Source organism: Bombina bombina, chromosome 2 (assembly GCF_027579735.1).
Source record: "Bombina bombina isolate aBomBom1 chromosome 2, aBomBom1.pri, whole genome shotgun sequence".
In the NCBI taxonomy this organism is placed as follows: domain Eukaryota; kingdom Metazoa; phylum Chordata; class Amphibia; order Anura; family Bombinatoridae; genus Bombina; species Bombina bombina.
This window is the reverse complement of record NC_069500.1, coordinates 883066959-883355316: the sequence shown is the minus strand read 5'-3', so window position 1 is coordinate 883355316 and position 288358 is coordinate 883066959. Positions and strand designations below refer to the sequence as shown.

At 41.4% G+C, this 288358-nt stretch overlaps 1 protein-coding gene across 1 annotated transcript; it reads left to right on the top strand.

Moving 5' to 3' along the window:
• Positions 1-102128: 102128 nt before the first annotated feature.
• On the top strand, positions 102129-286851 carry PPP2CB (protein phosphatase 2 catalytic subunit beta). The gene is made up of 5 exons (XM_053700135.1): positions 102129-102537; positions 188688-188897; positions 263223-263396; positions 279627-279716; positions 286672-286851. The coding sequence occupies exons 1-5, from the start codon at positions 102436-102438 to the stop codon at positions 286849-286851; spliced, it is 756 nt and encodes a 251-aa protein (XP_053556110.1). The 5' UTR covers positions 102129-102435.
• The last annotated feature ends 1507 nt before the right edge of the window (positions 286852-288358 follow it).

Below are 288358 nucleotides of genomic sequence, written 5' to 3'. Positions count from 1 at the left end.
AGTGACAGGCGCAATGCATGCAAGGGGTTGTAAATAAAACCTTGTTGAACAAACATTTTCTTAAGGTAACCCTCTAACTTTTTATCCATTGGATCTGAAAAAGCACAGCTATCCTCCACCGGGATAGTGGTGCGCTTAGCCAGAGTAGAAACTGCTCCCTCCACCTTAGGGACCGTCTGCCATAAGTCCTGTGTGGTGGCGTCTATTGGAAACATTTTTCTAAATATAGGAGGGGGTGAAAAAGGCACACCGGGTCTATCCCACTCCTTGTTAACAATTTCTGTAAGCCTTTTAGGTATAGGAAAAACGTCAGTACACGCCGGTACCGCAAAGTATTTATCCAGCCTACATACTTTCTCTGGAATTGCAACCGTGTTACAATCATTCAGAGCCGCCAATACCTCCCCTAGTAATACACGGAGGTTCTCAAGCTTAGACATTTCAAATTTTAAATTTGAGTCCAGTTTACTTGGATCAGAGCCGTCACCCACAGAATGAAGCTCTCCGTCCTCATGTTCTGCAAATTGTGACGCAGTATCAGACATGGCTCTATTATTATCAGCGCACTCTGTTCTTACCCCAGAGTGATCGCGTTTACCCCTAAATTCTGGCAATTTAGATAGTACTTCAGACATAACATTAGCCATGTCTTGCAAAGTGATTTTTATGGGCCGCCCTGATGTACTTGGCGCCACAATATCACGCACCTCCTGAGCGGGAGGCGAAGGTACTGACACGTGAGGAGAGTTAGTCGGCATAACTTCCCCCTCGTTGTCTGGTGATAATTTCTTTACATGTAAAGATTGACTTTTATTTAAAGTAACATCAATGCAATTAGTACACAAATTTCTAATTTAAACATAGTGAACAAAGAGATTCATCTGTGTCAGACATTTTTAAACAGACTAGCAATGAGACTAGCAAGCTTGGAAATACTTTTCTAAATAAATTTACAAGCAATATAAAAAACGCTACTGTGCCTTTAAGAAGCACAAAAAGCTGTCACAGTTGAAATAACAATGAACCAAAATAGTTATAGCAACCAATTTTTCACAGTAAATGTATTAAGTTAGCAAAGGATTGCACCCACCAGCAAATGGATGATTAACCCCTTAATACCCAAAAAACGGATAACAATTTAATGTTAACGTTTTTATCACAGTCAAAACACACTATCACAGGTCTGCTGTGAGTGATTACCTCCCTCAAAACTAGTTTTGGAGACCCCTGGGCTCTGTAGAGACGTCCTGGATAATGGAGGAAGAAATAGGAAGACTGTGACTAAATTTTTACTGCGCAATAAAGCGCTAAAATAGGCCCCTCCCACTCATATTACAACAGTGGGGAAGCTCAGTAAACTGTTTTTATTCAGAAACAAACGACAGCCATGTGGTAAAAATCATGCCCATAAAGTTTTATCACCAAGTACCTCAGAAAAAACGATTAACATGCCAGTAAACGTTTTAAAAATGAAAGTTATGAAGTGTTATTAATAAGCCTGCTGCTAGTCGCTTTCACTGCAGTGCAGGCTCAAATATTACTTTAATATAGACAGTATTTTCTTAGTGAAATTCCATTCCCCAGAAATACCTCAGAGTATACATACATACATATCAGCCTGATACCAGTCGCTACTACTGCATTTAAGGCTGCACTTACATTACATCGGTATTAGCAGTATTTTCTCAGTCAATTCCATTCCTCAGAAAATAATTTACTGCACATACCTCCTTGCAGGTGGGCCCTGCCTGCTATCCCCTGTTCTGAAGTTACCTCACTCCTCAGAATGGCCGAGAACACCAAGTGGATCTTAGTTACGACCGCTAAGATCATAGACAAACTCAGGTAGATTCTTCTTCTAATGCTGCCGTTTAAAATAACAAACTTTTGATTGAAGAAATAAAAACTAAGTTTAACACACCACAGTCCTCTCACATGTCCTATCTATTAGTTAGGTGCAAGAGAATGACGTAGAGGGGAGGAGCTATATAGCAGCTCTGCTTGGGTGATCCTCTTGCACTTCCTGTTAGGGAGGAGATATAATCCCATAAGTAATGGATGACCCGTGGACTGACTACACTTAACAGGAGAAAAGCAAGCACCGCTCAACAGGCTGACAATTACCTGACAGCAGAGGAGGATCTGATTGTTGGGGCTGGCTTCGCCAGCGACATAGCTGCCCAAGTGAAGAGGTACCTACTTGAGCCTATGCCTGCTTCGCTAAGGCAAGGATCATTATGTCTGAAAGACCTAGAGCCTTCCCAAGTGAATACCTCATTGCGGCATGACGGAGTCAATGCCTGGAATACTACAACATACCTTGTATCTTGGCCAGATAAAAAAAGGAAGGCTCTGGTAAACCGCTCCGTGCTGCCACAGGAGGCCGCCAAGCCCAGACCTACAACATCAACCGGGGCCTCTAATAAAAACACCGGGAAAAAATTGATGCTGATACTTACCACGGTAGGTCTCGGTTGTGTGCAGCTGCAGTGTAATATTTACTTAATCCCACTGTCAAGCCGAACGCGCACTTGTGTAGTTATTTCTGCTGCCTCAGCACAGGGGAGCTGGGACCCTGGTGGGTCATTTCTGCGGATTAGGTGCGCAGGTTCCAGAGCCTCCAGCAGCATAGTAAGAGCTGTTCCAGCTTCTGCAATAGATCTAGACCTGGTAGGCTAGAGCTTCTGCTGTTCTGCTAGTCAGACTACAATAAGAGACCCAATTTTACTAAAGTAACTAACCCGGTTCATTGCAATTATATGCTCCACAATGGAGTCAATCCGTTTTCAAAGAACCGCGGTGAGTTAATGGCCCAACTTGGGTGTTTCTGTTAGCCCTATAAGAAGGTTGTTATATTGAGTTTTGAAGAAACTTTATTTTCCCAACTATTTATATGGGACTCTCCAACCTTACCCCTAAGTTTAGCAGCCAGTATAAGATGATGGCGAAACTTGTTACGCTCTCCATAAAGGGTATTGAACATTAGCAAAAAATCAGTTTAAATTGTGTTTTATATCTTTTATATATATTTGTTGTTTTAGTAATATGCAGAAAACTTCCAGATAGCAACATGGAAATAGTAGTTAATTCAACGGCTATTGTACCTTAATACTATGTTTGTGGCCAGGCTATATAAGGCTTGCTGACCTTTGCAAATCTTTCTATACCATGGTCAGTACTACCTGTGTTTATTAATGTTAATGGGGGGCCCCCCAGTCTATAATGCTATGATGTGGTTAGTATTGTTCATCTTGCCTAATTACTCCTCAGTTATTATTTTGGCTCCTAATCTGCTCCATATTTGCTACACATCCACTAGTAGTCATTGAGTGATATCCCCTACCATTCCCTCATATCTCAGATTCTGTTGGTCCCTATATAGTCATTAATTTTCCTTAGAGACTTGCCATACGCTATAAAATGCAGCATATGTGATGGAGCCAACAAGTATGAGTTTATATCAAATAAGAATATTATCATATAGGGCTGCTAGGTTTTGTGCAGGACTTACTATTGAAAACATAAGTGAGGCAAGCCTGACTGTCAGAAGTTTGCAACACCTAGGTGTGCTTTTGCCAGGCCATAACCATAACATACCTGTCCTTATTAAGTACACACCCTAACTTAGTTCATGATCATTAGTGCACAGATGCCTTACAAGAAAACTATTTTCTATATATGCAGTTATCTAGTTTATTGTCATAATTGAAATGAAAGAACTTTCACTGGTCCCATGGCAGATCCAGAGGTGATTATAAGCTGTAAACCCTACAACTCTACTCTAAATCACCACTTACTTCACGCTATTTTTGGATAGTTAAGAGCAACACTTTCATTTACCATGAGATTACTATACAAAGCAGATGTCTATAAGAGTGGTCTCTTCCTCTCACTAAACCTTATCCCATATGTATTCATGTTTCAACATTGGGGGCCCAAGAGTGGCCTCCTGAGTTCTCTTTGGAAGGTTTACCCATACATAGGCATCTGATAATGCTGCTCTCAATAAAAATATTTAAAAAAAATAAAAAATTCTTGACACTTCTTAGTAGCATTCACCAACTAAGCCTAAAACCAGACGGGCACAAGACCCCGCTCTATCTGACATATATAAAAATAAGTAAATATAAGGGATGGATGCAGGTAAGATTATATGGACATTCTGTTAAATATGATTTCATTTTGATTTTGTTTATTTTTACAACATATTTCAAAGTAACAAATAATAAGAAACACATAGAAGTAATCATCTAGATGCTTTGTGGGAAAATAATGGAATTTTTCAAACTTCAATGTATTTTTCTTTCATGATTCCGACAGTGTGCAATTGTAAACAACTTTCCAATTTACTTATATTATCTAATGTGCTTTGTTCTCTTGGTATACTTTGTTAAAAAGCATACACGGGTAGGCTCAGGAGCAGCAATGCACTATTAGGAGCAAGCTGCTGATTGGTGGCTGCACATATATGCTTCTTATTATTTGCTCACCCAATGTATTCATCTAAGCTGCCAGTAGTGCATTGCTGCTCCGCATTGCTGCTCCTTCAACAAAGGGAAATAATTAAATTGGAAAGTTGTTTAAAATTGTATGTTCTGTCTGAATCATAAAATATTTTTTGGGGGGTTTTGTGTCCTTTTAAGGAACAATTAATAATGACATTTAGTAAATATAAATACTAAGGGATATTTACATAGAGTAAGAGATTACACATTTTCCATTTCCTACAAGATAGAATTTCAATAGGTATGTACTAATGGTAAGTGCCACAAAATATGTGCCTGCATCTGATGATTTAATTTTGATTTACCTTGATAAAAGGAGAGACATAGAACAGGCCTCGCCCCCCCCCCCAAGATACTTCTTAGAGATCTGATTTGGACCCCAGCCCACAGTCGCAGAACTCTCGGAATTACTAATCCCATAATGTCTTTCTATCTGGGACAGGATCCGTCACCGTCAACTTATAGCGCCTCACCCCTCTCCCGTCACCTCCGTTGCTGCCCTCCTAATAGGTTTAGGGGAAACACACCCTAACACTTGGGCTTGTTTAGGCTTTAAACAAATATCAGACTTTTGGTCAACGGCTCACTACGACAGATTCATTGCGCTTGATCAACTAGAAAATCACACTGGTATTGCGCTCTTTCTTCACTTCAAACTCACCAGGATTATTGAAAGTTTCCTTACAAGATGGGGATTTGTCCCCAAATCTTCTTGTCCCCTTACCCCTTGGAAGTCCATCTAGTGCAGGGGTCATAGGTTATTTAAACCATTATCAAGACATAACAATTTATTAGAAGGCACCATACCTCCTAAACTAGCTACCCACCTCCTTAGATGGGACGTCCTCCTACATATCCACATACCAACAGACACTTGGCAGAGATCTATCACACTGACTAAAAAAACACTACACTGCATAACAATGTTCGAGACGTACTATAAAGTTTGTCCCCACCAGACTATCCAAAATGTTCCTGGGAAGCTCCCCCCTCTGTTGGTGGAAGTGTGGCCTTCCGGGAGATATGCTCCATACATGGTGGGAATGCCCAAAAATCAAACCCTTATGGAATTTGTGATTTTCTACCCTCTCCAAATTGAAGATCCAGGTACCTAAAACTCCAGCCACAGCCTTCCTCCATGTGGGCTTACATACTCTCCATCATGTCCTTTTTCAGAAAGGTTAGATGAGGTCTGTACCTGTACCCCCTCCCCCCCCACCACCAACTACCTGCGTCCCCTAGATACTTGAGACTCAAATGTAATGTATCGATTTTCTCTCTATGCTGGAACTTTTCACTCATAGCTCCCTTCCAAAACTAAGGAAGGGTTACCTATAGCATTAATGTTTTGTTAACATCCAGAACTGGACCTGCATGTCCACACCTCTTTTGTGTGTTTATTGGTTCAGGGGTCCTGCGTGTACCCAACCGTTACTTCTAATTGTTTATTACATGTGTTTTGTTTGATCTCAAAATCCTAATAAAAAAAAAATTAAACAATTAAATTTTGATTTACCTAAACTCACTTAGTAGCAATAACTAAAAACAGCTACCAAAGCTGTAAATAAAAAGGCTAACAGAACAAGAAAAAATAGACTTTATTTGGGACCCAACACATAATCTAGAAAGTGCTGCCAAGTTTGGCATCTGCAAATGCACAATCAAACCTCTAATTTATAAGAAAAATTGGAAGCAAACGCCATGCAACAAAGATATGAACTTCAAGTTCCTGAGAAGTGGAAAGTGCCTTCAATGAATGATATGCTGCTGTTATGTAACACTATACACAAGGAAACAGTCTCTGCAATGTCCCTGCTAAATCACAACTAGCATGTCAGTCTGTTTCCTGTCTTTTATTCTGTTCAGATAGATACAACGAAAGCAAACCAAATTCAAAGTGTAGAGAGTCAATGTTTTTTTCTACCTTCTTGTCAGGAGAAAATTAGAGAAGACAACTGCCCAAAATGAAGATAGACATTTACCCATTACTCTCCAGACCCTGCTGTGTGACCTGACTTCTCATCCCCTTAGACTTTTTTGTTATCAGGCAAGCAATTTATGTCATGTGCTCCTGAGGCCACATGTGTGTTATTTTATTGCCGGAGCAAATGTAATGCATTTTTTGTAGAAAATGCACTTTGCTAGTTGCTTTCTATAATTATGAGGCTGGACACTATGGGTCTTATACTCTAAAGCTCTTAGGTCTGGCAAGATTACAGAAGCCTTGGCAGTACTATGGAACTGTGTATCTCATTAAGGGGCGCACAGTTATGCACAAGCAATAAGGGGTTTATCGTGGTTGCTTGTGCACCTCGGGATATACATTCCTAACAGGAGGGGCAAAGTTTCCCAAACCTCAAATGCCTATAAATACACCTTTTACCTCATTCATACTTCAGTTTAAAGTATAGCCAAGTTGGTAAAAGGAGTAAAAGCATAAAAAGAGTAATACGATAAAAACAAAATGTGCTTTATACAAAAAATCATAACCCCCAAAAATGGATTTGCCTCGTGGACTCTCGCCACCATGAAAAAAAATTAATTTATCAGGTAAATTCTTACATAAATTATGTTTTCTTTCATATAGGTGGTGAGAGTCCACAAGCTTGTTACTGATGGGATATAATACCCAAGATGTGGAAGTCCGCCAGTAACAATAAAGGGAGGGATTAAATAAAAACAGCTATTTCCGCTGAGAAATTAAATCCAAAAAATAATTAAATTTCTTTAAAATTCCAAAAACTTAAATCATAGGCACCAGAATCAAACTGAGACGGCTGCCTGAAGAACCTTCCTTCCAAAAGTTGTTTTTGAAGAAGCAAAAGCATCAAAAGTTTCTGTTTTGCAGATTTGATCAACTGAAGCTTCATTCTTGAGAGCCCAAGATGTGGCAACTGATCTAGTAGAATGAGCTGTAATTCTCAGAGGCGGAGACTGGCCCGCCTCCAAAAAAGCTTTTGGCCGCCCGCTGGTATTTAGAGTCAGGCAGGTACAGGTCTACCGCTCACTTCCCTACCGCGATTCCAGGCTACCGCAGATCCCCTTACGCCAATTGCGTATCCTATCTTTTCAATGGGATCTGCCTAACGCTGGTATTTGGAGTCTTGGGAGAAGTGAGCGGTAGACCCTCTACCGACAAGACTCCAACCGCAAAAAAAGTCAGTAGTTAAGAGCTTTATGGGCTAACGCCAGAATATAAAGCTCTTAACTACTGTGCTCTAAAGTACACTAACACCCATAAACTACCTATGTACCCCTAAACCGAGGCCCCCCCAACCACTGTAATAATTTTTTTTAACCCCTAATCTGCCGACCGGACACTGCCGCCACCTACATTATCCCTATGAACCCCTAATTTGCTGCCCCTAACATCGCCGACCCCTATATTATATTTATTAACCCCTAATCTGCCCCCCCCAACGTCGCCGCTACCTAACTACACTTATTAACCCCTAATCTGCCGACCGGATCTCGCCGCCACTATAATAAATGTATTAACCCCTAAACCGCTGCACTCCCGCCTCACAAACACTATAATAAATAGTATTAACCCCTAATCTGCCCTCCCTAACATCGTCGCCACCTACCTACAATTATTAACCCCTAATCTGCCGCCCGCACCGTCGCCGCTACTATAAAAAATGTATTAACCCCTAAACCTAACTCTAACCCTAACACCCCCCTAACATAAATATAATTTAAATTAAACGAAATAATATTCCTAAAATTAACTAAATTATTCCTATTTAAAACTAAATACTTACCTATAAAATAAACGCTAATATAGCTACAATATAACTAAGAGTTACATTGTAGCTATTTTAGGATTTATATTTATTTTACAGGCAACTTTGTATTTATTTTAACTAGGTACTATAGCTATTAAATAGTTAATAACTATTTAATAGCTACCTAGTTAAAATAACTACAAAATTACCTGTAAAATAAATCCTAACCTAAATAAAAAGAGAGAAGCGCTCAACCTGGGAACGAACAATAGCATAATAGCTTGTTCTATGGTTAGTTACCACCCTTGAAGCAGCCTCTTTTTGCTCAATATGTGCCTTTCACAAAGAAGAACTTTCCTGTAGCATATCAGTCTGATCCTGACTTAACAGTGCAGTCCAGCCCCGAAATACCAGGCAATCCCTCTCTGAACGAGAGAAACAGCAAAACCCCAGACGTACGTTTCAGCCTATTGTGGGCCTCGTCAGTGAGATGCAGCCATATCCCTCTAGGCACACTGAGCAACGGGTCCACATCTGGATTCCCGCATCACACTTAGGGAGACTTCCCCAAGTGTCATAATTTGCATAAATAAAAAGAGAGAAGCGCTCAACCTGGGAACGAACAATAGCATAATAGCTTGTTCTATGGCTAGTTACCACCCTAGAAGCAGCATAATTTTGCTCAATATGTGCCTTTCACAAAGAAGAACTTTCCTGTAGCATATCAGTCTGATCCTGACTTAACAGTGCAGTCCAGCCCCGAAATACCAGGCAATCCCTCTCTGAACGAGAGAAACGGCAAAACCCCAGACATACGTTTCCTAATTCTTTTATTAGAAAAATAATCATATATGCATATATACAAAAAAAAAAATCATAATAACAAATGCAAACAAAAAAACCCTTGTTACAAAACTGAAATATTGACCCAAATTTTTGTCATCGGAAAAAAATCAAAATGCAAACATTAAACTTAAATAATCACACAAAATAAAATTAAACATATTTCAAATACAGACAAAAACAAACTGGAGAAAAAAAAAACCCAACTAAATAATCCAATCCTTCCACTTCTTTGTCTTCCAGATGCCTTCAGAATCTAATTCCCCATATCACCTCCTATCAAAAGAAAAATACAAAAACAACTTCCCACGGATCATACGCACACAATTACCTACAGTAACTACCTCTTTCTTAAAAATCAAAATATTATGCACATCCCACAACACCTCCTTCACACAACATGCCAACAACCATATCAATCTTGCTTTCTCCTTTTCCACACCACTTCCACACAACCATACATCATCAGATTAAAAGTAAAAAACTGCACTCCAGTCAAACCCTTAATCATCCTTTTCAAACTTCTCCAAACATCCCTAGCATACTCACAATTCCAAAACAAATGAATAACACTCTCGCTTTGAAAACAACCATCTCTAGGACACACTTCTGAAGCCACTAAACGACGCATTCTCTGAAAATCCCTTGTTGGCAAACACTTATGCACACTCATCCAACTAATATCTTTCTGCCTATTCATCAAATACTTATTACACACATTTTTCCATACCAACACACATTCATTTTCATTCAAACCCCCAATCAACTCAAGACCTTCCTTCTTCTCCAACATTTTCAACACCATTCTGTTTGCACACCACATCTCCCTACTAACATTCTCCAAACCATATTTTTTAAGCCAACATTCCACCCTTACATAAAACCACGGAACAGCAAAACATACCGGTTTCTTTCTATCAATCTCAAATAAACCATATCGTCTTAAAACATTTCCACAAGCATACTTTACCATACAACCAGCCATGCTATCCTTACCACTCAGAACCACACACCTACTAACATATTTCACAACCAAAAATCTCTCCACATTTGGAGAACCCTTACCACCAACATTCTTACTCTTAACAACAACATCTCTTTTCAAACGCTCCATACCAGAACTCCAGAAAAAAGAAAACAACACTCTCAAAATTCTCCGAAAAATCCTCTCAGGTGGCGGAAAAACAGAATTTATGTTTACCTGATAAATTACTTTCTCCAACGGTGTGTCCGGTCCACGGCGTCATCCTTACTTGTGGGATATTCTCTTCCCCAACAGGAAATGGCAAAGAGCCCAGCAAAGCTGGTCACATGATCCCTCCTAGGCTCCGCCTACCCCAGTCATTCGACCGACGTTAAGGAGGAATATTTGCATAGGAGAAACCATATGGTACCGTGGTGACTGTAGTTAAAGAAAATAAATTATCAGACCTGATTAAAAAAACCAGGGCGGGCCGTGGACCGGACACACCGTTGGAGAAAGTAATTTATCAGGTAAACTTAAATTCTGTTTTCTCCAACATAGGTGTGTCCGGTCCACGGCGTCATCCTTACTTGTGGGAACCAATACCAAAGCTTTAGGACACGGATGAAGGGAGGGAGCAAATCAGGTCACCTAAATGGAAGGCACCACGGCTTGCAAAACCTTTCTCCCAAAAATAGCCTCAGAAGAAGCAAAAGTATCAAACTTGTAAAATTTGGTAAAAGTGTGCAGTGAAGACCAAGTCGCTGCCCTACATATCTGATCAACAGAAGCCTCGTTCTTGAAGGCCCATGTGGAAGCCACAGCCCTAGTGGAATGAGCCGTGATTCTTTCGGGAGGCTGCCGTCCGGCAGTCTCGTAAGCCAATCTGATGATGCTTTTAATCCAAAAAGAGAGAGAGGTAGAAGTTGCTTTTTTACCTCTCCTTTTACCGGAATAAACAACAAACAAGGAAGATGTTTGTCTAAAATCCTTTGTAGCATCTAAATAGAATTTTAGAGCGCGAACAACATCCAGATTGTGCAACAAACGTTCCTTCTTTGACACTGGTTTCGGACACAGAGAAGGTACGATAATCTCCTGGTTAATGTTTTTGTTAGAAACAACTTTTGGAAGAAAACCAGGTTTAGTACGTAAAACCACCTTATCTGCATGGAACACCAGATAAGGAGGAGAACACTGCAGAGCAGATAATTCTGAAACTCTTCTAGCAGAAGAAATCGCAACTAAAAACAAAACTTTCCAAGATAATAACTTAATATCAACGGAATGTAGGGGTTCAAACGGAACCCCCTGAAGAACTGAAAGAACTAAGTTGAGACTCCAAGGAGGAGTCAAAGGTTTGTAAACAGGCTTAATTCTAACCAGAGCCTGAACAAAGGCTTGAACATCTGGCACAGCTGCCAGCTTTTTGTGAAGTAACACAGACAAGGCAGAAATCTGTCCCTTCAGGGAACTAGCAGATAATCCTTTTTCCAATCCTTCTTGAAGGAAGGATAGAATCTTAGGAATCTTAACCTTGTCCCAAGGGAATCCTTTAGATTCACACCAACAGATATATTTTTTCCAAATTTTGTGGTAAATCTTTCTAGTTACAGGCTTTCTGGCCTGAACAAGAGTATCGATAACAGAATCTGAGAACCCTCGCTTCGATAAGATCAAGCGTTCAATCTCCAAGCAGTCAGCTGGAGTGAAACCAGATTCGGATGTTCGAACGGACCCTGAACAAGAAGGTCTCGTCTCAAAGGTAGCTTCCAAGGTGGAGCCGATGACATATTCACCAGATCTGCATACCAAGTCCTGCGTGGCCACGCAGGAGCTATCAAGATCACCGACGCCCTCTCCTGATTGATCCTGGCTACCAGCCTGGGGATGAGAGGAAACGGCGGGAACACATAAGCTAGTTTGAAGGTCCAAGGTGCTACTAGTGCATCCACTAGAGCCGCCTTGGGATCCCTGGATCTGGACCCATAGCAAGGAACTTTGAAGTTCTGACGAGAGGCCATCAGATCCATGTCTGGAATGCCCCACAGCTGAGTGACTTGGGCAAAGATTTCCGGATGGAGTTCGCACTCCCACGGATGCAATGTCTGACGACTCAGAAAATCCGCTTCCCAATTTTCTACTCCTGGGATGTGGATAGCAGACAGGTGGCAGGAGTGAGACTCCGCCCATAGAATGATTTTGGTCACTTCTTCCATCGCTAGGGAACTCCTTGTTCCCCCCTGATGGTTGATGTACGCAACAGTTGTCATGTTGTCTGATTGAAACCGTATGAACTTGGCCCTCGCTAGCTGAGGCCAAGCCTTGAGAGCATTGAATATCGCTCTCAGTTCCAGAATATTTATCGGTAGAAGAGATTCTTCCCGAGACCAAAGACCCTGAGCTTTCAGGGATCCCCAGACCGCGCCCCAGCCCATCAGACTGGCGTCGGTCGTGACGATGACCCACTCCGGTCTGCGGAATGTCATCCCTTGTGACAGGTTGTCCAGGGACAGCCACCAACGGAGTGAGTCTCTGGTCCTCTGATTTACTTGTATCTTCGGAGACAAGTCTGTATAGTCCCCATTCCACTGACTGAGCATGCACAGTTGTAATGGTCTTAGATGAATGCGCGCAAAAGGAACTATGTCCATTGCCGCTACCATCAAACCGATCACTTCCATGCACTGCGCTATGGAAGGAAGAGGAACGGAATGAAGTATCCGACAAGAGTCTAGAAGTTTTGTTTTTCTGGCCTCTGTCAGAAAAATCCTCATTTCTAAGGAGTCTATTATTGTTCCCAAGAAGGGAACCCTTGTTGACGGAGATAGAGAACTCTTTTCCACGTTCACTTTCCATCCGTGAGATCTGAGAAAGGCCAGGACAATGTCCGTGTGAGCCTTTGCTTGAGGAAGGGACGACGCTTGAATCAGAATGTCGTCCAAGTAAGGTACTACAGCAATGCCCCTTGGTCTTAGCACAGCTAGAAGGGACCCTAGTACCTTTGTGAAAATCCTTGGAGCAGTGGCTAATCCGAACGGAAGCGCCACGAACTGGTAATGCTTGTCCAGGAATGCGAACCTTAGGAACCGATGATGTTCCTTGTGGATAGGAATATGTAGATACGCATCCTTTAAATCCACCGTGGTCATGAATTGACCTTCCTGGATGGAAGGAAGAATAGTTCGAATGGTTTCCATCTTGAACGATGGAACCTTGAGAAACTTGTTTAAGATCTTGAGATCTAAGATTGGTCTGAACGTTCCCTCTTTTTTGGGAACTATGAACAGATTGGAGTAGAACCCCATCCCTTGTTCTCTTAATGGAACAGGATGAATCACTCCCATTTTTAACAGGTCTTCTACACAATGTAAGAATGCCTGTCTTTTTATGTGGTCTGAAGACAACTGAGACCTGTGGAACCTCCCCCTTGGGGGAAGCCCCTTGAATTCCAGAAGATAACCTTGGGAGACTATTTCTAGCGCCCAAGGATCCAGAACATCTCTTGCCCAAGCCTGAGCGAAGAGAGAGAGTCTGCCCCCCACCAGATCCGGTCCCGGATCGGGGGCCAACATTTCATGCTGTCTTGGTAGCAGTGGCAGGTTTCTTGGCCTGCTTTCCCTTGTTCCAGCCTTGCATTGGTCTCCAAGCTGGCTTGGCTTGAGAAGTATTACCCTCTTGCTTAGAGGACGTAGCACTTTGGGCTGGTCCGTTTCTACGAAAGGGACGAAAATTAGGTTTATTTTTTGCCTTGAAAGGCCGATCCTGAGGAAGGGCGTGGCCCTTACCCCCAGTGATATCAGAGATAATCTCTTTCAAGTCAGGGCCAAACAGCGTTTTCCCCTTGAAAGGAATGTTAAGTAGCTTGTTCTTGGAAGACGCATCAGCTGACCAAGATTTCAACCAAAGCGCTCTGCGCGCCACAATAGCAAACCCTGAATTCTTAGCCGCTAACCTAGCCAATTGCAAAGTGGCGTCTAGGGTGAAAGAATTAGCCAATTTGAGAGCATTGATTCTGTCCATAATCTCCTCATAAGGGGGAGAATCACTATCGACCGCCTTTATCAGCTCATCGAACCAGAAACATGCGGCTGTAGCTACAGGGACAATGCATGAAATAGGTTGTAGAAGGTAACCCTGCTGAACAAACATCTTTTTAAGTAAACCTTCTAATTTTTTATCCATAGGATCTTTAAAAGCACAACTATCCTCTATGGGTATAGTGGTGCGTTTGTTTAAAGTGGAAACCGCTCCCTCGACCTTGGGGACTGTCTGCCATAAGTCCTTTCTGGGGTCGACCATAGGAAACAATTTTTTAAATATGGGGGGAGGGACGAAAGGAATACCGGGCCTTTCCCATTCTTTATTAACAATGTCCGCCACCCGCTTGGGTATAGGAAAAGCTTCTGGGAGTCCCGGGACCTCTAGGAACTTGTCCATTTTACATAGTTTCTCTGGGATGACCAACTTGTCACAATCATCCAGAGTGGATAATACCTCCTTGAGCAGAATGCGGAGATGTTCCAATTTAAATTTAAACGTAATCACATCAGGTTCAGCTTGTTGAGAAATGTTCCCTGAATCAGTAATTTCTCCCTCAGACAAAACCTCCCTGGCCCCATCAGACTGGGTTAGGGGCCCTTCAGAACCATTATTATCAGCGTCGTCATGCTCTTCAGTATCTAAAACAGAGCAGTCACGCTTACGCTGGTAAGTGTTCATTTTGGCTAAAATGTTTTTGACAGAATTATCCATTACAGCCGTTAATTGTTGCATAGTAAGGAGTATTGGCGCGCTAGATGTACTAGGGGCCTCCTGAGTGGGCAAGACTCGTGTAGACGAAGGAGGGAATGATGCAGTACCATGCTTACTCCCCTCACTTGAGGAATCATCTTGGGCATCATTGTCATTGTCACATAAATCACATTTATTTAAATGAATAGGAATTCTGGCTTCCCCACATTCAGAACACAGTCTATCTGGTAGTTCAGACATGTTAAACAGGCATAAACTTGATAACAAAGTACAAAAAACGTTTTAAAATAAAACCGTTACTGTCACTTTAAATTTTAAACTGAACACACTTTATTACTGCAATTGCGAAAAAACATGAAGGAATTGTTCAAAATTCACCAAATTTTCACCACAGTGTCTTAAAGCCTTAAAAGTATTGCACACCAAATTTGGAAGCTTTAACCCTTAAAATAACGGAACCGGAGCCGTTTTTAACTTTAACCCCTTTACAGTCCCTGGTATCTGCTTTGCTGAGACCCAACCAAGCCCAAAGGGGAATACGATACCAAATGACGCCTTCAGAAAGTCTTTTCTAAGTATCAGAGCTCCTCTCACATGCGACTGCATGTCATGCCTCTCAAAAACAAGTGCGCAACACCGGCGCGAAAATGAGGCTCTGCCTATGATTTGGGAAAGCCCCTAAATAATAAGGAGTCTAAAACAGTGCCTGCCGATATTATTATATCAAAATACCCAGATAAAATGATTCCTCAAGGCTAAATATGTGTTAATAATGAATCGATTTAGCCCAGAAAAAGTCTACAGTCTTAATAAGCCCTTGTGAAGCCCTTATTTACGATCTTTATAAACATGGCTTACCGGATCCCATAGGGAAAATGACAGCTTCCAGCATTACATCGTCTTGTTAGAATGTGTCATACCTCAAGCAGCAAGAGACTGCTCACTGTTCCCCCAACTGAAGTTAATTGCTCTCAACAGTCCTGTGTGGAACAGCCATGGATTTTAGTGACGGTTGCTAAAATCATTTTCCTCATACAAACAGAAATCTTCATCTCTTTTCTGTTTCTGAGTAAATAGTACATACCAGCACTATTTTAAAATAACAAACTCTTGATTGAATAATAAAAACTACAGTTAAACACTAAAAAACTCTAAGCCATCTCCGTGGAGATGTTGCCTGTACAACGGCAAAGAGAATGACTGGGGTAGGCGGAGCCTAGGAGGGATCATGTGACCAGCTTTGCTGGGCTCTTTGCCATTTCCTGTTGGGGAAGAGAATATCCCACAAGTAAGGATGACGCCGTGGACCGGACACACCTATGTTGGAGAAAACTAACGCCAAATATAACATAATAGGGATCAAAACCGATTTAATAACTAACATTTTTCCTTCCAAAGATAAAGTCCTTAAAGACCAAAGACAAATCCCTGTTAAAAACAAGAAAAGACAGGAGCGCAACTCCGTGCACCAAACAGTACACGGAAGATCTAAGTGTAGATTAAAAATAATTTATTTGGTAAACATCACACAGCAGATTTAAAACATCGAATCAAACACTCACATCGATACCCTCAAACATATGAGGTATGTGCATGCGGTAAAAATATAAAGATTCCCCTTTACTGGTCTCCTCCTCTCTTCCTCCAAGGAATATTCGATAGCCAGCAGGTAAGTCTCTGTATAGATCTTTAGGACCCTCTCTGTTCCGTTTTGACACACACTGCTCTGAAAATGCCGGCTCCAGTGCAGAGGCTGTCTATTGCGTCAGAGTACGTCCAAGCGTATCATCAAGTGGGCGTGGCCTTACGCGTTTCGCGAGGCTCCTCCTCGCTTCGTCAGAGGCAATGCCCACATTGCTCATCCAAGCCCTTTTTAAATCATTCCCACTATTGCTTCTTCCCTGTTATAGGTTGACATACCTTGTGGTTTAAAGAGCCGCAAAAGGTCCATATTATTTTCTTCAATAATTGAACAAAAGGTTCAATAATAAAAATAACAATACACATAAAAAATCTTGTTTGCACATAAAAGAATACACAGTCCAAAAACATTCCATATTTAAATACTTCATACATAATAATAAAAGAACATAGCATCCTAAAACAAAAAATATATATATATATATTCCATACACAATCACTGCATCTATCTTTTGTTAAAAAATAATAATTAATAATTAATAAATAATAACTTAATTATAAAGAAGGATATTGCACGAAATATATTGCACAAACCTATAATGCTAATAGCAATAAAAGACATATTTAAAACACACACTGTGATCTCTAAATAATGTTCCATGTATTGAGAACGGTATATTTTGGGAACTGATGACATAAATACATTGGGAACACTATGTTTGCGGACAATAGACATAGATATATGGTAAAAGGATCCGTAAAATTTGATTTTAATAACTTAGGCTAAAACGTGATACAGATACTTCCTATAAACCCATATATATATAAAAACACCATATTACACATCTAAAAAGGCTGCTAGATCAATGTCGCGATTCATACCCTCTGGACCCAACGCTTCCAGCTTATGAATCCAATAGGTTTCGCGCTGTCTAAGGAGGAGTAATCTATCTCCTCCCCTACTAGGATTTTTCACATGTTCTATTGCTAAAATGCTAAGACCTGTGCTATCTTTTCCGTGTGCTTCAAGAAAATGTGCTGGCACACCATGGTTATCTAACCCATTGTCTATGTTTCTCAGGTGCTCATTGAATCGTGTTTTCACAGGTCGCTTCGTGCGGCCTACATAGATTTTGTCACATGAGCACCTGAGAAGATACACAACGTAGCAGGTCCTGCAGTTCATCAATCCTTTTACTCTAAAAGTAGTTTCCCCTTTTCTCTTACCAAAGGCACATTTGTTTTTCTCCATATGTGCACAACAACTACAGTTCTTCCTACTACACTTAAAGAATCCCTCTGTGTTCTTATTTAGCCAATTCGCATGATTCCCAGATTTAAGCATACTTGGGCTAATCCTATTCTTAACACTTGAGTTCCTCTTAAAAATGACCTGTCCTTTATCGTTCAAGACATCTCTCAGGATCGGATCTTGCATTATGATTGGCCAATACTTCTTCATTGCTTTTTCAATTTCCCTTGAAGCTCTATTAAATTTTGTTACCAATTGTATCTTTCTTTTATTATCCCTACTCTTTTTCTTTTGTTTGGTGCCCTTAATCAGTTTATCCCTATCCATTGTTCCAACTCTTTCCTGAATCTCTCTTAGATCTTTAATGTCATATCCCTTTGCTAAAAATCTATTTGTAATAACACTTGCTGCTGCTTGATAGTCACCATCCTTTGTGCAGTTGCGTCTCGCTCTTTGGAACTGGCCTAGAGGGATATTCCTTATCCATTTTTCGTGATGGCCACTATTGGCATGCAGGTAGCCGTTTGTGTCTGTTGGTTTCCTATATAGGTTTGTATAAACTTTGCCTTGTTCCTGTATGATCTCAAGGTCTAAAAAGTTTATTTTCTCTTTATTCCATTCCATTGTAAACTTCAAATTGAAGAGATTTTTGTTTGCATATTCTAAGAATCTCTTCAATTCCTCAAATGAACCATACCAAACCATAAGCACATCGTCTATATAACGATACCATTGTTTTATATTGTTTTTAAATGGATTATCTTGATTGAAAACAAATAAGTCCTCCCACCACCCCATATAAAGATTCGCAAAGGTGGGAGCAAATTTTGTACCCATTGCGGTACCTCTAATTTGGAGGAAGTATTTGTTTTCAAACATAAAGTAATTCTTAGTTAAAATAAACAACATGGCCTTCTCCAAAAATTCCATCTGCATCTCATTGATATAACCACTTTTCCTAGCAAAATATTTTACTGCTGTAATTCCCAACAAATGTGGAATAGAAGTGTACAAGGAACTGACATCCATGGTCACCCAGATAAAGTCCTGGTGCCATTCTACATCTTTTGTCAATTCCAAGATGTGTATTGTGTCCTTCACATATGACCGCAAACAGGGCACCATTGGTTTTAAAACCTGGTCAACATACTCCGATAATTTGGTGGTGAGGCCCCCAATCCCCGAAACTATCGGTCTCCCCGGAGGATTATTAATATCTTTGTGAATTTTGGGGAGATGATAGAATATCGGCAAGACTGGGTTCCCCACCACCAAATATTGAAACTCACTATTACTTAGAACCAATTCGTTTTTACCTGTTCTAATGAGCTCCTCATATTCAAAAAGAAAATCTTTAGTAGGGTTTTTCTCTAGGACTTTGTAGGTTTCAGAGTCACTTAATAGACGTTTGGCCTCTCTAATGTAGTCTTCCCTGCCCTGGATAACCACACCCCCACCCTTGTCGGCACTTCTGACCACTATGTCCATCTCCTCACTTAACTTCATGAGTGCCTTTTGTTCATTCCTACTAAGATTATTTTTCTTCCTTTTCCTCCTTCTATCCCTCAAACATATCTCTTTTAATTCCTTCTCTAAGAATTTCTCAAAGACAGGAATAAAATTCCCTTTCGAATAAATAGGATAGAACGTTGAGTTCTTTTTCAGGTGGCTGTGGTTTATGGGGATATTCCCTGCTTCTGCTTCCAGGTCCTCTAAAATATTTATTAAGCCTATTTCATAGTCTGCCAAATTGCTTTCAGCTTCCAAGGTCTCAAGGGCAACTACTGACTCATCCCCTTGTGTTGCAATAACATTACCTTCTTCTATACTTTTGTTCATGTTAAAATGTCTTGCGAGGGTCAGTTTCCTAATGAGCTTCTTTGTATCAATATACAGTTCAAATTCATTAGGGGCTGAAGCAGGTGCAAAAGAGAGACCCCTCCGAAGGAGATTTTCTTCATCTTTAGTCAATAATTTCTTTGAAATATTAAAAATCTCCTGTCCAAAGGGTCTCAAAAGTGCTTCCTTTTCCCTTTTTTGTTTTTTGGCTCTATGTACCACCCCTCCTCTACATCCTCGTCTTCGTATTCTATCCCTCTTTTTGGGTTTCGATTTCCTACCCGGGGTAGATTCTCTGAAGGGTGTCCTAAAAAACGATCCTGTACTTGTTCTTTTCTAAACGGGAAATATCCCCCTATATTTTTCTGTTCTTTATCATAATATCCACCCTTTTGACCATTTTTATTAGTATTGGTCTGTTTTCCATTCTCTATATTTTTCTTATAGCCAGACACTCACATCGATACCCTCAAACATATGAGGTATGTGCATGCGGTAAAAATATAAAGATTCCCCTTTACTGGTCTCCTCCTCTCTTCCTCCAAGGAATATTCGATAGCCAGCAGGTAAGTCTCTGTATAGATCTTTAGGACCCTCTCTGTTCCGTTTTGACACACACTGCTCTGAAAATGCCGGCTCCAGTGCAGAGGCTGTCTATTGCGTCAGAGTACGTCCAAGCGTATCATCAAGTGGGCGTGGCCTTATGCGTTTCGCATAATGGACAGCCAAAACAAAAAGTAAAAAGCAATGGCAGTAATTTTAAGGGGAATAAAATTAAAAATGGAAACGGAGGTAACCACCCGAATTTTAATATTAGAGATAAGGACCTATATCAGGAAGGTTACCAATCCGAACATATGGAAGACAATAGGATGCACAAAGAAAAGAGGAGATTTAGTGTAAATGAGCAGTATTCCTTATATCCCCAAAAGAATCAGGGACACTATCAGGATTGGAGTTTAGGAGCAAGACCAAAAGCAAATCAGCAGAGAAATCAGTCTGGCTATAAGAAAAATATAGAGAATGGAAAACAGACCAATACTAATAAAAATGGTCAAAAGGGTGGATATTATGATAAAGAACAGAAAAATATAGGGGGATATTTCCCGTTTAGAAAAGAACAAGTACAGGATCGTTTTTTAGGACACCCTTCAGAGAATCTACCCCGGGTAGGAAATCGAAACCCAAAAAGAGGGATAGAATACGAAGACGAGGATGTAGAGGAGGGGTGGTACATAGAGCCAAAAAACAAAAAAGGGAAAAGGAAGCACTTTTGAGACCCTTTGGACAGGAGATTTTTAATATTTCAAAGAAATTATTGACTAAAGATGAAGAAAATCTCCTTCGGAGGGGTCTCTTTTTTGCACCTGCTTCAGCCCCTAATGAATTTGAACTGTATATTGATACAAAGAAGCTCATTAGGAAACTGACCCTCGCAAGACATTTTAACATGAACAAAAGTATAGAAGAAGGTAATGTTATTGCAACACAAGGGGATGAGTCAGTAGTTGCCCTTGAGACCTTGGAAGCTGAAAGCAATTTGGCAGACTATGAAATAGGCTTAATAAATATTTTAGAGGACCTGGAAGCAGAAGCAGGGAATATCCCCATAAACCACAGCCACCTGAAAAAGAACTCAACGTTCTATCCTATTTATTCGAAAGGGAATTTTATTCCTGTCTTTGAGAAATTCTTAGAGAAGGAATTAAAAGAGATATGTTTGAGGGATAGAAGGAGGAAAAGGAAGAAAAATAATCTTAGTAGGAATGAACAAAAGGCACTCATGAAGTTAAGTGAGGAGATGGACATAGTGGTCAGAAGTGCCGACAAGGGTGGGGGTGTGGTTATCCAGGGCAGGGAAGACTACATTAGAGAGGCCAAACGTCTATTAAGTGACTCTGAAACCTACAAAGTCCTAGAGAAAAACCCTACTAAAGATTTTCTTTTTGAATATGAGGAGCTCATTAGAACAGGTAAAAACGAATTGGTTCTAAGTAATAGTGAGTTTCAATATTTGGTGGTGGGGAACCCAGTCTTGCCGATATTCTATCATCTCCCCAAAATTCACAAAGATATTAATAATCCTCCGGGGAGACCGATAGTTTCGGGGATTGGGGGCCTCACCACCAAATTATCGGAGTATGTTGACCAGGTTTTAAAACCAATGGTGCCCTGTTTGCGGTCATATGTGAAGGACACAATACACATCTTGGAATTGACAAAAGATGTAGAATGGCACCAGGACTTTATCTGGGTGACCATGGATGTCAGTTCCTTGTACACTTCTATTCCACATTTGTTGGGAATTACAGCAGTAAAATATTTTGCTAGGAAAAGTGGTTATATCAATGAGATGCAGATGGAATTTTTGGAGAAGGCCATGTTGTTTATTTTAACTAAGAATTACTTTATGTTTGAAAACAAATACTTCCTCCAAATTAGAGGTACCGCAATGGGTACAAAATTTGCTCCCACCTTTGCGAATCTTTATATGGGGTGGTGGGAGGACTTATTTGTTTTCAATCAAGATAATCCATTTAAAAACAATATAAAACAATGGTATCGTTATATAGACGATGTGCTTATGGTTTGGTATGGTTCATTTGAGGAATTGAAGAGATTCTTAGAATATGCAAACAAAAATCTCTTCAATTTGAAGTTTACAATGGAATGGAATAAAGAGAAAATAAACTTTTTAGACCTTGAGATCATACAGGAACAAGGCAAAGTTTATACAAACCTATATAGGAAACCAACAGACACAAACGGCTACCTGCATGCCAATAGTGGCCATCACGAAAAATGGATAAGGAATATCCCTCTAGGCCAGTTCCAAAGAGCGAGACGCAACTGCACAAAGGATGGTGACTATCAAGCAGCAGCAAGTGTTATTACAAATAGATTTTTAGCAAAGGGATATGACATTAAAGATCTAAGAGAGATTCAGGAAAGAGTTGGAACAATGGATAGGGATAAACTGATTAAGGGCACCAAACAAAAGAAAAAGAGTAGGGATAATAAAAGAAAGATACAATTGGTAACAAAATTTAATAGAGCTTCAAGGGAAATTGAAAAAGCAATGAAGAAGTATTGGCCAATCATAATGCAAGATCCGATCCTGAGAGATGTCTTGAACGATAAAGGACAGGTCATTTTTAAGAGGAACTCAAGTGTTAAGAATAGGATTAGCCCAAGTATGCTTAAATCTGGGAATCATGCGAATTGGCTAAATAAGAACACAGAGGGATTCTTTAAGTGTAGTAGGAAGAACTGTAGTTGTTGTGCACATATGGAGAAAAACAAATGTGCCTTTGGTAAGAGAAAAGGGGAAACTACTTTTAGAGTAAAAGGATTGATGAACTGCAGGACCTGCTACGTTGTGTATCTTCTCAGGTGCTCATGTGACAAAATCTATGTAGGCCGCACGAAGCGACCTGTGAAAACACGATTCAATGAGCACCTGAGAAACATAGACAATGGGTTAGATAACCATGGTGTGCCAGCACATTTTCTTGAAGCACACGGAAAAGATAGCACAGGTCTTAGCATTTTAGCAATAGAACATGTGAAAAATCCTAGTAGGGGAGGAGATAGATTACTCCTCCTTAGACAGCGCGAAACCTATTGGATTCATAAGCTGGAAGCGTTGGGTCCAGAGGGTATGAATCGCGACATTGATCTAGCAGCCTTTTTAGATGTGTAATATGGTGTTTTTATATATATATGGGTTTATAGGAAGTATCTGTATCACGTTTTAGCCTAAGTTATTAAAATCAAATTTTACGGATCCTTTTACCATATATCTATGTCTATTGTCCGCAAACATAGTGTTCCCAATGTATTTATGTCATCAGTTCCCAAAATATACCGTTCTCAATACATGGAACATTATTTAGAGATCACAGTGTGTGTTTTAAATATGTCTTTTATTGCTATTAGCATTATAGGTTTGTGCAATATATTTCGTGCAATATCCTTCTTTATAATTAAGTTATTATTTATTAATTATTAATTATTATTTTTTAACAAAAGATAGATGCAGTGATTGTGTATGGAATATATATATATATATTTTTTGTTTTAGGATGCTATGTTCTTTTATTATTATGTATGAAGTATTTAAATATGGAATGTTTTTGGACTGTGTATTCTTTTATGTGCAAACAAGATTTTTTATGTGTATTGTTATTTTTATTATTGAACCTTTTGTTCAATTATTGAAGAAAATAATATGGACCTTTTGCGGCTCTTTAAACCACAAGGTATGTCAACCTATAACAGGGAAGAAGCAATAGTGGGAATGATTTAAAAAGGGCTTGGATGAGCAATGTGGGCATTGCCTCTGACGAAGCGAGGAGGAGCCTCGCGAAACGCGTAAGGCCACGCCCACTTGATGATACGCTTGGACGTACTCTGACGCAATAGACAGCCTCTGCACTGGAGCCGGCATTTTCAGAGCAGTGTGTGTCAAAACGGAACAGAGAGGGTCCTAAAGATCTATACAGAGACTTACCTGCTGGCTATCGAATATTCCTTGGAGGAAGAGAGGAGGAGACCAGTAAAGGGGAATCTTTATATTTTTACCGCATGCACATACCTCATATGTTTGAGGGTATCGATGTGAGTGTTTGATTCGATGTTTTAAATCTGCTGTGTGATGTTTACCAAATAAATTATTTTTAATCTACACTTAGATCTTCCGTGTACTGTTTGGTGCACGGAGTTGCGCTCCTGTCTTTTCTTGTTTTTAACAGGGATTTGTCTTTGCTTTTGTTACCACGGAATATACACCAGTGGATTTTAAAGGAGCAGCAGAGAGGTGTGGATTAAGACTGTACAATTCTTATACGTATGGACTGAAGTGATTAATTACTAGTACCTAGTACTGAGACTGTAAAATTGTGTATGGTAAGAACGAACCTTTTTATTGTTTTATCCTGCATTTTAGGAGTTTTTTATGTGACCAGTTCTATTGTTGGAATACATTGTTTACCCATTAAGTTCTTATAGAATTGTGCTTACTTTTTGAATCTCATATATCATTTATATATATATTGGTTTGGGTGGCGCTTTGGGATTTTGCTTTGTCCTTAAAGACCAAAACTGAAGTTTTCTACTCACTTTATCAAAAACATTCTCCCAACTTTCCAAGCCTTTCAAATCCACATCAAATTTCACACCCAACACCTCAATTGCACCTTCAGTCACAGGCCATCCACAGGAATCAATCTCCCTATCATTACCAAAAACTTTAACTTTACACTTATTCCAATTAACTCTGAAACCACTTGCCATACAAAAACATTCAACTAAAGTTTTCACCCTCCTCAAACCAGCCTGAGTCTCACATACCACACTCACATCATCCATATACCCAATCACTTTTAAACACCTTCCATTACTACCAGGAGCACTCACGCCTCTAACTAATTTATCCTTCCTCAAACTAGTTAATAATGGCTCAATGACACATACAAATAACACAGGAGACAAAGGACATCCTTGACGCACTCCAGATTTAACACAAAATTCCTCAGTCAAAAAACCATTAACATGGACTTGACTCACAATATCACTATACAAACATTTAAACCATCCAATAATCTTACCAGAAAAACCTAAACGTTCTAAAACATGAAACATAAAATCATGCACTACCCTATCATACGCTTTTTCAAAATCCACAATAGCAACAGCAACAGACCTCATCCTCTCCCTCACATACCACAGTACATCACGTAGTAACAACAAACTTTCAGAAATCTGACGCCCAGGAACAGCACACACTTGCTCTTCACACACAACCTTACCAATCACTCCACGCATTCTATTTGCCAACACCTTTGCAATAACCTTATAGTCAACATTCAACAACGTAATCGGCCTCCAATTCCTCAAATCTCTCTTATCACCCTTTTTAAATAACAAAACAATCAAACCTTTCCTCATTGAAACAGGCAAAACATTCATTCTAAAAACAAACTTACAAACATCCAACATATCAACCCCAATCAAATTCCAAAAACAAGTATAAAATTCAACAGGCAAACCATCACAACCAGGTACCTTCCCATTCTTAAAACTCCTAACAACATCTGCAATCTCATCCAAACTTAGATCCCTTTCTAAAAAATCATTATCATATTTTTCCAACTTAACCTCAATGTTTTCCAACAACTCAGTTTCCAATAAAACATCTCTTGTTTTTTCTTTATACAGCTCACTGTAAAACTCATGAACTTCACGCAAAACACCATCCGTACCATTAACTTCACACTCAACCTTATCAAAAACACTAACAAAACCAGTCTTTCCTTCAAAAGCTTTCTTAAAAAAATATTTACTACAAGACTCATCCTTTTCCATTTTCTCCAATCTTGCCAAAAAAAACAATTTTCTTTCCTTTTTTATGCATACACATTTTAATTATCTTTCTTGCTTCAGCAATTTCCTCATGCACATCAATACCAGAATTTCTCAATTCATACAAATACAACAACCTCAGATACCATTTATCATACAACTCCCTTTCCATTCTAGCTTTCTCACAGCCTTTCTTAATAAAAAACCTCTTTATTTCCACCTTCAACCATTCCCACCACATAAGCACATTACTAAAATCACATTTTCTTTCACGCCACCTTTCATGTATCCAAACAAACTGACGCTTAAACTTCTCATCTTCTAACAAATCCACATTCAGTTTCCAAACACCCTTACCATACTTGATCTTCAAATCACAATTCACCTTACACATCAAAAGGGCATGATCCGTAAAGGGTATCCGCTTTAAAGAAAAATCATCAACACATAAAAATTTAGATAAAAAACAAAAATCAATTCGAGATTTTATCCCACCACTATCACTAAAGAAAGTAAAACCCTCCCCTGAAAAAGAAACAGACCTGAAGGCATCCTTCAAACCGAAAGATTTAAGCAAATCAAATAAAAACTTCCCTGAGCTATCCACCCTACAATCACTCCCACCCTCTCTGTCCCCATTCTTAATAATACAATTAAAATCCCCAACCAAAAAAGTTGGCTCTCGACCTGGCAGAAAAAACTTTAAAGTTTCAAAATTAAGCAAACGTTCTACCCTATTTGGAGAAGCATATACATTAAACAAACGAAAAACAGTCCCACAAAAACTAAAACTAACCAAAAGTACCCGACCTGGGACAATATGAACTACATTAAGGATAGAAAAACTAAACCCCTTAAACAAAACTCCCACCCCCCCCATTCCTATCAGAAGAACAAGACCATACGTTAGGACCATATTCCCAGTCAGCACATTTAGGATGTTCAGAGAGACCACATTCCTGCAAACAAAAAATATTAGCAGAACATACAGATAATAATTTAAAAATTGCAGCTCTCCTTGCTATAGTTGTCATACACCTGACATTAAGGGAAGAAATGGTCAGAAACATCACAAAAATAAATTAAAGAAAAACAAAAAAGAAATAACATCAGGACTTCTTCTTTCCTTTCTTTTTCTTAGGACTCAAAGGAGATCCTTTAAATCTGCCTCTGTGACGTTCCGACCTCCTAGGCTCCCCCTTGCCAGCCTCATAACCAGTAACTTCAGCAAGTTGGTTCACATCTCTTTTATCTAGATAACCAACAGAAGAGGCATCAGAAAAGTCACCTATACACTGGCTTGAGTCAGAAGGAACATCTTTAGTAGAGACAGAAGGAAACTCTGAAATTAAAGAGTCAGCATCACTTGTAGTATCTGGATCTGCACCCTTAACTACTGGAAGATTTAAATCAGGACTCTCCCATCCATCAGAATCTGCATCTATTTTTTGCTTGGAGGCAGATTTTTTCCCTTCAGTGTCCATATCCTCCTCAGAACTAGAGGACACAACAGCAGACCAATCAATGTTCTCCCCTTCACCAAGAACAGCATCAGGAGCAGCATCACAAGATGACTCAGTGAAGGAAAAATTCTCTGTCCCAGGAACAGTAACAGTATCATCCACAGAATTGGGCAACAGGGCTTCAAGAACATCTGAAGCAGCTATCACATTAGATGTAGCAAGATCCACCTCCTGAAGATGAGATTGGGCTTCCTCTACCTTCTCAGCCACAGGAACCACCACAGGAACATCAGACACCTCTCCGACAGGGACCCCAACTGCAGATTTCTTACACAAAAGAGGTAATATAGAGTTCAATGCCTCATCAGAGACCTCCTCCTCATTCACAGATGGCTCAACTGCAACTGAAGATGTTTTTTTTGCAACATCAGCATAGGAAGGCTTCACTTTATCAAGCCCCTGAAACATCATCAAAGGACACATCCTGCACAGATGACTTGAAGAACCACACAGGTCACAGGTCCGGCGTTTACTACAGTGGGCAACAAGATGATCCTCCTCACCGCAATTTCGACATCTGGCACCTGGGCAATTTTCAGCAATGTGACCAAACAGATTGCAACTACGGCAAAAAAGAGGCATGTCATCATAGTATAGGAAACCTCTATTTCCACCAATGGCGAAAGTCTGTGGAGGGTGTTTCTTTCCACCAATACCTAATTCATCTGGCACAAACCGCACCCAGAACCTGCGCTTTCCATTGAAAGTCCCAAACTGATTCTTCAGCTTGCTACCTCCTTGAACATCATCAAAGTAGCGACAAAGAAACAGACGAATTTCCACATCAAGGGTTGTACATATGTACTGTCACCGGGATTCTTCTCTCCCTCTGCACACAGGCAACAAATTTCATGCCAACCAACTCTGGAGCAGCAGCCATATCAATAGTCCGTTGATAGCAGGTCTGTAAATAATGCTCATCGGTGAAAGCCACATCAAAAATCCCTCTTGAAGGGAATGACTGAACACAATGCAAACTTGCTCTTGGCATCTTCAAAACACCCTCCAAAACCACCTGCTGGACATGAGCCAAACCAATCTTCTCTCGAAAGTCCTCAGAAATCAACACCCGAAGTGTATGGGGAACATTTGGCACATTGGTAGCCATATTTGCCCTATTGCCTCTTTAGGCTGGATTTCAGAGCGCCCCCCCAAAAGCAGCAAGTGGCTGAAGTCCAGGGACGATGCCACAAGGCCAAGGGGACGGCCCTACTACCCAGTTGCTCTACGCCTAAGGAGTAGCCCCCCCACAATAGCAGCAGGAGCCCAAACCCAAAGGGAAAGGACCCCAGGCCGAAGGGGCAGGTCTCCAGGCAGCAAACCAAGACCAAGACCAAGCACAGAAAACTGCACTTGATCCAAGCCAAAGGCCCGAGAAGCAACCTCAGCTGATTATTTCGGCCTATTGTGGGCCTCGTCAGTGAGGTGCAGCCATATCCCTCTAGGCACACTGAGCAACAGGTCCACGTCTGGATTCCCGCATCACACTTAGGGAGACTTCCCTAAGTGTCATAATTTGCATAAATAAAAAGAGAGAAGCGCTCAATCTGGGAACGAACAATAGCATAATAGCTTGTTCTATGGCTAGTTACCACCCTAGAAGCAGCCTTTTTTTGCTCAATATGTGCCTTTTACAAAGAAGAACTTTCCTGTAGCATATCAGTCTGATCCTGACTTAACAGTGCAGTCCAGCCCCGAAATACCAGGCAATCCCTCTCTGAACGAGAGAAACGGCAAAACCCCAGACAAACGTTTCAGCCTATTGTGGGCCTTGTCAGTGAGGTGTAGCCATATCCCTCTAGGCACACTGAGAAAAGGGTCCACGTCTGGATTCCCGCATCACACTTAGGGAGACTTCCCCAAGTGTCATAATTTGCATAAATAAAAAGAGAGAAGCGCTCAACCTGGGAACGAACAATAGCATAATAGCTTGTTCTATGGCTAGTTACCACCCTAGAAGCAGCCTCTTTTTGCTCAATATGTGCCTTTCACAAAGAAGAACTATCCTGTAGCATATCAGTCTGATCCTGACTTAACAGTGCAGTCCAGCCCCGAAATACCAGGCAATCCCTCTCTGAACGAGAGAAACGGCAAAACCATTTTATTTATGCAAATTATGACACTTAGGGAAGTCTCCCTAAGTGTGATGCGGAATCCAGACGTGGACCCGTTGCTCAGTGTGCCTAGAGTGATATGGCTGCACCTCACTGACGAGGCCCACAATAGGCCGAAACGTATGTCTGGGGTTTTGCTGTTTCTCTTGTTCAGAGAGGGATTGCCTGGTATTTCGGTGCTGGACTGTACTGTGAAGTCAGGATCAGACTGATATGCTACAGGAAAGTTCTTCTCTGTGAAAGGCACATATTGAGCAAAAAGAGGCTGCTTCTAGGGTGGTAACTAGCCATAGAACAAGCTATTATGCTATTGTTCGTTCCCAGGTTGAGCGCTTCTCACTTTTTATTTATGCAAATTAAGACACTTAGGGAAGTCTCCCTAAGTGTGATGCAGGAATCCAGACGTGGACCCGTTGCTCAGTGTGCCTAGAGGGATATGGCTGCACCTCACTGACGAGGCCCACAATAGGCCAAAACGCACGTCTGGGGTTTTGCTGTTTCTCTTGTTCAGAGAGGGATTGCCTGGTATTTCGGTGCTGGACTGTACTGTGAAGTCAGGATCAGACTGATATGCTACAGGAAAGTTCTTCTCTGTGAAAGGCACATATTGAGCAAAAAGAGGCTGCTTCTAGGGTGGTAACTAGCCATAGAACAAGCTATTATGCTATTGTTCGTTCCCAGGTTGAGCGCTTCTCTCTTTTTATTTATGCAAATTAAGACACTTAGGGAAGTCTCCCTAAGTGTGATGCGGGAATCCAGACGTGGACCTGTTGCTCAGTGTGCCTAGAGGGATATGGCTGCACCTCACTGACGAGGCCCACAATAGGCCGAAATGATCAGCTGAGGTTGCTTCTCGGGCCTTTGGCTTGGATAAAGTGCAGTTTTCTGTACTTGGTCTTGGTCTTGGTTTGCTGCCTGGAGACCTGCTCCTTCGGCCTGGGGTCCTTTCCCTTTGGGGTTTGGGCTCCTGCTGCTATTGGGGGGGTGGCTACTCCTTAGGCGTACAGCAACTGGGTAGTAGGGCCGTCCCCTTGGCCTTGTGGCATCGTCCCTGGACTTCAGCCACATGCTGCTTTTGGGGGGGCGCTCTGAAATCCAGCCTAAAGAGGCAATAGGGCAAATATGGCTACCAATGTGCCAAATGTTCCCCATACACTTCGGGTGTTGATTTCTGAGGACTTTCGAGAGAAGATTGGTTTGGCTCATGTCCAGCAGGTGGTTTTGGAGGGTGTTTTGAAGATGCCAAGAGCAAGCTTGCATTGTGTTCAGTCATTCCCTTCAAGAGGGATTTTTGATGTGGCTTTCACCAATGAGCATTATTTACAGACCTGCTATCAACGGACTATTGATATGACTGCTGCTCCAGAGTTGGTTGGCATGAAATTTGTTGCCTGTGTGCAGAGGGAAAGAAGAATCCCGGTGACAGTACATATGTACAACCCTTGGGTCACTGATGTGGAAATTCGTCTGTTTCTTTGTCGCTACTTTGATGATGTTCAAGGAGGTAGCAAGCTGAAGAATCAGTTTGGGACTTTCAATGGAAAGCGCAGGTTCTGGGTGCGGTTTGTGCCAGATGAATTAGGTATTGGTGGAAAGAAACACCCTCCACAGACTTTCGCCATTGGTGGAAATAGAGGTTTCCTATACTATGATGACATGCCTCTTTTTTGCCGTAGTTGCAACCTGTTTGGTCACATTGCTGAAAATTGCCCAGGTGCCAGATGTCGAAATTGCGGTGAGGAGGATCATCTTGTTGCCCACTGTAGTAAACGCCGGACCTGTGATCTGTGTGGTTCTTCAAGTCATCTGTGCAGGATGTGTCCTTTGATGATGTTTCAGGGGCTTGATAGAGTGAAGCCTTCCTATGCTGATGTTGCAAAAAAAACATCTTCAGTTGCAGTTGAGCCATCTGTGAATGAGGAGGAGGTCTCTGATGAGGCATTGAACTCTATATTACCTCTTTTGTGTAAGAAATCTGCAGTTGGGGTCCCTGTCGGAGAGGTGTCTGATGCTCCTGTGGTGGTTCCTGTGGCTGAGAAGGTAGAGGAAGCCCAATCTCATCTTCAGGAGGTGGATCTTGCTACATCTAATATGATAGCTGCTTCAGATGTTCTTGAAGCCCTGTTGCCCAATTCTGTGGATGATACTGTTGCTTTTCCTGGGACAGAGAATTTTTCCTTCACTGAGTCATCTTGTGATGCTGCTCCTGATGCTGTTCTTGGTGAAGGGGAGAACATTGATTGGTCTGCTGTTGTTTCCTCTAGTTCTGAGGAGGATATGGACACTGAAGGGAAAAAATCTGCCTCCAAGCGAAAAATAGATGTGGATTCTGATGGATGGGAGAGTCCTGATTTGAATCTTCCAGTAGTTAAGGGTGCAGATCCAGATACTACAAGTGATGCTGACTCTTTAATTTCAGAGTTTCCTTCTGTCTCTACTAAAGACGTTCCTTCTGACTCAAGCCAGTGTATAGGTGACTTTTCTGATGCCTCTTCTGTTGGTTATCTAGATAAAAGAGATGTGAACCAACTTGCTGAAGTTACTGGTTATGAGGCTGGCAAGGGGGAGCCTAGGAGGTCGGAATGTTACAGAGGCAGATTTAAAGGATCTCCTTTGAGTGCTAAGAAAAAGAAAGGAAAGAAGAAGTCCTGATGTTATTTCTTTTTTTGTTTTTCTTTAATTTATTTTTGTGATGTTTCTGACCATTTCTTCCCTTAATGTCAAGTGTATGACAACTATAGCAAGGAGAGCTGCAATTTTTAAATTATTATCTGTATGTTCTGCTAATATTTTTTGTTTGCAGGAATGTGGTCTCTCTGAACATCCTAAATGTGCTGACTGGGAATATGGTCCTAAAGTATGGTCTTGTTCTTCTGATAGGAATGGGGGGGTGGGAGTTTTGTTTAAGGGGTTTAGTTTTTCTATACTTAATGTAGTTCATATTGTCCCAGGTCGGGTACTTTTGGTTAGTTTTAGTTTTTGTGGGACTGTTTTTCGTTTGTTTAATGTATATGCTTCTCCAAATAGGGTAGAACGTTTGCTTAATTTTGAAACTTTAAAGTTTTTTCTGCCAGGTCGAGAGCCAACTTTTTTGGTTGGGGATTTTAATTGTATTATTAAGAATGGGGACAGAGAGGGTGTGAGTGATTGTAGGGTGGATAGCTCAGAGAAGTTTTTACTTGATTTGCTTAAATCTTTCGGTTTGAAGGATGCCTTTGGGTCTGTTTCTTTTTCAGGGGAGGGTTTTACTTTCTTTAGTTATAGTGGTGGGATAAAATCTCGAATTGATTTTAGTTTTTTATCTAAATTTTTATGTGTTGATAATTTTTCTTTAAAGAGGATGCCCTTTACGGATCATGCCCTTTTGATGTGTAAGGTGAATTGTGATTTGAAGATCAAGTATGGTAAGGGTGTTTTGAAACTGAATGTGGATTTGTTAGAAGATGAGAAGTTTAAGCGTCAGTTTGTTTGGATGTATGAAAGGTGGCGTGAAAGAAAATGTGATTTTAGTAATGTGCTTATGTGGTGGGAATGGTTGAAGGTGGAAATAAAGAGGTTTTTTATTAAGAAAGGCTGTGAGAAAGCAAGAATGGAAAGGGAGTTGTATGATAAATGGTATCTGAGGTTGTTGTATTTGTATGAATTGAGAAATTGTGGTATTGATGTGCATGAGGAAATTGCTGAAGCAAGAAAGATAATTAAAAAGTGTTTGCATGAAAAAGGAAAGAAAATTGTTTTTATGGCAAGATTGGAGAAAATGGAAAAGGATGAGTCTTGTAGTAAATATTTTTTTAAGAAAGCTTTTGAAGGAAAGACTGGTTTTGTTAGTGTTTTTGATAAGGTTAAGTGTGAAGTTAATGGTACGGATGGTGTTTTGCGTGAAGTTCATGAGTTTTACAGTGAGCTGTATAAAGAAAAAACAAGAGATGTTTTATTGGAAAATGAGTTGTTGGAAAACATTGAGATTAAGTTGGAAAAATATGATAACGATTTGTTAGAAAGGGATCTAAGTTTGGATGAGATTGCAGAGGTTGTTAGGAGTTTTAAGAATGGGAAGGTACCTGGTTGTGATGGTTTGCCTGTTGAATTTTATACTTGTTTTTGGAATTTGATTGGGGTTGATATGTTGGATGTTTGTAAGTTTGTTTTTAGAATGAATGTTTTGCCTGTTTCAATGAGGAAAGGTTTTATTGTTTTGTTATTTAAATAGGGTGATAAGAGAGATTTGAGGAATTGGAGGCCGATTACGTTGTTGAATGTTGACTATAAGGTTATTGCAAAGGTGTTGGCAAATAGAATGCGTGGAGTGATTGGTAAGGTTGTGGGTGAAGAGCAAGTGTGTGCTGTTCCTGGGCGTCAGATTTCTGAAAGTTTGTTGTTACTACGTGATGTACTGTGGTATGTGAGGGAGAGGATGAGGTCTGTTGCTGTTGCTATTGTGGATTTTGAAAAAGCGTATGATAGGGTAGTGCATGATTTTATGTTTCATGTTTTAGAACGTTTAGGTTTTTCTGGTAAGATTATTGGATGGTTTAAATGTTTGTATAGTGATATTGTGAGTCAAGTTCAGGTGAATGGTTTTTTGACTGAGGAATTTTGTGTTAAATCTGGAGTGCGTCAAGGATGTCCTTTGTCTCCTGTGTTATTTGTATGTGTCATTGAGCCATTATTAACTAGTTTGAGGAAGGATAAATTAGTTAGAGGTGTGAGTGTTCCTGGTAGTAATGGAAGGTGTTTAAAAGTGATTGGGTATATGGATGATGTGAGTGTGGTATGTGAGACTCAGGCTGGTTTGAGGAGGGTGAAAACTTTAGTTGAATGTTTTTGTATGGCAAGTGGTTTCAGAGTTAATTGGAATAAGTGTAAAGTTAAAGTTTTTGGTAATGATAGGGAGATTGATTCCTGTGGATGGCCTGTGACTGAAGGTGCAATTGAGGTGTTGGGTGTGAAATTTGATGTGGATTTAAAAGGCTTGGAAAGTTGGGAGAATGTTTTTGATAAAGTGAGTAGAAAACCTCAGTTTTGGTCTTTAAGGACTTTATCTTTGGAAGGGAAAATGTTAGTTATTAAATCGGTTTTGATCCCTATTATGTTATATTTGGCGTTAGTTTTTCCGCCACCTGAGAGGATTTTTCGGAGAATTTTGAGAGTGTTGTTTTCTTTTTTTCTGGAGTTCTGGTATGGAGCGTTAGAAAAGAGATGTTGTTGTTAAGAGTAAGAATGTTGGTGGTAAGGGTTTTCCAAATGTGGAGAGATTTTTGGCTGTGAAATATGTTAGTAGGTGTGTGGTTCTGAGTGGTAAGGATAGCATGGCTGGTTGTATGGTAAAGTATGCTTGTGGAAATGTTTTAAGACGATATGGTTTATTTGAGATTGATAGAAAGAAACCGGTATGTTTTGCTGTTCCGTGGTTTTATGTAAGGGTGGAATGTTGGATTAAAAAATATGGTTTGGAGAATGTTAGTAGGGAGAATTGGTGTGCAAACAGAATGGTGTTGAAAATGTTGGAGAAGAAGGAAGGTCTTGAGTTGATTGGTGTTTTGAATGTGTGTAATAAGTATTTGATGAATAGGCAGAAAGATATTAGTTGGATGAGTGTGCATAAGTGTTTGCCAACAAGGGATTTTCAAAGAATGCGTCGTTTAGTGGCTTCAGAAGTGTGTCCTAGAGATGGTTGTTTTCAAAGCGAGAGTGTTATTCATTTGTTTTGGAATTGTGAGTATGCTAGGGATGTTTGGAGAAGTTTGAAAAGGATGATTAAGGGTTTGACTGGAGTGCAGTTTTTTACTTTTAATATGATGATGTATGGTTTGTGTGGAAGTGGTGTGGAAAAGGAGAAAGCAAGATTGATATGGTTGTTGGCATGTTGTGTGAAGGAGGTTTTGTGGGATGTGCGTAATATTTTGATTTTTAAGAAAGAGGTAGTTACTGTAGGTAATTGTGTGGATATGATCCGTGGGAAGCTGTTTTTGTATTTTTCTTTTGATAGGAGGCGATATGGGGAATTAGATTCGGAAGGCATCTGGAAGACAAAGAAGTGGAAGGATTAGATTATTTAATTTTTTTTTTTTTTTTCCCTCCAGTTTGTTTTTGTCTGTATTTGAAATATGTTTAATTTTATTTTGTGTGATTATTTAAGTTTAATGTTTGCATTTTGTTTTTTGTTTTTTTCTGATGACAAAAATTTGGGTCAATATTTCAGTTTTGTAACAAGAGATATTTTGTTTGCATTTGTTATTATGATTTTATTTTGTATATATGCATATATGATTATTTTTCTAATAAAAGAATTACGAAACGTACGTCTGGGGTTTTGCTGTTTCTCTTGTTCAGAGAGGGATTGCCTGGTATTTCGGTGCTGGACTGTACTGTGAAGTCAGGATCAGACTGATATGCTACAGGAAAGTTCTTCTTTGTGAAAGGCACATATTGAGCAAAAAGAGGCTGCTTCTAGGGTGGTAACTAGCCATAGAACAAGCTATTATGCTATTGTTCGTTCCCAGGTTGAGCGCTTCTCTCTTTTTATTTATGCAAATTATGACACTTATGGAAGTCTCCCTAAGTGTGATGCGGGAATCCAGACGTGGACCCGTTGCTCAGTGTGCCTAGAGGGATATGGCTGCACCTCACTGACGAGGCCCACAATAGGCTGAAACGTATGTCTGGGGTTTTGCTGTTTCTCTTGTTCAGAGAGGGATTGCCTGGTATTTCGGTGCTGGACTGTACTGTGAAGTCAGGATCAGACTGATATGCTACAGGAAAGTTCTTCTCTGTGAAAGGCACATATTGAGCAAAAAGAGTCTGCTTCTAGAGTGGTAACTAGCCATAGAACAAGCTATTATGCTATTGTTCGTTCCCAGGTTGAGCGCTTCTCTCTTTTTATTTATGCAAATTATGACACTTAGGGAAGTCTCCCTAAGTGTGATGCGGGAATCCAGACGTGGACCTGTTGCTCAGTGTGCCTAGAGGGATATGGCTGCACTTCACTGACGAGGCCCACAATAGGCCGAAACGTACGTCTGGGGTTTTGCTGTTTCTCTTGTTCAGAGAGGGATTGCCTGGTATTTCGGTGCTGGACTGTACTGTGAAGTCAGGATCAGACTGATATGCTACAGGAAAGTTCTCTGTGAAAGGCACATATTGAGCAAAAAGAGGCTGCTTCTAGGGTGGTAACTAGCCATAGAACAAGCTATTATGCTATTGTTCGTACCCAGGTTGAGCGCTTCTCTCTTTTTATTTATGCAAATTAAGACACTTAGGGAAGTCTCCCTAAGTGTGATGCGGGAATCCAGACGTGGACCCGTTGCTCAGTGTGCCTAGAGGGATATGGCTGCACCTCACTGACGAGACCCACAATAGGCCGAAACGTACGTCTGGGGTTTTGATGTTTCTCTTGTTCAGAGACGGATTGCCTGGTATTTCGGTGCTGGACTGTACTGTGAAGTCAGGATCAGACTGATATGCTAAAGGAAAGTTCTTCTCTGTGAAAGGCACATATTGAGCAAAAAGAGGCTGCTTCTAGGGTGGTAACTAGCCATAGAACAAGCTATTATGCTATTGTTCGTTCCCAAGTTGAGCGCTTCTCTCTTTTTATTTATGCAAATTATGACACTTAGGGAAGTCTCCCTAAGTGTGATGTGGGAATCTTGACATGGACCCGTTGCTCAGTGTGCTTAGAGGGATATGGCTGCACCTCACTGACGAGGCCCACAATAGTCCGAAATGTACGTCTGGGGTTTTGCTGTTTCTCTTGTTCAGAGAGGGATTGCCTGGTATTTCGGTGCTGGACTGTACTGTGAAGTCAGGATCAGACTGATATGCTACAGGAAAGTTCTTCTCTGTGAAAGGCACATATTGAGCAAAAAGAGGCTGCTTCTAGGGTTGTAACTAGCCATAGAACAAGCTATTATGCTATTGTTCGTTCCCAGGTTGAGCGCTTCTCTCTTTTTATTTATGCAAATTATGACTCTTAGGGAAGTCTCCCTAAGTGTGATGCGGGAATCCAGACGTGGACCCGTTGCTCAGTGTGCCTAGAGCGATATGGCTGAACCTCACTGACGAGGCCCACAATAGGCCGAAACGTACGTCTGGGGTTTTGCTGTTTCTCTTGTTCAGAGAGGGATTGCCTGGTATTTCGGTGCTGGACTGTACTGTGAAGTCAGGATCAGACTGATATGCTAGAGGAAAGTTCTTCTCTGTGAAAGACACATATTGAGCAAAAAGAGGCTGCTTCTAGGGTGGTAACTAGCCACAGAACAAGCTATTATGCTATTGTTCGTTCCCAGGTTGAGCTCTTCTCTCTTTTTATTTATGAAAATTATGACACTTAGGGAAGTCTCCCTAAGTGTGATGCGGGAATCCAGACGTGGACCCGTTGCTCAGTGTGCCTAGAGGGATATGGCTGAACCTCACTGACGAGGCCCACAATAGGCCGAAACGTACATCTGGGGTTTTGCTGTTTCTCTTGTTCAGAGAGGGATTGCCTGGTATTTCGGTGCTGGACTGTACTGTGAAGTCAGGATCAGACTGATATGCTACAGGAAAGTTCTTCTCTGTGAAAGGCACATATTGAGCAAAAAGAGGCTGCTTCTAGGGTGGTAACTAGCCATAGAACAAGCTATTATGCTATTGTTCGTTCCCAGGTTGAGCGCTTCTCTCTTTTTATTTATGCAAATTATGACACTTAGGGAAGTCTCCCTAAGTGTGATGCGGGAATCCAGACGTGGACCCGTTGCTCAGTGTGCCTAGAGGGATATGGCTGCACCTCACTGATGAGGCCCACAATAGGCCGAAACGTACGTCTGGGGTTTTGCTGTTTCTCTTGTTCAGAGAGGGATTGCCTGGTATTTCGGTGCTGGACTGTACTGTGAAGTCAGGATCAGACTGATATGCTACAGGAAAGTTCTTCACTGTGAAAGGCACATATTGAGCAAAAAGAGGCTGCTTCTAGGGTGGTAACTAGCCATAGAACAAGCTATTATGCTATTGTTCGTTCCCAGGTTGAGCGCTTCTCTCTTTTTATTTATGCAAATTATGACACTTAGGGAAGTCTCCCTAAGTGTGATGCGGGAATCCAGACTGGACCCGTTGCTCAGTGTGCCTAGAGGGATATAGCTGCACCTCACTGACGAGGCCCACAATAGGCCGAAACGTACGTCTGGGGTTTTGCTGTTTCTCTTGTTCAGAGAGGGATTGCCTGGTATTTTGGTGCTGGACTGTACTGTGAAGTCAGGATCAGACTGATATGCTACAGGAAAGTTCTTCTCTGTGAAAGGCACATATTGAGCAAAAAGAGGCTGCTTCTAGGGTTCTAACTAGCCATAGAACAAGCTATTATGCTATTGTTCGTTCCCAGGTTGAGCACTTCTCTCTTTTTATTTATGCAAATTATGATACTTAGGGAAGTCTCCTTAAGTGTGATGCGGGAATCCAGACGTGGACCCGTTGCTCAGTGTGCCTAGAGGGATATGGCTGCACCTCACTGACGAGGCCCACAATAGGCTGAAACGTACGTCTGGGGTTTTGCTGTTTCTCTTGTTCAGAGAGGGATTGCCTGGTATTTCGGTGCTGGACTGTACTGTGAAGTCAGGATCAGACTGATATGCTACAGGAAAGTTCTTCACTGTGAAAGGCACATATTGAGCAAAAAGAGGCTGCTTCTAGGGTGGTAACTAGCCATAGAACAAGCTATTATGCTATTGTTCGTTCCCAGGTTGAGCGCTTCTCTCTTTTTATTTATGCAAATTATGACACTTAGGGAAGTCTCCCTAAGTGTGATGCGGGAATCCAGACTGGACCCGTTGCTCAGTGTGCCTAGAGGGATATAGCTGCACCTCACTGACGAGGCCCACAATAGGCCGAAACGTACGTCTGGGGTTTTGCTGTTTCTCTTGTTCAGAGAGGGATTGCCTGGTATTTTGGTGCTGGACTGTACTGTGAAGTCAGGATCAGACTGATATGCTACAGGAAAGTTCTTCTCTGTGAAAGGCATATATTGAGCAAAAAGAGGCTGCTTCTAGGGTTTTAACTAGCCATAGAACAAGCTATTATGCTATTGTTCGTTCCCAGGTTGAGCACTTCTCTCTTTTTATTTATGCAAATTATGATACTTAGGGAAGTCTCCTTAAGTGTGATGCGGGAATCCAGACGTGGACCCGTTGCTCAGTGTGCCTAGAGGGATATGGCTGCACCTCACTGACGAGGCCCACAATAGGCTGAAACGTACGTCTGGGGTTTTGCTGTTTCTCTTGTTCAGAGAGGGATTGCCTGGTATTTCGGTGCTGGGCTGTACTGTGAAGTCAGGATCAGACTGATATGCTACAGGAAAGTTCTTCACTGTGAAAGGCATATATTGAGCAAAAAGAGGCTGCTTCTAGAGTGGTAACTAGCCATAGAACAAGCTATTATGCTATTGTTGGTTCCCAGGTTGAGCGCTTCTCTCTTTTTATTTATGCAAATTATGACACTTAGGGAAGTCTCCCTAAGTGTGATGCGGGAATCCAGACGTGGACCCGTTGCTCAGTGTGCCTAGAGGGATATGGCTGCACCTCACTGACGAGGCCCACAATAGGCTGAAATGTACGTCTGGGGTTTTGCTGTTTCTCTTGTTCAGAGAGGGATTGCCTGGTATTTCGGTGCTGGACTGTACTGTGAAGTCAGGATCAGACTGATATGCTACAGGAACGTTCTTCTCTGTGAAAGGCACATATTGAGCAAAAAGAGGCTGCTTCTAGGGTGGTAACTAGCCATAGAACAAGCTATTATGCTATTGTTCGTTCCCAGGTTGAGCACTTCTCTCTTTTTATTTATGCAAATTAAGACACTTAGGGAAGTCTCCCTAAGTGTGATGCGGGAATCCAGACGTGGACCCGTTGCTCAGTGTGCCTAGAGGGATATGGCTGCACCTCACTGACAAGGCCCACAATAGGCCGAAACGTACGTCTGGGGTTTTGCTGTTTCTCTTGTTCAGAGACGGATTGCCTGGTATTTCGGTGCTGGACTGTACTGTGAAGTCAGGATCAGACTGATATGCTACAGGAAAGTTCTTCTCTGTGAAAGGCACATATTGAGCAAAAAGAGGCTGCTTCTAGGGTGGTAACTAGCCATAGAACAAGCTATTATGCTATTGTGCGTTCCCAGGTTGAGCGCTTCTCTCTTTTTATTTATGCAAATTATGACACTTAGGGAAGTCTCCCTAAGTGTGATGCGGGAATCCAGACGTGGACCCGTTGCTCAGTGTGCCTAGAGGGATATGGCTGCACCTCACTGACGAGGCCCACAATAGGCCGAAACATACGTCTGGGGTTTTGCTGTTTCTCTTGTTCAGAGAGGGATTGCCTGGTATTTCGGTGCTGGACTGTACTGTGAAGTCAGGATCAGACTGATATGCTACAGGAAAGTTCTTCTCTGTGAAAGGCACATATTGAGCAAAAAGAGGCTGCTTCTAGGGTGGTAACTAGCCATAGAACAAGCTATTATGCTATTGTTCGTTCCCAGGTTGAGCGCTTCTCTCTTTTTATTTATGCAAATTATGACACTTAGGGAAGTCTCCCTAAGTGTGATGCGGGAATCCAGACGTGGACCCGTTGCTCAGTGTGCCTAGAGGGATATGGCTGAACCTCACTGACGAGGCCCACAATAGGCCGAAACGTACATCTGGGGTTTTGCTGTTTCTCTTGTTCAGAGAGGGATTGCCTGGTATTTCGGTGCTGGACTGTACTGTGAAGTCAGGATCAGACTGATATGCTACAGGAAAGTTCTTCTCTGTGAAAGGCACATATTGAGCAAAAAGAGGCTGCTTCTAGGGTGGTAACTAGCCATAGAACAAGCTATTATGCTATTGTTCGTTCCCAGGTTGAGCGCTTCTCTCTTTTTATTTATGCAAATTATGACACTTAGGGAAGTCTCCCTAAGTGTGATGCGGGAATCCAGACTGGACCCGTTGCTCAGTGTGCCTAGAGGGATATAGCTGCACCTCACTGACGAGGCCCACAATAGGCCGAAACGTACGTCTGGGGTTTTGCTGTTTCTCTTGTTCAGAGAGGGATTGCCTGGTATTTTGGTGCTGGACTGTACTGTGAAGTCAGGATCAGACTGATATGCTACAGGAAAGTTCTTCTCTGTGAAAGGCACATATTGAGCAAAAAGAGGCTGCTTCTAGGGTTCTAACTAGCCATAGAACAAGCTATTATGCTATTGTTCGTTCCCAGGTTGAGCACTTCTCTCTTTTTATTTATGCAAATTATGATACTTAGGGAAGTCTCCTTAAGTGTGATGCGGGAATCCAGACGTGGACCCGTTGCTCAGTGTGCCTAGAGGGATATGGCTGCACCTCACTGACGAGGCCCACAATAGGCTGAAACGTACGTCTGGGGTTTTGCTGTTTCTCTTGTTCAGAGAGGGATTGCCTGGTATTTCGGTGCTGGACTGTACTGTGAAGTCAGGATCAGACTGATATGCTACAGGAAAGTTCTTCACTGTGAAAGGCACATATTGAGCAAAAAGAGGCTGCTTCTAGGGTGGTAACTAGCCATAGAACAAGCTATTATGCTATTGTTCGTTCCCAGGTTGAGCGCTTCTCTCTTTTTATTTATGCAAATTATGACACTTAGGGAAGTCTCCCTAAGTGTGATGCGGGAATCCAGACTGGACCCGTTGCTCAGTGTGCCTAGAGGGATATAGCTGCACCTCACTGACGAGGCCCACAATAGGCCGAAACGTACGTCTGGGGTTTTGCTGTTTCTCTTGTTCAGAGAGGGATTGCCTGGTATTTTGGTGCTGGACTGTACTGTGAAGTCAGGATCAGACTGATATGCTACAGGAAAGTTCTTCTCTGTGAAAGGCACATATTGAGCAAAAAGAGGCTGCTTCTAGGGTTTTAACTAGCCATAGAACAAGCTATTATGCTATTGTTCGTTCCCAGGTTGAGCACTTCTCTCTTTTTATTTATGCAAATTATGATACTTAGGGAAGTCTCCTTAAGTGTGATGCGGGAATCCAGACGTGGACCCGTTGCTCAGTGTGCCTAGAGGGATATGGCTGCACCTCACTGACGAGGCCCACAATAGGCTGAAACGTACGTCTGGGGTTTTGCTGTTTCTCTTGTTCAGAGAGGGATTGCCTGGTATTTCGGTGCTGGGCTGTACTGTGAAGTCAGGATCAGACTGATATGCTACAGGAAAGTTCTTCACTGTGAAAGGCATATATTGAGCAAAAAGAGGCTGCTTCTAGAGTGGTAACTAGCCATAGAACAAGCTATTATGCTATTGTTGGTTCCCAGGTTGAGCGCTTCTCTCTTTTTATTTATGCAAATTATGACACTTAGGGAAGTCTCCCTAAGTGTGATGCGGGAATCCAGACGTGGACCCGTTGCTCAGTGTGCCTAGAGGGATATGGCTGCACCTCACTGACGAGGCCCACAATAGGCTGAAATGTACGTCTGGGGTTTTGCTGTTTCTCTTGTTCAGAGAGGGATTGCCTGGTATTTCGGTGCTGGACTGTACTGTGAAGTCAGGATCAGACTGATATGCTACAGGAACGTTCTTCTCTGTGAAAGGCACATATTGAGCAAAAAGAGGCTGCTTCTAGGGTGGTAACTAGCCATAGAACAAGCTATTATGCTATTGTTCGTTCCCAGGTTGAGCACTTCTCTCTTTTTATTTATGCAAATTAAGACACTTAGGGAAGTCTCCCTAAGTGTGATGCGGGAATCCAGACGTGGACCCGTTGCTCAGTGTGCCTAGAGGGATATGGCTGCACCTCACTGACAAGGCCCACAATAGGCCGAAACGTACGTCTGGGGTTTTGCTGTTTCTCTTGTTCAGAGACGGATTGCCTGGTATTTCGGTGCTGGACTGTACTGTGAAGTCAGGATCAGACTGATATGCTACAGGAAAGTTCTTCTCTGTGAAAGGCACATATTGAGCAAAAAGAGGCTGCTTCTAGGGTGGTAACTAGCCATAGAACAAGCTATTATGCTATTGTTCGTTCCCAGGTTGAGCGCTTCTCTCTTTTTATTTATGCAAATTATGACACTTAGGGAAGTCTCCCTAAGTGTGATGCGGGAATCCAGACGTGGACCCGTTGCTCAGTGTGCCTAGAGGGATATGGCTGCACCTCACTGACGAGGCCCACAATAGGCCGAAACATACGTCTGGGGTTTTGCTGTTTCTCTTGTTCAGAGAGGGATTGCCTGGTATTTCGGTGCTGGACTGTACTGTGAAGTCAGGATCAGACTGATATGCTACAGGAAAGTTCTTCTCTGTGAAAGGCACATATTGAGCAAAAAGAGGCTGCTTCTAGGGTTTTAACTAGCCATAGAACAAGCTATTATGCTATTGTTCGTTCCCAGGTTGAGCGCTTCTCTCTTTTTATTTATGCAAATTAAGACACTTAGGGAAGTCTCCCGAAGTGTGATGCGGGAATCCAGACGTGGACCCGTTGCTCAGTGTGCCTGGAGGGATATGGCTGCACCTCACTGACGAGGCCCACAATAGGCCGAAACGTACGTCTGGGGTTTTGCTGTTTCTCTTGTTCAAAGAGGGATTGCCTGGTATTTCGGTGCTGGACTGTACTGTGAAGTCAGGATCAGACTGATATGCTACAGGAAAGTTCTTCTCTGTGAAAGGCACATATTGAGCAAAAAGAGGCTGCTTCTAGGGTGGTAACTAGCCATAGAACAAGCTATTATGCTATTGTTCGTTCTCAGGTTGAGCGCTTCTCTCTTTTTATTTATATAAATCCTAACCTAAGTTACAATTAAACCTAACACTACACTATCATTACATTAATTAAATAAATTACCTACAATTACATAAAATAAAATACAATAAAATAAACTATTCTATAATACAAAAAAAACAAACAGTAAATTACAAAAAGTAAAAAAGAATTACAAGCAGTTTAAACTAATTACACCTAATCTAAGCCCCCTAATAAAATAAAAAAGCCCCCCAAAATAAAAAATTCCCTACCCTATTCTAAAATACAAAAGTAATCAGCTCTTTTACCAGCCCTTAAAGGGGCTTTTTGCGGGGCCTTGCCCCAAAGTAATCAGCTCTTTTGCATGAAAATAAAAATACAATACCCCCCCAACATTACAACCCACCACCCACATACCCCTACTCTAACCCACCCAAACCCCCCCTTAAAAAAAACTATCGCTAACCCCCTGAAGATCTCCCTACCTTGAGTCGTCTTCACTTAGCCGACCCGAATTCTTCATCCAAGATGCGCAGAGGAGGTCCATTATCCGGTAGAAGTCTTCATCCAAGCGGGGCAAGAAGAGGTCCTCTATCCGGTAGAAGTGTTCATCCAGGCGGCGTCTTCAATCTTCATCCATCCTTCTCTCTTTTTATTTATGCAAATTAAGACACTTAGGGAAGTCTCCCGAAGTGTGATGCGGGAATCCAGACGTGGACCCATTGCTCAGTGTGCCTAGAGGGATATGGCTGCACCTCACTGACGAGGCCCACAATAGGCCGAAACGTACGTCTGGGGTTTTGCTGTTTCTCTTGTTCAGAGAGGGATTGCCTGGTATTTCGGTGCTGGGCTGTACTGTGAAGCCAGGATCAGACTGATATGCTACAGGAAAGTTCTTCACTGTGAAAGGCATATATTGAGCAAAAAGAGGCTGCTTCTAGGGTGGTAACTAGCCATAGAACAAGCTATTATGCTATTGTTCGTTCCCAGGTTGAGCGCTTCTCTCTTTTTATTTATGCAAATTATGACACTTAGGGAAGTCTCCCTAAGTGTGATGCGGGAATCCAGACGTGGACCCGTTGCTCAGTGTGCCTAGAGGGATATGGCTGCACCTCACTGACGAGGCCCACAATAGGCCGAAACGTACGTCTGGGGTTTTGCTGTTTCTCTTGTTCAGAGAGGGATTGCCTGGTATTTCGGTGCTGGACTGTACTGTGAAGTCAGGATCAGACTGATATGCTACAGGAAAGTTCTTCTCTGTGAAAGGCACATATTGAGCAAAAAGAGGCTGCTTCTAGGGTGGTAACTAGCCATAGAACAAGCTATTATGCTATTGTTCGTTCCCAGGTTGAGCGCTTCTCTCTTTTTATTTATGCAAATTAAGACACTTAGGGAAGTCTCCCGAAGTGTGATGCGGGAATCCAGACGTGGACCCGTTGCTCAGTGTGCCTAGAGGGATATGGCTGCACCTCACTGACGAGGCCCACAATAGGCTGAAACGTACGTCTGGGGTTTTGCTGTTTCTCTTGTTCAGAGAGGGATTGCCTGGTATTTCGGTGCTGGACTGTACTGTGAAGTCAGGATCAGACTGATATGCTACAGGAAAGTTCTTCTCTGTGAAAGGCACATATTGAGCAAAAAGAGGCTGCTTCTAGGGTGGTAACTAGCCATAGAACAAGCTATTATGCTATTGTTCGTTCCCAGGTTTAGCGCTTCTCTCTTTTTATTTATGCAAATTAAGACACTTAGGGAAGTCTCCCGAAGTGTGATGCGGGAATCCAGACGTGGACCCGTTGCTCAGTGTGCCTAGAGGGATATGGCTGCACCTCACTGACGAGGCCCACAATAGGCCGAAACGTACGTCTGGGTTTTTGCTGTTTCTCTTGTTCAGAGAGGGATTGCCTGGTATTTCGGTGCTGGGCTGTAATGTGAAGTCAGGATCAGACTGATATGCTACAGGAAAGTTCTTCACTGTGAAAGGCATATATTGAGCAAAAAGAGGCTGCTTCTAGGGTGGTAACTAGCCATAGAACAAGCTATTATGCTATCGTTCGTTCCCAGGTTGAGCGCTTCTCTCTTTTTATTTATGCAAATTAAGACACTTAGGGAAGTCTCCCGAAGTGTGATGCGGGAATCCAGACGTGGACCCGTTGCTCAGTGTGCCTAGAGGGATATGGCTGCACCTCACTGACGAGGCCCACAATAGGCAGAAACGTACGTCTGGGGTTTTGCTGTTTCTCTTGTTCAGAGAGGGATTGCCTGGTATTTCGGTGCTGGACTGTACTGTGAAGTCAGGATCAGACTGATATGCTACAGGAAAGTTCTTCTCTGTGAAAGGCACATATTGAGCAAAAAGAGGCTGCTTCTAGGGTTTTAACTAGCCATAGAACAAGCTATTATGCTATTGTTCGTTCCCAGGTTGAGCACTTCTCTCTTTTTATTTATGCAAATTATGATACTTAGGGAAGTCTCCTTAAGTGTGATGCGGGAATCCAGACGTGGACCCGTTGCTCAGTGTGCCTAGAGGGATATGGCTGCACCTCACTGACGAGGCCCACAATAGGCTGAAACGTACGTCTGGGGTTTTGCTGTTTCTCTTGTTCAGAGAGGGATTGCCTGGTATTTCGGTGCTGGGCTGTACTGTGAAGTCAGGATCAGACTGATATGCTACAGGAAAGTTCTTCACTGTGAAAGGCATATATTGAGCAAAAAGAGGCTGCTTCTAGGGTGGTAACTAGCCATAGAACAAGCTATTATGCTATTGTTCGTTCCCAGGTTGAGCGCTTCTCTCTTTTTATTTATGCAAATTATGACACTTAGGGAAGTCTCCCTAAGTGTGATGCGGGAATCCAGACGTGGACCCGTTGCTCAGTGTGCCTAGAGGGATATGGCTGCACCTCACTGACGAGGCCCACAATAGGCCGAAACGTACGTCTGGGGTTTTGCTGTTTCTCTTGTTCAGAGAGGGATTGCCTGGTATTTCGGTGCTGGACTGTACTGTGAAGTCAGGATCAGACTGATATGCTACAGGAAAGTTCTTCTCTGTGAAAGGCACATATTGAGCAAAAAGAGGCTGCTTCTAGGGTGGTAACTAGCCATAGAACAAGCTATTATGCTATTGTTCGTTCCCAGGTTGAGCGCTTCTCTCTTTTTATTTATGCAAATTAAGACACTTAGGGAAGTCTCCCGAAGTGTGATGCGGGAATCCAGACGTGGACCCGTTGCTCAGTGTGCCTAGAGGGATATGGCTGTACCTCACTGACGAGGCCCACAATAGGCCGAAACGTACGTCTGGGGTTTTGCTGTTTCTCTTGTTCAGAGAGGGATTGCCTGGTATTTCGGTGCTGGACTGTACTGTGAAGTCAGGATCAGACTGATATGCTACAGGAAAGTTCTTCTCTGTGAAAGGCACATATTGAGCAAAAAGAGGCTGCTTCTAGGGTGGTAACTAGCCATAGAACAAGCTATTATGCTATTGTTCGTTCCCAGGTTGAGCGCTTCTCTCTTTTTATTTATGCAAATTAAGACACTTAGGGAAGTCTCCCGAAGTGTGATGCGGGAATCCAGACGTGGACCCGTTGCTCAGTGTGCCTAGAGGGATATGGCTGCACCTCACTGACGAGGCCCACAATAGGCCGAAACGTACGTCTGGGGTTTTGCTGTTTCTCTTGTTCAGAGAGGGATTGCCTGGTATTTCGGTGCTGGGCTGTACTGTGAAGTCAGGATCAGACTGATATGCTACAGGAAAGTTCTTCACTGTGAAAGGCATATATTGAGCAAAAAGAGGCTGCTTCTAGGGTGGTAACTAGCCATAGAACAAGCTATTATGCTATTGTTCGTTCCCAGGTTGAGCGCTTCTCTCTTTTTATTTATGCAAATTAAGACACTTAGGGAAGTCTCCCGAAGTGTGATGCGGGAATCCAGACGTGGACCCGTTGCTCAGTGTGCCTAGAGGGATATGGCTGCACCTCACTGACGAGGCCCACAATAGGCCGAAACGTACGTCTGGGGTTTTGCTGTTTCTCTTGTTCAGAGAGGGATTGCCTGGTATTTTGGTGCTGGACTGTACTGTGAAGTCAGGATCAGACTGATATGCTACAGGAAAGTTCTTCTCTGTGAAAGGCACATATTGAGCAAAAAGAGGCTGCTTCTAGGGTTTTAACTAGCCATAGAACAAGCTATTATGCTATTGTTCGTTCCCAGGTTGAGCACTTCTCTCTTTTTATTTATGCAAATTATGATACTTAGGGAAGTCTCCTTAAGTGTGATGCGGGAATCCAGACGTGGACCCATTGCTCAGTGTGCCTAGAGGGATATGGCTGCACCTCACTGACGAGGCCCACAATAGGCTGAAATGTACGTCTGGGGTTTTGCTGTTTCTCTTGTTCAGAGAGGGATTGCCTGGTATTTCGGTGCTGGGCTGTACTGTGAAGTCAGGATCAGACTGATATGCTACAGGAAAGTTCTTCACTGTGAAAGGCGTATATTGAGCAAAAAGAGGCTGCTTCTAGAGTGGTAACTAGCCATAGAACAAGCTATTATGCTATTGTTGGTTCCCAGGTTGAGCGCTTCTCTCTTTTTATTTATGCAAATTATGACACTTAGGGAAGTCTCCCTAAGTGTGATGCGGGAATCCAGACGTGGACCTGTTGCTCAGTGTGCCTAGAGGGATATGGCTGCACTTCACTGACGAGGCCCACAATAGGCGAAACGTACGTCTGGGGTTTTGCTGTTTCTCTTGTTCAGAGAGGGATTGCCTGGTATTTCGGTGCTGGGCTGTAATGTAAAGTCAGGATCAGACTGATATGCTACAGGAAAGTTCTTCACTGTGAAAGGCATATATTGAGCAAAAAGAGGCTGCTTCTAGGGTGGTAACTAGCCATAGAACAAGCTATTATGCTATCGTTCGTTCCCAGGTTGAGCGCTTCTCTCTTTTTATTTATGCAAATTAAGACACTTAGGGAAGTCTCCCGAAGTGTGATGCGGGAATCCAGACGTGGACCCGTTGCTCAGTGTGCCTAGAGGGATATGGCTGCACCTCACTGACGAGGCCCACAATAGGCCGAAACGTACGTCTGGGGTTTTGCTGTTTCTCTTGTTCAGAGAGGGATTGCCTGGTATTTCGGTGCTGGACTGTACTGTGAAGTCAGGATCAGACTGATATGCTACAGGAAAGTTCTTCTCTGTGAAAGGCACATATTGAGCAAAAAGAGGCTGCTTCTAGGGTTTTAACTAGCCATAGAACAAGCTATTATGCTATTGTTCGTTCCCAGGTTGAACACTTCTCTCTTTTTATTTATGCAAATTATGATACTTAGGGAAGTCTCCTTAAGTGTGATGCAGGAATCCAGACGTGGACCCGTTGCTCAGTGTGCCTATAGGGATATGGCTGCACCTCACTGACGAGGCCCACAATAGGCTGAAACGTACGTCTGGGGTTTTGCTGTTTCTCTTGTTCAGAGAGGGATTGCCTGGTATTTCGGTGCTGGGCTGTACTGTGAAGTCAGGATCAGACTGATATGCTACAGGAAAGTTCTTCACTGTGAAAGGCATATATTGAGCAAAAAGAGGCTGCTTCTAGGGTGGTAACTAGCCATAGAACAAGCTATTATGCTATTGTTCGTTCCCAGGTTGAGCGCTTCTCTCTTTTTATTTATGCAAATTATGACACTTAGGGAAGTCTCCCTAAGTGTGATGCGGGAATCCAGACGTGGACCCGTTGCTCAGTGTGCCTAGAGGGATATGGCTGCACCTCACTGACGAGGCCCACAATAGGCCGAAACGTACGTCTGGGGTTTTGCTGTTTCTCTTGTTCAGAGAGGGATTGCCTGGTATTTCGGTGCTGGACTGTACTGTGAAGTCAGGATCAGACTGATATGCTACAGGAAAGTTCTTCTCTGTGAAAGGCACATATTGAGCAAAAAGAGGCTGCTTCTAGGGTGGTAACTAGCCATAGAACAAGCTATTATGCTATTGTTCGTTCCCAGGTTGAGCGTTTCTCTCTTTTTATTTATGCAAATTAAGACACTTAGGGAAGTCTCCCGAAGTGTGATGCGGGAATCCAGACGTGGACCCGTTGCTCAGTGTGCCTAGAGGGATATGGCTGTACCTCACTGACGAGGCCCACAATAGGCCGAAACGTACGTCTGGGGTTTTGCTGTTTCTCTTGTTCAGAGAGGGATTGCCTGGTATTTCGGTGCTGGGCTGTACTGTGAAGTCAGGATCAGACTGATATGCTACAGGAAAGTTCTTCTCTGTGAAAGGCACATATTGAGCAAAAAGAGGCTGCTTCTAGGGTTTTAACTAGCCATAGAACAAGCTATTATGCTATTGTTCGTTCCCAGGTTGAGCACTTCTCTCTTTTTATTTATGCAAATTATGATACTTAGGGAAGTCTCCTTAAGTGTGATGCGGGAATCCAGACGTGGACCCGTTGCTCAGTGTGCCTAGAGGGATATGGCTGCACCTCACTGACGAGGCCCACAATAGGCTGAAACGTACGTCTGGGGTTTTGCTGTTTCTCTTGTTCAGAGAGGGATTGCCTGGTATTTCTGTGCTGGGCTGTACTGTGAAGTCAGGATCAGACTGATATGCTACAGGAAAGTTCTTCACTGTGAAAGGCATATATTGAGCAAAAAGAGGCTGCTTCTAGAGTGGTAACTAGCCATAGAACAAGCTATTATGCTATTGTTGGTTCCCAGGTTGAGCGCTTCTCTCTTTTTATTTATGCAAATTATGACACTTAGGGAAGTCTCCTTAAGTGTGATGCGGGAATCCAGACGTGGACCTGTTGCTCAGTGTGCCTAGAGGGATATGGCTGCACTTCACTGACAAGGCCCACAATAGGCGAAACGTACGTCTGGGGTTTTGCTGTTTCTCTTGTTCAGAGAGGGATTGCCTGGTATTTCGGTGCTGGACTGTACTGTGAAGTCAGGATCAGACTGATATGCTACAGGAAAGTTCTTCACTGTGAAAGGCATATATTGAGCAAAAAGAGGCTGCTTCTAGAATGGTAACTAGCCATAGAACAAGCTATTATGCTATTGTTGGTTCCCAGGTTGAGCGCTTCTCTCTTTTTATTTATGCAAATTATGACACTTAGGGAAGTCTCCCTAAGTGTGATGCGGGAATCCAGACGTGGACCTGTTGCTCAGTGTGCCTAGAGGGATATGGCTGCACTTCACTGACGAGGCCCACAATAGGCTGAAACGTACGTCTGGGGTTTTGCTGTTTCTCTTGTTCAGAGAGGGATTGCCTGGTATTTCGGTGCTGGGCTGTACTGTGAAGTCAGGATCAGACTGATATGCTACAGGAAAGTTCTTCACTGTGAAAGGCATATATTGAGCAAAAAGAGGCTGCTTCTAGGGTGGTAACTAGCCATAGAACAAGCTATTATGCTATTGTTCGTTCCCAGGTTGAGCGCTTCTCTCTTTTTATTTATGCAAATTAAGACACTTAGGGAAGTCTCCCGAAGTGTGATGCGGGAGTCCAGACGTGGACCCGTTGCTCAGTGTGCCTAGAGGGATATGGCTGCACCTCACTGACGAGGCCCACAATAGGCTGAAACGTACGTCTGGGGTTTTGCTGTTTCTCTTGTTCAGAGAGGGATTGCCTGGTATTTCGGTGCTGGGCTGTACTGTGAAGTCAGGATCAGACTGATATGCTACAGGAAAGTTCTTCACTGTGAAAGGCATATATTGAGCAAAAAGAGGCTGCTTCTAGAGTGGTAACTAGCCATAGAACAAGCTATTATGCTATTGTTGGTTCCCAGGTTGAGCGCTTCTCTCTTTTTATTTATGCAAATTATGACACTTAGGGAAGTCTCCCTAAGTGTGATGCGGGAATCCAGACGTGGACCTGTTGCTCAGTGTGCCTAGAGGGATATGGCTGCACTTCACTGACGAGGCCCACAATAGGCGAAACGTACGTCTGGGGTTTTGCTGTTTCTCTTGTTCAGAGAGGGATTGCCTGGTATTTCGGTGCTGGACTGTACTGTGAAGTCAGGATCAGACTGATATGCTACAGGAAAGTTCTTCACTGTGAAAGGCATATATTGAGCAAAAAGAGGCTGCTTCTAGAGTGGTAACTAGCCATAGAACAAGCTATTATGCTATTGTTGGTTCCCAGGTTGAGCGCTTCTCTCTTTTTATTTATGCAAATTATGACACTTAGGGAAGTCTCCCTAAGTGTGATGCGGGAATCCAGACGTGGACCTGTTGCTCAGTGTGCCTAGAGGGATATGGCTGCACTTCACTGACGAGGCCCACAATAGGCTGAAACGTACGTCTGGGGTTTTGCTGTTTCTCTTGTTCAGAGAGGGATTGCCTGGTATTTCGGTGCTGGGCTGTACTGTGAAGTCAGGATCAGACTGATATGCTACAGGAAAGTTCTTCACTGTGAAAGGCATATATTGAGCAAAAAGAGGCTGCTTCTAGGGTGGTAACTAGCCATAGAACAAGCTATTATGCTATTGTTCGTTCCCAGGTTGAGCGCTTCTCTCTTTTTATTTATGCAAATTAAGACACTTAGGGAAGTCTCCCGAAGTGTGATGCGGGAATCCAGACGTGGACCCGTTGCTCAGTGTGCCTAGAGGGATATGGCTGCACCTCACTGACGAGGCCCACAATAGGCCGAAACGTACGTCTGGGGTTTTGCTGTTTCTCTTGTTCAGAGAGGGATTGCCTGGTATTTTGGTGCTGGACTGTACTGTGAAGTCAGGATCAGACTGATATGCTACAGGAAAGTTCTTCTCTGTGAAAGGCACATATTGAGCAAAAAGAGGCTGCTTCTAGGGTTTTAACTAGCCATAGAACAAGCTATTATGCTATTGTTCGTTCCCAGGTTGAGCACTTCTCTCTTTTTATTTATGCAAATTATGATACTTAGGGAAGTCTCCTTAAGTGTGATGCGGGAATCCAGACGTGGACCCGTTGATCAGTGTGCCTAGAGGGATATGGCTGCACCTCACTGACGAGGCCCACAATAGGCTGAAACGTACGTCTGGGGTTTTGCTGTTTCTCTTGTTCAGAGAGGGATTGCCTGGTATTTCGGTGCTGGGCTGTACTGTGAAGTCAGGATCAGACTGATATGCTACAGGAAAGTTCTTCACTGTGAAAGGCATATATTGAGCAAAAAGAGGCTGCTTCTAGAGTGGTAACTAGCCATAGAACAAGCTATTATGCTATTGTTGGTTCCCAGGTTGAGCGCTTCTCTCTTTTTATTTATGCAAATTATGACACTTAGGGAAGTCTCCCTAAGTGTGATGCGGGAATCCAGACGTGGACCCGTTGCTCAGTGTGCCTAGAGGGATATGGCTGCACTTCACTGACGAGGCCCACAATAGGCGAAACGTACGTCTGGGGTTTTGCTGTTTCTCTTGTTCAGAGAGGGATTGCCTGGTATTTCGGTGCTGGACTGTACTGTGAAGTCAGGATCAGACTGATATGCTACAGGAAAGTTCTTCACTGTGAAAGGCATATATTGAGCAAAAAGAGGCTGCTTCTAGAGTGGTAACTAGCCATAGAACAAGCTATTATGCTATTGTTGGTTCCCAGGTTGAGCGCTTCTCTCTTTTTATTTATGCAAATTATGACACTTAGGGAAGTCTCCCTAAGTGTGATGCGGGAATCCAGACGTGGACCTGTTGCTCAGTGTGCCTAGAGGGATATGGCTGCACTTCACTGACGAGGCCCACAATAGGCTGAAACGTACGTCTGGGGTTTTGCTGTTTCTCTTGTTCAGAGAGGGATTGCCTGGTATTTCGGTGCTGGGCTGTACTGTGAAGTCAGGATCAGACTGATATGCTACAGGAAAGTTCTTCACTGTGAAAGGCATATATTGAGCAAAAAGAGGCTGCTTCTAGAGTGGTAACTAGCCATAGAACAAGCTATTATGCTATTGTTGGTTCCCAGGTTGAGCGCTTCTCTCTTTTTATTTATGCAAATTATGACACTTAGGGAAGTCTCCCTAAGTGTGATTCGGGAATCCAGACGTGGACCTGTTGCTCAGTGTGCCTAGAGGGATATGGCTGCACTTCACTGACGAGGCCCACAATAGGCGAAACGTACGTCTGGGGTTTTGCTGTTTCTCTTGTTCAGAGAGGGATTGCCTGGTATTTCGGTGCTGGACTGTACTGTGAAGTCAGGATCAGACTGATATGCTACAGGAACGTTCTTCTCTGTGAAAGGCACATATTGAGCAAAAAGAGGCTGCTTCTAGGGTGGTAACTAGCCATAGAACAAGCTATTATGCTATTGTTCGTTCCCAGGTTGAGCACTTCTCTCTTTTTATTTATGCAAATTAAGACACTTAGGGAAGTCTCCCTAAGTGTGATGCGGGAATCCAGACGTGGACCCGTTGCTCAGTGTGCCTAGAGGGATATGGCTGCACCTCACTGACAAGGCCCACAATAGGCCGAAACGTACGTCTGGGGTTTTGCTGTTTCTCTTGTTCAGAGAGGGATTGCCTGGTATTTCGGTGCTGCACTGTACTGTGAAGTCAGGATCAGACTGATATGCTACAGGAAAGTTCTTCTCTGTGAAAGGCACATATTGAGCAAAAAGAGGCTGCTTCTAGAGTGGTAACTAGCCATAGAACAAGCCATTATGCTATTGTTCGTTCCCAGGTTGAGCGCTTCTCTCTTTTTATTTATGCAAATTATGACACTTAGGGAAGTCTCCCTAAGTGTGATGCGGGAATCCAGACGTGGACCCGTTGCTCAGTGTGCCTAGAGGGATATGGCTGCACCTCACTGACGAGGCCCACAATAGGCCGAAACATACGTCTGGGGTTTTGCTGTTTCTCTTGTTCAGAGAGGGATTGCCTGGTATTTCGGTGCTGGACTGTACTGTGAAGTCAGGATCAGACTGATATGCTACAGGAAAGTTCTTCTCTGTGAAAGGCACATATTGAGCAAAAAGAGGCTGCTTCTAGGGTGGTAACTAGCCATAGAACAAGCTATTATGCTATTGTTCGTTACCAGGTTGAGCGCTTCTCTCTTTTTATTTATGCAAATTAAGACACTTAGGGAAGTCTCCCGAAGCGTGATGCGGGAATCCAGACGTGGACCCGTTGCTCAGTGTGCCTAGAGGGATATGGCTGTACCTCACTGACGAGGCCCACAATAGGCCGAAACGTACGTCTGGGGTTTTGCTGTTTCTCTTGTTCAGAGAGGGATTGCCTGGTATTTCGGTGCTGGACTGTACTGTGAAGTCAGGATCAGACTGATATGCTACAGGAAAGTTCTTCTCTGTGAAAGGCACATATTGAGCAAAAAGAGGCTGCTTCTAGGGTGGTAACTAGCCATAGAACAAGCTATTATGCTATTGTTCGTTCCCAGGTTGAGCGCTTCTCTCTTTTTATTTATGCAAATTAAGACACTTAGGGAAGTCTCCCGAAGTGTGATGCGGGAATTCAGACGTGGACCCGTTGCTCAGTGTGCCTGGAGGGATATGGCTGCACCTCACTGACGAGGCCCACAATAGGCCGAAACGTACGTCTGGGGTTTTGCTGTTTCTCTTGTTCAGAGAGGGATTGCCTGGTATTTCGGTGCTGGACTGTACTGTGAAGTCAGGATCAGACTGATATGCTACAGGAAAGTTCTTCTCTGTGAAAGGCACATATTGAGCAAAAAGAGGCTGCTTCTAGGGTGGTAACTAGCCATAGAACAAGCTATTATGCTATTGTTCGTTCTCAGGTTGAGCGCTTCTCTCATTTTATTTATATAAATCCTAACCTAAGTTACAATTAAACCTAACACTACACTATCATTACATTAATTAAATAAATTACCTACAATTACATAAAATAAAATACAATAAAATAAACTATTCTATAATACAAAAAAAACAAACAGTAAATCACAAAAAGTAAAAAAGAATTACAAGCAGTTTAAACTAATTACACCTAATCTAAGCCCCCTAATAAAATAAAAAAGCCCCCCAAAATAAAAAATTCCCTACCCTATTCTAAAATACAAAAGTAATCAGCTCTTTTACCAGCCCTTAAAGGGGCTTTTTGCGGGGCCTTGCCCCAAAGTAATCAGCTCTTTTGCATGAAAATAAAAATACAATACCCCCCCAACATTACAACCCACCACCCACATACCCCTACTCTAACCCACCCAAACCCCCCCTTAAAAAAAACTATCGCTAACCCCCTGAAGATCTCCCTACCTTGAGTCGTCTTCACTCAGCCGACCCAAATTCTTCATCCAAGATGCGCAGAGGAGGTCCATTATCCGGTAGAAGTCTTCATCCAAGCGGGGCAAGAAGAGGTCCTCCATCTGGTAGAAGTGTTCATCCAGGCGGCGTCTTCAATCTTCATCCATCCTTCTCTCTTTTTATTTATGCAAATTAAGACACTTAGGGAAGTCTCCCGAAGTGTGATGCGGGAATCCAGACGTGGACCCGTTGCTCAGTGTGCCTAGAGGGATATGGCTGCACCTCACTGACGAGGCCCACAATAGGCCGAAATGTACGTCTGGGGTTTAATGTATGTCTGGGGTTTTGCTGTTTCTCTTGTTCAGAGAGGGATTGCCTGGTATTTCGGTGCTGGGCTGTACTGTGAAGTCAGGATCAGACTGATATGCTACAGGAAAGTTCTTCACTGTGAAAGGCATATATTGAGCAAAAAGAGGCTGCTTCTAGGGTGGTAACTAGCCATAGAACAAGCTATTATGCTATTGTTCGTTCCCAGGTTGAGCGCTTCTCTCTTTTTATTTATGCAAATTATGACACTTAGGGAAGTCTCCCTAAGTGTGATGCGGGAATCCAGACGTGGACCCGTTGCTCAGTGTGCCTAGAGGGATATGGCTGCACCTCACTGACGAGGCCCACAATAGGCCGAAACGTACGTCTGGGGTTTTGCTGTTTCTCTTGTTCAGAGAGGGATTGCCTGGTATTTCGGTGCTGGACTGTACTGTGAAGTCAGGATCAGACTGATATGCTACAGGAAAGTTCTTCTCTGTGAAAGGCACATATTGAGCAAAAAGAGGCTGCTTCTAGGGTGGTAACTAGCCATAGAACAAGCTATTATGCTATTGTTCGTTCCCAGGTTGAGCGCTTCTCTCTTTTTATTTATGCAAATTAAGACACTTAGGGAAGTCTCCCGAAGTGTGATGCGGGAATCCAGACGTGGACCCGTTGCTCAGTGTGCCTAGAGGGATATGGCTGTACCTCACTGACGAGGCCCACAATAGGCCGAAACGTACGTCTGGGGTTTTGCTGTTTCTCTTGTTCAGAGAGGGATTGCCTGGTATTTCGGTGCTGGACTGTACTGTGAAGTCAGGATCAGACTGATATGCTACAGGAAAGTTCTTCTCTGTGAAAGGCACATATTGAGCAAAAAGAGGCTGCTTCTAGGGTGGTAACTAGCCATAGAACAAGCTATTATGCTATTGTTCGTTCCCAGGTTGAGCGCTTCTCTCTTTTTATTTATGCAAATTAAGACACTTAGGGAAGTCTCCCGAAGTGTGATGCGGGAATCCAGACGTGGACCCGTTGCTCAGTGTGCCTAGAGGGATATGGCTGCACCTCACTGACGAGGCCCACAATAGGCCGAAACGTACGTCTGGGGTTTTGCTGTTTCTCTTGTTCAGAGAGGGATTGCCTGGTATTTCGGTGCTGGACTGTACTGTGAAGTCAGGATCAGACTGATATGCTACAGGAAAGTTCTTCTCTGTGAAAGGCACATATTGAGCAAAAAGAGGCTGCTTCTAGGGTGGTAACTAGCCATAGAACAAGCTATTATGCTATTGTTCGTTCCCAGGTTGAGCGCTTCTCTCTTTTTATTTATATAAATCCTAACCTAAGTTACAATTAAACCTAACACTACACTATCATTACATTAATTAAATAAATTACCTACAATTACATAAAATAAAATACAATAAAATAAACTATTCTATAATACAAAAAAAACAAACAGTAAATTACAAAAAGTAAAAAAGAATTACAAGCAGTTTAAACTAATTACACCTAATCTAAGGCCCCTAATAAAATAAAAAAGCCCCCCAAAATAAAAAATTCCCTACCCTATTCTAAAATACAAAAGTAATCAGCTCTTTTACCAGCCCTTAAAAGGGCTTTTTGCGGGGCCTTGCCCCAAAGTAATCAGCTCTTTTGCATGAAAATAAAAATACAATACCCCCCCCAACATTACAACCCACCACCCACATACCCCTACTCTAACCCACCCAAACCCCCCCTTAAAAAAAACTATCGCTAAGCCCCAGAAGATCTCCCTACCTTGAGTCGTCTTCACTCAGCCGACCCGAATTCTTCATCCAAGATGCGCAGAGGAGGTCCATTATCCGGTAGAAGTCTTCATCCAAGCGGGGCAAGAAGAGGTCCTCCATCCGGTAGAAGTGTTCATCCAGGCGGCGTCTTCAATCTTCATCCATCCTTCTCTCTTTTTATTTATGCAAATTAAGACACTTAGGGAAGTCTCCCGAAGTGTGATGCGGGAATCCAGACGTGGACCCGTTGCTCAGTGTGCCTAGAGGGATATGGCTGCACCTCACTGACGAGGCCCACAATAGGCCGAAACGTACGTCTGGGGTTTTGCTGTTTCTCTTGTTCAGAGAGGGATTGCCTGGTATTTCGGTGCTGGGCTGTACTGTGAAGTCAGGATCAGACTGATATGCTACAGGAAAGTTCTTCACTGTGAAAGGCATATATTGAGCAAAAAGAGGCTGCTTCTAGGGTGGTAACTAGCCATAGAACAAGCTATTATGCTATTGTTCGTTCCCAGGTTGAGCGCTTCTCTCTTTTTATTTATGCAAATTAAGACACTTAGGGAAGTCTCCCGAAGTGTGATGCGGGAATCCAGACGTGGACCCGTTGCTCAGTGTGCCTAGAGGGATATGGCTGCACCTCACTGACGAGGCCCACAATAGGCCGAAACGTACGTCTGGGGTTTTGCTGTTTCTCTTGTTCAGAGAGGGATTGCCTGGTATTTCGGTGCTGGACTGTACTGTGAAGTCAGGATCAGACTGATATGCTACAGGAAAGTTCTTCTCTGTGAAAGGCACATATTGAGCAAAAAGAGGCTGCTTCTAGGGTAGTAACTAGCCATAGAACAAGCTATTATGCTATTGTTCGTTCCCAGGTTGAGCGCTTCTCTCTTTTTATTTATATAAATCCTAACCTAAGTTACAATTAAACTTAACACTACACTATCATTACATTAATTAAATAAATTACCTACAATTACATAAAATAAAATACAATAAAATAAACTATTCTATAATACAAAAAAAACAAACAGTAAATTACAAAAAGTAAAAAAGAATTACAAGCAGTTTAAACTAATTACACCTAATCTAAGCCCCCTAATAAAATAAAAAAGCCCCCCAAAATAAAAAATTCCCTACCCTATTCTAAAATACAAAAGTAATTAGCTCTTTTACCAGCCCTTAAAGGGGCTTTTTGCGGGGCCTTGCCCCAAAGTAATCAGCTCTTTTGCAAGAAAATAAAAATACAATACCCCCCCAACATTACAACCCACCACCCACATACCCCTACTCTAACCCACCCAAACCCCCCCTTAAAAAAACCTATCGCTAACCCCCTGAAGATCTCCCTACCTTGAGTCGTCTTCACTCAGCCGACCCGAATTCTTCATCCAAGATGCGCAGAGGAGGTCCATTATCCGGTAGAAGTGTTCATACAGGCGGCGTCTTCAATCTTCATCCATCCGGAGCGGAGCCATCTTCAAAGGAGCCGACGCGGAGCCATCCTCTTCTACCGACAGACTAACGACAAATGAAGGTTCCTTTAAGGGACGTCATCCAAGATGGCGTCCCTTCAATTCCAATTGGCTGATAGAATAGGGTTTGGGTGGGTTAGAATAAGGGGTATGTGGGTGGTGGGTTGTAATGTTGGGGGGGGTATTGTATTTTTATTTTCATGCAAAAGAGCTAATTACTTTGGGGCAAGGCCCCGCAAAAAGCCCTTTTAAGGGCTGGTAAAAGAGCTGATTACTTTTGTATTTTAGAATAGGGTAGGGAATTTTTTATTTTGGGGGGCTTTTTTATTTTATTAGGGGGCTTAGATTAGGTGTAATTAGTTTAAACTGCTTGTAATTCATTTTTATTTTTTGTAATTTAGTGGTTTTTTTTTATTATAGAATAGTTTATTTTTGTGTATTTTATTTTATGTAATTGTAGGTAATTTATTTAATTAATGTAATGATAGTGTAGTGTTAGGTTTAATTGTAACTTAGGTTAGGATTTATTTTACAGGTAATTTTGTAGTTAAATGTAGTTAGTTTTCTAGTTAAAATAAATACAAAGTTGCCTGTAAAATAAATATAAATCCTAAAATAGCTACAATGTAACTCTTAGTTATATTGTAGCTATATTAGGGTTTATTTTATAGGTAAGTATTTAGTTTTAAATAGGAATAATTTAGTTAATTTTAGGAATATTATTTCATTTAATTTAAATTATATTTATGTTAGGGGGGTGTTAGTGTTAGAGTTAGGTTTAGGGGTTAATAAATTTATTATAGTAGCGGCGACGGTGCGGACGGCAGATTAGGGGTTAATAATTGTAGGTAGGTGGCGGCGATGTTAGGGAGGGCAGATTAGGGGTTAATACTATTTATTATAGTGTTTGCGAGGCGGGAGTGCGGCGGTTTAGGGGTTAATACATTTATTATAGTGGCGGCGAGGTTAATAAGTGTAGGTAAGGTAGCGGCGACGTTGGGGGGGCAGATTAGGGGTTAATAAATATAATATAGGGGTCGGCGGTGTTAGGGGCAGCAGATTAGGGGTTCATAGGGATAATGTAGGTTGCGGCGGTGTCCGGAGCGGAAGATTAGGGGTTAATAATAATATGCAAGTGTCAGCGATAGCGGGGGCGGCAGATTAGAGGTTAATAAGTGTAAGGTTAGGGGTGTTTAGACTCGGGTTCATGTTAGGGTGTTAGGTGCAGACTTAGAGAGTGTTTCTCCATCGGAAACAATGGGGCTACGTTAGGAGCTGAACGCTGCTTTTTTGCAGGTGTTAGTTTTTTTTTCAGCCAGCTCAGCCCCATTGTTTCCTATGGGGATATCGTGCACAAGCACGTTTTTCCAGCTTATCGCTACCGTAAGAAACGCTGGTATTGAGGGTTGAAATGGAGCTAAGTTAGGCTCAACGCACCCTTTTTTGAGCCTAACGCAGCCCCTCAGACAACTCTAAATACCAGCGTTGTTTAAAGGGTGTGTTGGGAAAAAAAGCAGTGTTAGCTACGTGGGTCTTTACCGACAAAACTCTAAATCTAGCCGTTAGTGAATTAGAAGCTTCAAACAAGATGCTAAAGAAATGGCAGAGGCTTTCTGACCTTTTCTAGAACCAGAAAAAAATAACAAACAGACTAGAAGTCTGTCTGAAATCCTTAGTAGCATCAACCACATCCAAAGAATGCAAAGATTTTTCAAGAGTATTCTTAGGATTAGGACAAAAGGAAGGTACAACAATGTCCCTATTAATGTTGTTAGAATTTACAACTTTAGGCAAAAATTTGAAAGAAGTCCGCAAAACTGCTTTATCTTGATGAAAAATCAGATAAGGAGTGTCACAAGACAGAGCAGACAATTCAGAAACTCTTCTAGCAGAAGAGATATCCAAGAGAAATAACACTTTCCAAGAAAGTAGCTTAATGTCCAAAGAATGCATAGGCTCAAAAGGAGGAGCCTGTAAAGTCTTTCATACCAAATTAAGACCCCCATGGAGGAGAAATAGATTTAATAACAGGTTTAAATCAAAGCCTGGACAAAACAGTGAATATCAGGAAGATTAGCAATTTTTCTGTGAAATAAAACAGAAAGAGCAGAGATTTGTCCTTTCAAAGTATTGGCAGACAAACTTTTATCCAAACCATCCCGAAGAAACTGTAGAATCATAGGAATCCAAAAAGAATGAGAGGAATGCTCATGTGTAGAACACCATGAAATATAGGTTTTCAAAATATTGTGATATATTTCTCTTGAAACAGGCTTACGAGCCTGAATCACAGTGTTAATCATTGAGTCAGAGAAACCTCTATGACTGAGGACTAAATGTTCAATTTTCATGCCATGAAATTTAGAGATTTGAGATCTGGGTGGAAAAATGGGCCTTGAGAAAGGAGGTCTGGTCTTAGAGGAAATGGTCAAGCCTGGCAACTGGAAATTCGGACAAGGTCCGCATACCAAAACCTGTGAGGCCATGCTGGGGCTATCAGAAACACATAATATTATTCCATTATTATCTTTGAGATCACTCATGGAAGTAGAACCAGAGGGGAAAAATGTAAGCATGCTGGTAAAACCAGGGTACTGCTAGACAGAGCATCCATCAATTCGGCCTAAGGATCCCTGGACCTGAGGTACCTGGCAAGCTTCTTGTTCAGATTAGAGGCCATCAGATCTATTTCTGGAAGACCCCACATCTGTACAATTCGATAAAATACATCTGGATGGAGAGACCACTCCCCCAGATGTAGCGATTGAAGGCTGAGATAATCCGCTTCCCAATTGTCTACACCTGGGATATGAATCGCAGTGATTAGACAAAAGTTGGATTCCACCCAAAAAAGTATTCTAGATACTTCTTTCATTGCTAGGGGACTGCGAGTCCCCCCTTGATGATTGACATATGCCACTGTTGTGATATTGTCTCTCTGAAAATGAATGTAAGGTTCTCTCTTTAATAGAGGCAAAGCTTGAAGAGCTCTGAAAATAGTACTGAGTTCCAATATATTTATTAGTAACCTGGCCTCTCGAGGTTTCCAAACCCCTTGTGCTGTCAGAGACCCCCAGACAGCTCCCCAACCTGTAAGACTTGCATTTGTTGTGATCACAGACCAGGTAGGACGAACAAAGGAGGCCTCTGAATAATAAGGTGATGGTTTAACCACCAAGTCAGAGAGAGTTGAGTGTTGGGATTTAAGAATATCAGTTGTGATATCCGAGTGTAATCCCTGCAACATTGGTGCAACATGCAAAGCTGTAGAGGTCTCATATGAAAACTAGCAAAGGGGATCGCGTCCGATGCTGCAATCATGAGACCAAAAACTTCCATGCACATAGCCACTGAAGGTTTAAACAAGCTGAAACCAATTTCAATCGTCTCTTTTCTGTTAGGGATAGAGTCATGGACACTGAATCTATCTGGAAACCTTAAAAGGTGACCTTTGTCTGAGGAATTAAGAACCATGTCTTTCGAAGAAACAACAATAGTTGATTTGTGTGAGATTCTGCTAAATGAAAAGAATGAGCAAGTACCAAGATATCATCCAAATAAGGAAACACTGCAATAATACATTACAGATAGAAGGGCACCGAGAACCTTTGAGAATATTCTCAGAGCTGTAGCTAGGCCAAATGAAAGAGCAACAAATTGGTAATGCTTGTTTAGAAAAGAGAATCTCAGAAATCGACAGTGATCCGGATGAATCTGAATATGAAGGTAAGCATCCTGTAAGTCTATTGTGGACATAAAGTGACCTTGCTGAGCAAAGGGCAGAATAGTCCTTATAGTCACCTTCTTAAAAGTTGGGACTCTTACAAAACAATTTAAATTTTTCAGATTCAAAATTGGTCTGAAAGAATTTTCCTTCTTTGGAACAATGAAGAGATTTGAACAAAAACCCAACCCCTGTTCCTGCAGAGGAACTGGGATAATTACACCCAAGAGTTCTAGATCTAAAACACATTTCAGTAATGCTTGGGCTTTTACTGTTTTTTTTTTTGGTACATGGGTGAGAAAGAATCTTCCCATAGGAAGTCTTATTCTGAATCCAATCCGATACCCCTGAGAAATAATATTCTGAATCCACTAATTTTGGACAGAGTCTGCCCAAACTTCTTGAAATAGCTTTAGTCTGCCCCCCCCCACCAGAAGAACTGGATTGGGGGCTGTACCTTCATGCAGGCTTAGGGTCCAGATTTGGTTTCTTATGAGGCTTGGATTTATTACAATTTGGAGATGGTCTCTAATTAGAGCCAAAGGGGCCTATTTATCAAGCCGTCAACCGCGAATACGCTGGAATTCCGCAGCGTAATTGTGGAGACCTTGATTCTCCATATTTATGAAAGCCTACAGACTGCCAAAAGTAGAATTTTGTGATGTAACATACGATTCGCCGGTCTCAGTCCGACACAGATCGATGCTTACATCATTACAGATGTTCAGAATGCAAATTAGGCACTGACTACTTTTGGAAGTTAACAAATATCCACCAGGTACGCTCGCCACTATTCTGGCCCAGCGTACCTGGTTTTCAATCCGCCGCCCTGGAGGCGGCGGATGCCATAGGAATCAATGGGAGTCTGAAAGCAGTGAAAGCTTATGTTCGCTGCTGCCCGATATCCCATTGATTCCTATGGGAGAATAAAGTTATGTTTACACCTAACACCCTAACATGTACCCCAAGTCTAAACACCCTTAATCTGTCACCTCCTACACCGCCGCCACCTACTTTATACTTATTTACCCCTAAACTGCCGCTCCCAGATGCCGCTGCAACAAAATAAAGTTATTAACCCCTAAACCGCCACTCCCAGAGCCCACCGCCACCTACATTATGGTATTAACCCCTAATCTGCCGCCCCCTACATTACATTTATTAACCCCTAATCTGCCGCCCCCAACGTCGCCGCCACTATTCTAAATGTATTAACCCCTAACCCTAAGTCTAACCCTAACACCCCCTAACCTAAATATTATTTAAATAAATCTAAATAAAACCTACAATTATTATCTAAATTATTCCTATTTAAAACTAAATACTTACCTATGAAATAAACCCTAAGGTAGCTACAATATAACTAATAGTTACATTGTATCTAGCTTAGGGTTTATTTTTATTTTACAGGCAAGTTTGTATTTATTTTAACTAGGTAGAATAGTTATTAAATAGTTATTAACTATTTACTAACTACCTAGCTAAAATAAATACAAAAGTACCTGTAAAATAAAACCTAACCTAAGTTACACTAACACCTAATACTACACTGTAATTAAATACAACTAAATAAATTAAAAATAATTAACTAAATTATATACAATTATCTAAAGTACCAAACCCCCCCTCTAAATTCCCCCCCTCTAAATTACAGAAAATAATAAACAAATTACAGAAATTTAAACAAATTACACCTAATCTAATAGCCCTATCAAAATAAAAAAGCCCCCCCAAAATAAAAAAAAACCCTAGCCTAAACTAAACTACCAATATCCCTTAAAATGGCCTTTTGCGGGGCATTGCCTCAAAGTAATCAGCTCTTTTACCTGTAAAAAAAATACAAACAACCCCCCCCAACAGTAAAACCCACCACCCACACAACCAACCCCCCAAAAAAAATACTAACTAAAAAAAACTAAGCTCTGAAAAGGGCATTTGGATGGACATTTCCCTTAAAAGGGCAGTTAGCTCTTTTGCAGGCCCAAAGCGCTAACCTAAAAATAAAACCCACCCAATACACCCTTAAAAAAATCTAACACTAACCCCATGAAGATCGACTTACCGGGAGATGTCTCATCCGGATGGATGAAGATAGAAGATGCCGTCTGGAGGACCACTTCTGCCCGGCTTGGATGAAGACTTCTGCCCATCTGGAGGACCACTTCGTCCGGCTTGGATGAAGACGTCTCCCGGTAAGTCGATCTTCATGGGGTTAGTGTTAGGTTTTATTAAGGGTGTATTGGGTGGGTTTTATTTTTAGGTTAGGGCTTTGGGCCTGCAAAAGAGCTAACTGCAATGCCCATCCAAATGCCCTTTTCAGGGCAATGGGGAGCTTAGGTTTTTTTAGTTAGTATTTTTTTGGGGGGGTTGGTTATGTGGGTGGTGGGTTTTACTGTTGGGGGGGTTGTTTGTATTTTATTTTACAGGTAAAAGAGCTGATTACTATGGGGCAATGCCCCGCAAAAGGCCCTTTTAAGGGCTATTGGTAGTTTAGTTTAGGCTAGGGTTTTTTTTATTTTGGGGGGGCTTTTTTATTTTGATAGGGTGATTAGATGTAATTAGTTTAAATTTCTGTAATTTGTTTATTATTTTCTGTAATTTGTTTATTATTTTCTGTAATTTAGTGTTTGTTTTTTTTGTACTTTAGATAATTGTATATAATTTAGTTAATTGTTTTTAATTTATTTAATTGTATTTAATTGTAGTGTAGTGTTAGGTGTAATTGTAACTTAGGTTAGGTTTTATTTTACAGGTACTTTTGTATTTATTTTAGCTAGGTAGTTATTAAATAGTTAATAACTATTTAGTAACTATTCTACCTAGTTAAAATAAATACAAACTTGCCTGTAAAATAAAAATAAACCCTAAGCTAGATACAATGTAACTATTAGTTATATTGTAGCTATCTTAGGGTTTATTTTACAGATAAGTATTTAGTTTTAAATAGGAATAATGTAGTTAATGATAGTAATTTTATGTATATTTATTTAAATTAGATTTAAGTTAGGGGGTGTTAGTGTTAGACTTAGGTTTAGGGGTTAATAAATTTAATATAGTGGCGGCGACGTTGGGGACGGCAGATTGGGGTTAATAACATAATGTAGGTGGCGGCGGTGTAGGGGGCGACAGATTAGGGGTTAATAATATAATGTAGGGGCGGCAGATTAGGGGTTAATAAGTATAATGTAGGTGGCGGCGGTGTAGGGACAGCAGATTAGGGGTTAATAACATAATGTAGGTGGCGGCAGATTAGGGGTAATAACATAATGTAGGTGGCGGCGGTGTAGGGGGAGGCCGATTAGGGGTTAATAAGTATAATGTAGGTGGTGGCGGCGGTGTAGGGGGGGCAGATTAGGGGTAAATAAGTATAATGTAGGTGGCGGTGGGCTCCGGGAGCGGCGGTTTAAGGGTTAATAACTTTATTTAGTTGCGGCGGGATAGGGGTAAAACAGTTTAGTATAGTGTGGGTGTTTAGTGACAGGGTACCAATAAAGCTGGGAAAAAGCCGTAGAGCAGCAAGATCGATGACTGTTAGTTAACAACAGTCCGCTGCTCATTGCGCCGTACTTGGTGTGCGGCTTTTTGACAGCTTTTTTGGTACCTTTGGAGAACGGATTCAGGTCCGCGGCAGCGATGTTAAGCGAGCGTATTGGTGCCGGCGAATGCAAGTAAGTTGACAGGTTGATAAATAGGGGCCAGAGGCTTTAAGGGAAGGAGCAGTTTTCTGTTCTCTATTCTGATGAAAGGAACGAAAACGAATGGTAGCTTTAAATTTTCCCACAGATTTTTTATCTTAGGGGAGAAGAACTCCCAGTAACAGTGGAGATAATATAATCCAATTGTGAACCAAAAAAGATTTTTACCTTAAAAATAGAGAGACAGTAATTTTTTTAGTCACCATGTCAGCATTCCAAGATTTAAAGGGACACTGAACCCAAATTTTTTCTTTCGTGATTTAGATAGCGCATGCAATTTTAAGCAACTTTCTAATTTACTCCTATTATCAAATTTTCTTCATTCTCTTGGTATCTTTATTTGAAATGCAAGAATGTAAGTTTAGATGCCGGCACATTTTTGGTGAACAACCTAGGTTGTTCTTGCTGATTGGTGGATAAATTCATCCACCAATGAACAAGTGCTTTCCAGGGTTCTGAACCAACCAAATAGGTTAGATGCCTTCTTTTTCAAATAAAGATAGCAAGACAACGAAGAGAAATTGATAATAGGAGTAAATTAGAAAGCTGCTTAAAATTGCATGCTTTATCTGAATCACAAAAGAAAAAATTTGGGTCCAGTGTCCCTTTAAGCCACAAAGCTCTTCTAGTTAGAATAGTTAAGAACATAGATTTGACGTTTATTTTCATAACATCAAAGATTGCATCGCAAAGAAAATTATTTGCTTGTTGAAGTAAAAGGATAATTTTAGATAATTCAGGATCTAAAGACAACTGCTGTGCTAAACTGTCCAACCAGAAGGTAGAAGCAGCAGCAACATTAGTCATAGATATAACTGGTCTAAGAATATAGCCAGTATGTAAATATACCCTTCTAAGATAAGATTCAAGCTTCCTATCTAAAGGATCTTTAAAAGAAGTACTGTCTTCCATAGGAATAGTAGTATGTTCAGCAAGAGTGGAAATAGCCCCATTAACCTTAGGGACTGTTTCTCAAAGTTCCAGATTAGCAACAGGCAAAGGATAATTTTTTAAACCTAGAAGAAGGGTTAAAAGAGGTATCAGGTTTAAACCATTCTTTAGCAATAACATTAGAGATAGCGTGTGGCTTAGGAAAAACATCAGGAGTAATAACATTATTCTTAAATACAGAATTTAAATGATTGCTAGATTTATCATCATGAGTTTTAGAGTCTTCAATACCCAAAGTAAATAATATTTACTTTAAAACAGAGCGAATATGTTCTATTTTAAATAAGAAAGATTTGTCAATTTCTGTCTCTTATGTAGAATCCTCTGAATCAGAGGAAACCCGATCAGTAGAAGATACATCAGTATGCTGCCGGTCAATACAAAATTCACTAGATTTAGGAATTTTTTTGTAAAGTCCTTTTATGTTTATTTGAAGGCGGTATAGCAGTCATTGCCTTCTCTATAGCTGCAGCAATAGCATCTTTCATTTCTGCAGGAATGCCTTTTACATTAGACTGAGATTAAATAACAGTGGATGCATTTGTAGTCATAGAAATATTATCAACATGTAATAAATAATCAAAACAGGAGCCACATAATTGAGCTGAAGAATTCAGATTAGCTTTCATACAACAAAAACACTTAGCTTTGGTAGAAACATGTTCAAGCAGCTCAGTTCCTATGGTAACATCTGAGGCAGGTTCAGTTTGAGACATAATTGCAAAAATACAAAACATTTAAAAATATATTATTTTTGCAAATTTATATCCATGCTCCTATATTAATGAAAAAGGCTTGAGAGATTGGGAAACAGAGCGAATATTTATAAAAAGAATTGCATCTGATTATCAGAGTTCTGATTATAAAAACAATGCTGCACAAAAGTTCTCCAAAAATGTCTGAGAGCACTGAGAAGCTTGGGGCAGGGCTTATAACGCTAGAAAAGGTGCAAAATGTTGGCGCCAAAAGAAAACGGCGCAATATGATGATGCGTCAATGCTGGCTTCTCTGTGTTAATACATTGCTGCTACTTTGTAATTAATGGCTACATTAAAAGTTACGTTTTAGATTTAGAATTCTGTCTCCTCTAATACGTTGGGACCTCTGTTTGTTTCCTATAATATATATATATATATATTTTAACAAAAAAAACATCAGTTATATGTAGAAATATTTATCTATTTTATATTGGGTTTGCTCATGAGTAAGGTTTTTCCCCACTTTTTTTGCTCCATTGACTTCTATGGGGGAATACGTTAATGCACGCGATATCCTAACTTTGGCTTTTTGCGCATTTTGTTACCGCACAAGTGAAAATGTATTACTTTCAACTTGTAATATGAGCGCAAAAAGCTTCTAGAAGAGTTATAGCGCACACAAGCAGAAGCGCTAAATACCGCTCCCCTTGTAATCTGGCCCTAAGTGGGGTTATATACAAGACGAGGAAAAAGGAAAGCTGAGTCTGAAGGTAGATTAACAATGTTTATTAGGAGCAGGCTTCCATGAGGCACAAGGTAAGCTCCTATCTCTAAGTGGGGTTCCCTAATTGTTTGCATGTCAAGGAGAGACACATTACAATGCAGTGCTCAGTAAAATAAGGTTACTCTCCATGCTACCTAGTTTTTGAGAATCTGGCCCTATGTGAGGATGCCTGAGTTGAGTCTTTTGTTCTGCCATTATTTTCTGCTACTGTGTATAACAAGGTGAGGTTGCAGTTTTGGTGCCAGGTGTGATTGCAGCTGGTGATGCAAGCAGTTATTTTGGACACAAATGTTTTGCCTAGAGTTTGTCTTGCAAATACTTGTTGGCACTCCACATTAATATTTACGCCTTGATGTACTCAGCATTTTTTTGTGCACCAAAGTAATCCATTGATTTGTTGACAACCGTATCAGCATTATGTGCTATTTTTGCAATGCTTTGGCATCTCACGTCATTTTTTTCCTCACTGATCCACATAAACACAATGTTTGTTTTTGATACCTTGGGACCGATTTATCAAGCTCCGTATGGAGCTTGATGCCCCTGTTTCCGCGCGAGCCTTTAGGTTCGCCAGAAACAGCCGTTATGAAGCAGCGGACTAACGACCGCTGCTCCATAACTTGTCCGTCTACTCTGAGGCCGCGGACAGAAATCAACCCCATCGAATACGATCGGGTTGATTGACACCCCCTGCTAGCTGCCGATTGGCCGATAAATGCAGGGGGCGGCATTGCACCAGCAGTGCAATGATAAATGCCGACAGTGTATGCTGTCGGCATTTATCGATGTGTGGCGGACATGATACGCTACATAGTATCATGTCCGCTCGCACTATGATAAATCTTTCCCCCTTGGCCGCGAATCTGCAGGGGACTGCATTGCACCAGCAGTTCAATGATAAATGCAGGGGGCGGCATTGCACCAGCAGTGCAATGATAAATGCAGGGGGCGGCATTGCACCAGCAGTGCAATGATAAATGCCGACAGTGTATGCTGTCGGCATTTATCGATGTGCAGCGGACATGATACGCTACATCGTATCATGTCCGCTCGCACTATGATAAATCTTCCCCATTATGTGTTAGTCTATTCAGAGTAAAAGCAAGCTCTACTCTTTCACAACAGTCACTGGGTTGCACATAACATTGAGCAGCTGTCTTTTGTTTTATTTACAGTTTGTAGTATTTATACTACTATTTCATATATGCTCATATTCTCTGTAAATGCTGCCAAATTCTGCATGATAGATGATACTACTATATAGTTACACAGCTCATGTAAGTGGGTAATACTTATTGCTAATTTATTTACCCACATATATATTTATCAGGATGATTTATGTATAGCCTCAGTAATCTGTCTCAATGGCTCCAGTAAAAGCCAAGGCCTTGATCACAATCTATTGGGGATTTGCTCTGAAAACACTTTTTGCTCTCCAACCTAATTGGTAGCTGAGTTTCTCATGTGGTCACCATGCAATATTGTTTTGTTTGTTAAAACGCTGCCACTGCAACTGCGTTTTCAACCAAAAATCTCCTGAAAAAGGACTTTTTAAATGTTAAAGGGACAGTCTATTCCAAAATGTTTATTGTTTAAAAATATAGATAATCCCTTTATTACACATTTCTCAGTTTTGCATAACCAACATGACTATATTAATATACTTTTTACCTCTGTGATTACCTTGTATCTAAGCCTCTGCGGACTACCCCTTATTTCAATTCTTATGACAGACTTGCATTTTAGCCAATCAGTGCTGACTCATAAATAACTTCATAGAAGTGAGCACAATGTTATCTATATCTCAGTTTATATATGTGAAAAACTGTAAAAATTAGATAAATAATTTTTTTTTTGAAAATATATATAAACTATATAGACCTAGTGGCTCAACAGTTTCAATGTTAGAAATCTTGCAATTAAAAAACAAAACAAAGTGCAAACTTAGTAAAGCCCACTTTTGTAAATGGGTATGGTTATGTCCACTTGACTTTCTTCTGTGAGGTATTAATATCTTGCATTGTTAATCTAGACTAATGCCACGCCAAATTAAATATGCATTTTTGTTTTACAATAAACAAAGTTGTTAATAATTAATGTGATTACTTTTTTAATTAACAATGGTCATAACACTACATAGCGAAGATATAGGCATGGTCGTAACTTGTATTACAATGAGGAATTTTTGCAGGTGTCTTCCAATGTTCTAAACAAAACACGCAAGCTAAGGGGATGAGCATTTTAAAGAAATATACATAATTTACTGTCGGCTAGATTACGAGTTGTGAGTTATGAGTGAAAAAGCATTGTTATGGCTCTTTTTCACTACCGCTGGTATTAGAAGTCTTGTAGATACAGCTGTACCGCACACTTTTTTGGCCATCACGCAACGTAACTACCGCACCTTTCAAAAAGTCATTTTTCAATGGGACTTCCATAGCGCCGGTATTACGAGTTTGCCTGTCTGGCCAAAAAGTGAGCGGTACAGCCCATAACTACAAGATTTGTACCGCCACCTGAAAGTCAGTAGTTACGTTACAAAGCTGTACCATAAAACTCATAACTAAAGTGTTACAAAGTACACTAACACCCATAAACTAAATATTAACCCCTAAACCGAGGCCCTCCCGCATCGCAAACACTAAAATAAAATTATTAACCCCTAATCTGCCGCTCCGGACATCACCGCCACATATAATAAACAGATCCAATCAGCCAATAGGCTTGAGCTTGCATTCTATTGACTGATTGGAACAGCCAATAGAATGCGAGCTCAATCCTATTGGCTGATTGCATCAGCCAATAGGATTTTTTACCCTTTAATTCCGATTGGCTGATAGAATTCTATAAGCCAATCGGAATTCAAGGAACGCCATCTTGGATGACGTCCCTTAAAGGGAACCTTCAGTGTACGGCAGGGATCATATGAAGAGAATGCTCTGCGCCAGATGTCTTGAAGATGGAGCCGCTCCACATTGGAAGGATGAAGATAGAAGATGCCGTCTGGATGTAGACTTCTGCCTGCCTGGAGGACAACTTCTTGCCGATTGGATGAAGACTTCTCCCGGCTTCGTTGAGGACTTCTTGCCGCTTGGATGAAGACTTCTCCTGGCTGGATGAGGATGGATGTCCGGTCTTCAAAAACTGTAAGTGGATCTTCGGGGGTTAGTGTTAGGTTTTTTTAAGGGTTTATTGGGTGGGTTTTATTTTTAGATTAGGGACTTTGGGCACCGTGATAGAGCTAAATGCCCTTTTAAGGGCAATGCCCATCCAAATGCCCTTTTTAGGGCAATGGGGAGCTTAGGTTTTTTAGGTAGGTTTTTTATTTGGAGGGGGGGGTTGGTTGTGTGGGTGGTGGTTTTTACTGTTGGGGGTTGTTTGTATTTTTTTTTTACAGGGAAAAGAGCTGATTTCTTTGGGGCAATGCCCCGCAAAAGGTACTTTTAAGGGCTATTGGCAGTTTAGTGTAGGCTAGGGGTTTTATTATTTTGGGGGTGCTTTTTTATTTTAATAGGGCTATCAGATTAGGAGTAATTCATTTTTATTTTTGATCATTTCTTTTTTTATTTTGTGTAATTTAGTGTTTATTATTTATTGTAATTTAGATAAATGTATTTTTTAAATTTAATTTTAGTGTAATGTTAGGTGTTAGTGTAACTCAGGTTAGGTTTTATTTTACAGGTAAATTGGTATTTATTTTAACTAGGTAGTTAGTAAATAGTTAATAACTATTTACTAACTAGTCTACCTAGTTAAAATAAATACAAACTTAGCTGTGAAATAAAAATAAAACCTAAGATAGCTACAATGTAACTATTAGTAATATTGTAGCTAGCTTAGGTTTTATTTTACAGGTAAGTATTTAGTCTTAAATAGGTATTATTTAGGTAATAATAGTAATTTTTATTTAGATTTATTTTAATTATATTAAAGTTAGGGGTGTTAGGGTTAGAATTAGGGTTAGGTTTAGGGGTTAATATATTTATTTAGTGTTAGTGATGCCGGAGGCCAGAAGTTTAGGGGTTAATAAATGTAGTATAATGACGGCGGCGACATTGGAGTCGGCAGATGAGGGGTTAATAAATTTATGTAGGTGGCAGCAACATTGGGGGTGGCAGATTAGGGGTTAATAAGTGTAGGTAGCTGGCGGCGACATTGTGGGCAGAAGATTAGGGGTTAATAGGTGTAGGTAGGTGGCGGCGACATTGTGGGCAGCAGATTAAGGGATAATAAGTGTAGGAAGGTGGTGGCGACATTGTGGGCGGCAGATTAGGGGTTAATAAGTGTAGGTAGGTGGCGGCGACATTGGGGATGGCAGATTAGGGGTTAATAAGTGTAGGTAGGTGGCGGCGACATTGCGGTCGGCAGATTAGGGGTTAATAAGTGTAATGTAGGTGTCGGCGACATTGGGGGCGGAGGATTATGGGTGTTTAGACTCAGGGTTTATGTTAGGGTGTTAGGTACATACATTTTTTTTCCCCATAGACATCAATGGGGCTGCCTTACAGAGCTTGACGCTCCGTTATTGCAGGTGTTAGGCTTTTTTTAGCCGGCTCTCCCCATTGATGTCTATGGGGAAATCGTGCATGAGCACGTCAAAGCAGCTCAAAGCAGCGCTGGTATTTGCATGCGGTATGGAGCTCAACGCTGCCATATTGCCCACAAACGCCGTTTTTTTGCAAACCTGTAATAGCAGCGCTATTAAAGGTGAGCAGTGGAAATAACTTGCAAGTTAGTAGCGAACCAGCCATAATGCAAAACTCGTAATTTGGCCGTGTGAAAATAAATTTGCATACAGATTATTTGACAAAAACAGAACATTATTTGACAAAAAATAATCTATTTTCAGATTTACGAAATGTACATTGTACTGTATGTAAACATATTTTGAAAATATGCGCCCTCTGTGCTGCTGATATTCGCAATTATTAGCAAAGATTTTGTAATATTCAAAGGTAGCAAGACCTATACCTTCTTAGGTAAACAATATTGCCATTGTCTGTATGGTGAGAGAAAAAAACATTTTTTTTTTTTATAATTTTCATCTGTTGTAATGTTTTTTCTACCATGGTCCAGATAGAGCATACAATTCAATTTGAAACAACTTTCCAATATACTTCTATTATCAATGTTACTTTGTTCTCTTGGTATCCTTTGTTGAAAAGCATAGGTGCAGGTGCTAGAAGCTTGCTGTTGATTGTGTGGCTGCACATATATGCCTCTTTTCATTGGCTTACCAATGTGTTTAGCTAGCTCCCAGTAGTGCATTGTAGTTCCTTCAATAAAATATATCAAGAGAATTAAGCAAAATTGATAACAAAAGTAAATTGGAAAATTGTTTAAAAATGTATAATCTATCTGAATCATAAAATAAATATTTTGGGTTTCATGTCCATTTTATGTATTTTAATGTCACAAAATTTAACTGCAATTCTTTGGCAGATTAATCGGATCTGTCATTGGCTGAAACACTGGTGAATATAAACAGTGGATAATTGACAGAAATTTTGAAATATTTGATATGTATATACCTTGGGGCTGATTTATCAAATGCCGGACGGATATGATTCACTGTAACGAATCATGTCCGCCCGGCATCGCTAAATGTTGACAGCATACGCTGTCTGCATTTATCATTGCACAAGCATTCATAGTGAAATGCTTGTGCAATGCCGCCCCCTACACATTTGTGGCCAAGCAGCTGCTAGCAGGGGGTGTCAATCATCCCGATCGTATCTGATCGGAATGATTGCAGTCCGCCACCTTAGAGGTGGTGGACGAGTTAAGGAACAGCGGTCTTAAAGGGACACTAAACCAAACATTTTTCTTTCATGATTCAGATAGAGAATAGAATTTTAAACAATATTCCAATTTACTTCTATTATCTAATTTGCTTCATTTTTTAGATATCCTTTGTTGAAGAAATAGCAATGCACATGGGTGAGCCAATCACACATGGTATCTATGTGCAGCCACCAATCAGCAGCTATTGAGCCTATCTAGATATGCTTTTCAGCAAAGAATATCAAGAAAACAAAGCAAGTTAGCTAATAGAAGTTAATTAGAAAGCTGTTTAAAATTGCATGCTCTTTATAAATCATGAAAGACAAAATTTGTATTTTATGTCCCTTTAATAACGCTGCTTCTTGGGGGCGGAGCCTGGAGGGAGAGCGGAATGGCCGCATAAGGGTAAAGCTCCAGGCAGCCAAAACAGTTATTAGGCGTATTAGATCAGACTGCCTCATGCAAGCCAAGATCTAGAAGACCGGGGGTGAGTCCAAAGGATCAGAGCTGACTGAGGTTAGAGGCGGAACGCCGCACATAGCACCCGGCAAGGGAATCTTTCACAAGAAGAGGACCGGGCATAAAGGAGACAGCGGCCATGCTTATAACCCACGTGGCAACCCGGTGAGAGACTCAGAGCGCACAGTAGTGCCGGACGCAGCTTAAAGAAGCAGAAGTGAGTAGCGGTGATTGCCGCATGTCCGTGGGGTAATTTTAGTGAACAGCAAGAGGTATCCTCATGAGGGGCCAATTCACTAGGGCGGTGCTGAAAAGTGGGTGACTCTGTAAATGTGAAGAGAGATCTAGCTATACACGGGGGCACACAGGGAGGCCCACAATTACTAAGGATAGAATGCAGATGTGAATAAACAGCAAAGAGATAAGCACAGAGTGACACTAGAAGGCTGCAGGGGGAAAAGTGAGCAGCATGCGCCCTTATGTTCAGTGAGAGCAAGGATGTTTTGCAAAGAACTGCAGATGACCCTCCACATGTATAGTTGAAGCCAGCTCAGGCCCTATAAGATTACTTATACCTTCTCAGAACTAAAAAGGGGACATAAAAGATACGTGTAGTGAACACTCCGTCTTTGCCTGAAAGAGGCCTTAAAATAGAAAGTAAACTGCAGAGGGCCAGAAGAGGGGCTGTAAGTTGTTGAAACTACCCCTGGGGCCTGTGGAAAGCTGCCCCATTTATATACAGATTTTTGAATAACGGTGAAAGTGTACTAAAGGGGCACTTAAGTGATTAAAAGACTGCTGTGGGTGAACTTATTGATATACACAAAAGTAAGTTTTTGCCTGGTAACTGAGGTGCCGCAGCTATGGCCTCCAACAGGAACATTAAAGCTACACCGGTTAACAAAAAGGCTACGGCACCCATCTTTTTTAAAGCTTCAAGAGGGGAGAGGTCGCCAGAACAAAGATCACCTCAGTTAGACAGAGATGGAGATAATGACGCGAACCCCCATCCAGAGACGGGTTGCCACGAACCCCTAACCAGAGCTGATCTAGAACAGCTGGTGTCAAAACAGGACATTTCTACAAATTTTGAGAGGCTTCTTGAGAAAATTGAAACGCTCCAGAACACGGTCGCTAACAGTCTATCGGAACTTAAACAGGAAGTGGGCGACTTAGGCTCTAGAGTTGACTCTCTCGAAGAAAGTGGAGAAGCTTTAACAGAAGGCCTGAATGATATTACAACTCAGACGACAGCTCATCAACAAGAGTTGGATGATATACATGACAAGCTCGAGGATCTCGAGAATCGCAGTCGTCGCTGCAATATACGTCTGAAAGGTGTCCCAGAATCGGTAACCCCAAAAGAGCTGAATACGTATCTATTCAATCTATTCCAAGGTATTACAGGGGTAGGAGGTGAGGAGAAATTTCAGATAGAAAGGGCACACAGGGCACTCAGGCCGAAACCTAAAGGAGATGACCCGCCTAGAGATATAATAATCCGCATGCTCAGATTCCAAGAAAAAGAAGAAATAATGTCGGCAGCACGCAGAAACCCGACATACAAGCATCAGGGCAACATCATCCAGTTCTTTCAAGATTTATGCCTAAGGACACTACAGAGAAGAGGGGCTCTTCGTCCACTCACAGCCCTATTGAGGAAAAATCAAGTCCCGTATAGATGGGGATTCCCATTCGCTTTGCACATTTCCTGGGAAAATAGAGTCATATCAATCAAAGACCCAGCAGAGATTCCAGAGACCTGCAGAAAAATGAAACTTGAACCACCTACCTTTCAACAGCAAAGACCCTCAGCAGGGGGAGAAGAGGGTAATAGAATGCCACTCCAGAAGAAGTGGACTCGTGTCCCCGAGAAGAGAAAGAAGACATGATGAAATAGAAACTCTTTTTCTTTTCAAGGGTTAAGTTAAGTGAAACTCTGCGGTGCTCTGTCTTTGGGCCTGGCCGTGCTGGACTTGCACGACCGAGTTGAACGAGATCTATTAAGACATGAACGCCGGACAGATGAGTCTATAGAACTGTTAGAGTTGTGTTTTTCTTACAGGTTTTTGTTAATTGTGTGTGCTGGACTTTGGTTCGAGGTTCAGAAGAAGACTGTTTATTAGAATTGATCAATATGCTAGAACTGTTAAAGACTACAACCTTTGTTACACAGGAAGGACACTTGAGGCTGTGGAACTGGCTTTATTTAAATGTACGCCAGTATGAGACAATATAAGAGAGTAATTTTTGGCTGCCTTTTAAGTCTATCTTAATGTATTGTTTAGTTGAGATTGGCTTATATAATGTTATTTTGAAATGTTTTTGTATGTTCTTGTTTTTATTCTTCCAGGCTGGGTCTCCTAAAAGCAAATACAAAGTTCAAACTAGGGGATTAGGGAAACGGGTAGCACCAGAGGAGATACAGGTTAGGTTGTTGAAGCCCAGATATAACACTGAGGGGGCTATGGTCATAGGGGTGGAGAGGAGATATGGAGCGAAGGGTATTGTAAAATGTCATCACACGACATAATCATACTTACTCACAATGTTAGGGGGCTAAACACGGATACTAAGAGGAGGACTGCTATAGCCCAATACCTGAGGACAAAGGCCAAAATAATCTTCTTACAAGAGACCAACTTTGTGAAGTCATCTATCCCTAAATTTTGGTCACGCCACTTCCCTCATCATTTCCATTCCACATCAGACTCGAAAAAAAGAGGGGTCACGATATTGGTACACAGATCTCTTGACCTGGTAACTGATAGGGTGATTACAGACAAAGACGGACGTTATGTTATAGTGCAGGGGACAATTCAGGGCTCAGGGCCCTAAATTTTGGTCACACCACTTCCCTCATCATTTCCATTCCACATCAGACTCGAAAAAAAGAGGAGTCACGATATTGGTACACAGATCTCTTGACCTGGTAACTGATAGGGTGATTACAGACAAAGACGGACGTTATGTTATAGTGCAGGGGACAATTCAGGGCTCAAACGTGACGTTATGTAATATATATGCCCCTAATGAGACTCAAAATGCCTTCTTCAGCACAATTTCTTCTTTACTTACACAATGGTCACAAACTAGAGTGATCCTCGCCGGGGACTTCAATGTTAATTTGGCCCCTAAGGAGGGGGCTGGGAATCCCAAACTCACTAATAAACAACACAGACACAACAGCATAGTCAAGTCCATTAAAAATTCACTTGAGGAACATAGTCTTATAGACACTTGGGAGGCAGTAGGTAGACATGATCATGACCACACTTATTACTCCCCTGCGCATAAACTATACACCACTCTTGACTACATCTATGTTAGCCAAATTTTATCACCTTCTCTGGTGAGGGTGGGCACTCAGGCCTGTGTCTGGTCGGACCACTCCCTGGTTTACGCGGAGATGGCGGGCCTAAATAACTTTGCTAGACAACGTTCATGGACATATAATCCGGTTCTGCTGAGGGACCCAGATATATATGGGAGGGCACAGAGGGCACTCAGGGAGTACTGGGACATGAATGCGGGTTCAGTCAATAATCCATTAGTGGTTTGGGAGGCGCATAAGCCCTTTATCAGAGGTCTGTTTATAAAGGAGAAGTCAATTAAAAATAAAAAGACAGTTAAATTGGTAGATACTCTACAAAAAGAAGTCGAACAATTAGAAAAAGATCACCATCAAAATACATCTACCCACATTTATCAACTTTTAGTGACAAAGAGGAGGGAGTTGGCAAAGATCTTGAATGACGCCTCCATTAGGGCAGCCCTGCGGCTGAGAGCCCATTATTTTGTATATGCCAACAAACCCGATAGATACCTGGCATATAAATTGAGAGAAAGGAATAAATTCTTCTCCATACCTAAGCTCTATACAGATGGGGGAGATCCACAAGAAATAGCTGATAGCTTCGCAAAGTATTACGAAACTCTCTATGATGGGAAAAAATTAGGGTCAGGAGATATAGCTGACAAGACGAGACAATTTCTGGAGAGAGCGAGACTACCAACAGTCAAGGATAGTGATCTAGAGAGTCTTAACAAGAAAATATCTTTTTACAAACTTTTTAAGAATGAGCTGTTACCCCATCTGGTCAGCTTTTGTAATGGAATAATGGAGGGTTGGGAGATACCTGGGGAAACGCTTAAAGCAAAGATAATAGTGATTCCAAAAGGGGGGAAAAACACTAAGTTATGTCAGAATTATAGGCCGATATCCCTGATAAATCACGACATTAAGATCTTTGCCAAAATAATGGCAAATAGATTAAAGCAGATAGTTCCCACGCTGGTCCACCAGGATCAGGTGGGTTTTGTACAGGAAAGGGAGGTCCCGGACAATGTTAGGAGAGCTGTCACCTTGATAGATTACGCGGGGGCTGCTGAGACCCCAGCTCTATTCCTGTCACTGGTTGCAGAAAAAGCGTTCGACAGGGTAGACTGGGGTTTCATGTTTACAGTGCTCTCGGCCATGGGGTTTAAAGGGACCTTCATACAGGCACTCAAAGGTATTTATTCTGGCCCAACAGCGGTAGTGGGGGCGGTGGGACATATCTCTATACAAATAACAATCTTGAATGGGACCCGACAGGGGTGCCCATTGTCGCCACTGTTATTCGCCCTATGCATAGAGCCACTGGCCTCATATATTAGGAACGAGAAAGATATCTCGGGAATACGGATGGAGGACTCAGAATATAAATTAATGTTGTTTGCAGACGACGTGTTACTAACGCTAACCAGGCCCTTACACTCATTAACGCACATATACAAAACATTAGACAAGTTCTCAACAATTTCGGGCTACAAGATTAATGCTGCCAAGTGCGAGGCTCTTCAAGTCTGTCTCCCATCACACACGAAAAAGACGATTGAATTGAACTTCAATATTGAGGGGGGGGGGGAAAAACACATCACTTACTTGGGGGTTAAACTAAGCGACAGCTTGTCAGATCTATATAGGTTAAACTATCTCCCAATATACAGGGATATTAGAGGTGACTTGGCAAAATGGAAAAAAGGGAACTTCTCATGGTATGGTAGATTGATGGCGATCAAAATGAATCTCCTTCCAAGCCTGATGTATGTTTTTCGTGCTCTGCCCATAGGTGTCCCCACCAGAGATCTTGAGGCCTTACAAGACGACTTAGTAAAATTTTTACGGGGTGACGGAAAGAGTAGGATAGCGGCACAGGTGCTGAAACAGCACAGACAGCTGGGAGGAGTGGGAGTACCAAATCTTGTTGATTATTTTCGGGCCTCGAGACTGGCCCAGACGGTGGTGATGGGGAAGAGTGACAATGAGCTAATTTGGCCTAGGTTAGAGGCAGCTATAGCAGGTTATGATAGGGCATCAGACATTTTATGGGATACAGAGAAGCTTTCCAAATTAACAGACTATAAATCACCGGTCACAATGGAGGCCTTAAGTCTATGGTCTAAAATCACGAGAGGACTAAAACTTTGTAGGCCGGAATCCTTGTGTAAACCTATTACATTTTTGACACCTGGGGATCTGAGGAGAGTGGTCGGAAAATGGGAAAACAAGGGTTTGTACAGAGTGGCAGACTTCTTACAGAATTCAAAAATACTCACATTCAATCAGATTAAAGACAGAATTGAACCAGAGTTCCTTCACTGGTATTTATACCTACAGATTAGTGCATCCATACACACTTACATGTCACCAAAACGGTCTAAGCCAACTACAGACCTAGAGAAAATGCTAAGCGCTCCGTTCAGGGGGAAAAAACTGATCTCACGAGTTTACCTGCTAATGCAAAAGGCGAGAAGCCAGACTAAATCACCCTTAATGGAAAGATGGGAGGGGGACATTGGGGAAGTCAGGGAGAAAGGTGAATGGGAGGATTTACTGTGGGATGCCAGCAAAGGTTTACTTAGCGCAGACCTGAGAGAGAATGCTATCAAGGTGTCGTTTAGATGGTACCTCACACCTACCAGAACGGCGCACTATGCGGCTGCACACGACGGTAATTGCTATAGAGGTTGTCGTGAGAAGGGGACTTATCGACACATGTGGTGGGACTGTCCTAGGGTTCAGTCACTATGGGAGAAAATGTCAACACTGATAGGCACACTCCTGAATGAAAGAGTTACCCTCACGATTTCACAGGCATTGTTACATGACAAGGTGAGACCTTTCAACAAGGCAATCAACTGTTTTATTAGAATTCTTTGTACGTGCCTGAGAATTTGTGTCGCTAGACATTGGAAAGTAGGGACGCCCACGTGGCAGGAAGTGACAGATAAAATCACAGACACCTTTCAATTATCAGAGGTGGCGGCATGGGCACAAGGGCAGACGGAGCAATTTCATAAGATATGGTATTATTGGGTGTTGAGGAGGGGCGAGGTGCAGAACCTGTGAAAACAGGCAGGATAAGGTGAAGACTAGACGTAGGGCTTGTTAGGGTAAGATAGAGATGTAGGTTTGGGTAGAGGTGACACATCCCGTTTAACTATGGGTAGTTCTGAGGAAGATTTGCGACACACACTAATCCTCATGCGAGATGGAGACATGTTAACACAGCCTGGAAGAAGGGGGGTGGGGGGATGAGTTTTACAGGTTGGGGAAATGTATTTTTTTTTTCTTTTTTGTTTTGTTCCATGGAGACAATCTTTCATAAAGGCAAAGTATAGAGGTGATGGTCTAGGCCATCATGGTATATTCAAGGAATCACAATGTCTACATGTCTGTTTTTGCTAGATGTTGTCACAGTGAATTATTCTTGTGCATGTAACTTTGGTAGTCTCTGTATCTTTGCTTAAAATTCAATAAAAATTATTTCAATTAATAACACTGCTTCTTAACTCCTGTTTCCGGCGATCCTGAAGGCTTGCGTGGAATAAGCAGCATCAGCTGCTTAATAAATCAGCCCCCTTGAGTCATCTTTGAGAAAGCCCTGATAAAACTGGTAACATTTAAACTGGTTCTGGAAGGGTGACTAACAGTTCCTACATTTCTTTTAAAGGGATAGTAAGGGCAAAAATGAATATTCTATTGCACAGTTTGTTATGTATAAGCCATATGCCTAAATACCTTGCGTCGTCAATTCTAAGCTGTTTCTGCGCAATCTGCTACTGAAATTGGACATTTTTCAAACCCACCATGAGGCTAATTTGCATTAGCTAATCATGGTGGGAAACCTGGGTTCTCACTGTTTCTTCATTTCCCTATTTCTCGGCGCTCTAACTCAGTGTATCTTACGCGTGCACATTGTTATGGAGAGCTTTGGGCTGACTTCAGAAGTTTGTGGACTTAGTTCCCAAGTCACTGCTGGCAAAAACCTTCATGGTGGAAGCTACGAATGCGTGAGCCAAAAGTAAACAGTACGCATACATCAGCGGATTACAATATCTATATTAACATATGTAAATGAGTGGCCCATGACTTTTATTGTTGAAGAGCGTGTTGGACAGCCTATTTTGTGGGCTGTCTCTTGTGGCATCATGAAACAGAATAAAATATAGATTTTTAACTAAATGCTTTCGGCTAGATTACGAGTTTTGCGTTATGAGCTCACTTACATACAGCGCTGGTATTATGGGTTTTTACAAACCCGGCGTTAAAAGACAAGAAGTGAGCGTGGAGCAAAATTTTGCTCCAAATCTCACTCCAATACCACCGCTGCTTAAGTCAGTGGTGAGCTGGTTGTACGTGCTTGTGCACAATTTCCCCATAGGAATCAACGGGGAGAGCCGGCTGAAAAAAAGTCTAACACCTGCAATAAAGCAGCGTAAAGCTCAGTAACGCAGCCCCATTGATTCCTATGGGGAAATAAAATTTATGTTTACACCTAACACCCTAACATGAACCCAGAGTCTAAACACCCTAATCTTAAACTTATTAACCCCTAATCTGCCGCTCCGGACACCGCCGCCACCTACATTATACTTATGAACCCCTAATCTGCTTGACCCCAACATCGCCGACACCTACATTGTATTTATTAACCCCTAACCTGCCACCCCCAATGTCGCCGCCACCTACCTAAACTTATTAACCCCTAATCTGCTACCCCAACGTCGCCGCCATTATAATAAATATATTAACCCCTAAACCGCCGCACTCCCGCCTCGCAAACATTAGTTAAATATTATTAACCCCTAATCTGCCGTCCCTAACATCGCCACCACCTACCTACATTTATTAACCCCTAATCTGCCGCCCCCAACGTTGCCGCCACTATACTAAATGTATTAACCACTAAACCTAAGTCTAACCCTAACCCTAACACCCCCTAACTTAAATATAATTTAAATAAATCTAAAGGAAACCTACTATTAATAACTAAATAATTCCTATTTAAAACTAAATACTTACCTGTAAAATAAACCCTAAACTAGCTACAATATAACTAATAGTTACATTGTATCTAGCTTAGGGTTTATTTTTATTTTACAGGCAAGTTTGTATTTATTTTAACTAGGTAGAATAGTTACTAAATAGTTATTAACTATTTAATAACTACCTAGCTAAAATAAATACAAAAGTACCTGTAAAATAAAACCTAACCTAAGTTACAATAATACCTAACACTAAACTATAATTAAATAAATTAACTACATTAAATACAATTAAATAAATTAAATTAGCTAAAGTACAAAAAACAAACAAACACTAAATTACAGAAAATAATAAACAAATTACAAGATATTTAAACTAATTACACCTAATCTAATAGCCCTATCAAAATAAAAAAAGCCCCCCCAAAATAAAAAAAGACCCATAGCCTACACTAAACTACCAATAGCCCTTAAAAGGGCCTTTTTGCGGGGCATTGCCCCAAAGTAATCAGCTCTTTTACCTTTTAAAAAAAATACAAACAACCCCCCAAACAGTAAAACCCACCACCCACACAACCAACCCCCCAAATAAAACACTATCTAAAAAAACCTAAGCTCCCCATTGCCCTGAAAAGGGCATTTGGATGGGCATTGCCCTTAAAAGGGCAGTTAGCTCTTTTGCGGCCCAAACCCTAAGCTAAAAAATAAAACCCACCTAATACACCCTTAAAAAAACCTAACACTAACCCCCTGAAGATCGACTTACTGTTCTGAAGATCCGACATCCATCCTCAAGGAAGCGGCAGAAGTCTTCATCCAACCGGGCCGAAGTCCTCAACGAAGCTGGGAGAAGTCTTCATCCAAGCCGGGCGAAGTGGTACTCCAGACGGGCAGAAGTCTTCATCCAGACGGCATCTTCTATCTTCATCCATCCGACGCGGAGCGGCTCCATCTTCAAGACATCCGACGCGGAGCATCCTCTTCATCCGACGGACTAACGATGAATGAAGGTACCTTTAAGTGACCAAGATGGCGTCCCTTAGATTCCGATTGGCTGATAGAATTCTATCAGCCGATCGGAATTAAGGTAGAAAAAATCCTATTGGCTGATCCAATCAGCCAATAGGATTGAGCTCGCATTCTATTGGCTGTTCCAATCAGTCAATAGAATGCAAGCTCAATCCTATTGGCTGATTGGATCTGTTTATTATATGTGGCGGTGATGTCCGGAGCGGCAGATTAGGGGTTAATAATTTTATTTTAGTGTTTGCGATGCGGGAGGGCCTCGGTTTAGGGGTTAATATTTAGTTTATGGGTGTTAGTGTACTTTGTAACACTTTAGTTATGAATTTTATGGTACAGCTTTGTAACGTAACTACTGACTTTCAGGTGGCGGTACAAATCTTGTAGTTATGGGCTGTACCGCTCACTTTTTGGCCAGACAGGCAAACTTGTAATACCGGCGCTATGGAAGTCCCATTGAAAAATTACTTTTTGAAAGGTGCGGTAGTTACGTTGCGTGATGGCCAAAAAAGTGTGCGGTACAGCTGTATCTACAAGACTTATAATACCAGCGGTAGTGAAAAAGAGCCATAACAATGCTTTTTCACTCATAACTCACAACTCGTAATCTAGCCGACAGTAAATTATGTATATTTCTTTAAAATGCTCATCCCCTTAGCTTGCGTGTTTTGTTTAGAACATTGGAAGACACCTGCAAAAATTCCTCATTGTAATACAAGTTACGACCATGCCTATATCTTCGCTATGTAGTGTTATGACCATTGTTAATTAAAAAAGTAATCACATTAATTATTAACAACTTTGTTTATTGTAAAACAAAAATGCATATTTAATTTGGTGTGGCATTAGTCTAGATTAACAATGCAAGATATTAATACCTCACAGAAGAAAGTCAAGTGGACAAGTTTGCACTCTGTAAATATGTTTGTTTTATTTTTTAATTGCAAGATTTCTAACATTGAAACTGTTGAGCCACTAGGTCTATATAGTTTATATATATTTTCAAAAATTTTTTTATTTATCTAATTTTTACAGTTTTTCACATATATAAACTGAGATATAGATAACATTGTGCTCACTTCTATGAAGTTATTTATGAGTCATCACTGATTGGCTAAAATGCAAGTCTGTCATAAGAATTGAAATAAGGGGTAGTCCGCAGAGGCTTAGATACAAGGTAATCACAGAGGTAAAAAGTATATTAATATAGTCATGTTGGTTATGCAAAACTGAGAAATGGGTAATAAAGGGATTATCTATATTTTTAAACAATAAACATTTTGGAATAGACTGTCCCATTAACATTTAAAAAGTCCTTTTTCAGGAGATTTTTGGTTGAATTTAAAACACTTTATAATTTACCTGGTCCAAGTGTTTTTAATTCTTTTTGCTCAAGCTATTGTATGCATGTGTGTTCCTAGTCTAAGTAATAAAATATAGAATGTATGAATGTGATGGAACTTTTTAACGAGCATTTCTATACATAATCCACCATATGATATGCAGAGTATATTACTAATCTATATTTGTGGAGCTTGTTTCTAAAATACTTAATTGTATCTTTTCACAATTAGTTACACTAGTTGTTTGGTTCTGTTTAAACTAAGACTCCACTACAGGTATTGTCTTTCAATAATACTATTAAAAATGTATGTATTCAACATACAAATACAGTTATATTTAAGACCATCCTGTTACTATATAACTCTGTTACCCCCTAATCTCTAACATTCTAAAGTCTTCTTCTCACGTATTGTCGATGATTGGACCCAAAAATGTCAAACTTGTATTTGTCATCACGCCATAATACTCTGATCTTCATTCCAATCTTTGGGATCTTTAGCATATCTTAGCCTTTTCATCCTGTTCCCCTTCCAAAAAGTGGTTTCTTCCCTGCTACCCTTCCACAAAGATCATTCCTGATCAAGCTTCTTAGGACTGTAGAAGGGTTAACTTGGCATCCCGATGAAGCTGCCAGATGATGAGCCAGGTCCTTGCTGGACTTCTTCTGGTCTCTCAAAGAAGAAACTCTGCAAAACTTCTCATCAGATTTTGAAACTTTTCTTGGCCTTCCAGTTCTTTTTTGTGCTTGACCTCTCTTGAGTCTTCAAATTTCTTTATAACAGCTTGAATACCACATCTTGAGTATCCAGTTTGTTTGCTGATTTCCCTTTGAGAGTGGCCTTGCTATGATTTTATGTCTGTCAAATTCTGTGATCTTTGGCATTTTGAGTGGAATGATGTAATTGAAAGTTGGTCTTATTAGCAAGCTTCCATTTAATTAAACTCATATAACATGTGTATGTAATGCTCAAGCATGTCTTGCAAAAACCTAGTATAGTAGAACTTTTTCACAGCAGTCATTTTGATATGAAATAGTAGGACAAATACAGGTGTTAGCAAAGACATTAATTAGGGTTTCATTCCATTTAGGTTTACGAGAACCAGGTTCCTGCTATTACTCAAGTGTAAGGGGAGGTTACACTAAATACTTTCCACTTTAGCCTATAGAAGCTGTTTTTTCTCTGGGTTTTTATAATACTGCATACAAAATTCTTATATTCTGTGTTTTCTGGTTGTATTCTAATAAAGAGACTGAGAAATAATTATATATGGCCATTAAACCATTGCTAAAACAACAAATCTAATGTGATTATATGCATAATACATTCATAAAAATATCAATATTTTTTAACCCTAGAATTACCTTAATGTATTGTCCTTTAAAATTCCATTAAAGTTCTTATACGTTTTAAACCTTTTAGGGAATATGTACTGGAACATAATAGTATATCTTCCAATTATAGTGAGCATTGATATTTTTTTAATCCCTGCTGTCTGTTAAAGTAATGTATATTTTATGTATTTTGTAATAAAGACTACAGATTTTAGAGAAGCTTTATAAATATCAAATGTGAAAATGCTAACATATTGAGCTCCACATTATTAAGCAGTGGATGCTGCTTTGGAGGCTCATTGTTTCAGGGATACTGAACTCAAATTTTTTCTTTCGTGATTCAGATAGAGCATGCAATTTTAAACAACTTTCTAATTTACTCCTATAATCAATTTTTCTCCGTTCTCTTGCTATCTTTATTTGAAAAAGAAAGTTTAGAATGCTGGACAGCACTTGTTTATTGGTGGATGAATTTATCCACCAATCAGCAAGAACAACCCAGGTTGTTCACCAAAAATGGGCCCACATCTAAACTTACATTCTTGCTTTTCAAATAAAGATACCAAGAGAATGAAGAACATTTGCTAATAGGAGTAAATTAGAAAGTTGCTTAAAATTGCATGCTCTATCTGAATCACAAAAGAAAAAAATTGGGTTCAGTGTCCCTTTAAGAAACATCAGTCGTAAGACCGATCGGGATGATTGACAGCCCATGCTAGTGGCCGATTGGCCGCCATTGAGCAGGGGACAGCATTGCACAAGAAATTCATTCACCAGAAATGCTTGTGCAATGTTAAATCGCTGTCCGCATTTAGCGATGTCGAGCGGACATGATTCGCTGTACATTTAGTAAATCTATCCTATTGGTTCCACTGAGTGTGTTTGATAAAGAAATGTATTTTGGGACCATTATTTAGTAACTTTTGACTCAAACTTTATGATTGATTTATATTTAGCATTCAATAAGTAGTGATGTCGCGAATAGTTCGCCGGCGAATAGTTCCCGGCGAACATAGCTTGTTCGCGTTCGCCGCGGCGGGCGAACATATGCGATGTTCGATCAGCCCCCTATTCGTCATCATTGAGTAAACTTTGACCCTGTATCTCACAGTCTGCAGACACATTTCAGCCAATCAGCAGCAGACACTCCCTCCCAGACCCTCCCAGCTACTGGACAGCAGCCATTTTAGATTCATTCTGATCCTGCATTCTTAGTGAGAGGAGGGATAGTGTAGCTGCTGCTGATTTTATAGGGAAATTGATAGCTAGGCTAGTGTATTCAGTGTCCACTACAGTCCTGAAGGACTCATCTGACCTCTGCTGTAAGGACAGCACCCCAAAAAGCCCTTTCTAGGGCTAGAACATCTTTTTTTTTTTTTTTGCCTGTGTAATTTTGACTGTGAAACATCAGTCTGCTAGTGTAATCTAATTGCAGTTGCCTGCCTGCAGTGCCACCACTCATATCTGTTGTAACAGTAGTGTAAATTTTGTAAAAAAAACTTTTTTGACTGTGAAACATCAGTCTGCTAGTGTAATCTAATAGCAGTTGCCTGCCTGCCAGCGTGTGTGCCAGGCCCACTTGCCAACTAGTGCCACCACTCATATCTGTTGTAACAGTAGTGTAAATTTAAAAAAAAAAAAACTTTTTTGACTGTGAAACATCAGTCTGCTAGTGTAATCTAATTGCAGTTGCCTGCCTACCAGTGTGTGTGCCAGGCCCACTTGCTAAGTGCCACCACTCATATCTGTTGTAACAGTAGTGTAAATTTTGTAAACAAAACTTTTTTGACTGTGAAACATCAGTCTGCTAGTGTAATCTAATTGCAGTTGCCTGCCTGCCAGCGTGTGTGCCAGGCCCACTTGCCAACTAGTGCCACCACTCATATCTGTTGTAACAGTAGTGTAATTTTTAAAAAAAAAAAACTTTTTTGACTGTGAAACATCAGTGTGCTAGTGTAATCTAATAGCAGTTGCCTGCCTGCCAGCGTGTGTGCCAGGCCCACTTGCCAACTAGTGCCACCACTCATATCTGTTGTAACAGTAGTGTAATTTAAAAAAAACAAAAAACTTTTTTGACTGTGAAACATCAGTCTGCTAGTGTAATCTAATTACAGTTACCTGCCTACCAGCGTGTGTGCCAGGCCCACTTGCTAAGTGCCACCACTCATATCTGTTGTAACAGTAGTGTAAATTTAAAAAAAACAAAACTTTTTTGACTGTGAAACATCAGTCTGCTAGTGTAATCTAATTACAGTTGCCTGCCTGCCAGCGTGTGTGCCAGGCCCACTTGCCAACTAGTGCCACCACTCATAGCTGTTGTAACAGTAGTGTAAATTAAAAAAAAACAAACTTTTTTGACTGTGAAACATCAGTCTGCTAGTGTAATCTAATTGCAGTTGCCTGCCTGCCTGCCAGCGTGTGTGCCAGGCCCACTTGCCAACTAGTGCCACCACTCACATCTGTTGTAACAGTAGTGTAAATTTTGTAAAAAAAAAAAACTTTTTTGACTGTGAAACATCAGTCTGCTAGTGTAATCTAATAGCAGTTGCCTGCCTGCCAGCGTGTTTGCCAGACCCACTTGCCAACTAGTGCCACCACTCATATCTGTTGTAACAGTAGTGTAATTTTTTTAAAAAAAAAACTTTTTTGACTGTGAAACATCAGTCTGCTAGTGTAATCTAATTGCAGTTTCCTGCCTGCCAGCGTGTGTGCCAGGCCCACTTGCTAAGTGCCACCACTCATATCTGTTGTAACAGTAGTGTAAATTTTTTTAAAAAATTTTTTTTTTAATGTGAAACATCAGTCTGCTAGTGTAATCTAATTGCAGTTGCCTGCCTGCCTGCCAGCGTGTGTGCCAGGCCCACTTGCCAACTAGTGCCACCACTCACATCTGTTGTAACAGTAGTGTAAATTTTGTAAAAAAAAACTTTTTTGACTGTGAAACATCAGTCTGCTAGTGTAATTTAATAGCAGTTGCCTGTCTGCCTGCCAGCGTTTGTGCCAGGCACACTTGCCAACTAGTGCCACCACTCATATCTGTTGTAACAGTAGTGTAAATTTAAAAAAACAAACTTTTTTGACTGTGAAACATCAGTCTGCTAGTGTAATCTAATTGCAGTTGCCTGCCTGCCAGCGTGTGTGCCAGGCCCACTTGCTAAGTGCCACCACTCATATCTGTTGTAACAGTAGTGTAATTTAAAAAAAAAAAAAACTTTTTTGACTGTGAAACATCAGTCTGCTAGTGTAATCTAATTGCAGTTGCCTGCCTGCCAGCGTGTGTGTCAGGTCCACGTGCAAACTAGTGCCACCACTCATATCTGTTGTAACAGTAGTGTAAATTTAAAAAAAAAAAAAAAAAATTTGACTGTGAAACATCAGTCTGCTAGTGTAATCTAACTGCAGTTGCCTGCCTGCCTGCCAGTGTGTGTGCCAGGCCCACTTGCCAACTAGTGCCACCACTCATATCTGTTGTAACAGTAGTGTAAATTTTGTAAATAAAAACTTTTTTGACTGTGAAACATCAGTCTGCTAGTGTAATCTAATTGCAGTTGCCTGCCTGCCAGCGTGTGTGCCAGGCCCACTTGCCAACTAGTGCCACCACTCATATCTGTTGTAACAGTAGTGTAAATTTAAAAAAAATAACTTTTTTGACTGTGAAACATCAGTCTGCTAGTGTAATCTAATTGCAGTTGCCTGCCTGCTAGCGTGTGTGCCAGGCCCACTTGCCCAGTGCCACCACTCATATCTGGTGTAACAGTAGTGTAAATAATTTAAAAAAAAAAACTTTTTTGACTGTGAAACATCAGTCTGCTAGTGAAATCTAATTGCAGTTGCCTGCCTGCCAGCGTGTGTGCCAGGCTCACAGCGTATACTGTGCCCACTTGCCCAGTGGCACCACTCATATCTTGTTTAATAGTAGTGTAAGTGTACATTTAAAAAAATAAAAACTTTTTGGACTGTGAAACATCAGTCTGCTCGTGTTATCTAATTGCAGTTGCCTGCCTGCCAGCGTGTGTGCCAGGCCCACTTGCCAACTAGTGCTACCACTCATATCTGTTGTAACAGTAGTGTAAATTTAAAAAAAATAACTTTTTTGACTGTGAAACATCAGTCTGCTAGTGTAATCTAATTGCAGTTGCCTGCCTGCCAGTGTGTGTGCCAGGCCCACTTGCTAAGTGCCACCACTCATATCTGTTGTAACAGTAGTGTAAATTTTGTAAATAAAAACTTTTTTGACTGTGAAACATCAGTCTGCTAGTGTAATCTAATTGCAGTTGCCTGCCTGCCAGCGTGTGTGCCAGGCCCACTTGCCAACTAGTGCCACCACTCATATCTGTTGTAACAGTAGTGTAAATTTAAAAAAAATAACTTTTTTGACTGTGAAACATCAGTCTGCTAGTGTAATCTAATTGCAGTTGCCTGCCTGCTAGCGTGTGTGCCAGGCCCACTTGCCCAGTGCCACCACTCATATCTGGTGTAACAGTAGTGTAAATAATTAAAAAAAAAAAAACTTTTTTGACTGTGAAACATCAGTCTGCTAGTGAAATCTAATTGCAGTTGCCTGCCAGCGTGTGTGCCAGGCTCACAGCGTATACTGTGCCCACTTGCCCAGTGGCACCACTCATATCTTGTTTAATAGTAGTGTAAGTGTACATTTAAAAAAATAAAAACTTTTTGGACTGTGAAACATCAGTCTGCTTTTTTGTGTCAGCCTCACAGCGTATACTGTGCCCACTTGCCCAGTGCCACCACTCATATCTTGTTTAATAGTAGTGTAAGTGTACATTAAAAAAAAATGACAGGCAGAGGCAGGCCACTCTGCAGGTGCCGTCGTGGTAGTGGTGCTGTGATTCCCTTTGGCCGTAGAATAATGCCCAGTGTTCAGAGGCCACGTCCCATGAACTCGAAAAGTTCTGAGGAGGACATAGTTGACTTTTTAACACAGGACACCCAATCTTCTATAGCTTCCGCTCTGAACCTTGACGCACCATCCTCCTCCAGCTTATCTTTGGGCACCTCTCAAGCTACCACCACTCGCCCGCCTGCCGCCACCACCAACACTAGCACCACAGCCGCTTCACTTGATGTGTCAGAGGAGTTTTTTACACATCAGTTGGAAGAAATGAGTGATGCGCAACCATCATTGACAGAGGATGTAGATAACAGTGATATGTCTCAGTCAGGCAGCATTACAGACATGGGCGTACGGTGTGATGATGATGATGTTGTACCCGCTGCTGCTTCCTTTGTTGATTTGTCAGATACAAGTGAAGCGGTTGATGATGAAGATGCGTCCGTGGATGTCACGTGGGTGCCCGCTAGAAGAGAAGAAGAACAGGGGGAAAGTTCAGATGGGGAGACAGAGAGGAGGAGGAGGAGGAGGAGACGAGTTGGAAGCAGGGGGAGGTCGTCGCAAGGGCACAGTCAGACAGCATGCATCGGCACCCGGGGTCAGCCAGACGCCAATCAACGCATGCTGTTGCCACCACCAGAATGCCGTCATCGCAGAGCTCAGCAGTGTGGCATTTTTTTTGTGTGTCTGCCTCTGACAACAGCGATGCCATTTCCAACTTGTGCCAAAAGAAACTGTCGTGGGAAGTGCAACACCCTAGGTACAACTGCTTTGCAAAGGCACATGATCGCACATCACAAACGCCTATGGGATCAACACATGAGTAGAAGCAGCACACAAACTCAAAGCCGCCATCCTCCTCCTGGTCCAGCATCTTCAGCCACGTCAACCACTGCTGTCCTCCTTGCCCCCTCTCAACCATCCGCCACTCCGTCTCTCTTCCGGAGCAGTTCCTGCTCATCTGCCCACAGTCAGGTGTCTGTCAAGGACATGTTTGAGCGTAAGAAGCCAATGTCACAAAGTCACCCCCTTGCCCGGCGTCTGACAGCTGGCTTGTCTGAACTCTTAGCCCGCCAGCTTTTACCATACAAGCTGGTGGAGTCTGAGGCATTCAAAAAATTTGTAGCTATTGGGACACCGCAGTGGAAGGTACCCGGCCGAAATTTCTTTTCACAAAAGGCAATCCTCAACTTGTACTCGATTGTGCGAAAGGAAGTAATGGCATGTCTGGCACACAGTGTTGGGGCAAGGGTCCATATGACCACTGATAGCTGGTCTGCAAAGCATGGTCAGGGCAGGTATATCACCTACACTGCGCATTGGGTAAACCTGCTGACGGCTGCCAAGCATGGAATGCGTGACTCTGCAGAGGAGGAGTTGGTGACACCGCCACGACTTGCAGGCAGGCCTGCTGCCACCTCCTCTACTCCTCCTACTCCATCCTCTTCCATAACCTCCTCGGCTGAGTCCTCTTCTGCTGCTGCGTCTTGCTCCACATCAACGGCACCCCCCCAGCTCCGCAGGTACTATTCCATATCCCGGATACGGCAGTGTCACGCCGTCTTGGGGTTGACTTGCCTGAAAGCAGAGAGTCACACCGGACCAGCACTCCTGTCCGCCCTAAACGCACAGGTGGATCAGTGGCTGACTCCGCACCAACTGGAGATCGGCAAAGTGGTTTCTGACAACGGAAGTAATTTGGTGGCGGCATTGAAATTGGGCAAGTTGACACATGTGCCGTGCATGGCACATGTGTGTAATCTGATCGTACAACGCTTTGTGCATAAGTACCCAGGCTTACAGGACGTCCTGAAGCAGGCCAGGAAGGTGTGTGGCCATTTGAGCCGTTCCTACACGGCCATGGCGCACTTTTCCGATATCCAGCGGCGAAACAACATGCCAGTGAGGCGCTTGATTTGCGACAGCCCGACACGTTGGAATTCAACACTCCTAATGTTCGACCGCCTGCTCCAACAAGAAAAAGCCGTTAACAAGTATTTGTATGACCGGGGTGCTAGGACAGCCTCTGCGGAGCTGGGAATTTTTTTGCCACGTTACTGGGCACTAATGCGCAATGCCTGTAGGCTCATGCGTCCTTTTGAGGCGGTGACAAACCTAGTCAGTCGCACCGAAGGCACCATCAGCGACATCATACCAATTTTTTTCTTTCTGGAGCGTGCCCTGCGAAGAGTGCTGGATCAAGCCGTAGATGAGCGTGAAGAGGAAGAGTTGTGGTCACCATCACCACCAGAAACAGCCTTATCAGCATCACTTGCTGGACCTGCGGCAACGCTGGAAGAGGATTGTGAGGAAGAGGAGTCAGAGGAGGAATGTGGCTTTGAGGAGGAGGAGGAAGACCAACCACAACAGGCATCCCAGGGTGCTCGTTGTCACCTATCTGGTACCCGTGGTGTTGTACATGGCTGGGGGGGAAGAAGATACCTTCAGTGACATCACTGAGGACGAGGAACGGGACATGACTAGCTCGGCATCCAACCTTGTGCAAATGGGGTCTTTCATGCTGTCGTGCCTGTTGAGGGACCCTCGTATAAAAAAGCTGAAGGAGAACGACCTGTAATGGGTGTCCACGCTACTAGACCCCCGGTATAAGCATAAAGTGCCAGAAATGTTACCGAATTACAACAAGTCGGAAAGGATGCAGCATTTCCAAAATAAATTAAAAAGTATGCTTTACACAGCGTATAAGGGTGATGTCACAGCACAACGTGAATCTAACAGGGGAAGAGCTGAAAGTAATCCTCCGACTCCCACGACCACGCCGGCAAGGACAGGACGCTTTACAGACATGTTGTTGATGGAGGACATGCGGAGCTTTTTAACTCCTATGCATCGCCACAGCCCTTCGGGGTCCACCCTCAGAGAACGACTCGACCGACAGGTAGCAGACTACCTCGCCTTAACTGCAGATCTCGACACTATGAGGAGCGATGAACCACTTGACTACTGGGTGTGCAGGCTTGACCTGTGGCCTGAGCTATCCCAATTTGCAATAGAACTTCTGGCCTGCCCCGCTTCAAGTGTCCTGTCAGAAAGGACCTTCAGTGCAGCAGGAGGTATTGTCACTGAGAAGAGAAGTCGCCTAGGTCAAAAAAGGTCTAGATTACCTCACCTTTATTAAGATGAATGAGGGATAGATCCCAAAGGGACTGACATTGGGCGATACATTCGAGTAAAAAAGGCCTGATGACATGAGCTGCCTTGGGCTAAAAATGGTCCACACGCTGCTGTATTTTATCTTCAAATGCCGGATGACTTGCGTGACAACTAGGGTTCAAGCCGCAAAGTTTTAGGGCACTTTCTGCCTGGGAAACAAACATCATTTTTTCTGGCCGCTGCTACAATACCTAATTTTTCAGGCATGTGTACATGCCAAATTTTTCTGGCCTCTGGTGCTGCACTGTGGCTTCAAAACCAAAACCAAAAAAAAAGACACTTAACAGGATTAAACTGATAGGAATAGTACTACTTAACACACCACTCCTATCTGGTGGCACATTAGATTGCACGCGCAGTGCCCCAAATTTGAAGTAGGAGGACCGACCAAGCATCTTTTTCCATCTCCCAGTTCCTTAAATCCATGCCATATACACATCCCCTGATAGGGGACACCGCAGTGGAAGGTACCCGGCCGAAATTTCTTTGCACAAAAGGCAATCCCCAACCTGTACTCGATTGTGCAAAAGGAAGTAACCTTACCATGGGTCCCAGACCACACATCTTGTAATTCTCTGTCTGGGAAATTATATATCTATCAAATCTATCTATTTATCTATCAAATCTATCTAACTATCAATCATATCTATCAAATGTATATTGCATCTATTGATCTATGTATCTATCTATCTATCAAATCTATCTATCTCGTGGCTGGACTGTTTTGTGACAGCCACTTGTGTTTCGGCCAAATGTCCGTCGGACAAATGTCCGTCAGCCAAATGGCCGTCGGCTAAAAGTCCGGCCACGATTGCACGCGCAGTGCCCCAAATTTGAAGTAGGAGGACCGGCCAAGCATCTTTTTCCATCTCCCGGTTCCTAAAATCCATGCCATATACACCTCCCTCGATAGGGGGAGTAACATGTATTAAACTGATCAGAATAGTACTACTTAACACACCACTCATATCTGGTGCCACAGTAGATTGCACGCGCAGTGCCCCAAATTTGAAGTAGGAGGACCGACCAAGTATCTTTTTCCATCTCCCGGTTCCTAAAATCCATGCCATATACACGTCCCCTGGCGCCGCAACTGCCTCTGGGAACCTTACCATGGGTCACAGACCGCATGTCTTGTAATTCTCTGTCTGGGAAATTATATATCTATCAAATCTATCTATTTATCTATCTATCAAATCTATCTATCTATCGTATCTATCAAATGTATATTGCATCTATTGATCTATCTATCTAATCTATGTATCTATCAAATCTATCTATCTCGTGGTTGTGCAAATGGACTGTTTGCGGTTGTTTGCGGTGCGTTAAACGGGGAGTTTGGTCTGTCACTGTGAAGCGGGCGTAACCCTTACACTACCTGATCAATACAACATCATACCTGATCTTTTAAAGCACGTTATTCCAAACAATTTAGGAATGTTAGGTGATTTATGCCCTTTATGGCTTAAAACCAGACTCTGCATCAACTATGTAATTTTCCGTGGGAGTTTTGCCATGGATCCCCCTCCAGCATGCCACAGTCCAGGTGTTAGTCCCCTTGAAACAACTTTTCCATCACTATTGTGGCCAGAAAGAGTCCCTGTGGGTTTTAAAATTCGCCTGCCTATTGAAGTCAATGGCGGTTCGCCCGGTTCACCCGTTCGCGATTAGTTGCGGAAGTTTGAGTCCACTGTTCGCGAACGGAAAATTTTAAGTTCGCGACATCACTATCAATAAGGTCATATTTTTGCACTGTGGCTTATTCATTTTTTTTATGTCCTCGGGTTCATCATGGCATCTGGTCTGCTTGGCACACTTTAGCATATGTGCTTCTTTTATGGAGTAGGAGGCATCTCTAGCATTAAAGCATACCTCTGAGTTTTATGAGTGAACTGCTTGATTTGCTATCTGGTCTCCTGCCTAAACACTTGCCTGCTTCAATGTTGCCTGGCCTGCCTGGCTTAAACTTGTCTCTCCTAACCTGATAATTAGATTGCATGTTTGACCTTTGGCTGCCTAATTATATCTTATTCTGCAGATTCTTGCTCCTGCCAGCCTGCTACTCACCTTCTGTATGGTTATACTTCACACACTGAACTTCTTGGGAAAACTTACAAAAATGATATATTTGATCTAAAATAATAATAATAAAAAACAATAAAGAGATACAAGTTAAAGCTGAAAATGCACAATAATGCATTTCAATTTTGGTTTGAACTTCAAAGCATTTTGCAATATACATGTAACAGTAAAAAAGTTTCTAGTAAAAGGTATTATTGTTTCAGGGAAGGGAGTGCTATGGAACAGACATTGGGAGAGAGTGCCAAACTATGACCATTCTACAAAATATGGGAGGATTAAGACCTCTATATTGCCCATCTGCAAAATAAGAATGTTGTGTAATTTTTAAATGTATCTTAAAGGGACACTGTAAGCAAAAAATATCTAAGCTTGTAACGAACTAACTACCCTAATCAAACATTTTCTCAATATAATCTCATAATGAGATTGTTACCGTTTTGCCGATTTCTTTCTTCAATTATTTATTGCTTTCCAAACCCACTCCGTGGGTATCCTTAACTCCTGTGCAATCCGGGCTGACAACCGCGGTTTGAATATGGCGCCTCTAATAAGCTCTGCGCATGCGCAAGATTGCGCAACGTCACAGAAACCGTCACTCCTTGTAATGCGCAAGCCTGATTCCTATCTGTGGGTAACTTCGGATTCACTAGTTTAAAATGCGCATGCGATATTTAGCCGATTTTATGCGCAGTAGGACAAATTAGTCTCTTAATGAGATGCATAAACATGCAATATGATTGGTTACTGTATCCTAACACGTAGTGCCGACATTTGTGGGCTGGATATCGTGACGTAATCACCGAAAACTAAATATGATTTTTCTACCGTTATGCTTCTTCGTCTTACAACATTTATAGGTCAGTATGTTTTAGTTTATGCTTATAACATGTTATATGGGGTTTGTTTATAATAAAAATAGTAAAAGATAGTAATCCTTTAAATGTGTATGGTTAGAGATTTTATTCCTATTCATTTTCTACAAACATTTCAATAATGTACAAAGTAACAAACAAAAATAATACATTTTACATTCTAATGTTCATTTAGAATTTCTTATTGAATCATATTGGTAATAGAATTTTAAATTGTGGCGTTCTGGGAAGGTGAACTGATGCTAAATGTAGAACCATAAAGTGGGTGTTTGACATATTTAGGAAATATACTGTATCTATGCTATGTAAAAATGGCATGCAATTGTTACTTTTTTCATTTCAAATGGTGTTTTGAAATACTATCCTATACTATAAAAGGCCAAGTGTGTTTGTCCGAAGCTGTCATGCGCAGTAGAGACAGCACAAGGACAAACACACTTGGCCTTAAATCCCTACCTGATCTGCCGACAGCCGTGAGCAGAAGTGGGTGTGACCGAGCATGTGGGGGGGCGTGACCGTCCATGAAGGGGCGTGGTCTAACGTGAAGGGCCACTGAAGGGACGGGGCCTGCCATGAAGGGGGTGGAGCCTAGCGTGAAGGTGCGTGAAGGTGCGTGAAGGTGCGCGAAGGGGGCGGGGCCGTGAAAGGCTGTGGAGAGAGCTCAAACAACTCAAAAGGGGAGCGAGAGAGAGGGGAGAGAGAGAGAGGGGAGCGGGAGAGAGAGAGGGGAGTGAGAGAGAGGGGAGATGGAGAGAGGGGAGAGAGAGAAAGAGAGAGGGGAGATAGAAAGAGAGGGGAGATAGAGAGGGAGAGAGAGAGCGCAAAAGAGGGGGGAGAGAGAGAGTGCAAAAGAGAGGTGGGAAAGAGAGAGCGCAAAAGAGAGGGGGGAGAGAGAGAAAGCAAAAGAGAGTGGGAGGGAGAGAACGCAAGGGGTGGGACCACTGTACTGCAAAAAATGGCCCGTGTGAACGGGCTTTAGGACTAGTATTCTATAATCCCCTGGCCTTCTAAAAAGTCACAAAGAAGAAACATTGAAAAATGAAAAAGAGAGAGGGGAGCGGGAGAGAGAGAGGGGAGTGAGAGAGAGGGGAGAGAGAGAGAGAGGGGAGATGGAGAGAGGGGAGAGAGAGAAAGAGAGAGGGGAGATAGAAAGAGAGGGGAGATAGAGAGGGAGAGAGAGAGCGCAAAAGAGGGGGGGGGAGAGAGTGCAAAAGAGAGGGGGGAAAGAGAGAGCGCAAAAGAGAGGGGGGAGAGAGAGAAAGCAAAAGAGAGTGGGAGGGAGAGAACGCAAGGGGTGGGACCACTGTACTGCAAAAAATGGCCCGTGTGAACGGGCTTTAGGACTAGTATTCTATAATCCCCTGGCCTTCTAAAAAGTCACAAAGAAGAAACATTGAAAAATGAAATATAAATATAGAGCTGAGGTGTCTGAAGTGGCTCAGCAATAAAGGGATAAGATAGCAAAACCTTAAAGGGACAGTCTACATGAATTTTATTATTGTTTAAAAAGATAGGTAAACCCTTTATTACCCATTCCCCAGTTTTGGATAACCAACATGTTATATTAATATACTTTTTACCTCTGTGATTATCGTGTCTAAGCCTCCGCAGACTGCCCCCTTATTTCAGTTCTTTTGACAGACTTAAAGCAAGCACAATGTTATCTATATGGCACACATGAACTAGCAGTGTCTAACTGGGACAGTAAAAATACACAGAGATAAGAGGCACACTTTAGCCTACCTAGGTTTAGCTTTTAATAAAGAATACCAAGAGAACAGAGCAAATTTGATTAAAAAAAAGTAAATTGAAAAGTTGTTTAAAATTGCATGCCCTTTCTGAATCATGAATGTTTAGTTTTCACTACACTGTCCCTTTAATTTAAGGAATGAAATCTGGATCCAAGCATTAGATGTTTATGAAGTATATTTGTTTAATGTTACGTACAAATACATTTGGGAGATGTGTGCATTTTAAGAATATTCATACATAAAGTGATATATATGTCATCATAGAATTGTTGTTAATTGATTTATTACTAGTTTAAAATTTATTTACAAAACTGTGTAAAACACCTAGATCAAAATGTAAAAAATATTTTTTTCTCTACTTCGCATTCATAATACAGATACGCCACTTGCTTAAAGGGACATTAAATACTAAATACATGCTAGATAGAATTGATGCCCTAAAAGAAAAGAGTAGTCTGTGAAAAACATGTAGATGTATTGTTTAAAGCTTCATTGGGTGTTAAAATAGTGGCAAAAGAAGTGTAAAGTTTTAATGTCTATAAAACAAATGGAGCTGCCATGTTGTAACTTAGATTACTGTCTCTGCTGTGGCCAATTAGAGACAGTTATAAATAAGTCACTAAAGTGTGCAGCCAATGGCTGTGTGAAATAAAAGTGTTCTGCACTTCCTTTTGTAACAGGAACTGAAATTCTCACTATTTCAGAATGGAATTACTGGAAAATAGTACAAAATAAATAATGAAAGTATATAGTAGTTTTTTTAATATATATATGATTTATCATTTTATATTACTATTTCAAATTGTTTAGTTAATGTCATTTTAAAGGGATATTGAACGGTATGGGATTGTAATATATATTATGTTTCATTACTTTTAGTTACAAAAACATTGCAATTTGTTTTTATATGGTAATTTCTTATTTTAGCGTATTTTATCGACCCCCTTTCCCTGTATTTTTAAAAGTAAATCTACACATTAATGTAAGGATAATCTAAGATTTGAATCCATCCATCACATATATGTCTATCTTGTTTTTACTATTTAACAGTAACCCTTAAACGTGTGAGGAAAAACTTTTTGTGTGGCAGCATAAAAACGAGCAAAACTATTTAAAAAAAATTTGTCTACTAGTATTTGTTATTTTACTTTTTTTTTTAAATAACAACTGCTCGCTACAAATGACCAAAATACCTCAGCCATGACTTGTCACAGTGGTGCGCATGCGCAAGATATTCCAGCTAGGGCGAAGTAGGCTGTAATATATGGGTACGCGCTTCCTATTCCCTCGCTTGTCTCCCGCTCTGTAACCACACGCCTCCCTTAGTCATGTGATCTATAGTCACACCTCTCTGTTCTGTTTTCTTGCCTCCATGCACATCCTCGATTCTTCCTCGGTGCGCGCTCCTGTGGTCGGAGGGGCGATTGAATGAGGAGGAGGAGGCGGAAGAAAACAACGATACAGCGGTGCGGCGGCCTCCTCCTCTGTAACCAACCTATCTTAGATATTTATTGTAGCTGGGTCTGTTTGGATCCCCACGAGTGGAGTTTGAGGGCTAGGGCGTGACAGACTGTGACAGGAGGAGGTGTATGCTCCGGTACGGTGTGTAGGAGCTGTGTTTGTGTGTCGGGAAGGAGAAGCGGCAGCGCCGGGCTGTGGTTATGGAGGATAAAACGTTTACCAAAGAGCTGGACCAGTGGATTGAGCAGCTCAATGACTGCAAACAACTGAATGAGACCCAAGTGCGCACACTTTGCGAAAAGGTGAGTGCGTGAGTCTACCCGCAAGCTCGTTCTGTCACATCCTCTGTATGTATGTGTGTGTACATGCCTGACAGCAGCTGCATGAGGAACACACGCAATCAATCTACATATGAGAATATGTTGTAGTGGTTTTACTTGGTTTATATGTGGTCTATTTGCAGTCACTATATATCTATACGTTTATGTGATGACTGATGAGTTATATTAGCATTCCTAGGCAGTATGTATTAAAAATGATGTATTTATGCACAGTGCAAATCTTTGTTTTATCTGGCGTATTTAGTATTTCTATATACATTTTATTGTGGTATCTGCTTATGATTAATGTGTATGCTCTTATACTATTCTATGTTAAATGTTAGCTTTTAAAAATGTTCTTTCTTAATAATAAAGCAAACCATCTCTTTGGATAGTGTATATGTAGTGTTTATGTTTACATGTTGTGGTTTTTATTGCTAAACTAAATGAAACTAAATTATTTAGTTGGGTTTATGTGTAGTACAATACATATGTACTTCTATTTGTATAGTTAAAATCAGTTTACAGTATTATGTAGTCTTTTTGTATGTATGTATATGTGTGTGTGTGTGTGTATGTATGTGTATATATATATATATATATATATAATATATATATATATTGGATAATCCCCCACACTATAAGATATATAATATGACAAGTATGTGTATACTATACTTTAATAGTTTAAAAAGTGTTTGCTGTAATTACAGGGCAAGTTATGTTTACACTTCAGAAAGTCTGGTTTACTGCTGTACCTTTATCCTTTACTCCTTGATCATGTGTGCTTATAATTGGACCCTTGATGTGTCATTTACCTGTTAAAGGGACACTGTACCCAAATTTTTTCTTTTGTGATTCAGATAGAGCATGCAATTTTAAGCAACTTTCTAATAAACTCCTATTATCAAATTTTCTTTATTCTCTTGGTATGTTTATTTGAAAAGCAAGAATGTAAGTTTAGATGCCGGCCCATTTTGGTAAACAACCTGGGATGTCTTTGCTGATTGGACAGCACCAATAAAAAAAGTGCTGTCCATGGTTCTGAATCAAAAATTTGCTGACTCCTTAGCTTAGATGCCTTCTTTTTAAAATAAAGATAGCAAGAGAACGAAGAAAAATTGATAATAGAAGTAAATTAGAAAGTTGCTTATAATTACATGCTCTATCTGAATCATGAAATCATTTTTTTGGGTTCAGTATCCCTTTAAATGTTTGCTATGGGTAGTTGTACTGTGTTCTTGTAGTGTTTGGAGTTGTTATCATGCGTGTATTGGTGAAGGTGCAACAGGAATTTTTATGCACTTCTTTAAATATTTTATTTGGATTTATGAACACATTTCTTTCTTGCAGATTTTGATGAATGGTTTACCACAGTGGCAGGCAGATGTGTTAGATGTGCACTCACATTATGCCCCACCAAAAATGTGTATTTGTGTAAGGCAGTGGCTACAGGGGTACCTACTGTATCTGTTGATTAGCAAGTATGCCAATTGAAAAGCATAACCTAGATGGGCTTATGCCTGTTATTGGCTCACCAGATGTGTTCAGCTAGCTCCCAGTAGTGCGATGTTGCTCAGCTTCTGATTTTAACTGCGTTTAAAGTTATAGGCAAGCAACAGTATAATAATGAGAACTTCTTACATTTTGTTTCCTTAACTTGCATGGTCTGGTGTCTTCCAAATGTTTCCCCAAATTGAGGGTTGATAAAACTAAACTAAGATGAAATTCAGAATTTGGTGGGAGGAATAGGTATCGTATACAGGTGCTTTTTTTTTAATGTGAGACTTTGGTCATTTTAAAAATACAAAAAACTTGTATAAGTTGATGCAGTTTATTGGTTGAGCCTTAAAAGGGATATGGTATTCCAAATTTAAATTGCTGCCCCTGATGATATATACATATGCTTTTCAATAAAGGATACATAGAGAATAAAGTCAGTTTGATATTCTATTGTATTGTATCGGTTTTAATCTGGTTTTATGTTCAAAGAATAGCTTTTCTGTGCCAGCATCCAGTGATGTCATGGCACTAGTTTAATGTGAAGGTGAAAAGGTAATCGCAGCTATGGCGTCCTCGGGGTGAACCGGAAATGCAAACCTTAGGAAAAGGTCACTGAAGATCCACAGGATACTCACGGAGTGCCGTAGCCAGGTAACGGAGGATTAGCCCGTGAAGAAATAGCAGGGAAGAAGAGGCGGCAGGCACTACAATTCAGACCCACGAAAAAAATGGTAAAATATAAAGTCTTTATTGAAGGCACTTGGCCATATTAAAAGGCAGACTGACAGGCAGGGAAAACAGCACGGACAAGGTCTTACGCGTTTCGCGCCCCCTAGTGGCGCTTACTCATAGACTATTGTCTATGTGACAACCTAGACTATTTATAGGCTAGACAGAAAAAGGTTAACCCTTCAGCAGCCAAAATAAAAGCAGGTTAAAAACATAGATAGTGCTGAGTAGATACAGGACAATTTCAATTAGCCATTAATAAACAAAGTTACAGAGTAAACAGACACAAGGAGTAAATGCTAATAATGCGGTTATTAGGTGCATCAGGTTACACAAATAGAAAACCAAAAATTGTAAGTTTAGGCAAGAAATCAATAAAAATTAATAATAAATGTAAGTAAATATACATATATACTTTGATTTTCTATGACCTAAAAATATATGCCAAATATTAAAAGAAACAACTTACAAAATAAGGTGTTCTAAATTTTAACTGGCAAAGGATACTACTATAGAATAAAATAAAATAAAATAAAGGAAAAAATGGGAAAGAAGCAGATAACCAGAAAAATAGAGAATACAAGCCATAAATGGTAAGGCATAGAAGATAGAACATTGAACATAGTCTAATTATCAATAAAGTAACTGATATCACATTCCCTATTCATGCCAATTTGGATGACGTGTTTTGAGTTTTAAAATCCAATATAATTCCTTCTTCTCTAATATCTTAGACTTATTACCACCTCTAGGGGGAACTATAGCTATGTCTATAATTTGCAGAGCCAATTCCGCTTGATTAGAGAAATGAACATAATTAAAATGGTTGGCAACTGCAGAATCAGGTTCATAGTTTTTAGTGTCCCTGATGTGTTCATTGAATCTGGTTCTGACATTGCGTGATGTCATACCTACATATTGGCACAAACAACATTTACATGTCAGTAGGTAAACCGCATATTGAGTGGAACAATTGGCATAAAAATCTATATTATAGATCTTATTATCAGCAGAACAGTGAAAAGTGTCACCCTGTAGAATGTTAGGACACGCATAGCATATTTTGGCCCCACATTTATAAGTCTGCCTTTTAATATGGCCAAGTGCCTTCAATAAAGACTTTATATTTTACCATTTTTTTCGTGGGTCTGAATTGTAGTGCCTGCCGCCTCTTCTTCCCCACTAGTTTAATGGTTGCTGGGGCTCTTGGCAGATCTGTATTGTATTTTGGTTTGTAGGTCTGCTCACTTCCACAGGCTTCTTCATTTGAAAAGAACAAAATCAGCAATTAAACAGTTCTCCAAGTCCTTATATCATGATTCACGTGCCTCTATGGATTCCATTTATCAAGCTTCAAAACTAACCTCCTGAGCAAGCCTGCAACACTTGTTAAGAGGCAGTGGTCTTGAGGTGGTGGAGTTATAGCATCCAGGTCAGGTGCAACTGGCATGACTGGCAAGTCCCGTTCTTACAAGATTGCATTAGCATTTTCTTATTCTTTGTTAACTGTGGGCAGCAGATAGTGGTACTGGTTCCTTTCAGCATACATTGTCTATCCTGCATTTTGTAATTGGAACTTTGTGTCATTGACCAGTTTGATGCGCGCATGACAAGATGTTCTCATAAAGAGAGTATGTCCTCCTAGTACCAAATGCAAGGCCTTCCTACATTTATACTAAATCAGACCACTTGCACTAGACTACATGCATGGCCCCCTTGCACTTCTCATAGGCCACACATGTGCCACATTAGATCCTAACTCTAGACCAGATACACTGTCTAAAATGTTTCAAGGAGTCATGTATGTATGTGCTGCATCAGTACCACAGACCAGTTATCCAGACCCCCCTATAGCCTCCCTATGCAAGGTAAATTCCACATTACGTAGAACCCATGACCAGTGTGTGTGTGTTTGTGTGGGAGACACAGGTCCTTGCAATTTCTTTCCTGGTTAGTGAGACTTCAAACCATATACTTGATACCTACAGACTTTTGTGACATCTGCATTCTGCAGCAAGGCCTCAGATGAGATCGAGCACCCCTAAAGAACAGCTAAACCTTAGATCTCACACATGACGCAGAGGATATACATCCCCTTAGGCTTTCAATTTTTACTAGTGTATATATGGAATAAGTTTGTCAAAAAGGCACACATCTGTACATAATTTGTGACAAACTGATACAAATCTAATTTTTTGGGAGTACAATTTGGTTTTTAGAATAAAAATCTGATTTACAAATTAAAAAAATTCCATTTTTTTTTTTTTTTTTTGAAGTACAATCTTCTTTTCTGGAATTATTTTTTTAGCATGTTTCAAAACACTGTCAAAAATAGATACTAGCTCCCTTTTTGCTAAAGTACTTGTGATGTCACAGCAAGTCAGTTTAGCAGTTTGCTTTGGAACCAGCTGCTTTTTTGTTTGCATGTGAAAAAACAGTTGACAGCACAAAAGCATCTCAGGCAAACTTCTATCATGTAACCTACAACATGGCTTAAAGGCATACGAAACTTATTATTATTATTATTATTATTATTATTATTATTATTATTTTTTATTGTGTGTGAGTCAAATAGAGAATGCAATTTTAATCAACTTACTTACTTAGCCACCAAGCACTATCCAGTGTGCTGGACCAAAAATGGTCTGTTTCTTATCTTAGATTCCTTTTTCAAATAAAGATAGTAAGAGAGAGAAGAAAATGTGATAAGAGTAAATTAGAGCATGTCATTTTAAGCAACTTTCTATCTGAATCATGAAAGCAAAAATTTGGGTTTAGTATCCCTTTAACATGCCAGAAGTGATTTTTTTTTTCTTTTGCATCATACACTATAAGAGGAATATTGATTTTTATGTTTTTATAGTAACAGGAAAACGGTAACATGTGGTCTTCTTTCAGAATGTTTTTGTGTTGTCTTTTACCATACAGCATGCTTTACATTCCTAAAGTGTTTGTTCTGCCTTTTTTTTTTTTTTAATTTTTTTTTTAATTTTTTTTTTTTTTTTTATACAAAAATGCCTCAAGTCCAAAAACACTTTCATGATTCAGATAGGGCATGTAATTTTAAACAACTTTCCAATGTACTTTTATCACCAATTTTGCTTTGTTCTCTTGGTATTCTTAGTTGAAAGCTAAACCTAGTAAGGCTCATATGATGATGATTTCTAAGCTCTTGAAGGCTGCCTCTAATCACATGCTTTTGCATTTGCTTTTCACAACAGGGGAGAGCTAGTTCAGGTAAACAATATAGATAACATTCGCCTAGATTTAGAGTTCTGCGTTAGCCGTCAAAACCAGCGTTAGGGGGTCCTAACGCTGCTTTTTACCACCCGCTGGTATTTAGAGTCAGTCAGGAAAGGGTCTAACGCTCACTTTCCAGCCACAACTTTTCCATACTGCAGATCCCCTTACGTCAATTGCGTATCCTATCTTTTCAATGGGATATTTCTAACGCCGGTATTTAGAGTCTTGGCTGAAGTGAGCGTTAGAAATCTAACGACAAAACTCCAGCCGCAGAAAAAAAACAGGAGTTAAGAGCTTTCTGGGCTAGCGCCGGTTCATAAAGCTCTTAACTACTGTGCTCTAAAGTACACTAACACCCATAAACTACCTATGCACCCCTAAACCGAGGCCCCCCCCACATCGCCGCCACTCTATTATTTTTTTTTTAACCTCTAATCTGCCGACCGCACACCGCCGCAACCTACATTATCCCTATGTACCCCTAATCTGCTGCCCCTAACATTGCCGACCCCTACATAATATTTATTACCCCCTAATCTGCCCCCCCCCCCCACGTCGCCGCTACCTACAATTATTAACCACTGATCTGCCGACCGGACCTCACCGCTACTATAATAAATGTATTAACCCCTAATCCGCCTCACTCCCGCCTCAAAAACCCTATAATAAATAGTATTAACCCCTAATCTGCCCTCCCTAACATCGCCGACACCTAACCTCAAGTATTAACCCCTAATCTGTCGACCGGACCTCACCGCTACTCTAATAAATGTATTAACCCCTAAAGCTAAGTCTAACACTAACCCTAACACCCCCCTAAGTTAAATATAATTTTATTCTAACGAAATAAAATAATTCTTATTAAATACATTAATCCTATTTAAAGGTAAATACTTACCTGTAAAATAAACCCTAATATAGCTACAATATAAATAATAATTATATTGTAGCTATTTTAGGATTAATATTTATTTTACAGGCAACTTTGTATTTTAACCAGGTACAATAGCTATTAAATAGTTAATAACTATTTAATAGTTACCTAGTTAAAATAATTACAAAATTACCTGTAAAATAAATCCTAACCTAAGTTACACTTAAACCTAACACTACATTATCAATAAATTAATTAAACTATCTACAATTATCTACAATTAAATCAACTAAACTAAATTACAAAAAATAAAAAAAGATTACAAGAATTTTAAACTAATTACACCTGGGGGGGCGGAGCCAACTGGCTAACTAGAGAGACGCATATTGAAGGAGCTCTCTCTCGCTAACTTTATTTTTACCCAAATAAAGTACATATTCTAATGGAAATAACCTAAATTACACCTCTCCAGAACATCTACGGAGTGAAGGCACACCTGAGACAAATAAAGTCTGCGCTACTCTAACACCAGGTAGCAGAAATAGCAAGCAGACATACTACAGACCCAGTTCAGGAGCGGCGGCGCTGCCTTGTAGGAGTGGGAGGTAAAGGCTCACTGAGCTCAGTCTACTACACCTCTCCGGTCTCAACTTAACCCTATTCCGATCCTGACCCTACCTATCCTCCTGCACACATACCACTACTGCCCGGAGGGCCGGGGCTCCGCTCCGGAGCAGTATCTCAGCACCGCACATCAGGCTTCAGCAACGTAGGGATTTTCAACCTACAGAGAAACTTTTACCTGTGACCTTCCTTCCCGCCTGTGGAGCAGATTGTCTTAGGGATCAGTCCGGTCCCAGCCCGGTACCTGCCGGAGCTTACAGAGGTCCCCTTGTGAGGGGAAGACAGGGGCTCAAAACTTCGCCATTCGTTTTGGCGCGAACCATCGCCATATTGCGGCCCAGACCCGCGATACACCGCTGAGCTCAAGGTGAATTGCATCTGTGACGTCTTTCAACAGTCAGCCTAAAAGGAGGGTGAGAAACATTAATGCTGTTTTCCTGTATTGTTTGCCCTCACTGATATAGACTGTAGTACCCCAAACATATATTGAGCAACATTACCAGTTACACAGCCCTCCACTGCAAAGCTATTACACCGGTCTCTGCATTACAGGCCTAGGCTCCCTGCCACCTAATACAAGTTTGCAGGATCAAGTTTGCTAACGTTACACACTAGCTGAAAGTACCTCTCTGTCAAGCTGGACTGATAGGGGAATTGTAATATTTAGGCAAAGGATCCCACTTTGAATTAACTCTATGAGATCCAGCTACTCTTCTATAATAGGTGGAAATTTGGGCCCATGCCTGAACAGTCACAAGCTTTCTTCAGACTTATATGATAAAATTCTGCTCTCATAGAACCCCACCGAAAAGCACAGACTTTATGCATTTGTAATATTCTCCCATGCGATCTGCATTTACAGAGATTGCGTCTGTTGGTAACGAGGTGTGGTGTGTAATACAACTGTGATACTTTCCTTCTTGTGTGACCCCTATTAGCCTGCATCTAATTTTTTTGAATCATTTCTCTAGCATCAACAGCTGTGTGCCTATCACTATAACTAGAGAGGATACTAACACCTCTCCCTAGGTCTGGACACCCTCTCATCCTTTCCCGCTGTCCTTGGTGACAGCGGGTCATACCCAACATCCTTCTCCTACTTCGCCCAAAAGGAGGCACTTCCCTGGGAGGGGGTCATACATAGATCCCGAATTTCTAAGGCTGATACCAGCATCCTGGACATACTAAGATCATCACAGTATAAGGCTAAAATTACCCCACTTGGGGTCTAAAACCTTACATCTTCACAGAAATCTCCTAGGTGGCTAGGGAATATGCCTTGGCTTTGAGCACACCATATCATTGGAAAGTGAGAGACACAGGACCACCTTATTAAATTCAAGGACACTTTCTTAGACCACCAATGTGTTGCTAAATTGCATTGTTGTGGGGGGAGGGAGATTTTAAGTCTCTGGATCCTGATACATATACCTACTACTTTAGTCTAACTTGCAATTCTAAGCTTTGTTGTTACCCCCTCTGGTCTTGACTTTAAACCTTACTCACTGGCTGTGCCCTACGCAATTCTACAATGGCACAGGCCAACAAAAGGAAACCAAAAATAACTACTGGACCCAAAAGAACTGTGGTAGATCACTTTCATCCTTTGCCGTTGCCTACTAATGAAGACTCACAAGACAGCTCAAGCACCTATACACCAGGATCAGACATGGTGGCTACCACTCTGCAGGATCTACAAGATGCTGCTCCATCAACTGTGACACCTTCATTCATTCTGTCATCTCTGCAATCCTTACTTGAGGCACACCACTCTTCTTTCCAATCCCAAATCACTGCCTCATTGACTGAGATGAGGCGAGATCTGACCTCTACTACAGAAAGAGTGGACACAATTGAGAGGAAACAAGAGGACATGGTAGTTGAACAAGCCAATGTCTTGGCATATGCGCAAAGTCTAGCAGAGCAGCTTTCTATGCTAGAAAATAAAGTTGCTGATGCTGAAGACCGATCTCGTCGGAATAATCTTCGTCTTAGGGGTATTCCTGATAGTGTGGCCTCCACTGATCTAGTCACCCACCTGTCTGAGTTCTTTAATCTTCTAGCACCACCAGGGAATCCAAATGAGGGCCTCATTGACAGAGCACATAGGGCCCTCCGCCCTAGAAGCTTGGCGACCGACAAACCAAGGGACGTTATAGTACGTCTACATTTTTATACGTATAAAGAACGGCTTGTTAGAGCTTCCCTATCCAAACCCAGTTTGCCAGACCAGTTCAAGGACATCATCATTTTTGCTGACCTATCCCACCACACCCTTCAACAGCGAAAGACTTTTGTCACCTTCACGAAGTTCCTTAGAGCACACAATATAAAATACAGATGGGGTCATCCGACAAGACTGACTGTTTTGAAAGATAACCAACAACATATAGTCACCACAATTGAACAATGTCGAAGTCTCTTGGACAGATGGAGCTCTACGTCTTTGCAGGACACTTCACCCCAAAGCTCTTTAAATCCTTTAGTCCCACAATGGAGCCCACTACCTCAAAGGTTACTCAAGGACTCATCTGCACCCAGTCAATCCCAAGAGGAGGGTGAGGACTGAATAGGAGGTGCAGGGTTATATAAAGATTGCAAGTGACTCTCTTATTACTACAATTCTTTCTTTGCTATTGTTCTGATATATGCAAAGTTCTCATTCCTAATGTATATGTATCCCTTCCCATCTGCCCCTCTATTTTCCTTTCGTTTCTCTCCTCTTTCTTCCCTTTCCCACCTTATATACTTTCCCCTTTCCCTCTCTTTATCTTTTCCCCTATCTTCTTCCCTCTCTTTTTCTCCTTTTGTCTTGTACCCTCCCTGACTGATATACCTTCCCACACTCAATCCATAAATGTGAAATGCACTTAAATTTTTGGGAATGTATTTGTAATTGTGCCATTGCCTGAACGCTATACTCTGCTTGAATGGGGGGGTAGACACATTCGAGCAATCTAATGCTGAGACCACTAAGTATCAGTTATGATGTTCTCTTATGCTCTGTTATCTTAGCTATATCACTTTATTTATAATCGAATTAACCCTAAGAAATGTCTACTATACTATGTATGCCACCTTGTGTCGCACATTCCCTTCTCTACAAACAGTTTGTTGATCTACCCGCCTAGAGGTGGGATTATGCGCTGCCTGCAATTTGCAACGCTGAGAGGCATAGTGTTTCACAATTGGCATATTTGCTCTTTCTGTTTTACTTGTTAAATGTCTTGGTGAGGTTTTACAACCATACATTGTTAAAGTTTAAATGTTAATCTAGTTGTGACTGTTAGTGTTCTATTTATGCCTTATGAATATTACTGCTGATTGACCGCATATTTCTCACTCAACCCTTAGGCTCCTCTTTCTTGTTTCTGTGTTCTCTGATACAGTTTACTCTACACCCCCCTGCCTTCCTCCTCCTCCTCCTCTCTTTCTCTACCCTCCTTCTCTATTCCCCTATCCCCCTTTCCTCCCCTTCACCGCCCCCTCTTAGATCCGGAGACTATACCTCCCTCCCCTCCTACCTTAACACCACGCTCCTCTTTCTCTTACTTGTATAAATAATCTCCTAATGCTCAATTAACAACCCTTTGGTTACCCCCCCCCCCCCCCCACTTAAGGTACTCTGGAAGTACACTCCAGAGGCTACACACGCGGTTTACCTTGTTTATATACCGCATCCTTTGTATTCATCTTTATCATTTTTGTTTGCTGTGTTTGCTTGCCTGTGTTTTTTTTTTTCCAGACATTGGTTAAACAGTTAGTTCTAATCTCTGATCATTTAAGACTGTGTTGAGCTCTATCTAACTTCCCACCCCTCTTCCCCCCCCCCCCTTTTTTTTTTTTTTTCTCTTCCTTTCTTTTTGCTCCTTCCCTTCCATACCCATTCCTTCACCTTACCCGCCCCCCTAACTACTTTTTTCTCCGTAGCGAACTTCATCTCTTGCCTGACAATCCTTTGAGTGTCTAACCACTGGAGGTAGGTATACGGGTGAGTCATGCCACTCTGCTGTATAACCCACAATGTGAGGGGGCTTAATTCCCCGACTAAGCGCAGTATCTGCCTTAGGTCGCTAGCAAAATCTGGAGCCCACGGCTATCCTTATTCACAAAGATATCTCTTATGAAAATATCTTTGTTGAATCTGACCCACAATGCAGATATTTGATTCTGATCTGCAAGTTAGATGGGACTACTTATACTTTGGCCTCTTATTACAGCCTTAACAAACAACATATTCGCTCCTTACGTAGATTTCTCCAGAAATTGGAGGCCCTACGTCAGGGCCTCTTACTTCTTGCCGGTGACTTCAATATTATATGGGATCTAGATAGACGGTCGGATACGAACCGTAAATCAATTAAGCCAGTGGCTGATTTGTCACACACATTTCTGAATTTGATATACCAGTTTAACTTGTTTGATATATGGCGTGCCCTCAATTCGACTACTCGCGATTATACGTATTTTTCTTCGGTGCATCGCTCCTACTCACGATTGGACTTTTTTTTTTGTGATCCGGGCCTCTTGGATGGGGTAACCCACGCTTGGATTCCCCAATGTTCGTGGTCGGATCACGACCCTGTACATATTACTTTACGCTCCCGTTTGGACTTTTAGCGTCACTCAACGTGGCGCTTGCACCCATATTTATTTACAAACCCTGGGACGGAAACCACGATTGCCAGGGATCTAACAGAATTTTTAATCCTAAATGATACTGGTGAAGTGGATGATTTCACACTCTGGGCCACGTTAAAGGCATACATCAGAGGGTCGTTTATTAAAATAGCGGCGGCCGAGAAAAAGCGTAAAGGTGACACTTTAGTGCAGCTTACTGTGAGTCTTCGCAAAGTTTCTGAGGAGCACAAGGTGACTCCCACAGCTGTGCTGTCTAAGAGGCTAGCAGACCTCAAAACACGGATGGTCCACCTAGAAACCGAGAGGTCAGCCGTAAGGCTCTTACGGCTTAAAGAACTCTACTACCACAAAGGTAATAAGGCCGATAGGCTTCTTGCCAATAGGCTGCGCCAAAAAACTACAGCAGCACGCATTCCCCTGCTGAAGGTAGACGGACAGCACGTCACAAAACCAACTGATATTGGCAATGCCTTCGCAGATTATTATGCTTCTCTCTATAATCTGAAACAAGGGGGCCTTGACACTTTCTTGACCACGCTAAACCTTCCTTCGGTTCCCTTGGATCGTATTGACTCTCTGCAGGGCCCCATTTTACCAACTGAAATTAAGATAGCCATCAAATCACTCAAAGCTTTCAAATCCCCGGGACCAGATGGTTTCTCGGACTTATTCTATAAGAAGTTTCAAATTCAGCTGATCCCTATTTTAGGGCGACTTTTTTCACTAGCAAGGACGCGGGGAACTTTCCCAGCGGAGTATTTACAGGCTACTATTATCACTCTCCCGAAGCAAGGGAAGGACTCGACACTTTGTGGTAGTTATAGACCAATTTCACTGCTGAATCTTGATGTCAAACTATATGCCAAAATCCTAGCTTCGCGTCTTAACTCCTTACTACCTCTGCTAGTTGACCCTGACCAGGTGGGCTTTGTCCTACGGTGTCAGGGCCCAGATAATACCAGAAGGCTCCTAAATATTTACTTTGAAGCTCATAGACTGCAGCTGCCCTGTGTCACCCTGTCGTTGGACGCCGAAAAAGCCTTCGACAGGGTGAACTGGGATTATATGTTTGCCGTTTTGCGACGATTCGGCTTCCCAGAGTCCTTTATCACGGCAGTTACGGCGTTATATTCTAATCCGTCGGCAGTGGTTAAGGGCCTAGGATTCTGCTCTAAGTCCTTCTTGATAACGAATGGTACGAGACAGGGGTGTCCCCTGTCTCCACTCATATTTGCCCTTGTGATGGAACCCCTCGCAGCAGCTATCCGATCATGTCCCCAGATCAAAGGAGTTTCTATATATCAGACGGAGCAGAAAACAGCCTTGTTTGCAGACGATTTAACAGTACTTATTTCTGAGCCTCTTACGTCTCTCCCCCACTTGTTCTCCCTACTGGACAGATTTGCCCTGGTTAGCTACTACAAATTAAATGTTCTCAAAACGGAAGCTTACGCGATCAACATATCTGAAGAGTCTCTTAACACACTAAAAAACACATATAAGTTCCTATGGTCCACATCGCATATCAAACATCTCGGGGGTATATTTATCCCATAATATTTCTGAGATGATAACCTTGAACTTTATTCCCCTATTATCGGATGTAGAGAAATCTACAGGCACGTGGAATGTTCCATCACTTTCATGGCTAGGTCGGATTGCGGCCTTTAAAATGAGTCTTCTTCCGAAACTTACTTACTTGTTTCGTTCATTACCCATCCCAATCCCTAGGGCCATAATTTATAAATTCCAGCAATTGTGTAATAAATTCATTTGGCGCAACAAGGTCCCAAGACTAGCTACTAACATCCTGCAACAGCCCTTGTTGGCTGGCGGGGCGGCGGCCCCTAATATCTTAAAATATCATGAGGCAGCCAGGTTGTCCCATGTAACCCAATGGAACTCGGAGTCGGTGAGCCGGTGGGCTGAGATCGAGCAAGCATCCCTCCCAGCGGGGTACACCCTAAGAGACCTACCATGGATCCCTAAGCATTCTAGGCCACCTGGCCTCTTGATGAACCCTATCATAAAATCGAATCTGCGGTTCTGGGATAAAATACACAACCTTCCGTCAGTGGCGCCTCATCCTTCCCCGTCGCACTCTTTACGAGGGCTGCTATTGTCTTTGCCAGATTCTCATCCTAATCTATGGCTTGCCCTAGGCTTAACCAAGCTAACGGACCGCTTTATTGGGGATAAACTAATCACCTATCAAGATTTTCTTCGAAAGTTTAACCCGCCTTCTATCTTGCACTTTTAGTTCTGGAGACTACGTAGTCTCCTTTTGTCGTGGGGCTTTGATAAGGGTCCTTTACGAACCAAAACCATTTGGGAAATAAAATGGGACTCTCCGTCCTCCTCTACCAGACTCCTATCTATCTCCTATCGTGTACTCCTGAACTCTCCGGTCTTTTACAAATCTCCTCCGATACGACACTGGGAGTCTTCCTTAATGGTCTCACATGACCCTCATCAATGGCAAGAAGCAGTCCAATTAACCAAAAAAGCTATACACTGTATCACACTATATGAGTTGTTTCTCAAGGTCTTGCTACAATGGTATATGACCCCTATTCGTCTTTTTAAAATATCGCCTGTTAATTCACCTAAGTGTTGGAGAGGTTGTGATGATCTGGGAACCCCCCAACACATATGGTGGTCCTGCCCACAGATTCAGCCGCTTTGGCAGAAGGCAATCCAATTTTGCTCTTCCGGGGGCATTCATCTTCCTATGTCACCAAGTGCATGTCTGCTTCATATTCTGCCTAGACAGTTGACCTTACCTCAAAAACTGTTTTGTATTTACCTATTCCTAGCCGTTAAGCTGGCTGTGGCCCGCATGTGGCTACAGCGTACCTCACCCTTATGGGAGCAAGTGACTGACATATTAAACTTTGTGAAGAAAATGGAGTCTTATGTCTCACACATCCATGGGTCTGCAGACCTCCAAATCAAAATTTGGGAATATGGCCCAAAGTAATTCTCGCTGTATATATCACAGGGCACTCACAGACCCTGCACACTGTCTTCCTCTATCCCCTCCTGAACTCTTTCACCTCCCCCACCTCCTTCCTACCCTCCCTAGAATGAATCCAACTCTCCCTACCTTCCCCCCCTAAACCCCCCCTATAACTCCTCCCCCCTTTTTTTTTTTCCCTCTCTCCTCCCCTCTCCCCCTAACTGATAGCTAGACACAGTCATTATCTGGATCAATTGATATACTTGCTTTGCAACACAGTATGTTTATGTTTTGATGTTGGTAAGAGCAGCCATGTTTAGATTCTCATGTTTTATGACAATACTGCCTTAATTAGATAATTAGCAACATGTTTTCCTTTTTGTAGCAGCCAACAGTTGGCCTCCATGTCTGCTGAGATAGAGGTATAGCTGATAACCCATAGGCATTTGTTTTCAGCATTCAGTGTTCTCTTTTGTATCTTTATTATTATGCATGTGTGTTCCACATACTGTAATTTCCAACTAATACCGTATTCTGTACTACCGATATTCAAATGTACGCTTTTGATGTTTTTCATGTTTACTCATTTATTGAAATAATAAAAATTATTATTATAAAAAAAAATAACTAATTACACCTACTGTAAGCCCCTAAAAAAATAACAAAGCCCCCCAAAATAAAAAAATGCCCTACCCTATTCTAAAATAAATATTTTACAGCTCTTTTACCTTACCAGCCCTTAAAAGGGCCTTTTGCGGGGCATGCCCCAAAGAAAACAGCTCTTTTGCCTGTAAAAAAACATGCAATACCCCCCCCCCCCAACATTACAACCCACCACCCACATACCCCTAATCTAACCCAAACCCCCCTTAAAAAAACCTAACACTAAGCCCCTGAAGATCTTCCTACCTTATCTTCTCCACAACGGGTATCACAGATCCGTCCAGAAGAGGGTCCGAAGTCTTCATCCTATCCGGCAAGAAGAGGTCCAGAAGAGGGTCCGAAGTCTTCATCCGATCCGGCAAGAAGAGGGGATCCGGACCGGCAAACATCTTCATCCAAGCGGCATCTTCTATCTTCTTCCATCCGGCGCGGAGCGGGACCATCTTGAAGCAGGTAAGGTAGGAAGATCTTCAGGGGCTTAGTGTTAGTTTTTTTTTAAGGGGGGTTTGGGTTAGATTAGGGGTATGTGGGTGGTGGGTTGTAATGTTGGGGGGGGTATTGTATGGTTTTTTTACAGGCAAAAGAGCCGTTTTCTTTGGGGCATGCCCCGCAAAAGGCCCTTTTAAGGGCTGGTAAGGTAAAAGAGCTGTAAAATATTTATTTTAGAATAGGGTAGGGCATTTTTTTTATTTTGGGGGGCTTTGTTATTTTTTTAGGGGGCTTAAAAATCTTGTAATCATTTTTTATTTTTTGTAATTTAGTGTTTTTTTTTGTTTTTTTTTTGTAATTCAGTTTAGTTGATTTAATTGTTGATAATTGTAGATAGTTTATTTAATTTATTGCTAGTGTAGTGTTAGGTTTAATTGTAACTTAGGTTAGGATTTATTTTACAAGTAATTTTGTAATTATTTTAACTAGGTAGCTATTAAATAGTTATTAACTATTTAATATTTATTGTACCTGGTTAAAATAAATACAAAGTTGCCTGTAAAATATTAATCCTAAAATAGCTACAATATAATTATTATTTATATTGTAGCTATATTAGGGTTTATTTTACAGGTAAGTATTTAGCTTTAAATAGGAATCATTTATTTAATAAGATTTATTTTATTTCGTTAGATTTAAATTATATTTAACTTAGGGGGGTGTTAGTGTTATGGTTAGACTTAGCTTTAGGGGTTAATACATTTATTAGAGTAGCGGCGAGGTCCGGTCGGCAGATTAGGGGTTAATACTATTTATTATAGGGTTTTTGAGGCGGGGGTGAGGCGGAATAGGGGTTAATACATTTATTATAGTAGCGGTGAGGTCCGGTCGGCAGATTAGGGGTTAATAATTGTAGGTAGGTGGGGGCGGCAGATTAGGGGTTAATAAATATAATATAGGGGTCGGCGGTGTTAGGGGCAGCAGATTAGGGGTACATAGGGATAACGTAGGTTGCGGCGGTGTACAAAGCGGCAGATTAGGGGTTAAAAATAATATGCAGGGGTCAGCGATAGCGGGGGCGGCAGATTAGGGGTGTTTAGACTCGGGGTACATGTTAGGGTGCTAGGTGCAGACTTAGAAGCTGTTTCCCCATAGGAAATAATGGGGCTGCGTTAGGAGCTGAACGCTGCTTTTTTGCAGGTGTTAGGTTTTTTCCAGCTCAAACTGCCCCATTGTTTCCTATGGGGGAATCGTGCACGTTTTTGAAGCTGGCCGCGTCCGTAAGCAACGCTGGTATTGAGAGTTTCAGTGGCGGTAAATATGCCTGTACGCTAGTGATGCACCGAAATGGAAATTCTGAACCGAATCCGAAAATCTGGGATGCACTTAGCCGAAAACCGAAACTGATACCGAAAATGTATTTTTTCAAATTATTTTCCAAATTTTATTTTTTTTTTTTTAGTTTTTTTTTTTTTTTCATAATTAGAGCCAATAAAAAAAAGCCCACACTTTTATTGAAAGTAACACACTAAAATTGGACAAAAATATCTTAAAACAATAATATGCTACACAATAATTTAACCAAGAAAAAAAAATAATAATGCCATTTTCGGCCAAAATGTTTCTGCAACCAAAATTTTGGTGCATCCCTACTTAAAACAATTATAAATATCAATATACTGTATTATTCTTCATTTAGTTCTATGTAACAGAATCATATTAGTTTTTTTTTTTTTTTTTTTTACCAATTATCCAAACAAAGTATAGTCCTAGAACACTTATTATATACAGAACAGTAAGTCAAGTAATAAACTTAAACAGCAGCTCTAGGCTAGCATCAAATTTGAAACATGCTACACAATTTTACCGAAAATAACAGGCAAAAAAAACGAAAACCGAAATAGGCAAAAATGCCAATTTCGGCCGAAACTTTCTGCAGCCGAAATTTCGGTGCATCTCTACTGTACGCTCCCTTTTTAGAGCCTAACGCTGCCCTTCAGAGAACTCAATACCAGTGTTGTTTAAACGGTGCGGGGAAAAAAAAAACATGCGTAGCTAACGCACCCCTTTGGCCGCAAAACTCTAAATCTAGGCGATAGTGATCACACGCCTGTGGATTGTGGGAGACACTGCACTAATTGGCTATAATGAAAGTCAATAAATAAAATGTCATGTGATCAGGGGGCTGTCAGAAGATGCTTAGCTACAAGGTAATCGCAGAGCTAAAAAGTATATTAAAGGGACAGTCAAGCCAAAAATTTTTTTATGATTGAAATAGGGAATGTAATGTTAAACAACTTTCCAATTTACTTTTATCACCAATTTTGCTATGTTCTTTTCGTATTCTTAGTTGAAAGCTAATTCTAGAAGGTTCGTATGCTAAGACTGCCTCTAATCTGAATGCATTTTGACCACTAGAGGGCATTAGTTCATGTGTTTCATATAGATAACGTTGAGCTCATGCACGTGAAGTTACCCTGGAGCCAGCACTGATGCATGTCTGTCAAAATAACTGAAATAAGGGGGCAGTCTGCAGAGGCTTAGAAACAAGGTAATCGCAGAGGTAAAAAGTGTATTTCTATAACAGTGTTGGTTATGCAAAACCGGGGATTATCTATCTTTTTAAACAACAAACATTCTGGTGTTGACTGTCCCTTAAGGAATATTGATTTAGATTATTACAGTTTTCATATTAGCAGCTTTTCTGCCATTTGCCTTTAGTAAGGGGGCCTTTCATACTAAGCTTACGTTTATTTAAAGGGACATCATAATTTAATTCCTTTTAAAATAAAACCATATTCTACCATACATTCATTTATTGTGCTTGCTTTTGCTGTAAACCCCCCCCCCTAAAAAAAAACCAACAAGCAAACTAAAATTAAAAACATTTCCAATGATGTATAGAAGTTAAATACTTTACTTAAAGGGACACCATACACAAAACCAGTCATTTCCAGAAATATTGGTTGTGATGTTTTAATTAAAATTTTCATAGTAGCAGGTTTTCTACATGTTTTAACATGTGGTGTTTTAGAATACAAAGTTTTTATGCTTAAATAAATAAAGAAGGTATAGAACTATTTGTATTTATATCATAATCCAAAAATAACCCATACACATCTCTCAAAAGAGTGCAGGGGGGTGCCCTATATTACCAAGAAAAAGAAAAACCAGTATGTGAGCACACTTAAACACATAAGTAAATCTGTTAAGTGGGACCAAAAAAGAAATAAAACTTAACTTTTAATATCATTCATAAAAATGGACATCCTATGAAGAATAGGTATAAAATCATTTAGAAACAGAGTAGCACTGTTGGAGTATCTGGTAAAGGACACAACAATGTATCAGTAGTAATCGTATGACAACACAAAATCATGGCTTCCAAAATTAATACAGATTCACACATATATCAGAGGCCCATTGTAACGTCCACCGAGTCAAAAAGATCCTTTATAACCTACTATGTTTTAGATGCGGCTTAGCCGACTATCTCTCAGTAGACATCGGCTACAATGATTGTGAAAAAAGTCTGTGCTTGTATACTGATGATTAGCCAATACATCAGTGCCAAGATCAAAAGTAACAAATATATCAGATACATCCAGGTAACTCACAGACAGGATACATTGTGTCCTTTACCAGATACTGAGACAGTGCTAATCTGTTTTAAATTATTTTATACCTATCCTTCATAGGATGTCTATTTTTATGAATTAATAATATTAAAAGTTGTTTTTATTTATTTTTTGGTCCCACTTAACGGATTTACTTATGAGTTTAAGTGTGTGCTCACATAGTGGTTTTTCTTTTTTTTTCTTGGTAAAGTTTTTGTTATGTAACATATAGCACATTTTAAAACATCAAAATCATTATTCATTCCTGTCATTTGTATTATAAAAGGCAGAATAAGTTTCAGGCAAGTTAATCAAAGCTTTCATAGTAGATTATCTACCCTCTGCCTTTCGTAGGGGGTCTTTCATACCAATCTTGTTTTTATTCAAATGAACATTGCACTAAACTCAATTGCCCATAAATGAAATAATTAAACATTTTAATAAACATTTATTATTTAATTTCATTGCTTTATTCTGTAAAATACCTTGTCTATAGTGTAACATTGTGCTAATCTGAAACTCAGATTCTGTACTACAGTGGTTGCTTAACAGTTAATCCTAATATTTACAAATAGATTACAGATCTGTAGCTCGTTCAAGTAATTGTTAATATGAAAACTGATTAAAACATAAAAATCAATATCCCTTAGTAGATTATTGTATAAAACAAGCAGAATAATCTCCTTAGGCATGTTAAAGCATGCTGTATGGTAAGTGACATCATAAAAAAATGTATATTTTATAAATACACCCCTCACAACACCCACTATTCAGTTTAACGAATAGCCAAGTAGTGGGGTGATAAAGGAGTATAAAAGCATCAACAAAAGAATTGGAATAATTGTGCTTTATACAAAAAAATCATAACCACCATAAAAATGGTGGGCCTCATGGACTCTTGCCAATATGAAATAAATGAATTTATCAGGTAAATTCTTACATAAATTATGTTTTCTTTCATGTAATTGACAAGAGTCCATGAGCTAGTGACGTATGGGATAGCAAATACCCAAGATGTGGAACTCCACGCAAGAGTCACTAGAGAGGGAGGGATAAAAATAAAGACAGCCAATTCCGCTGAAAAAAAATTAATCCACAACCCAAATCATAAGTTTTAATCTTATAAAGAAAAAAACTGAAACAGCTGCCTGAAGAACTTTTCTACCAAAATCTGCTCCTGAAGAAGAAAAGACATCAAAATGGTAAAATTTAGTAAAAGTATGCAAAGAAGACCAAGTTGCTGCTTTGCACATATGATCGACTGAAGCTTCATTCTTAAAAGCCCAGGAAGTGGAAACAGACCTAGTAGAATGAGCCGTAATCCTCTGAGGCAGGGATTTACCCGACTCCAAATAAGCGTGATGAATCAAAAGCTTTAACCACGAAGCCAAGGAAACAGCAGAAGACTTCTGACCTTTCCTAGAACCAGAAAAGATAACAAATAGACTAGAAGTCTTCCTGAAATCTTTAGTAGCTTCAACATATTCCAAAGCTCTAACCACATCCAAAGAATGTAAGGATCTTTCCAAAGAATTCTTAGGATTAGGACACAAGGAAGGGACAACAATTTCTAATATTGTTGAAATTCACAACTTTAGGTAGGAATTTAAATGAAGTCAGCAAAACCGCCTTATCCTGATGAAAAATCAAAAAAGGAGACTCACAAGAGAGAGCAGATAATTCAGAAACTCTTCTAGCAGAAGAGATGGCCAAAAGAAACAACACTTTCCAAGAAAGCAGTTTAATGTCCAAAGAATGCATAGACTCAAACGGCGGAGCCTGTAAAGCCTTTAAAACCAAATTAAGACTCCAGGGAGGAGAGATTGATTTAAAGACAGGCTTGATACAAACCAACGCCTGTACAAAACAATGAATATCAGGAAGTTTAGCAATTTTTCTGTGGAATAAGACACAGCAGAAATTTGTCCTTTCAAAGAACTTGCAGACAAACCCTTATCCAAACCATCCTGACGAAACTTTAAAATTCTAGGAATTCTAAAAGAATGCCAAGTGAAGTTATGAGAACACCATGAAATGTAGGTCTTCCAAACTCAATAATAAATCTTTCTAGAAACATATTTACGAGCCTGCAACTTCTATGACTAAGCACTAAGTGTTCAATCTCCATACCTTCAAATTTAATGATTTGAGATCCTGATGGAAAAACGGACCTTGAGATAGGTCTGGTCTTAACGGAAGTAGCCAAGGTTGGTAACTGGACATCCGAACAAGATCCGCATACCAAAACCTGTGTGGCCATGCTGGAGCCACCAGCAGCACAAACTATTGCTCCATGATGATTTTGGAAATCACTCTTGGGAGAAGAACTAGAGGTGGAAAAATATAGGCAGGTTGATAACTTCAAGGAAGTGTCAATGCATCCACTGCCTCCGCCTGAGGATCCCTGGACCTGGACAGGTACCTGGGAAGTTTCTTGTTTAGATAAGATGCCATCAGATCTATTTCTGGAAGCCCCCACATCTGAACAATCTGAAAAAACACATCTGGGTGAAGAGACCACTCTCCTGGATGTAAAGTCTGACGAATGAGATAATCCGCTTCCCAATTGTCTATACCTGGGATAGGGACCGCAGAAATTAGACAGGAGCTGGATTCCGCCCAGGCAAGTATCCGAGATACTTCTTTCATAGCTTGGGGACTGTGAGTCCCACCTTGATTGACATATGCCACAGTTGTGATATTGTCTGTCTGAAAACAAATGAACGGTTCTTTCTTCAAGAGAGGCCAAATCTGAAGAGCCCTGAAAATCACACAGAGTTCCAAAATATTGATTGGTAATCTCGCCTCTTGAGATTTCCAAACCCCTTGTGCTGTCAGAGATCCCCAGACAGCTCCCCAACCTGAAAAACTTGCATCTGGGGTGATCACAGTCCAGGTTGGACAAACAAAAGAGGCCCCTTGAACTATACGATGATGATCTAACCACCAAGTCACAGATAGTCGAACATTGGGATTTAAGGATATTAATTGTGATATCCTTGTATAATCCCTGCACCATTGGTTCAGCATACAAAGCTGAAGAGGTCTCGTGAAAACGAGCAAAGGGGATCGCGTCCGGTGCTGCAGTCATGAGACCTAAAACCTCCATGCACATAGCTACTGAAGGGAATGACTGAGACTGAAGGTTCCGACAGGCTGCAACCAACTTCAAACATCTCTTGTCTGTTAGAGACAAAGTCATGGATACTGAATCTATCTGGAAACCTAAAAAGGTTACACTTGTCTGAGGAATCAAAGAACTTTTTGGTAAATTGATCCTCCAACCATGTCTTTGAAGAAACAACACTAGTTGATTTGTGTGAGATTCTGCAGAACGTAAAGACTTAGCAAGTACCAAGATATCGTCCAAATATGGAAACATAGCAATACCCCGCTCTCTGATTACAGAGAGAAGGGCACCGAGAACCTTTGAAAAGATCCTTGGAGCTGTTGCTAGGCCAAATGGAAGAGCAACATACTGGTAATGCTTGTCTAGAAAAGAGAATCTCAGGAACTGATAGTGATCTGGATGAATTGGAATATGAAGATATGCATCCTGTAAGTCTATTGTGGACATATAATGCCCTTGCTGAACAAAAGGCAGAATAGTCCTTATAGTCACCATTTTAAATGTTGGTATTCTTACATAACGATTCAAGATTTTTAAGATCCAGAACTGGTCTGAATGAATTTTCTTTCTTTGGGACAATGAACAGATTTGAGTAAAACCCCAGACCCTGTTCCTGAAAAGGAACCGGCACGATTACCCCAGAAGACTCCAGGTCTGAAACACACTTCAGGGAAGCCTGTGCTTTCTCTGGGTTCACTGGAATGCGTGAGAGAAAGAAACTTCTCACGGGCGGTCTTACTCTAAAACCTATTCTGTACCCCTGAGAGACAATGTTCTGAATCCAATGATTTTGGACTGTATTTATCCAAAGATCCTTGAAAAATGTTAGTCTGCCCCGTACCAGCTGAGCTGGAATGAGGGCCGCACCTTCATGCGGACTTGGGGGCTGGTTTAGATCCCTTAAATGGCTTGGATTTATTCCAGACTGAGGAAGGCTTCCAATTGGAAACGGATTCCTTAGGGGAAGGACTAGGTTTCTGTTCCTTATTCTGTCGAAAGGAACGAAAACGGTTAAAAGCTTTAAATTTACCCTTAGATTTTTTTTTATCCTTAGGTAAAAAAAGCCCCCTTCGCCCCAGTAACAGTTGAAATTATAGAATCCAACTGAGAACTAAATAATTTATTACCTTGGAAAGAGAGAGAGAGCAACGTCGATTTAGAAGTCATATCAGCATTCCAAGATTTAAGCCATAAAGCTCTTCTAGCTAAAATAGCTAAAGACATATATCTAACATCAATTCTGATGATATCAAAAATGGCATCACAAACAAAATTCGCATGTTGAATTAAATTAATAATGCTATACATATTATGGTCTGATACTTGTTGCGCTAAAGTTTCCAACCAAAAAGTTAAAGCAGCTGCAACATCAGCCAAATAAATAGCAGGCTTAAGAAGATGACCTGAACATAAATAAGCCTTCCTTAGATAGGATTCAAGTTTCCTATCTAAAGGATCTTTAAAAGAAGTACTGTCTTCCGTAGGAATAGTAGTACGCTTAGCAAGAGTAGAGATGGCCCCATCAACTTTGGGGATCTTTTCCCAAAACTCCAATCTATCAGTAGGCAAAGGATACAATTTTTTAAACCTTGAAGCAGTTAAAAGAAGTACTCTGTCTATTCCATTCCTTTGAAATCATATCTGAAATAGCATCAGGAACTGGAAAAACCTCTGAAACTACATGAGGTTTATAAACTGAATTTAAACGTTCAGTAGTTTTAGTATCAAGAGGACTAGACTCCTCTAATGCAATCAACACTTCCTTCAATAAAGAATGAATATACTCCATTTTAAATAAATACGAAGATCTGTCAGTATCTGAGGCAGGATCCTCTGAATCATTCAGATCCTCATCAGAGAGATAAATCAGTATGTTGTCAGTCATTTGAAAATTCATCAACTGTATGAGAAGTTTTAAAAGACCTTTTTATGTTTATTAGAAGGCGGAATGGCAGACAAAGCCTTCTGAATGGAATCAGAAATAAATTCTCTCAAATTGACAGGAATATCCTGAACATTAGATGTTGGTGGACCAGCAACAGGTAATGCAACACTACTGATGGAAATATTCTCTGCATGTAAAAGTTTATCATGACAACTATTACAAACTGCAGCCGGAGGAACAGTTACTACAAGTTTACAACAAATGCACTTAGCTTTGGTAGAACCGACATCAGGCAGCAGGATTCCAGTAGTAGATTCTGAGACAGGATCAGTTTGAGACATCTTGCAAACGTAACGGAAAAAACAACATATAAAGCAAAATGATCTATTTCCTTATGACAGTTTCAGGAATGGGAAAAAAGGGAAACCGAATAGGCCTCTGACAAAGAAAAAAAGGACCAGAGGCAAAAGGAAATGAAGTCTTAAATAATTACAAACAGTTTGGCGCCAAGTATGACGCCCACAACCGAATATTTTTTGGCGCCAAAAACTTCCGCAACAAACATGAGCGTCATAGATGACGTAACCTCGTGAAAAGACTCGGTGTCAACTTAGACCCCGGAAATGACGAATTTGCGTAAACAAACTTAATTCTCGCACCAAAAAAGTATTGCGCCAAGAATGACACAATAAATTATAGCATTTTGTGCTCACGCAAGCCTAATACAGCCCGCAATTTAGAAAAAAGAATCATTTTGAAAACCTCAGGTAAATTTTTTTTTTTAAATGCATTTCCCAAATATGAAACTGACAGTCGGCAAAAAAGGAAATATACTGATAAACCTAAATCATGGCAAATATAAGTATAAACATATATTTAGAACTTTATATACAAAGTGCCAAACCATAGCTGAGAGTGTCTTAAATAAAAGAAGCATACTTGCCAAAAGACACTCATCTACATAAAGCAGATAGCCAAACCAGTCCTGAAACGAGAATCGGCAGAGGTAATGGAATATGAGAGTATATCGTCGATCTGAAAAGGAAGGTAGGAGATGAATCTACGACAGAGAACCTATAAAATAGATCCCCGTTAGGATGACCTTTGTATTCTATAGGTGATACTCCCTTCACATCCCTCTGACATTCACTGTACTCTGAGAGGAAACGGGCTTCAAAATGCTGAGAAACGCATGTCAACGTAGAAATCTTAGCACAAACGTACTTCACCACCTCCATAGGAGGCAAAGTTTGTAAAACTGAATTGTGGGTGTGGTGAGGGGTGTATTTATAGGCATTTTGAGGTTTGGGAAACTTTGCCCCTCCTGGTAGGATTGTATATCCCATACGTCACTAGCTCATGGACTCTTGCCAATTACATGAAAGAAATATCCTTTTAAGCCATGTTGTAATAATGTTACATGGTAAATGTTAGAATGTTTTCCTGCGATGCTGATGTACTGGGGTAGTCCACATTTAGTTGAAAAGAAGTGTGTGGGGGGGCAGCAGCTGGTTCTCGGGCAAACTGCTGAAGTGAATGCTATGACATCACAAGTTCTTTAGCAAAACGTGATAGCATTTTTGGACCGTTTTGACGCATACTGAAAGTGTAATTCTAAAAGAAAACAAATTGTTGCATTTCAAAATATAGAAAACTGTGTGTGTAATTAAAAAATTGTATTTGTAAAATTTTAAATTTGTATTCGTATGTCACAATTTATGTACAATTATTAAGAGATAAGTGTGCCTTTTTGACAGCAATCTTATTCTATAGGAACATGTTTTAAATAACAAAAATGTAAGAAGAGAGAGGTATAAATAACCTGGCACAGACATGCTCATGCGTAAGCTCTAGATCTTTTCTACAACTTTGTGCTGGGAGCACAGACTGGCTGCTACTCCCCCCACGCAGGACAAGCCTCATGCCTTCCCAGGGCCAGTGCAAGGATGGCTGACCAGCCAGAGATAATGAACCTAGTCTGATGAAGGGGTGAGATCCCCAAAATGTCAGTTTATTTTGTGCAAGATAGAGCACTTAAAAAAAATCCAGAAATTGCCAGCTGTGTGTGTACACAAAATCAAAAAAAGTCAATCCTCAAGGCACAAATTTAAATCAATCGGAACTTTATTATCAGGAGACAAATACAATTAAAAGCTAAAACTCATCTCAGCTAGCCAGATATATACAGGGAGTGCAGAATTATTAGGCAAATGAGTATTTTGACCACATCATCCTCTTTATGCATGTTGTCTTACTCCAAGCTGTATAGGCTCGAAAGCCTACTACCAATTAAGCATATTAGGTGATGTGCATCTCTGTAATGAGAAGGGGTGTGGTCTAATGACATCAACACCCTATATCAGGTGTGCATAATTATTAGGCAACTTCCTTTCCTTTGGCAAAATGGGTCAAAAGAAGGACTTGACAGGCTCAGAAAAGTCAAAAAATAGTGAGATATCTTGCAGAGGGATGCAGCACTCTTAAAATTGCAAAGCTTCTGAAGCGTGATCATCGAACAATCAAGCGTTTCATTCAAAATAGTCAACAGGGTCGCAAGAAGCGTGTGGAAAAACCAAGGCGCAAAATAACTGCCCATGAACTGAGAAAAGTCAAGCGTGCAGCTGCTAAGATGCCACTTGCCACCAGTTTGGCCATATTTCAGAGCTGCAACATCACTGGAGTGCCCAAAAGCACAAGGTGTGCAATACTCAGAGACATGGCCAAGGTAAGAAAGGCTGAAAGACGACCACCACTGAACAAGACACACAAGCTGAAACATCAAGACTGGGCCAAGAAATATCTCAAGACTGATTTTTCTAAGGTTTTATGGACTGATGAAATGAGAGTGAGTCTTGATGGGCCAGATGGATGGGCCCGTGTCTGGATTGGTAAAGGGCAGAGAGCTCCAGTCCGACTCAGACGCCAGCAAGGTGGAGGTGGAGTACTGGTTTGGGCTGGTATCATCAAAGATGAGCTTGTGGGGCCTTTTTGGGTTGAGGATGGAGTCAAGCTCAACTCCCAGTCCTACTGCCAGTTTCTGGAAGACACCTTCTTCAAGCAGTGGTACAGGAAGAAGTCTGCATCCTTCAAGAAAAACATGATTTTCATGCAGGACAATGCTCCATCACACGCTTCCAAGTACTCCACAGCGTGGCTGGCAAGAAAGGGTATAAAAGAAGAAAATCTAATGACATGGCCTCCTTGTTCACCTGATCTGAACCCCATTGAGAACCTGTGGTCCATCATCAAATGTGAGATTTACAAGGAGGGAAAACAGTACACCTCTCTGAACAGTGTCTGGGAGGCTGTGGTTGCTGCTGCACGCAATGTTGATGGTGAGCAGATCAAAACACTGACAGAATCCATGGATGGCAGGCTTTTGAGTGTCCTTGCAAAGAAAGGTGGTTATATTGGTCACTGATTTGTTTTTGTTTTGTTTTTGAATGTCAGAAATGTATATTTGTGAATGTTGAGATGTTATATTGGTTTCACTGGTAAAAATAAATAATTGAAATGAGTATATATTTGTTTTTTGTTAAGTTGCCTAATAATTATGCACAGTAATAGTCACCTGCACACACAGATATCCCCCTAAAATAGCTATAACTAAAAACAAACTAAAAACTACTTCCAAAACTATTCAGCTTTGATATTAATGAGTTTTTTGGGTTCATTGAGAACATGGTTGTTGTTGTTCAATAATAAAATTAATCCTCAAAAATGCAACTTGCCTAATAATTCTGCACTCCCTGTATGTATGTATGTATTTTTCATATCTAGAAGTCTGTACAAAAAAAATTAGTATGCAGAGTCTTTATTTCCGATTAGTAGGGATCATCTAGGTGAATGTTTTTGACTTCTTTCTCCTCGGGCATCCCAATCCATTAAAGTTGGGTCGTTTTTAACCCTTTTAAGGACCGGTAATGTCAGAGAAAATTTTACCCAAAAGACCAGAGAATTTTTAGAGTTTATGCTATCGCTCTATTTAAAGAGAGATTGTTGTGTGTTAATTTTTTTTTTTTTTTTTTACCCATCAAAACGAAATTATTTAATTTTTTTTGTAGATATCTCAAGGTATTGATCTAGGCCCATTATGGTATATTTCATACCACTGTTTCGCAACCTAATGCGAAAATATTAAACTTTTTTTTTTTAAATTTTTCAAAATTTTCTCACTAAAATTTACATACCACATGTACAGTCATAACACATAGTTTATTAAACTTCTCTAGGATCTCCTTTCTTCAGAAATAGTAGACATTCATGGCTTTGCCATTGCTTTTTGTTTTTTAGAAGGCTGCGCTCCACACTTCTGAAATTCCCGGCAGTGAAGGGTATAATTGGGTAGCTTGTAAGTTTAATTTTTAGCTGTAGTTTAGAGATTACCGTCCCACGCCATATCCCTCAAACAGCTCTCTTCCCTCCTTCAGTGGTCACCACCATCTTAGGTACAGACAGTCTGCTAATATGGTGTTTTAGGGCATTTTTTGTTTCTTAAAGGGACAGTCAACACCAACATTATTTAAAACGATAGATAAAGCCTTTACTACCCATTCCCCAGCTTTGCACAACCAACATTGTTTTATTAATATACTTTATAGTCTTTAATCCTCTAAATTTCTGCCTTTTTCTAAGGCACTAAAGACGGCCTCTTATCACATGTTTTTTTTTTATTAGCTTTTCACACAGGGTAGTGCTAGTTCATGTGAGCCATATAGATAACATTGTGCTCACGTCCGTGGGTTGTGTCAGACGTTGCACTAATTGGATAAAATGCAAGTCTATAGATAAGTCATGTGATAGGGGGGGCTGTCAGAAAAGGCTTATGCTTAGATACAAGGTAATCACATAGGTAAAGAGTGTTTTAATATAACTTTATTATGCAAAATTGGGGAATGGGTAATAAAAGGGATTATCTATCTTTCTTTCCTATGGCATAGATAGTTCACAAATCATTCTAATTACTAGTGGGATAGTCACTCCTGGTCAGCAGGAGGAGGCAAAGAGCACCCCAGCAGAGCTGTTAAGTGTCACTTCCCTTAGCTATAACCCCCAGTCATTCTCTTTGCCTTGATCACGGGAGGATGGCCAAAATGGTGTCTGAACATTTTTAATCCTTTAATGGGTACTTTTCCCTGCAAGCAAGGATTGGGGTCTAGCTTTGTCCATGTCAATCTCTTTAGGAAGGGTAATGGTGGCTATTAGCAGTTAGAAGACGGCAAGGTGGTCTTTGCTTAAACTTCTAACATTATTGCTACCCCTATTATAGAAAGCCAGGGTTAGTTACTCTGTTCTTTCCTTTCTATAGGTCTCTGGTAGAAGTGGAGGAAGCTGCCACACCTTAGAAAACAGCTCCTGCCTGACAGAGCAGGATCCACAGGTAAGTGCTTTCCCTTCTAGGTTAGAAGGTACCGGCACTATAGGGGCTAAATCCTTGTGGAAAGCATTTTGAATACTGTTAACAGATTCTTACAAGTATTCCTTATGGTGCACTGCTTATATATGAAAGAGGCATCATATATTATTGGGGTTCAGAAATGGAGAGTTTCAGGTGTTTGTTCTACTTAAACTTTGTTTGGGGGCAATCGCTTTCCAGCTCAGCTTATTTGGCCCATTCACTTTTTTTCTGTGCTGCTGCCTGTTTTAGCACCGTTTTTTGTTTGGCAGTGGCAGTTTTTTTAGTGCGGTCATGTGACTGCTCATCCGCACTTCAGTTTTTTTGGCTTCTCTGATCAGATCGGAGTTTACCGTGGCAAGTGTTGAGGTTGCAATTCCTCTGCCTGCAGTTGTTTCTCAAGAGGATTTGATCTGTTCCGGTAACAAGGGGGTGATCTTTTCTCCGGGTGTGTCCGGTTTTCATGTGCTAGTGGGATAGCTACTTCTTAGGGGGTAAGACCTCAGCAGAGCTGAGGGTTTAGGTGGTTATTTATTAGGTATGGTTTTTTTTTTTTTTTTTTTACTGCTTCACATAAATAAACCTAATTTGACTTTTTAGGCATTTAAATTCTTGATAATTGCTGGGAACTGTTACCCAATTATGGACACTAATGCTCAAATTGATTCTTTTGAAAAATGTTTGTTTGGAGGCTAAAATAATTCGTCCTGTACAGTTTTGCTCTTCATGTCTAAATAAAACTTTAATGTTTAATGTTAACTTTAATGTTTAAGAAAAGATGTCTCCCTGAGAGCCCCCTTTCTCTCAGGATAGCGTTATCCTAGCAATGCCTCAGCTTTCCCCTCAAGCTTTACATGCAGTGCCCAGCGGTTCCCCTCAACATCCTCCTGGGGTGTTTTTTTTTTTTTTTTCCTGGGGATTTCGCTGCGCAGATTACTTCTGCTGTTTCCGCAGCTTTATCAGCTTTTCAAAAGGTTACTGATAAGCGTAAGAGGAAATCTAAACATATTGATGTTGGTAAGGCTGACTCCGCTAAGGCTGTGTCAGCCTTACCAACATCTGATGATTCTTCAGTGGCTTCTGAGGGATAATTGTCTGATTCTGATACTGTAGTGACCAATTCAGAAGAGATTAATTTCAAATTTAAGTTAGAACCACGGGTACTTTCGATGGAGGTTCTTGCTACTTTGAAGAATCCGACTCGTCTGTTGTGGAGAATCCAAAGAGGTCTAGTAAACTTAATAGGGTATATGATGTACCCTCATCTGTGGAAGTGTTTCCAGTTCCAGACCGTATGGCAGATATCATTATTCTGGAATGGGATGAACCAGGGATTCCTTTCTCTTGTTAAGTGTATTCAGTCCACGGGTCATCCATTACTTATGGGATATATTCCCTTCCCAACAGGAAGTTGCAAGAGGATCACCCAAGCAGAGCTGCTATATAGCTCCTCCCCTCACATGTCATATCCAGTCATTCTCTTGCAACTCAACTAGATAGGACGTTGTGAGAGGTCTGTGGTGTTTTTTTATACTTCGTTTATTTCTTCAATCAAAAGTTTGTTATTTTAAATGGCACCGGAGCGTGCTGTTTGTTCTCAGGCAGTATTTGGAAGAAGAATCTGCCTGCGTTTTCTATGATCTTAGCAGAAGTAACGAAGATCCACTGGCTGTTCTTGCATATTCTAAGCAGTGGGGTAACTTTCAGAAAGGGAATAGCGTGTGGGGAATCCTGCAAACAAGGTATGTGCAGTAAATTATTTTTCTAAGGAATGGAATTGACTAAGAAAATACTGCTGATACCGATGTAATGTAAGTACAGCCTTAAATGCAGTAGCGACTGGTATCAGGCTGATGAATGTATGTACAATAAGTAATTTTCTAAGGAATGGAATTGACTAAGAAAATACTGTTAATACTGAGGTAATGTATGAGCCTTAACTGCAGTAGAAGCGACTGGTAGCAGGCTTATTAATAACACTACTTAACTTTTAAAGTGCATGTTTAAAACGTTTACTGGCATGTTATTCGTTTTTTTGTGAGGTACTTTGGTGATGAATCTTTTGGGGCATGATTTTCCACATGGCTGTCGTTTTATTTCTATATAGAAACGATTAACTGAGGTTTCCCACTGTTGTAATATGAGTGGGAGGGGCCTATTTTAGCGCTTTTTTGCGCAGTAAATATTCAGTTACAGTCTTCCTGCTTTTTCCTCCTTGATCCAGGACGTCTCTAGAGAGCTCAGGGGTCTTCAAAATCCATTTTGAGGGAGGTAATCAGTCACAGCAGACCTGTGACAGTGTGTTTGACTGTGATAAAAACGTTAATTGTTAAATTGATTATCCGTTTTTGGGTATTAAGGGGTTAATCATCCATTTGCTAGTGGGTGCAATGCTTTTCTAACTTAATAAATTTACTGTGAAAATTTGGTTGCTATAACTGATTTGGTTCATTGTTATTTCAACTGTGACGATTTTTTGTGCTTCTTAAAGGCGCAGTAGTGTTTTTTATATTGCTTGTAAATTTATTTGAAAGGATTTTCCAAGCTTGCTAGTCTCATTGCTAGTCTGTTTAAACATGTCTGACACAGATGAATCTGTTTGTTCACTATGTTTGAAGGCCAATGTGGAGCCCCACAGAAATATGTGTACTAAATGTATTGATGTCACTTTGAATAAAAGTCAAATTTTATCTGTAAAGAAATTATCACCAGACAACGAGGGGGAAGTTATGCCGACTAACTCTCCTCACGTGTCAGTACCTTCACCTCCCGCTCAGGAGGCGCGTGATATTGCTCCTCCGTGTAATACCTCCGTGTATTGCTAGGGGAGGTATTAGCGGCTCTGAATGATTGTAACACGGTTGCAATTCCAGAGAAAATATGTAGGTTGGATAGATACTTTGCGGTACCGGTGTGTACTGACGTTTTTCCTATACCTAAAAGGCTTACAGAAATTATTAGCAAGGAGTGGGATAGACCCGGTGTGCCCTTTTCCCCTCCTCCGATATTTAGAAAAATGTTTCCAATAGACGCCACCACACGAGACTTATGGCAGACGGTCCCTAAGGTGGAGGGAGCAGTTTCTACTTTAGCTAAACGTACCACTATCCCGGTGGAGGATAGTTGTGCTTTTTCGGATCCAATGGATAAAAAATTAGGTTACCTTAAGAAAATGTTTGTTCAACAAGGTTTTATCTTACAGCCCCTTGCATGCATTGCGCCTGTCACTTCTGCTGCAGCATTCTGGTTTGAGTCTCTGGAAGAGGCCATTCGCACAGCTCCATTGGATGAGATTATGGCCAAGCTTAAAGCACTTAAGCTAGCTAATGCATTTGTTTCTTATGCCGTTGTACATTTAACCAAACTAACGGCTAAGAACTCCGGATTCGCCATCCAGGCGCGCAGAGCGCTATGGCTTAAATCCTGGTCAGCTGACGTGACTTCTAAATCTAAATTGCTTAATATTCCTTTCAAAGGGCAGACCTTATTCGGGCCTGGCTTGAAAGAAATTATTGCTGACATTACTGGAGGTAAGGGTCATACTCTTCCTCAGGACAGGGCCAAATCAAAGGCCAAACAGTCTAATTTTCGTGCCTTTCGTAACTTCAAGGCAGGAGCAGCATCAACTTCCTCCGCTCCAAAACAGGAAGGAACTGTTGCTCGTTACAGACAGGGCTGGAAAACTAACCAGCCCTGGAACAAGGGCAGCAGGCCAGAAAGCCTACTTCTGCCCCTAAGACAGCATGAAGTGAGGGCCCCCGATCCGGAAACGGATCTAGTGGGGGGCAGACTTTCTCTCTTCGCCCAGGCTTGGGCAAGAGATGTCCAGGATCCCTGGGCGTTGGAGATCATATCTCAGGGATATCTTCTGGACTTCAAAGCTTCTCCTCCACAAGGGAGATTTCATCTTTCAAGGTTATCCACCCAGTTCCACGGACGGAACAAGGGCAAGGGTTTTACTCAAATCTGTTTGTGGTTCCCAAGAAAGAGGGAACCTTCAGACCAATCTTGGACCTAAAAATCTTAAACAAATTCCTAAGAGTTCATCATTCAAAATGGAAACTATTCGAACCATCCTACCCATGATCCAAGAGGGTCAATACATGACCACAGTAGATTTAAAGGATGCCTACCTTCATATACTGATTCACAAAGATCATTATCGGTACCTAAGACTTGCCTTTCTAAACAGGCATTACCAGTTTGTAGCTCTTCCCTTCGGGTTAGCTACGGCCCGAGAATTTTTACAAAGGTTCTGGGCTCACTCCTAGCGGTGCTAAGGCCGCGAGGCATAGCGGTGGCGTACCTAGATGACATTCTGATACAAGCATCAAGTTTTCAAATTGCCAAGTCTCATACAGAGATAGTTCTGGCATTTCTGAGGTCGCATGGGTGGAAGGTGAACGTGGAAAAGAGTTCTATCACCACTCACAAGAGTCTCCTTCCTAGGAACTCTGATAGATTCTGTAGAAATTAAAATTTACCTGACGGAGGCCAGGTTATCAAAACTCTTAAATGCTTACCGTGTCCTTCATTCCATTCCACGCCCGTCAGTAGCTCAGTGCATGGAAGTAATCGGCTTAATGGTAGCGGCAATGGACATAGTACCATTTGCGCGCCTGCATCTCAGACCCCTGCAATTATGCATGCTCAGTCAGTGGAATGGGGATTACTCAGATTTGTCCCCTCTACTAAATCTGGATAAAGAGACCAGAGATTCTCTTCTCTGGTGGCTTTCTCAGGTCCACCTGTCCAAGGGGATGACCTTTCGCAGGCCAGATTGGACAATTGTAACAGATGCCAGCCTTCTAGGTTGGGGCGCAGTCTGGAACTCCCTGAAGGCTCAGGGATTATGGACTCAGGAGGAGAAACTCCTCCCTATAGATATTCTGGAGTTGAGAGCAATATTCAATGTTCTTCTAGCTTGGCCTCAGTTAGCAACACTGAGGTTCATCAGATTTCAGTCGGACAACATCACGACTGTGGCTTACATCAACCATCAAGGGGGAACCAGGAGTTCCCTAGCGATGTTGGAAGTCTCACTCTTGCCTCCTGTCAGCGATCTACATCCCAGGTGTGGAGAACTGGGAGGCGGATTTTCTAAGTAGCCAGACTTTTCATCCGGGGGAGTGGGACCTTCATCCGGAGGTCTTCGCTCAACTGATTCATCGTTGGGGCAAACCAGATCTGGATCTCATGGCGTCTCGCCAGAACGCCAAGCTTCCTTGTTATGGATCCAGGTCCAGGGACTCGGGAGCGGCGCTGATAGATGCTCTGACAGCCCCTTGGGTCTTCAACATGGCTTATGTGTTTCCACCATTTCCAATGCTACCTCGACTGATTGCCAAGATCAAACAGGAGAGAGCATCGGTGATTCTGATGGCGCCTGCGTGGCCACGCAGGACCTGGTATGCAGACCTAGTGGACATGTCGTCCTGTCCACCATGGTCTCTACCTCCTGAGGCAGGACCTTCTAATTCAAGGTCCTTTCAAACATCCAAATCTAATTTCTCTGAGGCTGACTGCATGGAGATTGAACGCTTGATCCTATCAAAGCGTGGCTTCTCAGAGTCAGTTATTGATACCTTAATACAGGCTCGGAAGCCTGTTACCAGAAAAATTTACCATAAGATATGGCGTAAATATTTATATTGGTGCGAATCCAAGGGTTACTCATGGAGTAAGGTTAGGATTCCTAGGATATTGTCCTTTCTACAAGAGGGTTTAGAAAAGGGCTTATCTGCTAGTTCGTTAAAGGGACAGATTTCTGCTCTGTCTATTCTTCTACACAAACGTCTGGCTGAAGTTCCAGACGTCCAGGCTTTTTGTCAGGCTTTGGCTAGGATTAAGCCTGTGTTTAAGACTGTTGCTCCTCCGTGGAGCTTAAACTTGGTTCTTAAAGTTCTTCAAGGGGTTCCGTTTGAACCCCTTCATTCCATTGATATTAAGCTTTTATCTTGGAAAGTTCTGTTTTTGATGGCTATTTCCTCGGCTCAAAGAGTCTCTGAGTTATCGGCCTTACATTGTGATTCTCCTTATCTGATTTTCCATTCAGATAAGGTAGTTCTGCGTACTAAACCTGGGTTTTTACCTAAGGTAGTTTCTAACAGGAATATCAATCAGGAGATTGTTGTTCCATTATTATGTCCTAATCCTTCTTCAAAGAAGGAACGACTTTTACATAATCTGGACGTAGTCCGTGCCCTGAAGTTCTATTTACAGGCAACTAAAGATTTTCGTCAAACTTCTTCCCTGTTTGTTGTGTATTCTGGTCAGAGGAGAGGTCAAAAAGCTTCGGCAACCTCTCTATCCTTCTGGCTTCGTAGCATAATACGTTTAGCCTATGAGACTGCTGGACAGCAGCCCCCTGAAAGAATTACAGCTCATTCCACTAGAGCTGTGGCTTCCACCTGGGCCTTTAAGAATGAGGCCTCTGTTGAACAGATTTGCAAGGCTGCAACTTGGTCTTCGCTTCACACTTTTTCAAAATTTTACAAATTTGACACTTTTGCTTCTTCGGAGGCTGTTTTTGGGAGAAAGGTTCTACAGACAGTGGTTCCTTCCGTTTAAGTTCCTGCCTTGTCCCTTCCATCATCCGTGTACTTTGGCTTTGGTATTGGTATCCCATAAGTAATGGATGACCCGTGGACTGAATACACTTAACAAGAGAAAACATAATTTATGCTTACCTGATAAATTTATTTCTCTTGTAGTGTATTCAGTCCACGGCCCGCCCTGTCTTTTTAAGGCAGATCTAAATTTTAATTAAAACTCCAGTCACCACTGCACCCTATGGTTTCTCCTTTCTTGTCTTGTTTCGGTCGAATGACTGGATATGACATGTGAGGGGAGGAGCTATATAGCAGCTCTGCTTGGGTGATCCTCTTGCAACTTCCTGTTGGGAAGGGAATATATCCCATAAGTAATGGATGACCCGTGGACTGAATACACTACAAGAGAAATAAATTTATCAGGTAAGCATAAATTATGTTTTTTCCCTCTCCCCTGTTTTTAAAAAGAGGTTTCCTGTTGCTGATGCTATTCGTGGCGCCCCGGTTCCCAAGGTAGAGGGAGCTATCTCTACTCTGGCCAAGAGAACTACTATTCCTATTAAAGATAGTGGTTCTTTCAAGGATCCCATGGATTAGAAGCTTGAGGCTTTTTTGAAGAGGGGATTACAGTGGCAACCTGTTGCTAGTATTGCATCTTATTGGTTCGATGACTTCTCTAATCTTATCCCAGAAGAGACTACTATAGAAGAGATCCAAGACAGGATCAAGGCTCTCAAGCTAGCCAATACCTTTATTTGTGATGCGAACATGCAAGTTCTTAGGTTGGGTGGTAGATTTCGGGTTTCACTGTTTTAGCTCGCAGAGCTCTGTTTTTAAAATCTTTGGTCTGCAGATGTTCGATCCAAGTCCAAGCTTTTATTTTTGCCTTTTATAAGGGTAAAACCTAGTTTGGTTCAGGTCTGACTGAAATAATGTCTGACATTACAGGTGGAAATGGCTCTTTCCTACCTCAGGATAAAAAGAATAGACCTAAGGGTCGCCAGAATTCTAATTTTCTTTCCTTTCGTAAACTTTAAGGGACAAAAGTCTTCCTCTTCTTAGTTGGATCAATCCAAGTCCTCTTGGAGGTCCAGACAGCCTTGGGATAAGGAGAAGCAAGCCAAGAAGCCTTCTGCTGATTCTAAATCAACATGAAGGGACCGCCCCTGATCCTGTAGTGGATCAAGAGGGGGGCAGGTTTTCTGTTAATAGAGCTATTAATAAATGTTTTGTTCCTTTTTAAACTTACAATTACTTTTGCTGTTTTTTGTGACATCACCGATCTTCGGACTCTAAGCAGTGAGTGTATACTATTTTTATACTCGGTCCTTACACTTTCAATACCGGAGTACTTTTATCCCCAGCTTGGCTGTTTCATTACCAATTGAAGGGACTCTTCTTGACTGGCCGACATCTAATAACTGTGTAGGTAAATATAAGTAAAAAAGGTGCTGGACTTAATAACAACTACGCCTCACTATAAGCTATCCTCTGCCTGGATAGTGGTGATTAGATAAAAAAATGTTGTACTATAAGTGGGGTGCTTAAAATAGCACTAGTGTTAGTCAATGGTGTGAGAAATAGAGGATGGTATTATGATGACTAATAAAAGACAATTTATTATTCAATGTAATATGGAGGAACAGGTTGCTACTGCAACAAATATAAAAAAAATATCCAAATTGGATCAGACAAGTATACCTATAGAGAACATGCATATACACATTTCAGATCATATAAAAATGGTGTTGCAACACAGAAAAATGAATCATTTGAAAAAAAAAAAAGGGGGGAAAAAATCATCTAGATTTTAAAAACAGTGTTCACTATTTAACCGTGTCGTCTTAGAGTGTGTGTAAAATATATATATATATATGTATGTATGTTAAAACGGCTGACAGTATTCTTCCAGGTATAAATGCATTAGTGCTTTTCTGCCTGTAGACTGGAAACAAATTGAATATTCAGTTACACAGAAAAAAATGTGTTTTGTGTCTGCTTTATGGAACTAAATTATTGGTTATGAAGTTACAAAGTGATTCTTCACTAGCTAGTATTAGATGTTTTTAATGTATCTTATTTAATTTTCTGTGGCGTTTTTGTTTCCAGTATGCTTTTAGCTAATTTTAACAGTATTACGGTAAGTACATTATCAATATTCTAAATGTGCTTTTAGTTGTTGTTTTCAGCGTTTTTTTTTAGTGATCTCAATGAGTGTCTAAATACTCTGAGGTGAGTATAGAGTGAGGCACCTGCTTTGCAGATTGTTTTACTGACCTCCGTGACTTCTATACTCCCTACGTCTTGTGCAGTACTTTAATCAGATGTGTTTCCCACTGCATCAGGTGGATATTCGCTGGTTTGTGGATGTGAGACTTGACATAAAGGTTATAGCCTGGGTTCCAAAATCTCTCCTGGTTCGTTGACTGGTTATATGGTGTCTGTGGGTGAGTGTGTAAGGTCTGCTGTGCAGATTCTTACCTGCTGCCTGGACTCTGAAACTTCCTTGGGTCTGCACGCTGAATGTGCGGCGTCTTGAGGTAACATCACTTTGACGATTAAAGGTAGAGGTTCAACTTGCGCAAGTTTCTCCGTATTTCGTTGGTGTTGTTCGTTGCCTGCACTTAGTACAAATGTACACAGGAGAAATCCCTTGTAGCTGGAACAGCTTTTTCCGTAATAGTGAATATTTGAATAGTTAGTGTACTTTAATCCAAATTACACTTTGATTTAGTTTCCTCTTGGTTCCTAGTTAACACGGCTTATCAATGTGTTTCACCCCACGGTATTGGGCTTTATCAAGGAAGTTGTTCCCTCTTTTTGTCCTAAACCACCACCTTCCCAGAAGAAATGTCTTTTGCATAACTTGGATATTGTGTGTGTTCTTAAATTTTATCTTCAAGCAACTAAGGAATTTCAGCAGTCTTCTGCCCTGTTTGTTGTTTTCTCTGGTAAACGTAGGGGTCAGAAGGCTACTTCTACCACTCTTTCTCTCTGGTTGAGAAGTGTTATCCGTTTAGCTTATGAGACAGTTGGACAACAACCTCCTGAGAGAATTACAGCTCATTCCTCTAGAACCGTTTCATCATCATGGTCTTTCAAAAATGAAGCTTCTGTGGAGCAAATTTTCAAGGTGGCCACTTGGTCCTCTCTGCATTGTTTTTCCAAATTCTACAAATTTGACACTTTTGCCTCAGCTGGGGCTTCTTTTGGGGAAAAAGGTTCTTCAAGCTGTCGTGCCTTCAGTTTAGGTCCGCCTGTCTTCTCCCTCCCTATTTATTCTGTGTTCTCTAGCTTGGGTATTGGTTCCCACTAGTAATTAGAATGATTCGTGGACTGATAACCCACAACCCGCCCTTTATTCAGTTTATGGCGGCAGATTTTTTGTATAGTCCTCAGGCACCTCCTATACCCTTGTGTTATCATCTTTTTCCATTTCCCTTTGGCCGAATGACTGGGGGTTATGTGTAAGGGAAGTGATTCTTAACGGCTCTGCTGGGGTGCTCTTTGCCTCCTCCTGCTGGCCAGGAGTGAATATCCCACTAGTAAATATGATTTGCGGACTCTCCGTGCCCGGAAAGACATACATTTTTATATATATATATATATATATATATATATATATATATATATATATATATATATATATATATATATATATATATATATATATATATATATATATATATATATATATATATATATATATATATATATATATATATATATAATCTCCGCCACTAGAAATTTTGGGGCCCGTGACTTAACCAGTGATCAGGGCTCCCCCCTCCTTTGATATGTGCAATTTTTGACCAAGTGACTAAAACGTATATGCACTTTATTCTTAAATGTCTATTTAAACTTGGAAATGTTGTAAAGGTAGTAACATACACACACACACACACACACACATAAGGATTCACATATAGACACTCTAGCAAACACGCAAAGAAACTCAGAAACAGACACTTAGAACTTGTTTACATTGACCTGACAAGTAATGAGGTAAACTACAGTTTTGTAAAAAAAAAGGAGATTTAGAAAAGAAAATATGGAGTTCTGATTATCTTTTTGTAAAGGAAGATGCCAACTAAATGATGACAACAGCATGCAGTGGCTGAAAGGAAGGGCCCTGAACTGCCTAAACAATAATTTAAAGGTTAAATGGTAGATTGGTGACTTCAGGAAAGGTCTCGTTAGTCGCAAAGTCTGTAGAAAGATGTGAATAATCAGTAGTAAGGTCAAAATGTCCTAAAAACATAATTTATGCTTACCTGATAAATTTATTTCTCTTGTAGTGTAGTCAGTCCATGGGTCATCCATTACGTATGGAATATATCTCTTCCTAACAGGAAGCTGCAAGAGGATCACCCAAGCAGAGCTGCTATATAGCTCCTCCCCTCACATGTCATATTCAGTCATTCGACCAAAACCAGACGAAAAAAGGAGAAACCATAGGGTGCAGTGGTGACTGGAGTTTAATTAAAATTTAGATCTGCCTTAAAGACAGGGCGGGCCGTGGACTGACTACACTACAAGAGAAATCAATTTATCAGGTAAGCATAAATTATGTTTTCTCTTGTTAAGTGTAGTCAGTCCACGGGTCATCCATTACTTATGGAATACCAATACCAAAGCTAAAGTACACGGATGAAGGGAGGGACAAGGCAGGAACATTAAACAGAAGGAACCACTGCCTGAAGTACCTTTCTCCCAAAAATAGCCTCAGAAGAAGCAAAAGTGTCAAATTTGTAAAATTTTGAAAAAGTGTGAAGTGAAGACCAAGTTGCAGCCTTGCAAATCTGTTCAACAGAGGCCTCATTTTTAAAGGCCCAGGTGGAAGCCACAGCTCTAGTAGAATGAGCTGTAATCCTTTCAGGAGGCTGCTGTCCAGCAGTCTCATAGGCTAAACGTATTATGCTACAAAGCCAAAACGAGAGAGAGGTAGCCGAAGCCTTTTGACCTCTTCTCTGTCCAGAGTAAACGACAAACAGGGAAGAAGTTTGACGAAAATCTTTAGTTGCCTGCAAATAGAACTTCAGGGCACGGACTACGTCCAGATTATGCAAAAGTCGTTCCTTCTTTGAAGAAGGGTTAGGACACAGAGATGGAACAACAATCTCTTGATTGATATTCCTGTTAGTAACTACCTTAGGTAAGAACCCAGGTTTAGTACGCAGAACTACCTTGTCTGAATGAAAAATCAGATAAGGAGAATCACAATGTAAGGCAGATAACTCAGAGACTCTTCGAGCCGAGGAAATAGCCATCAAAAACAGAACCTTCCAGGATAACAGCTTGATATCAATGGAATGAAGGGGTTCAAATGGAACGCCTTGAAGAACGTTAAGAACTAAGTTTAAGCTCCACGGCGGAGCAACAGTCTTAAACACAGGCTTAATCCTAGCTAAAGCCTGACAAAAAGCCTGAACGTCTGGAACTTCAGCCAGACGTTTGTGTAGAAGAATAGACAGAGCAGAAATCTGTCCCTTTAACGAACTAGCAGATAAGCCCTTTTCTAAACCCTCTTGTAGAAAGGACAATATCCTAGGAATCCTAACCTTACTCCATGAGTAACACTTGGATTCGCACCAATATAAATATTTACGCCATATCTTATGGTAAATTTTTCTGGTAACAGGCTTCCTAGCCTGTATTAAGGTATCAATAACCGACTCCGAGAAGCCACGCTTTGATAGAATCAAGCGTTCAATCTCCATGCAGTCAGCCTCAGAGAAATTAGATTTGGATGGTTGAAAGGACCCTGAATTAGAAGGTCCTGTCTCAGAGGCAGAGACCACGGTGGACAGGACGACATGTCCACTAGGTCTGCATACCAGGTCCTGCGTGGCCACGCAGGCGCTATCAGAATCACCGAAGCTCTCTCCTGTTTGATCTTGGCAATTAAACGAGGAAGCATCGGAAATGGTGGAAACACATAAGCCATGTTGAAGACCCAAGGTTCTGTCAGAGCATCTATCAGCACAGCTCCCGGGTCCCTGGACCTGGATCCATAACAAGGAAGCTTGGCGTTCTGGCGAGATGCCATGAGATCCAGATCTGTTCCCACTCCCCCGGATGAAAAGTCTGGCGACTTAGAAAATCCGCCTCCCAGTTCTCCACGCCTGGGATGTAAATCGCTGACAGGTGGCAAGAGTGAGACTCTGCCCAGCGAATTATCTTTGAGACTTCCAACATCGCTAGGGAACTTCTGGTTCCCCCTTGATGGTTGATGTAAGCCACAGTCGTGATGTTGTCCGACTGAAATCTGATGAACCTCAGAGTTGCTAACTGAGGCCAAGTTAGGAGAGCATTGAATATTGCTCTTAATTCCAGAATATTTATTGGGAGGAGTTTCTCCTCCTGAGTCCATAATCCCTGAGCCTTCAGGGAGTTCCAGACTGCGCCCCAGCCTAGAAGGCTGGCGTCTGTTGTTACAATCGTCCAATCTGGCCTGCGAAAGGTCATCCCCTTGGACAGATGTGGCCGAGAAAGCCACCATAGAAGAGGATCTCTGGTCTCTTGATCCAGATTTAGTAGGGGGGACAAATCTGAGTAATCCCTGTTCCACTGACTTAGCATGCACAATTGCAGCGGTCTGAGATGCAGGCGCGCAAATGGTACTATGTCCATTGCCGCTACCATTAAGCCGATTACTTCCATGCACTGAGCTACTGACGGGTGTTGAATGGAATGAAGGACACGGCAAGCATTTAGAAGTTTTGATAACCTGGCCTCTGTCAGGTAAATTTTCATCTCTACAGTATCTATAAGAGTCCCTAGAAAGGGAACCCTTGTAAGTGGTAATAGAGAACTCTTTTCCACGTTCACCTTCCACCCATGCGACCTCAGAAATGCCAGAACTATCTCTGTATGAGACTTGGCAGTTTGAAAACTTGACGCTTGTATCAGAATGTCGTCTAGGTACGGAGTCACCGCTATGCCTCGTGGTCTTAGTACCGCCAGAAGTGAGCCCAGAACTTTTGTAAAGATTCTTGGAGCCGTAGCTAATCCGAAGGGAAGAGCTACAAACTGGTAATGCCTGTCTAGGAAAGCAAATCTTAGGTACCGATAATGATCCTTGTGAATCGGTATGTGAAGGTAGGCATCCTTTAAGTCCACTGTGGTCATGTACTGACCCTCTTGGATCATGGGAAGGATGGTTCGAATAGTTTCCATTTTGAATGATGGAACTCTTAGGAATTTGTTTAGGATTTTTAAGTCCAAGATTGGTCTGAAGGTTCCCTCTTTCTTGGGAACCACAAATAGATTTGAATAGAATCCTTGCCCGTGTTCCGTCCGGAACTGGATGGATCACCCCCATTAGTAAGAGGTCTTGTACACAGCGTAGAAACGCCTCTTTCTTTATTTGGTTTGCTGATAACCTTGAAAGATGAAATCTCCCTCGTGGAGGAGAAGTTTTGAAGTCCAGGAGATATCCCTGAGATATGATCTCCAACGCCCAGGGATCCTGGACATCTCTTGCCCAAGCCTGGGCGAAGAGAGAAAGTCTGCCCCCCACTAGATCCGTTTCCGGATAGGGGGCCCTCTCTTCATGCTGTCTTAGGGGCAGCAGCAGGTTTCTTGGCCTGCTTGCCCTTGTTCCAGGACTGGTTAACTTTCCAGCCCTGCCTGTAACGAGCAACAGCTCCTTCCTGTTTTGGAGCGGAGGAAGTTGATGCTGCTCCTGCCTTGAAGTTACGAAAGGCACAAAAATTAGACTGTTTGGCCTTTGATTTGGCCCTGTCCTGAGGTAGAGCATGGCCCTTACCTCCCGTAATGTCAGCTATAATTTCTTTCAAGCCGGGCCCGAATAAGGTCTGCCCTTTGAAAGGAATATTAAGCAATTTAGATTTAGAAGTCACGTCAGCTGACCAGGATTTAAGCCATAGCGCTCTGCGCGCTTGGATGGCGAATCCGGAGTTCTTAGCCGTAAGTTTGGTTAAATGTACGACGGCATCAGAAACAAATGCGTTAGCTAGCTTAAGTGCTTTAAGCTTGTTCATAATTTCATCCAATGGAGCTGTGCGAATGGCCTCTTCCAGAGACTCAAACCAGAATGCCGCCGCAGCAGTGACAGGCGCAATGCATGCAAGGGGCTGTAGGATAAAACCTTGTTGAACAAACATTTTCTTAAGGTAACCCTCTAATTTCTTATCCATTGGATCTGAAAAGGCACAACTATCCTCCACCGGGATAGTGGTACGCTTAGCTAAAGTAGAAACTGCTCCCTCCACCTTAGGGACCGTCTGCCATAAGTCTCGTGTGGTGGCGTCTATAGGAAACATTTTCCTAAATATGGGAGGAGGGGAAAAAGGCACACCAGGTCTATCCCACTGCTTGCTAATAATCTCTGTAAGCCTTTTAGGTATAGGAAACACGTCAGTACACACCGGTACCGCATAGTATCTATCCAACCTACATAATTTTTCTGGAATTGCAACCGTGTTACAATCATTCAGAGCCGCTAATACCTCCCCTAGCAATATGCGGAGGTTCTCAAGCTTAAATTTAAAATTAGAAATCTCTGAATCCAGTCTCCCTGGATCAGATCCGTCACCCACAGAATGAAGCTCTCCGTCTTCATGTTCTGCAAACTGTGACGCAGTATCTGACATGGCTCTCACCTCATCCGCTCGCTCTGTCCTTAACCCAGAGCTATCGCGCTTGCCTCTTAATTCTGGCAATTTAGATAATACTTCTGTCATAACAGTAGCCATGTCTTGCAAAGTGATTTGTAAGGGCCTCCCTGATGTACTTGGCGCCACAAAATCACGCACCTCCTGAGCGGGAGGCGAAGGTACTGACACGTGAGGAGAGTTAGTCGGCATAACTTCCCCCTCGTTGTCTGGTGATAATTTCTTTACATGTAAAGATTGACTTTTATTTAAAGTAACATCAATGCAATTAGTACACAAATTTCTATTGGGCTCCCCATTGGCCTTTAAACATAGTGAACAAAGAGATTCATCTGTGTCAGACATGTTTAAACAGACTAGCAATGAGACTAGCAAGCTTGGAAATACTTTTAAGAAGCACAAAAAGCTGTCACAGTTGAAATAACAATGAACCAAAATAGTTATAGCAACCAATTTTTCACAGTAAATGTATTAAGTTAGCAAAGGATTGCACCCACCAGCAAATGGATGATTAACCCCTTAATACCCAAAAACGGATAACAATTTAATAATTAACGTTTTTATCACAGTCAAAACACACTGTCACAGGTCTGCTGTGACTGATTACCTCCCTCAAAATGAATTTTGAAGACCCCTGAGCTCTCCCACTCATATTACAACAGTGGGGAAGCTCAGATAACTGTTTCTATGCAGAAAACAAAGATGGCCATGTGGTAAAAATCATGCCCCAATAAGTTTTATCACCAAGTACCTCACAAAAAACGATTAACATGCCAGTAAACGTTTTAAACATACATTTGAAAAGTTATGAAGTGTTATTAATAAGCCTGCTACCAGTCGCTTTTACTGCAGTTAAGGCTCATACATTATTTCAGTATTAACAGTATTTCAGAGTCAATTCCATTCCTTAGAAAAATACATTCAGTGTACACACACTCATCAGCCTAATACCAGTCGCTATCACTGCATTTAAGGCTGAACTTACGTTACATTGGTATCAGCAGTATTTTCTCAGTCAATTCCATTCCTCAGAAAAATAATTTACTGCACATACCTCATTTGCAGGGGGGCCCTGCATGCTATTCCCCTTTTCTGAAGTTACCTCACTCCTCAGATGAGAACAGCCAGTGGATCTTAGTTACGTCTGCTAAGATCATAGAAAAAGCAGGCAGATTCTTCTTCTAATGCTGCCTGAGAACAAACAGCACACTCCGGTGCCATTTAAAATAACAAACTTTTGATTGAAGAAATAAACTAAGTTAAAAAACACCACAGACCTCTCACAGCGACCTATCTTTAGTTAGGCTGCAAGAGAATGACTGAATATGACATGTGAGGGGAGGAGCTATATAGCAGCTCTGCTTGGTTGATCCTCTTGCAGCTTCCTGTTAGGAAGAGATATATTCCATAAGTAATGGATGACCCATGGACTGACTACACTTAACAAGAGAAAAGGAACAATGGACACACACACACACACAAACTCAAACTTGCACATACACCCAAGGAAACACCAACAGAGACAGCCTCAGAAAACACAAAAAGACATACACACACACACACAGACACCCACAGAAAACACAGAAAGACATACATACACACCCTCACTGAGACATCCACAGAAAACACACAAAGACATACACACACCCTGAAAGAGACACCCACAGAAAATACACACCCTCACAGAGACATCCACAGAAAACACACATACACACACACACACACCCTCACAGAGACATCCACAGAAAACACAGACATACACACTCACCCTCACAGAGGCATCCAGAGAAAATACACAAAGACAAACACACGCCCACCCTCACAGAGACACTCATAAAAAAGCTCAGACATATGCACACACCCTCACAGACATCCACAGAAAATGCACAAAGACATACACATCCACCCTCACAGAGATACTAACAGAAAAAAATACATACACACTCATAGAGACACAAACCAAAGCACAAAGACATAAACACAGACACCCACAGAAACACTCACAGGAGGAAACATTTATGCACCTTGCATCCCCTAAATCAACAGTGTGTCACATGCATGATAAAAAAAAATGCAGAAATTAAGAGATCACTTTTTAAAGAATCATATTTGTAAATATGCAAACAAAAATAATTCTGTGAATTCAAAATTTTACATTAATGATCTGGGTAGATGGCTAGATGAAGAAAAGTACTTTTAAAAGGTTGACATATGTTTGTTTGATATTTTCCCCATTTTCCCCAACCAAGAGCACCACTTCAAATATAGTGTACAAATGTTCCCATCTGTCAGCTGTACTTGTGGATTTTGAAAATGCTGTACTCTATATGGTCTTGGTGGAACCATAAGCTGTGGTACTCATACCATTAGATCTGGTTAAATGTAGGATTTTAGCTTGTTGGTATGCATTTCAAAATTAAGTCAGCTGTAGAGTAAACTGAACAGTTTTAAGTTAACCTGTCTCATTTCCAACACTGAGCAATCTTAGTCTGAGAGTGTAACATGTTACGCAGATGTAAAAATCTTAGATAAAAATGCCTCCTTGTATCTGGAAAGTCCTTGCATAAAGGGGCAGTAAAGTGGAATGTAATATATATCATTTCTGTATTGAGGAGGAAACATTTCTGCATGGTTTTAAATATAGAATTTCTACAGCATTGTCAAATAATCATAAATACACTGCTGCTAAAAAATGTGTTTTTATGGAACCCTGGCCCCACCATACAACTACTACCACACTGAAGTTACAATCTTAAATTGCGCAAAGAAATAAAAAAACATTTGCTAAGTAATTCCTACCTCCTCTGCAAATGAAAGTGATCAGCCGTCTGACTCAGGCACACACTCTACAAACAAAGTGCCAAGTCTGTCTCACACTGTGCATAGTGGTTTAGTGCACACTCAGAAATCCTCTCAAATGCTAATACTTTACTCCTTGGAATAACATTTCCCATGCTCAATTAGCACTCTGCTGTAGTACCTACTGGTGGCTGCCAAAATGTAAAAAAAAAAAAAAAATTTTTTTTTTTTAGTTCTTGCCTCATGGGGCCCCCCTAGCCCATTGGGCCCCTGACAGGAGTCACCCCTGTCACCCCCTGATGGCGGCCCTGTGTGTGTATATATATATATATATATATATATTCCAAAAGAAATGGTCGCACTCTCAGGTCTTTTAGTGAAAAATCGTGGTAAATTTTAATGAAACGTTTTCGGGGTATTCTTCCCCATCATCAGCATAAACATACAGTGCATCAAACAAACTTAAATAGAAGCCTATTGCTCGTTAAACATAAATCAAAAATACCTGTGTGTGAAGATTTCTCAGTGTGGTGGCGCCAAACAGTGTGTGTGTGGATCGCATGTTTGCGTTCCACTATGTGAACCGGAAGTGTTAAGTGCAGTATTGTATCCGGTATCCTCATTTCTATACAAAGCTTATAATGTTATAATATCGATACAAACTTACTGTGTTAATAAATTACGTTACTAAAGTATGCAATAGTGTTTCAAACTCTGTGCCATTATTGACAGTGTAACTTATTCTACGTATTGTTACAATTGCGTGAATTTATTTAGCCGGTGCCTCCTGCACTGCTCATAGGCTCATATATATGTATGTGCATTGTTCCCTATTGTCTAAATTACATCTCCCTTACTGGAGTGCTACTATTGTTCGTTATGATGATCTCTGTGACAGGTTCTATAGAGTTCGCTGTCATCTTCTAGTTGTCATAGGAACCATTTGTTCTGCCGGTTCTACTTGGGCGGATGGATCTATTGGTTTACCTAGTTCAGATTTACCACTATTCTATGGCCAGTATGCATTACCTTCATGTCTCACTATTAACATGATTTTTTGGACTTCATTCATTTACATATCACTTGTACTTGTCCTGGAATGTGCTTGTTAGAGGGGCTAAAAGTATTCTCTGGCACTTATTGTATGTAGTATATGTATATCATCTTAAGTATCGTATATGTTTTCCTAGGCTGTCTTTATAGATTATGTGATTGATCCCCTCCTATGGACCTAGGTACCAGTAAAGGAAAATAAAATCATCTAACCATTTAGCATGGGTAAAAATACAAAATTATTAGTAAAAAATAAGAAATATATAGAAACTAAAAATAAGAAATAGCAACCTAACTGCTGTTGCTACATTACACACTTAGCTCTAGTAATGTATAATTGGTATTGATTTTGTTCTAAATTATATCTATCTCTCTTGTGCCTGTATACACATTACATATATTATATACATCTTAGCTCTCTTAATATGTATTAGAGAAAGCTATTGTTGCCCTGTTAGTCCATATAGTTACTCCGTGTCAAATTTCTATATAGTGATGTCCATCCTTAATTGAATCTTTGAGTTCATCATAGTTGGACAGTCCTAGTGCAGTGTCCCTATTTTTTGGTGTTGGCACAAACTGACCCTTGGACGTATGGGATGTCATCCTCAATTGGATGGTTGATGTCATCTCTGTCATGGTTATATATCCATGGTTCCTAGACCTGTGTCTTTTCTGATGTTCCTGTCGGTTATTCTCTGCACGTTAAGATTGTCGCCTTAGATTGGTGCAGATGGATCATCTCTGTGTGGTTGCCATGGATTTAAAGGAAGCTCCGTATTTTAAGTCTGCATGAGAACTTGTTGGCAATTGGCATTAATATACCGAGTGATGTTGCATTGGAGGAATCATTACCATGACTCCCCCAACGCCAGGTAGTGCACCCTGCGCTGAATGGTCTACCCCCCAAGAGGCCTGACCCTCAGTGCATTGTCACATATTACTCAAGGTGTAATTGCCATGCCCCAGTATGTGTCTCGGCTTAAATGAGCGCTTTAAAATCCGGAGGTGAGTTTAACCCTCCTGGGGCTACCGTGCCCAATCTATATATCCATTCAGCTTCTCTTCTAAGCAGGGCCTTATTTCTGTCACCACCCCTATCAAGGGGGGGGATGTGATCAATCAGGATATATCTGATAGTGGACACCTGGTGTCTCATGTCGGCACAGTGTCTGGCCACCGGTTGGTCCGATCCTCCTTGTTCTAATGCCAGCCGTATTGCCCGTCTGTGGTTAGCCATCCTATCGCGGAGTGTTCCGCTCGTCTTGCCCACGTAGAACCGGGCACATGGACAGAATAATAGGTAAACTACAAATGTTGTAGTGCAGGATATTGAGTGCTTGATCTTGAATACTTTATTCGTGTGAGGATGGTGAAAGTTTTTAGTTGTTATAAGACCATTACATGTTGTGCACCCTAGGCACCTGTATGAACCTTTGATGTTAGTATGGGCAGTATCCATGTAACTTGATTTAGGGTCTGTGCGTACCAAGCTGTCCTTAAGGTTAGTTCCCCTCCGGTATGCTACCATTGGTGTCAGGTTGTGCGTGAAGGTCAATTTAGGGTCAGACTGCACTATTGGCCAGTGTTCTCTTAGTATGTTACCAGCTTGTGTGGTGTTCGGTGAAAACGTTGTTGCCATTATCAATTTGTTCAGCTTCTCTGTCAGATTCCCCTTATGTATCAGGCTGTCCTGAGAGTGTGGAAGGACTTGTTTTAGGGTACTGTCAAGTATCTGTTGCTTGTATCCCCGCTGTAAGAATTTGTCTCGCATGAGCTGTAGCTGTGAGACCCCTGTGGCTCTGTTTGAATTATTCCGCATTACTCTAGTCATCTGTGATTTGACTATCCCTTTTAATAGGGCTGGGGGGTGACAGCTTGTTGCACTTAAAATGGAATTTTTATCAGTAGGCTTGCTGTAGAGTGTGGTGCCTAAGGAATTACCATCTATGTAGATAGTGAGGTCTAGGAATTGTATCTCTTTATGGTGGTGCGTGATCTTGAATCTCACTGGTGTAGGGGTATTATTCCATTTCATAAACCACTCTGACAGCGCCTGTTGTCCGCCACGCCACACCATGAACACATCATCGATGTATCTTGCGTAGTAAACAACCTGCGATGTGTCAGTGCTCCATAGGAATTGGTTTTCAAATTGTGACATATATATATTGGCATACGATGGGGCCATGTTAGACCCCATCGCAGTGCCTGTAAGTTGCAAATAAAAAGATGTCTCAAAGCGAAAGTAGTTCCTAGTGAGGCAGTATTCCATTAGTGTCAAAAAATAGTCAATGGGGGGTCCCTCATATAGTGTACTGTCTATGAGGTGTTGTTTGGTAGCCATGAGTCCTGTGTCATGAGGGATGATAGTGTAGAGACTGTTGACATCCAGGGTGACCAGGATGTCTCCAGTCTCCACACGCACATCCCTCATCTTCCTAATGAGGTCATTAGTGTCTGAAATGAATGATCTGACAGTCTTGACAATGGGTTGGAGGAAAATATCTATTACTTGTGCCACTGGCTGTGTAAGTGATTGTACTGCGGTGACTATGGGTCGCCCTGGTGGGTGGTGTAGGGTTTTGTGTATCTTTGGGGTGGTGTATAGTATTGGGATTCTTGGATGTGTTGTAGTGCAGTATTCAAAGAGTTGTTCCGTTAGGTATCCTTGTTCAAATCCTAATTTAAGGATACCATCCAGTTCTTTCTTGTATTTGACCGTAGGGTCACCTGGTAACTTGCTATAAGTGTTGTTGTCAGTCAATTGCTTAAGTATGTCTTCTTTGTAATCCTCATAGTCCATCAGGACTATTGCCCCACCTTTATCCGCAGGGCGAATGACCAGAGCATGGTCATTTTGTAAGGTTTTAATAGCTGCTCTTTCAGTGTTTGTGAGGTTGTGTCTCCATTTGTTGGACTTATTATGTGTTTCCATATCTTGTGCTACAAGTCCTTCCACACTCTCAGGACAGCCTGATACATAAGGGGAATCTGACAGAGAAGCTGAACAAATTGATAATGGCAACAACGTTTTCACCGAACACCACACAAGCTGGTAACATACTAAGAGAACACTGGCCAATAGTGCAGTCTGACCCTAAATTGACCTTCACGCACAACCTGACACCAATGGTAGCATACCGGAGGGGAACTAACCTTAAGGACAGCTTGGTACGCACAGACCCTAAATCAAGTTACATGGATACTGCCCATACTAACATCAAAGGTTCATACAGGTGCCTAGGGTGCACAACATGTAATGGTCTTATAACAACTAAAAACTTTCACCATCCTCACACGAATAAAGTATTCAAGATCAAGCACTCAATATCCTGCACTACAACATTTGTAGTTTACCTATTATTCTGTCCATGTGCCCGGTTCTACGTGGGCAAGACGAGCGGAACACTCCGCGATAGGATGGCTAACCACAGACGGGCAATACGGCTGGCATTAGAACAAGGAGGATCGGACCAACCGGTGGCCAGACACTGTGCCGACATGAGACACCAGGTGTCCACTATCAGATATATCCTGATTGATCACATCCCCCCCATTGATAGGGGTGGTGACAGAAATAAGGCCCTGCTTAGAAGAGAAGCTGAATGGATATATAGATTGGGCACGGTAGCCCCAGGAGGGTTAAACTCACCTCCGGATTTTAAAGCGCTCATTTAAGCCGAGACACATACTGGGGCATGGCAATTACACCTTGAGTAATATGTGACAATGCACTGAGGGTCAGGCCTCTTGGGGGGTAGACCATTCAGCGCAGGGTGCACTACCTGGCGTTGGGGGAGTCATGGTAATGATTCCTCCAATGCAACATCACTCGGTATATTAATGCCAATTGCCAACAAGTTCTCATGCAGACTTAAAATACGGAGCTTCCTTTAAATCCATGGCAACCACACAGAGATGATCCATCTGCACCAATCTAAGGCGACAATCTTAACGTGCAGAGAATAACCGACAGGAACATCAGAAAAGACACAGGTCTAGGAACCATGGATATATAACCATGACAGAGATGACATCAACCATCCAATTGAGGATGACATCCCATACGTCCAAGGGTCAGTTTGTGCCAACACCAAAAAATAGGGACACTGCACTAGGACTGTCCAACTATGATGAACTCAAAGATTCAATTAAGGATGGACATCACTATATAGAAATTTGACACAGAGTAACTATATGGACTAACAGGGCAACAATAGCTTTCTCTAATACATATTAAGAGAGCTAAGATGTATATAATATATGTAATGTGTATACAGGCACAAGAGAGATAGATATAATTTAGAACAAAATCAATACCAATTATACATTACTAGAGCTAAGTGTGTAATGTAGCAACAGCAGTTAGGTTGCTATTTCTTATTTTTAGTTTCTATATATTTCTTATTTTTTACTAATAATTTTGTATTTTTACCCATGCTAAATGGTTAGATGATTTTATTTTCCTTTACTGGTACCTAGGTCCATAGGAGGGGATCAATCACATAATCTATAAAGACAGCCTAGGAAAACATATACGATACTTAAGATGATATACATATACTACATACAATAAGTGCCAGAGAATACTTTTAGCCCCTCTAACAAGCACATTCCAGGACAAGTACAAGTGATATGTAAATGAATGAAGTCCAAAAAATCATGTTAATAGTGAGACATGAAGGTAATGCATACTGGCCATAGAATAGTGGTAAATCTGAACTAGGTAAACCAATAGATCCATCCGCCCAAGTAGAACCGGCAGAACAAATGGTTCCTATGACAACTAGAAGATGACAGCGAACTCTATAGAACCTGTCACAGAGATCATCATAACGAACAATAGTAGCACTCCAGTAAGGGAGATGTAATTTAGACAATAGGGAACAATGCACATACATATATATGAGCCTATGAGCAGTGCAGGAGGCACCGGCTAAATAAATTCACGCAATTGTAACAATACGTAGAATAAGTTACACTGTCAATAATGGCACAGAGTTTGAAACACTATTACATACTTTAGTAACGTAATTTATTAACACAGTAAGTTTGTATCGATATTATAACATTATAAGCTTTGTATAGAAATGAGGATACCGGATACAATACTGCACTTAACACTTCCGGTTCACATAGTGGAACGCAAACATGCGATCCACACACACACTGTTTGGCGCCACCACACTGAGAAATCTTCACACACAGGTATTTTTGATTTATGTTTAACGAGCAATAGGCTTCTATTTAAGTTTGTTTGATGCACTGTATGTTTATGCTGATGATGGGGAAGAATACCCCGAAAACGTTTCATTAAAATTTACCACGATTTTTCACTAAAAGACCTGAGAGTGCGACCATTTCTTTTGGAATATTGACTGCATGTTGGCACCCGGGCAGATGACCATTGGAGGGTAACACTGTACAACTGATGGGTTTTTATTTATATATATATATATATATATATATATATATATATATATATATATATATATATATATATATATATATATATATATATATATATATATATATATATATATATATATATATATATATATATATTAATTTTATTTATTTTTGCATTGTAGGGATCCTCCCTGATCCCTTCTAAACAGTTCTCTAACCTTTCCCCCTCTAACTAGTATCCGCCATCACAGGTACTGTTAGCTGCCTGCCAGTACCCAGTTTATATAGATTTATTTATCCTTTATATTAACAAAAAACACTTTTTTTTTTTTTTTTTTTTTTTTTTTAAAGTTTTTTTTTCCGTTGACTTTGAAATTTGTGCTTCTGTGTGTTACTCGGGTACAAGTTTTTGATTGGATGAGAGTGCATTTGGGGAGCAGTAGACAACAGATGGCGGCAGGAATGCTGCCTTTGAAATAAATGTTGGTACTTTGTCTCAATTTCAATAACCTCATTATCTCTTCTCTTAATTTAGCTGTATGCTAGAAATGAAACGTTGAATGTATACTTTTGAATCAGGTTACTTTTCTTAGGATATAGTTGTTGTTGTTACTTAGTAATATAACATTTGCCTTTGGTAACAAAATGGTATAAAGTGAGTACAATGGATACAATTCCTGTTAATGACTATCATTACCAATATAATAAAATAACAGTTCAGTCCACAATTGATTTTTGCATCCCAAACAAAATAACCAAATCGGGGTGGATTTGATTTTAATCAAATAGATTTAAATTATGGCTTTCTACATAAAGATTTCATTTTTAGAATTATAACTTTTCAGATTAGCTTTCCAGTTATATCTGAAAATTACTGATTTTGTGTTATACCATTTAGAAATGCATAGATAGTTCACCTTACTACAATTTCATAATTATCTCCAATCATTCATATTTCATCAACTTTTCAACTGTACTTTATTGAAAGGAAAAATAATTAACACATTTAAATTAGTATTATTTAACTAAAGAAAAACATTTTTTATCTTGGTTTTATTTAAAGGGTAACAAAAACTAGGATTTACCATAACTAAAAATAAAATTTGCTTTATTTGATTAACTGTGTAAAAAAGGGTGCTAAACTCACCCTTTCTGTGACATTGCACAGCATTAAACTCAATGAGGTGCCGCTTGCTCCTCTAAACCAATAGCCGTGCATGTCAACTGACATGTTTCTGTATGCATGCACGGCTATTGGCTTAGAGGTGCAAGTGGCACTTCACTAGTAGAAGATTGATGTGCCGTGGGCGACTGGACCCGCTTCGTTTAGCGCTGTGCAACAGCACAGAAAGAATCAGTTTAGCACCCTTTTTTACACGGTTGATCAATTTAAAGTCGTTATTTTTAAGTGATGGTAAATGCTAGCGTTTAACGCTTGGATTTACCATGACTTTAGAGACAGTCTACTCCCAGAATTTTTGTTCAAAAAGATAAATTCCTTATTACACATTGCCCAGTTTTGCATAACCAACACGGTTATATTAATATACTTTTTTTTTTTTTTTTACCTCTGATTATTTTAATGCCTCTGCAGACTTCCCCCTTATCTCTAGTTATTTTGACAGACTTGCATTTTAGCCAAACAGAGCTGACTCATAAATAACTCCACGGGTTTGAGCAAAATGGTATCTATATGGCACACATGAGCTAGTACTGTCTAGCTGTGATACATTGTCAAATGCACTTTGATAAGAGGCAGCCTTCAATGGCTTAGAAATTAGCATATGATATTGGATATATATTTACAGTGTTTAATTCAGCACTGAGGGTATATAAAGGATTTAGTGTTCAATACAAACACACTGGTTTTCTAATCTGTCCCCAGGCCTTCCTAACAGGCCAGATTTTGAGGATATCTGAGCTGGAGCACAGGTGAAATAATCAGCTGATTAGTAAATATGCTTATTTTACCTGCTCTCCCCCAATGTAATCCTGAAAATCTGGCCTGTTGGGGAGGCCTGATGACGGGTTTGAAAACTAGTGCCCTAACATAATTAAAATGAGCATATGAACCTACCTAGGTTTAGCTTTCAATAAAAATACCAAGAGACCAAAGCAATTTTGATAAAGTAAATTGGAAAGTTGTTTAAAGTTGCATGCCCTATCTGAATTGAATTGTGAAAGTTTAATTTTGACTGTCTCTTTACCTTAAAACAATAACCTTTTATAGGTTTCACTTTTTTTTTTTTTTTTTTAAATATATTAAACTACTTGCCCCTCCCTTCTCATACTTGGGTCCTTTTGCAGATCTATTCCACACCATCCAATGTTGTATTCATTGAGCTTCTTGAAACTTAGTAAGGGGTTGACTCTGTGTACATAGAATTGCAGGAAAGGAATAGGATTGAAGGGACATTCAAGTCATGAATCAGAGCATGCAACTTAAAACAACTTTACAATTTACTTCTTTTATCAGATTTTCTTTGTTCTTTGGTGTCCTTTATTGAAAAGTAAACCTAGGTAGGGTAAAGGATCAGTAAATACATTAGATTTGCATAATCGGCATGTGAGTAGTACATTCCCCCCCCCCCCCCCTGACATTTCCACTCCTCCTGTATCATGTGACAGCCATCAGGTATTTACACCAATGCATAAACATATATTCTGTGAATTCTTGCACATGCTCAGTAGGAATTGGTTACTTTTAAAGACTGCACATTTTGTTAATGGAAGAAAATTGGAAAGTTTTAATTTGGACTTGAGTGTCCCTGTTTAAGGAGCAGCAATGTATTACTGGGAGAATACTGCAGATTGCTGTCTGCACATATGCCTCTTGTCTTTGGCTCACCCAATGTGTTCTGCTAGCTCTCAGTAGTGCTTTGCTGCTCCTTAAACAAAGGATACCAAGAGAATGAAGCAAATTTGAAAAAAAAAAAAATGAAAAGATTTTGTTTTTTAAAGATTCATTTTTATGCTCCCTGGTCAATGCACTTGCAAGTCAGCTTCTCTAGTAGTAGTTGGCGTCTCGCCAAGAAACAATCTGGAAACATAGACAAAACAAGAAGGTGCCTCATAGGGTAGTAAGATGATGGAAAGAGCAGAAAGATTGATACCAACATTAGTGAAGCACTTGATAGTGCTCTAACACATGCTGAATCCTTTTAAAGAGTCCCTAAGCTGAATTTCCATCTCATCACAAGTGAAGCTGGATCTACCAATGTTCCGTTATTCTTCATTTGTTTGTCAGGAATTCATATTTAGAACCGTGGTTCTTGCGTCAATATTGGTCCCCCTTATCTAAGGGGAAATTCACTTATGAGGCTGCTAGACCTGCACCAGTAATCAGATTGTTTAAATATACACTGTTGCTGCCCAGACGGTTTTTTAAAAATCTGAGCTCAAATTTAATGGAATGGAAAATATCCAGTGTGTATCTTTAATTACTGCATCACCTATTGTATATGTGTAATGTAGATATTTTCCACTGACAACTGTACTGTATACTGTACAACCATAAATTTCAACAATCGGGTTAATATTCTGTTCATGTGCACTAAATCAGGGTTTGACAGATATGTTAAACAACCAGCACAAAAACATAAGGGCTAGAAAATTATATACTCCTTTTTTTTATTTTATTTTTCTTTTTTTTCTTTTCTTAAATCAGCATCTCTACATATGTGGCTTCCATTCCAGTTTCTGTCTGTTGAATTTCCAATACAGGCACACCTCATTCTGCTTAATAAGGGACTGATTAGTTGATCACCTGAACCAACTCTTATTTAATGAGTAAAAGTGTAAAAACTGCTGGATGGCAAAAAAAGTTCTAATAGTATCGCAAAAGTAATTGCAATCAAAAAACACTATTGACCATTCCAAAAAGAGTTGAAAAGAAAAGTTTTGAGTGAGGAAAAGAAGGGTTCAATTCTGGCTTTAATGGCAGAGGGATACAGTGTACGTCAGGTTGCTTCCATCCTTTAAAACTTCAAAGACTGCGGTTTATAAGGACAAGGTCAAGCAGCAGACATTGGAGACAACAAATTTACACACCGGCAGAGGGTGCAAATGACTCTCCACTGCCTGGGATGACTGCCAACTCATTTGAAAGTCACTCAACTGTAAGATGACATAAAGAATGGCAAATGGCAGCAGGGGTGAAGTGCACGGCAAGGATGGTTCAAAACGGATTCCTAGGGGCAGGGCTGAAGTTGTGCAAAGCCCATCACTGAGAAGCAAATAAGACCATAAGGATTGGATCGTAGAGGACTGAAGTAAGGTCATCTTCTATGAGGCGTCCCAATTTCAGCTTTGTACAACACCTAGTAGTCTAATAGTTAAACAGAGACCTGGAGAGGCCTACAAACCACAGTGTCTCGCACACACTGTGAAATTTAATTGAGGATTGGTGATCTGGGTGTGCTTCCGCAAGGCTGGAATCAGGCTGATTTGTCTTTCTTATCATGGAAGAGAACTTGATTTATTTTGCTATGTGCATTTTTTTTTCTAGCAGGACGATCAAGGTGTGGATGGAGGACCACCAGATTAAGACTCTGTCATGGCCAGCCCTATCTCCAGACCTGGACCCCATTGAAAACCTCTGCAATGTGATCAAGGAAGATGGTCACAAGCCATCAAACAAAGCTGAGCTGCTTGAAATGCAGGACAGTTTTGGCGCGCACTCCGCCACTCCCTCCGACCGGGGCAGTCTCAGCTGGGATTGGGGCACATCTCGAGTGAGTGCTCTAGTGTGTGGCCACATCTCAGGAGGGGGTAAGACAGACTGGAGCATTCCAGGGGGTAGATTTACCAATCCAAATTCAAAAAATATTCCAGCCACCAAACTTCTTTAAAAGACCTTTATTCTCACATGGGGTCCTCTACATGATGAAGAGCCTGTTGAGGCTTGAAACGTTGTAACTTTGCTGAGGACCCCATGTGAGAATAAAGGTCTTTTAAAGAAGTTTGGTGGCTGGAATATTTTTTTGCATTTGGATTGTCTGGGACCTGGCAAGTCCTTTGTTCCGTGCCCCACTTAAGAAGAAAATAGGTGTGCTGTTTTTCCTAAAACCTTTGGTAGGTTTACAAATGTCTGTCCGACATGATATGCTGTAGCGTATGATGTCCGACAGACATCGCTGAATGACGACAGCATATGCTGTCGGCATTTATCATTGCACAAGCTGTTCAACAGAACTTCTTGTGCAATGCCGCCCCTGCAGATTCACGGCCAATCGGCCACTAGCAGGGGGTGTCAATCAGCCCAATCATATTGTATCAGGCGGATTGAAGACCACAGCCTCAGAGGCAGCCGACAAGTTATGGAGCAGCGGTTCATAACTGCTATTTCTTGAAGGCTTGCACGGAAACAAGGGGGACAAGGGCTATTCGGCCCTTGTTAAATCAACCCCCAAGGGTTTATTTGAGTCACAGATGAAGGCGTGAGCCGAAACGCATCTGATACTTTCTCTGTACATGTAGTTTTTATTATTTTTGTTTTTTGTACAGCTACATGTCTAATAAAATGTCTTTATTTTGCTTTCTACCCATGCTTGTGTGGCTGATGCGGGTTACAGGGAGGGTGGTGCACTCGGACTTAGGTGGGTTGGGGGCTGATGGTGATTACAGGCGGTGCTTATGATGTTAAAGGGGTTGCTTACTGGGGGGTTACAGTGGGGGCTGATGGGACTTATGTAGGTTACAGTGGGGGGCTTATGGGGGTTACAGGGGGTGTTGATGTTAAAATCACAATTCCACCCCCCCCCCCCCATATCGCCCAGCCCTACTAGGTAGACTCAGAAGCTGGGATCTAGCTGTCAGTTGGTGGCTGTACATATGTATGTTGTAATTGGCTTGCCGATATGTTCAGTTAGCTCCCAGTAGTGCATTGCTGCACCTTCAAGAAAGGATTCCAAGAGAATGAAGCAAAATGTATAATATAAGTGCACTGGAAAGTTGTTTAAAACGTATGCTCTATCTGAATCGTAAAAAAAAAAAATCTGTCCTTTTTTTTTTTTTTAGCAAAAAAACTGATAGTAGTGCATCTTGCAGGAAAGAGGTAAGATGATATTTAATAAATACAGGCGCAAATTCGTAATTCCAAAATCCAGAATTATTCCAAAATCTCCCTTTTTTTTTTTTTTAATACGGGAAAAAAAAAAAAAAAATTTCTCCGCCGTAAGTCACAATCTTCTCCCTGAAACTTAAGCATTTGCATTTTAGAACATAAAAAAACCAAACCAGTCTAAGTTAAACGACTATTACCTTTCTAGTTACAGTACTGATGTAAACATTTAAATCGCACAATATTTCATGCGATCGAGTGATTTCAACGATGGGATCAGGTCGGGCTGAGTGCCTATGATGCTAGGCACGCCCACCATCCCATTTACCAAGAGGCTATGACTTCAGGACAACCAAGCGGCTAGGACGTTCCATGCCATCCTAACTGCGCTAAAGCCCTGTGCAGTTAGGACTGCATGGAACATCCTAATGGCGGGAAGGGGTTAAGCTGTATTTTAACTTGTAAATATTGCCTAAATTACATGAAATTGTTGCTTAAACTTGGACGCCATGTCTGAAATATAGTAGGTTCAGGAATAATTTGTGCAAGTAATTATTTACACAAAGTGTTTGGTTCATAGAATAAACTGGCAATAGAGGCAGCAAGAACCAAGACTGTAATGAAATAGAATGACTGGGATATACATAAGACAATTCTAAGAAATAATGTAAAGAATAAGGAAGAACAGAGGGGCGCCTCATGTGTAATATCCTCAAGTGTGTGTGAAAATACAATATAATAAGAGCCAAGTGGGTACTCGCATATTCACAGAGCACACCAATGTGCTAGTAGGTGCAGGCTGTAGGTTTAACAGGTGTAACAGCTCACCCAAAACTAGAATTTCCTGTGTGCTGTAGTAAAGGGATAAAGCATAGACAAAAAAAGAACTACATGTGCAGATCACTCAGAGTACAGTTGTATCTACTTTGCAAAATGCCAAATGGATACTCACATGTTGACCAAGCACACCAATGTGCTGGTAGAAGCAGGCTGGCAGATTGGGGGAAGGTATGTCAGCTCACCCCAAGGGAAGATCTCCCAATAAGCAGTATTCAGGTGCAAAGATGTTTGAATGATTAGGCTCCCATATGGTAACGATGAACACAGGTAGGTAAGGTATGTCAACTCAAAATAGTTTTTCATAAAAAAATAGTGTTTATTAAAAACAAATTCAGAACAAAACTACAAAAGAGTGGAATAGGGGTATTCCAATATCCCCCTAAACATGCAATGTGTTTCTCGGTATAACACGCCGTTTCCTCAGGCATATTGTTCACCTTACCACTAACCCTGCTTTAAATACATGCTCCCTAACACAAATGGACACTTTCCTCCCTTTAGGGGGGGGCGTGTTCTCTAGTTGATATGATACACCTGCTTATTCAGGATCTACCTATGTAATTAGCAAACATTCAGGTTATATTTCTTATGTTGCACCATGTATAATATAGCCATTATAAAACACATATATTCCATTATGTTACCTTGTTTATATGTAAACAACAGTTCTCCAGCAAAACATAGATCTTTTTTTCATCAGAAGTTACATGCCAGTTAAATAAATTTCATTTTCTCTTAAGTGTGTTCAGTCCACGGGTCATCCATTACTTATGGGATATATTCTCCTTCCCAACAGGAAGTTGCAAGAGGATCACCCAAGCAGAGCTGCTATATAGCTCCTCCCCTCACATGTCATATCCAGTCATTCTCTTGCAACCCTCAACAAAGAAGGTGGTCGCGAGAGGAGCTGGAGTTTTTACTTAATTATTCTTCAATCAAAAGTTTGTTATTTTAAATGGCACCGGAGTGTGCTGTTTTTCTATCTCAGGCAGTATTTGGAAGAAGAAACTGCCTGCGTTTTTTTTCTATGATCTTAGCAGGCGTAACTAAGATCCACTGGCTGTTCTCGACATTCTGAGGAGTGGGGTAACTTCAGAAACTGAGAATAGGATGCGGGGTCCTCCGCAAATGAGGTATGTGCAGTACATTATTTTCTGGGAATGGAATTGACTAAGAAAATACTGCTGTTATCGTATGATGTAAGTACAGCCTTAAATGCAGTAGTGGCAACTGGTATCAGGCTGATAAATGTATGCGCAGTAGAGTTATTTTCTAGGGACTAGAATTTGACTGAGAAAATACTGTTGAAACTGAAATAATACTTAAGCCTTATCTGCAGTGGTAGCGACTGGTAGCAGGCTTAGTGATAACTTTGCATGACATTGGAAAATGTTATTTTTTAATAAAACGTTTACTGGCATGTTATTCGTTTTTGTGAGGTACTTTGGTGATAAATCTCTTTGGGCATGATTTTTTTCCACATGGCTGACATATATTTTCTGCATGGAAACCGTTATATCAGGGCTCCCACTGTTGTGATAGGAGTGGGAGGGACCCTGGTTTAGCGCCTTGTTGCGCAGTTATAATTCTAGCACAGTCTTCCTGCTTCTTCCTCCTTGATCCAGGACGTCTCTAGAGAGCTCAGGGGTCTGCAAAATTCATTTGTTAGGGAGGTAATCAGTCACAGCAGATCTGTGACAGTGTGCTTGACTGTGATTAAAAGCGTTAAATCTTAATTGATATCCGTTTTGGGTATTGAGGGGTTAATCATCCTTTTGCTAATGGGTGCAATCCTCTGCTAATATTACACTTCTTGTTAAGAATTGTTTAATTATATCTGTATTTTGAAGCGCTGCAGCGTTTTTTATATTGCTTGTAAAATTATTGAAAGTGATTTCCAAGCTTGCTAGTTTCATTGCTAAGTCTGTTTAAACATGTCTGATTCAGAGGAAACTGTTTGTTCATCATGTTCAAAAGCCAATGTGGAGCCCAATATAACGATGTGTACCAATTGTATTGATATTGCTTTGAATAAAAGTCAATCTGTACCGATAGAGAAACTATCACCAGACAACGAGGGGGAAGTTATGCCGCCTAACTCTCCTCACGTGTCAGTACCTGCGTCTCCCGCTCGGGAGATGCGTAGGATTGAGACGCCAAGTACATCTAGGCCCTTACAAATCACTTTACATGATATGGCTAATGTTATGAAAGAAGTGTTATATAATATGCCCGAATTAAGGGGCAAGCGCGATAGCTCTGGGTTAAGGACAGAGCGCGCTGATGACACGAGAGCCATGTCTGATACTGCGTCACAATTTGCAGAACATGAGGACGGTGAGCTTCATTCTGTCGGTGACTGTTCTGATCCGGGGAGACCGGATTCAGAAATTTCAAATTTTAAATTTAAGCTTGAGAACCTCCGTGTGTTACTAGGGGAGGTATTAGCGGCTCTGAATGATTGTGACACGGTGGCAATCCCAGAGAAATTGTGTAGGTTGGATAGATACTATGCGGTACCGGTGTGTACTGACGTCTTTCCTATACCAAAAAGACTTACAGAAATTATTAGTAAGGAGTGGGATAGACCCGGTGTGCCTTTTTCCCCTCCCCCGATATTCAGAAAAATGTTTCCTATAGACGCCACCACACGAGACTTATGGCAGACGGTCCCTAAGGTGGAGGGAGCAGTTTCTACTTTAGCCAAGCGTACCACTATCCCGGTGGAGGATAGCTGTGCTTTCTCAGATCCAATGGATAAAAAATTAGAGGGTTATCTTAAGAAGATGTTTGTTCAACAGGGTTTTATATTGCAGCCTCTTGCATGCATTGCGCCTGTCACGGCTGCAGCAGCATTCTGGTTTGAGTCTCTGGAAGAGGCGATTCACACAGAGCCATTGGATGAGGTTTTGAGCAAAGTTAGAACCCTTAAGCAAGCTAATGCGTTTGTTTCAGATGCCGTAGTACATCTAACCAAACTTACGGCTAAAAATTCCGGATTCGCCATACAGGCGCGCAGAGCGCTCTGGCTTAAATCCTGGTCAGCGGATGTAACTTCCAAGTCTAAACTACTTAACATTCCTTTCAAAGGGCAGACCTTATTCGGGCCCGGCTTGAAGGAAATTATTGCTGACATTACGGGAGGTAAAGGCCACGCCCTTCCTCAGGACAGGGCCAAACAGTCTAATTTTCGTGCCTTTTGTAACTTCAAGGCAGGAGCAGCATCAACTTCCTCCGCTCCAAAACAGGAAGGAACTACTGCTCGTTACAGACAGGGTTGGAAAGGCAACCAGTCATGGAACAAGGGCAAGCAGGCCAGAAAGCCTACTTCCGCCCCTAAGACAGCATGAAGACAGGGCCCCCTATCCGGAGACGGTTTAGTGGGGGGCAGACTTTCTCTCTTCGCCCAGGCTTGGGCAAGAGATGTGCAGGATCCCTGGACGTTGAAGATTATATCTCAGGGATACCTTCTGGATTTCAAAACCTCTCCTCCACAAGGGAGGTTCCATCTTTCGAGGTTATCAACAAACCTAGTAAAGAGAGAGGCATTTCTACAATGTGTACAAGACCTCTTAATCATGGGAGTGATCCACTCAGTTCCGCGATCGGAACAGGGACAAGGATTTTACTCAAATCTATTTGTGGTTCCCAAAAAAGAGGGAACCTTCAGACCAATCTTGGACTTAAAGATCTTAAACAAATTCCTAAGGGTACCATCGTTCAAGATGGAAACCATTCGAACCATCCTACCCATGATCCAAGAGGGTCAATATATGACCACAGTGGACTTAAAGGATGCTTACCTTCACATACCGATTCACAAAGATCATTATCGGTACCTAAGATTTGCCTTTCTAGAAAGGCATTACCAGTTTGTGGCTCTTCCCTTCAGGTTAGCCACGGCCCCGAGAATTTTTACGAAGGTTCTGGGCTCACTTCTGGCGGTACTAAGACCACGAGGCATAGCGGTGGCTCCGTACCTAGACGACATTCTGATGCATTCTGAAAACTTGACGCTTGTAAAGTCTCATACAGAGATAGTTCTTGCATTTCTGAGGTCGCATGGGTGGAAAGTGAACGTGGAAAAGAGTTCTCTGTTACCACTCACAAGGGTTCCTTTTCTAGGGACTCTTATAGATTTTGTAGAGATGAAGATTTACCTGACGGAGTCCAGGTTATCAAAGATTCTCAATGCTTGCCGTGTCCTTCATTCCATTCCAAGCCCATCAGTAGCTCAGTGCATGGAGGTAATCTGCTTAATGGTCGTGGCAATGGACATAGTGCCATTTGCGCGCCTGCATCTCAGACCGCTGCAACTATGCATGCTCAGTCAATGGAACGGGGATTACTCAGATCTGTCCCCTTTGCTAAATCTGGACCAGGAGACCAGAGATTCTCTTCTCTGGTGGTTGTCACCGGTTCATCTGTCCAAAGGAATGACCTTTCGCAGACCAGATTGGACGATTGTAACAACGGATGCCAGCCTTCTAGGCTGGGGAGCAGTCTGGAATTCCCTGAAGGCTCAGGGTTCGTGGACTCAGGAGGAGAAACTCCTTCCAATAAACATTCTAGAATTAAGAGCAATATTCAATTCTCTTCTAGCTTGGCCACAGTTAGTAAGACTGAGGTTCATCAGATTTCAGTCGGACAATATCACGACTGTGGCTTACATCAATCATCAAGGGGGAACCAGGAGTTCCCTAGCGATGTTGGAAGTCTCGAAGATAATTTGCTGGGCAGAGTCTCACTCTTGCCACCTGTCAGCGATTTACATCCCAGGCGTAGAGAACTGGGAGGCGGTTTTCAAAAGTCGTCAAACTTTTCATCCGGGAGAGTGGAAACTTCAGGTATTTGCTCAACTGATTCGTCGTTGGGGCAAACCGGATCTGGATCTCATGGCATCTCGCCAGAACGCGAAGCTTCCTTGTTACGGATCCAGGTCCAGGGACCCGGGAGCGGTGCTGGTAGATGCATTAGCAGCCCCTTGGGTTTTCAACATAGCTTATGTGTTTCCACCATTTCCGTTGCTACCTCGACTGATTGCCAGGATCAAACAGGAGAGGGCATCGGTAATTCTGATAGCGCCTGCGTGGCCACGCAGGACCTGGTATGCAGACCTAGTGGACATGTCGTCCTGTCCACCATGGTCTCTTCCTCTGAGGCAGGACCTTCTAATTTAGGGTCCTTTCAACCATCTAAACCTCATTTCTCTGAGGCTGACTGCCTGGAAATTGAACGCTTGATTCTATCTAAGCGGGGATTTTCGGATTCGGTTATTGATACATTAATACAGGCTCGGAAACCTGTGACCAGAAAAATTTACCATAAGATATGGCGTAAATATTTATATTGGTGCGAATCCAAGAGTTACTCATGGAGTAAGGTTAGGATTCCTAGAATATTGGCTTTTCTACAAGAGGGTTTAGAAAAAGGTTTGTCCGCTAGTTCGCTAAAGGGACAGATTTCAGCTCTGTCTATTCTTTTACACAAACGTCTGGCAGAGAATCCAGACGTCCAGGCCTTTTGTCAGGCTTTGGCTAGGATTAAGCCTGTGTTTAAAGCTGTTGCTCCTCCGTGGAGCTTAAACTTGGTTCTTAAAGTTCTTCAGGGTGTTCCGTTTGAACCCCTTCATTCCATTGATATTAAGCTTTTATCTTGGAAAGTTTTGTTTTTGATGGCTATTTCCTCGGCTCGAAGAGTCTCTGAGTTATCTGCCTTACATTGTGATTCTCCTTATCTGATCTTTCATTCAGACAAGGTAGTACTGCGTACTATACCTGGGTTTTTACCTAAGGTTGTTTCTAACAGGAATATCAATCAAGAGATTGTTGTTCCATCATTATGTCCTAATCCTTCTTCAAAGAAGGAACGTCTTTTGCATAATCTAGATGTGGTCCGTGCTCTGAAGTTCTACTTACAGGCAACTAAAGATTTTAGACAAACGTCTTCTCTGTTTGTCGTTTACTCTGGACAGAGGAGAGGTCAAAAGGCTTCCGCTACCTCTCTCTCTATTTGGCTTCGTAGCATAATACGTTTAGCCTATGAGACTGCTGGCCAGCAGCCTCCTGAAAGAATTACAGCTCATTCCACTAGAGCTGTGGCTTCCACCTGGGCCTTTAAGAATGAGGCCTCTGTTGAACAGATTTGCAAGGCTGCAACTTGGTCTTCACTTCATACCTTTTCAAAATTTTACAAATTTGACACTTTCGCTTCTTCGGAGGCTGGTTTTGGGAGAAAGGTTCTACAGGCAGTGGTTCCTTCTGTTTAATGTTCCTGCCTTGTCCCTCCCTTCATCCGTGTACTTAGCTTTGGTATGGGTATCCCATAAGTAATGGATGACCCGTGGACTGAACACACTTAACAAGAGAAAACATAATTTATGCTTACCTGATAAATGTATTTGTCTTGTAGTGTGTTCAGTCCACGGCCCGCCCTGTCTTTTTAAGGCAGGTTCTAACTTTTATAATTATAACTCCAGTCACCACTGCACCTTATAGTTTCTCCTTTCTCGTCTTGTTTCGGTCGAATGACTGGATATGACATGTGAGGGGAGGAGCTATATAGCAGCTCTGCTTGGGTGATCCTCTTGCAACTTCCTGTTGGGAAGGAGAATATATCTACACTACAAGAGAAATAAATTTATCAGGTAAGCATAAATTATGTTTTTTCATATTGTTTTAAAACAATGAATGATCTTTATGACTTATGTTGTATTATATCTGTATTATTATAAAATGTTTAATATGGTCAACCGCACCATCATCCATGTTCAATACAGTCAGCCAATTAATATAGTTTATTGTCTCACAAAAATTTACAATTCTACAATTTATCATCCAAAATCAACTAATCCCTAGCAGGCTTATATGCCCAGATCCTACCTTTATGTACGTAGTTGGTTAATTTCCTTTTTTTTTTTTCCAAAAGAGGTGGTGTGTTTTTGTTTATGGTTGTACCGAATTGAAAGTGTATTGCTAACCACCGTTCATAGTTGTGGGTGTTCTGTGTTAGAGATATATCGAGCGCAGTACACTTCAGTGTTTTTCTTTTAACTATAATTTGATTGGCCTATGTGTATTTTTGCCGATATAGGAGGCGGGTACTAACAAAAGGAACCTATCAGACCGAAGGTGTGTTCGTTCTTACTACCGCCCACTCAATTCAACTACCAATGTTATGGGCTTTTTAAACATGTTTCCTCTCTTGATGGTTTAATATTGTTTATATGGGCTAACAGCTGACATGACGTCAATGGTGGATTTAATATTTAACCCCTTTGTGACTTATCTAAATAATCGTCAGTTATGATCATAACGATAAAAGATGTGCATTCTATCCAAACTAATCTAATAGCTATACTTTAAAGCCACAACCCTAAGCGACATATGCAATAAATAGGATAACCTGCATTATATATTAGCCCATAATTTGAGTGTCCCTATATTATAGTATAGCGCATTAATTGCGCACTTGTGGGTCTAAACTCTTAGTGATATGTCAAATTGAGCACTTTTATCCGTGACTAATATATAGGGGTATGTGTGTGATGGCACAGGTGGAAAGCCTATATTAAAGTGTTTGTGTTTTTATCATGATGGTGTAGTGTAACGTGATGTGAATAGATTGTGTGATCTACCTATTAAGAGATATCGCCAATCTCTACTAAAATAAGTGATATATGTTGCTTAATTTTAAAATATATTAGAAGTGGCATGTGTCTCGGTGTTAATATACACCATTTATCATCCTTATATACCAATCGACTTGAATAGTATAAGTGTATGATGATTTAAAAAAAAAAAAAAAAAAAAAAAAAGTGAATCTTTTTAAAGTGATCTTGTGTATGTGTATATTTAATATATTAAATTTGTGATAAACCTTATGTGATAGCTAGAAGTGTCCCTCAGGGACTTGCAATTCTATGTAAGCCCTAATTAACCCTTAAATTATCATGTGTTTCCTAATAATTATGTGAATTCAACTAGTTAATATAATAGATATTTTATATATAATTCCATTAATATTTATAATCCAATTTGTCTCCTAGGGATTTGATGGTGAATTCTTATAAATAGAGGCCCTATTGACCCTTACATTTTCATGTATTTCCTATTGATTATGTGGATACAACTAGTTAATATGATGGAGTATACATATGAATATATGGAAATTACTATATTCATATTATATGAATAAATGGATATTACTGTATTACTAGTGGTATTAACCAATATCAAGCCCATCAAATGGGTACGGTTCTCCATTCTCTATAAACTGAATCTTATTAATCATTCTATAAATGGATAACTTAGCATCGATTTAGCCTATAATTGGATAACTTAGTATCCATTTGACCATCCCTAAAATGCCTACTAAGTCTAACACTTTGTTTAGACCAGAGGGAAACAGAGATTGGAACCTATATATCCAATAGGTTTCCCTCTGGTGTAAACGGACGTATCTATTAGTGCCTACACTGTGTGTAATGTGTTCTAAAGGAGTAATTTTATATGTGTAATGGCCACCATTGTGTTGGACTGTACTGTGCCTTGATGCACTGTTTTATGGAGCGATTTCTTATATTCCTCCAATGTTCACTCCACCTTGTACGGATTTTCCTGCAAGTGCGTCCTAAATATTGAGGGCTGCATTCGCATGTAAGGACATAGATTACATAATCAGTACCACAGTTAATCCTACTCTTAATATCAATTTCCCCTGTAGTATGGCACCTTATAGTTTTGTTTCCATGTGTAATATGTTTACACACATAACACCTATGTTTATTACATCTGTATGTCCCTACTTACAGATGTAATTTTTGGATGTTAATCTTGAATGGACTGACATAGGGGATGTTGAGTCTTCCACCTATTTCAAGGAAGTAGATAGTAATAACTTTCTTCACTTCTCAAGTAACCATCTGAATGGCTGGAAGACAAACATCCCCTACATTCAGTTCAGAAGAATCAGGAGAAACTGCATCACGATCGCACTTTCTGATGACCAATCTGAAGTTTTAATAAGATTCAGAAAGAAAGGTTACTCTATGGAATTAATTAAAGATGGCTATTTCAAAGCAAGGAATGAAGATAGAAATATTATCTTTGCACCTAGACCAGAAGGGACAAATAAGTTGAAAAATGAAGAATATTCAAGGGATCCAGTGTTCATTACTCAATATAATTCTGAACATACACAAATCAGACAGATCATAAATAAACATTGGCCTATAATTCTTAAAGATCCCATCCTCAAGAACAGCATAAATAAAACTTGAAGGTTGGTGTTCCATAGAGCACCTACTCTTAAACAGAAACTTGCACCAAGTAAGATAGTGATATCAAAAAAGAAAAATACTTAATATTTTTCTGTTTGTTGTGCGTCATACTTCGCGCCAAATATTTTCATTATTTTAGACCCCATTCCTATTTGCCTCTTGCCTTTTTTCTATGTCAGAGGGCTATTCTGTTTGCATTTTTCCCATTCCTGAAACTGCCATATAAGGAAATTAATAATTTTGCTTTGTTTTTTTTTTCTCTTACATTTGCAAGATGTCTCAATCTGATCCTGTCTCAGAATTCACTGTTGGATCCCTGCTGCTTGATAACAGTTCCACCAAAGCTAAGTGCATTTGTTGTAAACTTGTGGAGATTATACCTCCAGCTGTAGTTTGTATTAGATGTCATGATAAACTTTTACATGCAGATAATGTACCCATCAGTAGTAGTTCATTACCTGTTGCTGTTCCCTCAACATCTAATGCACAAGATATACCTGTAAATTTAAAATAATTTATTTCTAATTCTATTCAGAAGGCTTTGTCTGCCATCCCGCCTTCTAATAAACTTAAAAGGTCTTTTAAAACTTCTCATAAGTTGTATGAAATTTCAAATGACCAGCAACATACTGAATTTTCCTTCCCTGATGAGGATCTATCTGATTCAGAAGATCCTGCCTCAGATATTGACACTGATAAATCCTCTTATTTAAATTGGAGTATATTCGTTCTTTGATAAAAGAAGTGTTGATTAAATTGGATATGGAGGAAACTAGTCCTCTTGATATTAAAACTAGTAAACATTTAAATTCTGTTTATAAACGTCCTGTGGTTATTCCAGAGGTTTTTCCAGTTCCTGATGCTATTTCTAATATGATTTCTAAGGAATAGAATAAGCCTGGTACTTCTTTTATTCCTTCTTCAAGGTTTAAAAAATTGTATCCTTTGCCAGAAGTTAGATTGGAGTTTTGGTAAAAGATCCCCAAAGTTGATGTGGCTATCTCTACTCTTGCTAAACGTACTACTATTCTTATGGAAGATGGTACTTCTTTTAAAGATCCTTTAGATAGGAAACTTGAATCTTATCTAAGGAAAGCTTATTTATATTCAGGTCATCTTCTTAGGCCTTCAATTTCTTTGGCTGATGTTGCAGCTGCTTCAACTTTTTGGTTGGATACTTTAGCACAACAAGTATCTGATCATGATTTGTCTAGCATTGTTAAGTTGATTCAACATGCTAATAATTTCATTTGTGATGCCATTTTTTTATTTCAAAATTGATGTTAAATCTACGTCTTTAGCTATTTTAGCTAGAAGAGCTTTGTGGCTCAAATCTTGGAATGCTGATAGGACTTCTAAATCCAGATTGCTATCTCTTTCTTTCCAAGGTAATAAATTATTTGGTTCTCAGTTGGATTCAATAATTTCAACTGTTACTGGGGGGAAGGGAGTTTTTTGCCTCAGCATAAAAAAGCCTAAGGGTAAATCTAAAGCTTTTAACCGTTTTCGTTCCTTTCGTCAAAATAAGGAACAGAAACCTAATCCTTCCCACAAGGAATCTGCTTCCAATTGGAAGCCTTTTTCAAATTGGAATAAATCCAAGCCATTTAAGATATCAAAACCAGCCCCCAAGTCTGCATGAAGGTGTGGCCCTCATTCCAGCTCAGCTGGTAGGGGGCAGATTACATTTTTTCAAAGATGTTTGGATCAATTCAGTCCAAATTCATTGGATTCAGAGTATTGTCTCTCAGGGGTACAGAATAGGATTCAGAGTAAGACCGCCTGTGAGAAGATTTTTTTTTTTCTCACGCATTCCGGTGAACCCAGTAAAGGCTCAGGCTTTTCTAAAGTGTATTTCAGACCTGGAGTTATCAGGGGTAATCATGCCAGTTCAGTTTCAGGAACAGGGTCTGGGGTTTTATTCAAATCTATTCATTGTCCCAAAGAAAGAGAATTCATTCAGACCAGTTTTGGATCTAAAGATTTTGAATCAATATGTACCAACTTTCAAATTGGTGACTAAAAGGACTATTCTTCCTTTTGTTCAGCAAGGGCATTATATGTCCACAATAGACTTACAGGATGCATATCTTCATATTCCAATTAATCCAGATCACTATCAGTTCCTGAGATTCTCTTTTCTAGACCAGCATTACCAATTTGTTGCTCTTCCTTTTGGCCTAGTGACAGCTCCAAGAATCTTTTCAAAGGTTCTAGGTGCCCTACTCTCTGTAATCAGAGAGCGGGGTATTGCAGTATTTCCTTATTTGGACGATATCTTGGTACTCACTCAGTCTTGACGTTCTGCAGAATCTCACACGAATCAACGTGTTGTTTCTTGGAAGACATGGTTGGAGGATCAATTTACCAAAAAGTTCTTTGATTCCTCAGACAAGGGTAACCTTTTTAGGTTTCCAGATAGATTCAGTGTCCATGACTCTGTCTCTAACAGACAAGAGACATTTGAAATTGGTTGCAGCCTGTCGGAACCTTCAGTGTCAGTCATTCCCTTCAGTAGCTATGTGCATGGAAGTTTTAGGTCTCATGACCGCAGCATCGGACGCGATCCCCTTTGCTCGTTTTCATATGAGACCTCTCCAGCTTTCTATGCTGAACCAATGGTGCAGGGATTATACAAGGATATCACAATTAATATCCTTAAATCCCAATGTTAGACTATCTCTGACTTGGTGGTTAGATTGCCATCGTATAATTTTATGGACCTCTTTCGTCCGTCCAACCTGAACTGTGATCACAACAAATGCGAGTCTTTCAGGTTGGGGAGCTGTTTGGGGATCTCTGACAGCACAAGGAGTTTGGAAATCTCAAGAGGCGAGATTACCAATAAATATTTTGGAACTCCGTGCGATTCTCAGGGCTCTTCAATTTTGGCCTCTGTTGAAGAAAGAACCGTTCATTTGTTTTCAGACAGACAATGTCACAACTGTGGCACATGTCAATCATCAAGGTGGGACTCACAGTCCTCAAGCTATGAAAGAAGTATCTTGGATACTTGTTTGGGCGTAATCCAGCTCCTGTCTAATTTCTGCGGTTTATATCCCAGGTATAGACAATTGGGAAGCGGATTACCTCAGTCGTCAGACTTTACATCCGGGAGAATGGTCTCTCCACCCAGATGTGTTTTCTCAAATTGTTCAGATTTGGGGGCTTCCAGAAATAGATCTGATGGCATCTCATCTAAACAAAAAAACTTCCCTGGTACCTGTCCAGGTCAAGGGATCCTCAGGCGGAGGCAGTGGATGCATTGACACTTCCTTGGAGTTATCAACCTGCTTATATTTTCCCGCCTCTAGTTCTTCTTCCAAGAGTGATCTCCAAGATCATCATGGAGCAATCGTTTGTGCTGCTGGTAGCTCCAGCATGGCCTCACAGGTTTTGGTATGCGGATTTTGTCCGGATGTCAAGTTGCCAACCTTGGCCACTTCTACTAAGGCCAGACCTTCAATCTCCATACCTTCAAATTTAATGATTTGAGATCCTGATGGAAAAAAGGACCTTGAGATAGAACGCTTAGTCATAGAGGTTTCTCTGACTCGGTTTAATACTATGTTGCAGGCTCGTAAATTTGTTTCTAGAAAGATTTATTATTGAGTTTGGAAGACTTGTATTTCATGGTGTTCTCATAAATTCTCTTGGCATTCTTTTAGAATTCCTAGAATTTTACAGTTTCTTCAGGATGGTTTGGATAAAGGTTTGTCTGCAAGTTCCTTGAAAGAACAAATCTCTGCTCTTTCTGTTTTATTTCACAGAAAGATTGCTAAACTTCCTGATAATCATTGTTTTGTGCAGGCTTTGGTTCGTATCAAACCTGTCATTAAATCAATCTCTCCTCCTTGGAGTCATAATTTAGTTTTGAAGGCTTTACAGGCTCCTCCGTTTCAGCCTATGCATTCTTTGGACATTAAACTACTTTCTTGGAAAGTTTTTTTTTTTCTTTTGGCCATCTCTTTTGCTAGAAGAGTTTCTGAATTATCTGCTCTCTTGTGAATCTCCTTTTCTGATTTTTCTTCAGGATAAGGTGGTTTTGCAGACTTCATTTAAATTCTTACCTAAGGTTGTGAATTCTAACATCATAAATAGAGAAATTGTTGTCCCTTCCTTGTGTCCTAATCCTAAGAATTCTTTGGAGAAATCCTTACATTCTTTGGATGTGGTAAGAGCTTTGAAATATTTTGAAGCTACTAAAGATTTCAGGACGACTTCTAGTCTATTTGTTATATTTTCTGGTTCTAGGAAAGGTCAGAAGGCTTCTGCTGTTTCCTTGGCTTCGTGGTTAAAGTTTTTGATTCATCAAGCTTATTTGGAGTTGGGTCAAGCCCCACCTCAGAATTACAGCTCATTCTACTAGACCAGTCTCTACTTCGTGGGCTTTTAAGAATGAAGCTTCAGTTGATTAGATTTGCAACGAAGCAACTTGGTCTTTGCATACATTTACTATATTCTACCATTTTGATGTATTTGCTTCTTCAGAGGCAGTTTTTGGTAGAAAAGTTCTTCAGGCAGCTGTTTCAGTTTGATTCTTCTACTTTTGTTTTAAGTTTTTTCCTTTCATTTATGAGAATAAACTTATTTTTTGGGTTGTGGATTAATTTTTTCAGCGGATAATGGCTGTTTTTATTTTTTATCCCTCCTTCTCTAGTGACTCTTGGGTGGAGTTCCACATCTTGGCTATTGCTATCCCATACGTCACTAGCTCATGGACTCTTGCCAATTACATTAAAGAAATTATAATTTATGTAAGAACTTACTTGATAAATTTAATTTCTTTCATATTGGCAAGAGTCAATGAGGCCCACCCCTTTTTTTATGGTGGTTATGATTTTTTTGTATAAAAAGCACAATTATTTCCAAATTCCTTTGTTGATGATTTTTACTCCTTTCTTTATCACCCACTACAGTACTTGGCTATTCATTAAACTGAATTGTGGGTGTGGTGAGGGGTGTATTTATAGGCATTTTTGAGGTTTGGGAAACTTTGCCCCTCCTGGTAAGATTGTATATCCCATACGTCGCTAGCTCATGGACTCTTGCCAATATGAAAGAAATGAATTTATCAGGTAAGTTCTTATATAAATTATGTTTTTATAATGGCTATATTATGCAAGGTGCAACATAAGAAATATAACCTGAATGTTTGCTAATTACATAGGTAGATCCTGAATAAGGTGTATCATATCAACTAGAGAACACGCCCCCCTAAAGGGAGGAAAGTGTCCCTTTGTGTTAGGGAGCAGGTATTTAAAGCAGGGTTAGGGGTAAGGTGAACAATATGCCTGAGGAAACGGTGTGTTATGCCGAGAAACATGTTGCATGTTTAGGGGGATATTGGAATACCCCTATTCCACTCTTGTAGTTTTGTTCTTAATTTGTTTTTAATAAACATTATTTTTTTTTATGAAAAACTATTTTCAGTGGACATACCTTACCTACCTGTGTTCATCATTACCATATGGGAGCCTAATCATTCAAACATCTTTGCACCTGAATACTGCTTATTGGGAGATCTTCCCTTGGGGTGAGCTGACACACCTTCCCCCAATCTGCCAGCCTGCTTCTACCAGCACATTGGTGTGCTTGGTCAACATGTGAGTACCCATTTGGCATTTTGCAAAGTAGATACAACTGTACTCTGAGTGATCTGCACATGTAGTCCTTTTTTTGTCTGTGCTTTTTCCATTTACTACAGCACACAGGACATTCTAGTTGTGGGTGAGCTGTTACACCTGTTAAATCTACAGCCTACACCTACTAGCACATTGGTGTGCTCCGTGAATATGTGAGTATCCACTTGTCTCTTATTATGTGTTTGTTTTACTAGATACGAGTCCACGGATTCATCCTTGTGGGATATTATCCTCCTGCTAACAGGAAGTGGCAAAGAGCACCACAGCAGAGCTGTATATATAGCTCCTCCCTTCTCTCCACCCCCAGTCATTCTCTTTGCCTATACTAGTAATAGGAAGAGGTAAAGTGAAAGAGGTGTTAAAATGATTAGTTTTTATTTTCTTCAATCAAGATTTTTTTGTTTTAAATGGTACTGGTGAGTACTATTTTTCCTCAGGCAGCATATGGAAGAAGATTTCTGCCTGGAGGTTGATGATCTTAGCAGATGTCACTAAGCTCCCGATGAGTTCCCACAGAATGGCTGAGGAGTACTAGAGAAGCTTCAGTGTGGGGAACGTTTTCATGCTATAAGCATTGAGGTATGTTCAGTCAGTTACTTCTGAAGAGACTGTGATATTTCAGAACAGGCTGACATAGTTCCCATGAGGGAAGGGGTAAGCAGTAAACCTATAGATAGAAGGGGTATTACTGAAGACCTGTGTGAATAGTTTATGGGCTAAATGCAGTAAGATAATGATGGCTGCATGGTTAGACACTGGGGCAGCATAACTTTTTTTATTGGCACAAACGGTTTTATAATCACTGGTGCTGAGCATTGTGCTGGGGGTTTCACTTGGCTTATTATACATTTAGTATACTTAGACCCACATGGCTAGTTACTATACCGCTTCATTGCGGTTTTTTGAGAGTACATCGCATATGATGGGCGGGGCCTAATTTTCACGCCTCAGATTCGCAGTTGATCTTCCAGAAGGCAGCAAACTTTACCTTCGGTTGGGCCCAAACTAGAGAGATAGGCTACCGGAGTCATAGTGAGACTTGTCAGACCCGTGAGGGCAGGTAGGCGCCACAGCAGAGCTGTGGCGAGGTGCAGGGGGTTGTTAAGTTGTTTTTAATAACGTTTTTTTCTTAGAGGGTTAATTTGTCCCTTGTGGTGCAATATTAGTCTAAAATATAAAAAGGATATATGCAAAATTGTGAACGTTATAGCATTTTGAAGCAGATTTGCAAAGATTGTGCGCTTTTTTTACTCTTAAAGGTGCAGTACCGTTTTTCAAACTTGTTTTTTTTTTTTTAATAAAGTAAGTGTTTCAAGACTTTTTGTGGTTATTACTAGCCTGTTCAACATGTCTGACATTGAGGAAAGTCAATGCTCTGTGTTTAGAAGCCATGGTGGAACCCCCACTTACATTGTGTCCCTCTTGTACTGAAAGGGCCTTACATTGCAAAGAACATATTTTAGGTGATAAAAGTATGTCTCAGGATGATTCTCAGTCTGAAGAAAATCAGGTTATGCCATCCAATTCTCCCCAAGTGTCACAACCTTTAACGCCCACTCAAGCGACGCCAAGTACTTCTAGTGCGTCTAATTATTTTACTCTGCAAGATATGGCTGCAGTTATGTCTACTATCCTTACAGAGGTATTATCTAAACTGCCTGGTTTATAGGGCTCTTGAGGAGTCTCTTAAGGTTGAGACCCCATTAGATGATATTTTGGCTAGAATTAAGGCTCTCAAGCTGGCTAATTCTTTTATTATCGATGACGCTTTTCAAATGGCTAAATTAGTGGCGAAAAATGCAGGTTTTGCCATTTTAGCGCGTAGAGCGTTATGGGTTAAATCTTGGTCTGCTGATGTATGCTCCAAATCTAAGCTATTCCTTTTAAAGGTAAGACCCTATTCGGGCCTGAACTGAAGGAGATCATTTCTGACATTACTGGAGGTAAAGGTCATGCCCTGCCTCAGGATAAGACTGTTAAGATGAGGGCTAAACAAAATAATTTTCGTTCCTTTCGAAACTTTAAAGGTGGACCCTCTACTTCCTCTTCCGCCACAAAGCAGGAGGGGAAATTTGCGCAATCCAAGTCAGTCTGGAGACCAAACCAGGCCTGGAATAAGGGTAAACAAGTCAAGAAGCCCGTTGCTTCTACCAAGACAGCATGAAGGGGCAGCCCCTGATCTGGGACCGGATTTAGTAGGGGGCAGACTTTCTCTCTTCGCTCAGGCTTGGGCAAGGGATGTTCAGGATCCCTGGGCATTAGAAATTGTGACCAAGGGGTATCCGCTAGAATTCAAGGATTTTCTCCCAAGAGGGAGATTTCATCTTTTACGTTTGTCTGTAGACCAGACAAAAAGAGGCGTTCTTAAGCTATGTAAAAGACCTCTATACCATGGGTGTAATTTGTCCAGTTCCAAAACTGGATCAGGGACAGGGGTTTTACTCAAATCTATTCGTGGTTCCCAAAAAAGAGGGAACCTTCAGACCGATTTTAGATCTCAAATGCCTAAACAAATTTCTGAGTCCCATTGTTCAAGATTTAAACTATAAGAAACATTTTTACGAATGATCCAGGAAGGTCAATATATGACCACCGTGGACCTGAAGGATGCGTATCTTCACATTCCTATCCACAAGGATCATCATCAGTTTCTAAGGTTCGCCTTTCTGGACGAACACTATCAGTTTGTGGCCCTCCCCTTCGGGTTGGCCACAGCTCCCAGAATCTTCACAAAGGTGCTAGGGTCCCTTCTGGCGGTTTTTAGGCTGCGGGGCATAGCAGTGGCGCCCTATCTAGACAATATTTTGATTCAGTCGTCAACTTATCTGACCAAATCTCACACGGACATCGTGTTATCATTTCTTAGAACTCACGGTTGGAAAAGTGAATATAGAAAAGAGTTCACTAGTTCCACTAACAAGAGTTCCATTCTTGGGAACTCTGATAGACTCGGTAGACATGAAAATATTTCTGACGGAGGTCAGAAAGTCAAAGATTCTAAATACTTGCCGAGCGCTTCAGTCCATTCCTCGGCCATCAGTGGCTCAGTGTATGGAAGTCATTGGATTAATGGTAGCAGCAATGGACATAGTTTGTTCCATTTGCACGCTTTCATCTCAGACCACTGCAGCTGTGCATGCTCAGACAGTGGAATGGGGATTATGCGAATTTATCTCCTCAGATCTGGATCAAGAGACCAGAGACTCTCTTCTTTGGTGGTTGTCACAGGATCATCTGTCCTATGGCATGTGCTTCCGCAGGCCAGCATAGTTGATAGTGACGACGGACGCCAGCCTCTTGGGCTGGGGTGCAGTCTGGAATTCCCTGAAGGCTTAGGGTGTTTGGACTCAGGAGGAGTCTCTCCTACCAATCAATATTCTGGAACTGAGAGCAATATTCAACGCGCTTCAGACGTGGCCTCAGTTGATTTTGGCCAAATTCATAAGATTCCAGTCGGACAATATCACGAAAGTAGCATACATCAATCTTCAAGGGGGAACAAGGAGTTCTCCAGCGATGATAGAGGTTTTAAAGATAATCCAATGGGCGGAGGCTCACTCTTGCCATCTATCAGCAATCTATATCCCAGGAGTAGAGAACTGGGAAGCGGATTTTCTAAGTTGTCAGACTTTTCATCCGGGGGAGTGGGAACTCCATCCGGAGGTATTTGCATCATTGATTCGTCAATGGGGCGCACCGGAATTGGATCTGATGGCATCTCGTCAGAATGCCAAACTTCCTTGTTACGGGTCCAGGTCAAGGTATCCCTAAGCTGTACTGATAGATGCTCTAGCAGTACCTTGGTCGTTCAACCTGGCTTATGTGTTTCCACCATTTCCTCTCCTGCCTCGTGTGATTGCGAGAATCAAACAGGAGAGAGCTTCGGTAATCCTAATAGCGCCTGCATGGCCAGGCAGGACTTGGTATGCGGATCTATTGGACATGTTTTCTCTGCCAAAGTGGAAACTTCCATTGAGACAGGACCTTCTCATTCAAGGTCCGTTACAACATCCAAATTTAAATTCTCTGCAGCTGACTGCCTGGAGATTGAACGCTTGATCTTATCTAAGCGGGGATTCTCTGAGTCGGTCATTGATACTTTGATTCAGGCTCGCAAGCCTGTCACTAGAAAGATTTACCATAAGATATGGCGTAAATATCTTTATTGGTGCAAATCCAAGGGCTATTCATGGAGTAGGGTTAGGATTCCTAGGATTTTGTCCTTTCTACAAGGAGGATTGGAGAAGGGGTTATCAGCTAGTTCCTTAAAGGGACAAATTTCTGCTTTGTCAATTCTACTACATAAGCATCTGGCGGATGTCCCAGACGTTCAGTCTTTTTGTCAGGCTTTAATCCGAATCAAGCCTGTATTTAAACCTATTGCTCCGCCATGGAGTTTGAATTTAGTTCTTAATGTTATTCAAGGGGTTCCGTTTGAACCCATGCATTCCATAGATATTAAGCTTTTATCTTGGAAAGTTCTGTTTTTAGTTGCTATCGCTTCTGCTCGAAGAGTTTCTGAGCTTTCTGCGTTACAATGTGATTCGCCTTACCTTATATTCCATTCTGATAAGGTGTTTTTACGTACTAAACCTGGATTCCTTCCTAAGGTTGTTTCAAATAAGAATATTAATCAGGAAATTGTTGTTCCTTCTTTGTGTCCTAATCCTTCTTCTAAGAAGGAGCGTCTGTTACATAACTTGGATGTGGTTCGTGCCTTGAAGTTTTACTTACAAGCGACTAAGGATTTCTGTCAAACATCTTCTCTATTTGTTGTTTATTCTGGAAAGCGTAGGGGTAAAAAAAAGCTACGGCTACCTCTTTCTTTTTGGCTGAAAAGCATCATCCGCCTGGCATATGAGACTGCTGGACAGCAGCCTCCTAGAATTACGGCTCATTCTACTAGAGCTGTGGCTTCCACATGGGCTTTTAAAAACGATGCTTCTGTTGAACAGATTTGTAAGGCTGCGACTTGGTCCTCTCTTCATACTTTTTCCAAATTTTCCAAATTTGATACTTTTGCTTCTTCTGAGGCTGTTTTTGGGAGAAAGGTTCTTCAAGCAGTGGTGCCTTCCGTTTAGGTATCTGTCTTGTCCCTCCCGTTCATCCGTGTCCTGTTGCTTTGGTATTGTATCCCACAAGTAAGGATGAATCCGTGGACTTGTCATATCTAGTGGAAGAAAAGGAAATTTATGCTTACCTGATAAATTGATTTCTTCTACGATACGACTAGTCCACGGCCCTCCCTGTTTTTTTAGACAGATTATATTTTTTCAAAACTTCAGTCACCTCTGCACCTTTTTAGCTTTTTCTTTTCTCTTCCTATACCTTCGGTCGAATGACTGGGGGTGGAGAGAAGGGAGGAGCTATATATACAGCTCTGCTGTGGTGCTCTTTGCCACTTCCTGTTAGCAGGAGGATAATATCCCACAAGTAAGGATGAATCCGAGGACTTGTCGTATCGTAGAAGAAATCAATTTATCAGGTAAGCATAAATTTCCTTTTTCACACACATTTGAGGATATTACACATGAGGCGCCCCTCTGTTCTTCCTTATTCTTTATAGTCAACCCGGACCTGTCGGTGAGAAGGCAGCCAGCATATGCTCTTTTGAATCTAAGGAGGATTTATCTTCACATTCCAAAAGTGAAATTATACCTCTATCGACTCTGAGACAATCCTGTGTACTTATAATTCTGTATGTATGTGATTGCTATTATGGTCATGTTACTAATACAATAGATTGGATTTGCTGTCAATTGTACATCATCAGCATATTTAGTCTCACTAGCGCCCTTTTTTTTTGATCAGATTAAATCCTAAGAAATAATTTAGCCTTCACTTCAGGAATAAATATGGGCAGACTTGAAGGGCCTTTCTTTTTCTCACTCACCAAGGAAGTACAATTTACAGTTACTTTTAAGTAACTAAATTGTAGTTTCACTGTACTTTCTACTAGATCACCAAACACCACTGCTAACTGCTAAAACTGTGTGGCAAGCTGTGCTTGTTTAAGGAACAATGTGAAGGATTCCACGCCCCCCCCCCCCCCCCCCAAAAAAAAAAAAAAAAAAAAGTTTGGGCTCCAGTCGCACTTGGGCACTCAGGAAAATGGAAGGCAATTTTTAGTTTGTACTGCAATACTTGAGCCTATTTGATTAGTCATATTTGTCCACCTTCTCACATTAAGAACTATTTACTCTAGTATTTCCTGTATTTTAAACTGCATTTTTTTTTTATTTATTTTTTTTAAATATAAATTGTGTATCTCTTTCTTTGTATGATCAGCTTGATCAGGCCTTGGAAAAACCCAGGCACCCATTTCAGATTAAAATATTGGCACTTGAACTCATATTTATAGGTCCCCCATTTGCATGCTGCTATACTAATACTGTCTGATGTTATAAGTGGCATTCACAACATTCAACACCTCGGTTACATTACTTTTGTGTGCCTGGAAATAATTCCCAGCATGCCATGGGTCTGATCTCGGCTTTATCACAATATCATCCTCATTGTACTGGGATTCTTGCAGGATAGGCCGCAAGGACAAATAAGCAATTAGATTAAGACAGTCCTTTTTATAGAACAGTATGGTATGCATAGTTTGCAGTGCTATCTCACAATGTGGGCACGAGAGGACGACAGCAACTCTGCAGCAGCTGAATGACAGTTGGTCTCTAGATAGCAGGCAGATGGGAGGAGGAGCACTGGAACCTAAGGTTTTGGCACACAACCCTTGTAGTAGTCTAGGACAAAGTGTGAGGAGGCACCCCTGAGAGTTTTATCTTGGCCAATAGTGTTTAAACTGATATGGATGTTAGCATAATGCATAGTGCATAAAACTAGTGTGCTGTTTGCTATTTGTATTCTGTGCACCTGTGTGTAATGTGCTATCAGAGATCAATGGGTATTCACAATGTGGTATGTGTGTGCACTTTGCATTTACTGGCTAAGTCCTGGCACTACCCATATACAGTTGCCACACCAATATACAGTTGCCAGACACTACTGTTAAACGAGCACTGTTCTAATTTGTAAAATATTAATTCATTTTGTTTGCATTATTTCTTGCTTTTCCCTGCACCTCAGTTCTGCATTTTAATAGGGTAATTTGCTTGTAAATTTCACACAAAAAAAGCAGGTAAATATAAACTTTGCACAAAACCTATAACCCCATATTTTAAGCATGATGAGCCTGTTTTAGGTGAAGAGGCTTTATTAAAGAGACAGTCTAATCAAAATTTAAACTTTCATGATTCAGATAGGTCATGCAATTTTAAACAATTTTCCAATTTACTTTTAGGATCAAATCTTGCTTTATTTTGGTATTCTTTTGTTGAAAGGTAAACCCTAGGGTAGGCTCATTCTAACTTCTAAACCAGTGCTTGTCAAATCTGTTTAAAAATTAGGAGCCAGTAAGAATATTTGGGAGCCAAGCATCATTTTAGGAGCCAGACAGTTGAATTTGTATTTAGATATATGAAGAATAAGCCAAAAAGTTAGGAGCCAGGAGTAAAATTATAGGAGCCAGTGGCTCCCAGACTCCTGGGTTTGTCGAGCCTTGTTCTAAACCCTTGAAGGCCGCCTCTTATATTGCATTTTGACTTTTTTTCACAGCTAGGCAGTGCTAGTTCATGTGTGCCATATAGATAGCATTGTGCTTACTCCCCTGAAGTCAGCACTGATTGACTAAAATGCAAGTTTGTCAAAAGAACTGGTATAAGGGGGGCATTCTGCAGAGTCTTAGGTACAAGGTAATCACAGAGGTAAAAAGTGTATAAATATAACCGTGTTGGTTATGCAAAACTGGGGAATGGGTAATAAAGGGATTATCTATATTTAAAAAAAATAATAATAATTCCGGAGTAGACTGTTCCTTTTTAAGCCCTGCTTATTTTGTTCATTAATCCATCCTGTTATAAACAGGGGTACTTTCGTTCATGAAAGTTTACATTGCACCACATTTGGAAAAATACCCCGCCCGCTTCTTCCTGCTGTACTTACACAGCAATGACAAAGCCGGCTTCTTCCAATCGCGGCATGGCCTCACGAGATGGGTGCTCTGGGGGGGAAGCCATGATTGGTTTTGTCAATCGTAACGTACGTACAGTGGACCTGCGGGTAGGGGATCGCCAATCTGGCTTTGCAGAAGATAAAGGTAAGTATTTTTCAAAATATGCTGCAATGTAAACTTTCATGAATGAAAGTGCCCCTATTTAGTATTTTTAAAGGGCCACTAAACTCAAAATCTTTCTTTCATGATTCAGATAGAACATACCAATTTAAACAACATTACAATTTACTTCTATTTATTTTGCTTCATTTTTTAGTTATCCTTATTTGAAGAAAAAGCAATGCACATGGGTGAGCCAATCACATGAGGCTTATATGTGCAGCAACCAATCGGCAGCTACTGAGCATGTCTAGATATGCTTTTCAGCAAAGCATATCAAGAGAATAAAACAAATGAAATAATATAAGTACATTAGAAAGATGTTTAAAAATGCATTTTCTTTCTAAATCATGAAAGAAAAAATGTGCGTTTCATATCCCTTTAAAAACAGGACACAGATTAATAACTTTACCTTGACTTTTTAAAGAGACATTAAACACTAAATAGATTTTGTGCACCTCCCTCTAATCATAGGTGCTGCCATGTTGGAACTTATGGTACTCTGCAGATATCTGAAGGAGTTGCTGCACATGTGCAAACACATTAGCACTAAATTGCAAAGTAAATTGCAGCATCCATGATAGCAGGAGATGGGGAATAATCTCCATACTATGCTTATAAAATATATTTAGTGTTTTTGTAATGTTACATTTAATAGGTAATAAAAGGGATAGTGTAGTCAAAATTAGGCTTCATGATTAAAGGGACACTGAACCCAATTTTTTTTTTCTTTCGTGATTCAGATTTTAAGCAACTTTCTAATTTACTCCGATTTATCAAAATTTCTTCATTCTTTTGGTATCTTTTTTATTTATTTTTTTTATTTTTTTTTATTTGAAAAGCAAGAATGTAAGTTTAGAGGCCTTCTTATATTTGGTGATCAACCTTGGTTGTTCTTGATGATCGGTGGATAAATTCTCCCACCAATAAACAAGTGCTGTCCTGGGTTTCTGAACCAAAAATTATCTGGCGCCTTGGCTTAGATGCTTTCTTTTTCAAATAAAGATAGCAAGAGAAAGCAGAAAAATAGATAATAGGAGTTAATTAGAAAGTTGCTTAAAATTGCATGCTCTATCTGAATCACAATTTTTTTTTTTTTTTTTGTGTTCAGTGTCCCTTTAACACGAGCATGCAGTTTTAACAACTTCTATTATCAAATTCACTTTGTTTCTTTGGTATCCTTTGTTGAAGAGCATACCTAAGAAGTAGGCTCAGGAGCAGCAGTGCAGTTATGGGAGGTATCTGGTGATTGCACATATTCCCTTTCTTATTGGCTTAGCTGATTTGTTCATCTAGTTTCCAATAGTGCATTACTGCTTCTGAGCATACTTCGGTTTACGCTTTGTCTGAATCGGGAACGTTTTATTTTGACTTTACTGTAACTTTAAAGTGATATTAAACAGTATGTAGTTAAAAACTTTGCAATATACTTTCATTATTTTTTTTTTTCCTTTTCCTGTAATTTAACTCTAAAAACTGTTAGTTTTTCTATAATGTAATGGGTGTCACCATGTTTGAACTTAAGTTGCCCTAAAGTCAATTAGTGACATATATAAAACGGACAATAAAAAAAAAGTCCAAAAAGGTATTCCACGCACCTTTTTGTTTGCAGAAACCGAGATATCTATATCACTAGTATAAACATGGCGTTGTGAATTACTTTATAGAAAATAATTTATAGAAACTAAAAGCTTTATACTCTTATTTTAATTTTTTTTAAAAATAACTATTTTAATTAACATATACATATTTATTATATGACTAATCTTTCCTTTTGAGTACATCATGTTTAGCATTTATTTTTTGTTACTATTTAGTCTAGACTCAAGTACATTTAATGAGTTACAAAACTATTGCTCTTCTCTATTGATTCTTTGGCAGTGTGTGTATAGGCTATATGGTAGCACTAGTGAACATGTTTGCCATATCCACATTATGAAATGTATCTTTCATTTACACTGCATTTCTGAATCTCTTTCTACAGGCTAAAGAAATTCTCACAAAAGAGTCAAACGTTCAGGATGTTCGCTGCCCTGTCACAGTCTGTGGAGATGTCCATGGCCAATTTCATGATCTTATGGAGCTCTTCAGGATTGGGGGGAAATCTCCAGACACCAACTATCTTTTCATGGGAGACTATGTAGACAGAGGATATTACTCTGTAGAAACAGTGACTCTTCTCGTAGCATTAAAGGTACATATAATTGAATGCTTCCTTGCATGTACAGTACATAGACAGAAACGAACAGCAAACACGTGTGCACAACAGATTATTTTATATTGCTGGTTGGCTGGCAGGGAAAAATTCAACTGCAGAAGAAAAAGTAGTTTTATTTACTCTAAAAAGTAAAAAGAAAGTTATGCAATTTGAAATTCGCTTCCAAACAATGTTAAAAAAAAAAAAAAAAAAACTAGAATTCCATGTCCATTGCAAACCCCTAGTTTTTAGGGCTGGGTGAAGCCACTGGAAAATGTTGCTAGATAAAACATGCTCATAGAAAATATTGTATATGAATAAATGTTAATTTCTCCAACATAGGTGTGTCCGGTCCCACGGCGTCATCCTTACTTGTGGGATATTCTCTTCCCCAACAGGGAAATGGCAAAGAGCCCAGCAAAGCTGGTCACATGATCCCTCCTAGGCTCCGCCTTCCCCAGTCATTCTCTTTGCCGTTGTACAGGCAACATCTCCACGGAGATGGCTTAGAGTTTTTTGGTGTTTAAATGTAGTTTTTATTCTTCAATCAAGAGTTTGTTATTTTAAAATAGTGCTGGTATGTACTATTTACTCTGAAACAGAAAAGAGATGAAGATTTCTGTTTGTAAGAGGAAAATGATTTTAGCAACCGTTACTAAAATCGATGGCTGTTTCCACACAGGACTGTTGAGAGGAATTAACTTCAGTTGGGGGGAAACAGTGAGCAGACTTTTGCTGCTTGAGGTATGACACATTTCTAACAAGACTTGGTAATGCTGGGAAGCTGTCATTTTCCCTATGGGATCCGGTAAGCCCATTTTTATTAAATAAGAATAAAGGGCTTCACAAGGGCTTTAAAGACTGGTAGACATTTTTCTGGGCTAAAACGATTGATTTATAAGCATTTTTAATAGTTTATAGCTTTGAGGAGTTATTTTATTCTTGGGAATTATGTTAAATAACCGGCAGGCACTGTATTGGACACCTTTTTCACTGGGGGCCTTCTCTAATCATAGGCAGAGCCTCATTTTCCGCGCCACTAATGCGCAGTTTTTTGGGAAGCAAGGCATGCAGATGCATGTGTGAGGAGCTCAGATACATAGAAAAAGCTTACTGAAGGCGTCATTTGGTATCGTATTCCCCTCTGGGCTTGGTTGGGTCTCAGCAAAGCAGATACCAGGGACTGTATAGGGGTTAAATATAAAAACGGCTCCGGTTCCGTTATTTTAAGAGTTAAAGCTTTCAAATTTGGTGTGCAATACTTTTAAGGCTTTAAGACACTGTGGTGAAATTTTGAACAATTCCTTCATACTTTTTCACATATTCAGTAATAAAGTGTGTTCAGTTTAAAATTTAAATTGACAGTAACGGTTTTTATTTTAAAACGTTTTTTGTACTTTGTTATCAAGTTTATGCCTGTTTAACATGTCTGAACTATCAGATAGACTGTGTTCTGAATGTGAGGAAGCCAAGGTTCCTTCTCATTTAAATAGATGTGATGTATGTGACAAAAAATTTAGAGAAAATGATGCCCAAGATGATTCCTCAAGTGAGGGGAGTAAGCATGGTACTGCATCATCCCCCTCCTTCGTCTACGCCAGTCCTTGCCCACACAGGAGGCCCCTAGTACATCTAGTGCGCCAATACTCCTTACTATGCAACAATTAACGGCTGTAATGGATAATTCTATCAAAAACATTTTAGCCAAAATGCCCACTTATCAGCGAAAGCGCGACTGCTCTGTTTTAGAAAATACCGAAGAGCATGAGGACGCTGATGATAATGGTTCTGACATGCCCCTACACCAGTCTGAGGGGGCCAGGGAGGTTTTGTCTGAGGGAGAAATTTCAGATTCAGGGAAAATTTCTCAACAAGCTGAACCTGATGTGATTACATTCAAATTTAAATTGGAACATCTCCGCGCTCTGCTTAAGGAGGTGTTATCTACTCTGGATGATTGTGACAATTTGGTCATTCCAGAGAAATTATGTAAGATGGACAAGTTCCTAGAGGTCCCAGGGCCCCCCGAAGCTTTTCCTATACCCAAGCGGGTGGCGGACATTGTAAACAAAGAATGGGAAAGGCCCGGCATACCTTTTGTCCCTCCCCCTATATTTAAGAAATTGTTTCCTATGGTCGACCCCAGAAAGGACTTATGGCAGACAGTCCCCAAGGTCGAGGGGGCGGTTTCTACTCTAAACAAACGCACTACTATCCCTATAGAAGATAGTTGTGCTTTCAAAGATCCTATGGATAAAAAATTAGAGGGTTTGCTTAAAAAGATGTTTGTTCAGCAAGGTTACCTTCTACAACCAATTTCATGCATTGTTCCTGTCACTACAGCAGCGTGTTTCTGGTTCGATGACTAGAAAAGTCGCTCAATAAAGATTCTTCTTATGAGGAGATTATGGACAGAATTCATGCTCTTAAATTGGCTAACTCTTTTACTTTAGACGCCACTTTGCAATTGGCTAGATTAGCGGCGAAAAATTCGGGGTTTGCTATTGTGGCGCGCAGAGCGCTTTGGCTAAAATCTTGGTCAGCGGATGCGTCTTCCAAGAACAAATTGCTTAACATACCTTTCAAGGGGAAAACGCTGTTTGGCCCTGACTTGAAAGAGATTATTTCAGATATCACTGGGGGTAAGGGCCATGCCCTTCCTCAGGATAGGTCTTTTAAGGCTAAAAATAAACCAAATTTTCGTCCCTTTCGCAGAAACGGACCAGCCCCAAGTTCTACATCCTCTAAGCAAGAGGGTAATACTTCTCAAACCAAGCCAGCCTGGAGGCCAATGCAAGGCTGGAACAAAGGTAAGCAGGCCAAGAAACCTGCTACCAAGACAGCATGAGATGTTGGCCCCCGATCCGGGACCGGATCTGGTGGGGGGCAGACTTTCTCTCTTCGCTCAGGCTTGGGCAAGAGATGTTCTGGATCCTTGGGCGCTAGAAATAGTCTCCCAAGGTTATCTTCTGGAATTCAAGGAGCTACCCCCAAGGGGGAGGTTCCACAGGTCTCAATTGTCTTCAGACCTCATAAAAAGACAGGCATTCTTACATTGTGTAGAAGACCTGTTAAAAATGGGAGTGATTCATCCTGTTCCATTAGGAGAACAAGGGATGGGATTCTACTCCAATCTGTTCATAGTTCCCAAAAAAGAGGGAACATTCAGACCAATCTTAGATCTCAAGATCCTAAACAAATTTCTCAAGGTTCCATCGTTCAAAATGGAAACCATTCGGACAATTCTTCCTACCATCCAGGAAGGTCAATTCATGACCACGGTGGATTTAAAGGAATGCGTATCTACATATTCCTATCCACAAGGAACATCATCGGTTCCTAAGGTTCGCCTTTCTGGACAAGCATTACCAGTTTGTGGCACTTCCATTCGGATTAGCCACTGCTCCAAGAATTTTCACAAAGGTACTAGGGTCCCTTCTAGCGGTGCTAAGACCAAGGGGCATTGCAGTAGTACCTTACTTGGACGACATACTGATTCAAGCGTCGTCTCTACCACAAGCAAAGGGCTCATACGGACATTGTCCTGGCCTTTCTCAGATCTCACGGGTGGAAAGTGAACGTAGAAAAAAGTTCTCTATCTCCGTCAACAAGAGTTCCCTTCTTGGGAACAATAATAGACTCCTTAGAAATGAGGATTTTTCTGACAGAGGCCAGAAAAATCAAAACTTCTAAGCTCTTGTCAAGTACTTCATTCTGTTCTTCTTCCTTCCATAGCGCAGTGCATGGAAGTAATAGGTTTGATGGTCGCGGCAATGGACATAGTTCCTTTTGCGCGAATTCATCTAAGACCATTACAACTGTGCATGCTCAGTCAGTGGAATGGGGATTATACAGACTTGTCTCCGACGATACAAGTAAATTAGAGGACCAGAGATTCACTCCGTTGGTGGCTGACCCTGGACAACCTGTCACAAGGGATGAGCTTCCGCAGACCAGAGTGGGTCATTGTCACGACCGACGCCAGTCTGGTGGGCTGGGGCGCGGTCTGGGAACCCCTGAAAGCTCAGGGTCTTTGGTCTCGGGAAGAATCTCTTCTCCCGATAAATATTCTGGAATTGAGCGATATTCAATGCTCTCAAGGCTTGGCCTCAGCTAGCAAAGGCCAAATTCATACGGTTTCAATCAGACAACATGACGACTGTTGCGTATATCAACCATCAGGGGGGAACAAGGAGTTCCCTGGCGATGGAAGAAGTGACCAAAATAATTCAATGGGCGGAGACTCACTCCTGCCACTTGTCTGCAATCCACATCCCAGGAGTGGAAAATTGGTTAGCGGATTTTCTGAGTCGTCAGACATTTCATCCGGGGGAGTGGGAACTCCATCCGGAAATCTTTGCCCAAATAATTCAATTGTGGGGGCATTCCAGACATGGATCTGATGGCGTCTCGTCAGAACTTCAAGGTTCCTTGCTACGGGGTCCAGATCCAGGGATCCCAAGGCGACTCTAGTGGATGCACTAGTAGCACCTTGGAGCTTCAACCTAGCTTATGTGTTCCCCACCGTTTCCTCTCATTCCCAGGCTGGTAGCCAGGATCAAACAGGAGAGGGTATCGGTGATCTTGATAGCTCCTGCGTGGCCACGCAGGACTTGGTATGCAGATCTGGTGAATATGTCATCGGCTCCACCATGGAAGCTACCTTTGAGACAGGACCTTCTTGTTCAAGGTCCATTCGAACATCCGAATCTGGCCTCACTCCAACTGACTGCTTGGAGATTGAACGCTTGATTTTATCAAAGCGAGGGTTCTCAGATTCTGTCATAAAATATGGAAAAAATATATCTGTTGGTGTGAATCTAAAGGATTCCCATGGAACAAGATAAAAATTCCTAAGATTCTATCCTTTCTTCAAGAAGGTTTGGAGAAAGGATTATCTGCAAGTTCTTTGAAGGGACAGATTTCTGCTTTATCTGTTTTACTTCACAAAAAGCTGGCGGCTGTGCCAGATGTTCAAGCTTTTGTTCAGGCTCTGGTTAGAATCAAGCCTGTTTACAAACCTTTGACTCCTCCTGGAGTCTTAATTTAGTTCTTTCAGTTCTTCAGGGGGTTCCGTTTGAACCCCCTACATTCCGTTGATATCAAGTTATTATCTTGGAAAGTTTTGTTTTTTGGTTGCAATTTCTTCTGCTAGAAGAGTTTCAGAGTTATCTGCTCTGCAGTGTTCTCCTCCTTATCTGGTGTTCCATGCAGATAAGGTGGTTTTGCGTACTAAACCTGGTTTTCTTCCGAAAGTTGTTTCTAACAAAAATATTAACCAGGAGATAGTCGTGCCTTCTTTGTGTCCGAATCCAGTTTCAAAGAAGGAACGTTTTGTTGCACAATTTGGATGTAGTTCGTGCTCTAAAATTCTATTTAGAGGCTACAAAGGATTTCAGACAAACATCTTCCTTGTTTGTTGTTTATTCTGGTAAAAGGAGAGGTCAAAAAGCAACTTCTACCTCTCTCTCTTTTTGGCTTAAAAGCATCATCAGATTGGCTTATGAGACTGCCGGACGGCAGCCTCCTGAAAGAATCACAGCTCATTCCACTAGGGCCGTGGCTTCCATATGGGCCTTCAAGAACGAGGCTTCTGTTGATCAGATATGTAGGGCAGCGACTTGGTCTTCACTGCACACTTTTACTAAATTTTACAAATTTGATACTTTTGCTTCTTCTGAGGCTATTTTTGGGAGAAAGGTTTTGCAAGCCGTGGTGCCTTCCATCTAGGTGACCTGATTTGCTCCCTCCCATCATCCGTGTCCTAAAGCTTTGGTATTGGTTCCCACAAGTAAGGATGACGCCGTGGACCGGACACACCTATGTTGGAGAAAACAGAATTTATGTTTACCTGATAAATTACTTTCTCCAACGGTGTGTCCGGTCCACGGCCCGCCCTGGTTTTTTAATCAGGTCTGATAATTTATTTTCTTTAACTACAGTCACCACGGTATCATATGATTTCTCCTATGCAAATATTCCTCCTTTACGTCGGTCGAATGACTGGGGAAGGCGGAGCCTAGGAGGGATCATGTGACCAGCTTTGCTGGGCTCTTTGCCATTTCCTGTTGGGGAAGAGAATATCCCACAAGTAAGGATGACGCCGTGGACCGGACACACCGTTGGAGAAAGTAATTTATCAGGTAAACATAAATTCTGTTTTCTTCATGAATTTTTGTATGATGAGCCACCTAAATATTGATTTTGAGACTACACGTGTAATGCTCACCCTTTTAATTCATTTCTATAGTAAATAAATTGGGAGATGATTTGTAGAATGTTTGTTAAATCATTAGTCGTCCACTTAGAGAGAACTGCTCAGCATGAACTCTCCTGCCAGGTGGAGAGAGTACAATCAATTACTCCTGGGAATTACTCTTCTTACAACTAGGAGTAGGCAAAGATTTCCGAACCCCACAAGCCCTATAAAACCTTTTCACGTCAAACATACCTCAGTCTTTACTTTGCCTCCGCTGGAGGTGGTTGAAGAATAAAGATGTGCATTTGATTCTTCAGAGAAGGGGGGTTTTCAGTCTATGTTGAGCCCCGGTTTCCCCTTTAGAGTACAGTGTTTGTCAGAGGGATATATATGGGGTATGGTTTCTGATTCTTTTTTCACCTCATGGGAAATTTATCATAAACCTTCCATAATAACCTTCCTTTTACTTGCTTGATGGTTTCATTTGGATCTTTGCTACAAGCTGTACTTCTCTCTTTGCTCCTCTGAATGTATAGTGTCTTCTAGCATGCACATTTCAAGTTGTGTTTAGTATAAAGAATAAAGGCTATACCAGAGCTTCTTAAAATGTTTTCACTTGGGACCCCCCTTTTTGCATTGAATTTTTTTTGCCACACCCCCTCCATTATTCTATTACAGCCCAAAACAAGCCCCTTGTAAGGTGGATATACAATTTTTGAGTTTTAATACATGAGTATACCATTAAAGAAATGGGATTATTAGCGAAGATAATTAAATTTAAACTTTTGTAGCCATTGCTAATCAGTAACTTTGTCTAACTTCATGTACCTTCCATGTAGGTTTCTACCCTGTGTGTGGAGAATCTGAGCTACAAAATTAGCTATGTGCCTACCTCATTAAGTTAAAATATGGAAAAAAGTTATGCACGCATAAGCACGATTGAGGCTAGTGTAGAATTGCTCGGCCATGGAAAACCATTTCATAATTTTATTTATAAAATATTTTACCAGGAAGGATACATTGAGATTTATCTAGTTTTCAAGTATGCTCCAGACACACCGTTCTTGTGCTGATGTTGCTTCCAGAGAGAGAAAAAATAAATACATCTGGGTTGTTGCTCCTGGATACTTCCACTTAACAATAATAGCATTTATAGTTGTACAGTTACGTTGCTAGGTGACATGCTCAGTAAAGTGTTTCTTTTCCAGCTCATTATAAACCTAGCTGCAGTGCAGGAGTCAGCAGGGGCAGCCTATTTCTTTGTTTGCTTTTTCTGGACCTTATTTTCAAAAAATGTACAGAGTGAAGTTTTAGTGCAGAACCCACTTTAAGTGATAGAATACACATATGCCTTATCACAATTTATGCAGCATAACTGTAAAAAGCGGACAAGAAAATATTATTTGATTCTCTTTAAAAAAAAATAAAAAAAAAATGTTCTCATAATTTCTTCAGCTCACTAGAGTAAATGCTTTGTGATCCAGAGCTACACTTTGCTTTACAGTGATCTCATGGAATTTCACTGAAATGTCACAAGATTTCATAGTAAACTTGCTTAAACTAAGCTGGTAAATAAAGTGACACTGCTGCATATGACAGATGTACGCTTCCTTGCAAGTCCGGAGGTGTAAATCCTGATTCAATGCTTATAGTCCCTTTTTATAATGGGATGTGGCTAATAAAGACATTTCTCCAACATTGGTGTGTCCGGTCCACGGCGTCATCCTTACTTGTGGGATATCTCTTCCCCAACAGGAAATGGCAAAGAGTCCCAGCAAAGCTGGCCATATAGTCCCTCCTAGGCTCCGCCCACCCCAGTCATTCTCTTTGCCGTTGCACAGGCAACATCTCCACGGAGGTGGTTAAGCGTTTTTTGGTGTTTAAATGTAGTTTTTATTCTTCTATCAAGTGTTTGTTATTTTAAGATAGTGATGGTATGTACTATTTACTCTGAAACAGAAAAGGATGAAGATTTCTGTTTGTGAGAGGAAGATGATTTTAGCAGACAGTAACTAAAATCGATTGCTGTTTCCACATAGGACTGTTGAGATGAAGTAACTTCAGTTGGGGGAAACAGTTAGCAGACTTTTCTGCTTAAGGTATGACTAGCCATATTTCTAACAAGACCATGTAATGCTGGAAGGCTGTCATTTCCCCTCATGGGGACCGGTAAGCCATTTTCTTAGTCAAACAGAATAAAGGGCTTAATATGGGCTAAAAAACTGGTAGACATTTTTATGGGCTAAATCGATTGCTTTATTTGGGCATTTTATTCATATTTATGCTGACAATTCGCATTTATAAACTTGGGGAACGTTTATTAAACGGCAGGCACTATGTTAGACACCTTTTCCAGTCAGGGGGCCTTCCTAGTTGTAGACTGAGCCTCATTTTCGCGCCATTACTGCGCAGTTGTTTTTTGAGAGCAGGGCATGCAGATGCATGTGTGAGGATCTGAAATTTGCTGGAAAAGCTTCTAGAAGGCGTCAATTGGTATCGTATTCCCCTCTGGGCTTGGTTAGGTCTCAGCAAAGGCTATAGCTGGGACTATATAGGGGTTAAATTTGTAAACGGCTCCGGTTCCGTTATTTTAAGGGTTAAAGCTCTGAAATTTGGTGTGCAATACTTTTAATGCTTTAAGACACTGTGGTGAAATTTGGTAATTTTTAACAATTCCTTCATACTTTTTCACATATTCAGTAATAAAGTGTTTTCTGTTTAAAATTTAAAGAGACAGTAACGTTTATTATTTTTTTTTTTTTTTTTTAAACTTTTTTTGTGCTTTGTTGACAAGTTTAAGCATGTTTAACATGTCTGTGTCTTCGGATAAGCTATGTTCTATATGTATGAAAGCCAATGTGTCTCCCCATTAAATTTATGTGATAATTGTGCCATAGCGTCCAAACAAAGTAAGGAGAGTACTGCCACAGATAATGAAATTGCCCAAGATGATTCCTCAGATGAGGGGAGTAAACCTGATACTACATCATCTCCTACTGTGTCTACACCAGTTTTGCCCACACAGGAGGCCCCTAGTACATCTAGTGTGCCAATGCTTATTACCATGCAACAATTAACGGCTGTAATGGATAACTCCATAGCAAATATTTTATCCAAAATGCCTACTTATCAGAGAAGCGCGATTGCTCTGTTTTAAACACTGAAGAGCAGGAGGGCGCTGATGATAATTGTTCTGTCATACCCTCACACCAATCTGAAGGGGCCATGAGGGAGGTTTTGTCAGATGGGGAAATTTCAGATTCAGGAAAAATTTCTCAACAAGCTGAACCTGATTTTGTGACATTTAAATTTAAATTAGAACATCTCCGCGCACTGCTTAAGGAGGTGTTATCTACTCTGGATGATTGTGACAACTTGGTCATTCCAGAGAAATTATGCAAGATGGACAAGTTCCTAGAGGTTCCGGTGCACCCCGACGCTTTTCCTATACCCAAGCGGACATAGTAAATATGGAGTGGGAAAAGCCCGGCATACCTTTTGTTACCCCCCCTATATTTAAGGAAATTATTTCCTATGGTCGACCCCCAGAAAGGACTTATGGCAGACAGTCCCTAAGGTCGAGGGGGCAGTTTCTACTCTAAACAAACGCACTACTATTCCTATCGAAGATAGTTGTGCTTTCAAAGATCCTATGGATAAAAAATTGGAGGGTTTGCTTAAAAAGATTTTTGTACAGCAAGGTTACCTTCTACAACCCATTTCGTGCATTGTTCCTGTCACTACAGCAGCGTGGTTCTGGTTCGAGGAACTAGAAAACTCGCTTAGTAGAGAGACTCCATATGAGGAGGTTATGGACAGAGTTCACGCACTTAAGTTGGCTAACTCTTTTATTTTAGATGCCGCTTTGCAATTGGCTAGATTAGCGGTGAAAAATTCAGGGTTTGCTATCGTGTCGCGCAGAGCGCTTTGGCTAAAGTCTTGGTCAGCGGATGTGTCATCCAAGACAAAATTGCTTAACATCCCTTTCAAAGGTAAAACTCTATTTGGACCAGAATTGAAAGAGATTATTTCAGACATCACTGGGGGAAAGGGCCACGCCCTTCCACAAGATAGGCCTTTCAAGGCCAAAAATAAGTCTAATTTTCGTTCCTTTCGCAATTTCAGGAACGGACCGGCCTCTAATTCTGCATCCTCTAAGCAAGAGGGTAATGCCTCACAACCCAAACCAGCCTGGAAACCGATGCAAGGCTGGAACAAGGGTAAGCAGGCCAAGAAGCCTGCCGCTGCTAACAAAACAGCATGAAGGAGTAGCCCCCGATCCGGGACCGGATCTAGTGGGGGGCAGACTCTCTCTCTTTGCTCAGGCTTGGGCAAGAGATGGTCAGGATCCCTGGGCGCTAGAAATAGTTTCTCAGGGTTATCTCCTGGAATTCAGGGAACTACCCCCAAGGGGAAGGTTCCACATGTCTCACTTATCCTCAAACCAAATAAAGAGACAGGCGTTCTTACATTGTGTAGAAGACCTGTTAAAGATGGAGTGATACACCCAGTTCCAATAAAGGAACAAGGAATGGGATTTTATTCAATCTGTTCGTAGTTCCCAAAAAAGAGGGAACTTTCAGACCAATTTTGGATTTGAAGATCCTAAACAAATTTCTCAGGGTACCATCGTTCAAGATGGAAACCATTCGAACGATTCTACCCACTATCCAGGAAAAGTCAATTTGACTACCGTGGATCTAAAGGATGCGTACCTACATATTCCTATCCACAAAGAACATCATCAGTTCCTAAGTTCGCTTTTCTGGACAAGCATTACCAGTTTGTGACCCCTTCCATTCGGGTTAGCCACTGCTCCAAGGATTTTCACAAAGGTACTAGGGTCCCTTCTAGCGGTTCTAAGACCGAGGGGCATTGCAGTAGTACCTTACTTGGACGACATTCTAATACAAGCGTCGTCCCTGTCAAAAGCAAAGGCTCATACAGACATCGTTCTGGCCTTTCTCAGATCACACGGATGGAAGGTGAACATAGAAAAAAGTTCTGTCTCAGTCGACAAAGAGTTCCCTTCTTGGGAACAATAATAGATTCCTTAGAAATGAGGATTTTTCTGACAGAGGTCAGAAAGTCAAAACTTCTAAGCACTTGTCAAGTTCTTCATTCTGTTCCTCGTCCTTCCATAGCGCAGTGCATGGAAGTAGTAGGGTTGATGGTTGCAGCAATGGACATAGTTCCCTTTTGCACGAATTAATCTAAGACCATTACAACTGTGCATGCTCAAACAGTGGAATGGGGACTATACAGACTTGTCTCCAATGATTCAAGTAGATCAGAAGACCAGAGATTCACTCCGTTGGTGGCTGACCCTGGACCATCTGTCCCAGGGAATGAGCTTCCGCAGACCAGAGTGGGTCATTGTCACGACCGACGCCAGTCTAGTGGGCTGGGGCGCGGTCCTGGGAATCCCTGAAAGCTCAGGGTCTATGGTCTCGGGAAGAGTCTCTTCTCCCGATAAACATTCTGAACTGAGAGCGATATTCAATGCTCTCAGGGCTTGGCCTCAACTAGCAAAAGCCAGATTCATAAGGTTCCAATCAGACAACATGACGACCGTTGCGTATATCAATCAGGGGGGAACAAGGAGTTCCCTGGCAATGAAAGAAGTGACCAAAATAATTCAATGGGCGGAGGATCACTCCTGCCACCTGTCTGAGATCCACATCCCAGGTGTGGAAAACTGGGAGGCGGATTTCTGAGTCGTCAGACATTCCATCTGGGGGAGTGGGAACTCCATCCGGAGATCTTTGCCCAAATAACTCAATTATGGGGCATTCCAGACATGGATCTGATGGCGTCTCGTCAGAACTTCAAGGTTCCTTGCTACCGGGTCCAGATCCAGGGATCCCAAGGCGACTCTAGTAGATGCACTAGTAGCACCTTGGACCTTCAACCTAGCTTATGTATTTCCACCGTTTCCTCTCATTCCCAGGCTGGTAGCCAGGATCAATCAGGAGAGGGCCTCGGTGATCTTGATAGCTCTGCGTGGCCACGCAGGACTTGGTATGCAGACTGGTGAATATGGCATCGGTTCCACCATGAAAGATACCTTTTTTGAGACAGGACCTTCTTGTTCAGGGTCCATTCGAACATCCAAATCTGGTCTCCCTCCAGCTGACGGCTTGGAGATTGAACGTTTGATTCTATCAAAGCGTGGGTTTTCAGATTCTGTGATAGATACTCTGTTTCAGGCCAGAAAACCGGGTAACTAGAAAGATTTACCATAAAATATGGAAAATATATATCTGTTGGTGTGAATCCAAAGGATTCCCATGGAATAAGATAAAAATTCCTAAGATTCTCTCCTTTCTACAAGAAGGTTTGGAGAAAGGATTATCTGCAAGTTCTCTAAAGGGACAGATCTCTGCTTTATCTGTCTTACTACACAAAAGACTGGCAGCTGTGCCAGATGTTCAAGCATTTGTTCAGGCTCTGGTTAGGATCAAGCCCTGTTTACAGACCTTTGACTCCTCCCTGGAGTCTAAAATCTAGTTCTTTCAGTTCTTGAAGGGGTTCCGTTTGAACCTTTACATTCCATAGATATTAAGTTACTATCTTGGAAAGTTTTGTTTTTGGTTGCAATTTCTTCTGCAAGAAGAGTTTCAGAGTTATCTGCTCTGCAGTGTTCTCCTCCCTATCTGGTGTTCCATGCATATAAGGTGGTTTTGCGTACTAAGCCTGGTTTTCCTTCCTAAGGTTGTTTCTAGCAAAAATATTAACCAGGAGATAGTTGTACCTTCTTTATGTCCGAATCCAGTTTCAAAGAAGGAACGTTTGTTACACAATTTGGACGTAGTCTGTGCCTACAAATTCTATTTAGAGGCTACAAAAGATTTCAGACAAACATCTTCCTTGTTTGTTGTTCATTCTTGTAAAAGGAGAGGTCAAAAGCGACTTCTACCCTCTCTTTCCTTTTGGCTTAAAAGCATCATCCGATTGGCTTATGAGACTGCCGACGGCAGCCTCCTGAAAGAATCACAGCTCACTCCACTAGGGCTGTGGCTTCCACATGGGCCTTCAAGAACGAGGCTTCTGTTGACCAGATATGTAAGGCAGCGACTTGGTCTTCACTGCACACTTTTGCCAAATTTTACAAATTTGATACTTTTGCTTCTTCGGAGGCTATTTTTGGGAGAAAGGTTTTGCAAGCCGTGGTGCCTTCCGTTTAGGTAACCTGATTTGCTCCCTCCCTTCATCCGTGTCCTAAAGCTTTGGTATTGGTTCCCACAAGTAAGGATGACGCCGTGGACCGGACACACCAATGTTGGAGAAAACAGAATTTATGCTTACCTGATAAATTACTTTCTCCAACGGTGTGTCCGGTCCACGGCCCGCCCTGGTTTTTTAATCAGGTCTGATGAATTATTTTCTCTAACTACAGTCACCACGGTACCATATGGTTTCTCCTATATATATTTCCTCCTGTCCGTCGGTCGAATGACTGGGGTGGGCGGAGCCTAGGAGGGACTATATGGCCAGCTTTGCTGGGACTCTTTGCCATTTCCTGTTGGGGAAGAGATATCCTACAAGTAAGCATGACGCCGTGGACCGGACACACCGTTGGAGAAAGTAATTTATCAGGTAAGCATAAATTCTGTTTTTGAGGTGTTGTGTGTTTTTGCAGCAAATATGAATTTAATTGATTTTGTTTTCACTACCGTTAACTTGCATTTTCCTCTAATATTCATGATTTTTTTTTTGTCAGTTTAAAAAGTATAATGAACGTTGGCTGCATACAGTAGGCAAGATAAATCAATGAGACCGCATGTGTAAAAAGCTTAGTGAATATAATTGGAGGTGTAAGAGAGCTTCATATACACCCTATCCCTCCCCCAATTTCTGAAACCGGTCAGAAATAGAAAAAATAGAAATTGCAATTTAATTTATAAAGGATACACTGAAAATGTTATACTGAGTATTATCTCAATTTGTTAATGTTAGACAGACATTCAAAGCACTATGAGAATTTGAAAAATCAGAATCCTAAATACACTGTTCTGTACAAAACCTAATGCAATTAAACTTAAAGGGCTAGTAAACCTAAAAAATGTTATATAATTCTGCACATAGTGCAGAATTATATAACATTATATTAGTGCAAGTTTTTTTATTATATAATATCTCCGGTGATTTTTTTATAAAAAATAGAGAGGGTTTTCCAGACTCGCCCTCTGTGCACTACTGAGCCGGGTCTGGTTTTTCCTCGGAGCGCATCGGGCCCAGCTGTTTGGTCACAGCCCGGCCCGACCCAGCGCCATTACATTCAAATGCAGCTTGCTCTTGCTGTCAGACAGAGCAGGAGCGAGCATTAAGTGTAAATGCAGTAAAACTCATGTCCATGCAGTACTATATTGAACTGAGCTTGTCTCTCCTTCACATCTAGAAATGCATGGACACCCTTTGGGGAGAGATAACAAATATTACCTTCTTAGAATCCTTGTGAGGTGTGCTAATGGTTAACCATTTTTAGCATGCTTATTTAACACAACCCTTTTTGGAGATAAATCCTTTTTTGTTCCTGTAACATATTCAGCATGTGAGGAAGGCTCTCAGGATGAGTGGAGGTGGAAAGGTGCTTCTGATCAACCGAGATTGGTTTCAAATTTGTGTTACAAATATTATTTTAACCCTTTTATGTCCTGTGGGGTTTGCTATGTGTATTCATTTCTCTCTCCCCTCCCAGCAGCTTATTTGACAGTACCTTATTTATTATTATTATTACTGTTTAATCCGTTTTACTTAATGTGACTATAAATTAAAAGATCTGTTCATCAGACCTTAGTTTCAAAAGAAAAGTTTTATAGCAAATTATATTTATTGTTGTAAATAACGTAATAGTCTTCAAGGGTATCACAATCGCATATGTTACTCAATGAGACCATTAATATCCATACTTAAAAGTCCCATAAACTCACCATATATAAAAACAGGACTTGAAGAAATTTTAAATTCATACTATATAGAGGATAATGGTGTAAAAATATTTTGCAATGTATCATAATAAAAGTACAAAGGATATAAGTTGCATTTCTAAGAGCTCCTGCAGCTTCACTGATTAATCTGTCAATTATCAACTAAATACTCCTGCACCTATAAGTAACAAAGCCTTGATACTGCCACAGTAACAGTTGCTTGTCAAGAACATATCTTGGATCTACACTTCAGGGACTCAAGGGCTGGATCATCTAGCCTGAAGGTGACTGCCTAGTTTAGCTCAATACAACCTAGTTAGTTCTATTGCCCATGTCTTACCTACTAAAGCATCCTATTGCATCCTGCTACTTTGCTCTCGGAGGGTGAGGAAGCCCTGGCAGATGTCGCCTCTCTGGAACAGCATTGCCATCTACCTTGGAAACATCTGCAACTAAACAGTCACATCGCTTTAGGCCCACCCCAGTCACAGCTAGCTAGAATCATCAGCGCAACCCAGGAAGACTATTCTACATACTCTCCCTGCTCTGGAAGGCGCTATTCAGGTGAGCAGAAACTTAACTACATAAAAAGAAAACTTGCCAGAACTCTGCCTTTTTTATTAGAAAAAAAGTTTTCAAAGGCCACAATTAATCTACTGACCTACCATACTGTTGTACTGGCATTAGAATGTCTGGGTTGTTGCACAATACTTTGTCATAATCTAGGATCTCACTCTTGTTCTCACCCTGCTAAAGCTATCGTTGGCTGAACTTTGACTTTTAAGGACCCTCCTCCAATGGCATAAGATACATTTAATTCCCCGTTGGGTCATGTATTTCACTTTTTATAGCAATTCAGATTAAGTTTTTCTGTATTACGAATATTGATTATTTATGATGGCTACACTGCCTGAACCCTGATTGCTTTTCTTGTTGCATACATAAAAATAACAGAATTTATGTTTACCTGATAAATTACTTTCTCCAAACGGTGTGTCCGGTCCACGGCGTCATCCCTTACTTGTGGGATATTCTCTTCCCCAACAGGAAATGGCAAAGAGCCCAGCAAAGCTGGTCACATGATCCCTCCTAGGCTCCGCCTACCCCAGTCATTCGTCCGACGTAAAGGAGGAATATTTGCATAGGAGAAACCATATGATACCGTGGTGACTGTAGTTAAAGAAAATAAATTATCAGACCTATTAAAAAACAGGGCGGGCCGTGGAACCGGACACACCGGTTGGAGAAAGTAATTTATCAGGTAAACATAAATTCTGGTTTTCTCCAACATAGGTGTGTCCGGTCCACGGCGTCATCCTTACTTGTGGGAACCATACCAAAGCTTTAGGACACGGATGAAGGGGAGGGAGCAAATCAGGTCACCTAAATGAAGGCACCCACGGTTTGGCAAAACCTTTCTCCCAAAAATAGCCTCAGATGAAGCAAAAGTATCAAACTTGTAAAATTTGGTAAAAGTGTGCAGTGAAGACCAAGTCGCTGCCCTACATATCTGCTCAACAGAAGCCTCGTTCTTGAAGGCCCATGTGAAGCCACAGCCCTAGTGGAATGAGCTGTGATTCTTTCAGGAGGCTGCCGTCCGGCAGTCTCATAAGCCAATCTGATGATGCTTTTATAATCCAAAAAGAGAGAGAGGTAGAAGTTGCTTTTTGACCTCTTCCTTTTACCAGAATAAACAACAAACAAGGAAGATGTTTGTCTAAAAATCCTTTGTAGCATCTAAATAGAATTTTAAGAGCGCGAACAACATCCAAATTGTGCAACAAACGTTCCTTCTTTGAAACTGGATTCGGACACAAAGAAGGCACGACTATCTCCTGGTTAATGCTTTTTTTTTGTTAGAAACAACTTTCGGAAGAAAACCAGGTTTAGTACGTAAAACCCACCTTATCTGCATGGAAAACCAGATAAGGAGGAGAACACTGCAGAGCAGATAATTCTGAAACTCTTTCTAGCAGAAGAAATTGCAACCAAAAAACAAAACTTTCCAAGATAATAACTTAATATCAACGGAATGCAAGGGTTCAAACGGAACCCCCTGAAGAACTGAAAGAACTAAGTTGAGACTCCAAGGAGGAGTCAAAGGTTTGTAAACAGGCTTGATTCTAACCAGAGCCTGAACAAAGGCTTGAACATCTGGCAGCTTTTTGTGAAGTAACACAGACAAGGCAGAAATCTGTCCCTCAAGGAACTTGCCGATAATCCTTTCTCCTATCCTTCTTGAAGAAAGGATAGAATCTTAGGAATCTTTACCTTGTTCCAAGGGAATCCTTTAGATTCACACCAACAGATATATTTTTTCCATATTTTGTGGTAAATTTTTCTAGTTACAGGCTTTCTGGCCTGAACAAGAGTATCAATAACAGAATCTGAGAACCCTCGTTTTGATAATATCAAAGCGTTCAATCTCCAAGCAGTCAGCTGGAGTGAGACCAGATTCGGATGTTCGAACGGACCTTGAACAAGAAGGTCTCGTCTCAAAGGTAGCTTCCATGGTGGAGCCGATGACATATTCACCAGATCTGCATACCAAGTCCTGCGTGGCCACGCAGGAGCTATCAAGATCACCGACGCCCTCTCCTGATTGATCCTGGCTACCAGCCTGGGGATGAGAGGAAACGGCGGGAATACATAAGCTAGTTTGAAGGTCCCAAGGTGCTACTAGTGCATCTACTAGAGTCGCCTTGGGATCCCTGGATCTGGACCCAGAGCAAGGAACCTTGAAGTTCTGACGAGAGGCCATCAGATCCATGTCTGGAATGCCCCACAATTGAGTAATTTTGGGCAAAGATTTCCGGATGGAGTTCCCACTCCCCCCGGATGTAATGTCTGACGACTCAGAAAATCCGCTTCCCAATTTTCCACTCCTGGAATGTGGATTGCAGACAGGTGGCAGGAGTGAGTCTCCGCCCATTGAATGATTTTGGTCACTTCTTCCATCGCCAGGGAACTCCTTGTTCCCCCCTGATGGTTGATGTACGCAACAGTCGTCATGTTGTCTGATTGAAACCGTATGAACTTGGCCTTCGCTAGCTGAGGCCAAGCCTTGAGAGCATTGAATATCGCTCTCAGTTCCAGAATATTTATCGGTAGAAGAGATTCTTCCCGAGAGCCAAAGACCCTGAGCTTTCAGGGGTCCCCAGACCGCGCCCCCAGCCCATCAGACTGGCGTCGGTCGTGACAATGACCCACTCTGGTCTGCGGAAGGTCATCCCTTGTGACAGGTTGTCCAGGGACAGCCACCAAAGGAGTGAGTCTCTGGTCCTCTGATTTACCTGAATCGTCGGAGACAAGTCTGTATAGTCCCCATTCCACTGACTGAGCATGCACAGTTGTAATGGTCTTAGATGAATGCGCGCAAAAGGGAACTATGTCCATTGCCCGCTACCATCAAACCTATTACTTCCATGCACTGCGCTATGGAAGGAAGAGGAAACGGAATGAAGTGTTTGACAAGAGTTTAGAAGTTTTGTTTTTCTGGCCTCTGTCAGAAAAATCCTCATTTCTAAGGAGTCTATTATTGTTCCCAAGAAGGGAACCCTTGTTGACGGAGATAGAGAACTCTTTTCTACGTTCACTTTCCATCTGTGAGATCTGAGAAAGGCCAGGACTATGTCCGTGTGAGCCTTTGCTTGAGGAAGGGGACGACGCTTGAATCAGAATGTCGTCCAAGTAAGGTACTACTGCAATGCCCCTTGGTCTTAGTACCGCTAGAAGGGACCCTAGTACCTTTGTGAAAATCCTTGGAGCAGTGGCTAATCCGAAAGGAAGTGCCACGAACTGGTAATGCTTGTCCAGGAATGCGAACCTTAGGAACCGATGATGTTCCTTGTGGATAGGAATATGTAGATACGCATCCTTTAAATCCACCGTGGTCATGAATTGACCTTCCTGGATGGAAGGAAGAATTGTTCGAATTGTTTCCATTTTGAACGATGGAACCTTGAGAAACTTGTTTAGGAACTTGAGATCCAAGATTGGTCTGAACGTTCCCTCTTTTTTGGGAACTATGAACAGATTGGAGTAGAACCCCATCCCTTGTTCTCCTAATGGAACAGGATGAATCACTCCCATTTCTCCAACATAGGTGTGTCCGGTCCACGGCGTCATCCTTACTTGTGGGATATTCTCTTCCCCAACAGGAAATGGCAAAGAGCCCAGCAAAGCTGGTCACATGATCCCTCCTAGGCTCCGCCTACCCCAGTCATTCTCTTTGCCGTTGTACAGGCAACATCTCCACGGAGATGGCTTAGAGTTTTTTAGTGTTTAACTGTAGTTTTTCATTATTCAATCAAGAGTTTGTTATTTTCAAATAGTGCTGGTACGTACTATTTACTCAGAAACAGAAAAGAGATGAAGAATTCTGTTTGTATGAGGAAAATGATTTTAGCAACCGTAACTAAAATCCATGGCTGTTCCACACAGGACTGTTGAGAGCATTAACTTCAGTTGGGGGAACAGTTTGCAGTCCTTTGCTGCTTGAGGTATGACACATTCTAACAAGACGATGTAATGCTGGAAGCTGTCATTTTCCCTATGGGATCCGGTAAGCCATGTTTATTACGATTGTAAATAAGGGCTTCACAAGGGCTTATTTAGACTGTAGACATTTTTTGGGCTAAATCGATTGATTTTAACACTTATTTTAGCCTTGAGGAATCATTTATTCTGGGTATTTTGGATATAATTATATCGGCAGGCACTGTTTTAGGACACCTTATTCTTTAGGGGCTTTCCCAAAGCATAGGCAGAGTCTCATTTCGCGCCGGTGTTGCGCACTTGTTTTTTGAGAGGCATGGCATGCAGTCGCATGTGAGAGGAGCTCTGATACTGATAAAAGACTTCTGAAGGCATCATTTGGTATCGTATTCCCCTTGGGTTTGGTTGGGTCTCAGCAAAGCAGATACCAGGGACTGTAAAGGGGTTAAAGCTTAAAACGGCTCCGGTTCCGTTATTTTAAGGGTTAAAGCTTCCAAAATTGGTGTGCAATATTTTCAAGGCTTTAAGACACTGTGGTGAAAGTTTGGGTGAATTTTGAACAATTCCTTCATGTTTTTTCGCAATTGCAGTAATAAAGTGTGTTCAGTTTAAAATTTAAAGTGACAGTAACGGTTTTATTTCCAAAACGTTTTTGTACTTTCTTATCAAGTTTATGCCTGTTTAACATGTCTGAACTACCAGATAGACTGTGTTCTGAATGTGGGGAAGCCAGAATTCTATTCATTTAAATAAATGTGATTTATGTGATAATGACAATGATGCCCAAGATGATTCCTCAAATGAGGGGAGTAAGCATGGTACTGCATCATTCCCTCCTTCGTCTACACGAGTCTTGCCCACTCAGGAGGCCCCTAGTACATCTAGCGCGCCAATACTCCTTACTATGCAACAATTAACGGCTGTAATGGATAATTCTGTCAAAAACATTTTAGGCCTAAATGAATCCTTGTCAGCGTAAGCGTGGATGCTCTGTTTTAGTTACTGAAGAGCATGACGACGCTGATATTAATATCTCTGAAGGGCCCCTAACCCAATCTGAGGGAGCCCGGGAGGTTTTGTCTGAGGGAGGAAATTACTGATTTAGGGAACATTTCTCAGCAGGCTGAATCCGATGTGATTACTTTTAAATTTAAATTGGAACATCTCCGCATTTTTGCTTAAGGAGGTATTATCCACTCTGGATGATTGTGAAAATTTGGTCATCCCAGAGAAACTATGTAAAATGGACAAGTTCCTAGAGGTGCCGGGGCTCCCAGAAGCTTTTCCTATACCCAAGCGGGTGGCGGACATTGTTAATAAAGAATGGGAAAGGCCCGGTATTCCTTTCGTCCCTCCCCCCATATTTAAAAAATTGTTTCCTATGGTCGACCCCAGAAAGGACTTATGGCAGTCAGTCCCCAAGGTCGAGGGAGCGGTTTCTACTTTAAACAAACGCACCACTATTCCCATAGAGGATAGTTGTGCTTTCAAAGATCCTATGGATAAAAAATTAGAAGGTTTGCTTAAAAAGATGTTTGTTCAGCAGGGTTACCTTCTACAACCCATTTCATGCATTGTCCCTGTCACTACAGCCGCATATTTCTGGTTTGATGAGCTGATTAAGGTGCTCGATAGTGACTCTCCTCCTTATGAGGAGAGTCACGGACAGAGTCAATGCTCTCAAATTGGCTAATGCTTTCACTCTAGACGCCTCTTTGCAATTGGCTAAGTTAGCGGCTAAGAATTCTGGGTTTGCTATTGTGGCGCGCAGGAGCGCTTTGGGTTGAAATCTTGGTCGGACTGATGCGTCTTTCAAGAACAGCTACTAAACATTTCCTTTCAAGGGGGAAAACGCTGTTTGGGTCCTGACTTTGAAAGAGATTATCTCTGATATCACTGGGGGGTAAGGGTGCCATGCCCTTCCTCAGGATCGGCCTTTCAAGGCAAAAAATAGACCTAATTTTCGCCCCTCTTCGTAAAAACGGACCAGCCCAAGGGTGCTACGTCCTCTAAGCAAGAGGGTAATACTTCTCAGGCCAAGCCAGCTTGGAGACCAATGCAAGGGCTGGAACAAGGGAAAGCAGGCAAAGAAAGCCTGCCACTGCTACCAAGACAGCATGAAATATCGGCCCCCGATCCGGGACCGGATCTGGTGGGGGGCAGACTCTCTCTCTTCGCTCACGCTTGGGGCAAGAGATGTTCTGGATCCTTGGGCGCTAGAAATAGTCTCCCAGGGTTATCTTCTGGAATTCAAGGGACTTCCTCCAAGGGGAAGGTTCCACAGGTCTCAGTTGTCTTCAGACCACATAAAAAGACAGGCGTTCTTACATTGTGTAGAAGACCTGCTAAAAATGGGAGTGATTCATCCTTGTTCCATTGAGAGAGACAAGGGATGGGGTTCTACTCCAATCTGTTCATAGTTCCCAAAAAAGAGGGAACATTCAGACCAATCCTAGATCTCAAGATCTTAAACAAATTTCTCAAGGTCCCATCTTTCAAGATGGAAACAATTCGAACTATCCTTCCTTCCATCCAGGAAGGGTCAATTCATGACCACGGTGGATTTAAAGGATGCGTATCTACATATTCCTATCCACAAGGAACATCATCGGTTCCTAAGGTTTGCATTCCTGGACAAACATTACCAGTTCGTGGCGCTTCCTTTCGGATTAGCCACTGCTCCAAGGATTTTCACAAAGGTACTAGGGTCCCTTCTAGCTGTGCTAAGACCAAGGGGCATTGCAGTAGTACCTTACCTGGACGACATTCTGATTCAAGCGTCCGTCCCTGCCCTCGAGCAAGAGGCTCACACAGGACATCGTCCTGGCCTTTCTCAGATCGCACGGCTGTAAAGTGAACGTGGAAAAGAGTTCTCTATCCCCGTCAACAAGGGTTCCCTCTTGGGAACAATTATAGACTCCTCAGAAATGAGGATTTTTCTAACAGAGGCCAGAAAGAACAAAGCTTCTGGACTCTTGTCGAATACTTCATTCCGTTCCTCTTCCTTCCGTAGCTCAGTGCATGGAAGTGATCGGGTTGATGGTAGCGGCAATGGACATAGTTCCTTTTGCGCGCATTCATCTAAGACCATTACAACTGTGCGATGCTCAGTCAGTGGAATGGGGACTATACAGACTTGTCTCAAAGATACAAGTAAATCAGAGGACCAGAGACTCACTTCCGTTGGTGGCTGTCCCTGGACAACCTGTCACGAGGGATGACATTCCGCAGACCAGAGTGGGTCATTGTCACGACCGACGCCAGTCTGATGGGCTGGGGCGCGGTCTGGGGATCCCTGAAAAGCTCAGGGTCTTTGGTCTCGGGAAGAATCTCTTCTACCGATAAATATTCTGGAACTGAGAGCGATATTCAATGCTCTCAAGGCTTGGCCTCAGCTAGCGAGGACCAAGTTCATACGGTTTCAATCAGACAACATGACGACTGTTGCGTACGTCAACCATCAGGGGGGAACAAGGAGTTCCCTAGCGATGGAAGAAGTGGACCAAGATTATTCTATGGGCGGAGTCTCACTCCTGCCACCTGTCTGCTATCCACATCCCGGGAGTGGAAAATTGGGAAGCGGATTTTCTGAGTCGTCAGACATTGCATCCGGGGAGTGGGAACTCCATCCGGAAATCTTTGCCCAAGTCACTCAACTTTGGGGCATTCCAGACATGGATCTGATGGCCTCTTCGTCAGAACTTCAAAGTTCCTTGCTACGGGTCCAGATCCAGGGATCCCAAGGCGGCTCTAGTGGATGCGCTAGTAGCACCTTGGACCTTCAAACTAGCTTATGTGTTCCCGCCGTTTCCTCTCATCCCCAGGCTGGTAGCCAGGATCATCAGGAGAGGGCGTCGGTGATCTTGATAGCTCCTGCGTGGCCACGCAGGACTTGGTATGCAGATCTGGTGAATATGTCATCGGCTCCACCTTGGAAGCTACCTTTGAGACGAGACCTTCTTGTTCAGGGTCCGTTCGAGACATCCGAATCTGGTTTCACTCCAGCTGACTGCTTGGAGATTGAACGCTTGATTTTATCGAAGCGAGGTTTCTCAGATTCTGTTATCGATACTCTTGTTCAGGCCAGAAAGCCTGTAACTAGAAAGATTTACCACAAAATTTGGAAGAAATATATCTGTTGGTGTGAATCTAAAGGATTCCCTTGGGACAAGGTTAAGATTCTTAGGGATTCTATCCTTCCTCAAGAAGGATTGGAAAAAGGATTATCGGCAAGTTCCCTGAAGGGACAGATTTCTGCCTTGTCGGTGTTACTTCACAAAAAACTGGCAGCTGTGCCAGATGTTCAAGCCTTTGTTCAGGCTCTGGTTAGAATCAAGCCTGTTTACAAACCTTTGACTCCTCCTTGGAGTCTCAATCTAGTTCTTTCAGTTCTTCAGGGGGGTTCCGTTTGAACCCTTACCATTCCGTTGATATTAAGTTATTATCTTGGAAAGTTTTTGTTTTTAGTTGCAATTTCTTCTGCTAGAAGAGTTTCAGATTATCTGCTCTGCAGTGTTCTCCTCCTTATCTGGTGTTCCATGCAGATAAGGTGGTTTTTACGTACTAAACCTGGTTTTCTTCCAAAAGTTGTTTCTAACAAAAACATTAACCAGGAGATTATCGTACCTTCTCTGTGTCCGAAACCAGTTTCAAAGAAGGAACGCTTGTTGCACAAATTTGGATGTTGTTCGTGCTCTAAAATTCTATTTAGATGCTACAAAGGATTTTAGACAAACATCTTCCCTGTTTGTTGTTTATTCAGGTAAAAGGAGAGGTCAAAAAGCAACTTCTACCTCTCTCTCTTTTTGGATTAAAAGCATCATCAGATTGGCTTACGAGACTGCCGATGGCAGCCTCCCGAAAGAATCACGGCTCATTCCACTAGGGCTGTGGCTTCCCACATGGGCCCTTCAAGAACGAGGCTTCTGTTGATCAGATATGTAGGTGCAGCGACTTGGTCTTCACTGCACACTTTTACCAAATTTTACAAGTTTGATGCTTTTGCTTCTTCTGAGGCTATTTTTGGGAGAAAGGTTTTGCAAGCCGTGGTGCCTTCCATTATAGGTGACCTGATTTGCTCCCTCCCTTCATCCGTGTCCTAAAGCGTTTGGTATTGGTTCCCACAAGTAAGGATGACGCCCGTGGACCGGACACACCTATGTTGGAGGAAAACAGAATTATGGTTTACCTGATAAAATTTCTTTCTCCAACGGTGTTTCCGGTCCACGGCCCGCCCTGGTTTTTTAATCAGGTCTGATAATTATTTTCTTATAACTACAGTCACCACGGTACCATATGGTTTCTCCTATGCTATTATTCCTCCTTAACGTCGGTCGAATGACTGGGGTAGGCGGAGCCTAGGAGGGATCATGTGACCAGCTTTGCTGGGCTCTTTGCCATTTCCTGTTGGGGAAAGAGATATCCCACAAGTAAGGATGACGCCGTGGGACCGGACACACCGTTGAGAAAAGAAATTTATCAGGTAAACATAAATTCTGTTTTTTTAACAGGTCTTCTACAGCAATGTAAGAATGCCTGTCTCTTTATGTGGTCTGAAGACAATTGAGACCTGTGGAACCTCCCCCTTGGGGGAGGCCCCCTTGAATTCCAGAAGATAACCTTGGGGAGACCTATTCTAGTGCCCAAGGATCCAGAACATCTCTTGCCAAGCCTGAGCGAAGAGAGAGAGTCTGCCCCCCACCAGATCCGGTCCCGGATCGGGGGCCAACATTTCATGCTGTCTTGGTAGCAGTGGCAGGCTTCTTGGCCTGCTTTCCCTTGTTCCAGCCTTGCATTGGTCTCCAGGCTGGCTTGGCTTGAGAAGTATTACCCTCTTGCTTAGAGGACGTAGCACTTGGGGCTGGTCCGTTTCTACGAAAAGGACGAAAATTAGGTTTATTTTTGGCCTTGAAAGACCTATCCTGAGGAAGGGCGTGGCCCTTACCCCCAGTGATATCAGAGATAATCTCTTTCAAGTCAGGGCCAAACAGCGTTTTCCCCTTGAAAGGAATGTTAAGCAATTTGTTCTTTGAAGACGCATCCGCTGACCAAGATTTCAACCAAAGCGCTCTGCGCGCCACAATAGCAAACCCATTTTTCGCCGCTAACCTAGCCAATTGCAAAGTGGCGTCTAGGGTGAAAGAATTAGCCAATTTGAGAGCACGGATTCTGTCCATAATCTCCTCATAAGGAGGAGAATCACTATCGATCGCACTTTTTCTAGCTCAAAGCGAACCAGAAACCACGCGGCTGTAGTGACAGGGACAATGGCATGAAATTGGTTGTAGAAGGTAACCCTTGCTGAATCAAACATCTTTTTAAGCAAACCTTCTAATTGTTTTATCCATAGGATCTTTGAAAGCACAAATATCTTCTATGGGTAGTGGTGTGCGTTTGTTTAAAGTAGAAACCGCCACCCAGTCAGACCTTTGGGGACGTGTCTGCCCATAGAGTCCTTTCTGGGGGTCGACCAGGGAAAACAATTTTTTTAAATATTGTGGGGAGGGACGAAAGGTATACCGGACGCTTTCCCATTCTGTATTTAAAATGTCCGCCCACCCCGCATTGGGTATAGGAAAAGCTTCTGGGGGGCCCCGGGACCTCTAGGAACTTGTCCATTTTACATAGTTTCTCTGGGATGATCAAATTCTCACAATCATCCAGAGTGATAACACCTCCTTAAGCAGAGCGCGGAGATGTTCCAACTTAAATTTAAATGTAATCACATCGGGTTCAGCTTGTTGAGAAATTTTCCCTGAATCTGAAATTCTCTCCCTCAGACAAAACCTCCCTGGCCCCCTCAGACTGGGTGTAGGGGCATATCAGAACCATTATCATCAGCGTCCTCATGCTCTTCAGTATCTAAAACAGAGCAGTCGCGCTTACGCTGATAAGTGGGCATTTTGGCTAAAATGTTTTTGATAGAATTATCCATTACAGCGTTAATTGTTGCATAGTAAGGAGTATTGGCTAGATGTACTAGGGGTCCTCCTGAGTGGGCAAGACTGGTGTAGACGAAGGAGGGAATGATGCAGTACCATCCTTACTCCCCTCACTTGAGGAATCATCTTGGCATCATTTTCAGTGTCACATAAATCACATCTATTTAAATGAGAAGGAACCTTGGCTTCCCCACATTCAGAACACAGTCTATCTGGTAAGTTCAGACATGTTAACAGGCATAAACTTGATAACAAAGTACAAAAAAAAACGTTTTAAAATAAAACCGTTACTGTCACTTTAAATTTTAAACTGAACACACTTTATTACTGCAATTGCGAAAAAGTATGAAGGAATTGTTCAAAATTCACCAAAATTTCACCACAGTGTCTTAAAGCCTTAAAAGTATTGCACACCAAATTTGGAAGCTTTAACCCTTAAAATAACGGAACCGGAGCCGTTTTGATCTTTAACCCCTTTACAGTCCCTGGTATCTGCTTTGCTGAGACCCAACCAAGCCCAAAGGGGAATACGATACCAAATGACGCCTTCAGAAAGTCTTTATGTATCAGAGCTCCTCACACATGCGACTGCATGTCATGCTTCTCAAAAAACAAGTGCGCAATACCGGCGCGAAAATGAGGCTCTGCCTATTAGGGAAAGCCCCTAGAGAATAAGGTGTCTAAAACAGTGCCTGCCGATATTATTTTACAAAAATACCCAGATTAAATGATTCCTCAAGGCTAAATATGTTATATATGAATCGATTTAGCCCCAGAAAATGTCTACAGTCTTAGACAAGCCCTTGTGAAGCCCTTATTTACTCTGTAATAAAAATGGCTTACCGGATCCCATAGGGAAAATGACAGCTTCCAGCATTACATCGTCTTGTTAGAATGTGTCATACCTCAAGCAGCAAAAGTCTGCTCATCTGTTCCCCCAACTGAAGTTAATTCCTCTCAACAGTCCTGTGTGGAACAGCCATCGATTTTAGTAACGGTTGCTAAAATCATTTCTTCTGTTATGTGTGATCAGTCCACGGGTCATCATTACTTCTGGGATATAACTCCTCCCCAACAGGAAATGCAAGAGGATTCACCCAGCAGAGCTGCATATAGCTCCTCCCCTCTAACGTCAGTCCCAGTCATTCTCTTGCACCAACGACTAGATAGGATGTGTGAGAGGACTATGGTGATTATACTTAGGTTTTTATGACTTCAATCAAAAGTTTGTTATTTTACAATAGCACCGGAGCGTGTTATTACTTCTCTGGCAGAGTTTGAAGAAGAATCTACCAGAGTTTTTTACTATGATTTTAACCGGAGTAGTTAAGATCATATTGCTGTTCTCGGCCATCTGAGGGAGGTAAAAGCTTCAGATCAGGGGACAGCGGCAGATGAATCTGCATTGAGGTATGTAGCAGTTTTATTTTCTGAATGGAATTGATGAGAAAATCCTGCCATACCGTTATGACATGTATGTATACACTTCAGTATTCTGGGGATGGTATTTCACCGAACTACTCTGTTAAAGGTCACTAATCCTTTTAATAATATTTATCATGTAAACGTTTTTGCTGGAATGTAGAATCGTTTACATTGCTGAGGTACTGAGTGAATAAATACTGGGCATTATTTTCCCACTTGGCAGTTGTTTGCTTTTAATTGTGACAGTTTCGTTTATCTTCACTGCTGTGTATGGAGAGGGGAGGGGCCGTTTTTGGCGCTCTTTGCTACGCATCAAAAATTTCCAGTCAGCTACTCTTATATTCCTGCATGATCCGGTTCATCTCTGACAGATCTCAGGGGTCTTCAAACTTCTTTAGAGGGAGGTATATTCTCTCACAGAGCTGTGAGAATTTTATATTGACTGTGAATAATCTGTAATTTTTATGTCAAATTTAATTATTGTTATTTTACTAATGGGAACAAACCTTTGCTAAAAGTTGTGTTGTTTTTAAAGTTTGATGCTATAACTGTTTTTTCAGTTCATTATCTCAACTGTCATTTAATCGTTTAGTACCTCTTTGAGGCACAGTACGTTCTTGCTAAAAAAGATTATAACCAGGTTGCAAGTTATTGCTAGTGTGTTTAAACATGTCCTGACTCAGAGGAAGATATCTGTGTCATTTGTTCTAATGCCAAGGTGGAGCCCAATAGAAATTTATGTACTAACTGTATTGATGCTACTTTAAATAAAAGTCAATCTGTACAATGTGAACAAATTTCACCAAACTGCGAGGGGAGAGTTTATGCCGACTAACTCGCCTCACGCGGCAGTACCTGCATCTCCCGCCCGGGAGGTGCGTGATATTATGGCGCCTAGTACATCTGGGCGGCCCATTACAGATAACATTACATGATATGGCTACTGTTATGACTGAAGTTTTGTCTAAATTACCAGAACTAAGAGGCAAGCGTGATCACTCTGGGGTGAGAACAGAGTGCGCTGACAATACTAGGGCCATGTCTGATACTGCGTCACAGCTTGCAGAGCATGAGGACGGAGAGCTTCATTCTGTGGGTGACGGTTCTGATCCAAACAGATTGGATTCAGATATTTCAAATTTTAAATTTAAATTGGAGAACCTCCGTGTATTACTAGGAGAGGTCTTAGCAGCTCTCAATGATTGTAACACCGTTGCAATACCAGAGAAACTGTGTAGGTTGGATAAATACTTTGCGGTACCGGCGAGTACTGACGTTTTTCCTATACCTAAGAGATTAACTGAAATTGTTACTAAGGAGTGGGATAGACCCGGTGTGCCGTTCTCACCCCCTCCAATATTTAGAAAGATGTTTCCAATAGACGCCACCACTCGGGACTTATGGCAACGGTCCCTAAGGTGGAGGGAGCAGTTTCTACTTTAGCTAAGCGTACCACTATCCCGGTGGAGGATAGCTGTGCTTTTTCAGATCCAATGGATAAAAAATTAGAGGGTTACCTTAAGAAAATGTTTGTTCAACAAGGTTTTATATTGCAACCCCTTGCATGTATCGCGCCGATTACGGCTGCGGCAGCATTTTGGATTGAGTCTCTGGAAGAGAACCTTAGTTCATCTACGCTAGACGACATTATGGACAGGCTTAGAGTCCTTAAACTAGCTAATTCATTCATTTCGGAGGCCGTAGTACAGTTAACCAAACTTACGGCTAAGAACTCAGGATTCGCCATACAGGCACGTAGGGCGCTGTGGCTAAAATCCTGGTCAGCTGATGTTACTTCTAAGTCCAAATTACTTAATATACCTTTCAAGGGGCAGTCTTTATTTGGGGCCCGGTTTGAAAGAAATTATCGCTGACATTACAGGAGGTAAGGGCCACGCCCTACCTCAAGACAAAGACAAAGCTAAGGCTAGACAGTCTAATTTTCGTCCCTTTCGGAATTTCAAAACAGGAGCAGCATCAACCTCCACTGCACCAAAACAGGAAGGAGCTGTTGCTCGTTACAGGCAAGGCTGGAAGCCTAACCAGTCCTGGAACAAGGGCAAACAGGCCAGGAAACCTGCTGCTGCCCCAAAGACAGCATGAACCGAGAGCCCCCGATCCGGGACCGGATCTAGTGGGGGGCAGACTTTCTCTCTTCGCCCAGGCCTGGGCAAGAGATGTTCAGGATCCCTGGGCGCTAGAGATCATATCTCAGGGATACCTTCTAGACTTCAAATTATCTCCCCCAAGAGGGAGATTTCATCTGTCAAGGTTGTCAACAAACCAGATAAAGAAAGAAGCGTTTCTACGCTGTGTACAAGATCTGTTATTAATGGGAGTGATCCATCCGGTTCCGCGGTCGGAACAAGGACAAGGGTTCTACTCAAACCTGTTTGTGGTTCCCAAAAAAGAGGGAACTTTCAGGCCAATCTTAGATTTAAAGATTCTAAACAAATTCCTAAGAGTTCCATCGTTCAAAATGGAAACTATTCGGACAATCTTACCCATGATCCAAAAGGGGTCATACATGACCACAGTGGATTTAAAAGAGGCTTACCTTCACATACCGATTCACAAAGATCATTACCGGTATCTACGGTTTGGCCTTCCTAGACAGGCACTACCAGTTTGTAGCTCTTCCATTCGGATTGGCTACGGCCCCAAGAATCTTCACAAAGGTTCTGGGTGCCCTTCTGGTGGTACTAAGACCGCGAGGGATTTCGGTAGCTCCGTACCTAGACGACATTCTAATACAAGCTTCAAGCTTTCAAACTGCCAAGTCTCATACAGAGTTAGTTCTGGCATTTCTAAGGTCGCATGGATGGAAAGTGAACGAAAAGAAAGAGTTCTCTTTTTCCTCTCACAAGAGTTTCCATTCTTGGGGACTCTTATAGATTCTGTAGAAATGAAGATTTACCTGACAGAAGACAGGTTAACAAGGCTTCAAGATGCATGCCGTGTCCTTCATTCCATTCAACACCCGTCAGTAGCTCAATGCATGGAGGTGATCGGCTTAATGGTAGCGGCAATGGACATAGTACCTTTTGCACGCCTACACCTCAGACCACTGCAATTGTGCATGCTAAGTCAGTGGGAATGGGGGATTACTCAGATTTGTCCCCTACTCTGAATCTGAATCAAGAGACCAGAAATTCTCTTCTATGGTGGCTTTATCGGCCACACCTGTCCAGGGGGGGATGCCATTCAGCAGGCCAGACTGGACAATTGTAACAACAGACGCCAGCCTACTAGGTTGGGGGCGCTGTCTGGAATTCTCTGAAGGCTCAGGGATTATGGAATCAGGAGAGGAGTCTCCTTCCAATAAACATTCTGGAATTGAGAGCAGTTCTCAATGCCCTTCTGGCTTGGCCCCAATTAACAACTCGGGGGTTCATCAGGTTTCAGTCGGACAATATCACGACTGTAGCTTACATCAACCATCAGGGAGGGACAAGAAGCTCCCTAGCAATGATGGAAGTATCAAAGATAATTCGCTGGGCAGAGTCTCACTCTTGCCACCTATCAGCAATCCACATCCCGGGAGTGGAGAACTGGGAGGCGGATTTCTTGAGTCGCCAGACTTTTCATCCGGGAGAGTGGGAACTTCATCCGGAGGTCTTTACCCAAATACTTCGACGTTGGGGCAAACCAGAGATAGATCTCATGGCGTCTCGCCAGAACGCCAAACTTCCTCACTACGGGTCCAGATCCAGGGATCCGGGAGCGGTTCTGATAGATGCTTTGACAGCACCTTGGAAATTCGGGATGGCTTATGTGTTTCCACCCTTCCCGCTGCTTCCTCGATTGATTGCCAAAATCAAACAGGAGAGAGCATCAGTGATTCTAATAGCGCCTGCATGGCCACGCAGGACTTGGTATGCAGATCTAGTGGACATGTCATCCTGTCCGCCTTGTCTCTACCTCTAAGACAGGACCTTCTGATACAGGGTCCATTCAAACATCAAAATCTAACTTCTCTGAAACTGACTGCTTGGAAATTGAACGCTTGATTTTATCAAAACGTGGTTTTTCTGAGTCGGTTATTGATACCCTGATACAGGCTAGGAAGCCTGTTACCAGAAAGATTTACCATAAAATATGGCGTAAATACCTATACTGGTGCGAATCCAAACGTTACTCCTGAGTAAGGGTTAGGATCCCTAGGATATTGTCCTTTCTACAAGAAGGTTTAGAAAAGGGTTTATCAGCTAGTTCATTAATGGACAGATTTCAGCTCTGTCCATCTTGTTACACAGGCGTCTGTCAGAAAATCCAGACGTCCAGCAGGCCTTTTGTCAGGCTTTAGCTAGGATCAAGCCTGTGTTTAAAGCTGTTGCTTCCGCCATGGAGTTTAAACTTAGTTCTTAACGTTTTACAGGGTGTTCCGTTTGAACCCCCTTCATTCCATTGATATTAAATTGTTATCTTGGAAAGTTCTGTTTTTAATGGCTATTTCCTCGGCTCGAAGAGTCTCTGAGTTATCAGCATTACATTGTGATTCTCCTTATCTGATTTTTCACTCAGACAAGGTAGTTCTGCGTACTAAACCTGGGTTCTTACCTAAGGTAGTCACTAACAGGAATATCAATCAAGAGATTGTTGTTCCATCCTTGTGTCCAAATCCTTCTTCAAAGAAGGAACGTCTTCTACACAATCTGGATGTAGTTCGTGCCCTCAAGTTCTACTTGCAGGCAACTAAAGATTTTCGCCAAACTTCTTCCCTGTTTGTCGTTTGTTCTGGACAGAGGAGAGGTCAAAAAGCTTCTGCTACCTCTCTCTCTTTTGGCTTCGTAGCATAATACGTTTTAGCCTATGAGACTGCTGGACAGCAGCCTCCTGAAAGAATTACAGCTCACTCCACTAGAGCTGTGGCTTCCACTTGGGCCTTTAAGAATGAGGCCTCTGTTGAACAGATTTGCAAGGCTGCAACTTGGTCTTCGCTTCATACTTTTTCCAAATTTTACAAATTTGACACTTTCGCTTCTTCGGAGGCTATTTTTGGGAGAAAGGTTCTTCAGGCAGTGGTTCCTTCTGTATAATGAGCCTGCCTGTCCCTCCCGTCATCCGTGTACTTTTGCTTTGGTATTGGTATCCCAGAAGTAATGATGACCCGTGGACTGATCACACATAACAGAAGAAAACATAATTTATGCTTACCTGATAAATTCCTTTCTTCTGTTGTGTGATCAGTCACGGCCCGCCCTGTTTTTAAGGCAGGTAAATATCTTTTAAATTATACTCCAGTCACCACTTCACCCTTGTCACTCCTTTCTCGTTGATTCTTGGTCGAATGACTGGGACTGGACGTAGAGGGGGAGGAGCTATATGCAGCTCTGCGGGTGAATCCTCTTGCATTTCCTGTTGGGGAGGAGTTATATCCCAGAAGTAATGATGACCCGTGGACTGATCACACAACAGAAGAAAGGAATTTATCAGGTAAGCATAAATTATGTTTTTCCTCTTACAAACAGAAATCTTCATCTCTTTTCTGTTTCAGAGTAAATAGTACATACCAGCACTATTTTAAAATAACAAACTCTTGATTGAATAATAAAAACTACAGTTAAACACTAAAAAACTCTAAGCCATCTCCGTGGAGATGTTGCCTGTACAACGGCAAAGAGAATGACTGGGGTAGGCGGAGCCTAGGAGGGATCATGTGACCAGCTTTGCTGGGCTCTTTGCCATTTCCTGTTGGGGAAGAGAATATCCCACAAGTAAGGATGACGCCGTGGACCGGACACACCTATGTTGGAGAAAATTTGTTTCAAGGGACAGTCAAGTCCAAAAAATCACTTTCATTTTTCAAATAGGTCATGTAATTTTAAACAACTTTCCAATTTACTTTTATCAACAATTTTGCTTTGTTCTCTTGGTATTCTAGTTGAAAGCAAACCTAGGAAGGCACATATAATTTGTAAGCCCTTGAAGGCCGCCTCTATTTTATTTACTTTTCACAGCAGGGGAGAGCTAGCTGCACTAATTGGCTAAAAAGCAAGTCAATAGATAATAACTAAAAGTCATGCGATTAGGGACGGTCAGAAGATGCTTAGATACAAGTTAGTTACAGAAATAAAAAGTGTATTATTATAACAGTGTTGGTTTTGCAAAACTGGGGAATGGGTAATAAAGGGGTTATCTATCTTTTTAAACAAAAAAAATTCTGGTGTTGACCCTTTCAGTATACAGACCCAAGAAGTTCACTTACTTATGTAACACTGGTATGTAGATCTAAACTAATCTTTGTTCATTATATCCTTATCTCTATTGTAGTCTCATTTTATTGTATTTCTAAACTGTTTCCATAACGCTTTTTATCTTTTTTTTTTTTTTATTCACACTTTTGTGCATTTTTTTTTTTTTTTTTAATTTTAATTTTCATTTTTTTTGTTCATTTGACCACAATAAAATTTCATAAGAAAATAGTTTTACATATACTTCAATATATGGATTAACAATTTGTTCACTTAATAATCTATTTTTGTATATGGTGAGTCTTACTATTTTAAAGTTTCATTTATTTGTGAATGTAGTCTACCATCCATAATAATCATATACTCGATACTAGTGGCCAAGATTGTTTTTTTTAAATGCATGGATATATTAAAACTAACAACTTATAGTTGTATAAGGAAGATAAACTCAACATGTATGAGGTAAGCTATATTTGAAGGCTTTCACTATTCACTTCTATTTGAAAATCTGTATGATTTGCATTGCCTGTTACAGTGACCTCGCTGCGTAGTTTGGAGTGGTGATGGAGCATCTACTTTACCTAAAAGAATTGCCTTGTTTAGCACTCCAGTATTCGTTCTGTCTTGTGAGCTCATCCTAAAGCTGGTCTAGGGTCATTAGATCTGGCATTACTCCACATTTGGTGTTTTTTCTTTGTTTTTTTTTCTAATACAATCTGCAGCAACACAGAAAAATCAATCTATTGGAAGGAGATTTGTTTGTGACTTTAAAGGGATGTTAAACAGTCTGTTTCATTGTAATAAAAACAGCATTAATCAGTGGCTTATACTTGATATACATCACCGCAATATGTAGCATTTATCTTTTTATATGGAATTTACGTTATTTTGTTATTACTTTCCATCACAGCCCTATAAGGAGGAGGCGGCGGCCTCTGCAGGGATTTTTTTTTTTTTTTTTTTTTTTAATCTGCCTGATGTCATAAAATGTCTACGCTGGCTTACGATAAAGTGAATAGACTAACAGGGAGTCAGATTTACTCATGCTCCGAATTGACATAATAAATTGTATTTGTTAAATCTCCTCGGTTGTCACTAATAATAATTTCTAAGTGCTAATTTTGCTGTGGTTTTAAAAAAAATAAAAAAAATAAATACTTTTTCTGTGAAGACATACAATGAACATGCGCATCTCAAGTTTGGTTTACAATTCAGTCAATTGATAATCAGTACAATACAATGTTGTAAACAGATGGTTTACATGTGGATACATTCTGCTATTCAGTGATCATGTATGTTTTCTCTTTCTCCAACATAGGTGTGTCCGGTCCACGGCGTCATCCTTACTTGTGGGATATTCTCTTCCCCAACAGGAAATGGCAAAGAGCCCAGCAAAGCTGGTCACATGATCCCTCCTAGGCTCCGCCTACCCCAGTCATTCTCTTTGCCGTTGTACAGGCAACATCTCCACGGAGATGGCTTAGAGTTTTTAGTGTTTAACTGTAGTTTTTATTATTCAATCAAGAGTTTGTTATTTTAAAATAGTGCTGGTATGTACTATTTACTCAGAAACAGAAAAGAGATGAAGATTTCTGTTTGTATGAGGAAAATGATTTTAGCACCGTAACTAAAATCCATGGCTGTTCCACACAGGACTGTTGAGAGCAATTAACTTCAGTTGGGGGAACAGTGTGCAGTCTCTTACTGCTTGAGGTATGACACATTCTAACAAGACGATGTAATGCTGGAAGCTGTCATTTTCCCTATGGGATCCGGTAAGCCATGTTTATTAAGATAGTAAATAAGGGCTTCACAAGGGCTTATTAAGACTGTAGACTTTTTCTGGGCTAAATCGATTCATTATTAACACATATTTAGCCTTGAGGAATCATTTATTATGGGTATTTTGATATGATTATATCGGCAGGCACTGTTTTAGACACCTTATTCTTTAGGGGCTTTCCCTAATCATAGTCAGAGCCTCATTTTCGCGCCGGTATGGCGCACTTGTTTTTGGAGGACAGCATGGCATGCAGCTGCATGTGTGTGGAGCTCTGATACATAGAAAAGTCTTTCTGAAGGCATCATTTGGTATCGTATTCCCCTTTGGGCTTGGTTGGGTCTCAGCACAGCAGATTCCAGGGACTGTAAAGGGGTTAAATATAAAAACGGCTCCGGTTCCGTTATTTTAAGGGTTAAAGCTTCCAAATTTGGTGTGCAATACTTTTAAGGCTTTAAGACACTGTGGTGAAATTTTGGTGAATTTTGAACAATTCCTTCATACTTTTTCGCAATTGCAGTAATAAAGTGTGTTTAGTTTAAAATTTAAAGTGACAGTAACGGTTTTATTTTAAAACGTTTTTTGTGCTTTGTTATCAAGTTTATGCCTGTTTAACATGTCTGAACTACCAGATAGATTGTGTTCTGACTGTGGGGAAACCAAGGTTCCTTCTCATTTAACTATATGTATTTTATGTCATAAAATTTTTTTAGTAAAAATGATGCCCAAGATGATTCCTCAAGTGAGGGGAGTAAGCATGGTACTGCATCATCCCCTCCTTCGTCTACACCAGTCTTGCCCATACAGGAGGCCCCTAGTACATCTAGTGCGCCAATACTCCTTACTATGCAACATTTAACGGCTGTAATGGATAATTCTATCAAAAACATTTTAGCCAATATGCCCACTTATCAGCGAAAGCGCGACTGCTCTGTTTTAGAAAATTCTGTAGAGCATGAGAACGCTGATGATATGGTTTCTGAAGGGCCCCTACACCAGTCTGAGGGGGCCAGGGAGGTTTTGTCTGAGGGAGAAATTTCAGATTCAGGAAACATTTCTCAACAAGCTGAACCTGATGTGATTACTTTTAAATTTAAGTTGGAACATCTCCGCGCTCTGCTTAAGGAGGTGTTATCCAATTTGGATGATTGTGATTATCTGGTCATTCCAGAACCACTATGTAAAATGGAAAAGTTCTTAGAGGCCCCGGGGCCCCCCGAAGCTTTTCCTATATCCAAGCGGGTGGCGTACATTGTTAGTAAAGAATGGGACAGGCCCGGTATACCTTTAGTAACTCCCCCCATATTTATAAAATTGTTTTCCTATAGTCGACCCCAGAAAGGACTGATGGCAGACAGTCCCCAAGGTCGAGGGGGCGGTTTCTACTCTACACAAGCGCGCCACTATACCCATAGAAGATAGTTGTGCTTTCCAAGATCCTATGGATAAAAAATTAGAAGGTCTGCTAAAGATGTTTGTTCAGCAAGGTTCCCTTCTACAACCAATTGCATGCATTGTCCCTGTCACTGCAGCCGCGTGTTTCTAGTTTGATGAGCTAGGAAAGGCGATTATTAGTAATTCTTCTTCTTATGAGGAGATTATGGACAGAATTCGTGCTCTTAAGTTGGCTAATTCTTTCACCCTAGACGCCACCTTGCAATTGGCTAGGTTAGCGGCGAAAAAATTCTGGGTTTGCTATTGTGGCGCAGAGCGCTTTGGTTAAAATCTTGGGCAGCGGATGCGTCTTCCAAGAACAAATTGCTTGACATTCCTTTCAAGGGGAAAACACTCTTTGGCCCTGACTTGAAAGAGATTATCTCTGATATCACTGGGGGCAAGGGCCACGCCCTTCCTCAGGATAGGTCTTTTCAAGACCAAAAATAAACCTAAGTTTCGTCCCTTTCGCAGAAACGGATCAGCCCCAAGGGCTACGTCCTCTAAGCAGGAAGGTAATACTTCTCAAGCCAATCCAGCCTGGAGACCTATGCAAGGCTGGAACAAAGGAAAGCAGGCCAGGAAACCTGCCACTGCTACCAAGACAGCATGAAATGCGGGCCCCCGATCCGGGACCGGATCTGGTGGGGGGCAGACTCTCTCTCTTCACTCAGGCTTGGGCAAGAGATGTTCTGGATCCTTGGGCGCTAGAAATAGTCTCCCAAGGTTATTCTCTGGAGTTCAAGGGGCTTCCTCCAAGGGGGAGGTTCCACAGGTCTCAGTTGTCTTCAGACCACATAAGAAGACAGGCATTCTTACATTGGGTAGAAGACCTGCTAAAAATGGGAGTGATTCATCCTGTTCCATTAGGAGAACAAGGGATGGGGTTCTACTCCAATCTGTTCATAGTTCCCAAAAAAAGAGGGAACGTTCAGACCAATCTTAGATCTCTAGATCTTGAACAAGTTCTCAAGGTTCCATCGTTCAAGATGGAAACCATTCGAACACTTCTTCCTTCCATCCAGGAAGGTCAATTCATGACCAAGGTGGATTTCAAGGATGCGTATCTACATATTCCTATCCACAAGGAACATCATCGGTTCCTAAGGTTTGCATTCCTGGACAAGCATTTCCAGTTCGTGGCGTTTTCTTTCGGATTAGCCACTGCTCCTAGGATTTTCTCATAGGTACTAGGGTCCCTTCTGGCGGTGCTAAGACCAAGGGGCATTGCTGTAGTACCTTACTTGGACGACATTCTGATTCGAGCGTCGTCCCTTCCTCAAGTAAAGGCTCACACGGACATTGTCCTGGCCTTTCTCAGATCTCACGGATGGAAAGTGAACGTGGAAAAGAGTTCTCTATCTCCGTCAACGAGGGTTCCCTTCTGGGAACTATAATAGACTCCTTTGAAATGAGGATTTTTCTGACAGAAGCCAGAAAAACAAAACTTCTAGACTCTTGTCGGATACTTCATTCCGTTCCTCTTCCTTCCATAGCGCAGTGCATGGAAGTGATAGGTTTGATGGTAGCGGCAATGGACATAGTTCCTTTTGTGCGCATTCATCTAAGACCATTACAACTGTTCATGCTCAGTCAGTGGTATGGGGACTATTCAGACTTGTCTCCGAAGATACAAGTAAATCAGAGGACCAGAGACTCATTCCGTTGGTGGCTGTCCCTGGACAACCTGTCACAAGGGATGACCTTCCGCAGACCAGAGTGGGTCATTGTCACGACCGACGCCAGTCTGATGGGCTGGGGCGCGGTCTGGGGATCCCTGAAAGCTCAGGGTCTTTGGTCTCGGGTAGAATCTCTTCTACCGATAAATATTCTGGAACTGAGAGCGATATTCAATGCTCTCAAAGCTTGGCCTCAGCTAGCGAGGGCCAAGTTCATACATCAACCATCAGGGGGGGAACAAGGAGTTCCCTAGCGATGGAAGAAGTGACCAAAATCATTCTATGGGCGGAGTCTCACTCCTGCCACCTGTCTGCTATCCACATCCCAGGAGTGGAAAATTGGGAAGCGGATTTTCTGAGTCGTCAGACATTGCATCCGGGGGAGTGGGAACTCCATCCGGAAATCTTTGCCCAAGTCACTCAACCGTGGGGCATTCCAGACATGGATCTGATGGCCTCTCGTCAGAACTTCAGAGTTCCTCACTACGGGTACAGATCCAGGGATCCCAAGGCGGCTCTAGTGGATGCACTAGTAGCACCTTGGACCTTCAAACTAGCTTATGTGTTCCCGCCGTTTCCTCTCATCCCCAGGCTGGTAGCCAGGATCAATCAGGAGAGGGCGTCGGTGATTTTGATAGCTCCTGCGTGGCCACGCAGGACTTGGTATGCAGATCTGGTGAATATGTCATCGGCTCCACCATGGAAGCTACCTTTGAGAGACCTTCTTGTTCTAGGTCCGTTCGACCCACTCCAGCTGACTGCTTGGAGATTGAACGCTTGATCTTATCAAAGCGAGGGTTCTCAGATTCTGTTATTAATACTCTTGTTCAGGCCTGAAAGCCTGTAACCAGAAAAATTACCACATAATTTGGTATATCTGTTGGTGTGAATCTGCAGGATTCCCTTGGGACAAGGTTAAGATTCCTAAGAGTCTATCCTTCCTTCGAGAAGGATTGGAAAAAGGATTATCTGCAAGTTCCTTGATGGGACAGATTTCTGCCTTGTCTGTGTTACTTCACAAAAAGCTGGCAGCTGTGCCAGATGTTCTAGCCTTTGTTCAGGCTCTGGTTAGAATCAAGCCTGTTTACAAAATTTTGACTCCTCCTTGGAGTCTCAACCTAGTTCTTTCAGTTCTTCAGGGGGTTCCGTTTGAACCCTTACATTCCGTTGATATTAAGTTATTATCTTGGAAAGTTTTGTTTTTGGTTGCAATTTCTTCTGCTAGAAGAGTTTCAGAATTATCTGCTCTGCAGTGTTCTTCTCCTTATCTGGTGTTCCATGCAGATAAGGTGGTTTTGCGTACTAAACCTGGTTTTCTTCCAAAAGTTGTTTCTAACAAAAACATTAACCAGGAGATAGTTGTGCCTTCTTTGTGTCCTAATCCAGTTTCAAAGAAGGAACGTTTGTTGCACAACTTGGATGTAGTTCGTGCTCTCAAATTTTACTTAGCAGCTACTAAGGATTTCAGACAAACTTGTCTTTGTTTGTTGTTTATTCTGGTAAACGGAGAGGTCAAAAAGCAACTTCTACCTCTCTCTCCTTCTGGATTAAAAGCATTATCCGATTGGCTTATGAGACTGCCGGACGGCAGCCTCCTGAAAGAATCACAGCTCACTCCACTAGGGCTGTGGCTTCCACATGGGCCTTCAAGAACGAGGCTTCTGTTGATCAGATATGTAAGGCAGCGACTTGGTCTTCTCTGCACACTTTTTCTAAATTTTACAAATTTGATACTTTTGCTTCTTCTGAGGCTATTTTTGGGAGAAAGGTTTTGCAAGCCGTGGTGCCTTCCATTTAGGTGACCTGATTTGCTCCCTCCCTTCATCCGTGTCCTAAAGCTTTGGTATTGGTTCCCACAAGTAAGGATGACGCCGTGGACCGGACACACCTATGTTGGAGAAAACAGAATTTATGTTTACCTGATAAATTGCTTTCTCCTACGGTGTGTCCGGTCCACGGCCCGCCCTGGTTTTTTTTTTTAATCAGGTCTGATAATTTATTTTCTTTAACTACAGTCACCACGGTAACATATGGTTTCTCCTATGCAAATATTCCTCCTTAACGTCGGTCGAATGACTGGGGTAGGCGGAGCCTAGGAGGGATCATGTGACCAGCTTTGCTGGGCTCTTTGCCATTTCCTGTTGGGGAAGAGAATATCCCACAAGTAAGGATGACGCCGTGGACCGGACACACCGTTGGAGAAAGCAATTTATCAGGTAAACATAAATTCTGTTTTTCTAAACATAACTTACATCCTATGCTATTCTATACTATTTATCCCTTGCAATTAATAATTACGAAGAATCAGTGTATCTGATAATACTGTTTCCCCCAGTACTGATTGTTCATTGACTCTGGGGTTTGGCAGGATAGTGAAGGAGAAGGGAACAGGAGAGAGGAGAAAGATAGGATTATAAAGGTAGAGGCAGTGGTATCCGGGGAGGGGCCAGCCATTTGTGAGCAGGTGGGGTGGTAGGTCTCTTCTAAATAAGTATCAAATTTGTTTTATGTTTTACTCACAACATTCTCCTTGATTCTTTACCTTAGTGCAGTAGTTTATACATTAAATTGGGGTCCCCAGGGTCCCGTCAACTGTCTGTCAGGGTCACCAATGTGTGTCTGGTTGTTTGTTGGTTTTATTAAGTGTCCACTCTCCCCTTAATTGTGCATTGAGAATATAGTCTGTGTTCCTGATTAGGTAGTGAAGGAATATGTACAGCGCCAATACAGGCTAAGGGATAAATATAAACACTAGAAGATGCAATAAAACACTAAAAGATACAATATATACCTGCTAAGGCTAAAAAAGGATTTATTACAAATAAATAGTTGGTACCAATAGAAGGATAAAATGCTTAGAAACAATGGTAAGGTAGAGTAATGTTCTGAAAAAACTCACAAAGTGCAAATGGCAATGAGGGTATAAGAAACTAAAATGGTGAAATCCACGTGTGGGTGCGGATACACAAATAAGCAAAGTGTTTATGCAACATAAATGTGCAACATAATATGGGCATAAATGTGCAAATGTTTTACAACATAGGTGAGAGTTATTGTGAACACTGTGTTTAAAATATAAAGAAGAATCGATTCACAACCAATAATCAAAAATTCACAAAAAATCACAAAAATATAATGAATAGTCCTGATGACACTGCAGTGCAAAAATAAGTCACAGGTAAGTTAATACCATTGGGTGACAAATGTGGAAGAAGGTGATGTGACATAAGGTAAAAACGAAAAATATGTGGAAAAAATAATCAAAAAAATCCAGTGAAAAAACAAAAAATCAAAAAACAAAATGATGTTCAACAAAAGATCAAAAAAGAACAAAAAAGGGTGTTGTAATCCAAATAACAGTAAATTAAAAAGGAATCATATGAAGGAACCTTGAATCCTGAGGGGGAGAGTTCCCAGGCGAATCCTAACAACGGTCAGCTCTTTGTCCAATGTCCTAGAAATGTCCCTGTAAAAAAAGATAAAGGCCTTATTTTGGGGCCGAAACGCGTAGACCTGTTGGTAAGCATTATTCCAAGTTTTTTAACCACTTTGAGGACTTGTTACGCTATGTTACTCCTTTTTTTACAGGGACATTTCTAGGACATTGGACAAAGAGCTGACCGTTAGGATTCGCCTGGGAACTCTCCCCCTCAGGATTCAAGGTTCCTTCATATGATTCCTTTTTAATTTACTGTTATTTGGATTACAACACCCTTTTTTGTTCTTTTTTGATCTTTTGTTGAACATCATTTTGTTTTTTGATTTTTTGTTTTTTCACTGGATTTTTTTGATTATTTTTTCCACATATTTTTCGTTTTTACCTTATGTCACATCACCTTCTTCCACATTTGTCACCCAATGGTATTAACTTACCTGTGACTTATTTTTGCACTGCAGTGTCATCAGGACTATTCATTATATTTTTGTGATTTTTTTGTGAATTTTTGATTATTGGTTGTGAATCGATTCTTCTTTATATTTTAAACACAGTGTTCACAATAACTCTCACCTATGTTGTAAAACATTTGCACATTTATGCCCATATTATGTTGCACATTTATGTTGCACAAACACTTTGCTTATTTGTGTATCCGCACCCACACGTGGATTTCACCATTTTAGTTTCTTATACCCTCATTGCCATTTGCACTTTGTGAGTTTTTTCAGAACATTACTCTACCTTACCATTGTTTTTAAGCATTTTATCCTTCTATTGGTACCAACTATTTATTTGTAATAAATCCTTTTTTAGCCTTAGCAGGTATATATTGTATCTTTTAGTGTTTTATTGTATCTTCTAGTGTTTATATTTATCCCTTAGCCTGTATTGGCGCTGTACATATTCCTTCACTACCTGTTCTTTCCCTTGGGGGTTGGTTAGACCCTTTATTTGTATTCAGCTTAAGGGATTGTCTTAGCGCTTGGCTACCACACCTTATTCTCCACTTCCTGATTAGGTAGATTATTGGATTTGTTTGGGTTGACTCTGTGTACGTATATATTTGTTTCCCATTTTCTCATGAAATGTGCAGTTCTTCCCTGGAGGTCCCCTAAAGTGTCCGGTTGCTCATATATAATTTGCTGATGGATCTCCCGTTTGAGCTGAGTAAGGGTGGGGGCGTCCCCTTTCAACCAGTATTTGAATACTGTTTTTGTAGCCTGTAGAATGACGACGTTGGTAAATAGGTCTGTTTTTGGTATGCCTTGAAGATAAAGGAACACTATCATTTGAGGTGTGAGTCAGCAATGTATTATTCGTGACATTTATCCAATGCGTTAACATACCCCAAAATTTGTATAGCTTAGGGCATACCCATAACATGTGGATTAGGTCTGCTTTCGGTATGGAGCATTTTGGGCATTTACCCTCTTATTCTGGTTCCAAGATTTTGTGTAGTTTATGGTAATGTATGCATTCCCTAACAGTTTAGTGAGTACTTCCCTTATGTCTGTCGAAAGAGAGGCCCATCTTACCCTCTATACTCTGCTGAACCAATTTGGCTGATATACAGTTGCAAGAAAAAGTATGTGAATCCTTTGGAATTATATGGATTTCTGCACAAATTGGTCACAAAATGTGATCTGATCATCATCTAAGTCACAACAATAGACAATCACAGTCTGCTTAAACTAATAACACACAGCAAATGAAATGTTGCCATGTTTTTATTGAACACACCATGTAAACATTCACAGTGCAGGTGGAAAACGTATGTGAACCCCTAGACTAATGACATCTCCAAGAGCTAATTGGAGTAAGATGTCAGCCAACTGGAGTCCTATCAATGAGATGAGATTGGAGGTGTTGGTTACAGCTGCCCTGCCCTATTAAAAACACACACCAGTTCTGGGTTTGCTTTTCACAAGAAGCATTGCCTGATGTGAATGATGCCACGCACAAAAGAGCTCTGAGACCTACGATTAAGAAATGTTGACTTGCATAAAGCTGGAAAGGGTTATAAAAGGATCTCCAAAAGCCTTGCTGTTCATCAGTCCACGGTAAGAAAAATTGTCTATAAATGGAGAAAGTTCAGCACTGCTGCTACTTTCCCTAGAAGTGGCCGTCCTGTAAAGATGACTGCAAGAGCACAGCGCAGACTGCTCAATAAGGTGAAGAAGAATCCTAGAGTGTCAGCTAAAGACTTAGAAAAATCACTGGCAAATGCTAACATTCCTGTTAGCGAATCTACAATACGTAAAACACTAAACAAGAATGGATTTCATGGGAGGATACCACAGAGAAAGCCACTACTGTCCAAACAAAGCATTGCTGCACGTTTACAGTTTGCACAAGAGCACCTGGATGTTCCACAGCAGTACTGGCAAAATATTCTGTGGACAGATGAAACCAAAGTTGAGTTGTTTGGAAGAAACACACAACGCTATGTGTGGCGATAAAGAGGCACAGCACACCAACATCAAAACCTCATCCCAACTGTGAAGTATGGTGGTGGGGGCATCATGTTTTGGGGCTGCTTTGCTGCGTCAGGGCCTTGACGGATTGCTATCATCGAAGGAAAAATGAATTGCCAAGTTTATCAAGACATTTTGCAGGTGAACTTAAGGCCATCTGTCTACCAGCTGAAGCTCAACAGAAGATGGCTGTTGCAACAGGACAATGACCCAAAGCATAGAAGTAAATCAACAACAGAATGGCTTAAACAGAAGAAAATACGTCTTCTGAAGTGGCCCAGTCAGAGTCCTGACCTCAACCCGATTGAGATGCTGTAGCATGACCTCAAGAAAGCGGTTCACACCAGACATCCCAAGAATATTGCTGAACTGAAACAGTTCTGTAAAGAGGAATGGTCAAGAATTACTCCTGACAGTTGTGCACGTCTGATCTGCAACTACAGGAAACGTTTGGTTGAAGTTATTGCTGCCAAAGGAGGTTCAACCAGTTATTAAATCCAATTTCATTCTTTGTGTGTTATTAGTTTAAGCAGACTGTGATTGTCTATTGTTGTGACTTAGATGATGATCAGATTACATTTTATGACCAATTTGTGCAGAAATCCATATCATTCCAAAGGGTTCACATACTTTTTCTTGCAACTGTATCAGTGTATAGTATTTCCGTCCATTTCTCGCTAATTTTGTTTTAGTGATTTTGGTGCTCCAAGTGCTTTATATGTTGGTGTGATTGTGGTGATTCCATGTTCATATAAATTGCATAATGAGTATATTGTATTGTCTTTCCCGGGGAGTTCTATTTCAAGTGACCTTATGTAGTGTTTTACCTGTAAATATGCAAAATGGTGCGCATGTGGGACACAGTACTGTTTGTAGTTGGGAGAAGGTGCATATTTTCCCATCTCCTTCCTGGAGTTTTGAAATGGTGTCAATGCCTAATTCTTTCCATTCCCTAAATGTTTTTGACCTTAGGCCTGTGGTAAAGCTTGGGTTTCCCTGTAGTGGGAGAAATTTGGTGACTTGACTTCATGACGTACTTATAGTCTGTGACAGATTTTCCTCCATGCGTACAGCGGTTGTTGCATTAGGGGATAGTGTGTAAGCATTTAATCTACTTTTGTGGCTTTAATATGAAATAGTGCTGCTAGTGACCATGGTTCAATTGCCTGTTTCTCTAGTGTGGGAATTGTAAAGAACTCAGAAGTTTTGGGAATAGAATCATTTTAACCAGTCCTATTCTGCCCAAGATGTTTAGAGGGAGCTTAGCCCAGTGTGTAATCAGGTTCTGTGCTTTATTTTTTTAATGGGGTATAATTAGCCTCATACCACTTGTTGGGGGTCTACCAAGAGTTTTATTCCAACTATTTGAATGTTTTTTTTCCCCCACCACTTTGAAGCCATATGTTAAGTTTTGTGCATTAGTTTGTTGGGTCAGCCATACTAGTTCTGTTTTATCTGTATTAATTTTATAACCAGATATTTTACCAAAGTTTACTATGATGGTCATTACCCTACCTATATTATCTTGTGGGTTTATAATGTATAGTATCATGTCTGCAAAAAGGATAAGTGTTTTGTTTCCTTTCTTATTGTGAGACCTGCTGTCTCCTTTCTGATTTTAATGGCCAGGAGTTATAGGGCTAAGTCAAAGAGGAGGGGGGGGTGGGATAAAGGGCAACCCTATCTCGTGCCTCTCCAATGTGAAGGGTTGGAAAGGCACTCTATTTACTAGAATCGCCGCTTGCGGTGAGGTGTATATGGATTTTAGTGTTTATGTAATTGCCTGTTATCCCAAATTATAAGAGTGGAGAAAAGTTGTTCCTAAAGTACTTTGTCGAAAGCCTTTTCTGCCTCTGCCAGCAGGAAGCAGGCCTCTTCAGGTTTCAGATCTTTCTTAGTTTCTATGTTTCCAGTAGTGGGTTAATATGAATTGTAATGTGCGTATGTTAGTTACGGCCGATCTGCCTTTGACAAAGCCCGTCTGGTCTGTATGTGTAAGGGAGTGGAGAACCCCAGCTAATCTATTGGCTAGAATTTTTGTGAAGTTGGTTATCCATGTTCATCAATGATATTTGTGAAGTTTATCCGCGTTCATCAATGACATAGAGGCTGCGTTAATCAATGATATAGAGGCTGCATTAAGGGGGGTCTCTGTCGGGATTGGGAATTAAGCAAACCTTTCGCCTCTGTGAAACTTTGTGGTGGTGTTAGCTTACCTATTAATATGCCATTGATCACTCTGGATAATGTGTCTTTCATTTTTTAGGATTTTGTAAAACTCTGCTGATAAGCAGTCTGGTCCAGGTTTCTTGGCGCATTTAGTGCTAGTCGTTTCTCTGTTAGTGTGGGAAGTTCTAGTGAGTGCCAGAACTCCTGTTTTGTCTGAGTCATTTACTTCCTGCCTTTTGTTTAATTGTGTATAGTAGTCTTTGAAGACTTTTTGGATATCAGTGTTATTATTGTGTATCTTTCCCCTGTCTTAGATTGCTACAATAGAACTAATATCCTTAGTTAATTTGGTGAGTCTAGCTAGTAGGCGTCCAGTTTTATTTCCTTGACGATATCTAGCATGATTTATAGTCAAATCCCTAGGTACGTTTTGTGCCAGTATTATGTCTTTGTATTTTTATTTCTTTATATTCGTTTTTGGTTATGTTTGTGGGGTTTCTTAGGTATTTTGTTTCTTGCGTTTAACAATTGTTTCAGTATTAGTTCTTCCCTGAGTCTTTTCCTTCTCTTGACCCCTATGATGTATGACATTGTGACACGACACCCCCCCCCCCCCAAGTACTGCCTTACCAACTTCCCAGTAGAGGATGGGTTTGTCAAGGTGTTGTTCATTTGCTGTTTTGTATGCTAGCCATTCCCCCGTTAGATGGGGAAGGTCCAGGTACCTGGCTAGTTCCTAGTCTGTCCTAACTTTTTGATTTGAGTGTGATTGGGGCATGATCAGAGATGAGTGGAGCTTCTATTGTAGCATCGTTTTTTGATGCACAGTGTTTGAGATATCAGAAAGAGGTCTATTCGTGAAAGTGTGTCTTTAGCTGGAGTGATGCAAATATAATCTCTAGTTTCTGGGTTTCTCTGTCTCCAGTTGTCTTAGCGAGATGGCTTTACTAAATTTAGCCAGTGTGAGAGAGTCTCTTTTCAAGTTAATTTGTTTACATTTCCAAGGCTGAGTCATATTTGGATTTTTATACCTGTCTGCTGGAGTCTTTGGCACTATATTTAAATCCCCCTCCTAAAATCAGCGGAGCATCTGCTATGCCAGTGCTCGATTATCCTGGGCGCCACTGGCGCCTTTAAAATTGTCTGGTGCCTCAATTTCCTGTCCCCCATTGTCCCTTACCTATAGCCATTTGTCCTGGAAGTAATTTGAGTTTACCAATTTCTCCAACATTGGTGTGTCCGGTCCACGGCGTCATCCATTACTTGTGGGAAATATTCTCCCCCACAGGGAAAGGCAAGGAGAGCACACAGCAAGAGCTGTCCATATAGCTCCCCCTCTGGCTCCGCCCCCCAGTCATTCTCCTTGCCGCTCTGAACAAGTAGCATCTACCACGGGGATGGCGAGGAGTTTGTGGTGTTAGTTGTAGTTTTTTATTCTTCTATCAAGAGTTTGTTATTTTAAAATAGTGCTGGCTTGTACTATTTACTCTATAACAGAAAAGTGATGAAGATTTCTGTTTAAGAGGGCTATGATTTTAGCAGACAGTAACTAAAATCCATTACTGTTATCACGCAGGACTGTTGAAACAAGAGAACTTCAGTTGGGGGTAACAGTTTGCAGACTCATCTGCTTCAGGTATGACTGGTCTCCTTCTAACAACACAGGCTAATGCTAGATGACAGTCATATTTCCCCTCAGGGGAAACGGTAAGCCATTTTTTCTTTCACCTCAGCAAAAAAGATAACAGGCTTCCCCTTTTTGTTTTTTATGCTGGTAGACACTGTTAGGGGCAAAATCGATTGGTTTTTATTACAATATGATACCATTTGAAATATTTTATAAGCTCACATACACTGGGGAACGTTTTTTATTGATCTGGCTTGTTTTAGACACCTAAATCTAGTCAGGAAGGCCCCTTCACTCTAGTGTGCTGAGGGAGGAAGCCTCATTTTGGTGCTTCAGCTGCACAGTTGATTTACAAGGCAGTGCATGCAGATAGGGTCCTGTGGCTCAGAAAGTGACTCCAAAAGGCTTTTTTCTGTGAATGGTGACCCCTAAGGAAGGTAAAAAGCTGCAACAAGGCTTTAGCAGGGATTGTAGTGTATAAAAACTGTTAAATCCAACAATTAGCTCCGGTTTGCTTGTTTTAAGAGCTAGAGTCTCCATATTTGCTGTGCAATACTTTCTAAGCATTAAGACACTGGGGTCCAAATTTCAGAAAAATCGGATATTGCCTTCATAGTTTTTTGAACATTCAGAAATAAATGTCATTTTATTATTTAAAGAGACAGTGACTTTTTTGTTTAAAATCGTTTTTATTGCATTGTTTGCCTGCCTAAATCTGTTTAACATGTCTGTTCCATCAGATAACCTATGTTCTGTGTGTATAGAGACAAATGTGGTTCCCCCTTCGAGTGTTTGTGATAATTGCGCCATAGCGTCCAAACAAAATCAGGACAGCTCTGTTATTTTTCATAATGTTGCCCAAGATGATTTATCTAATGAAGGTAGTGGGGATAGCTCTACATCCTCTCCTTCTGTGTCTACACCAGCTTTGCCCGCGCAGGCGACACCTAGTGCGCCAGTGCTTATTTCTATGCAACAATTATCAGCAGTAGTGGATAATTCTATAGCAAATCTTTTATCCAAACTGCCAGCTTTTCAGAGAAAGCGTGATTGTTCAGTTTTAAATACAGATAAAAGGATGAACAATCAGACGCTGACGATGCCTTATCTATTTTACCCTCGCATCAATCGGAATTGGCTGTAAGGGAAGGGCTGTCTGAGGGTGAAATTTCAGATTCAGGAAAAATTTCTCAACAGGCAGAACCTGATCTAGTGGCATTTAAGTTTAAACTAGAACATCTCCGCGCTTTGCTTAAGGAGGTATTAGCTACTCTGGATGACTGTGATTCCATGGTAGTACCAGAGAAGTTGTGCAAATTGGACAAATTTTTAGAGGTCCCAGTGCACGACAACGCTTTTCCAATACCTAAGAGGGTAGCGAACATAGTGGAAAAGGAGTGGGAGAAGCCAGGTGTACCCTTTGCCCCACCTCCTATATTTAAGAAAATGTTTCCCATAGTAGACCCTAGAAGGGACACATGGCAAACGGTCCCGAAGGTTGAGGGAGCTGTTTCAACACTAGCGAAGCGCACAACTATTCCTATAGAGGACAGCTGCGCTTTCAAAGATCCTATGGATAAAAAATTGGAAGGATTGCTTAAAAAGATTTTTGTTCAGCAAGGGTTCATCCTTCAACCAGCTACGTGTGTTATTACTGTCACTTCAGCGGCGTCCTTTTGGTTCGAAGAACTAGAAAGGTCGCTCCAGAAAGAGACTTCCTATGAAGAAGTCATGGACAGAATTCACGCATTAAAGTTAGCTAATTCCTTTATATTGGATGCCGCCTTTCAAATAACGAAATTGGCGGCGAAAAACTCAGGTTTTGCTATAGTAGCGCGGAGGGCGCTTTGGCTAAAATCCTGGTCGGCAGATGTGTCGTCCAAGACTAAGTTACTGAATATTCCTTTCAAGGGTAAGACCCTTTTTGGGCCGGAATTGAAGGAAATTATTTCAGACATCACTGGGGGTAAGGGCCATGCCCTCCCACAGGATAGGCCTTTTAAGGCTAAGAACAAGTCTAATTTTCGTTCCTTTCGCAATTTCAGGAACCGACCGGCTAATAACTCCACTGCCGCTAGACAAGAAGGTAACGCGGCCCAGCCCAAACCCGCTTGGAAGCCCATGCAAGGATGGAACAAGGGTAAACAAACCAAGAAACCTGTTGCTGCTACCAAGACAGCATGAAGGGGTAGCCCCCGATCCGGGACCGGATCTGGTAGGGGGCAGACTATCTCTCTTCGCTCAGGCTTGGGCAAGAGATGTTCTGGATCCCTGGGCACTAGAGATAGTTTCCAAGGGATACCTGTTAGAATTCAAGGGACTTCCTCCAAAGGGAAGGTTCCACCTGTCTCGCTTATCTTCAGACCAGATAAAGAAACAGGCATTCTTACATTGTGTAAGAGACCTATCAAAGATGGGAGTGATCAACCCAGTCCCCTCCGGGGAACAAGGTCTAGGTTTTTACTCAAACCTGTTTGTGGTTCCCAAAAAAGAGGGAACTTTCAGGCCAATTCTGGATTTAAAGATATTAAACAAGTTCCTCAGAGTTCCATCCTTCAAGATGGAAACCATTCGGACAATCTTACCGACAATCCAGCAGGGTCAATTTTTGACTACCGTGGATCTAAAGGATGCGTATCTGCATATCCCAATCCACAAATCTCATCATCAGTTCCTGAGGTTCGCCTTTCTGGACAAACATTACCAGTTTGTGGCTCTTCCATTCGGTTTAGCCACCGCTCCCAGAATTTTCACAAAGGTGCTAGGGTCCCTTCTAGCGGTCCTAAGGCCGAGGGGCATCGCTGTAGCACCTTATCTAGACGACATCCTAATCCAAGCGTCGTCCCTTTCCAAAGCGAGGGCTCATACAGACATTGTGTTGGCCTTTCTCAGATCTCACGGGTGGAAGGTGAACATAGAAAAAAGTTCACTGTCACCGTCCACAAGGGTTCCTTTTCTGGGAACAATAATAGATTCTGTGGAAATGAAGATCTTTCTCACAGAAGTCAGAAAGGCAAAGCTTCTAAAAGCTTGTCGAGTTCTTCATTCTATTCCTCAACCCTCCATAGCTCAATGCATGGAAGTAATAGGACTAATGGTCGCAGCAATGGATGTGGTTCCTTTTGCTCGAATTCATCTAAGACCATTACAGCTATGCATGCTCAATCAGTGGAATGGGGACTATACAGACTTGTCTCCCCAAATTCAAGTAGATCAGGTAACCAGGGACTCACTTCTCTGGTGGTTGACCCAGGATCACCTGTCTCAGGGAATGAGTTTCCGCAGACCGGAGTGGGTCATCGTCACGACCGACGCCAGCCTCTTGGGGTGGGGCGCGGTCTGGGACTCCCTGAAAGCTCAGGGCCTATGGTCGCGGGAAGAGTCTCTTCTCCCGATAAACATTTTGGAACTAAGAGCTATATTCAATGCGCTCCTGGCTTGACCTCAGCTAGCGGAAGCCAGGTTCATAAGATTTCAGTCGGACAACATAACGACTGTTGCGTACATCAATCATCAGGGGGGAACAAAGAGTTCCCTAGCGATGAAGGAAGTAACCAAGATAATCCAATGGGCAGAGAATCACTCCTGCCATCTATCTGCTATTCACATCCCAGGAGTAGACAACTGGGAGGCGGACTATTTGAGTCGTCAGACTTTCCATCCGGGGGAGTGGGAACTCCATCCGGAGGTCTTTGCTCAGTTAACCCAATTATGGGGCATTCCAGACATGGATCTAATGGCGTCCCGTCAGAACGGGTCCAGATCCAGGGATCCCAAGGCGACTCTAGTGGATGCATTAGTGGCGCCTTGGTCGTTCAACCTAGCATATGTGTTTCCACCGTTTCCTCTCCTTCCCAGGCTCATAGCCAGGATCAAACAGGAGAAGGCCTCGGTGATTCTGATAGCTCCTGCGTGGCCACGCAGGACTTGGTATGCAGACCTGGTGAATATGTCATCGGCTCCACCATGGAAGCTACCTTTGAGACAGGATCTTCTAGTACAAGGTCCATTCGAACATCCAAATCTAGTTTCTCTGCAGCTGACTGCTTGGAAATTGAACCCTTGATTTTATCCAAGCGTGGGTTTTCAAATTCTGTGATAGATACTCTGGTCCAAGCCAGAAAACCTGTGACTAGAAAGATTTACCATAAAATATGGAAAAGATATATCTGTTGGTGTGAATCCAAAGGATTCTCCTGGAGTAAGATTAAAATTCCAAAGATTCTCTCCTTTCTCCAAGAAGGTTTGGATAAAGGGTTGTCAGCTAGTTCTCTAAAAGGACAGATTTCTGCATTATCCGTCTTGTTGCACAAACGACTGGCAGCTTTGCCAGATGTACAAGCTTTTGTTCAGGCTTTGGTTAGAATCAAGCCTGTTTACAGACCCATGACTCCTCCTTGGAGTCTAAATTTAGTTCTTTCAGTTCTTCAAGGGGTTCCGTTTGAACCTTTACATTCCATAGATATTAAGTTATTATCTTGGAAAGTTCTGTTTTTGGTTGCTATTTCTTCTGCTAGAAGAGTTTCTGAATTATCTGCTTTGCAGTGTAATCCACCATATCTGGTTTTTCATTCAGATAAGGTTGTTTTGCGTACTAAGCCTGGTTTTCTTCCAAAAGTTGTTTCCAACAAGAACATCAACCAGGAAATAGTTGTTCCTTCTTTGTGTCCGAATCCAGTTTCAAAGAAGGAACGTTTATTACACAATTTAGATGTTGTTCGTGCTTTAAAGTTCTATTTAGAAGCAACAAAAGATTTTAGACAAACCTCATCTTTGTTTGTCGTTTACTCTGGTAAGAGGAGAGGTCAAAAAGCTACTGCTACCTCTCTCTCTTTCTGGCTGAAAAGCATTATCCGCTTGGCTTATGAGACTGCCGGACGGCAGCCTCCTGACCGTATCACAGCTCACTCTACTAGGGCTGTGGCTTCCACATGGGCCCACAAGAACGAGGCTTCTGTTGACCAGATATGTAAGGCAGCAACTTGGTCTTCTCTGCACACTTTTGCCAAATTCTACAAATTTGATACTTTTGCTTCTTCGGAGGCTATTTTTGGGAGACAGGTTTTGCAAGCCGTGGTGCCTTCCGTTTAGGTAACCTGATTTGCTCCCTCCCTTCATCCGTGTCCTAAAGCTTTGGTATTGGTTCCCACAAGTAATGGATGACGCCGTGGACCGGACACACCGTTGGAGAAAGTAATTTATCAGGTAAGCATAAATTCTGTTTTTTCCTTTACACTGGCTTCCGCCGCAAGTAGATGTGCTGGAGCTATTACGCATGCGCGCATGCTTTTTGTGGCGGTAAGAGCACAAGAAGACAAAGCAGGCCTCTGTGGACAGCAGCACAGAGCGTGAGCACAAGAAGACAGAGCGGACCTCAGTGGACAGCAGCACAGAGCGTAGCATCACCTCAGACGGCTTCGATCAGACCGCAGGAGAGGAGCGCAGCAGGTCAGGTCAGAGGGCTTCATTATTAGCTTGGAGAGAACCAGCAAGAGCCCACAGTGCCTTTTCAGCCTGTCCGCTGCAGCACTCTGCATATAGTAATTTTTTTCCAGACTTTCTGCTGTCATCCGCTTCGAGAGATTTGTTCTTTGTGCACGCATGTCTTTGGTGCAGAGTCCCTAAATCTGATAATGACCCCCTTTGGCTTGGAATAATTTGGTGCAAATGTCACTGCCACTTTTAATATATTCTGCACAAGAGTCACTAAAATTCAAAGGGCTCCATCGTGACACCAACATATTCAGTCTCAATGTTACATTCTATGGAGCTGGTCATTTATAGTTTAAGGCGGTTCTTCAACTTTATATATACCTTGTGAGATTGTCACTGGATAGTTCTTTGGATTCTTAGTGAATCTGTAGCTGCACAGAGCGTAGTCTTTCTATACGTTGTGAGATCTTTGTGCAGTTCGTCTGCTATTTTAAATATTACAGGATGACTCCTCTCTGTTTTCTTTGTAATAACATGATGCACGTTTTTACCATGATAGTGACATTTTCTTTTGGCACAAAAGACCAGCAGTAATAACTTGGTATATACTGCTACTAATAGTAAAGTAGTGGTATAGGATATCTCCTCTTCTTCCTTTTTTTTTTTTTTTTTTTTTTTTAGTCATGACTGCATTATTATACTTTGTCAGTTGTTATTTCTTGGAACCTATACCACACTGGTAAACATTGCATATCCTAAGTGAAATATCTATGTAGATAACATAATCATGTATGTGAGATAGATATATATATTTTAATAGAGAACACTCTCACTTTAAAAATTCCTAAGTGCCTCCCACTGTGAAAATTGCGCCAAAAATGGTTGCCATAGTGATCCTCAACAACACAGAAATCCCTGTAAAATGCATATACAATTCAAGTGTTAACAGCTGCACATCATGCAGGCAATACATTTTAAACACACATAAAAGAAACATATAGTGAATATATCAAAGATAGCATGTCGGGTATAAACATATGTGTACCATATTGTATCAAAAATATAGTGAGTATATAGAAGGAGCACATAATGAGCATGCTCTTAATATCATGCTAAAATAAAATCTAACTGTGTGATAAATCCCTATGTATCCCCTAGCATAGGTATTAAATCAGTGTGTATGGTGTATTGTTGTGACATATACACTAATGTGATGTGCACTTGTGATTGTGATTAATTTGTATATCCACTGACAGCCCAATGGACTCAATACAGATGTATAGGCAAACCCAGCACTGACTCCAGCAATTAAATTTTTCTGACACTCCTGAAATTAAAGAAGAAAGAAATTGATTTAAAACTGCATGGCAGCTATTTGTCAGATTATTATCGGAAAAAGTTAATACCACGGGGATTCCGTATTAAAAATATTCCCACAATTGGGAGAACCAGCACAGAATTTTGCAGGAGGTGGTGCGCTATTTTAAATAAGTGCTCCTTGGATCTCATCCTTCTAGTAACGGAAGATTGTGAGAACTCAACTTGAAAAGATCAAACAAGACCTATTGGAGTATGAGAGCACCAACACACAGAAACTAATAAATGATACTGGCTAAGTCAACTACAAACACAACTCAAGGAATATAAAGAAGCCCTGATTTCCTTCAAGAATAGGACGTTCACAGCAGTGACAGAGGATCATAAAGAGAAAAGTGTTTATAGGTGGTTGACGGTTGGTGACGGAGATAATAGAGGCTACCGCCCCAGAAGACAGAGGAGATTCAGACAATACTCGAGAAGGAATCTTCAGACTGTAGACACTAGCTCCGGTACGGACTCAGACACCCCACAGCCTTCACAAGGGCACGTATCACCGTACAGAGAGAATACAAGGTCCTATAGAGGCAATCGACAACAGCAGCCTTTTTTAGGGGTAACCACCCGATCAGCCATCAGGGGAAGAGGAGGCCACATATAAGAGGTGGTCAGAGGCAGACCACCATTCCCCCACCAACATCCACCGAGACACTAACTAATAATGTCAGTGATCGTGTCCTGACAGAATCTGAAATCCAATTACTGAACAAAGGACTTAATTTTGTACCCACTCAAACTAGTGATCCTTTCTCCAACATAGGTGTGTCCGGTCCACGGCGTCATCCTTACTTGTGGGATATTCTCTTCCCCAACAGGAAATGGCAAAGAGCCCAGCAAAGCTGGTCACATGATCCCTCCTAGGCTCCGCCTACCCCAGTCATTCTCTTTGCCGTTGTACAGGCAACATCTCCACGGAGATGGCTTAGAGTTTTTTAGTGTTTAACTGTAGTTTTTATTATTCAATCAAGAGTTTGTTATTTTGAAATAGTGCTGGTATGTACTATTTACTCAGAAACAGAAAAGAGATGAAGATTTCTGTTTGTATGAGGAAAATGATTTCTCCAACATAGGTGTGTCCGGTCCACGGCGTCATCCTTACTTGTGGGATATTCTCTTCCCCAACAGGAAATGGCAAAGAGCCCAGCAAAGCTGGTCACATGATCCCTCCTAGGCTCCGCCTACCCCAGTCATTCTCTTTGCCGTTGTACAGGCAACATCTCCACGGAGATGGCTTAGAGTTTTTTAGTGTTTAACTGTAGTTTTTATTATTCAATCAAGAGTTTGTTATTTTAAAATAGTGCTGGTATGTACTATTTACTCTGAAACAGAAAAGAGATGAAGATTTCTGTTTGTATGAGGAAAATGATTTTAGCAACCGTTACTAAAATCCATGGCTGTTCCACACAGGACTGTTGAGAGGAATTAACTTCAGTTGGGGGAACAGTGAGCAGTCTCTTGCTGCTTGAGGTATGACACATTCTAACAAGACGATGTAATGCTGGAAGCTGTCATTTTCCCTATGGGATCCGGTAAGCCATTTTTATTCAGACAGTAAATAAGGGCTTCACAAGGGATTATTAAGACTGTAGACATTTTCTGGGCTAAATCGATCATATTTACACATATTTAGCCTTGAGGAATCATTTAATCTGGGTATTTTTTGTAAAATAATATCGGCAGGCACTGTTTTAGACACCTTATTCTATAGGGGCTTTCCCTAATCATAGTCAGAGCCTCATTTTCGCGCTGGTATGGCGCACTTGTTTTTGAGAACAGCATGACATGCAGCTGCATGTGTGTGGAGCTCTGATACATAGAAAAGTCTTTCTGAAGGCGTCATTTGGTATCGTATTCCCCTTTGGGCTTGGTTGGGTCTCAGCAAAACAGATTCCAGGGACTGTAAAGGGGTTAAATATAAAAACGGCTCCGGTTCCGTTATTTTAAGGGTTAAAGCTTCCAAATTTGGTGTGCAATACTTTTAAGGCTTTAAGACACTGTGGTAAAATTTTGGTGAATTTTGAACAATTCCTTCATACTTTTTCGCAATTGCAGTAATAAAGTGTGTTCAGTTTAAAATTTAAAGTGACAGTAACGGTTTTATTTTAAAACGTTTTTTGTGCTTTGTTATCAAGTTTTTGCCTGTTTAACATGTCTGAACTACCAGATTGTGTTCTGAATGTGGGGAAGCCAAGGTTCCTTCTCATTTAAATAGATGTGATTTATGTCATAAAAAAATTAGTAAAAATGATGCCCAAGATGATTCCTCAAGTGAGGGGAGTAAGCATGGTACTGCATCATCCCCTCCTTCGTCTACACCAGTTTTGCCCATACAGGAGGCCCCTAGTACATCTAGCGCGCCAATACTCCTTACTATGCAACAATTAACGGCTGTAATGGATAATTCTATCAAAAACATTTTAGCCAATATGCCCACTTATCAGCGAAAGCGCGACTGCTCTGTTTTAGAAAATACTGAAGAGCATGAGGACGCTGATGATATTGTTTCTGAAGGGCCCCTACACCAGTCTGAGGGGGCCAGGGAGGTTTTGTCTGAGGGAGAAATTTCAGATTCAGGAAAAATTTCTCAACAAGCTGAACCTGATGTGATTACTTTTAAATTTAAGTTGGAACATCTCCGCGCTCTGCTTAAGGAGGTGTTATCCAATTTGGATGATTGTGATTATCTGGTCATTCCAGAAACACTATGTAAAATGGACAAGTTCCTAGAGGCCCCGGGGCCCCCCGAAGCTTTTCCTATACTCAAGCGGGTGGCGTACATTGTTAATAAAGAATGGGACAGGCCCGGTGTACCTTTCGTACCTCCCCCCATATTTAAAAAATTGTTTCCTATAGTCGACCCCAGAAAGGACTTATGTCAGACAGTCCCCAAGGTCGAGGGGGCGGTTTCTACTCTAAACAAGCGCACCACTATACCCATAGAAGATAGTTGTGCTTTCCAAGATCCTATGGATAAAAAATTAGAAGGTTTGCTAAAAAAGGATTGGGGGAAAACACTGTTTGGCCCTGACTTGAAAGAGTTTATCTCTGATATCACTGGGGGCAAGGGCCACGCCCTTCCTCAGAATAGGTCTTTCAAGGCCAAAAATAAACCTAATTTTCGTCCCTTTCGCAGAAACGGACCAGCCCCAAGTGCTACGTCCTCTAAGCAGGAGGGTAATACTTCTCAAGCCAATCCAGCCTGGAGACCAAGGCAAGGCTGGAACAAAGGAAAGCAGGCCAAGAAACCTGCCACTGCTCCCAAGACAGCATGAGATGCGGGCCCCCGATCCGGGACCGGATTTGGTGGGGGGCAGACTCTCTCTCTTCACTCAGGCTTGGGCAAGAGATGTTCTGGATCCTTGGGCGCTAGAAATAGTCTTCCAAGGTTATCTTCTGGAAGTGATTCATCCTGTTCCATTAAAAGAACGAGGGATGGGGTTCTACTCCAATCTGTTCGTAGTTCCCAAAAAAGAGGGAACGTTCAGACCAATCTTAGATCTCAAGATCCTAAACAAGTTTCTCAAGGTTCCATCGTCCAAAATGGAAACCATTCGAACAATCCTTCCATCCAGGAAGGTCAATTCTTGACCACGGTGGATTTAAAGGATGCGTATCTACATATTCCTGTCCACAAGGAACATCATCGGTTCCTAAGGTTCGCATTCCTGGACAAGCATTACCAGTTCGTGGCGCTTCCTTTCGGATTAGCCACTGTTCCAAGGATTTTCACAAAGGTACTAGGGTCCCTTCTGGCGGTGCTAAGACCAAGGGGCATTGCTGTAGTACCTTACTTGGACGACATTCTGATTCAAGCATCGTCCCTTCCTCTAGCAAAGGCTCACACGGACATAGTCCTGGCCTTTCTCGGATCTCACGGATGGTAAGTGAACGTGGAAAAGAGTTCTCTATCTCCGTCGACAAGAGTTCCCTTCTTGGGAACAATAATAGACTCCTTAGAAATGAGGATTTTTCTGACAGAGACCAGAAAAACAAAACTTCTAAACTCTTGTCGGATACTTCCTTCCGTTCCTCTTCCTTCCATAGCGCAGTGCATGGAAGTGATAGGTTTGATGGTAGCGGCAATGGACATAGTTCCTTTTGCGCGCATTCATCTAAGACCATTTCAATTGTGTATGCTCAGTCAGTGGAATGGGGACTATACAGACTTGTCTCCGAAGATACAAGTAAATCAGAGGACCAGAGACTCACTCCGTTGGTGGCTGTCCCTGGACAACCTGTCGCAAGGGGTGACCTCCCGCAGACCAGAGTGGGTCATTGTCACGACCGACGCCAGTCTGATGGGCTGGGGCGCGGTCTGGGGATCCCTGAAAGCTCAGGGTCTTTGGTCTCGGGAAGAATCTCTTCTACCGATAGATTCTGGAACTGAGAGCGATATTCAATGCTCTCAAGGCTTGGCCTCAGCTAGCGAGGGCCAAGTTCATATTCAATCAGACAACATGACGACTGTTGCGTACATCAACCATCAGGGGGGAACAAGGAGTTCCCTGGCGATGGAAGAAGTGACCAAAATCATTCAATGGGCGGAGACTCGCTCCTGCCACCTGTCTGCAATCCACATCCCAGGAGTGGAAACTTGGGAAGCGGATTTTCTGATTCGTCAGACATTGCATCCGGGGGTGTGGGAACTCCATCCGGAAATCTTTGCCCAAATCACTCAACTGTGGGGCATTCCAGACATGGATCTGATGGCCTCTCGTCAGAACTTCAAGGTTCCTTGCTACGGGTCCAGATCCAGGGATCCCAAGGCGACTCTAGTAGATGCACTAGTGGCACCTTGGACCTTCAACCTAGCTTATGTATTCCCGCCGTTTCCTCTCATCCCCAGGCTGGTAGCCAGGATCAATCAGGAGAGGGCGTAGGTGATCTTGATAGCTCCTGCGTAACCACGCAGGACTTGGTAGGCAGATCTGGTGAATATGTCATCGGCTCCACCATGGAAGCTACCTTTGAGACGAGACCTTCTTGTTCAAGGTCCGTTCGAACATCCGAATCTGGTCCTACTCCAGCTGACTGCTTGGAGATTGAACGCTTGATCTTATCAAAGCGAGGGTTCTCAGATTCTGTTATTGTTACTCTTGTTCAGGCCAGAAAGCCTGTAACTAGAAAAATTTACCACAAAATATGGAAAAAATATATCTGTTGGTGTGAATCTAAAGGATTCCCTTGGGACAAGGTAAAGATTCCTAGGATTCTATCCTTTCTTCAAGAAGGATTGGAGAAAGGATTATCTGCAAGTTCCTTGAAGGGACAGATTTCTGCCTTGTCTGTGTTACTTCACAAAGAGCTGGCAGCTGTGCCAGATGTTCAAGCCTTTGTTCAGGCTCTGGTTAGAATCAAGCCTGTTTACAAACCTTTGACTCCTCCTTGGAGTCTCAACTTAGTTCTTTCAGTTCTTCAGGGGGTTCCGTTTGAACCCTTACATTCCGTTGATATTAAGTTATTATCTTGGAAAGTTTTGTTTTTGGCTGCAATTTCTTCCGCTAGAAGAGTTTCAGAATTATCTGCTCTGCAGTGTTCTCCTCCTTATCTGGTGTTCCATGCAGATAAGGTGGTTTTACGTACTAAACCTGGTTTTCTTCCAAAAGTTGTTTCTAACAAAAACATTAACCAGGAGATAGTCGTGCCTTCTTTGTGCCCGAAACCAGTTTCGAAGAAGGAACGTTTGTTGCACAATTTGGATGTTGTTCGCGCTCTAAAATTCTATTTAGATGCTACAAAGGATTTTAGACAAACATCTTCCTTGTTTGTTGTTTATTCTGGTAACAGGAGAGGTCAAAAAGCAACTTCTACCTCTCTCTCTTTTTGGATTAAAAGCATCATCAGATTGGCTTACGAGACTGCCGGACGGCAGCCTCCTGAAAGAATCACAGCTCATTCCACTAGGGCTGTGGCTTCCACATGGGCCTTCAAGAACGAGGCTTCTGTTGATCAGATATGTAGGGCAGCGACTTGGTCTTCACTGCACACTTTTACCAAATTTTACAAGTTTGATACTTTTGCTTCTTCTGAGGCTGTTTTTGGGAGAAAGGTTTTGCAAGCCGTGGTGCCTTCCATTTAGGTGACCTGATTTGCTCCCTCCCTTCATCCGTGTCCTAAAGCTTTGGTATTGGTTCCCACAAGTAAGGATGACGCCGTGGACCGGACACACCTATGTTGGAGAAAACAGAATTTAAGTTTACCTGATAAATTACTTTCTCCAACGGTGTGTCCGGTCCACGGCCCGCCCTGGTTTTTTAATCAGGTCTGATAATTTATTTTCTTTAACTACAGTCACCACGGTATCATATGGTTTCTCCTATGCAAATATTCCTCCTTAACGTCGGTCGAATGACTGGGGTAGGCGGAGCCTAGGAGGGATCATGTGACCAGCTTTGCTGGGCTCTTTGCCATTTCCTGTTGGGGAAGAGAATATCCCACAAGTAAGGATGACGCCGTGGACCGGACACACCGTTGGAGAAAGTAATTTATCAGGTAAACATAAATTCTGTTTTTAGCAACCGTCACTAAAATCCATGGCTGTTCCACACAGGACTGTTGAGAGCAATTAACTTCAGTTGGGGGAACAGTGTGCAGTCTCTTGCTGCTTGAGGTATGACACATTCTAACAAGACGATGTAATGCTGGAAGCTGTCATTTTCCCTATGGGATCCGGTAAGCCATGTTTATTACGATCGTAAATAAGGGCTTCACAAGGGCTTATTAAAACTGTAGACTTTTTCTGGGCTAAATCGATTCATTATTAACACATATTTAGCCTTGAGGAATCATTTTATCTGGGTATTTTGATATAATAATATCGGCAGGCACTGTTTTAGACACCTTATTCTTTAGGGGCTTTCCCAAAGCATAAGCAGAGCCTCATTTTCGCGCCGGTGTTGCGCACTTGTTTTTGAGAGGCATGGCATGCAGTCGCATGTGAGAGGAGCTCTGATACTTAGAAAAGACTTTCTGAAGGCGTCATTTGGTATCGTATTCCCCTTTGGGCTTGGTTGGGTCTCAGCAAAGCAGATACCAGGGACTGTAAAGGGGTTAAAGTTCAAAACGGCTCCGGTTCCGTTATTTTAAGGGTTAAAGCTTCCAAATTTGGTGTGCAATACTTTTAAGGCTTTAAGACACTGTGGTGAAAATTTGGTGAATTTTGAACAATTCCTTCATGTTTTTTCGCAATTGCAGTAATAAAGTGTGTTCAGTTTAAAATTTAAAGTGACAGTAACGGTTTTATTTTAAAACGTTTTTTGTACTTTGTTATCAAGTTTATGCCTGTTTAACATGTCTGAACTACCAGATAGACTGTGTTCTGAATGTGGGGAAGCCAGAATTCCTATTCATTTAAATAAATGTGATTTATGTGATAATGACAATGATGCCCAAGATGATTCCTCAAGTGAGGGGAGTAAGCATGGTACTGCATCATTCCCTCCTTCGTCTACACGAGTCTTGCCCACTCAGGAGGCCCCTAGTACATCTAGCGCGCCAATACTCCTTACTATGCAACAATTAACGGCTGTAATGGATAATTCTGTCAAAAACATTTTAGCCAAAATGAACACTTATCAGCGTAAGCGCGGCTGCTCTGTTTTAGATACTGAAGAGCATGACGACGCCGATAATAATATTTCTGAAGGGCCCCTAACCCAGTCTGATGGGGCCAGGGAGGTTTTGTCTGAGGGAGAAATTACTGATTCAGGGAACATTTCTCAACAGGCTGAACCTGATGTGATTGCATTTAAATTTAAGTTGGCACATCTCCGCATTCTGCTTAAGGAGGTATTATCCACTCTGGATGATTGTGACAAGTTGGTCATCCCAGAGAAACTATGTAAAATGGACAAGTTCCTAGAGGTGCCGGGGCTCCCAGAAGCTTTTCCTATACCCAAGCGGGTGGCGGACATTGTTAATAAAGAATGGGAAAGGCCCGGTATTCCTTTCGTCCCTCCCCCCATATTTAAAAAATTGTTTCCTATGGTCGACCCCAGAAAGGACTTATGGCAGACAGTCCCCAAGGTCGAGGGAGCGGTTTCCACTTTAAACAAACGCACCACTATACCCATAGAGGATAGTTGTGCTTTCAAAGATCCTATGGATAAAAAATTAGAAGGTTTGCTTAAAAAGATGTTTGTTCAGCAAGGTTACCTTCTACAACCAATTTCATGCATTGTCCCTGTCGCTACAGCCGCATGTTTCTGGTTCGATGATCTGATAAGAGCGGTCGATAGTGATTCTCCTCCTTTGGAGGAGATTATGGACAGAATCAATGCTCTCAAATTGGCTAATTCTTTCACCCTAGACGCCACTTTGCAATTGGCTAGGTTAGCGGCTAAGAATTCTGGGTTTGCTATTGTGGCGCGCAGAGCGCTTTGGTTGAAATCTTGGTCGGCTGATGCGTCTTCCAAGAACAAGCTACTTAACATTCCTTTCAAGGGGAAAACGCTGTTTGGCCCTGACTTGAAAGAGATTATCTCTGATATCACTGGGGATAAGGGCCACGCCCTTCCTCAGGATCGGCCTTTCAAGGCAAAAAATAAACCTAATTTTCGTCCCTTTCGTAGAAACGGACCAGCCCAAGGTGCTACGTCCTCTAAGCAAGAGGGTAATACTTCTCAAGCCAAGCCAGCTTGGAGACCAATGCAAGGCTGGAACAAGGGAAAGCAGGCCAAGAAACCTGCCACTGCTACCAAGACAGCATGAAATGTTGGCCCCCGATCCGGGACCGAATCTGGTGGGGGGCAGACTCTCTCTCTTCGCTCAGGCTTGGGCAAGAGATGTTCTGGATCCTTGGGCGCTAGAAATAGTCTCCCAAGGTTATCTTCTGGAATTCAAGGGACTTCCCCCAAGGGGGAGGTTCCACAGGTCTCAGTTGTCTTCAGACCACATAAAAAGACAGGCATTCTTACATTGTGTAGAAGACCTGTTAAAAATGGGAGTGATTCATCCTGTTCCATTAAGAGAACAAGGGATGGGGTTCTACTCCAATCTGTTCATAGTTCCCAAAAAAGAGGGAACGTTCAGACCAATCTTAGATCTCAAGATCTTAAACAAGTTTCTCAAGGTTCCATCGTTCAAGATGGAAACCATTCGAACTATTCTTCCTTCCATCCAGGAAGGTCAATTCATGACCACGGTGGATTTAAAGGATGCGTATCTACATATTCCTATCCACAAGGAACATCATCGGTTCCTAAGGTTCGCATTCCTGGACAAACATTACCAGTTCGTGGCGCTTCCTTTCGGATTAGCCACTGCTCCAAGGATTTTCACAAAGGTACTAGGGTCCCTTCTAGCTGTGCTAAGACCAAGGGGCATTGCTGTAGTACCTTACTTGGACGACATTCTGATTCAAGCGTCGTCCCTTCCTCAAGCAAAGGCTCACACGGACATTGTCCTGGCCTTTCTCAGATCTCACGGATGGAAAGTGAACGTGGAAAAGAGTTCTCTATCCCCGTCAACAAGGGTTCCCTTCTTGGGAACAATAATAGACTCCTTAGAAATGAGGATTTTTCTGACAGAGGCCAGAAAAACAAAGCTTCTAGACTCTTGTCGGATACTTCATTCCGTTCCTCTTCCTTCCATAGCTCAGTGCATGGAAGTGATCGGGTTGATGGTAGCGGCAATGGACATAGTTCCTTTTGCGCGCATTCATCTAAGACCATTACAACTGTGCATGCTCAGTCAGTGGAATGGGGACTATACAGACTTGTCTCCGAAGATACAAGTAAATCAGAGGACCAGAGACTCACTCCGTTGGTGGCTGTCCCTGGACAACCTGTCACAAGGGATGACATTCCGCAGACCAGAGTGGGTCATTGTCACGACCGACGCCAGTCTGATGGGCTGGGGCGCGGTCTGGGGATCCCTGAAAGCTCAGGGTCTTTGGTCTCGGGAAGAATCTCTTCTACCGATAAATATTCTGGAACTGAGAGCGATATTCAATGCTCTCAAGGCTTGGCCTCAGCTAGCGAGGGCCAAGTTCATACGGTTTCAATCAGACAACATGACAACTGTTGCGTACATCAACCATCAGGGGGGAACAAGGAGTTCCCTAGCGATGGAAGAAGTGACCAAAATCATTCTATGGGCGGAGTCTCACTCCTGCCACCTGTCTGCTATCCACATCCCAGGAGTGGAAAATTGGGAAGCGGATTTTCTGAGTCGTCAGACATTGCATCCGGGGGAGTGGGAACTCCATCCGGAAATCTTTGCCCAAGTCACTCAGCTGTGGGGCATTCCAGACATGGATCTGATGGCCTCTCGTCAGAACTTCAAAGTTCCTTGCTACGGGTCCAGATCCAGGGATCCCAAGGCGGCTCTAGTGGATGCACTAGTAGCACCTTGGACCTTCAAACTAGCTTATGTGTTCCCGCCGTTTCCTCTCATCCCCAGGCTGGTAGCCAGGATCAATCAGGAGAGGGCGTCGGTGATCTTGATAGCTCCTGCGTGGCCACGCAGGACTTGGTATGCAGATCTGGTGAATATGTCATCGGCTCCACCTTGGAAGCTACCTTTGAGACGAGACCTTCTTGTTCAGGGTCCGTTCGAAAATCCGAATCTGGTTTCACTCCAGCTGACTGCTTGGAGATTGAACGCTTGATTTTATCGAAGCGAGGGTTCTCAGATTCTGTTATTGATACTCTTGTTCAGGCCAGAAAGCCTGTAACTAGAAAGATTTACCACAAAATTTGGAAAAAATATATCTGTTGGTGTGAATCTAAAGGATTCTCTTGGGACAAGGTTAAGATTCCTAGGATTCTATCCTTCCTTCAAGAAGGATTGGAAAAAGGATTATCTGCAAGTTCCCTGAAGGGACAGATTTCTGCCTTGTCGGTGTTACTTCACAAAAAACTGGCTGCTGTGCCAGATGTTCAAGCCTTTGTTCAGGCTCTGGTTAGAATTAAGCCTGTTTACAAACCTTTGACTCCTCCTTGGAGTCTCAATTTAGTTCTTTCAGTTCTTCAGGGGGTTCCGTTTGAACCCTTGCATTCCGTTGATATTAAGTTATTATCTTGGAAAGTTTTGTTTTTAGTTGCAATTTCTTCTGCTAGAAGAGTTTCAGAATTATCTGCTCTGCAGTGTTCTCCTCCTTATCTGGTGTTCCATGCAGATAAGGTGGTTTTACGTACTAAACCTGGTTTTCTTCCAAAAGTTGTTTCTAACAAAAACATTAACCAGGAGATTATCGTACCTTCTCTGTGTCCGAAACCAGTTTCAAAGAAGGAACGTTTGTTGCACAATTTGGATGTTGTTCGCGCTCTAAAATTCTATTTAGATGCTACAAAGGATTTTAGACAAACATCTTCCTTGTTTGTTGTTTATTCTGGTAAAAGGAGAGGTCAAAAAGCAACTTCTACCTCTCTCTCTTTTTGGATTAAAAGCATCATCAGATTGGCTTACGAGACTGCCGGACGGCAGCCTCCCGAAAGAATCACAGCTCATTCCACTAGGGCTGTGGCTTCCACATGGGCCTTCAAGAACGAGGCTTCTGTTGATCAGATATGTAGGGCAGCGACTTGGTCTTCACTGCACACTTTTACCAAATTTTACAAGTTTGATACTTTTGCTTCTTCTGAGGCTATTTTTGGGAGAAAGGTTTTGCAAGCCGTGGTGCCTTCCATTTAGGTGACCTGATTTGCTCCCTCCCTTCATCCGTGTCCTAAAGCTTTGGTATTGGTTCCCACAAGTAAGGATGACGCCGTGGACCGGACACACCAATGTTGGAGAAAACAGAATTTATGTTTACCTGATAAATTACTTTCTCCAACGGTGTGTCCGGTCCACGGCCCGCCCTGGTTTTTTTTTAATCAGGTCTGATAATTTATTTTCTTTAACTACAGTCACCACGGTACCATATGGTTTCTCCTATGCAAATATTCCTCCTTAACGTCGGTCGAATGACTGGGGTAGGCGGAGCCTAGGAGGGATCATGTGACCAGCTTTGCTGGGCTCTTTGCCATTTCCTGTTGGGGAAGAGAATATCCCACAAGTAAGGATGACGCCGTGGACCGGACACACCGTTGGAGAAAGTAATTTATCAGGTAAACATAAATTCTGTTTTTGACTTGTGGATTGACCAACAGAAATTCCAACGGTCACTAAGACTGAAAGAATATTTCAACAACAGTATGAACCCAGAAATGAGTACTCCTTTTCGCAAAACCAGCAAATTTGATCTGACCAGCTACAATCCCAGTATTAAAATATGGTGAATACGGACATTGCTACAATACCTAAACCACGATTTCGGAACAACTTAACAAAGGAAGAATTTGCTTCAATCAAGACGTTGGCCACAGACCCCAAGATCATCATCCGCCCAGCGGATAAAGGGGGTGCAACTGTAATTATGAATTACTCATACTACCAATCTGAGATCAAGGAGCAATTAAACGACACTACGACCTATAAATTACTACAAAGAAACCCAACCAAGGAGTTTCAGAAGGAGATTGAAACCTTGGTTAAAGAAGGTGTAATGCAAGGTTACATTGATGAAAGAATTGGAGGATATTTGTTAACTGAATATCCTATATGTCCCATACTGTACACCCTGCCGAAAGTGCACAAGAACTTATCACACCCACCAGGGACACCCATTGTCTCTTTCCGGGGTTCAATTACATCACCGCTATCCCAATTGGTTGATTTCTTCTTACAACCATTTGTCAAAAATGAGATCATATGTTAGGGACTCTGTTGATCTCATTGAGAAATTGAAGGGCCTGAGGATGGAAGACAAGTGGATCTTGGCGACGGCAGATGTCAGCAGCCTATATACGGTTATACCTCAACAAGAGGGCATTAGAATGGTAGCAAGAACCTTGAGCAGATACCCATATGTGGGTCCACCAGCACACTATCTACTACAGATTCTAGAGTTGAGCCTCAGGCTGAATTACTTCAGGTTCGAGAACTCGTACTATTGCCAAATAAAGGGAACTGCTATGGGTACGAATGTTTTCCCCCTCATTTGCGAACCTTTATATGGAACACTATGAAGAAGAGATCATGAGGGTGTTCCAGATTGAAGAAGTAATTGTATACCAGCGTTACATAGATGACTTGTTCATTGTGTGGGGCGGCTCGAGGGAATCTTTACATCCAATGGTTTGACCAACTTAATGGATTGAACCATCCCATCCAGTTTAAAATGTGTTGCAGTGAAGAAAAGGTGGAGTTTCTAGATCTATGCATCTTCAGGGATGGCACGACTGTAGGAACGACGCTTTATCAGAAACCTACAGACAGGAATTCTGTATTACACGCTCACAGCTGCCATCCTTCAGCTTTACTCAAGGCCATACCCCGGGGCCAGATGTCAAGAGTAAATAGAAACAGCAACACTGATGCTATGAAGACACAGCTCCTGGATATGGCAAAGAAATTCCTGGCAAGAGGCTACACATGGAATTATCTCCTAGAATGCATGAGGGAACAGGATGATCCCAACAAGGGACATGCAAGAGATGACACTAAAAGGATGACATTTGTAACAAAATACTTCCCAGATGCAAAGAACATAGGACATTGTCTAAGAACTCACTGGCCCATCAAGGATGATACTGGTCTACCATTTGGCGAATGGGGGAGTCCCAGAGTGGGGTTTAAGAGAAACCGGAACTTGAGTGATGACGTACCCCAAACATTGTTATGACAGAAAGTCCTGGCTATCCTCCAATAAGAAAGGATTCTACCACTGCAACGGCTGCACTACCTGCCATGCGATGATCCCCGGGGCCACATTCCGTCACCCTGACACGAATTCAACTTACAAAATTCAGTTCTTCCTTACTTGCACCACAACCTACGTGGTCTATTTAATTAACTGTCCATGTGGTTTGTTCTATGTGGGGAAAACGGTGGACGATGTCCGTACCCGCATGGCCAACCATCGATCAGCCATTAGGACAGCAATCAAAAATCACTGGAGTGATCAACCGGTGGCACATCATTTCGCTATCAGTGGACACAGTGTACAGGATTTAAGATTCAAGATTATCGACAATGTTCCCATCCCTTCCAGGGGTGGGGACATGGACAATAAATTATTACAATTGGAACAATCTTAGTTGCTATCTCTTCGGCTCGAAGAGTTTCTGAGCTATCTGCTTTACAGTGTGATTCCCCTTAACTTATTTTCCATGCAGATAAGGTGGTTTTGCATACCAAACCTGGTTTTCTTCCTAAGGTTGTTTCTAATAAGAATATCAATCAAGATATTGTTGTTCCTTCTCTGTGTCCTAATCCTTCATCAAAGAAGGAACGTCTGTTGTACAATCTTGATGTGGTTCGTGCTTTAAAGTTCTACTTACAAGCAACCAAAGATTTCCGTCAAACACCTTCATTGTTTGTTGTTTATTCTGGTAAGCGGAGAGGCCAAAAGCCTACGGCTACCTCTTTCCTTTTGGCTAAAAAGCATCATCCATTTGGCCTATGAGACTGCTGGACAGCAGCCTCCTGAAAGTCTTACTGCTCATTCTACTAGAGCTGTGGCTTCCACATGGGCTTTTAAAAATGAGGCTTCTGTTGAACAGATTTGTAAGGCGGCGACTTGGTCTTCGCTTCATACTTTTTCCAAATTTTCCAAATTTGATACTTTTGCTTCTTCAGAGGCTATTTTTGGGAGACGAGTTCTACAAGCAGTGGTGCCTTCCGTTTAAGGTCCCTGTCTTGTCCCTCCCTTCATCCGTGTCCTAAAGCTTTGGTATTGGTATCCCACAAGTAAGGATGAATCCGTGGACTTGATACATCTTACAAGAGAAAACATAATTTATGCTTACCTGATAAATTTATTTCTCTTGTGATGTATCGAGTCCACGGCCCGCCCTGTTTATTACAAGAGGCATATATATTTTTATTTTTACACTTTCAGTCACCACTGCACCCTATGGTTTCTCCTTTTTCTTCCTATCCTTCGGTCGAATGACTGGGGGGTGGAGCTAAGGGGGGAGCTATATAGACAGCTCTGCTGTGGGTGCTCTCTCTGCCACTTCCTGTAGGGAAGGAGAATATCCCACAAGTAAGGATGAATCCGTGGACTCGATACATCACAAGAGAAATAAATTTATCAGGTAAGCATAAAATATGTTTTCTCAAAATGAATGCTAGTTTTGGGTGGGACAATGGTAAAGGATGACCACTGAGTGCAATGGGTATGGTTTTCATAAAAGCCATTTATTGAGATGAACTACTCTTGGAAAGTTCATCTATTTCACACTACTTAATTGACAGATGACTTTTACAGGCCTTTATGTGCTTTTGCATTGAGGCTATTCCATTGCAGTAGCTTATATCAATCCTTACATGTGCACACAGTCACAAATATGTTGTATAAAGTGTATCTCATGGAGTCCAAACCATAACATTTCTGATCCACAATTCTTAAAGCAAAGATAATCAATAAACCTTTTGTTGACATACCTACCTTCCCATGGCATTCTCCACTGGTTTGTGTTTTGTTTGCCCATTATTTTAGCAATGTGCGAAATGAAACAAAATAATAAATGCATGGTTCTGTTTGTATTGTTTATTGGTATGGTTTATAGATCTTTCTTTGGGATTCTTTATTGGTCTTCTCCTATATATGCATCTCTTGACTTGACTTTCTTGTTTCAGCATCTGTGTAGATACTAGGTATGTGAAATTTGATAGCTAAACAAATCTCAAAAAATGGCCGCAGTCCCTCTCACTTCACTTGTGCTGACAACTGAAAATATTGCATACTGCCCTCCGGTAGCACTTGATCTAAAGGTTAACTTTTTTGGCTAACTTTTAGCATTTCTTTTAGCTTCATCTTTTTCTCTGCAGTGCGGTACCTATCTTACAGATGTTGTTAGCTCCTCCTGTAAACTTGGAGGTTGTGAGATTACTCTATTGCATATCTGAGCTTACCAAAATAAATACCTAATTTAGTCCAGAAAATCCTTGCCAGTTATACACCTTTTAGCAATACACCTGTTGTGTGGGGGCTAGTGTGTATTCCCCTTAAGGGGTTTACTCAGTTATACATTGTGAAATTTTATAGCTGTGCTTTTTACACTACGTTATTAGGCTTAACTGTCTCTTATGGAGATACGCATCTTCCATCCTTACTTTATTTACTGCTTATTACATTGACTATACAATGGAGCAAATAGGTGCAACTGTTGTCTGTGGACCAGCAACTGACAGATTGAAGGACAGATGTACTGATGATACAAGTTGATAATTTTTATGTCTCTAAATTTATTCTTGTGCATCATCTTGCTCAGCTTTTCTTCTCATGCGGAGAGATTATATCACATTCTAGGTTTTGCTGCGCTGCCTATTACTCAGTGCTAGAGAGGCAGGTAACAACTATACTGGAAAACATGGCAGTTCTGATGAACTAACCCCAAAACTTTGATATGGAAGACTGAATATACTCTAAATTGATTACTGTGTCTAAATTGATTACTGTGATGTCCCCTCCCCTCCAAGTAAAAGCAGACGATGCATGTTGCAGAAAATTAACATGCACAGGCCCTTCCCTCACTGTCTCAATTTCCTGCTTCTTCATCCATGAGTTGTCTTTGAACCTTCAAGTTTACAACCAGTTAGTGAGGCATTAGGGTTTCCCAGAGAGACCTCATGGCTTCTTACTTGAATTACCTGCTTCCCTTTTGTTGTGCCATGTCTCTTGATCCTCAAGCAGATCTGATAGATGTCCTGGTAGTTCCCTGGTCGATCAATCTAAATATACATTTTTCCTCCATTGTTGCTGATATCCATAGTGATAGCAAGAATAAAACCAGAAAGAGCTTCTGATTCGGATTGCTACAGCTTGGCCCCACAGGACTGTGTATACAAACCTGATTCAAATGTTGTCTTGTCTGCCTTGGTGGCTCCCTCTTTGATAAGACCTCCTTCTTTCTTGTTACCTTCTTTCATCAGGATCTCCGAACTCTGTCAGCTTGAAGATTGATAGACTTAATTTGGCAAAGGTTATCTGATTATGTCATTGATACTTTAATTGAGGCCAGAAAGCTGTTACCAGTCATATCTACCACAATGTATGGGAAAACCTTTTTGGCCTGCTATCCTTTAAAGGATTCAAATTCCAAGAATTCTATATTCCATTTCTAGATTTCTAGATCGCAAACAGATTGTCAAAGTTCCTGATATTTAGACTTTGATGAATGCCTTGTTAGGATTAAGCTAGCAATTCATCCAGTTTATCTGTTTTTCAGGGTTCTTTGATCCTCTCCATTTGAACCGATGCATGGATTAAACCTTCACTACTTTTTTTGTCATAGTTTATTTTCCTATTAAGCATTTTTTCTGCTAGAATATTCTCTGAGCTTTCTGTCACGCAAGCCTCCTTTCTTGTTTTTTTTTTTTTTTTTTTTTTCTCCATCAGGATAAGGTTGTGCTCTGAAAAATTGTCTTGTTTCATCCGAAGGAGATTGTGTTTCCTTTGCACACGGCTCCTAAAAATCCTAAGGAGTGTCTCCTCCACAATCTGGATGTGTTAAGGCTCAATGTGGAAGCCACAAAATCCTTGACTTTCTACTTCCAATTTTGTCCATTTTTCTGGACCACACAAGGGTCACAAAGCTACAGCAGGTGCTGAAGCCATTTGGCTTAAAGCCTTAATTCGTAAGGCATATTTTGGTTGCATGAAAGACTCCCCTCCACACATTGACACAAGGTGCCACTTATTGTGTCTTTGGTAATGAGGTCTTTATTGACCAGAAATGTAAGGCAGTCAGTCACTTTGTTTTTGTTTTATTATTATTATTATTTCAGTAGTGTACCTGCAAAGTGTATTATGTGTTAAGACACAATATATATTATGGAACTTCTATATCATTCTGTTAATGTAACAATATATATATTGTAGCGGTTACCCACTTTACAGGGGCAATGTGTACAATTTAATAACACTTTGAATTATATCATTTGCATAGGATAATGCATATAAAATCTGAATCCGTTTTAGTTCTGATTAGTCTATTAATTAAACTCAGACCAGATCAATAAACAAACATAGTTTATTACAAAAATTATTAGAAATAAATAAGCAATAATTGAATAAAACAAATCAATAAGCATACTTCATTACAATGATTTAATGATAATCAGGTTAGAACTAATGAAAACAATCACTAAATAATTTTATTTGCAGTAGCTTGCGTGTATTGAGTCTTCTCCATACTTTCACTAATTTCTACTATTTTGACATGTATGCCTCCTCAGACTGGTTTGTGGTAGGACTTGTTTTGCACTTCATTTTTTGAGCTTTGTTCTTCACTACTTTTTCTAATTATTTTTCCCCCTCCTCTACGTGGCTATATGTATGACTGAGGGACTCTGGAAGAGGTTTTAAAGGGCTTTTATGTAGGAGTGTTTTTGCCTTGTTGAGTAGAGTTATCTCATATGTTATGTCTCATGGACCTTCACCATTATAAAAAAAATTATATAGAATTTAGCAGGTAAACATAGATTTTGTTTTTACACTATAATATCCTTTCAAATAAAATGTATGTCTTTCTCACCTCCTATGCATTTCATTTCAATTTTATTTAATCTTTTTTTGTATATTTAAGCAATTGTATGTAATGGTCAATGTGTTTATATACAAATGCCTGTGCAGTTGAATATATGATATTGGTTGTTTTTACAAATGTAACCTTATCCTAAAAGCATTAAGCAAATACGAAAAGACTTAAAACTATTTTTGTTTTCTGTACAGGTGCGCTACCCAGAACGTATCACAATATTAAGAGGCAATCATGAAAGTCGACAAATTACACAAGTGTATGGTTTTTATGATGAGTGCCTAAGAAAGTATGGAAATGCAAATGTGTGGAAGTATTTCACAGATCTATTCGATTATCTGCCCTTAACAGCTTTAGTAGATGGTCAGGTATGTGTGGATATAGGTAACTTGTTGGGTATGTACATGTAAATCCCACCAACCTTCTGGTTCTTGTTGTTTTTTTGTTTTTTTTTTAAGCACTCACGTTTTTGAGTTTTATAAGGTGCATTGAACTTTGATTCCCCCCCCCTTCCTCAGTTTGTAAATATTGATTACAACACTGCTATAGATGGAGAGAGAGAGAGACACGCATGCACACACACGTACCTAAGATGGTGGCACTAGTTAGAGGCAGAAGGGTGAGAGAGCTATTTGGGAAGGATCAGGGAGGTTGGAGGGTAAGGGGGTATCATACCCTGCAGAAAAATATATATAAATATTAAAAAAAAAGACTTCATTTTATATTGGCAGACTGTCTGCCAGTACTTATGATGGGGTGACCAGTGGGGTTGAGGGAGGGAAGAGAGTGGTTTAGGAGGGATCAGGGGGTGGGGAAGTGTCAGGTGGGAGGGTAATCTCTACACTAAAGCTAAAATTAATCTCACAAGCTACCTAATTAACCACTTCACTGCTGGGAATAATAGAAGTGTGGGGCACAGATGCAATTAGCGGCCTAACTACTAAAAACCAAAGGAAAAGCCACGCATGTCTGCTATTTCTGAACGAAGGTGATCCCAGAGAAGCTTTTACAGCTATTTGTGCCATGATTGCACAAGCGGTATGAAAATAATTTCAGTGGGAAACCCAAAGTTTGTGAAAAAATGTAAAATAAAATATTTTTTTATTTGATAGCATTTGGCGGTGAAATGGTAGCATGAAATGTACCAAAATGGGCCTAGATCAATACCGTGGGATGTCTACAAATAATAAATATATAAATATAAATATAAATATATATATATATATATATATATATATATATAAATATATATATATATATATATATAAAACGAAATAAGAAAGGCACTCTCCGTATTCTTTAGTAAAATAACTTTACTTTGGTGAACGTTTTCGGGGTCACCCCCTTCCTCAGACCTTAAAAAACAAACAATACAGTGAACTATTTAAGTGTTTACCTGGTGACGATCCTGCCAGAGTCTGTGGCGTCGTCCTAGCGCAACTGCGCATGCGCAAGAGTAAGTACAGAGGCCCTGGAGGTTCAAAAAAGTCACCAAGGCAAAAATGTGAAACCACACAAAAAATAAAAACAACAATGTTAACATTAAAATTAAAAGTACACAGAGCACAAGATCGTAGAACTGGTGGCTGATAGACAAATACTCTGTAAATATGGTATGAGAATAAAATGTATAGGCATAAAGGTATTAGTAAATATGTCCGGTAACTGAAGATATAATATATAGTGGTATAAGTGCGGTACAGAAGGTGTATCCAGATTACACATGACACTCTGTATAAGGATAAAAATACTCATATTATGCAACTAAAGGGTTAAACATCAACGCAACAAGTATGACAACTGTTGCTAGGCAACCATATACAATGCCAGTAGTATCTGACAGATCAACCGCAACAAAACTCAGCGTACATAGCGGTCCTGATATTAAAGCTAGCCACTCAGTGACCATACCAAATGATAGATGGAGACCATGCTAGAGAAATCATTCTGTCCGCCGCCTACTAGAGAGCTAGATTATGACACATACACAATGGGACACTGAATAGTACATAGCAATCCAATTCTTAATAATCATTTCACATGCTGGTTAGTTTGGACACCACAACACTGGCCATACAGCGTTAGCTGCAGTCACATCACTGGCCATATAACCTAACCAGCCGTCATATCAATTCTCGAAAGAACTCAAAGAACTCAAATCTTCAATCATCATGTATATACCCTATGGTGTAAAACATCATATCACAAACAAAATGTTTAAATACTCCAAATAGGAGGACCACACACTATATCTCACACAATAGCATATTATTACACCATATGCTATATCGTGCCAATTAACTGAAATAGGTATTAGTCATCAAACCAACTTGTACTTCTATCGCCAAACAAAACACCATTAGCACATTCAGTGGTCATGTAATCTTAATCCTATATGATGATATTATCACTAAACAAGTGGAACAAAACATATAAACTTGAACCAGATGAGGAACCCAAAAACACCTATACATGTAACTACACCAAATAATATTAAATCAATCAATCATTTAGATATATTTAGGAATAAAACATACCAATATCGAGTATTGCAGGCTTCACAAAAAGCACTGCATGTCAAAATGGACATTAAGCCCCTTAGGGACCAAAGTGTCGTGTGAAAATCCAGCGACTTTCCCTCTGTAAGAGCACCCTACCTCTGTCACCACCCCTCGCTAGGGGTGGGACATGGTCAATGATAATGAAACGTAAATCTGTGTTCTTGTGTCTCGCCTGCAAGAAGTGTCTGGCTACCGGTTGGTCGGATTTACCATTCTCCAATGCTGCCCTAATGGCCGACCTATGGTTGGCCATTCTAGTGCGGGCATCATCCTGTGTCTTACCGACATAGAACTTGCCACACGGGCAGTGGATCATGTATATGATATAATTTGTAGTGCATGTGACTCTGTGTCTAATTGTAAATTTTCTGTTGGTCCACGGATGTGTGAAAAATTTACTCTGGGTCATCCCACTACATGTGGTGCATCCACTGCATCGAAAGCACCCATTTTTGGTGGTGTGTAACCATGTTTTAGACTTATAACTTAGTCTGTTATCGGGTCGCATCAGATGATCCCTTAAGGAGGCCGCCCTCCTATAACCAACAATCGGTAAGTCCATAGACTCGCAAGGCAGTTTTTTGTCAGTTGAAATGATGTCCCAATGTTCTCGTAGTATGTTCGGTAAAGAGATCTTCTCAGGAGTAAAGGTGGTCGTCAGTATCAATCGTTCCCTAGATGGTGCCTCAGGTAATGTTTTCTTTAGAGCCTCATTCTGTGAAGTGATATGAGCTTCAACGAAAGCCACATCCAGGTGTTCTCTATTATAGCCCCGCTGCTCAAATTTCATCCTCATCTCATCAAGTTGTATTGTTTTATTCTCTTGGTCACTATTGTTTCGTGTAACCCTCTTGAATTGAGACTTGGGCAGAGCCTTTTTCAAAAAAGGTGGATGACAGCTTGTACCTTGGAGGATCGAATTCCTATCCGTGGGTTTTTGGTATAGTGTGGTCTTCAGTCCATCACCAGATCTGTATATCCATAAGTCTAGGAAATCAACTGTTTGTTTGTTGTGAGTGATCTTGAACTTTAGGTTGATGTTGGACTGGTTCAGTTCGTGGAAGTCATTAGATCTTGTTGCTCCCCTCGCCAGATCAAGAAAAGATTGTCTATGTATCTACGGAAACATAATACCCGTGGATCCTTAAATAGCATCGTGCCCAAGGTCTCAAACTCCGCCATATACAGATTGGCATAGGATGGGATCACATTGGACCCCATTGCTGTGCCCGAAATCTGTAGATAGAATTTTGCCTCAAACTTGAAATAATTCATCTTGAGGCAATACTCCAATAGTTGTAGTACCACATCGACAGGTGGACCAACATAGGGAGATTTAAGGAGAGTAGATTTGATCGCCGCCATACCGTCCTCATGCGGGATGACTGTATAAAGGCTGGTTACATCCAGGGTAACCAGCACATCATCTGTAGTTAATCCTCCAATACCTTGTAGTAGTTTCACCATCTCTATGGAGTCCAGAAGGAAAGAATCCATCTGTCTGACTAATGGTTGTAGGATATCGTCGACGTATACAGCCAATGTTTGTAGTATCGATCCCCTTGCCTATACAATTGGACGTCCTGGAGGTCGCACCGGATCTTTGTGGACCTTGGGTAAGGTATATATGATGTGAATTATAGGAAAGTCAACCATCAAAAATTCATATGCAGCCTTAGATATAATATTTGTTGAATATAATATATCCAGGTATTTATCAATGTTTTTTTTAAATTCAGAGGTGGGATCCTGCGTTAATCTACGGTATGTCTTCTTGTCATCCAGCTGGGATATTATTTCATCCCTATAGTCCTGGTAGTCCTGTAGGACCAATGCGCCCCCCTTGTCCGCATTGCGGATCACCAACTTGTGATTTTCCTTTAACCCCTTCAAGGCCTTCCATTCTGTTTTTGAAAAGTTATTTCTTGTAGGGTGTTCTTTATCCAATGTACCTTCAAAGTTCTCTTTTATCATACGTGTATATGTACTGATACTTGCACTCGAGGATTTTGAATCAAATTTACTTTGTTTCTTGAATTTCTCCATCTGGTAATCAGTCTGCCCAAAATGCTCCTTTAGGCGAAGTTTCCTTTTAAATTTATATAGGTAAATCAAATCTGTCCAATTTGGCCGTGGGTACAAAACTTAGTCCTTTCTCCAATATCTCAATTTCAGTAGTTGTTAATTGGTGGGAGCTGAGATTAATTATATTGCTCAGTGCCAACCCCGGCGCCATCGCCGTGGTGGTCTCCCCCTGGAAGAAACCCTTGCGTTTGTGACCACTTCTCCTGGGGTGTGGCCTCCCCCGTAAGCGTTTTTTTGACCGGGTAGTCATGGGTTGGGAGCCTGTGGTAGTGCCCATTGCTGCTACCCCACCCTGTTCAGGGTAAGAGCTATTGTCAGAGCTTTCAACAGTGTTCAAATTCCTAGGCTGGAGACTGATGGAGTAGAGGGAGCTACAGTATTCCAATTCAGTGAGGCTGATGCCAGCAGAATAAGATTTGATGAAGTAGCCATTAGAACTAAGAGAGAGCAGCCAGAGCAGCTGCATAATCATTTGGTTAAATTGAAGAAAAGAGCAATCGATTTAAAATTACATGGCTGCTACCTGTCTGACTACCACAGGAAATCATTCATCCCTAAGGGTTTTAGGGTCAAAAATGTCCCCACCATTGGACGTAATAATACTATCTTTTGCGTCAAGTGGTGTGGGATCTTGAACAAATGTTCGCTGGATCTAGTTCTACTTGTAATAGAGGAAGTTTCTATATTATTAAAACAGGTAGAGAATGAAATACATACCTTTGAAATACAGCACCATGATAAATTGTTGAATGATGGAGAGGAGGACTGGCTATCTAAGATCAAGAACCAGGTGGACCAATATGAAAATGAGCTCATTTCTTTTAAGGAACGTAAATGGGAGGCCGTAACTAGTGATTACAGAGAGAAGAGAGTCTATAAATGGTTATTGGGCCCCGAGGAAAGAAGAGTTGCCTTCAGAAATAGGAGACCTCGGGCATATAAACCTAGGAATTTGAACACTGTTGAAAGCTCTGACAATAGCTCTGACCCTGAACAGGGTGAGGTAGCAGCAATGGGCACTACCACAGGCTCCCAACCCATGACTACCCGGTCAAAAATCGCTTACGGGGGAGGCCACACCCCAAGAGAAGTGGTCACAAACGCAAGGGGTTCTTCCAGGGGGAGACCACCACGGCGATGGCGCCGGGGTTGGCACTGAGCAATATAATTAATCTCAGCTCCCACCAATTAACAACTACTGAAATTGAGATATTGGAGAAAGGACTAAGTTTTGTACCCACGGCCAAATTGGACAGATTTGATTTACACGTTGACCTATATAAATTTAATAGGAAACTTCGCCTAAAGGAGCATTTTGGGCAGACTGATTACCAGATGGAGAAATTCAAGAAACGAAGTAAATTTGATCCAAAATCCTCGAGTGCAAGTATCAGTACATATACATGTATGATAAAAGAGAACTTTGAAGGTACATTGGATAAAGAACACCCTACAAGAAATAACTTTTCAAGAACAGAATGGAAGGCTTTGAAGGGGTTAAAGGAAAATCACAAGTTGGTGATCCGCAATGCGGACAAGGGGGGCGCATTGGTCCTACAGGACTACCAGGACTATAGGGATGAAATAATATCCCAGCTAGATGACAAGAAGACATACCGTAGATTAACGCAGGATCCCACCTCTGAATTTAAAAAAACCATTGATAAATACCTGGATATATTATATTCAACAAATATTATATCTAAGGCTGCATATGAATTTTTGATGGTTGACTTTCCTATAATTCCCATCATATATACCTTACCCAAGGTCCACAAAGATCCGGTGCGACCTCCAGGACGTCCAATTGTATCGGCAAGGGGATCGATACTACAAACATTGGCTGTATACGTCGACGATATCCTACAACCATTAGTCAGACAGATGGATTCTTTCCTTCTGGACTCCATAGAGATGGTGAAACTACTACAAGGTATTGGAGGATTAACTGCAGATGATGTGCTGGTTACCCTGGATGTAACCAGCCTTTATACAGTCATCCCGCATGAGGACGGTATGGCGGCGATCAAATCTACTCTCCTTAAATCTCCCTATGTTGGTCCACCTGTCGATGTGGTACTACAACTATTGGAGTATTGCCTCAAGATGAATTATTTCAAGTTCGAGGCAAAATTCTATCTACTTATTTCGGGCACAGCGATGGGGTCCAATGTGGCCCCATCCTATGCCAATCTGTATATGGCGGAGTTTGAGACCTTGGGCACGATGCTATTTAAGGATCCACGGGTATTATGTTTCCGTAGATACATAGACTATCTTTTCTTGATCTGGCGAGGGGAGCAACAAGATCTAATGACTTGGTTCCACGAACTGAACCAGTCCAACATCAACCTAAAGTTCAAGATCACTCACAACAAACAGTTGATTTCCTAGACTTATGGATATACAGATCTGGTGATGGACTGAAGACCACGCTATACCAAAAACCCACGGATAGGAATTCGATCCTCCAAGGTACAAGCTGTCATCCACCTTTTTTGAAAAAGGCTCTGCCCAAGTCTCAATTCAAGAGGGTTACACAAAACAATAGTGACCAAGAGAATAAAACAATACAACTTGATGAGATGAGGATGAAATTTGAGCAGCGGGGCTATAATAGAGAACACCTGGATGTGGCTTTCGTTGAAGCTCATATCACTTCACAGAATGAGGCTCTAAAGAAAACATTACCTGAGGCACCATCTAGGAAACGATTGATACTGACGACCACCTTTACTCCTGAGAAGATCTCTTTACCGAACATACTACGAGAACATTGGGACATCAATTCAACTGACAAAAAACTGCCTTGCGAGTCTATGGACTTACCGATTGTTGGTTATAGGAGGGCGGCCTCCTTAAGGGATCATCTGATGCGACCCGATAACAGACTAAGTTATAAGTCTAAAACATGGTTACACACCACCAAAAATGGGTGCTTTCGATGCAGTGGATGCACCACATGTAGTGGGATGACCCAGAGTAAATTTTTCACACATCCGTGGACCAACAGAAAATTTACAATTAGACACAGTCACATGCAGTACAAATTACATCATATACATGATCCACTACCCGTGTGGCAAGTTCTATGTCGGTAAGACACAGGATGATGCCCGCACTAGAATGGCCAACCATAGGTCGGCCATTAGGGCAGCATTGGAGAATGGTAAATCCGACCAACCGGTAGCCAGACACTTCTTGCAGGCGAGACACAAGAACACAGATTTACGTTTCATTATCATTGACCATGTCCCACCCCTAGCGAGGGGTGGTGACAGAGGTAGGGTGCTCTTACAGAGGGAAAGTCGCTGGATTTTCACACGACACTTTGGTCCCTAAGAGGCTTAATGTCCATTTTGACATGCAGTGCTTTTTGTGAAGCCTGCAATACTCTATATTGGTATGTTTTATTCCTAAATATATCTAAATGATTGATTTAATATTGGTGTAGTTACATGTATAGGTGTTTTTGGGTTCCTCATCTGGTTCAAGTTTATATGTTTTGTTCCACTTGTTTAGTGATATCATCATATAGGATTAAGATTACATGACCACTGAATGTGCTAATGGTGTTTTGTTTGGAGATAGAAGTACAAGTTGGTTTGATGACTAATACCTATTTCAGTTAGTTGGCACGATATAGCATATGGTGTAATAATATGCTATTGTGTGAGATATATTGTGTGTGGTCCTCCTATTTGGAGTATTTAAACATTTTGTTTGTGATATGATGTTTTACACCATAGGATATATACATGATGATTGAAGATTTGAGTTCTTTGAGTTCTTTCGAACATTGATATGACGGCTGGTTAGGTTATATGGCCAGTGATGTGACTGCAGCTAACGCTGTATGGCCAGTGTTGTGGTGTCCAAACTAACCAGTATGTGAAATGATTATGAAGAATTGGATTGCTATGTACTATTCAGTGTCCCATTGTGTATGTGTCATAATTTAGCTCTCTAGTAGGCGGCGGACAGAATGATTTCTCTAGTATGGTCTCCATCTATCATTTGGTATGGTCACTGAGTGGCTAGCTTTAATATCAGGACCGCTATGTACGCTGAGTTTTGTCGCGGTTGATCTGTCAGATACTACTGGCATTGTATATGGTTGCCTAGCAACAGTTGTCATACTTGTTGCGTTGATGTTTAACCCTTTAGTTGCATAATATGAGCATTTTTATCCTTATACAGAGTGTCATGTGTAATCTGGATACACCTTCTGTACCGCACTTATACCGCTATATATTATATCTTTAGTTACCGGACATATTTACTAATACCTTTATGCCTACACATTTTATTCTCATACCATATTTACAGAGTATTTGTCTATCAGCCACCAGTTCTACGATCTTGTGCTCTGTGTACTTTTAATTTTAATTTCATGTTAACATTGTTGTTTTTATTTTTTGTGTGGTTTCACATTTCTCCAACATAGGTGTGTCCGGTCCACGGCGTCATCCTTACTTGTGGGATATTCTCTTCCCCAACAGGAAATGGCAAAGAGCCCAGCAAAGCTGGTCACATGATCCCTCCTAGGCTCCGCCTACCCCAGTCATTCTCTTTGCCGTTGTACAGGCAACATCTCCACGGAGATGGCTTAGAGTTTTTTAGTGTTTAACTGTAGTTTTTTATTATTCAATCAAGAGTTTGTTATTTTGAAATAGTGCTGGTATGTACTATTTACTCAGAAACAGAAAAGAGATGAAGATTTCTGTTTGTATGAGGAAAATGATTTTAGCAACCGTAACTAAAATCCATGGCTGTTCCACACAGGACTGTTGAGAGCAATTAACTTCAGTTGGGGGAACAGTGTGCAGTCTCTTGCTGCTTGAGGTATGACACATTCTAACAAGACGATGTAATGCTGGAAGCTGTCATTTTCCCTATGGGATCCGGTAAGCCATGTTTATTACGATCGTAAATAAGGGCTTCACAAGGGCTTATTAAGACTGTAGACTTTTCTGGGCTAAATCGATTCATTATTAACACATATTTAGCCTTGAGGAATCATTTTATCTGGGTATTTTGATATAATAATATCGGCAGGCACTGTATTAGACACCTTATTTCTTAGGGGCTTTCCCAAAGCATAAGCAGAGCCTCATTTTCGCGCCGGTGTGGCGCACTTGTTTTTGAGAGGCATGGCATGCAGTCGCATGTGAGAGGAGCTCTGATACTTAGAAAAGACTTTCTGAAGGCGTCATTTGGTATCGTATTCCCCTTTGGGTTTGGTTGGGTCTCAGCAAAGCAGATACCAGGGACTGTAAAGGGGTTAAAGTTTTAAAACGGCTCCGGTTCCGTTATTTTAAGGGTTAAAGCTTCCAAATTTGGTGTGCAATACTTTTAAGGCTTTATGACACTGTAGTGAAAATTTGGTGAATTTTGAACAATTCCTTCATGTTTTTTCGCAATTGCAGTAATAAAGTGTGTTCAGTTTAAAATTTAAAGTGACAGTAACGGTTTTATTTTAAAACGTTTTTTGTACTTTCTTATCAAGTTTATGCCTGTTTAACATGTCTGAACTACCAGATAGACTGTGTTCTGAATGTGGGGAAGCCAGAATTCCTATTCATTTAAATAAATGTGATTTATGTGATAATGACAATGATGCCCAAGATGATTCCTCAAGTGAGGGGAGTAAGCATGGTACTGCATCATTCCCTCCTTCGTCTACACGAGTCTTGCCCACTCAGGAGGCCCCTAGTACATCTAGCGCGCCAATACTCCTTACTATGCAACAATTAACGGCTGTAATGGATAATTCTGTCAAAAACATTTTAGCCAAAATGAACCCTTGTCAGCGTAAGCGTGGCTGCTCTGTTTTAGTTACTGAAGAGCATGACGACGCTGATATTAATATCTCTGAAGGGCCCCTAACCCAATCTGAGGGGGCCAGGGAGGTTTTGTCTGAGGGAGAAATTACTGATTCAGGGAACATTTCTCAACAGGCTGAACCTGATGTGATTGCATTTAAATTTAAGTTGGAACATCTCCGCATTTTGCTTAAGGAGGTATTATCCACTCTGGATGATTGTGAAAAGTTGGTCATCCCAGAGAAACTATGTAAAATGGACAAGTTCCTAGAGGTGCCGGGGCTCCCAGAAGCTTTTCCTATACCCAAGCGGGTGGCGGACATTGTTAATAAAGAATGGGAAAGGCCCGGTATTCCTTTCGTCCCTCCCCCCATATTTAAAAAATTGTTTCCTATGGTCGACCCCAGAAAGGACTTATGGCAGACAGTCCCCAAGGTCGAGGGAGCGGTTTCTACTTTAAACAAACGCACCACTATACCCATAGAGGATAGTTGTGCTTTCAAAGATCCTATGGATAAAAAATTAGAAGGTTTGCTTAAAAAGATGTTTGTTCAGCAGGGTTACCTTCTACAACCAATTTCATGCATTGTCCCTGTCACTACAGCCGCATGTTTCTGGTTTGATGAACTGATAAAGGCGCTCGATAGTGATTCTCCTCCTTATGAGGAGATTATGGACAGAATCAATGCTCTCAAATTGGCTAATTCTTTCACCCTAGACGCCACTTTGCAATTGGCTAGGTTAGCGGCTAAGAATTCTGGGTTTGCTATTGTGGCGCGCAGAGCGCTTTGGTTGAAATCTTGGTCGGCTGATGCGTCTTCCAAGAACAAGCTACTAAACATTCCTTTCAAGGGGAAAACGCTGTTTGGCCCTGACTTGAAAGAGATTATCTCTGATATCACTGGGGGTAAGGGCCACGCCCTTCCTCAGGATCGGCCTTTCAAGGCAAAAAATAGACCTAATTTTCGTCCCTTTCGTAAAAACGGACCAGCCCAAAGTGCTACGTCCTCTAAGCAAGAGGGTAATACTTCTCAAGCCAAGCCAGCTTGGAGACCAATGCAAGGCTGGAACAAGGGAAAGCAGGCCAAGAAACCTGCCACTGCTACCAAGACAGCATGAAATATTGGCCCCCGATCCGGGACCGGATCTGGTGGGGGGCAGACTCTCTCTCTTCGCTCAGGCTTGGGCAAGAGATGTTCTGGATCCTTGGGCGCTAGAAATAGTCTCCCAGGGTTATCTTCTGGAATTCAAGGGACTTCCCCCAAGGGGGAGGTTCCACAGGTCTCAGTTGTCTTCAGACCACATAAAAAGACAGGCGTTCTTACATTGTGTAGAAGACCTGTTAAAAATGGGAGTGATTCATCCTGTTCCATTAAGAGAACAAGGGATGGGGTTCTACTCCAATCTGTTCATAGTTCCCAAAAAAGAGGGAACGTTCAGACCAATCTTAGATCTCAAGATCTTAAACAAGTTTCTCAAGGTTCCATCGTTCAAGATGGAAACCATTCGAACTATTCTTCCTTCCATCCAGGAAGGTCAATTCATGACCACGGTGGATTTACAGGATGCGTATCTACATATTCCTATCCACAAGGAACATCATCGGTTCCTAAGGTTTGCATTCCTGGACAAACATTACCAGTTCGTGGCGCTTCCTTTCGGATTAGCCACTGCTCCAAGGATTTTCACAAAGGTACTAGGGTCCCTTCTAGCGGTGCTAAGACCAAGGGGCATTGCAGTAGTACCTTACCTGGACGACATTCTGATTCAAGCGTCGTCCCTTCCTCAAGCAAAGGCTCACACGGACATCGTCCTGGCCTTTCTCAGATCTCACGGCTGGAAAGTGAACGTGGAAAAGAGTTCTCTATCCCCGTCAACAAGGGTTCCCTTCTTGGGAACAATTATAGACTCCTTGGAAATGAGGATTTTTCTAACAGAGGCCAGAAAAACGAAACTTCTAGACTCTTGTCGGATACTTCATTCCGTTCCTCTTCCTTCCATAGCTCAGTGCATGGAAGTGATCGGGTTGATGGTAGCGGCAATGGACATAGTTCCTTTTGCGCGCATTCATCTAAGACCATTACAACTGTGCATGCTCAGTCAGTGGAATGGGGACTATACAGACTTGTCTCCAAAGATACAAGTAAATCAGAGGACCAGAGACTCACTCCGTTGGTGGCTGTCCCTGGACAACCTGTCACAAGGGATGACATTCCGCAGACCAGAGTGGGTCATTGTCACGACCGACGCCAGTCTGATGGGCTGGGGCGCGGTCTGGGGATCCCTGAAAGCTCAGGGTCTTTGGTCTCGGGAAGAATCTCTTCTACCGATAAATATTCTGGAACTGAGAGCGATATTCAATGCTCTCAAGGCTTGGCCTCAGCTAGTGAGGACCAAGTTCATACGGTTTCAATCAGACAACATGACGACTGTTGCGTACATCAACCATCAGGGGGGAACAAGGAGTTCCCTAGCGATGGAAGAAGTGACCAAAATCATTCTATGGGCGGAGTCTCACTCCTGCCACCTGTCTGCTATCCACATCCCAGGAGTGGAAAATTGGGAAGCGGATTTTCTGAGTCGTCAGACATTGCATCCGGGGGAGTGGGAACTCCATCCGGAAATCTTTGCCCAAGTCACTCAGCTGTGGGGCATTCCAGACATGGATCTAATGGCCTCTCGTCAGAACTTCAAAGTTCCCTGCTACGGGTCCAGATCCAGGGATCCCAAGGCGGCTCTAGTGGATGCACTAGTAGCACCTTGGACCTTCAAACTAGCTTATGTGTTCCCGCCGTTTCCTCTCATCCCCAGGCTGGTAGCCAGGATCAATCAGGAGAGGGCGTCGGTGATCTTGATAGCTCCTGCGTGGCCACGCAGGACTTGGTATGCAGATCTGGTGAATATGTCATCGGCTCCACCTTGGAAGCTACCTTTGAGACGAGACCTTCTTGTTCAGGGTCCGTTCGAACATCCGAATCTGGTTTCACTCCAGCTGACTGCTTGGAGATTGAACGCTTGATTTTATCGAAGCGAGGATTCTCAGATTCTGTTATCGATACTCTTGTTCAGGCCAGAAAGCCTGTAACTCGAAAGATTTACCACAAGATTTGGAAAAAATATATCTGTTGGTGTGAATCTAAAGGATTCCCTTGGGACAAGGTTAAGATTCCTAGGATTCTATCCTTCCTTCAAGAAGGATTGGAAAAAGGATTATCTGCAAGTTCCCTGAAGGGACAGATTTCCGCCTTGTCGGTGTTACTTCACAAAAAGCTGGCAGCTGTGCCAGATGTTCAAGCCTTTGTTCAGGCTCTGGTTAGAATCAAGCCTGTTTACAAACCTTTGACTCCTCCTTGGAGTCTCAATTTAGTTCTTTCAGTTCTTCAGGGGGTTCCGTTTGAACCCTTGCATTCCGTTGATATTAAATTATTATCTTGGAAAGTTTTGTTTTTGGTTGCAATTTCTTCTGCTAGAAGAGTTTCAGAATTATCTGCTCTGCAGTGTTCTCCTCCTTATCTGGTGTTCCATGCAGATAAGGTGGTTTTGCGTACTAAACCTGGTTTTCTTCCGAAGGTTGTTTCTAACAAAAACATTAACCAGGAGATTATCGTACCTTCTCTGTGTCCGAAACCAGTTTCAAAGAAGGAACGTTTGTTGCACAATTTGGATGTTGTTCGCGCTCTAAAATTCTATTTAGATGCTACAAAGGATTTTAGACAAACATCTTCCTTGTTTGTTGTTTATTCCGGTAAAAGGAGAGGTCAAAAAGCAACTTCTACCTCTCTCTCTTTTTGGATTAAAAGCATCATCAGATTGGCTTACGAGACTGCCGGACGGCAGCCTCCCGAAAGAATCACAGCTCATTCCACTAGGGCTGTGGCTTCCACATGGGCCTTCAAGAACGAGGCTTCTGTTGATCAGATATGTAGGGCAGCGACTTGGTCTTCACTGCACACTTTTACCAAATTTTACAAGTTTGATACTTTTGCTTCTTCTGAGGCTATTTTTGGGAGAAAGGTTTTGCAAGCCGTGGTGCCTTCCATTTAGGTGACCTGATTTGCTCCCTCCCTTCATCCGTGTCCTGAAGCTTTGGTATTGGTTCCCACAAGTAAGGATGACGCCGTGGACCGGACACACCTATGTTGGAGAAAACAGAATTTATGTTTACCTGATAAATTACTTTCTCCAACGGTGTGTCCGGTCCACGGCCCGCCCTGGTTTTTTTAATCAGGTCTGATATTTTATTTTCTTTAACTACAGTCACCACGGTACCATATGGTTTCTCCTATGCAAATATTCCTCCTTAACGTCGGTCGAATGACTGGGGTAGGCGGAGCCTAGGAGGGATCATGTGACCAGCTTTGCTGGGCTCTTTGCCATTTCCTGTTGGGGAAGAGAATATCCCACAAGTAAGGATGACGCCGTGGACCGGACACACCGTTGGAGAAAGTAATTTATCAGGTAAACATAAATTCTGTTTTTTGCCTTGGTGACTTTTTTGAACCTCCAGGGCCTCTGTACTTACTCTTGCGCATGCGCAGTTGCGCTAGGAGGACGCCACAGACTCTGGCAGGATCGTCACCAGGTAAACACTTAAATAGTTCACTGTATTGTTTGTTTTGTAAGGTCTGAGGAAGGGGGTGACCCCGAAAACGTTCACCAAAGTAAAGTTATTTTACTAAAGAATATGGAGAGTGCCTTTCTTATTTAGTTGTCTATATCAATGGTTTAAAGAGCACCCCGGAGGCTGGAATATAGCAGTGAGTGTGGGATCTTTTTTGATATATATATATATATATATATATACACATATACACAGGTGGCCCTCGATTTGCGCCGGTTCAATTTGCATTGTTTCAGAATAACAACCTTTTTAGTAGTGCACTAATTAAAATAGCCAGTAGGTGGAGCTGTCCGCTTGTGTTGCAGCAAAGTTATGCAAGTTTAGCAGACTGAAATTAATCTGTGTACACAGAACAGACCTTAGCTATCGAGCAGCTTAAAAGCAACAAGATCTAGCAGCCACTTCCCTATTATCTTCCTGTCCAGCTGCTTGAGGTGAGGGTGCTTAACTGCCTATTAATCACTCCAGATTGAAATGCATAGAATAGGTGCAGACCCAATATTATCTAACATGCTAACAATGCAGAGAACTGTTTGCAGAAAAATGCAAGTTAAAAAAAATGTTTTTGTTCATTAAACTTAGTTTGATGATACAGTCTGGTGTGCGATTATTTAATTAGGTTTATAATGCTGTTTAGCATTTAAAGTTTTCATTTCAAAGCTTTAAAAATAATGTATTGGGTTTAAGGCCCCTCTCAAAATTGACATAAGTAACACCTAACTCCCTCACTTCCCATTGACTTACATTATAAACTGGGTTTCAATTTACAACCATTCCTTCTGGAACCTAACCCCGGCGTATATCAGATTTGTAGAGGGGGTACCAGCACACACTTTAACAATCCAACAGCCGGGCTGCTCTTCAAAATAGCATAGACAATATTCCCATTCTTTGAGTAATATATATATATATATATATATATATATATACCATTTTTGACCGGTAAATAACCACCCCCCCCTGCTATTTCTGTTTATATGCAGTGATAGCAAAAATGCTAAAAATTCTCCAGTATTTTGGGCGAGCTTTTCTCTGAAAGTCCCGGTAGTGAAGGAGTTAAATAAAAATTGTGTTTCTTCTACTACTTCTTTTGAACTTGCTAGGGAGAGCAAATACTCTGTATTTGAAGTATACCATTTTTGCATGTGGATTGTAGTTGTACTGCTATTCCTACTGTGTGCATTTTAAAAAAAAAAAAGGCATAATTTAAACAATTTTTTTACTTTTTCCATAAAATAAGTTTTTTGTAGAAGTATTATGATTTAAAAGGAATTTAACAATACAATTGTTTACTTGTATATTAAACACTATCTTAAAATTAATTCTAGAATCTTCCTTTTTTTTTTTTCTACTTCTACCTTGATACATATTCTTCTTTTTATAACTTTCATGACTAAATTATTTAAAACCTTTTTCGTGCTCCTAGTTATCCACTTAAAAGAACACTTGATACAGCTATCATTAATTCAGACATGCACCAAATAAATGTTTATGCTTCACTTTTAGATTTTCTGCTTGCATGGAGGACTATCCCCGTCTATAGATACACTGGATCATATTCGAGCTTTGGATCGTTTGCAGGAAGTTCCTCATGAGGTATGGTTTTATTAGGATCAACATTAAAGACTACTATATTTGCACTGTTGCATTACAGAAAGAATAGTTTTGCAATGTTTTTTGTTTTTTTACAGTGTGTCAATTCGAAGTACAAAATATTTGTGTTCTTTATAATTGGAATAGAGGTTGTATATAAGCACAGTGGATTATATTTGTTAAAATGGTATAATAACTTGTGTACTCACCAGTTTTACATTGAAAAATAAAACATTGCCATATATTTTGCAAAGCTATTCACTTTTATTACAAATAAAGGTGTACAATTGATCACTTCTATGTTTAAAGGGTCATTATAGTCGAAAACATGACATGCTCTAATCTGTTAGAGCATGTCATTTTAAGACTTTTTACCCTGCACTACTAATAGAAATACTGCTTGGGACTTGCAGAGCACGGCTGTTCTCAAGCGGACTGATTATCCAGTCAGCAGCACTAGATCCACAATCATGTAGCACTGTTGATTGGATCGGTGGCATTTTCTGCCTGGACCAGAAGTACTCTGAGTCGCAAGCTGTGTTTCTACTGGGCGTTTAACCCCTTTGCAGAGGTAATCACATTGTAGAGCAGGATCAATAGTCTTGATATTACATGCTTTAATGTTTAGAGGATGTAATTTTTTTTATTATTATATTGGGCCTTTTAAGTGTGTGTGTTTTTTTTTTTTTTTGTTACAAATTTTAATCCACTTCTCTGCCTCCTAAAAATGAGAGCTCCTTAATATTGTGACAGACTTGTTTTGTATACGTTTGTCAACCCTTGCAATACAGTAACAATCGTGAATGAAGCTTTGTGATGCATTTAATGTGATCTTCTATTAACAGAAATGTTCTTGTTTTGAGGTACAAAATTTAAACTTTCATGATTCAGATAGAGCATGCAATTTTAAGCAACTTTCTAATTTACTCCTATTAATTTTTCTCCAACATAGGTGTGTCCGGTCCACGGCGTCATCCTTACTTGTGGGATATTCTCTTCCCCAACAGGAAATGGCAAAGAGCCCAGCAAAGCTGGTCACATGATCCCTCCTAGGCTCCGCCTTCCCCAGTCATTCTCTTTGCCGTTGTACAGGCAACATCTCCACGGAGATGGCTTAGAGTTTTTTAGTGTTTAACTGTAGTTTTTATTATTCAATCAAGAGTTTGTTATTTTAAAATAGTGCTGGTATGTACTATTTACTCTGAAGCAGAAAAGAGATGAAGATTTCTGTTTGTAAGAGGAAAATGATTTTGGCAACCGTTACTAAAATCGATGGCTGTTCCACACAGGACTGTTGAGAGGAATTAACTTCAGTTGGGGGAACAGTGAGCAGACTTTTGCTGCTTGAGGTATGACACATTCTAACAAGACGATGTAATGCTGGAAGCTGTCATTTTCCCTATGGGATCCGGTAAGCCATTTTATTACAGACAGTAAATAAGGGCTTCACAAGGGCTTTTTAAGACTGTAGACATTTTTCTGGGCTAAATCGATTTATATATAAACATATTTTATACTCCATAGCCTTGAGGAATTATTTTAATCTTGGGAAGTTTGTAAAATAACCGGCAGGCACTGTATTGGACACCTTATTCTCTAGGGGCTTTCCCTAATCATAGGCAGAGTCTCATTTTCGCGCCTGTATTGCGCACTTGTTTTTGAGAAGCATGACATGCAGATGCATGTGTGAGGAGCTCTGATACATAGAAAAGACTTTCTGAAGGCGTCATTTGGTATCGTATTCCCCTTTGGGCTTGGTTGGGTCTCAGCAAAGCAGATACCAGGGACTGTAAAGGGGTTAAATATAAAAACGGCTCCGGTTCCGTTATTTTAAGGGTTAAAGCTTCCAAATTTGGTGTGCAATACTTTTAAGGCTTTAAGACACTGTGGTGAAATTTTGGTGAATTTTGAACAATTCCTTCATACTTTTTCGCAATTGCAGTAATAAAGTGTGTTCAGTTAAAAATTTAAAGTGACAGTAACGGTTTTATTTTAAAACGTTTTTTGTACTTTGTTATCAAGTTTATGCCTGTTTAACATGTCTGAACTGCCAGATAGACTGTGTTCTGAATGTGGGGAAGCCAAGGTCCCTTCTCATTTAAATAGATGTGATTTATGTGACACAAAATTTAGAGAAAATGATGCCCGAGATGATTCCTCAAGTGAGGGGAGTAAGCATGGTACTGCATCATCCCCTCCTTCGTCTACACCAGTCTTGCCCACACTAGAGGCCCCTAGTACATCTAGCGCGCCAATACTCCTTACTATGCAACAATTAACGGCTGTAATGGATAATTCTATCAAAAACATTTTAGCCAAAATGCCCACTTATCAGCGAAAGCGCGACTGCTCTGTTTTAGAAAATACTGAAGAGCATGAGGACGCTGATGATATTGTTTCTGAAGGGCCCCTACACCAGTCTGAGGGGGCCAGGGAGGTTTTGTCTGAGGGAGAAATTTCAGATTCAGGGAAAATTTCTCAACAAGCTGAACCTGATGTGATTACATTTAAATTTAAGTTGGAACATCTCCGCGCTCTGCTTAAGGAGGTGTTATCCACTCTGGATGATTGTGAGAATTTGGTCATCCCAGAGAAACTATGTAAAATGGACAAGTTCCTAGAGGTCCCGGGGCCCCCCGAAGCTTTTCCTATACCCAAGCGGGTGGCGGACATTGTAAATAAAGAATGGGAAAGGCCCGGTATACCTTTCGTCCCTCCCCCCATATTTAAAAAATTGTTTCCTATGGTCGACCCCAGAAAGGACTTATGGCAGACAGTCCCCAAGGTCGAGGGGGCGGTTTCTACTCTAAACAAACGCACCACTATACCCATAGAAGATAGTTGTGCTTTCAAAGATCCTATGGATAAAAAATTAGAAGGTTTGCTTAAAAAGATGTTTGTTCAGCAAGGTTACCTTCTACAACCAATTTCATGCATTGTCCCTGTCACTACAGCCGCGTGTTTCTGGTTCGATGAGCTAGAAAAGGCGATCACTAGTAATTCTCCTTCTTATGAGGAGATTATGGACAGAATCCGTGCTCTTAAATTGGCTAATTCTTTCACCCTAGACGCCACTTTGCAATTGGCTAGGTTAGCGGCGAAAAATTCTGGGTTTGCTATTGTGGCGCGCAGAGCGCTTTGGTTAAAATCTTGGTCAGCGGATGCGTCTTCCAAGAACAAATTGCTTAACATTCCTTTCAAGGGGAAAACGCTGTTTGGCCCTGACTTGAAAGAGATTATCTCTGATATCACTGGGGGCAAGGGCCACGCCCTTCCTCAGGATAGGTCTTTCAAGGCCAAAAATAAACCTAATTTTCGTCCCTTTCGTAGAAACGGACCAGCCCCAAGTGCTACGTCCTCTAAGCAAGAGGGTAATACTTCTCAAGCCAAGCCAGCCTGGAGACCAATGCAAGGCTGGAACAAGGGAAAGCAGGCCAAGAAACCTGCCACTGCTACCAAGACAGCATGAGATGTTGGCCCCCGATCCGGGACCGGATCTGGTGGGGGGCAGACTCTCTCTCTTCGCTCAGGCTTGGGCAAGAGATGTTCTGGATCCTTGGGCGCTAGAAATAGTCTCCCAAGGTTATCTTCTGGAATTCAAAGGGCTTCCCCCAAGGGGGAGGTTCCACAGGTCTCAATTGTCTTCAGACCACATTCCATCGTTCAAAATGGAAACCATTCAAACAATTCTTCCTTCCATCCAGGAAGGTCAATTCATGACCACGGTGGATTTAAAGGATGCGTATCTACATATTCCTATCCACAAGGAACATCATCGGTTCCTAAGGTTCGCATTCCTGGACAAGCATTACCAGTTCGTGGCACTTCCGTTCGGATTAGCCACTGCTCCAAGGATTTTCACAAAGGTACTAGGGTCCCTTCTAGCGGTGCTAAGACCAAGGGGCATTGCAGTAGTACCTTACTTGGACGACATTCTGATTCAAGCGTCGTCCCTTCCTCTAGCAAAGGCTCACACGGACATTGTCCTGGCCTTTCTCAGATCTCACGGATGGAAAGTGAACGTAGAAAAGAGTTCTCTATCTCCGTCAACGAGGGTTCCCTTCTTGGGAACAATAATAGACTCCTTAGGAATGAGGATTTTTCTGACAGAGGCCAGAAAAACAAAACTTCTAAACTCTTGTCAAATACTTCATTCCGTTCCTCTTCCTTCCATAGCGCAGTGCATGGAAGTAATAGGTTTGATGGTAGCGGCAATGGACATAGTTCCTTTTGCGCGCATTCATCTAAGACCATTACAACTGTGCATGCTCAGTCAGTGGAATGGGGACTATACAGACTTGTCTCCGACGATACAAGTAAATCAGAGGACCAGAGATTCACTCCGTTGGTGGCTGTCCCTGGACAACCTGTCACAGGGGATGAGCTTCCGCAGACCAGAGTGGGTCATTGTCACGACCGACGCCAGTCTGAAGGGCTGGGGCGCGGTCTGGGGACTCCTGAAAGCTCAGGGTCTTTGGTCTCGGGAAGAATCTCTTCTACCGATAAATATTCTGGAACTGAGAGCGATACTCAATGCTCTCAAGACTTGGCCTCAGCTAGCAAAGGCCAAGTTCATACGGTTTCAATCAGACAACATGACGACTGTTGCGTACATCAACCATCAGGGGGGAACAAGGAGTTCCCTGGCGATGGAAGAAGTGACCAAAATCATTCAATGGGCGGAGACTCACTCCTGCCACTTGTCTGCAATCCACATCCCAGGAGTGGAAAATTGGGAAGCGGATTTTCTGAGTCGTCAGACATTACATCCGGGGGAGTGGGAACTCCATCCGGAAATCTTTGCCCACATTACTCAACTGTGGGGCATTCCAGACATGGATCTGATGGCCTCTCGTCAGAACTTCAAGGTTCCTTGCTACGGGTCCAGATCCAGGGATCCCAAGGCGACTCTAGTAGATGCACTAGTAGCACCTTGGACCTTCAAACTAGCTTATGTATTCCCGCCGTTTCCTCTCATCCCCAGGCTGGTAGCCAGGATCAATCAGGAGAGGGCATCGGTGATCTTGATAGCTCCTGCGTGGCCACGCAGGACTTGGTATGCAGACCTGGTGAATATGTCATCGGCTCCACCATGGAAGCTACCTTTGAGACGAGACCTTCTTGTTCAAGGTCCGTTCGAACATCCGAATCTGGTCTCACTCCAACTGACTGCTTGGAGATTGAACGCTTGATCTTATCAAAGCGAGGGTTCTCAGATTCTGTTATTGATACTCTTGTTCAGGCCAGAAAGCCTGTAACTAGAAAAATTTACCACAAAATATGGAAAAAATATATCTGTTGGTGTGAATCTAAAGGATTCCCTTGGGACAAGGTAAAAATTCCTAAGATTCTATCCTTTCTTCAAGAAGGATTGGAGAAAGGATTATCTGCAAGTTCCTTGAAGGGACAGATTTCTGCCTTGTCTGTGTTACTTCACAAAAAGCTGGCAGCTGTGCCAGATGTTCAAGCCTTTGTTCAGGCTCTGGTTAGAATCAAGCCTGTTTACAAACCTTTGACTCCTCCCTGGAGTCTCAATTTAGTTCTTTCAGTTCTTCAGGGGGTTCCGTTTGAACCCTTACATTCCGTTGATATTAAGTTATTATCTTGGAAAGTTTTGTTTTTGGTTGCAATTTCTTCTGCTAGAAGAGTTTCAGAATTATCTGCTCTGCAGTGTTCTCCTCCTTATCTGGTGTTCCATGCAGATAAGGTTGTTTTACGTACTAAACCTGGTTTTCTTCCGAAAGTTGTTTCTAACAAAAACATTAACCAGGAGATAGTCGTGCCTTCTTTGTGTCCGAATCCAGTTTCAAAGAAGGAACGTTTGTTGCACAATTTGGATGTTGTTCGCGCTCTAAAATTCTATTTAGATGCTACAAAGGATTTTAGACAAACATCTTCCTTGTTTGTTGTTTATTCTGGTAAAAGGAGAGGTCAAAAAGCAACTTCTACCTCTCTCTCTTTTTGGATTAAAAGCATCATCAGATTGGCTTATGAGACTGCCGGACGGCAGCCTCCTGAAAGAATCACAGCTCATTCCACTAGGGCTGTGGCTTCCACATGGGCCTTCAAGAACGAGGCTTCTGTTGATCAGATATGTAAGGCAGCGACTTGGTCTTCACTGCACACTTTTACCAAATTTTACAAGTTTGATACTTTTGCTTCTGAGGCTGTTTTTGGGAGAAAGGTTTTGCAAGCCGTGGTGCCTTCCATTTAGGTGACCTGATTTGCTCCCTCCCTTCATCCGTGTCCTAAAGCTTTGGTATTGGTTCCCACAAGTAAGGATGACGCCGTGGACCGGACACACCTATGTTGGAGAAAACAGAATTTATGTTTACCTGATAAATTACTTTCTCCAACGGTGTGTCCGGTCCACGGCCCGCCCTGGTTTTTTAATCAGGTCTGATAATTTATTTTCTTTAACTACAGTCACCACGGTATCATATGATTTCTCCTATGCAAATATTCCTCCTTTACGTCGGTCGAATGACTGGGGAAGGCGGAGCCTAGGAGGGATCATGTGACCAGCTTTGCTGGGCTCTTTGCCATTTCCTGTTGGGGAAGAGAATATCCCACAAGTAAGGATGACGCCGTGGACCGGACACACCGTTGGAGAAAGTAATTTATCAGGTAAACATAAATTCTGTTTTCTTTGTACTCTTGGTATCTTTAGTTGAATATAAGCATAGGATGCGGCCCATTTTTGGTTCAGCACCTAGGTAGCGCTTGCTTTTTTTTTGGCTTCATTTAGACACCAATCAAAAGGCGCTTCCCATGTGCTGAACCAAAATTGGGCCGGCTCCTATTCTTACATTCCTGCTTTTTCAAATAAAGATACTACTTTTATCAATTTTTGTTTGTTCTAATAGTAAGTTGCTTAAAATTTCCTGCTCTATCTAAATCATGAAAGTTTTTAATTTTGACTAGACTATCCCTATTGAGCCTTTTTTTTTTTTTGCAGGGACCTATGTGTGACCTTCTGTGGTCAGATCCAGATGATCGAGGTGGTTGGGGTATATCTCCAAGAGGGGCTGGGTACACATTTGGACAGGACATTTCTGAAACTTTTAACCATGCCAATGGTCTTACCTTGGTATCAAGAGCCCACCAACTTGTAATGGAGGTAAATCTGCTTTGTTAAATTATTGCATTAAATTGCTAGTTATGGAAAATGGTTTATTTAAAGATACATAAAACAAGTTGGGATAGAGACCAAATATAATATGTAGTTTAATTACTTTACCTGCAAATTTATACTGCAGTGCCTCACCATTAACCCTTTCTTTTAAGTTTCTGAATTGTAAAGCTCTAACTCCCCCCCACACATTTTCCTTTTATGGCTGTATCTATATCTATTGTTGCTTTTGGTAGAACACAAAATCGCATAGGGATTATCTGCTGGAGCATGCCTAGAAGCTGTGAACTGAGTTGAAATACAATGCCTGTGTCTAAACACTGAAAATAGGGGAGGAGTTGGCTTCTCCAGGCAGCTAAACTATGTAATTCATTTTGCTTATTTTTTAAATTTATTTCTCTTGTTAAGTGTAGTCAGTCCACGGGTCATCCATTACTTATGGGATTATATCTCTCCCCAACAGGAAGTTGCAAGAGGATCACCCAAGCAGAGCTGCTATATTGCTCCTCCCCTCACATGTCATATCCAGTCATTCTCTTGCAAGTCTCAACAAAGGAGGTTGTGAGAGGAGACAGGAGTTTTTTACTTAATTCTTCAATCAAAAGTTTGTTATTTTAAAATGGCACCGGAGTGTGCTGTTTTTTCTCTCAGGCAGTATTTAGAAGAAGAAGATCTGCCTGCGTTTTCTATGATCTTAGCAGACGTAACTAAGATCCACTGGCTGTTCTCGCGCATTCTGAGGAGGGGTAACTTCAGAAAGGGGAATAGCATGCGGGGTCCTCCGCAAATGAGGTATGTGCAGTATAATATTTTCTAGGAATGGAATTGACTAAGAAAACACTGCCGTTACCCATATGATGTAAGTACAGCCTTTAATACAGTAGTAGCGACTGGTATCAGGCTGTTAAATGTATGCACAGTTGAGTTATTTTCTAGGGACTAGAATTTGACTGAGAAAATACTGTTAATACTGAAATAAATGTATAAGCCTTAACTGCAGTAGAAGCGACTGGTAACAGGCTTAGTGATAACTTTACATAACACTGGAAAAGTTGTTTTTAAAACGTTTACTGGCATGTTATTCGTTTTGTGAGGTACTTTGGTGATAAATCTTTTTGGGCATGTTTTTTTTCCACATGGCTAACGTTTATTTCTGCATAGAAACCGTTGTAACAGGTCTCCCACTGTTGTAATATGAGTGGGAGGGGCCTTTTTTAGCGCCTTGTTGCGCAGATAAAATTCTAGCACAGTCTTCCTGCCTTTTCCTCCTTGATCCAGGACGTCTCCAGAGAGCTCAGGGGTCTTCAAAATTCAATTTTGAGGGAGGTAATCGGTCACAGCAGACCTGTGACAGTGTGTTTGACACTGAGAAAAACGTTAAATCTAAAATTGATTATCCGGTTGTGGGTATTGAGGGGTTAATCATCCGTTTGCTAGTGGGTGCAATCCTCTGCTAAATTCATACATTTATTGTTAAAATTGTTGGCTATAACTGAATTAGTTCATTGTTATT

Bases quoted from the DNA above. Each gene is read 5' to 3' on its own strand.
- PPP2CB (XM_053700135.1), top strand. From the start codon at position 102,436: ATGGAGGATAAAACGTTTACCAAAGAGCTGGACCAGTGGATTGAGCAG. The intron at 188,898-263,222 runs GTACATATAATT...TTTTCTGTACAG, and splicing joins CTCTTCTCGTAGCATTAAAG to GTGCGCTACCCAGAACGTAT. The intron at 279,717-286,671 runs GTATGGTTTTAT...TTTTTTTTGCAG, and splicing joins TGCAGGAAGTTCCTCATGAG to GGACCTATGTGTGACCTTCT.